Here is a 205,760-nt window from a genome sequence, read left to right on the forward strand (position 1 = left end):
AAGGGATCCCAGCTGCTTGGCTTCCCTACCCTCTAATTCCAGGCTACTGGCCCCGTTATCCCAGCATTGGAGCAGCCAGGTGACAACATGCTCACCTGGATGACAACTGAAATCTTTTTGCATATCTCGCAGCTCACTCAGGGATAGGGATCAGGTGGTTACCGCCTTGTTTATGAGTTCTGCCTCTTCGTCCTCCTCTTCTCATGATGACTCTGCTTCAGAGTAGCCTGCCTCATCCACTTGTTCCCCCTTCCCCTTCTTAGTGGGAGTTTATTCCCTTACTAAACGAGCTGACTTTCATATCCAGTATTTCTTCTTGTGTATAGGGGCGACTGATACTGGCACGGGTTGGTTCTCTGGTTCAGCCGCAGGGCCTGTTGCTGGCATTGGAGTAGCCGCAGTGCCTGTCATTTTGTCATCAGATCCAGAGACCTTCTTTCCCCCTTGAGGGTACTGAATAGTGTTGAACAGGGCTTGGTAGGCATGGGCCAGGCCCCAGCACGTTGCAGTGATTTGTATCTCTCTGGAATTACCAGGGTGACAGCATACTTTTTCCAAATATTTTACTAGTTTTTCAGGATTCTGCATCAACATTATTCTCATCCTAAATCCAAAACACAGTACTATACCAGCTACTAGGAAGAAAATTAACTCTATCCCAGCCAAAACCAGGACAGTGCTATATCCTCAAGAGTAATTTTTCTGTTCAAGTTCTTCTCATGCAAGGCTCTTGAACTTCTCTGCAGCCCAGTTCCACATAGAAACCATCGGTGGGTCAGGAAATTGTTATGCTTTACAAAGGATCGAGAGACAACTAGGGCTGCCTTCTCCCTGTCCTCTTTTGTCTTTCTTTTTCCCCCAATACCTAAATTGAGATTGATCATTTAGCAGAAAAAAATACCACTATGAGCAATGAAGCGTAACTCAATACAATACTGAAAGCTGCTTAGCTGTCGTATCAGACTCAACCGACTCTTAAGCAAAGATTAGCGAGGATAACTTATGTACAAGGTTGTAAATCTGCTTAGCAGTCTGTGACTCTTATGGGCAAATAATGCTTCCTAAACACAGCCTTTGAACATGTCAAGAGTCACCTTTTTGAATGACTGATAAATAGGAGCCAGATGATTTCAGCTGGGAAAGAAAATAATCTTCAGCATACTAAAACATAGGAAGCAGAAAGATAACTCATCTTGTTTGTTAGTTAACTGTGTTACGGTCTATCTTAATATAGATATATGTCGCAAAAGTTTGTTATAACTATGAGTAACACCCCATAAAGTATTTGTTGTTATGAAGCTTCCTTTTTTGCAACAGTGATTGTTTCACCTTTTCCTAAAAAACCCTCACCAAATAATGACATTATACACCCAAATACTCCCTCAGAACATACTTTTTGAAAGTTTTCAGGTTTTTTTTGCTTTCATTACCTTGATATTTTTGTAACTCCTTAGATGAATAAGAAAAATATACAACAAATACATAAAAGCAATCTGTGAAGAAACATGCGAAATGTCCTTTTCCCCCCCTACACCTAAAAGCTCTGGACTTCATGAAGAACTAAGGTTGAATAAAAACCAGCATGTTTTCTTCCATTCAGTTTTTAAAATTTACTTGTTGATCTGAAAAAAAAGCAAACCAAAGGTGTACAAAGGATCCAGCGTATATAGAAATGCTTTAAAAATAAAAACATAGTGTTCTAGAAGACATCCTAATACATCAAATGGGATTTTTTTTCTATGTAATTATTCAGTTAAATTTCTTTATTGTTTTAGTCTACTTTAAATGAAAAAGGCACTTTAATGTTGTAGGAGGGGGGAAACACAAAGCAATTGGTAAAGATAAGACTACGTGGGGGTTTTTTAAATTATTTTTAAATGTCTGATGGTTGTTTTCTCCCATTTTTTCAAATTGTTCCAAGTTCCAGGATGTTTTTTGCTTCGATCAAATCCATTAGGAATTTACTGTGGTCCTGTTCAGGAAATGATGACAGGAAATCCCTGTCATCAGTGAAGCTTGTTTGGGCAGGATTAACAATAGCTTTATGGCATGAAATCTGATAGCAAGCACTCTGGTTTTTTGTTTGGGACTGATGAAGGGCTGGTAGGCCTGTGCAGACCTTGGTCATCCTATCTACCTTTACAAAAACTGACATAGTTTTAGCTTTCTTCCACTCTCTAGAATTTCTCCGGTAGTCTAAGATTAATTGAAAATCAATGTTGGTGGTTCAAAACCTCCTAAGCCAGCTTTTTATACAAAAGTGCTGATACAGCTTCTGTTTAATATGCTTTCAAGCTACTGACAGCAAAGAAAGTATTTATCATAGCTGAGCATGAATTAAAACATCAAAGATGCTAAGTAAACTGCACCTATGTATCACAGCAGGGGTGGGTTGAAGACAACAATGGAGGGATTTCAGGCATCTCCTAAGAATGCCCCTGACATGGCTTCTCTGTAGAGTCATTTCAGGTTCACTTATCAAATGGTAACACAGAGAAGAAAAGCTCAGTCTAAGGAAATACTGTATAGGACAATAAAGAAGGAAATGCTGACCATCAAAATCACGCTTGAAAATCCAAATGGACCAGCACAAAACTAGAATAAATAAATACATTTGGCAGAGAGACATATTTGATGTGGAAGGCTAAACTTCAGAAGAGCTTCTTCTCACCCCCAAAGACAGAACTGATCTATTTATTGAGCATGTTTAGCTTTCCTGCATCTTTATTGGCATTTCTATAATTTCTGTCCAGAAAAGGACCAATGTCATTGCTGAGATTCCTCTTCTGCTTGCCATGCTTAGAAAGTTGTTACTGTCCTTTAGTCTGCATAATATTGATTTTTTCCCTTTCTTCTATAATTTTATACATAATCATCTAATGTATATTAATTGCAATCCATTTCCCTATGTTCCCTGATGTAGATTATTTTTTATAGCTATTTTTACTTCAGTAAGCCAGTGTGACGATTCAGGCAAGTATTCCTTTTTTCCCATTGTTAATGTTTGTTTTTAGTCTCTGGTTAATTGTTCTTAAACAGGTCCCAGCTTTCATCTTTTTCCCAAATAAACTGTTTCTCCCAGCTGAATTTGCTCCTAATTGTTCTCAGGATTGCAAAATGAACACTTTTAAGGCACCAGGTATATTTGTTTTCATGTTACCCTGTTTGTGAATAAGAAACATAATGAGCAAATGCTGTCATTCATAAAGAAGCAACTGCTGATTTTTAGTTCTGTGGTAAATTTTATGTTATCTTTCAAGATTAGGTATAATATAAAATTCCTGCAAGCTAAATGCAATTTTACTGATTTCAAAAAATATCTTTATGTAGAATTTTTTTTTATTATTTATTTATTTATTTATTTATTTCAAGGCAGCAGAAAGCCTCCAGCGTATGCCATTGAAATTAAAGTCCTCCATGGTAATTCAGATTTCTCTCCTACACAGTATAAACAGATGCTTAAGGAATCCCTCGTCAGCATTTTCGTCAGTGTATTTGTGGTCTGGAACAGATATCACCCTGTTTATCTTGCACAGCCTTACTTCCAAAATGACCCAGGCTCTGTATTCCTCCTTCCGTCGCACCAGGACGGGCTGTGGGAAGACTCGGCCGTTTCTGTCCAGCAAACCCTCCTCCATCCCGAGGGCCGCGGCCGCAGCCTGGCTTTGTTGCTCAGTCAGCCCGGGAAAATAAAAGATTTCACTGGATTGTGGTCTGCGTGTAAAACCACGTATTTCAAGAGATGATAGATGTATTTGGTATTTTTCAGTCCAGCCTTCCAGAAAGTGTTAGGCTGATAAAGTGCTGGCCTTTACCAAGGGGAAAAAAGAGATGAGTATAGAGCCTTTCTAAGATGTTACAGAAATACAGGATAATATGGGAAATATGGCTGGGCCCCCTCCCAGCTTCTTGTGCACCTGCAGCCTTCTCAGTCAGTAGAGCATGGGAAACTAAAAAGTCCTTGACTAGTGTAAGCATTACCTAGCAACAACTAAAACATCGGTGCGTTATCAACTTTGTTCTCATCCTAAATCCAAAACACAGCACTGTACCAGCTACTAGAAAAGAAATTAACTCTATCCCTGCCGAAACCAGGACAGATGTCTCCACACATTCCCATGCCAGGGCTGCTCTGCAGGGGCAGGGGAGCCAGGAGGGTGGTGAGGCAGGCAGGGGCAGTGTCCTCCCCGGCAAGGCCGCAGCCCCGCGGGCCTCAGCCAGGGCCAGGACCAGCAAGATACAGAGCCAGGCCCGGCATGGCTGCAGCCTAACGCAGGCAGGGAGCGAGGGAAGGGCCTGAGCACAAACGCAGCTGCTGAGACGTGGGGGAAGAGGGTCCCAGCGAGGCTGCTCATGGCTCCGTCTCAACCCCAGCTGATCTACACCAAGTTCGGTTGGCATTGATCAAGCAGGACTAAAATGACTGCTGATCATTCCCAAAGGGTTATTGCTTCTCATTACATCAATAAAATAAAAGCAAGGCTCCAGGTTACCCAGGCAGTGCTTGCTGATATGAAACGTGGCATCAACTTTTCCTGCCCATGGTGAGTTTAAAAAGACTATAATCTGAACTTACTGTGCTTTTCACTTAGATTTCGCACTAGGCCTAAAGGCAAATTCTGTAAGAATATCTTTTAGTGTCATTTCTAAGGTGGTAAAAGTCCCTCAGTACAGCCCTCCAGATCCCAAAGTAGGGAAAGCTATTAGGTATGTTATTATTTTAAATTTTAATCTGTTCTGATGTTCCTGAAATGCTCTATCTATAATGCCTTTTGTATTAATCATAATAAATATTTTATCCTTTCTGGAGAGGGCATGCTGACGTAATGTCTAAGGGAAAGAGGAAACGTCTCAGCTACTTCATGATACTTGCTAGACTTAAAATGAATATCAGAAAGTTCCAACAGAGATGTTGTGCAGATAATAAAGGCAAAAAAATGGGTAGAGATACAAAATAATAGCCATATGCAGCTATTTGCTTGCTTGCTGTTTTCTAATTTACAAAAAACAGAGCTCACTTGTAGTGCAGCCGTACAAATTCAGTAGGTGCTGCAGTCCCTGTTACAAAAGTAGTGAGGCAGGGGGGAGGAAGAAGCAAGAGCAAAAAAAGCGTGATAAAGGTTTCAAAAGCAGACACTTGTTGACTACTTGTATTTTTTTTTTCTATGCTGCTCTGCAAAGAATGGTCAACTTTAACAGGACTAGGTCAGTAGTTCTATGCCTGTGCCTGGCCTCTGAAAAAAAGGCAAGCACATGTGCTACAGAGGTTGAAGCACTGGCCTGAGGGATGTGAACATCTCCTGTCTCAGCACTGCTCATCTGGTGACGGGTACGAGCTTGGCTGTATGGCTCATTCCTAGTTTACACATGTAACCAAGTGTATTTCAGCAGGCTCTGAAGCGGTGATAGAATGATACGGTTTTGTATCTCAGGTATTTTGTATCTCAGGTTTTGTCAACATGCTTGCATTGCAATGAGGAGAACTGTCTTGGTTAAGACTGTACTATGTTGATGCATCTTTTCAATGGTAGGTGTCCTGTAGGGCGATGCACGACTTTTATCTATTACCCTCCAGAATAACCCAGATCAAGCTTCCCTGCTATAGCACAGATCTGCCAGTGTTCAAAGCTTGCCAAAGACTTTAGTGTAGCCTTCGATACTGACATTTAAGGCTCTTGCATGCATCACCCTTCTGTAAAATTATCGAGTGCTTTCCATTTAGAGCAGTGCCCAGAATACATGCCCTGGCTCCCCTTTCAGCACTGCCTCAAAGCCAGGCAGACTGGGACTGGCACGCACGCCTAAATAATTAATGGCTGTTTATCCAGGTACTAACAATGCTGTGTGGTTTGTTTTTTAATTGCAGCCTGCAAAGAGTATTTCTTGGCTTCCTTCTTGGCTGAGAGTAGAATGTGGTCAGAACAAGACAGCCAGAGAAGTGCATATTTTAGAATGCCAAATAGATTAAAACAAAGCGATGCTATTCCTCCTGACAGCTGAAAGCCACTCCTGTCGACAAACTGTGGGCATGCTTGCTTCTCGTTATTAGCTGTCATTTGAAGGAGAGAATGAACAAGGGAGCTAAACATTTGGGGAGAGATTGCTGAATGCACAATGGACAAACCCTTCCAGAGTTCTGGGGTAGGAGGGTGTGGATTTAATGTGTGATGCTGGTTGTGGGAACGTTTTGTACATCTGGTTCAGTTCATGGGCTGGCTCCATTTGTGGAGGGGAGTCTTGGCTATTATTGTTGGTCCCTCTGTCTTATTTTAGCTTCACATTACTCAATGTCTGATTATGTTGGACAATATTCATGGTCGCTGTTGAGAACACTTTGGACAGCAGTGAAAAAATGCCAAGGATTATGTCCGTGTCATCCTATCACCGCTTAGGAAACCTGTTAGAGTGAGCCAATTGGATGCTTTGCAGAAGAAGGAGTGCCAGCCTAGAATAGATAGATAGATAGATAGATAGATAGATAGATAGATAGATAGATCGATCGATCGATCGATCGATCTGTGTCCCCTCTCTTCTCCCACCCTGACTGTCTATAGAACAAGCAGAGTTTGGGAGTCCTCAAACCCCTTGAGTAATGGCCCCCGAGTCTGAAAAATTAGAAGAGGGGAAAAGAAACCTACTTTGTTGCTATAGTCAGATGGAGGCTACGGTGGTGTCAAATTTTCAGACACCATAATAAATGTAAAGAAGAGAGCTCACACTAGCAGAGTTTGGGTATGATGCCTTGACAAGAACTCCTCTGGCTAGTGGTGGTGGTGGTGGGCTGGGAATTATGCAGGTCCTGTGAACTTTGGCATAATGTGTTAGAGCCGAGAGCATTACTGGGCATGCTGTTCAGCAAGGCAGGATTTCTGTCCATGTTTTCTTTTCAACTTTATCCAGCCTGTTTTACAGCTGCGATAACTTGCAGCACAGCACGGTCCAAAAGCTTGTGTGGCAATATTTATATAGAGGTATAACATCAGTTATTCATGCTTACTATCTGAAATTGTGAGGTGTTGCTGTGAGAAGAATGGGTACTTGAAGTTTGGGTTGTTATGTGAACCAAACAAAACCAGACAGAATATTTGGCACCTAAGGAAGTACTATATTTCATTTCATTGTAATGTTTTCAGTGGATCCAAAATTCTCGATAGGACAAGAGGAAATGGCCTCAAGTTGCGCCAGGGGAGGTTTAGATTGGACGTGAGGAAAAATTTCTTTACTGAAAGAGTGGTTAAACATTGGACCAGGCTGCCCAGGGAAGTGGTGGAGTCCCCATCCCTGGAGGTATTTAAAAGACGTGTAGATGAGGCACTTAGGGACATGGTTTAGTGGACATGGTGGTGTTGTGTCGACAGTTGGACTCAATGATCTTGGAGGTCTTTTCCAACCTTAATGATTCTATGAAAGATACATAATTTGGGTTTTTTTTTCCTTTTCAAAACACAGATTTGATACACAGCCACCACAGAATTTCTAGGCTCAAGGAGAGTTTTAGCAGAGTTCTTTCAGATATAATGAAAGCAAAAGATAATCATACTCATTTTCTAGATTACATAGAATCATAGAATAGTTTGGGTTGGAAGGGATCTTAAGGTCATCTCCTTAAATTTTGCAACAGAACTTTATTCAGGTTGAAGGAGTTCTCTGGAACCAGAAACCACATGAGCAAAACTGCTGCTACAATTTTAAAGAAATATGGCAGTAATTTGCATTGCAATTAATGTGCAATGCAAAACATATGTGGACAGACTCCACATTGAAATAAAAAAATATTATTTGCTCCTTACAAAACAGATCTAGGATTTTAGAGTCACATGAATGCTGGGGAAGAGGGCTTTAAGAATCATAGTGCAAGACATTATTCCAGATGTCCTCTAAGAAACACAGAAAAATTTCTGAAAACAGGTCTGAGGGAAATGCAAAGCTGTCCATGTTCTTCAGCGTACATACCTGGCTTAGGAACGATTGTCTTTTAAATTTAAAGCTCAAATGCAGCAGTCAGACTGCGTATTTGTACAGGAATGGTTCTTCTGGAAAAACTGGAAATACTGGAAAACATAACTTGCTTGTTGCACTGTGTTACTTCCCATGCGACATGGTTTGTGGACATGGTGGTGTTGTGTCGACAGTTGGACTCAATGATCTTGGAGGTCTTTTCCAACCTTAATGATTCTATGATTCTATGATTCTGTAACTATCCCAAATTCATACAGTGTCTTCAATGCTGCATATCATCTTTTTATCTTAGGTTTATCTGGAAGAAGTACCTCCATTAACAAAACCAGAGGTGATTCAGGAATACTGATTATTTCACCGAGGTTAATATTACCTTATAATAAAACCTGTTCTTTATGGATTCACTTACTTAGGGCAATAGTGCTCACATATAGTAGAAGATATTAAAATCTTTACAAATGTTTTTGTAAGTAAAATTACTGTGGCATTTGTGGAATTCCCTTTCTTTAGATTAGGGAATAAAGCTGTTACTTAAATTACCTTCAAAGAAAAACTATAAAGATTTCCGTTCAGGATTTACATTGAAAAAATGAAAACATAAAGTGCCATTTCGGGTGGTGTGACTGTACTTTAATATCTCCCATGCCCAGTGACACGTCACTGCAAAGGCCTGCAAACTGAATGCGGAGGACACATCGCCTTTTCTCCATCTCGTGCCTCTTTGCCCAGCTGAAGAGGTGTGCTGCCCACACGAGGGACAGGTGTGCCATTCACATGTCCAACACTATGTGGGACCAGCGCAAGGTTTCCTGGCCCTGTAGACAGAGCTCAGGGCTCTGTGGTAGCAGGGTGGGCTCCGGATGCGGAGAAGGGGAGAGAGGGGTTTGAGGCACTAAGCGGAGCTCCAGGAGATTCCTTATACTGATGAGAGGTCAGCTCCGGGTTGAGAAAGGGAATGGATGGGGCAAGGTGGGTAAGAGCAGCTGGGGAAAAGGAGCAAGGAGCTTTGCAGCGGCAGTGGGGCTGGGGGATAAGTGCAGGAGGCTGTAGTAGGCTATTAGTGGGTGCTTGAGGTTTTCCCTCTCTTTTCCCCCTAGAAAATCCCTCTCCCTCTGCATCCTCTTCTCTTTGGGATTTCAGTCTCTGAGCTCACATCTCCTGGGACTCGCAGGCCTGTCTTGTCTCCATCCAGCATCTTATTTTCACTCCAGCTCATAAAAGGCATCCCCTCCTCCCCTTTCATCCCCAGTGATGCCTTCTCACCTTCTTGGTCCTCCCGAGGAGGAAGAGGAAAAAAGATTTAGTAAAAGGAAATATAGAGAGACCTCCTAGAGGAGGAGCTGCAGTTGTTGCCAGAATTGGGTGTGAAGGTGGCAGCTACTGAAAGGCAAGGAGATGTCTACCCTTCTCCACCAGCTTTGCAGCGCCAAGGCATAGCGCAAGGCATACTCAGGTTAGAGTAGCCCATCCCTGCCTTTTCAGGCATTGACAATGCTTATCAGACACCAATACAGTAGACGGGCAATCCCTGGGCAATGCCTACCTGCCTGTGTCTGGAGCTTTACCTTCCTGACACTGCCTGGATCTCAGGAATGAGTTTGGTTCACAGTAGACCCATTGACTCGGTTCTGGTTCTTTCAATCTTTTTTCCTGCTAGCCTCATGGAGCTATGAGGAGTTTAAAAAAATGAAAGAAACTTATCTCTGGTACTTAACTCAGTAGCTGAACAAAAGTACGGGAATCGGTGTTGAGTAAAAATGTCTGTTGTGGTAACTATGCTGAGTATAGCTGCTCTTCCATGACAAATCCTTTGAATTATTTCCATGTGGAACAAAGCAGCTCTGACAGCAGCTCTTTTTTAGAGGGAGGCAATTTCCCTCATATATGACTTGTCAGCTGCTAACTGTGGGTGTGTAAATATAGCTGAAGTTTGAAAATAGTGTCGATCTGGCAGAGGTTTGGGCAGTTATTATTTATGGCTAAATGGATGAGATTTACCAAGCTCAGTTTGATGGTAAACATTGCAGGGCAGGTACCTTACCCAACCTTGTGTTTGTGGAGCACCTCGACAGTTTTATATTGATTTCAATAATGCGGTTGTTCTTGAAACAGCTAAGTGGTGAATAAATTATGTAATTTATATAATAACTGTAACAACATTCAGAAGCACCTCACTTTAATTTTACTCCAGTCTCATTTACCCTTTCTCCTCCCTTTGCTTTCATGGCTGTGTCCTCCCTCTTTCATCATTCTTCCATCTCATTCGGGATTTTCCTCCTCCCACTCCATATTTCAGCTGAACTCCTACAGGACATGGGATCCTCCCTCCATACCTCTGTCATGGGTGACCTCATTGGTTTGGAGAGCCTCTGCTCTAATCTCTGCACTTTTAACTCACAAATTTATGTCTTCTTGCTTGTTTTGTCTTACGTCATCCAGTGCCACGGTTCTGGTTTGCGTTCTCTCTCTGGCAAGTAATCTTTCTGCGCGTACTCCCTGCTCTGACTTACCTTGACATGCTCTTGCTATGTCAGCTTGCAATTTCTGCCTACGCAAAGGGCAGGGGTCTGCTACAGGCCACTTCCCAGGTCAGCTTTCCCATAAAGCCAGTCATTTCAAAAAAATTTTAAGTTCATGGAGCCGTAACTAAGAAAGGTCTTAAGAGCTTTTAAAGGGGTAAGGATATGTCTGTCTTTGCAAGCCTACCAAAGATGCAACTACCATAATTACATTTCTCAGCCTTCTGAGATCTTCCTCTTTGACTGGAAGCCCTCTTCCTGAGAAATCATATTCAGATTTTTCTTCCTTACTTTCAAGGTCTTATCTTCCTTTTGATCTGGATGTTTATGAGATCTCATCCACATAATCCAGAAAGAGTGCTAGAGAGCACAATGCACCTTTTCTGTTGTAATTTCCATGTGCCAGAACCCCTATTTCCTAAAATTTAAATAAATCCACTTTTTATCCTTCATTTTATCTAAATGTATCAAAATTACCTACAGAAGAACCCCCTCCTTTTTACAGGAGGCCTTCAAATCCTTTTTACTCCATCACAGTATTGCAGAAGGTACAGCAAACTCAAGGAATTAGTAAATGAAGTGGAGAAATCAGCAGAAGAGAACTTCCTGCTTCAACAGTAGCTTGTTTTACTTGTGTCTAATATGATCTCTAGGACTTGAGAGGATTGCCTTTATTTGTGCTGTATCTTTGCTGCATACAGCAGCAAGCTTATATTGAAACTTCAAGTTAGCAATTTAGCTTGAGTTGTCTGAAAGCTGGAATTTTGTATGTGTTCACATTTCTTGCAGATGTCTGTCACACAGCGAATGTTGCTGGCTGACTGCCCTCAAAACACTAGGAAAAAAAAAGATCCTTGAAAAAGTGAATTACTAATTACTTAGGGCCACTTCATATCTAATAGCTAGTGAGTGCGCTTCTTGCTTCAAGGGAATGGGAACAATGAAACATGGAGTTTGCTTAGTGGTGGAAGGCTCTGCATCGTTTCTGAAGAAATACTTGCAAATTCCCTATTTGGTGGCTGACTTTTTAAAAAGCAGTCAAATCACTATGTGATGATGACAGAAGTGGTCGTGTTATTCTAAGTTTGACCCAAAGCATATATTGTGTTGGACAGAAAATAAGAAATTATTCAGAAAATATGCTCCAATATGCTCTGCTGGGTTTCAGTGTCTCCAGGGAGCTTCATTTTATAACTTTATCAGCTTGCCTTAAAGCCACAGAATATGTGATTCACAATTTCACCATCCTATTAGTTCATGCTTCTGTTGGGAAAGTGAATCAATTTCTGGATCTGATGTGTGTATAAACAACTTCCTTTTCCATATAGTCTCAAAGGAAATCATGAAATGTCCAAAGAATAACGGTACACAGAGGTATGGATGAATTCCAGTGCTGAAAGCTGAAAGTTAAGACACATCTAAGTGTTAGAGAACTTCAATAAGAATTCAATAATCAGTGTTTTGCCAGCAATGTGGCAATGTGCTCTCACACTTGCCAGCTATTTGTACACTGTGTACTTTGGTCGCTGGGTGTAGTAACCAGGAAAGAACAAAAGACTTAGCAAATTAAATCTAAAGATTTCCACTCCTGCTGTAGAACAGATAGGTGTAATGTACCATTTCATTTTAAACCAAATTACTTATCAGGACATTCAGATACTTCTCTCTGAAGCCATCAGTGTATAACCTCTGATATAACAAGAACCAAGATGCTTAAGTTCCAATTATGAATTTTGATGAAAAATCTTTGTAAGAAAACAGAGATACCCAAACTAAACAGCTCTGTGATATAATTAATCTTTCCCTCCTCCTGCCTTCCTTATTGTTCATTCAAGTGCACATGTAAAATAAGGACTTGATCAAAAGTCCTTTGAAATAGATGATGATCTGTTAGCTGGCTTGGCTGGCATTTGGACATCACCTGTATGTTTTGTCTTTATAATAAACACTTTAGAGATTTCTTGAGTGTTGATGGAGCACATGACATACAAGAAGAAACTAATACATCTGAGCCTGTTCAGCCTTAGGAAAAGAATTTTGAGGAAAGATCTAAATGTTATCTTCAGGATCTAAATGTTATCTTCAGCTGTCTAATGGGGATGTAAAGAAGATGAAACCAGATGTTTCTTGGAAGGGGAGAATGGTGGGAGAGGGAACGGACATAAGTTGCAACATGGGAAATCCCAGCTGGATATTAGGGGAAAAAAAATCACAGTAAGGTGGTCGAATGTTGGAGCAGGTTGCACAGAGAGGCTGTGAACTCTCCATTCCTGGAGGTATTTGAACCTGACAGTCTTGAGCAACTAGATCTAAGGTGGCCATGCTTAGAGCAAGGGTTTGCAGGAGATGACTGCCAAAGGTGCCCTCCAGCATGCATTGTTTTGTGGTTCTGTGCTTCTATAAATTCTGTTCTTTTTATGTAGTTTGCTGTTTTCATCTAACTCTTAAATAAAGTTGAAATGTTCTGTGTGTTTTCAGAAACTACTGGGTTTGCTCTCATTTGCTTGCACAAATGAGAAATGGAAAGGTGGTTAAAGAAAGGATTCAGTGAACTGCAAAATCAGGTACTTTTCTCTGGAACCATGCATTTTATACATTTGGTTTATAATACCAGGTAGAAAATATGTTCTGAGAGCTCACAGCTTTCATGAGCTGAGATATCTGTATCCATGAATAATATGTATTTGCGGTGTTTTCTTCTCTTTTTTTTTTTAATGAACAAAGCAAATAAAAGCATTCTATGGTTGTTGGAATATTAAAACATGCCTACATTCACACTGAAAATAAGCTCAAGTCTAATATATGTTATTATTGCCACAGATAGATCTGCTTTTCCATATAAATATAAACATCTCTTCTTGCTTCTTCTATTAATCTATATCTTAGTGGAAATACGTCTTTTGCACAGCATACTTTTGCAATACCTTAGCCACAGAAGATTTTCTTTGGTGATTTATTGAAGTCAGGACTTTTAAAAACTCTTTTGACAAAAGCTGACAGTTAAAACTGATGCCGTTTGAAATATAACAATGTTTTAAACAATTTTCCAGTGAAATACCCTAGATTTGCTTTTGCAAATGAAGAAGTTATACATTTCTATTTGAACTATTTTTTTTAACTTTAAGCTAGAGAATTTACACTTTTTAAACAACGTCAACATGAAATACCTTATGAACTGAAATTCTCTTTGCAGTTCAACAAAATGTTTAGTATTGTCAGTAAATTTGGCCTGATTTAGGCTGGTTAAACAAACTTCGCATGTCAGAATTTCTTACAGCATGGGAGAACGATCTCTTATCCAACACACAATATGTTTTATAGCATATTACAGCAAAGGGGGGAATATGGATATGGAATATATACACGTGGAATAGGAACACTAGGTTTTATATGGATGTTGTGTTTTAACTCCAGCTGGCAGCTAAGCCCCACACTGCCACTCACTCACTGCCCCCCAGTGGGATGGAGGAGAGAATCGGAAGGGTAAAAGTGAGAAAACTCTTGGGTTGAGATAAAGACAGTTCAATAGGGAAAGCAAAAGCCATGAGCGCAAGCAAAGCAAAACAAGGAATTCATTCACTCCTTCCCATCGGCAGGATGGGAAAGCCACCTCCAGGGAAAGCAGGACTCCATCATGCAGAACGGTTACTTGGGAAGACAAACGCCATCATAGAATCATAGAATCATAGAATCATTGAGGTTGGAAAAGACCTCTAAGATCATCGAGTCCAACCATCGACCCAACACCACCATGCCCACTAAACCATGTCCCTAAGTGCCTCATCTACTCGTCTTTTAAATACCTCCAGGGATGGGGACTCAACCACTTCCCTGGGCAGCCTGTTCCAATGTTTAACCCAATGTTCCCCGCTTCCTCCTTCTTCCCCCAGTTTTATGTGCTCAGTATGACATCATATGGTATGGAATATCCCTTTGGTCAGTTGAGGTCAGCTGTCCCCGCTGTGTCCCCTCCCAGTTTCCTGTACACCCCCAGCTTACTCATTGGCGGGGCAGCGTGAGAAACAGAAGAGGCTTTGACACTGTGCAAGCACTGCTCAGCAGTAACTAAAAGTTCTCTGTGTTATTGACACTGTTTTGGTGACAAATCCAAAACATAGCCCCATACTAGCTACTATGAAGAAAATCAACTCTATGCCAGCCAAAACCAGCACAATGGACTTTGATAGATATGGTCTATAGTAAAAGTCTGGAAATAGGACAAACATGTCTGATCAAGGAAAAAAAAAAAAGCTGAAACGTCCTTAATTCTGTAGATTCAACTGAATTGCAATCATGAGAGACACTCCAGTAATACTGCTTTTAGATATAAAACAACCTGGGAAGTGAACAATGGTCAAAAACATTAAACTGCAAAGGAATTTTACATTTTTTCTAAGGCTAGTTGCATCTGAATAAATGTTTGTGTCCTTCTCTGAAAAACAAAGTAGAAACTAGCACAGAACCAGAATAGTTTAACATAAATCTGTACATGGCTATTTCTGCCTACCACATCATCCTGTGATTACTGTTGAAACACCTGTTTTTATAACTAGTAATTTTTTTTCATTTAAGACAAGTCTTGCACAGTTCCGACTTCCTGGGGAGAAGGAAAAAACTGCTGTGAAAACTGATGTTTCTTGCAAGAAACATGTACAGTAAAGGCCAAATGGATTTCATCAGTATTATTTACTTAGCCAGCAAGGGCTGTTTATCAGTACCATATACAGATCATTCTAAGCTTATAAAAGACAATGAAATAATTGTGACCAGATTGGTTAAGTTTCACTCTTACTTTCTTTCTGAACGTTGGCTTTCTTGGCTACTGAATAAAGCTTTTGAGGAATAAAGCTTTGGCTTCACAATACAAAACGTTTTGTATAGTTTAACTGTAAGCAGCCAAGATTGTAATTTTGGAGAGACTGGAACAATTTGTCTTCTTCCATGAAGCCTTTCTGAAGCATTTTCGTGACAAAAATGTTGATGATTTACACAGACAGTTTACTCTTGGACAAGGACTGCTTTAAATCGTATTTCATTTTCAATAGCTTTTCTTCTACCTGCTTGTTGAGCAAAAATAGGCGACATTAATTATTTTGTTTAGAAATGTCTAATATACTAAGTATCTATATGCTTTGATCTGTAAGTAACCATTGCAAAGAATTACAATATTCTCAAGATCTTGGAGGTTATGACAGATGACAATTAGCACTTATTCATCATTAGAACATAAGGGATTTCCAAAAGAAGTGGATTTAGGTCCCCTTTGAAAGGTTTTTCCCCCACATTATTGAATAGCAAACTTCAGAAGAGATGCACTCATAAGCTTTTGCTTACATACAAGCATATACTATGTTTGTTTAAATAATTCTTATACATATGTATGCCTTCCAAAGAGGCTAGGATTATCCAAAAGTCAGCGGGGAGAATCTTTACACGTGAAGGGCAGACACAAAACAATACCTAGAAAAAAACAGGTCTAATTTAACACACAGGACAGAGAACATGGGAGCACCTCAGGCAGCAGTAGAAGTCTTACTGTGTGGCTGGGAAATTACTGCTGCCCGGAGTGTCACGTAAGCAGTGTCAAGTAAGTTCATAATGCAAAGCTAAGCCTTACCGTAATGTATGAAGAGCACTCAAATACCAAATTGAGATAAATGTCTCACTTCTATCCATGGCTTCCTTGTCAGGCTGTCCTCCTTTCCCTTTTCTTTCCACTATTTTACAAGAAACATCTGCTTTCTGGAGGAGGGGGGAAGGTTCAGCTATAGTGAGTGTGGGGTTTTTCCCCTTTTTTCTATTTGCTAACTCTGTGGATCTGCTAATCATCTCTTTATTGTCTGGTCATTGCTTTTCTGTATAGTTAAATTGTTTCCACTGCTTGTTCGCCAGCTGCATTGCAGGATGGCAGTGTGTCCTCAGCACACACCTCTGTAGCACGCTCATGCGTTAGGAATACCCTTCTGAGACTATATGCATATAATATATTTATACGACTTCTGTCACATGCCATGTGATTCCTTCTGGGGTCCAACACCATGGCTTTCAGGAGGAAGACAGCTACTGCTTCTTCATTCTGGGGCCACGGTTTCACTGGGGCGAGTGGCCGCTGGTAGCGGTAGGAGCACTTGGCACACCTTGACTTGTTAAAGATGGATGCTTCAGAATGAGAAATTACGCTGCCAGACAGCAAATTAGTGATTGATGTAAGATGGAGAGTTATAGACTGTAATTGTGCTAGCAAGATATGAGATGATGCTTAAAGTATAATTTTAACAGTATTTAATTAAGTGGAACAGTAGATTAACCACCACTACCCTAACTAAACACATATAGAAGAATTGTGAAATATAAATACTCATTATTGCTAAGTTGCCTCTGCTGTCAGTGACTGACTTGGAGATGGGGTGATTGACTTGGAGCTGATGTAAAATTGCTCGATTTACAAACTGAATTTTAAATCTTTTCCAGTTGTTCTCCTTTAATGCAGGCAGGGGAAGGCGACTCATCTGTTCAGTGCTGCATGGTTCACTGGGTGGGGAGAAGATGACATATTTTATCCGGTCACTGAGATATCACTGTGTCATTTCACTCTGTGTGTAGCAATTAAAGCAAAGTGAATCATTTACTCGACAAATTCAGTCTCTTGTTCTTCCAATGGAAGTATTATCATCTCTAGTTTATTTTTTGTTTGAATTGCCTGATGGAAGATTTCTCTCATCACCTCAGTTGCTGACAAACTGTAATTAGGTATCTTTGTGCACAGTGCTAGCTAAAGAAGGTGCAGGGAGCCAGTTCCTTCACTGGTTTGTTTAATTACCTTTGTGTGCTGGCTCCGAAGGATTTTGGGAACCTAGCCTCCCTTGCTTTGTCAAGCTGTGTAAATCCTGTATCAATTATACCTCCTATTCTGGAAGCAAATCATGGTGTGTACAAGCTTCGAATTTGCTTTGCATGACTATTTGTAGGAAGCAAACGTAAAAGGAGCTTGTGTTCAGCCACAATAAATTCATTGTTAATTTGAAGTGAGTATTTATAACTTTCTTTTTACTATTTGCCTGACACTGCTAGCAATTAATTTGGTATTCAGCTAATTCTGCCCAGCCTATGCCTGGTCAGAATTTTCTGTCCCTGTGTTTCCAATACATTTCCCACACACTGTTTTGTCCTTAATGCCTTTATAGCTTGTTTATTGGAAACAGGTTTTTAATTATTTTTCAACAGTATTGGAGACCTGATTTAATGAGCAATTGTTAGATATACTAGGGAGACACATTCACCTGATTAATGTGATAGTTAACTGAGCAACAAAATTGCCTCATGAAGAAGCAGCTGTACACAGAGTTGAAGCGTTAAGAAAGTTTGAGGGAACGTGAAGAAAATATTTGAAGAAAGGTAATTTAAAATAGGGTACCAAGCAAGCTGAAGGCTAAGTATAAATATATAGTGTTAGCTTGCTGGTTAGTTGGTTTGTTGGTTGGTTAGTTATGTGCATGTTTGCACACACATGCCTGTATTTATTAGGAGACAGTTTATATAGGCTTGACTGAAAGATACTGCATTGGAGTGACGGGATATTCAAGGACTGTAGAAAAAAAAGGAGGAGGATCGGTCCTTCAGGTGTATGTTGGAGATGAAATTGTGCTGCAGCCAGCACTTTAATTGCCTGCAGTGTTGGTGTGCAGCTTCAGTGCTAATATGTGCTTTTGGAAACAGATCCATCCTTTGGGAAATAGGTCTTTTCTCAGGGAGAGGAAGGGAGGAGAAGAATTTTGACACTCTTTAGTTGGCAGAGCTCACACTGGGATATTTCTTGTGTTACTGACTTGCTCCTATCAGCAGCACTTATGTTCTCAGTTTGCAGGCTTGTGGTCGGCTTAAAGGATCAGACCAGCATGATCACCACAGAATTTTAGTACAAGATACTTTCACTCATGCATTTGGATGGCATCTTCCCTCCTCTTTGCAAGCAGTGTTTGCAAAGGGAGATGTCGCAGTGGGGGCCCAGCAGAAACTCACAACTAGATCACTGGGTTTCATTCCTGCAGGGGGTTGTGGCTTCTGCAGAGAGAAGAACCACAAGGAGATTAGTGGAGACATGGTGCACTGAGGCCAAAAAGTGGCACAGCAGCAGACAGAGCTAGAAGAGGAGAGCTGAAGTGTGAATGCTAGAGGAAACACAACTCAGCTGCTTTCTCTCATGTAGTTTCTAACTTGGCTTATATGTTGCGTATCTCCTCACAAGACTGAAAATACAGAATGTTTCAAAGTCATGGCATGGTGTAAACCATCCCACTTGCAAACTTACTGGACCACTTATAGCCCAACACAACCCCTCTGTTTTCAAGTCAGGGCTGGTGGCTTTGTGTTCCTGCTCACTCATACATCAATGAGGGCAGGAGCTTTTCTTTCCAAAAGGAAAGGTGAGCTGACTTTTTGTATGGGATGTTGCATTCTTGTTCACATGCTTTTAACTAGATGAGAGCTGTACAGATTACAGAGAACTCAGCCTGGGAAAACGAGCTGGCTTTCCATGCCATGCAATCACTTTGGGAGCACAGAGCAGGGAGAAGACTGATAAGATACTTTGCCAAGATCAAAACTAAGTGAAACTGGGCTGGACGCATTACTGGGATTTTAAGAGATTTTGAAGAAAATAGAGAAAAATGAGAAGGCAATTAACTTACACCTATTTGGAAGAGGAAGATGCTCTTGTGAGTGACGAGCACCCTGCACCACCTTCACTGGTTCAGCTCGTTTCCGTTGTGACAAGTAACGTGGACAATTCTTTGCAAAGCATTTTTAATTCCTTGCCTGGCTAACATGATGGACATATAAATTACTTTAATTATGCTTTGACTGCTTATTTCAAAGCCAGGAGGGATGCTGTTTTGATGGTTGGGGATTCAGACTAGAATTCAGCAGATCTGGATTAATTTCAAATTCCTGTCATAGCTTTGCTTTAGCAGGTCTTTAGTGGGTAACTTTTTATGTCTGCACCTCATTTTATTGTCTGCAAAAAGGAAATAATGATCCTTATGTTCCACCCATGCTGTCCTGCCTTGCCAATTTAGCCGGTAGGATTTCTGGGGCTATACCTGTTTGTGCCTTGGGTCAGTGGTGCTCCAGCCCTCCTGGGCCATATCAGCCCTCCGTTTCAAAAACTTTTGTCTTGCCTGGCTTGGAGGGAAAGTTCCCAGTGATGTTTGGATTTGGGCTGTACTAGCCTTTTGTTATCCTTCATATAGCACCATCCTTAGACCTATTTTGTAGAGGACTTGGGGTGCTGGAGCCAGCTTGGTGGCTGTGTAGGACAGCTCTGAGCATTGCAGATCGCCTTGTGGAAGCCTAAGACAGGCCCCAGTTCAACAGACCAACTAAGCACATGCTTAATCTCTGCCTATTCAACAAATGCTTTAAACATAAACATGTTCCAAAGTGTTTTGCTATAGATGGGTGAGCTCCAAAATGTGCTGCTGTGCTTTGCTAGATAAGGATCGGTATTTCTCTCTGAAATAACTTGTTACAGGACAGACACATTATCGCTGCCTGCATTTTTAGGTAAGAAACTTGACACTTTGCTATCTGTGTGGCAGGCAAAGTAGACGAAACCAGAAAATATTTTTTTAAATTGCTTCGTGACATGTAAATACAGATTATTTAGTGTGATAATTTGCACATGTATTATAGATTAATGCTATCAAGCTAAACTATGTGATGGCAACCACTGATGCTAATCTTGTGTTCTTTATTCTTCAAAACCAACAAAACTCATCTGCTGAAGGATATACTGAATTGTTGAGTCCAAGAGTTTTTTTATTTTCCTTACATACAATTTAAAAAGCACATCAAGATAAGAGAATTCAAGTGGTATAGGTTATGTGTTCCAATGCAGAGAGTTCTCCTGTTTTTTAAGAAGAGCCTCAAATGGTTTAAGAAATTGCTGATTTAAAAAATAGCAAATAATATATTACACTGTCACCTTTGAAAGCCTTGGGAGTTTAATGTAATTTAACAGCTGGTCATTTATATGTGATTGCAACTTGTCGTAAACCTAATGCTGTACAGCTGATAAACAGCGACAGAAAAAGTGGGCGATCCAAAGTACATGCAGTCAAAGCATCCCAGCCTGCATGTATCAATTCCTGTATAAATCACATATGGAAAACTATCAAGCCTGGACTTCTAAAATGCCTGAGACAGGATAGTGCATGAAGCAAATGCAGCAGCCAAAGTTTGTAAAAGCAACTAATACACATATATTTATACATACATACATATATACATATATGCATACATACATATATGTATTTATACACTGTACGATATGTATTCAGACCTGATACAGAAGTGTGAATAGCAAAAGTACTGTACGCTTGCCTTCTGAAAAACTGCCTGCCTTAACTGTTGAGTCCTCTTCCCTCACCCCTGTCCTCGGACTTACCAGTCACATTTGCAAAGCTGAGCCCTTTGCTAGCATCGTGCTGAAAGGAAAATTTGGCATGATTTCCTTCTGTGTAACTGGGGCCCTTTCCCTAATTTGTTTGACACAGATACAGTCCCCAGCAGTCCCTGAAAGGGATTCAAATCCCTCCCTACCATCTTTATCCCTTGTATTTTTTCCAGGTGAACACTACAACTCTCTCAACAAAGTGGAATTATTTTTTCTTTCCAGGACCCAGGTATGAACGTTTCTGGTAGGAGGCATATAACAGAAACGTGTTTGCCAAATGCTGCTTCTTTTCTTGGGTATGGGAAAGCGTTTTGTTGAAATGGGAAAACCAAATGAATAGAGTCCGCCAGTCCCGCACGCCTCCTGTCTGCGAGCATCCCCACCCTGGGGACGTGGGCTGTGTTACCGACTCAGGGGAATGGGTTTAGAGGAGGCCTTTGTTGAAATATTGGCAGCACATCACTGGACTCGCTGTCATTGCAGATGGAGTGCTTTGCGGAACAGATGGATTCTCAGCTTTCTGAAAGAAAGGGAAGGTACTTGATGTACCACGGTGGGAAAGGAGGGGGTATTCCAGGCATATGGAAAGGCAGGAAAGAAGGCACGTTCTGTGGTTTTTGGTGCACTTGGAGCCTAGCAACCTCTCTCTGCAAACTTGGGAAAGGGTAAGCACGGCGCTCTGTGAGAGGGCGAAGGGGCTGTAACAGACGTGGAGGAAGTAATTTGCACAGAAGAAATAAAAACGAAGGCAGAGTCTAGAAAAGCCTGCTCTCCTGAACGTATAACTAAGTATTACGTGCTAGGGATGGGGAAGTTCTCCTGCCTGGGATCAGAGGTGCACTCTATTAAGGCACAGGACTAGTGCCAGAGCAGCATAACTGGAACAGAAGGCCGGTTAATATTTTAAGGTCTGTTGTGTTGTGAAAGAGACTAGGGATAAATGTTACCTGCCACTGTGAAGCCAGGAATCCCCGTTTTCCAGCTGTGTATGCATTGGTTTCGAACCGTGGTGGCGCAGTTTGTACAATGGCATCGTTCAGATATCATATTGCCTCTTTTCTTGCACTCTTCTTCCTCCCCTCCTTGCCTCCCCATCTTGTTCATACCTCACTTCCATCTTAATTGTTAGGGCAGGATCAGTTCTGTGCAGCACCCAAGAGCCTGCAGTCCTGACTCGAAATGATGTTATCTGATCCAATATTTACTGCTAAAATCTTCATGCAATTGCCAAGTGGAGTGTGACAAGGAAGCAGCATGAACTGAAAGGAGTGATCATATTTTGTGTGTTAATTTTCTACAACTTTTCAGTCGCTTCACACACACACACAGACTTAGCAGAAATATTGCACTTATTTGTGGTACAATTTAGGATATGATGACAATGGATTTTAATCTTTATTTTTACCTCTTAGCTTAATTAGACAATTTCAACACCTCTTGAATGCAGACATTAAAGCTGTTTAGCAATAGTAAGGATGCCAAAGGCCTTGGAAATCCAGATTTTCTGAGAAAAAAAAATGAATCTGATAAAGGGCAAAAAATGTCAAGGTTCTTTCAAAGTGTGATTCGCTGCTGAAAGCAGCCATGCAAAAATATCACTTTCTTAAATAATGGCTCTGGCTTTTGTTCATACTCGGGATTGTGTCTGCAGCAACAGAAATGTCTAAAGTCTTTTTCCTGAAAAATAAAGCGAACTGGATTACATGCACACTTGTGCATCAACTGTGCTCTATTTTGCAGGACCGAATTCTCAGGGAGGCTCTGAGATAAAATAAACAAGGAATCCCATCATTGAATTTTAGTGTGAACATTTTTCAGATTGTTGTGTCTGGATCTCTGCCAAGTTTCAGCCCTATAATAAATTAATTCCAACCCACACAAAAGAGAAGGGGAAAAAAAACCCCAACGACTTCTACAAGACAAAAACACTGGGCAATTTTTATGGGGAAACAAGTGGCCAAGAATAATTTATTGGAAAAATAATTATCTAAAGAGAGAGTGGGCTCTTCTCTCTAATTGGAAACTATAACATTTTCCAGCCTTTCTAAACACAGTATAGGAGGAGCATCAGCATTTTGCTTCACCAACCTGGTTAAATTGAAAATAAAGTTAAGATGTTGCTTTCCTCTTGTTTTATTTCTCCTTACACCCAATACTGCAACTGAGCCCACTTGTCTCTCTCTCTGGCAAAATCTAATCTGGCTGCCACAGGACCTGTGAAAATCATGGAGGTGATGAGCCAGGGTCTGCTTTCTGCATTGTATGTCTGGCTTTATTGAATCTCTAGTCACCCTCAGATAATAAATATTTCATATGTTGGACAGGTGAAAGGTTTCATTCAGCTGCAGATCTGCTTCCAAGGCAACCAATTCCTGTCATTTGAACAGTTTAAACATGTTGAAAACAAAGCTTGCTTTCTGGTTTTCTCCTCTATGATTTTATGTGTAAAGCATTATCTGTCTCCCTCCTGTCCCTCCTACAAGCAGATACAGAAAAGCCAATAGCATTAACGAGTAATTCTAAACAATTTATAACCTAAATGTATTCTCTCTTCCAGTCAAGATGGGATGAAAAATGCCGTTTCATTTTACAAGCATAGAATAAATACCTAGAGATATGAAATTGCCCGAGTTAGCATCTATAAATACTCTGTATGCAAAAAATATATGTAACCACAGTACTACATTATGCTTTACAGTATGTTTCTCCATTACGATAGGCGTTTACTCAATACCATTGTCCAGTAATTCTGCTATAGAGTTGGGGGTTTTTTTGGGCAGGGGGCAGTACCCCAGGTCTTTCTCTGAGAAAAGTTACCGGGAAGATTGTTAGCAAAATGTCTTCAACTGCATCTGATTTCTGCCAGTGTCAGTGCTTGTGACAGATCTTCTGGAAAATGTCTGCTGTATCCTTTACATCTTGCAGCTGAACAAGCTCTTCTGAAGTATAGCTTTCCTCATTCTTCCTCTGCACATTTCTGAGCGTAATGGGCAGCTGCCCTCCCTCCTCCTCTCAAGCCCTCCCCACATCTGGACTTTCTGATTCGTGCTGTGCTCCATGCCCAACTCCAGACCAATGCCTGCATCCACTGCTGATGACTTCAACAAGCGCTTCTCTTTACTACCTGCTACATCAATTGTGATGAAAGGACAAATCTATTGGAGCAGTGGTGAAATTTAGGTAGGCAGACTCCAAGTAAAGGGATTATCTACCATCTCATATCAGGCTCAGAGACATTTTTACTTGCATCTGACCTTCTGCGTGGATGTTCCTTTAATGAAATTATGGCAGAATGGTGGCATTTCTCCAGGAGGCACACAGTGGTTTTAGGAGATAAGATGGAAAATGCATCTTGGGGTGAGATTGACAGGTTTTAGGTATTCTGATGGAGATCTATGCATAGGTGGCTTATTTAATCTCTCTGTCCTCTCTTTCTACTTACTGTACAGGTGCTTTGCAGTGATGCTCTATTTGGGGACTAGGAGGACATTCTAGATCCGTTCAGAAAGACTGACATGACATGCACAACTGCTGTTTTGGGTTTAGGGGGGAGATGGAAAGTGGGTACAGTTTGTGATAGGCGTCTTTATGCCTGGTAGCTCTGCGGCTGATCTCCCTATTAGAAACAATTAAACTATATCTGACCTTGCAGCCCTCTCCCTTCTGTTTCCAGGCGTATAGATTTTAGCCAGCAGGTCTCTGGTTAACCCCTCCTCACTGTTGTTTATTTCCCGTCACTCCGCAGACACACCACTGAGCGTTAAGTATGTGAACTCAAAGACGCTCCCTCTCTCCTGTACAGTCTTCCTTAATAGCAAACAGTCACGAGCCGGGCTTCTCCAGGCAGAATTATTTCTACCTAAGAAATATAGGCTTCAGGAGTATGCCCTTTCTCTCACCCTTTTCAGATTGCATTAAAAGCATCCACTTCAAGAAACTACAACTGTGTTTATTCGAGTGTTGAATTTGGAAGTAGTGCCGGGATCCCTGCCACGGCACGCTTGAACCATGAAACCCAGGTCAGTTCCATTTTTTGGTTTTCATGTACTGGCACAACGCTGCAGCGGTTTGAGCTTCCAGGTCTCTGTGGGAGCAGTACTTCTTTTAACATGCAGAAAACATCATATTTGATTTTATAACCTTACCTCTTTTTTCTTTTTTCATGCTACTAAACCAAAGTGTCAGGGTGGCATGCCAGTAAACACAATGCGTTCAAAAAGGATCATGCTGACAGGCTTGAAAACTAAATGCTCTCTTTTAAACAGGCGGGAACAGCTCAGGTTTTCCTTCCTGCCCACCAGGCTATCCCTGGACCTGAGGGGACAGCTGCGCTTAATCTGCCTTTTGCTCTGTCACTGTGACTGCCGGCTATTGCACTATATAACGCGCTCTCAGGCTATGGGAGGATAACAAGTTTCAATCACTGTTCACTGTAGGTTGACCTTGTCACTCAAAGGCTACTGACTCAGTAGCCCCTTAGTTTTGTCCGTGAATCAACCCCTTCTCTGACTTCCAGCCTTCTATGGTACTAGGGATTTTGTGAGTTTGTCATATTGCTAGAGAGAAAGGTGCTGGGGCAGCTATTGCACTGTCTGCAACTGATGGGTGATGTTACTAGGGTTGCCTGAGGCACTTTCTAAGGAGGCTGTTTTTGTTAATAAGTCTACTCTAGATCTCAGACTCCAAATTTCACTGAAACTGAGTTTGCATTTTTGAAATTTTATGTGCGTAGTCTTTCACTGCAAGGTGGATTTGCATAGGGACAGTCAAAGGTAGCAAGAGTTGGTACCTGCAATGTTTGTTCCCCCCAAATGTATGTTGGATGACTCTATTTGAAGGCACAGGACTGTTTGTCGGCTTATTGGGAAAACATCTGGAGGCAGTAATGCTTTGTGCAAGGACACTTGTTGGTGTTTTACTGTGGTGTAGATCTGGCTTCCCTTTAATTTCTGTCCCCTGACCCACAGTGGTTGTATGCTTTGATGTTGTTAGAGTGCTCTTGGAGTAAGTGTTCCTCTCAGTGAAAGTTATGCTGCTGTCATTTTATGTGTCATACGGTGGGTGAAGAATTATCGGGAATATACCCAAACATGGGCTTTTCATCACCAAGAAACCTGCAGTTAGAGCCATTGTCCCCTTCCATCACCAAATAAGAGTCCGGAGAGCAAATACCGTCTCCAGCCCAAGTCTTCTCCGGCTTTTCTGTGATGTGTTGAGTTACTTTGCTTCTAAGCACATTTCCCTTCTTTTCAACTTTTCTTTCTTTGTGCATTTGTTCCTTGTCTAATTATTTTAGATCGTTTGCCACAGCTGAACAGAATACAGTAAAGGTAACGCTCTGTGAGCTTCCTGCAGCAGGAAAATTTGTATAAAAAGATAAATATCTTTTGTAGGTATTATATTTATCGAAGACAATGGAGAGATAAGTTTTGAATGACTGAAAATTTTGTAACTACACCGTTAATGTTTAATTACTATTGGCAGCCAAGAAGTGCCTTTCTGGATTAACCAGACGCTCTGCTTCGGGGATATACATAGGTGGCAGAAAGTGATAAAGCTGGTGAAACCGCACCTCTGGGAACATGTAATGGGATCTTTCCTGTGATATGCAAATTATGCTGCCAAGTTGCTGTATAAACAATTCATGGGAGAAGTGGTGAGAGGTAGTTAAATAGCTGGATCACATATCAAAGATAAAATCCATCACTAGGAATGGAAAAATGCATGAAAAGAGTGGTTTTGCTTTTAAAAATAAATAAATAATTAAAAAATCTTTGCCCAAAGCATGTAGTTGCACTAAAGAGTAAATAGCAAATGATTTATCACGATTGTTGCAGTTCAGAGTAAATGAGCGTTTAGGAAATCAGTGTGCATAGAGTTTGTGAAAAACAAGACTTCTTCTAGTACAAGTAATCTAGCCAATAATGCTTCCTTTTTTTTTTTTTAACTGAGAAAAAAGATTACGTCACAAATGTTAATTTGGTTACTTTTCAGGCAAAAGACATGCACTGCTTACTTTTCAGTGATAAAACCAATCCTGCCATTTCTATTCTAAGCATGAGCAAAGATCTCAGGCAGCCCAGAAAACACATATCAGGGCCGTATACAGCCATAGATCAATGAGCATGCACAAACCTTATTGACACCAGCAGAAGCTGAGCTCATGGCTTCAGCCTGGGTTTCCACTTTTGGTATTTTATACTGTATGAGGAAAGGATTCCAGCTAATCACACTCCTCCAATAAATCAAAGATTACTTTTTCACAAACGGCATCGAAGCCCTCATTGGCATTGTGTCCAACTGCATTGTTTTTCCACAGAGGTCAATCCCTGTAGCACTTGTTTTCCCTCAGCCCTTTCCTCTATCTGCTGTTCATTTAGGATCTGATGTGGCTCAGCTGAAGCCAACTGAGAAGCCCCTGATTAACTTCAATGGGAGCTGGATCATGCGCTAGAGTCCTAAGGGGCCAGCAGCAGAAAATTTAAGAAGACAGCAGGGAATATTAAAGCACCATGAGGCAAGGGAAATATTTTTGGCCTGTGACTTTCTTTTGTTTTGCTATGTAATAGGAGTGATACTCTAGATAGACTTGCACAGTCATAATAAACAGATCCCGCATTCAACAAATGTATCCGATTCTGTTCTATGTTTAATCACCCACGAAAGCTGTATCAGATGCTCTTCCACCAGGAACAATATCTCCTAATTAACTGTAATTAAGGTATGTTATAACAACAGGATGTGAAACTAGATGGATCTGTCTCTTGACGTTTCAAATTTGGGTATTTTTTTTCTGCCAAGTCTCTTAATATGCTTCAATTAATGATAACAGAGGCCAGGCGATTCTCAGTGATGGATCTGCATACGTGAATCTTAGTGCCACTGAGATGAGATGAAGCATGAATCTTTCCACTGTTAAAGCCCCCTTAGAAACATGCATGGACTCCAATTAAGCTGAATTTACTGGTCCAGATGTTGATTACTAGGAAGCCAAGGGTCAAAGCTTGATTGCCTTATCCTGGAAAGTGCCGGAGATGACATGAAAATCTGGTACCTTGTGTGCAGGTTCTTCACAGGATGTGTCGCCATTTATAGCAGGTATGGCATCTCTTTTCATTCACTGAGAAACCGTACGAAGCTGTTTTATTCATGCACTATTCGAACAAGCAAATTTTTAACTTGAGTGCCCAACGAAGGGATTTGATTATCATCTAGAAAATTATTGCTTCTCCTCTGAGCTGTGGCAGACCCAAAGCGTCACCAACTGATAAGCATTTGGAGAACTAATCAGTAGTAAAGCTTAGGTATAGTCTTTGTATAGATAGCCTAACAATTAAGGCTTTTTAAACTATTCCTGAATGAAAGGGAATTGCCAACTTAAAAGAGAGAATTTCCTAGCTCAGGCATTTCTGGCCACATAATTAAACTGAATATGCTGCTCCCTTGCCCCTAGCCACAGTTGTCCTAAACAAGATTAACAGCAATGAATTTCTACCAAGGCTGAAATCTTGTTTGTATCCTGAAATGTGGACTAACACAACAATGTGCTACAAATCCATCTGGCGACTCCTCCCGAACTTGGTGATGCTTCACTGTGTGCCAGTGATGCACTTTGCAGCATCACCAACCCATGGGACTTGGGGAGGAGTTCACTGTTTCAAAGACGAGCATAGATGAAACTGGGTTTCTGCAGCGTTTAGTATGGTGTATAGATATTTGCCTGAAGTAATCTATTAGATGTCACGAAGCATATGCAATCAGGTCTTGTGTAAAACACTGGGACAAAAGGATGAAAAGCATATCTCCCGTGCTATTCCACTGAGCAGCTCTATTATGATCAGGACTTAAATTAAGTGATCCACTATATCTGTGATTGCACAATATAATCATTTTCCTAGGATTTTTTTTTTTGTGTGTGTGTCATTTATTTTTAGCTACCTCAGTTCCCTGTAACTTCCTAAAGAAAATATTTCATAGATTTATTTGAATTGTGTTCCCAAGCACAATTGTGTTCCCAAGTAAATCAGTTATCTGATTGAGAAATGACATGATTACAAACTTTTAGTTTTCTTTTAAGATACCAATAAAAAATTTTTTTAAAGTCCCATATTTTGTTTGCATCTTATGTGCCCATACTCGCTTGATCACACGCAAGAAATATTTTTGTACACTGTTGCTATGCATGACTAAGAAAGGAGTTGTAGATAGAACAAGATGAGATACAGGCTGTAATTTACACCTGACAGAGTGTGAATTTCAGTGCGAGTCCTTTTAAAGGAAACTTGCTATTTTCTCCACATTCAGATAGACAACGATTCCATAAGAAATTATGATCATTGTCTTTTTTTGTTTGTTCTACTCTGCTTTGGTTTTGATTTTTACTAGGGAAAAAAACATTCCTCAACCTAATGCAATCCAGTGTTATCTGCAGGCCCAGGTCATGGTCTTGTGGTGCTGGACGTACCCCATAAGCAGAGAACAGCCTGACTAAGCAAGATTAATAAAGTGTGGGATAAAGAAAGAAAGTATTATCACACCATTTCATGGGTGGGGGATCAAGGCATAGACTGTTTAAATTGCTTGCCCAAGGTCTATTGCGGAGCTATGTGAGGAACAGGAATCTCCTGGATCCCCATCCAGTTGCTTTTCCATTTCTAGAGAACTAAAGACCCCTTATTTGTTTTGGCTGAACTGCAATTTTGGATAGTTTGGAAGACATTTGGAGATAGAAGGAGTCTATTAGTCTTTCCTACTGTCCTGGTTTCACCTACTGAAAGAAATATTAGCAGGCAATTAAAAGAATAACAAATGGGACCCATTCAAACTGCTCCACTTGCTGTTGCTCTGAGCTTCAGGCAAGAAGGTACGTAGAGGTCATTTAACCTGACCATTTATATATCACAGGCCACTAGTGTCACCCGGGCACTCCTAAATTAAACCATATATTTTAGACAGAAATACACCGGACTCACAAAATGTTTTCTATTCAGACTGTAAATTCAAAGGACAGGGCTTTGTTCTCTACATATATCTGCTTTGCACCTCCAGTAGTATCACTTGGATAAACACGGGCAGTTCATACTCCTGTCGGTTTAATCCCTTGCATCATCACAGTTATTTTGATTAATTTAATACCTTGGAGCTTAAAAGAACAAACAAACCATTAACAACATGAGCAGAGATGGTGCCAAAGAGGCATGGACACTGACCCTGGCATCCCGTTCTCCCTCCCGTGTGCCAGCAGAGCTCTGTGCTGCTGTAGGGAGAGTATGGGGCGGTGGCCATCAAGCTGCATTGGGGGAAGCTGAGGGAAACTGCTGCACCCCAGCACCCTTCACACAGGCTATGTCCTCTGCACATTCAAGGGGTGAAGTCAAGCTTTAGTCCCAGGAAAGCATGGCACAGAAGTTTGCTGGATGACAATATAAACAAACAAATCAAAAGCCATCAGTTACCATATTCATAGCTACAGGCCAAATGCTTTATTCATAACGTTGCAGTGAAAGTATTAATGTTGCATTTGTTTAAAAAGTAACTAGTAGGCTACTTGTGACCCTTATAATACACATGTGAAGCAGTGCTCTGCTGGTTTACACTGGTTACATTCTGCTTTATATTTTCCAGAGGGCCAGTTTGCAAGGATTTTTACTGCAGTAACAACTGCTATTTATGAATATAAGTAACTAATTTACCAAAGTTTTACACAGTGACTTCATGGCTTCCACTTCACAGTTAAAGGTTCAGCAAGTCTTTTGGTCTTGTTGTTGACTTTAGGTTGTTTCTGATTGTATGTTGAAGCCTGGAAATACTGTATTACGGTAAAATAAATACATTATTCTTGTTATTGCCCTTGTTATTAGAAAATATTTATATAGTGCGGTAAATTTACATTGTACTTTACCAACATAGATAAAGGCAAATTCTGTGCCCTGAAGAGCTTATAATTCAAATAAGACAAGACAAACAAACCTACAGCGCTTCGGAAAAGGGTGGGTGAAAGGATTATTAACTACATGACAGGGGTGGAGGGCCTACATGAGGAGAGATGGGGATGCTATCATCATCAGTGTTCCTAATTTTGCATCACAGTAGCATCTTAAAAGTCTCAAAAGGGACAAAAGCCTGGCAGCACGAGGTGCTATGCAGGAGCCTGGCAGGAGGGTGGCCTTGCCCCTGGATCTCAGAGCATCGCTAGCTCACTGACATCCCTGCCCAGGGGGCTCCTGGCTAAAGCCAGCATCAGTTCAATTACAACACAAGGAGCACCAAGTCTCTAGTAGGTTTTAGCCCTGCCTGAGGGAAAATCCACATGATTTCCTGCCCTGAAGAGTTATAATTGAAATTGGAAAAAGCAAACACACATACAGGAAAGCATTTCAGGGGAAGGGGAGTGGAGGTTTGTTGGCTGGGTAAAGGTACGGCAGGACCACCTGGAGGGAAGGAGAGCTTTTAACATTGTTATATTCACCATGATCTACAGCTCAAGCCTCCTCTGCCTGGATCTTCTGACAGCTAGTTACAAGGGAGAAACCTTGAAATATTTTTGTTGCCTGATCATGGCTGATGCACAGTAACTGCTATTCTCCTGATCTGACCTTGTGTTAAATATGGGATTGCTTCTCCCTCAATGGAAGAGAAAGAAGGTGTCCAAGTGTCCTGTGAAGAAGACCACACCCACAGAGTATGTGATATTCCTAAGTTTGCAGCCCTACAGTAACTTGTTAGTGATCCCATACACAACTGTTTAGAAAACAGACAAAATTCCTGGCTCTGCTTAGCAACTTAATTCAACCTCTGCTGAAATCTAATGGGTATGAGGGAGCACAAAGAGCCTGGAAGCTCTGCTCCATCCTGTGGGATATGGGAAATCTTCTTTGTTCCCCTCATTTACGCATAGCAAACAACCTGGGAAAAGGGAAAGGACAGAGGGAAACTCCCTGTAGCTGTCCTCACCTCCTAATCAAAATAAGATGCTGCCCCCAAGCATGGCATGAAGGATGAAGAAAGCCAGTAGCAGCCTGGGCAAGGCTGGTGGGCAGAAATAAGGGACTGTGGTAGCTGAGAGGTGTGTGTGGTCCACGCTGATCTTTAAAATGGGATCCCTTGCAAGGAGCAAGGGAGTTATGTGTCTGGTAAAGAAATGGGGCTGGGGAGATGGGATTCATTTGGAAGTAGGTAGAAAAGGTCCAGGATGAATTCTGCCTCCAGAGAACAGGCAAATGTAGGGCACCACAGCTGTAGGAAATGTGTTTGAGAGGGCAGCTCCCATTGTCAAACACTAATAGTCACATGTTGACATATTCACTCGGGATGGGCAGGAAAAAAAATCAGAAAGCAAACCATCTCTCTCTCTAAATATCCATATCTGTCTATATTTGGGGACATTCTCATGAGTTATTGCAAACTGACTCATGATTTCTGTTCTCCTGAGGTTCGCTGTGCTGCAGTTATCAGGCAGGCAAAGGACAGGAGTGGCACCTGAGTCCCTCGGGACTGAGTGTCTTGTTGGGATTAATACGGCATGCAGGTAGCTGAGCAGTGGTTGGGCTCCCAATTTGCTCAGCCCAGCTCATCTCATCCCATGGGTGTCTGACAAAGCAGATGTCCATATCCAAAATTGCAGTGTAGACTCCTAGCCAGAGAAGTGAGATGTGTTCTTCCAAGGTGTGTTTCATTGCCTAGCAAGGTAGGTGTCTGAAACAGGCCGTTGGAAGCATCTTGTTCTCCCCATTGGCGATGAGGGCAGCAGAAAAGCTCAGGCACAGACGTCTGCGTTAGCTGAAGTTAGGTGAGATGAATCCCTCCCTCCCCTAATAAAACAGCACAGTATAACAGACAATACTGTCTTGGCTGTGAAGAGATATTTGGATAAGGGAATGGCCCGTGGCAGACTAAGGCAAGAAACGTGCCTCCATTGCAAGGAGAAGCATGGAGTCAATGGATAGAAACAAAAAAAAATACAAAGGAAAGCAAGAAAGAGTATCGTGAGGTAAATGGAGAAGAACAGGAGATATACTAAGAGGAATGGAAGGAATACAAGATAAATGACACCAGGGAGCACACTACCAATTCAGAGCTTGTAGCTGGCGAAAAGATCCTGAGTGTGATGTGCTAAGAGAGGATGGTGGCTTTTGGAGTGAGGACAGCTGTAAGTTGATAGAAGAGATACTGAGTTTTTCTCTTAAGCAGAATTTATCACCAGAAACCTTGAATTAAAACAAACAAAACAAGCCTAAACCTCTTTTCCAGACTTTCACTTATCAGCCATCACTGAGAGAATACTTGATGGTCTTGCATAAAATTTTGATCGATATGACTTTGGATAGCTTCAGTACTCCGTGAAAAAGTGTGTTGCAGATCACCCAGGCACTTAACCTGGGTCACCTCTTGTCACAATTTGGTCCAGTGATAAAACTATATTTTAAAAATATGAAAATAGTTTGATTGACAAGGATTCTTTTTTCCATGAATCTCTGCCTGAAAAGACAGGCTGCTTTAACTCCAGGAGTTCAATTATACAGGCTTTGAAGGAGAAGAAAAATGATAATGAATGCATTTTAGAAACTTCTAAAAAGTTACTTAAAATAGATTTTCCATACATAATGTTACCATGTGAAACTCAACTGTCTCCTGGTCTTCTGGGGCTAGAAGAGAGCAGTCTGTGTTCATCTGGAAATTCAGTAACGAGGCTCCCCTGCCCCTGATGGACTGTATGATATCATCCCCGGGGCTCTGCCACAGACAGGGGTTACCCATCAAGCTGTTAATTTTTTCAGGAGGTAGCATGGGAGTGATTTCACTTTAGGTTAGCCAGGAAGCTAAAATGCTCTTTCTGGAAGTGTGTCCCAGCTTGCTTTGGTCTTTTTTTTTTTCTTTTTTTTTCTTTTTCTTCGCCTGTTTTTCTTAAAATAACCCAACCAAACAACCCTTTGTACTGCAGCTGCTTGCAGTAGCTCTAGTAAACACGAGGGAAGGACATTGTACGGTAGAGTGGGAGAAGATATGTGGTAAGTGTGGTGCATTTATATAGGTGTTCCCTCAAGCCCAGATAGATAAGAAATAGCATGTATAGCTCACTTATAATGACTGGTCCAGGTGCTTTATGGCATCAGAGAGGCATTCCAGCACCTCTCATTTCAGTATTCAGCCTTCCAGTGAAGCTGCTGAAGTGTGTTTGCTCAAGACCTGCTTTGGGTGCTTTCTCTGTTGTCTGAAATACAGTGGTGTGGGATGTCATGTTTCTAAAGCGGTCGGTGGCCTTTAGGAGAAAACAGTGTGACACAAGACCTACTATGAAAATACTGCTGTAAGTAATGAAAAGATTTCAGAATCTTCTTTTTTGTTGTTAAATATAAATTATTAAAATGCAGAAATTTAAAGGAAGGATTGGTCTAATTTAGCCAGTAAGCCACTGCCCTCTTAAATGGGAAGCAAGTGATTCACAATTGCAAGCTGTCTTGGCAGAGTGAAAAAGGGAGACGCAATCATCAATTCACAACAGCGTTTTGTGTTCAAGGAATAATCAGACTTGTTTTTATCAAGGCTGTGCTGCATTGCTAGCCTGCAAAGTTGCTTTTTTTTCCCCTTCCAGATGATTTTGGAACTGCAAATGCTTTTTCAATCACTAAGCTGGACTTCTATAATGCTTTGCTTAATGTGCCTCCAGATTCTGTTATTTATAGACTTCAGCATATTCAGACTGCAGCTGCTAAAATACACACAAAAGAAAAAGAACATTTGTAATCTGTTAAGGCTTTGCTCCGAGATGCCAGTGAAGTTCAGGATTTAGCATGAAATATTACCGGGTGACCTTTCAAGGAGCATCGGAAGAGAACACCTGTTTATCTCAAAGACCTTTGTTTTTATTTTTTTTTCACTGTTGAAATCTTCCAGAGTTCTGCTTTCCGAGGGAAATCTGGCCTTTGTGTGTACCATGTGTTATCATCAAGAAGTGCTGGGGCAGAGGATTTAAGTAATGCAGCATCTCAAATGAGCAGTTCTTCCAGAAAATGTGTTTTGTGCAAATTTGCTTTGTTAAATTTAGAGGGAAACTGTAAATATATTGTGATTTTTCTCTAAGTTGTCTTAGTCCTATCAGTATGGCCATGATTTAGTCCTTAACTATTTTTCAGTGAAAATTGGTGGAAAGGATCCTTTGTAACTATGCAAAACCCTACATATTCAGTGTACATAGTGAAAAGTGAAATCTCTTCATGCTGCAGCATGTGTTTTATGAGTTTATAAGATGACAATGTAGTTTTTTGATGGCATAATCTAGAATGAGCAAAGGTGTTATAGTTCATACATAAGACAAAAAATCGGAAGAATTATGTAAGTAAACACATAAGCAGAGCTCCCAATAGGCTCTAAGGGTTGGACCCTGCTTATCTTCGCTGGGTTGTGCCTAATGAAGCTGTTTTCTTAAGGAAAATGCCAGTGCCTGCAGAATCAATCTTTGCTTTCAAAGGCCTCCTGTAAGAGGGAGGCGTGACAGACAAAACCAGGTAAACAGGGTGACTCTCTGGAGACCCTGGAAAGAAACTGGCTTCTCTTCAGTAGAGTCACGGGGGGATGAAGCATACATTAGATGCTTAAGTTAGGGTCCCATCCCAGAAAATAAGACACTTTTTCAAAAATGCTCTGGCACCTCATGTATTTTTTTAATTGAATTAGTAAATGGGTTTTTTTGCAAATTGTTGCAAGAAATATGTGTTTTCTTTCAATTCCTTTTGAATGTCAGAATTTAGGTGAGGCTTTCTAGGTGTTAACATACCACTAACCATGCAAAAATATGAGACAATGCCTCTTCTTGAAACACTGCACATGCAATATTATTAATAAAAGCCATCTTTAGAGTCACACTGGAGATGTTTGGTTGGTTTTTTTTTCATGTGCTCCAGGTAGGATGGCACAAAAGTATCATGTTCATTGTTGCTACTCCCAGCTTTCTTCTTCATCCTAAGACAGTCAGGAAGAAATGGATAGTGACTGACAGCAAATCCTTGTCTATCTTTTCTTTCTTTTTCTTCCTTCTTTACTGGGAGTCCTGTCTGCAGCTGGAGAAACAAAAACACTGGGAAGAACAGTACAAAACACTTGATGTATTTTAGAAGACAGCTGGAGCTAGCCTGGTAAATGACCTGTACTTTGGCAGGTCGGGTGGATTGTGACCAACCTAATGACCACTGTCCTATGAATCACAGTGAACTGTAACAAACGCTTCACACATGCTGTTCTTGTAAGAACTGGGAAACTCGCCTAGATGTAAAAGTTTACAGGATATTACATCGCTTCTGCCCATCTGTGTTGCCTTGAGAACTGGTACCAATAACATTTAATGTCTCTGCGACTTGTAGACCCAGGTTTCAAAAGGTTGATGGCATCAGCCTTTTCCTTGAAGGATTTAGTGGTCACTAAAACTAGACAAAGAGGTGAAATGACTGAAGGTCACCCAGCAGGTCGGTGTCAGAGCTGGGCAGAGAACCTCCTCCTTGCATCCTGGGGCTGACTGCTGACCCAGGCACTCCGCAGAGCCTCGTTATGGTGGTGCATTTAATCAGCTTTGCTCTGTGTCGTTATTCATTGTCTGCGGTGTTATGGATATCTAAAGGGTAGGATTTTAACTTAGCAATCTGCTGTGTTATTGAATTAGTTTTATGTTGTGTTAATTTCTTTGTCTCATGGCATTCATTGCCTGTGATAATTGATGCACAATGTATAACTGACTTCTGTATTCATTTGGGTAACTGCATTTAATTGCCTGGTATAAAATATGTGTACTAAGTACAATCTGCTGTAACTGCTATGAGTGAGGAGTGCTTATTGGTATGGACTTCAGGGTGCTTTATCTTCCTGACAACTGTCTGAGGAAAGTCTAAAAAGCGTAACATGGAATCGCTTTACAAAGTGTTTGGCATTAAAATTTTGTTAACCAGAAGCTCTCAAATAAGGAAGTTTGTATTAACATCCCTGCCCCTCCCAAACCTCAAGGAACAGCAGCACCCATAAGACTTTACATGTTTTCTCCTGTAAATCAGGATTATGGCTTTATTTGCTTCTGAAGTTACTCCCTTGGAGTAAAGCTACTCCCATGCACAAGTGTTTATAAACACAGATTTCTTTTACATATATATTCAGGTCATTAATGCCCAGAGGAGTACTAATGAGTTATAAATCAGGAATGCTTTCTAAAGGTGTAATGTCAGTGAAACAGTGTTGATTAATGTCTGCTAAGGATACACAGGATTCCTGCATAAGCTTACACTTTCTTACCTGTTTAACCAGTATCACAGTGACTCCTTTTATTTTTAAGGAAAAAAGAAACTTTGCTAGTAGATGTATTTCTCATCATACACAGAACTTTGCTTTTTATATGACCTAGTGAGTAGTTTTATTTGTTTCCCTAGCTTGTTTTGTTTCCAGTGTCACGAAGGGTATAATAGTGCAGTGTCTGAGCTATACAAAGAAATGCTGAAATTTGTCCAAAGCTGATTTTACTTTAAGCATTAATAAAACCTTCCCCCATCCGAATTTTCAACAGTTTTTAAACAAAAGCTAATGGTTGAGTCTAAATCAGGTGTGAAATGCCTGTGAGATTATTTTAGCCAATTATGTTGCTCTGTGTTAATGTGACCGGTGAGTTGTCGGTACAAGGGATTTTCACAATTAGCATTTTTCTTTTTAGGAGAGCTAGTTTCAACAGGCTGTGTCCTTCAGGATGTAGCATTAGTTCTGCCTACAGCTTGCTGCAAATTATTCAGTGTACATAGGTGCATTTATGCTTGTTATTCAGCTCTCTTTTGCTGACAAAATAGCCTGCAGCAGTTCTTGGTTAGATAGGACTAGTTCCACTTCAGGCTCCTCACGTGCTCTTTTGTGGTTTTTCCCCTGGTTCAGCCTGCGCTGCATCCACGTCCTGCTGATAATGTTTTATCAGACTTGATGGCCAGAGACAAAGCAAAGCTGCCCAGAGCCAGCGTGGGCTGTGAGAGTATGTTTCGAGCAAAGACTTTCATGGCACACTGGGCAGAGCTGGTGGCATAGTACAACAGGATTTTCACCAATTAACCCACTGATTCTGCTTTATTTCATACTCATGGTGTTATGTTCTTCCTCCTCTGCAAATACTTTAACAAATACTTGCGGCTAATTCATGAAAGTATACCAAAATCTGAAATATGTGGACAACCTGGTAGAAGGCAAACACCAGAAAAGTCACCTATTAATTCCCAGTAGGCTGAGGTGCATTTGTCTAGCCCAGTGTCTGATTCTTTATGGACTGCTTCCCATTTCTGGCAGAGCTGGTACAACTGCAGTGTGGGTTTGGGGGGAAGAGAGTGTAAAGTTCAGCAGCAGACCTCGTTATGTCACCCGGCGCACACTTCACAAGGCAGTAAAACAGGGGAAGAGGGGGTGGCAGAGAGAGTCCGACACCCATTTTCTGCCCCTTATCCCAATAATCCATACCTGTCTGAGATGCCTTTGCCCCAAAACCATGGGGCAGCACCTCCTTCCTCCCCAGTAGTCAGGGTGATGCATTATGGGGACAAGCAACTAGCACACAGCAAGGTATGAAGAGGCATTTCATTGCTGTTGGTTTTCAGATGCGCCTTCCTACATCATGGCAACAAAGCTGCCGGTCACAGGAAGAAGTGGACCACTCTCATCTGGACTATTCCGCATATATTTGTAAATCAGGATTGATTTGGGAATGATTCATAAAGAACGAGGGGGGTTGTACTGTGTGAGAAATAGCTTATTGACAAGGAATAATTCAGCCAGCTCTAACCTTGAAATAGATGTTTGTGGTCAGAAGTTTATAGCCTGAGTGGAAAGAGCTAAATACAAGTTCAAGGAGCTGAACAGGAGACACCCAGTTTTTAAAAACTTTACAGAAATCTCGGGTGGCTTGCCTTATGTTAGTCTCATTCCCTGCAGAGGACTTTTGTTCAATGTTTGTTTGATGTCTATAGATGTTATCTAAAAGCTAATTTTATCATAAAATTATTTTGTTATGTATCATGAGTAGTGGAGATCAAGTAAGAATTGGAATTGCAAATACAAATACTAAGAGTTGATAAATATTGGCTTTTAAATAGACCCACTGTAGATTTGAACAAAATGCTTTTTAACCTAGTTAAAAAGGTTATTTGAAAATTACAACATACTAAAAATGTACAGCATTGTCTGATCTTGACTCTTGTCTTCACTTTTACAGCTATTGATGTGGTCACATTCCTATGAAGTGGTCTGTACAGTGTCAGGGAACTATAGTATGAAACTTTCTGGCTTGAACTTTATGCACATTACATGAAAAAAGTGTGGGAGGTACTAAGCTAAAATATAGTATAATCACTTTAATTGTGTCTTTTCTAAGGATGAATTCTTAGGGTTTGCATGTTGGAAACCTCTTAATTAAGGTCTTTCAAGTACTTTTTTAAAGACAACACAAATACCTTAGGGCTGAACAAGTCACCGAGATGCACCTGCACGGCATTAATGACCTCCCTGAACACCTGTAAGCGCTTGGTCAGTTGTTGGCCGCTAGCACCAAACGCTATAGGTCAGACCCCTTAGGCTACTGGCCAGCCACAAAAATAACGCAGCCCCCCTTGACCCACAGTCACATGTAACTAACGCACAAAGACTAACATGGGCATATATCTGTGATCATCGTCACCCCAGCGTTTCCTCCCTCTGCTGTGAGTGCTGGGAGCTCACAGCCTTTGGTCACACCTCTTACCCGTTCGCTCATTCAGCCTCCTTTCCAACCAGCGATGAGCTGACGTGGTGAGCTTCACAAACAACAGTAACAACAGCAAGAAGTTACCCTTATGTAAAATTCATAGTCTGACAGATACCTGAAGAAAGCAATGTGGTTTAGCTAGAAGCAGATACTCCACCTTTGCTTCGAGCTAACTAACCTTTGTGAGCCAAAGATACGGTGTTAGTTAAGGAGCAGGCATCATCCTCAGCTTTGTTAGGTTTTCTTACTTTTCCATGTCTCTGCAGGCTCCATTCTGTAAGTCATTGTGGAGTATTCTTTTTTCCCTTTTCATCTCAGAACAGGAGACTATTTCCTTGAAACTTGCATCATCAGTTAATTGTTAACAGTTTAAAAAAAAAAATCATACTCATCCCTTAATATGTTCTTTCAGCTGATGCCTTCATGCCGAGGAGGCTGTGTAGCTACTGATAAGACCTAATTTGTGAAGGGCTTTTCAGCGGTCTGACAGGTTCATACGTGGCACTGTTTGCTCAGCAGGCAAGGATGAGCGTTCGCTGAAACACTTCTACAGTGGCCGCTAAATGCGTGCAAAGAGGCTGGGGCTGGTGATCCAGAGGGAGTGGGCAGGAGCTTCGAGTGGATTCCCAAAGCGGTCTGTTGTTTTGCAACTATGTTCTGACTGTGTCACTTGATAGCTGATTTCGTCTTTTCTCTTTCAGAGCCTAATGAGCTGTGTGTGGGCCCTGCGTTCGGTGATATCCCGTCTCAAGATGCTGCTAATACAGTAGTTAATTATTCCTAGCTGAAGAAGTCTAAGAGGAGCAAAAGGAACTGGGGAAAAGCAATGGCTGCCGGTAAATATCTCAGGTCTGCAAAGGTCATAAGAAAATAGCTGGAAAGAGCTGATTTCAGCTGTGACTGGGGAGGGAGGAAGCAAAAATGTGTGAACACACCTTGTGTTTGGGGGTTCAGTATCAGAACGGTACCATCCCTTAGCTATCTGACCCACTCTTCCTTCCCCAACCCAGGAAAATCCATGCCTGGGCTCAGTCTATTTTGACCATATTCATGATAATTCTCTTTTTTTTTTAGAACAAAACTTGGTATTTCCCATAGTGAATCAATTTGGTTTGACCTCTTTTTAGTTAGGGGCTAATGTATTCTTAAATCTTTTACCAAAAAAAGTTGCACCTTATGGAAAACAGGTCTTTCCTTGGGTTGTGTTTGGTTCTCACAGCTTTCTGACAAGTTGCCACAGATTATATATAATTAAATTTTATCAGAGGATTGCAGGGCAATTCATTCAGGTTGGGAGCGGCCTCAGAAGGTCTCCAGTCCAACCTCCTGCTCAAAGCAAGGCCAGCCGTAGGGTCAGACCAGTTGCTCAGGGCTTTATCAACTGACTCTTGAAAGCTGCCAAGGGTGGCGACTGCACAGCCTGTTCCACTGCTTGACTGTCCTCATGGTGAAAAAGTTTTCCATATAACCAGCCTGAATCACTCTTGTTTCATTTTATGTCTGTTGAATGTTTCCAATGTCTTTATGTTTTACTATACAATACCAAGCACTATTGTCAATGGTCTAAAAGGTGAATCATAATTAAGAAACAAAACAAACCCAAAATAAGCAATGATTGTGATATCTCATTTTCACTGAAGATTTTGGTTAAAAATCCTGGCGCGTTGACTATTCTACTTACGGTGTTTCTTTTCTTGCAGCAGCTGATGGTTTGGGAAGTATAGCTATAGATACCACACAACTTAACATGTCAGTCACTGATCCGACGGCTTGGGCTACAGCTATGAATAACCTGGGGATGGTTCCAGTAGGGCTAGCTGGACAACAGCTTGTGACAGGTAAGATTTTTCTGTTTTAAAAAAGAACTCTTGTACTGTCCATGAATTCTTCCAGGTCCTTTTAAAAATATATGGAATGATTTCTGAGGATATTATATTTTTATATTCTGAAAACATCACCTATGATTAATATTGCATACTGTGTATTACTCTCTTCTTGTAGTAGGTATATAATCCATATTGTATTTTAACCTTGTGGAAAAGCCAAAACTCTTTGGGGAAATTAAACAACTAAACCATCAATCCTTATGCTGGGTCAAGAGCAGGAGGCAGGTCACGTAAGAGAAACATTTGTTTCTGTTTCTCTGTTCAAGCAGGATGTCTTGAGGTTTTGCCAAGGAATAAATACCCTGGGCTGAGAACTCTTGACTGGAGAAAGATTTTGAAGTTATGTTAATTAGGCAGAAAATCATGAAGCCCATTCAATTCACATGCTCAGTTGATATTAGTGAAGTGAAGCTTTCCTATCAGGTGTGTGCTTATTTACTTTCTGCCTGACTCCATAAACTGAATTTCAAGAGGTTGTTCTTGTTTGATTTTGTCATTTCACTTCCCAAACATAGTTTGGGAGAGGGTTGCAGGGGATTGCTTATTCTAACAACAATAAAAATAATATTTTGAAACCAGCAATATGTTTCACAGACAAGCCTGGACATATCAGACCTCATTGTCAACAGTAGAGGCCCGATTAGTTAGGATTAATAAAACTTCATCGCTTTTGTGAGGTAGAGAAAAATTATTTTTATATGGGTGCGTGCCCTGTAGACACAAGCCACATGCCAGGCATATGACAGATCCCCTCTGGAAGCTGCATTGCCACTTCAGCTTAAGAAGAGCTGTGTGACATCTGGATCAGAGCAGCATCCTGGCACGTCTGCGCCCGTCCATGTAGACATGGATGCAGTGAGCCAGGTCATGATGTAAATCACTCTGCGTGCCTCACCAGGGATGCGTGATGCTTAATTTTGGCCAAATATGTCCCCTTCTGACACTGGGAACCGAGTGGAGCTGTGCCAGTTCACAGCTGACGGTCTGGCTCTGAATTACCTGTTTTACAGGCGGGTAAACTAAGCTGCAAGAAAGCTGATTTATAATGAATCAGTCTCAAGCAGAGAGTTTAGCTGGTGGAGGCTGTGAACTGATTCTTGGTCTCTGGCTTTAACCCCACGCTCCTGATTAAAAGAAACAAGCAAAGCCATGCGCTCCTCGGGAGCCAGTTCTCTTCAATGTTTTTGTCAATGATCTGGACGCAGGAATTGAGTCCACACTAAGTTTTCTGATGATGCTAGATTAGGAGGAGCCGTTGATTCCCTTGAGGGTAGAGAGGCCTAATATAGCTATCTGGATAGATTAGAGTGCTGGGCAATCACCAACCATATGATGTTTAACCAGGGCAAATGCTGGATTCTGCACCTGGGATGGTGTAATCCTGGATGTACGTGTGGGTTGCGGGACAAGAGGCTGGAGTGCAGCCCTGCAGAAAGGGATCTGGGGTTTTTGGTTGATGGGAAGCTCAATATGAGTCAACAGTGTGCCCTGGCAGCCAAAAGGGGCAACCTGGGGTGCATTAAGCACAGTGTAGCTAACCAGTCAAAAGAAGTGATTGTCCCACTTCACTCAGCATTGGTGCAGCCTCACCTTGAGTGCTGCGTGCGATAAGAAGGATATAAAAATATTAGGGTGTGTCCAAGGGGAGGCAACAAAGATGGTGAAAGGACTAGAGGGCAAGACTTAAGAGGAGCAGCTAAGGACACTAGGTTTGTTCAGCTTGGAGAAGAGGAGGCTGAGGGGAGACCTCATTGCTGTCTACAACTTCCTCATGAAGGTGAGTGGAGAGGGAAGTGCTGATCTGTTCTCTCTGGTGTCTGGTGATACGATGCGAGGGAATGGCTTAAAGCTGCGTCAAGGGATGTTCAGATTGTTTATTAGGAAAAAGTTCTTCACTGTGAGGGTGGCCAAGCACTGGAACAAGCTCCTCAGGGAATTAGTCATGGCCCAAAGCCTGTTGGTGTTCAAGAAGCATTTGGACAACACTCTTTGATACACGGTTTAACTTTTAGGTTATCCTGTGTGGAGTCAGGAGTTGCATTCGATGATCGTCATGGGTCCCTTCCAGCTCAGGACATTTTATGATTCTATGTGCTGGTGGGGAAACAGCTTTTTCCATTTTCTGGTGGGGCATTGCCTGAAGGTGCTGCACTCAACTTGAATGCAATTACTTCCAAACCTGAAAATAGCCACATGTCAAAATCAGCTTCTGCTGCTTTCATTTATAAGCATCTCAGTTGCATATCCCGTGGAGGTTTGCCCACCTTTTTGTCTTCCTCTCTTCCACTGTCTCTCCAGTTTCAGTGTAAGTTGTGTCCTCAGGTGTGCTATGCAATCCCTACATGGCAGCCTCATCTCATGTGCAACGCTTTTCCCCACAAGGGAGGATCTCCAGGACTTTATTTCATTGCCAGCTCCCTACTGTAATTTCCATAACTATGTGTATCACGTATTGTAGGAGTGTTGTACAGGTCAGTTGGTATTTGTTCAGCATTTTCAATATATGAAAGGTGCCATAAGTAATAAATATTAATTACTGAAGTGCTGCCTTATTCTACGGGTGCAGAATAACTTCTTTTCTTTCCTTTTGCTTTCCTTTATTTGAGACTCTCTTATATTTTCAAGGTAAATAGGTGCTTTGACACTTCATTATATTTCCTTATGATTCATAATTTTTTGACACATTTTCTTCATGGCAAATCCATAATGGCAAAATCACAATTTACTGTGAAAATACATATAGACTTATTTGCTATAATATATTTACAGTATCTGCATTCAGTGAGAGTTTGCATCACCATGTTCAACCAAATATCTAACTAGTCCTTAGCCCTTTCTGACTTTTTTCTTTTTTTTTTTGCTGTTAATCCTAGTAACGAACTCATCTTTGTCAGCAGTCACATATTGCTTTTGCTACTGTCATCTGTGACATTTCGGAGATTAAAATGACACACCCATGTCCCAGTGCTAACTTTTTGTCTGTCTCTAAAAATCTATTTTATTCTTTTTTTCCTGCCTTGATGACAGCTAGGAAAGCAGTAAGTAGTTTAGATTAATCTTGGAGAGAGTATAATCTTTCCTGGATATCTTTACATAACCTCCCATAGTCTGAAGCTTGGTGTATGGTACTCATCTATATCCTGACGTATCTCTTAGTTCTCCGATCTTTCAGTTTCCAAAGGACTTATCCATTCACAGACTTTCCTTCCCCAAACTAACCGGTTCCTAATTCCTAAATTGCAGGGCATTTTTGTTCCCGTAGGTATGGAGCCCATATGATCTACTAGGTCTTTTTAAAGGTTTTTGACGGGGTTTTTTTCCCAACTGTTGTTAACTTTGCTGCTGTGTAATATTTACAGTATCTGCATTCAGTGAGAGTTTGCATCACCATGTTCAACCAAATATCTAACTAGTCCTTAGCCCTTTCTGACTTTTTTCTTTTTTTTTTTGCTGTTAATCCTAGTAACGAACTCATCTTTGTCAGCAGTCACATATTGCTTTTGCTACTGTCATCTGTGACATTTCTCGGAGATTAAAATGACACACCCATGTCCCAGTGCTAACTTTTTGTCTGTCTTTAAAAATCTATTTTATTCTTTTTTTCCTGCCTTGATGACAGCTAGGAAAGCAGTAAGTAGTTTAGATTAATCTTGGAGAGAGTATAATCTTTCCCGGATATCTTTACATAACCTCCCATAGTCTGAAGCTTGGTGTATGGTACTCATCTATATCCTGACGTATCTCTTAGTTCTCCGATCTTTCAGTTTCCAAAGGACTTATCCATTCACAGACTTTCCTTCCCCAAACTAACCGGTTCCTAATTCCTAAATTGCAGGGCATTTTTGTTCCCGTAGGTATGGAGCCCATATGATCTACTAGGTCTTTTTAAAGGTTTTTGACGGGGTTTTTTTCCCAACTGTTGTTAACTTTGCTGCTGTGTAACATGCTGGGATGCCTGCCTTCTAACAGAGTTATGCTCCCCACTCTGCAATCTGTGAAGCTCTTGCCTAGCCCAAGAGTTTGTTAAAATGACAACTAAAGCTTCCATAACATCTGGCCGATACTCTTCTCACAGCCTGGGATGCAGGCTGTCTGGTCTTGGTAACTAATCAATTTTAAGCACTGCTAACCTTTTAATACCAGTTTAGATGATATCTGCACTCTATTTAATTCCTTATCTCCCAGTGCTGTAAAATTGGATTTTTGATCTGGGCAAATGTCAGAGCCTTTCATTGGTAAAGATGGATTCTTGTTAATAGTTGTATAATATCTCTTCTGTTTCTACATATATTTTGCTTACATTTACTGTTATTCAGAAAGCTTACCTTTTTCCATAATATTTGGTTACTGCATTACATGTACACTAATATATGCATTTATACATTATATATATATAATTCATACAATAAACTGTAGTTTAATAATGCATTAGTTAAAGTGTTAAAGATTGATGTGCAATAGTTATGGCTGAAAAGCACTTTCATTCTAAACCTCACCTTTCAGCAGGTTATAATTTTTTCCAAAAAATTGCCTTTTGGGCTGAAATTTCTCACGGTTGGTCTCAGCCCAGAGTAAAAAAAATTCTGGAAAGGTGGGAGAAAATCTGCTAAACTGCTTTTAAATTATCCAGGCCTTAAAATTGCTGTTTTCTATGCTTTGAGACTTTGAGAAAAATGGTCAGGTGAGAGGGGAAGGATAGTTTGTACTCCACCTTTTTGAGATCTGAATCCTCTTTGTGCACTCAGCAACTCTGATTGAAGCAAATCTTTCAAGTACACTCAAGACTGCTGTTTTGTTACATTTTAGGACTAGCAGAAAAACTCAGTGACCTCAGGCCAACTGAGAATGTTTTATTTTGATTTTGCATTGGTACTTTTTAAAGGCAATTTTGGCATTGCTGAATTTAGTGTTCTTATGCTGTCATTTGTTTCAGCAAATGGCATCAGGTGACCTGTTTTCTAAAGGAAGACATCCTGCCAGGAAAATTATTTACTTCTCCAGTTCAGTTTAGTTCTCCTTTCACTAATGAACCATTGCCCTGAAAAACATGAAGCAATTTTGAGATGCTTTTCTCCAGAATGACTTAGACGACCTAAACATTTGTTAGTCAAAAATGGTACGTGTCAAAAAGTTCCCTGGTACAAATGAACATTAAGAGTGGTACATAAGTGGTAATTCTTTTAGACTTAGTTAAGCTCATGCCCTGTGCTGCATATTTGTACTCTGACAGAAAAAAAATAACAAACTACAAGGGCAGACATCCAAGATGAAAGTTATAGATCTGCCTAGAAGTCAAGGGTATGCCTGAAAACTGATGCCTTCTACTTATTTACAGGATAATTATTAAGGCACACTTTTCTATGTGAGTCCAGCCAACATGCCTCAGCCTCAAGATACTAAAATTTTCAGTGGCCTCCAGTCTTGTTTTTGCTGTTAGACTTTGACCACTTGTACAAAATCCTAGTCAAATCAGAGACCAGGAAGCTTTGAAGCCTAACATCTTGCTTACCAAAATGTATAGAAAAATCATACACCATTTTTGTGGCCTCAGGCATGTATTTTTTAAACACTGGAAGTTGTGAAATATTAGACAGTTACATCAACCTTTCTGTTTTTCCATTTGTCTTTGCTTTCCCCACACACTTGTCTTTTGACCTGATTTCAGTGGAACATAGGAGCTGTCAGTTCCAATCAGGTCACCTCGCTCAGGATTGTGCTTTTGACAGTGTTGAGTATCAGATACTTCACAGGGAGAGATGTACAAGGCAAATCAGCACTGAAGCGCTTCTCCCTCTGATGAGCCCCGTCCAGCCTGACCTTGAAGGTTTCCAGGGATGGCGCATCCACCACCTCTCTGGGCAACCTGTGCCAGTGTTTCACCACCCTCAGCGTAAAAACATTTCTTTTTATATATAGAACAGGGTTCCCCAAACTAGAGGTTATATTTCCAAATCAAGTCATAACTCAGCAAAACTTCACTTCGGGAAGCAGCACCCGCGACAATAAGTGGTTGCAATCCTGAAACTGCAACCCCAGACTTACTTTTTGATAACAGAAAAATTTGGAAAATTTCAGTCTAGAGACTCCTAAATCCCAAGACACAAGGTTAAATATCCCTCCCGGAATTTTATTAGCTCAAGACCTTCAAGTCTTTGGAGGCATAATATTATCTCTTTCTTCAGAATGAAGATTGTAACTAAAGGCAATCACTATATTCAGATTCCAATTAGTCTCAAGCATTTTTCCATGTGATGGGCATATCAGGGGGAGGACTAGCATGATGGCTTTTCCTTCTCCTACTCACTCCGGTATCTCAAGAGGTCACTGATTCCTATGCAGAGGAGAAGACCTAGGAATTATTTGAGAAATATCAAGGTTGGGCTGAGACTTAAGAATTCCCTCACCAGTCTTCCTTGGCTGTGGAAAAGTCCTTTAAGCTTCAGTGTCTTTCTACCATAAAATAGATGAGGCATGCTTTATGAATTATTGTCGACTGCAGATCATCATATGCTGACTAAATTGTAAACATATCCCTCCTTGTTCTGGTTGTGTACTATTTTTGTAACGTTAATGAAGAAAAATCAAATAAAGTAGGAAATCAAGGTATATTTTATTCTATTCAGCAGTTCCCCAAAGAAAGACTGTACATTAAGCAGTGCTGAAGAGTTTAAGAAGTCAGCTGGCCAGAAGACTCTGCCAACTCTCATGTCTATACTTCTTCTGTGGCCTCTCCGTTACTGGAGGCTTGGAGCTACTGATAGCCACCTGGCAGTGTAATTTCATTTTACCTGTGCTATCCCGTTACCTATTAAAGCTTGCTTTTTCTACACTTCATCGCTTAGCCGCTGAACCAATGTGCCAATGAGCACATAACTCAAATTGTCCAAGACATGTCTAACAAAACACAGCTTCCTTTTCTGTAATTAATACTGAGCTCCTGTTAATTGATTACAGAGTCTATCCACAAAAGTTTTAAAATAAGCCACTTGTACTATGACCTGAAGATAGTAACCTTTTTTTTTTAGGAAAAAATGCTTGAGCATCTATAATATGTGACTGAAGTTTAGCACGCTCCAGATGTAAGCTTTGAAGTGCACAGGCAGCTGGCGAAGGTGCTCCACGCACTCTTGTTCCTCTGCTCCTGTAAGCTGCAGACCACAAGTAGCTGCTGGAAGAGTTCAGCAGCCCGGTGGCACGGTAGTAGTGTGCAGCATGTTTACCCTTGCTCTGAATGCTGCACTGGCTTGACATCTGGCAATAAAAGAAGATATAAGGAGCCTTCATAAAATCTGCAGTTTTCCATAGGTTTTGCAAACCTCTCAAGGCTACAAGGTATCTTTGGAAGGCATCTTTTCAGCTATTATGGCTTCCCAACCTGTTTTATCCATTGTGTTTCATTAACAAGCCAGCCTATGGAGCAAGAGAAATGTAATAAGGCATGCTCTGAAGAAAATCATATAATTTTCCTAATTTTATTGTAATTCCTTCCTACTTTACTTTTATAGTCTTCACTACAGAAACATTGCATTTTAGTCAAGGGGAAAAGATTTACCATTTAAATTATTTGAATAACCAATCAGAATAATTAGAGGTGTGAAACATACTGTAAAGGATTAGAGTCGAGCTTGTACCCAGATAAAACCATGTATTTTTATTATCAAGACACAGGAGAGCAGCAAGAGTGAAAGAGAACAGGTACTGTGGGAATCCCAATATGTAGAGCCACTGGGAACATCTCTAAAGAAGTATTATATATTAGTGTAACAAGTAGGTTTTTTTCATTGACCTGAAAAGCGCCTGCAGAGTTAAGCACGCTTTCTATCATGTGAGTGTTACTCAAGGAGGCTTCACACCAGGGGACATTAAAGTGCTAGGAACAAACACAGTCAGGTTACAACAGAAAAAGGAGAGAGAGATTCGATGGCCAGAGGAAATGTGGCAGAAACTTGAAGTGCCTTTGACACACTATTCAGGGTTAAGTGTACCTCTTAGGTCATTCAAGTGCCTTCTCTATATTAGACCTTAATTGAGGCCAAGGATGAAGATAATGATTAAAATCTGCTTGGCGCTTAAAGATAAATAATGCTTTTTCACATGGTATGAGGGGCTGAATGCCCCAAATAAACAAACCTCAGAGGTGAGCAGGGGCACATAAAGGGAATTACTAAGTGCAAAGCTTGTGCTGTATGTGGGGTGAGGGTTTTTTCTGGAATATGGCATCTCTCTCTCTGTTGTTATACTTTTGTCCAGGCCAGTTAATAGTTTAGGAAAACAGACTGATTACTATTTGGCATAACTACTCTTAACTGTCTCAAAATACTGGAGTAAATTTATGATGCAAGTCATATTGTTTGGATGTTTTGGCCTTTTGGTTTGGATTTTTTTAATTCCTGGCTGTTGGTAATTATACCACCAAAAATCTGTTTGGCATGTTTTTATTTGAAGTTGCAGTAAAGTAGCGTAAGGAAATACTATATTTTTGCAAAAGTTTTCCCCATCTTTTTTCTCACTTTGGAAAGCCTCCATCCCCACTATTTTCCATGTATTTATTTATTTTAGACAAGAAAACCTGTGAGTAATTATGAGCATCCCACTGCATAAAGTAAGCCAAGAGACTATTGGGAACTACTTGCTACTATTTGCTACTGACTGTTCACTTCTGCTGGAGCACAGCTTATTTGCAGCACTTTTCCTTCAAACATCACTCCCCATCCAAGGATCCCACGTTCCTTGGCTGACATGGGGAATCCAGTGTAACCCCTGTGTGATGTACAGTTTGCTCATGGGAAAATTGAGTTATTGTGGAGAGAAATCAACAAGAAAGAGCAAATTGACCATTTTAACTAATTAAAGACAAGGTATGAGTACCAGGTTATGTATTTACGTGGAAAAAAAAAAAGGCTTGCTAATGGCAGACGGTTTGAAGGTGGCCTGCTGAGCACGGTCACGGTGCCTGGGTGGCAAGGTGAAGGCGATGCTACCTGAAGCCCTAAAGCCAAAACTGTTAACAGGCTGTGTGGAGGGTCTACAGGAGATGGGCACAGCAGTCCCAAGAGGAGTGTTAACTCGGTCCATGCAGAGTACTCTCAGGAGAGCGCAGTGATCAGGATGGCACAGATGGCACCGCCTGGGGGAGTCGCCAAGCCAGACTTCCTTGGGAGGGGAAGACTTGAATATGAATGAATCCCCAGGCAGCCACCCCAAATCAAGGGCTATAAAATCTTTTGTTCTTCCCTAGTCAGGCTCTCTGCCTGCATGGGCTAGGTTGATGCTTAGAGCTTGGCCCCTAGAAAGCAAGCAAGAAAAGCTTGCTTTCTACATTTTACCTTGGGATGAAGGGCACAAGCATGTTTTTTCTTCCTTTCTGCCACCTGTCCTTCAAATGCCCTTTGCATATGTGTGTGAGAATTATGTCTCACAAAGTGCATAAAAATGCATATCCACTTCACTGCAGGAGTCTGTCTGTGAAATATCACCAGAGGCGATCAGTGTGGTAAAATGTCTTCTGATGGCCCACATTGAAGAATAAAGTTGGGCTTCAGCAAGCCTAATCCCTGAGCATGTGAGGGAGCTTGTAACATAATACTTTGCTAATGTTGACTTCATCCAGATAAACAGTGGATTTACTGTACCTTCCTATGCTCCGGTGGTGACAAATGATGTGCGTGACATCACCAGCTCTGAGTAATGTCTCTGTAATGGGAAGCAGCTGGTCACTGGAGTAGTTCTGTTAGTGGACGTGGAGGTGAAAGATAATTAAACGTAATACATACAATATGCTCTAATACTCTGCAGCATGTAGTTAGATTGTGTTCTGCCCAAATATTAAAGATATTCTGTTACTATGGCTTCAGAAATTTAATAGGTCTGTTCGTGTAACAAGGACAACTTTATCTGCCTTTCCTGTATGTGCACATTTCTTATTCAGATTTTTTTTTTCTTAAAAAACGGTTCTCTTGACCCTACTTGATTTTCCTTTATAAATAATCTCCTCCTCCCGACCACAATGCCTACATTATTCAGTAATTGTTTGTTATTTGTATTCAGGAAAGGCTTTGAGATAGAGAGCTCCAGTAAGTTAAACACCGTCTGAACACTTAAGAGTCAATCCCGGCCCAAATTGCACATGGTCTGTTTTCTTTCACTTAGATAAACCAGGTAGGTAAGGGACCACCTGGAAACAATGGGATAATACTGATTGGCATGAAAAGCAGCAGTGATTACGGAGCTGCCTGCCTATTATGTAGCTTTTTTATTGGTATCTTGGCACAGCAGTAATATGGTGGTAAGTGAAAAAGCGGTTTAACTCTTTTTATCTGATACTTTGAGTCAGGCAGTGAGAAACAGGCAAACTCTATTGCGCGCATTAGAAACAGGCAGACAGTTCCTGCCTGCTCTTCCTCGTTGACTATGCTGCTGTGATTTTTAGAAAAGGATTGGGAAAAGGGAAGTGAGAGAATAGGAAAGAGCTTTGCTAGCGTTTGCAGGAGACAGCACCATGGGAGAAGGTGCAGATGTGCTTATTGTCATCTTTTTTTTAAAGATCTGGCAGAATGAGCTGTGTTTCAGAAAAGAGATGTCCAGACTGCAGTGGATGGAGAGGACGAGTTATATGCTTCTCCAACTCTTTCTGTTCTCTCTGAGACAATTGCATTTCAAATGGTTCATTTCACTAGAAATCAATGTGCAATATTATAACCATTTGCAATGTTGAAGTTTTACCCTATTTTGAGCTGCATCTGTCAAATCTATTTAACCCTTTTATTGGAAACCTCCTGTTTCAGGACTTGATCTATATTTGCACTTGCATGACTGAGCCCTTTCCAGGAATAATCATTGAAACCTCCTTTTCTGGGCCCTTTTGAAAACAATTTTAGCACTTCAAGCATGCTTTGTAGAAGTATTTTTAAGACATTGCAGAATGTCCTACAACTTCACCTGCTAGAATAGCCAGTACCATAAATAAATTAAATATTCCTTAAAAATAACAATAAACTCACCAAAATCAAGAGGTCAGGAAAGGGAAAAGTGACCAAATTTTATTTTCTTTTAATTCCTTCATATTTAGTGTGTTTATACCCCAACACAATGCTGCTGTCCTTCAATGTAATAAATGTTGCAGCAGCCTTTTTTTCTTTACCGTGTTTTTAATACTTTTGTAATCCCCTAGGGACTTAGAGAAGTGTCATAGGTTGTGAGAGGAGAGAGCTCAGATGCTGCACTTGTATATCAGGGCTGTGTGCAGGCAGCAGGGAATGGGAATTTGCAGCCGAGCAGCTCCGAGAGTAGGTGATTTAATAAATTGCTTATTATAAATATTGCGGGGTCCCTTTATGTTATTAGCCAGAATTCAGTATATGAAAAAATGTCAAGTACAAGTACAAGTTCATTCTTGCTATTCACCAGCCTGTGTAAAGTAAAATATCTCTTCCAGTTCTTCCTACATATGTTGCCTTTTAACTTTGTGTCCTTTTGTTGTGGTCTGTCTAATTACCTCAAGTAGATAATCAAGCTTGATTTTATAATAAACCATAGCTGGTTCAGGCATGTCATGACTGATTTATCGACTCCCAAGACTAAGGACTTTCAGCCTCAAGTCTAAGATCATTTCTGGCTGCAATTCAAGGTGTTAATTCTGAGCTTTAATATCTGAATGTTGTTTGGAACACGTGTTCTACGTTTTCCCTTCAAAAAGAGCAAACAGCCGGCATTTCTTTTGCTGTCCAAGTGGAATTTAAGCTGGAATTAAGAGAAAACAAACCCAAACCATCCAATTCTGCAGAAACAGTCTTGCATGTAATCATCATGACAAAGATTGTCCTCTTGAAGGCAAGAGGGCTATTATATATGAATGGAAGTTACTAGCAGTGGGCCTCAGGAGGAAAATATATCTCCATGAAGGATCCCAGTATATATTTCCCTATAACAAATTGCTTCAGCACCGCCTGATGGGGTGGCATGTGTCTCTACACATGTGCACACCATAGAAATGTAAAGGTGCAGTGCTAAGAAAGTAAAATGATGATAGCTAATGACTCACATTCACCATTTGGCATCCCTTAGGGACCGCCTCTCTTCCAGTGTTTTACCTCAGCAGTTGAGCTCATCGGGGACACAAGAGCTAACCATCCTTCCAACTATTCATCCAGGGATTTGAGGCCCCGAGTTCTCAGTGGAGGGCTTTTTCACCGCAGCTCCTTTAACAGACAGAGATCTCTAGTTTTCCATCAACAATGCATCAGTGTAGATTTGAATGCAATCTCTGTAATGCAACAGATATCTACTAATGGGCATTCAGATCTCTTAGCTACCTCAAGTAGTAAGAGAGGGACTCCATTATTCTAAGGATCGTGTAACAGAAACATTATCACACGTCTGCATATTCTCACCAATGTTACTGTATATTGTAATTCTCCCTTCTTATTGCTAATAGGCATCGGGTTGTGGATCTAGTGATATTTCTCAGTGTTTTCTTGTTAGAATTCAAAGACAGTTTGGGTTTTCACACATTTCCTAGGTTGTTTGTTTTATCCTAGCTCAATTATTTCACATTTTCCAATGCAGAATGGCAACTGGCCTCTGTGGACCACATTGTATGAGAGCCACATCTCACTAGACTTGATTACATGACCTGTTATTTGTTGTGCTTCAAATATTTATTTCATCTGTAGCCTTGAGATACTGTATTTAATGCTTCATCCACATATGTATATAGTAAGCATGAGCTAAAGAAGTCCTCCAGAGGACTTTTTTTATTGCTCACCATGCTTTTATGATCGAAAGATGACAACCTGTCATAGTTTTCTTTTACGGTTGTGTTATAGATTGAAAATATCAGGAAAGTCCATGTTACTTAATGGCTGCATACAAATAGAGTTTACAGGTTTGCAAGTACTGCTCGCTCTGGAAACTCATTTGGGGATTTAAAGGGTAACAAACCTGTTTTCGCTCTGGCATGAGTAAAATCCAGTAGTAAAATGTTGCTGGTCAAATGTTGTGATTGGAGCCTTGATTGTCCCCCCTGGAGTTTCAGAGGTGAACATGAGAGGAGAGAGTGATCCAGGGGTTAGGTGGAGAGAGCCCCTCCATCAATAATACAGACCAGAATAGGACCCTGTTTCCCTCTTCCCTCCCAGTTTTCCCTCTTGTACAAGTCTGCAGAGACAGCAGGAATTAGAGGCTGTAAATTTTTTTTCCTTGTGTTAGTAAAATAAAGAAAAATGAATCTGACCGTAAAAGACCAGGCTTCATCTGTCTTTTAGATTACAAAACCCAGAAAACAAACAAAAAAAGTCATTTTCCATCACATATAATTAACCCCCTCATTTAATGCCCAGGCCCACTCGCAGCCTGTGCTGCCCTGACCTCAGGGACTGTGTGCTGATAACAAATCAAGCTTTGTGAGTGCAAAGGGGAGGAGAAGAGGCAGGGTCACAGTGGGCTCCTCATTTGCTCACAGAGCAAGGAAGCGAGTGCTGCGCATTTCTAGGAGCAGGCTGTACACCTGCGGGCCTTCTGTGTGAGGCAAGATTTGTGGGTAAAAGTAACATTGCTTCTTGGACCAACTTGTGTAGCTGGAAAAATATGCACCAGCCCTCCGATGGTCTGAGGCAGCCAGGGGACTAAAACTTTAATTATAGCAGACAGTAAAAAAGGTGGATTCAAAGGAAGGAGTAGTTTTGCAGCACATTATAATTTTCCTCCCTTTATTAATCTTGTCATCTGCCACAGGCTTACCTACCTATTCCTTTACAGAATAACCACCGTGTCACCACTTCCCTTTTAATATTCCCTTCTCTTTTACAGTGCCAACCAGCTTCTTTTGTCTACCTGACTTAACATATCTAATTAAACACAAAGGATGTGCTCCCTACTTGTATTTAGCTTGGGAGTTCACTGCTTCTATCTCAGACCTGAACATGGGCTTCTCTTTTTTTTCTGACTATACTGGCCCATAAACCTTGTCTTGCTTATGACTTTAGACCGTTACCGCTACAGCAATACTATTACAAATGTGTGACATTATTCTTAAAGTAGCCCTCCAAATCCAGACCCACAGGATAATGGCAGGTTTATGGCTGTAAGGACAAGATCTCTTGTGTAAGAGGGGTAGTCTTCTTCTAAGGGCAAAACAATAATTTGAGCTAGTTTTTATACACAGAAGACTTTTTTATTTCTTTATTCTTGTTCTGTGCCTCTTAGTCATTAATCTCTCCTATGGAAACTTGTCAAATACTTTTGGAAATTGAAACAAATATGCTGCATCCATACTTAGTTTTCTTATCATTTATAACCACAATGACTTTAAAAAAGCTCCAGTTTCTCTTCCTGTGCTCCCTATCTCCTAAATCCCTTTTGCTTCGTTCAAAATGGACTGCCGTTCCATTTCAGTCTGACACATTTTTCATCATGTCCCTTTTGCAACAGATTTCTAGTCAATGGCTTTTGTGAAGTTTTTGTGTGATGAAACTCTTCAATGTTTTAAGCATGTTTGAACATCCCATCCTTGTCAATAGATGTCTTGGCTGTTGCTTGTATGCAGAGCCACTCAAGAATATAACAGCATTTTTTCTAATGTGACTTAACCAAAACAAGACTATTCTTTCTAAGTCTTCTCTGGTTTGCAGTAAGTTTTCCACCAAGGCTGAGTTTGAAATTTAATTCCTTTTTGTTGTTGTTGATTTAATGAGGTACTCCAGTAATTTCCCAGTAGTTTCTTTATAGCAAGGAAGCATGTACAAGTTCTGCCTCCTTGTTACTGGGTGTGCAACAGGAGTGCCAAAGAAAAGAGTGCGACGGCAGTAGGTTTCTGTCATAGCTTCTGGAAAGAGGTAGGAATCTCCTTCAGGAGATGCAGAGATTACTGCAGGTGGGCTGAATCACACTATACAATCTTCCACCTTTTCCACGGGCCATACGAAGAGGTGAAAAGGCTCCTGTCTGAGGTGCCGTGGTTAGATGTTTTGGTGTGGGTGATATGAATCTCTCTGAATCTATAATGAGGTCCCAGATTGGCGTTATCTTCATCTCAGCCGAAACTGAATTTCTGCAATAATGCTGCTGCTTTGTTTCTCAGTGAACAAAGAAATTTCTCACAAAAAACCTCATCATTCCCTGATATTAGATTAGACCCAGGATGAAAGTAGACTTTTGCTTCAGAACTAGAATTGAATTACAGAAAGGGTTCCTGGATTGTGTCATCTCAGAGTTGTCATGTTGTCGCAAAACAGGGGAAGAAGGAGAGAAAAATTTCATTATCCTGGGCTCAGCCTTGCTTTGTAGATTTTAGATGATATCAGCCTTTGAATTAGGAATGTTGCTGTGGCATTTAGGCCCTTGCAAGCTGTTGTGTTCAGGGGAAACTGCAGAAACTGTGCTAAGAAACAGATGGAGGTGGGCAGAGGACGGGTGAGGTTCCTCTCTCCCAGGAGCTCCTGCTGGACCTATGTGATAAAGCTAGAGGGAACAGGTACGGGGGTGTGGGAGAAAGCTGGGCTACCGAATCCAGGCCATGGTGGTTGCTGAGAAGTTGTAAGGGAGGCGCATGAGCTTACTTTGAAGGGTTGTCATGAGAGACAGCCTTGCACTTGCTCGTGCACCTTGTAGGGAAAGCAACTTTCAGGTTCCAAACTGGATATTTTGTGTATTTTGTTAATTAAGAAGTTGCAAATGATTACACATTACACGTTAGCAGTGCTGTAAAATGAATGGTTTGTGTGCATGGATAAGCTGAATGTGACTTTAGATGTACACTCCGATGCCATTTCTCCACTAATTACATTTACAATTTAGAGCTGCCTGTAAGTAGAAGAGCTTACTATGGTGTTATTTACTGACAGAAAAACTTTTCGAATCACCTTCCCAGCCAGATGTTCATAAACAAGGGTTTGACAGGTGGTCCATAAATCAAGTCAAGCATTTCATCATTGTTCTCTTAGGTGGCTCTTGCATTTAAGCCTGTTTAGCTAAACACATACATTTACTTAAGATGAACTGTAAAAATAACATCTGGAGATCTTTTCACTGAAAGAAAATGCCAAAGGGTCTTACACAAGGATCAAGTATATTTTATAAACTGTGGCTGGGTTTTTGGAATTCGAGCTGAATAAATGCGCTCTCAGCTTTTGAGAGGATCAAGGGCCAGTATTATTTAAATGTTCTTTTTACTTACATGACACTCTGCAGGGAGTGTGCTCTCACCAAAGCATTCTTACATTTCTCATTCCATAATGAGTTTCTGATTTCATCCTTGCCACCTGGGACCCTGTCACAGTCCTGCTAGTAGCAGTGGAGTCACACTGGTGGAACTGGATGCAAAGCTCAGTCCAAAATATTTATTTTAGAATATTCTGCTCTGCAGTAGACTGCGTTCAAAGGGGAACGTCAAAGAAGGAGTTGCTGGGTGTTTTACATTTTAATCTTTGATTGTATCAGTCATCTCTCTTTTATCCCTCTTTTTCCTTTTCGAGATATATGAGATTTTCTATCTCTCTATCCTGAAGAGGCTTTTATTTTTCTTCCCCCCCCCCTACTCTTTTTCTCAGAAAATCATGGTAATAAGCTGTGGTTTGCTCACCTTTCGATTCAGTGTTACTATGCATTTTAGCTTTGCCGAGCATCACTTTGGTCGCTGTGCTTTTTCATATTCACTTCACAACATGAAGGAGAATTCTGCTGAAATATAACAAGCCCTAGGGAAAAAGATTCAGACAAGTGCAGCCAGATTTATAAAGTGGCAGATAAAGTGGGAAAGGTTTTGCATTACTTCTGCCACGTTGGGTGTTTTTTTGATGGATGGGCTATATCTCATCTGTGATTCAGAATGACGTCGATTCATGTTTTGAGGGGTACCATGACCATGGCTGTTCATGATATAATCTGGAAATGCTGGAAAAGGTGAGTACAAAAATAATACACATGAATTCCTGGCCTAGGACCATGGTTATTTTGTGATTTAGTTCTCAGGAACACAACCTGCTTCATAATGTGAGACTGGCATTTAATCTGAGAAACCTGACTGTTTTGAGAATTATACAAGGCAGCATGGAGCTGTTTAATGCTTAAGTGACAATAAAACATAAAGATGCTGGCCATAATTCTATCCGAAGTAGTATACTTTCCTGTGAAGCTTGGACGAGTATGTTCTCAATTTAAATATCTGGAACTACACTACGGTGTAAAACATAAATCCTCTCAGTGCTGGAACCCAGAGACCAAAGGAGCCAGTTGGAAACCTCTTCGAACTGCAAATTTATCATTTGAGTTTAAAGTACGTATGCTAGACTTAGAAAGGACCTTCCCTAACCTGGTCCTTCTGTCCCATTTCAGCAGTGCAAAGAAGCTATAAAGCTGCCTAAAATGTGAAAGGCTGAAAATTCACTGGCGTGGCAAAGGTGGTTGAGAGCCGGCATTACGCAGACCAGGGTGGCAGGGCATGTGGCCCATTAGCAGCCTTCGTTAAGTACCACTGCCCCACAAAACTCAAAACTATCCTGAGGCTGCTTCAGCACAAATCAAAGGACAAAGCAGTCACTGGCAGTCCCAGGTGCTAAAAGCCTCTTCTCTAAGCTCCCTTGAATACAGCTGTAGTACAGCTGAGAACATGACCCGCAGAGCTAAACAGTTCAGCTGGTGTGGAAAAAAAAAAAGAAGACTCAAATCTAGTGACTCTAGTGAATTCAACCAGCCCAGCTGCGTGGGCCACGTCCAGATATTATGCCATCTACCCCATGCTAACCGAGCTGATGGCACTGCCAGTCACCTTCCCTTCTCTCCTCTCCTGCCAGCAGCCCCTCAGATGCCTTTTCCTGTGCCCATCACAGAGCAACACGGTGAGCTGAGCTGCTCCTGATGGAGAGGAGGGCAAGGGAGGGTAGGTGATATGGTCAGCTCTGACCTGCTCTCTCTTTGGCTCTGTGGTACCTGCAAGAAGCTGCCATCAGCTGCCTGGTCCTTACTTACTGCTTGAAAAGCTGTTTTCTGCCTCCCTGGTGAAACTGGTGTTGGGTGGTGAGCTAGCAGCTGGTTCAGAGTTGACTAGATACATCCTGGTCATGATGTATCCTACCGCAGATTATAGTCTGAAAAGTTTGTTTCCCTTCAAAGCACCTGCAGAGTGGAGATGTTTCAAATGAAATGGCCGGCGAGCGAAAAAAGCCAAAATTTCAGAACTTTGCAAACCTCTCCTAGGATCGGCATGAAAGATATTTTTCCCCAGAAGCGAGGAGAGAGACAAGAATAGCAAAACTTGGGAAAAATCTGCTTGCTGGCTCTGTTGCGCTCCATGTTCTGTTGCTGGAAAAATTGCAGGCAGAACATATGGGGCAAGACCCAATTAGCTGCTCCAGATCTGACAGGCTTTTAGGAGAATCAAGCTGCTCAGACAATGTTCTGATTTAACCACTCTGATCTCAGCAAGTGTCACCAGGTTAGATTCGTCCTCGCTGGCTAAGCTGGAAACTTCGCAGACTGAAGGCAAAAAGAGCACAGAAGTAGAAGGCAACTTTAGGTTTCAAGTTTTAAAAAGCTGGAACAAATAATTTCAAACGTTGATAATAGCTGAGCTCTTTCTGCTTTAACTCCTTCCTTGGTTGCAGAGCAGAGGTGCAAACATAAACCAGCACATTTGTGGAAGATGTAATCCTTTGTGATTTCAGCTATTAAAGCCAAAAATAGATCTATTTTTCAGAGTATGAGTGAATATAATTTTATTCAAAGGCATAATTTGCCTGAATTTTCAGGTAGAGTTTAAAGAGAATGGCAAATATTACCGCTATAATGCAAAGGCTTTTCACCTCTGAAATATTATATCCTCTCTCCAGAGTCTGGAGGGGCTACAACTGCCGAGACAGAACACCAAATTTTTTAACATGAAATAAAAAAACCCCAAGTACTTTTCTCTGGCTCTGTCTGTGCAGCAGTTGGATTGTTCAGACTAAAATTTTTCAGAGTATTTCAGCCTCAGGCAGATATTCGACGTGTAAAATTTCAGTCCAAACTGTTAATGATTGGCAAAGCTAAAAGCAACTGACAACAGGGTGTTGCAATAGGACGTGTCAGACAATTTTAATAATAGATGACCTTAGCAGCCCTGCCTCCTGTTTTATCATTTTGAACACTTTTGTTGTCTAAGGTCTCTGATGTATTTCTGTGTGTGTTTTTGTCTTTCTTTCTCTTTCTTTCTTTCTTTCTTTCTTTCTTTCTTTCTTTCTTTCTTTCTTTCTTTCTTTCTTTCTTTCTTTCTTTCTTTCTTTCTTTCTTTCTTTCTTTCTTTCTTTCTTTCTTTCTTTCTTTCTTTCTTTCTTTCTTTCTTTCTTTCTTTCTTTCTTTCTTTTTTAATTCTGAGAAGGTCTTCCTTCAGTTAAGTTTTACATAACATGAAGTTCCAGGGGAGTAATTGCTTGTTGCAATTAAGAAGTGTTTCCGCCTACCTGTTCTTCATTTACAACCTCTTTATTTACTTCACTAAATGCTTCCCAGTTTTGTATCATGGAGCAGAGTCTACAGAACCTGTCCACCTACCCCCTCTGTAAAATTCATGAGCTTTGTAATGCTCCTACATAACTGCCTCTTCTCCCCAGTGAGCAATCTGAGGCTTTTTCGGCGGTGGTTCCTATGAGCTACTTTGTAATGGTCCTGATGATACTCGTTATCCTGTTTTTGCTGTGCTTTTATATTGCTTGGGGAGGATGGGGTGACTAATTCAGAACATGGTATGTCAGGTGAGAGTCTGGCTTTTCTGAGAGGTCTGCAGTATTTTTCCCATACTTTTTTCTCTTGTCCCTTATCCAGGCTAACCTTTAATTGGCTTCCCTGGCCCCTTCGATGCAGTGCCACGCTGCTAGACCTTTACTGCATGAGCCATTCTGCCCATCCTCTGCTAAGAGCCTCATTTGGGATTTGTTAGCACTGACATCCTTGTGCCCATCCGCCTTCCTTGTGGTTGGTTCCTCTAAACCGCCTCTTGATACATATGGTTTTTTCCAGGCAATCAACTGCATGTCTTTTGTGGCTTTTGCTATAACATTACTCCCCCTCTTTGCAATACAATTATCAACACGTTACCTCCAACCACACCGCTCATTTCAGATGGAAAGTGCTTGTTTCTTCCTTGGTTTTCCGGTCTCTTTGGCCAGCTTCTGATCTGCATCAATCATGACAAGACTTTGCCTCTCACTTTATGCCTGCACAGTTTCTTTGACAGCCTCTTGAGAAGGACCTTAGCAAAGACTTTTTGCAAGCTTAAATAATTGCACACTATTTATTGAGCATTGTTCAATTATGCTGCATTTATTGTACATTGAATGTCAAATACAGCTACACCTTTTTCCCCAATACATTTGCAAGCTGCAAGTTTTGTACGTTATTTTTATATTGCCCCACTACTAGAGTTTGTAGTTTGACACCTTTTAAAAAAATGCTTAACAAAGCCTGTGAAGGAAGTTTAAGTTGGGGTTTCTTTTTCATATTGGAAAAAGATGTTAAAAATATATTAAGAACAATACTATCATGTATCCTTGAACTGAGAACCAACACTGCCAATTTTCATCCTGGAACATATTTTTATAGTTGATGTACAAAACTCTGCAAAAATGGTTTATTATAAAACTGTTGACAGAACCCTAGCTGTGGAAATGTACATGGTGAGGCAAAAGAAGCATCTTAATGTGGATAACATTTTCTAGCCCATAAATGTTACGAAGTAATGCATTTTCCCTAAAAATGGGATAAAGAATCACTATAATTTGAAACAAAGTCTGTCTGACATCATTTGGTTTTAATTTTAATTTGCAAAAAAATGGATACTTCTTGAAATAATGAATGTCTCTTCTGTTCTTGGTGTTTATAAACCTGCATCTTTCTTGAAAGTATTGTCAGAGAGTCACATGTAGAGTGTTCTGATAATAAATTGTAAATACCAAAAAGGCTAATTTCATTTCTGAATGGTGGGGTAGGTTCTGCGTGTGAGCATGTGTGAAATTGCTATGACTTTAGTTCGCTGCCCTGAAGTATTAGCAGATGAACCTTTGGTGCAGGCTGCCAGAAATTACAGATGAAATTTTCTAGCAGCAAGAATTTTAAGTTACAAGTTTTTCATACAACCACTAATATCATCTAAATTAAAATGTGTTATGCACAAGAGATGCAAAGCCTGGATTCTTCCTTAATCGGGATACAAGTTGAACTAATTTTGTGCACGCAGTGTCTTACTCTGCTTCCTGAAGTATGCTGTTCATTTAAAAAGATTCCTGATTTCTTTTCAGAGAACATCTTTTCCTTGTTAAACTAGATAATGAAATATGACATTGTAAGAATGTCATCAAGATTGCTACTTTCTAAGGAAAAATATAACGCTTTTTTTTTCCCATGCTGAAAGACAGCCAAGAGCAATGCCTGTATTTTAAGCTATTTTGGAGGTACAGAGATGCAAGTGTTCTTGGAGAGATTCCTTCTTCCTCCTGTAAGCATTTCTCATCTTTTTAGTCCCTTTTTTTGGTGAAGAACGTGAAGAGAGGTTTGTGTTTGTTAGGAAATAAAAGTTATGTCATAACAAACTCCTTGACAAGACACAAGAACTTTGTACAAATGTTCTAAGATTTTTTTTTCCAGTTGATTTGGAAGTTTCTTTTTTACCCGTCTTATTTTCACTTCTTTTCTTGAAGACTTCAGGCGATGCTGTGATTGGGCTAGCTAATGGCTGGCCAGAGAGCCCCAGCTGTTTGGTATTTGGCACGGTGTTCTCCACATGCTCAGCGCTGGTTTATTATTAGTTGAAGCATGCATTTCCCCTTGCTGTGAGAGACAGGAGAGATGGAATGAGTCACTGGGGGCCAAAAGCATTAACCCAGTTCAGTGCACTGCCCTGCACATCTCCCAGAGTAACTCAAAAGAACCTCAGGATTATTTAACCCATCCCAGCTGGCTTCCCCTGGGCTATTTGCCAAAATCAAGGATTATTAGTCCTCACCGTTCCATTGATAATGGCTCCCGGTACTGAGGCCCCGGGGAGGGAGGCCTGCAGAGCAGCTGGCTACTCTGGCATCTCTAGCTGCTGATGACCTTCCTTGTACTAGAGATGTGCCCAGATGGTGGATAGAAGGGTTTTCTGCTCTGTGGGAGATACAAAAGGAATGGAGATGAGCTGAAAAAGGTAGTTATAATGTTATAATTATTGTACTTGTGCTGCAAAACTTTATGGTTGTGACCCAGATGTCAAAGGATGCAGAAACGTCTCTCTAAGTCTGCTGAAAGGCTGAAATAACAGCTTTCAGACATATGGACTACCCTTATTTACCTTAGTGTGATGCACACTCTCCTGACGCTCTTTTAATGTCAAGCCTCTTCTAAATGGAATAATTACTGTACTCAAACAGTGTGTTGAAGAAGGGGAATTGTTTTATTATGAAGTTAGGGTTATCCCATTTGGGATTTCTGTACCAGCCATGAAGAGTACTCTAGTTACCACCATTGCCGGCCGTTTGACCATTGAGTCTGGCTGCCTAAAATAGGCACTTCAGAGAGCTGAGAGGGCCCTTGTGCTTATATCGTCAAGATCTAAAAACAATCAGTCAGATTCATAGATGGAAAGGGAAGTTGAAACATTATCCTGAATTGCAGCGAATGCATCAGGAAATTTTCAAACCCTGCAAAATTTGAGAAGGGGAGAGGTGGTCAAAGGAAGCCTTAGCTAATGAAGAGATGTTTCAAAAACTATCATTCTAAATACTTTTAGCTCAAGCATAGTATTACATTCATGAACTTATCAGCTGCAGATCAAGACAATGCTAACATGTGGAAGCTTATAGCTTATATTTATTTAATCTTTTCTATTTATTTGTTTGTGTTTGAGAACACAGGTCAAATCACAGGTGTAACAATGGAAAGGATAAAAAAAAAACCCTCCTGTTTCATAAGGAACATACTCCATTTTTGTCTAGCACACTTTAAAACTCCCGTTTCATAAGCAACATACTCCATTTTTGTCTAGCACACTTTGTTACCCTCCCTTCTGGCAGGTGTCTAGCTAAAAACTGAGGGTGTTGCAGATAGTCCAAAGCTGAGGGTGTTGCGGGTTATTGAAAGCTGGAGAAGAGATGGTTGCCTGAGCACTGTGGCTCAATTCCATTGTCTTTTTGGGCATTCTTCCTCTTTTGAATGTAGAAGGAATCATACTTCGCATGGTACTTTCCATTCTCTTGGTTTATACGACTTTTCATCCCATACTATTCAATGCAAAATGCTTGTTCTTTAAGTCACTCCTTGTGTCAGATTTGACATCCTTTGTCATCTACGTCTATGTGCAAGCTCTCTCATCACCACAGCTCACTCTCTTCCTCCCCACATGCCTACCCAGTCCTCAGGTCATACCTGCCTGAGACCCCTGTGAACTCACAAATCCTTCTGTTTTGGATGGAGATACGTTGCCCATGGCCTGAGTCTGCCATTAGCTAAGATACCTACCTCTGTAAAGCAGCTTAATGGTTTCTTGTGGTCCTGAAGAGCTGTAGTAACTAACACTCTGTATTTGCAGTGAGAGCTAAGCACATAGGAATGTTTTCAGTTTGCTGAGGTGCTAGGTGGCTTTTAAAGCCAAAGTCTAACAAAATAGCTTTATCGTAGTGCATTGGAGTTTAATTAAGACAGCTCTTTTTATAGACACTCAGGAGCATTACTTGCTGCTATCAGCTCTGGCTTCTTTTCAGATCATGTTTTATGTAGCATAGTATTTCTCAAGATAGGATTATTGGTTAATTCTTAACCAATAAACAGTTTATTAATTCAGCAAGTACCACTTATTACTTACTCAACAGTTAGTTAATCAAATTCAAATCCAACAGGTATTCTGACCATGCACAGAGCATTCAGATATTGTCCTACAAGTTACTGCCATAAACTGTATGGAGGTCAAACAGTTCTAGCAGAGGATAATGCAAAATATCAAGATTTCTTACTGCATTCATTTATAAACAGCAAATCTTTATTACATCTGGTATACTTACCCTCTTTCCAGTACTCTGTGGGTTAAAGATACAATGGTTTTAGGAATTTGGACCCTACTATTTAAATGATTTAACATGAAAGAAACTAGGAAAATAGTACCAGGAACAATCATTTAACATTATAGTTCAAGTCTCTCTTATGCCTGCTTGCTCAGACATTTAAAGTAGAAGCGTGCAAGTAGAATAACTTGGTTAAAACTTTGAAATATCATCACTAAAGATTTTCCAGCTGATTTCACAGGACAACTTTCTGTCATCTCCAGTAATGACACCAAGAGAAATACATCCCATGCAGTCAAGCTCATTGATATTTTCATCAAAAAATAAACCTGAAGGAGACACAGAACTTCCTCTGGCTTAGGAAGCCCCTGAGCTGCAGAGTACTGGAGATTGGGAGTTCATTATATGGAGGTTTTGCTTCAGGATTGTCCTGTTCTGGTACTAAAAAAAATTAGGCATTTGCTATTAGAGGCAGGTTTCTGGGCTAGAGGGCTAGAAGGATTCTTCAGTCTGACAGAGCCCAATTTTTCTTGTGTTTCTATGAGAACTTGCCCACGCAGGTGGTATGCCTTTCTGGACTGTACAGCTTCTTTCCAGTTTTGGCAAGGCCGTTGTTACTCCTGTGACCCTGGAAAGGCAAGGAGAGTGTTTGTATGCATTCCACAGATTCAAGGATCCGCACGGTAACTCCAGTTTAATAGCCAAAACTTCTTTCATGATTCATGAGAAAAATGAGTCCCTTTTGTTTTCATTTGGGAAATGTCCAATGGAATGTCTGAATTTCATTTTTTCCCCCCATTTTCTCTGAGGTCACATTAATATCCAGAAGATGGTATTTTACCATCTTTTACACACTGGAGGCTTTTTATGTTTCATCTGTTACAAGGGTTATATTTCAGTATTAGCCTAGCTTGGGAATTGAAATTTTTCCTATTCCTCCAACTTCTTTTCAGTATTCATTTACATCTACTTAGGTGCTTATATCTTCCAATAACCTTTTTTTCTTTTTGTGCCCACACAAGTGCCTCTCAAATTTCTGGAATACAGCACTTTCCTAGATATCGAGCAAAGAAAAATCCATTAACAGTTCCTAGGCCGTATAATCATGTTTTATTTATTTCTTTTCTCATCTTCTAGAGCTTTGAGGTGAAAGGTGATCTCGTTTTCAAGGAACACAGCAAAGTTTTACTTTAGGAAGAGGTTCATTAGGCAAACAGATTGAACCGCTTCCAATGGAGGGAACTTAGAGAGGCTGCTTTGTTTGGCTAAGGCTAGCCTTATGAATAGCCCACCATGATGAGTCCAAAACTGGAGAAATGGAATGAAGAAGTACAAAATTGGAGAGGGTTATCCCAAGCAGTGTTTAGTGAGTGCACAAAGACTTGTAAAAGTCAGGAAATAACAGCTGCGCACATTTTATATTGTATAAGCAATGATTACATTGCATCTTGCATATTGGCCGGTCCCATATTTTTACAAACCAGCTTTGGAACTATTAACTGTGGATCAGGTGGCAGTGTGTAGAATTTGCAGTTTTGTTATTTTCTTCACAATCAACTTGTGACTGACCCCGTACGAGGAAGTGATTTATTGATGAGGAGATGGAAGAAGCCCATTGTTCCTACTGCATGGAGTGTTCTTAAGCAGCGGGGACTTTGGTCAGCACTGTGGACATCGTGAGGTGCTATAAACTCATGAGTCCTTCAAAATCCCGGCACTGGTCAAAACAACCTGTGGATAGAGCATGGACCCATGACACAGAGGTTCCAGGCAATACTGTTGTCTCTTCATCTTTCCCTCTCCTACACCTCCTTTTCTGCATTTCTTTTGATTTTTCTCTTTATCTTTTTCCTTCTTTCCTATTTTTCTGCTTTTTCCCCCTTCAGTTTTCACCTCCACAAGTTTCCGCTGCAATGGCAATGGGGTTTTACACATGGAAGAGCAGCTGATTGTGGATGGAGACTAAGATTAGTCGATTTTTTCTGACTTTAGCTTCTTACACATGCAGCTGTCAGCTGTGAAAAACTGACAAACTGCCATCAGACTCCCTCAACATCAAGTCCTGAGTTTTCCAGCTCATTCTCAGGCTTGCCTGTCAGGAACTTCTTTGCAGAGCTGTTCTAAGGGGAAACAAAATAGATTCACCATGGGCAGGTAGTGTCTGAGACCCCTTGGAGGTCAAATTGTCACTGATGGCTATCCATAAGCAGAAGGAGTAATAGAAATAACTTTACAAGGACACTGTAGATTTCTTTACACAACAGTGTTGAAGTTGCATCTTAGGAGGAACGTGGCATCTATTGTGGTAACGCTTTGTTTTATTATTATTATTATTATTATTATTTGCTATTCTCTCCTATTATTTGCATTACATTAGAAGCTCTAAACAAGATTGGGGTCCTGTTGTGCCAAGCGCTGCCACAGTAAAGGATGAACCAGGAGTGATTCACCCCATGATTTGCTTGTAAAAAGAGAAGGTGGTTTTCTTTAATTTAGTCTTTGTCATGTATATTGCTCTAAATATAGTGTTTGTCATTTGATTTTGTGGGCAGGGATCAAGAGGAGGCCAGATTTGCTTTTAGTGTTTTCAGCTACAGCATAACCAGCTCTGAGGAACAGCATCTAAAGTTTTGGGATTGTCTGCTGTAAACTATTCCTCTGTGCAGACACAGCGCTTTCTTCAAAAAAGCAAAAGTACAATAATACAGCCCTAAAGCTTTGTCAGCGATATGTCTCATAGAAGTAATTTTCAAGTGGCAAGTGTTTTGATGATGTACAAGGGCTTTGTTTACGGAGTGGGTCTGGCAGACACTGTAAAGCTTATATAAATTATTGCTTGGTTGATTATTAATGAGAAACATTCATCTGGATTCCCCCTCAGCCCCTGTTTTTGTCAAAATTCCCTTAGAGGCTTGTTTTTGCTACAATCCAGGCTCTGTTTCACAGAATATAGCTCTTGCTGAATGGTGTTAAGATGGATCCCCTGGCCAACTGAGAAAGCTGGAGGTCAAGGAGGTGATTTCCTGCCCCTCCTTCATTCACTCCTTTCCACTCCGGCAAATATACACATACACGCACGCGCGTGCGCACACACACACATGCATGTTGATGCTGCAGGCCTTACTCCTGTTCCTGCAGGAGTCCTATGCCCGCATGGTCCTTCATCGATTGTGTTCGTGCAGTGCTTATTTAAGGGCATCTGCTCATGCCTTTAGTATTTAGTCCTTCAAAAATTCAGGGCTAGATGAGCACCTACAAAGAGATCTCTGCCCATGCTGTTACCTTCTCAGGATTTTAAAAGGGGCCACAGTCAGAGGTTCCATATCCATATTCCTTTGGAGCAGCTCTACAGAGACAAAGATTGCTCGCCAAACAGATGGCAAAATATAAAAGCAGAAATAAATTTGTAATCTTGTGGATAAGGTGAATAAAGAACAGCTATTCATGATTTCTCAGGATGAAAGAACTAGAAGGCATGCCTGGAACTGCCAAATACCTTGTTTTAGCAAAGCAAAGGAAGCACGTTTCCCCACTCAGTTACTACCCTAATACCAACACACTGTGAAAGCCAGAGGTATAAACAGGTTCCAACGGATTCCAAATATAAATAAATGCACAGCAGGATTTAGTGAAAAGGTATAAATCAAGTCATGTGGAATAGGTGCCTGCCAGAAAGGATTGTTTAGTTGTGATCTCTACCACTGGCAATATGTATACGAGCTAAAAATAGCTTGTTCTTTATCTGCCTACTTCTTATTCTGATTCTCTGGGCATATGCTACTCGCCACAGTCAGATGGTCTTTGCTCTGAGGGAGGATGATAATGGTTATGCTGGTCAAATGGAAGAGCTCTCAGACTCCCCCCCCCCCCTTTGTTTATTGGAATGTGTCTGGAAGTTTACCAGACAATTCAGCATCTATTTTAGAAACAGAGAAGTCTAGAAGTTTAATGATGTCTAAACTGGACAAGGCAATGTACTGGAAGATGCCGGTAGCTGCCACACTGCTGCATTCCAAGGTCTGGCTCTTTGGGGCTGATCGCGGTGCTCCACAACTGGGCTCCTCCAGCTGGATCAACACCAAATTAAATTGGCACATCTTCTTGGGACATCAGTGATCTGATGCCCTACTGCTACTCCCACTTTTGTCTTCTTTTTTTCCAGTGAGGAAGGCTTGTTACATTGAGAAAAGCTCTATAATACTGACCAAATGAGTCACTTCCACCAAAAGCTTCCTGAAGCCCTGAAGATGGTAAGATTTGAATGACCAGGGAAAACAGTGATCCAACCTTGATCTCTGGCTTGCGGCTAAATAGGCTTGCAGCTAAATATTCATTCTTAATTGATGATACAGAAAAAAGGAGACTGACATGAGGATAAAGACACTGGCAGACTCTAGAGTTTTGAGGGAGAATTTTAGATAAAAACACAAGAAGTTTTTAGAATAACAACCTTTTTCTTATTCTAATAAGGTTCTTCCTTCATTTGAGGGAAAAAAAAAAGCTACTCTTTCTTTGCTACTGCCAAGTAATATATACTCCCCTATATATATGTGTGTGTGTGTATATATATAAAAAATAACATACTTGTTTTAAGGAAGGCAGACTTCTTCAGGAAAACTTAAATCTCAGCTTTTAAAAATCAACTGTATGTTCAGTCTCGAAATACTTAGCAATGGTGTTTCTGAAGTACACAATCAAATCTCTAGTCTCCAGAAGTTTTTCTTTTTATTTCCACAGAAACCAAAATTTAACGAGTGTCTTACTACATTTATTACCAGCTGCTGCCTGGACTGTCCTAATCCTTGCAGTACATGTTGGCAGGCAACTCCATTCCTGGAACCAGATCTTTTTTTGTCTTTCAACCCTAGCAAAAAATAGACTGTTTTTCTTAGGTGTAAAATTATCACTCCCAGGCCATGGGGACCCTTTCAATGTCTTTTATTTTGGTTAGCTATTTCACATTCAGATCATTGTTTTCACCACTCACCGTCTCTCTGTGTGTTCGACCAGCACGTCTGAGCACCGTAGCCACCAGCAGGCTGCCTGTTGTCCGTGCTGGAAACCTTCCATGCGTGCGAGTAGGGGCACACAAACAAATGTGTGTTTGCACACATGGGTGTTCTTATGCATCCAACAGAAATACAACTTGGCAGCTGTCATAAAACACCACAGAAACGATTGGCAGTTGCAGGCAAAACAAATGACACATCTAAGGGCTAATACTGAGAATCATATAGGGGATTATACCCTTAAAAAGTAATATTGAGCAGATATATAACTTGTAGTAAGGGCTGGTGGAAATGGGGTGGTAACTTAGTATTGGTGATGGAGTGCAATCCCCAAAAGCACAGTTGGCAGGAGTTATTTGGGCAAAACCAGAAGGTGATTCAGACAGCAACCGTTGCCAAAGAAGGAAAGGAGGATGCTTCTCCAAGATTGTGTAGCTATTTTTATGGATGACAAAGTTGCTCCTGCACTCTCAAAATGCAGACTAATAAAAGCAATTGTTTTACATGATGTACTGTGTTAGAATATAGTTATCCTTAAAGGGATTTTATTGTTCTTCTATTTTCTCCAGACCCAAAGATTTCGTGTGAAACATTTTGTTCTTCCTATATTGTACTTGAAAGAAAAAGGAGCTTTAAAAACTACTCCAAGTGTTCAAGAAGATTTTTCTTCTTGCCTCTCTGACTGCCAATTCCAGATATTTGTTCTTCAGAGGTTTTCATTGTTCTCCACCATGCCAATTTCTTATTAGATGAAACAGGAATTAACTCATTTTGCCAAGTTTAGGCAGAATGTAGATTTGAAAATGTTGATGTTCATTACTTTTAGTTTCTTGTACAAATGTGTGAATATTCAAGCCTTATATATAGTATCCACAGGGGCTCTAACTTGAGCAACATGTTCTTTTCTATTCTTTAAGTTCTTTATCATCTCTGATTACTTTTCATTTTAATGATTTCATTTAGTAATTATTTATTAACACTTTTCAAATGTAAACTTTCTCTCTTCTGCCAAGTTGGTTTTTGTAATTCCAAGAGATCATAAACCCTTACCTAGCTGCATAAATATATGTATAGATCCCTTTAAAAATAATGCTATGATCATTGAAAGCATAAAATATTACTTGTTTGACTCTTCAGATGTGTAGTATGTAAATTTAACGTATTTGTCTGTGTTTAATGTAGCATATTCATGTCTACAATGTCTTAATAATCATGGATCCAAATGGATCTGTTAAAAAAAGTACAGGGGCAGAGTTGATTCCCATTTTTTGTAATCCTGCATAACTCTATCAGTATCTTTGATTCTGAAGACCAACAAACTTACCAGTAAGTTCAACAGGAGTTGTCTCCAGCTCTAACTCTGGTGTCCCGGTCCTGCTCCAAATAGGCATTATGCCAAGGTGTGGAGCAGAATGCAGTGGCGATGCTGATAGATGATTGCCCCCTGTCCCTGGACAAGGGGACAAGAGGACCTGAACAAGACACTTGTTCTTCTCCGAAGTAACAAGTGATAGGACGAGAGGAAATGGCCTCAAGTTGCGGCAGGGGAGGTTTAGATTGGATGTAAGGAAAAATTTCTTTACTGAAAGAGTGGTGAAACATTGGAACAGGCTGCCCAGGGAAGTGGTGGAGTCCCCATCCCTGGAGGTATTTAAAAGACGTGTAGATGAGGTGCTTAGGGACATGGTTTAGTGGGCATGGTGGTGTTGGGTTGACGGTTGGACTCGATGATCTTAGAGGTCTTTTCCAACCTCAATGATTCTATGATTCTATGATTCTAAGAGCTATATATCCAACTTCTATTATCGCACCCCTCAGTAGCATTAATATAGTTAAACTTGGGATTTTTCTGGATCCTATCACAGATGTGGCAAATTTATTGACTTTCCTTTCCAGTGACTTTATCAGTTCCTTTTTCTCTGCACCTCAGAGTCCATACCAGTATTTCCTTTGGACATCCCTTCTGTAGGCTCTCTTCGTGGTTTGTCAGCAATATGCAGGTGGCATGTATCAGCTTCTCCGTAGATGCAAGCACCACCAATCTCTTCGGGGGTCTGAACAGGACCTTCACTGTTCAGAAATCCAGCTGAATTTTCCATCACTGCAATACGTAGTAATAGGTTTTAGTATCCAGAGAATTAGTTTCATTTCCAGGTTGCTCTACAAATGGTACTTGTGCATCCTCTCAGTGCTCATGTGATGTATAAAAGCATTTCATTCTCAATTTAACACATTGGGAAACTGAAGCAACTTATTCAAGAGGACAGAGAAAACAAACCTGGTCCCGGTTAAAAGCTGTCCGTGCCTTCAGTAGTCTTGCCATTGACCTTAGTGGGGTTTCGATTAGTGCCTGCAAGATATGGAATTAGATTTCAAGAATTATTGACTCAGTCCTCTTCAATACACCTCAGCACAGTCACCTTCTGGAGGCATGAAGTCCCAGCACACCTAGAAGGATGTTTTGGGGGTGTTGGCCCCCAGCACTCTGCTTGTGCCGTTGTAGATTGATTCCAGTTGTAAAAGTAACCAATGACAAAGCCATGTACTTACTTAACACAGGCAAAGTTACTTACAAAGTCACATTTTCTTGAACGTGGCAGGAATTAGTGGCAAATAATTTTCTTCCACTTAAATCACAAACCTGCTTTGATTGGCATGCAACCTAAAAGCTCTTCCTCTCAGCTTCCTTTTGAGGCCGTGTTAGCAGTGTTTGTAGACATGAGTTTCCTTGTTGCCATCTCCTTCAGATTTGTTTTTCTCTGTATCTTCACCACTGCCAAAGGAATATTCAGAAAACTGTACCTTATTGAAACCTGCCATCTTTCCTTTGAGTGAGAGCATGTGTCTGTGGTTTAGGCAGAGTTTGCTACTCTTGTAGAGAAACTGAAACATATCTAGTTGTCTTAAAGAGAGAACAGCAATGGTTAAATATAACTCATGGTAGCAGTCACCAGATGACGATGTTTTTCCTTGGCTGTCGCATAGGACCTGAAAGATGCATACAGGACAGGGAGAACTTGGCCTTTGGTCCGTCTTCTTGTATGTTTCCACCTGCTCCATCCTTGACTCAGAATGCTGTGGGTCTACTATGGATATTGGATTTAATATGAAATTTCGTATCTGGCTAGGACTGTAGCTGATCCTACATTTGTCCAGAGGGATGGACAAGATGCCTCCCTCGGCATCTTTCCAGTCCCAGTTTTCCCTGATCCTAGGAGAAGATTGGTATGACACCACGCGTTGAGTGCTATTGTGGTGCTCCGCTTTGCATGCCACGGAGCTCTGTGGGCCACTTTAGCAGCGAGTAGTAATGATGGACTTCCACCCACAGCAGGAGAAGGCTGCACAGGATGGCCTACTGTGACTGTCAGAAGTCTGACTTTTAAAAATGAGATCAAGCAAATTAGCATAGCCTAAGGACTTCTTTGAATTGTATGTTGCCCTTTCACCTCTGACTTTATCTCCCAGCACTCACTAGCCATGAATATTTAATACGGCCACCACTGCATCCCGTGGAATAAATGGCAGCCTCCGAGTTTCAAAGCTTAATCTGAAAAGCAATGCATATACATTGATATTAGAAAAAAGCATCACACCCAGAGAAAATCCTTTTTCATAAGCCCACTTATTAAAAAAAAAGTAATGTAATATCATGCGTTTTCATTAATACTAGTCTTCAATAAGCCTAAAGCAAATCCTTGCTTGCTGTGCGCTTGCTACGCTTGTTATACAGAACTGCCTGAAAGTGATGAAGGCTCACAGTCAGCGCGTGGAGAGCAGGGAGCGTGCAGCCGAGACAGATACAAGCTCTACTGGAGTAGAGGTTCTCAATCCTCAGTTGTCTTTCCTGGAGAAGATGATTATGGGTGTTTCACAGGAATCATAATGCTAATTTTCAGCCCCCACGAAGTGTTTTACACCTGCAAAGTGCTGTAAAAATGTGAGCTAATCCTCACCAGTAAGTGAGTATTATTGTACCTGTTTTGCAGATGCAGAAATTAAGATACAGAAAGGTCAGCAGGCTGACCCAGGGTCACATAGCTTCCCAGCAGCAGGTTTAGGATGAAGAAACAGGCCTCTCTGGTCACATTCCATTGATCATGCTGCCTTGTAGCAAATGTAGCACAAATTTCCTAAATATATATATATAAAAAAAGATCCTAGAGAAGGAGTCGTTTCCCTCTTTGCTTCTTCAAAACAAACAAGCTCCCAAGCTACCAAACCCCGTGTTTACATGTATCATTAAATACTTTCTAGTTGCTAGCCAGAAAACTCAGCAGACAACCTGTAGAACACCAAAGTAACTCTCTTCTTTTAAATAATTGATGATGCCAAATAGCAGCAGTGTTAAGCCAACAAAGACATCGGTCTCTCAAAATATTTTATTCATTATGCCTCAAGAAACCCAAAGCCTTGTTTTTAACGAAAGCAAATTTCAGAAGTTGGCTCTCAGTTCATCTGAAACATCTGCTTATTACAATTCTTGGTGTTACAGCACTGGTGCTCCCCAGTAAATCTTTCAGCTTTAAATAATACGTATGGAAGTCTTGGCAAAGAGATCAGGAAGGAGAAAGAGTAACGTTTGCCAAATATGCATTTTACTTTATGGGTCTGTAGTGGTATATTTTAATAATACATGTTGAAGAGAATCTACTAATCCGATTAAATAACAGGACAAGAAGGAAGTAATTCCAAGGTTCAAAAAGAGCCCATTCTACACAGCTGAAACTTTATATTCCAGGGTAAAATAGTTAGGAGTCTTGGCTAGCTAGACTTCTGTAAAACAGCCAGAAATGGATCTTTCTCTGTAGTGTTCGTAAATCAAGGTCACTTATGTAAGAAGGCTATGTTGTGATAAATCTATCTGACAATTAGATGGAGAGGGCATATCGGTGTTAAATTATATTGTTTGTACACTCTGGTCAGAAGGCAATGTGAACACCACAGTAGCATTATGAAACAGAAAATTGCATTCCAGATAATAACAGATATTCATGGTGCATGGTTTTACATTTTAATGTGCTGTGTTTTACTCAGTCATATTAATGTTTTAAATTATGTAACATACCCTTCTTTATGCACAGTTTATTTTTTTCACTGAAAATGCACTTCCCTCTCCCTCACCCTCTCCCTCTCCCTCTCTCCTCCTTATTGCTCTGCCTTTTCTCTTTTCCCTTCTACTTTTTTTAACAGTGATGCTTGGAAAAAAAAAAGCCTAAAGCAATGCTCTGCCTTTTCCCTTTTCCCTTCTACTTTTTTTAACAGTGATGCTTGGAAAAAAAAAAGCCTAAAGCAAAACTGCCTGTGCAAGAAAATAGTAACAAGTGGTTTCAAGATTTATAAACCAGGATTTTATGTTATATATTTACAGATTCAATCTGTGTACCAGGCTTTGATCCAAGCCTTAGCATGATGACTGGAATCACTCCAATTAACCCAATGATACCAGGCATGGGGTTAGTGCCGCCACCACCACCAACAGATGTGCCTGTAGTCAAAGAAATAATTCACTGCAAAAGCTGCACGCTCTTCCCTCCAAACCCAAGTAAGTGGATCTGATGAAAGAATGTTATTTTCCTAAATATATTGCATGAAAATTTTTTTACGTAATAAAAATTATGGGTTTTAAATAGAGTGTAGGCAAGTATGGTGTTTCCTTCTAAGGTCTACTCTGTGTGTAAAGCATGGTATGGTATCAGAGCATACTTATTCACCTCTGTGAGGTCATGTAAAAAAAACTAATCAGTTTGTACAACAAAGAAAAATAATTACTTAAACAAAGCTAACAGAGCCTGAAGATCTACAATTCTCATAGTAGACATCTGTCTTTCCTTTAGATCAGAATGTCACAAAATATAACAATTATACGGTGCTGATCATCTCCGTGCTCCCCTTCAGGTGCCCACAGTTAGATGGGACCAATCTGGGCTCACGTCCCTGAACACAGCACCTAGCACCCAAACGCTGACTAGGTCTGGTCCCTACCTGGGGGATATAGAGGGAAAGGGGGACTACGGCTCCTCTCTTGCCATTTTTGGGGGGCAGCATGCAGATGAGCTGTTTCTTCTCTTTGAGAGCCGGGACCAGGCTTCCTTCTGCCCCTTTTGGGACTTTGTGCAAATGGAACACTCTTCCCACTGAGCCACCAGCTCAAGCACAAAGCCTGATTTTGTGTATGTTAGCCCCAGGAGTTTAGTTTCAGAGCCATCAGACCAGCGGCTTTCACTATCACTGTGAAGACAAAAGAGAAAATTAAGCAAATAGTCTGGTGCTCTGGATTTGCAGTGTACCCAGATCATGGTTTAATCAAATTGGCTGTGTGTGTGAATATGTATATCTATGTATATTTTAAGGTTGTAACCCCATTTACTGTGTTAAAGGGCCAAAAAACTGTGTCATATGAATCAGATTCCTTCTTAGAGAATTACTTTTAGAGGAATGCTCTAGTAATCTACATATAAACAAGGTGAGGTGTTGTGACAGAGTATATATTTTGTACAGCCTTCAAAAATTTAATAGTTTTCATGATTTAAGTGTGTATATGTTCTATAAATATATACATAAAAATAACATTTCCAGCCACTCCACTTCATGAGCACTTGTAAACAGCGAGGTTATCCTTCCCGTGCTGGCGTCGGCTCCATTATCTGGCAACAAGACAAAACAGATAACCGGTAGAGCATTTTCATCATGCTGTCACTTCGTTGTGTTTTCTGCTTTGTTTTTCTGCTTGCTGTGCTCTTGTACTCTGAGACAGAAATGAAATTATGCTAAGACCAGGGAAAGGCGTCCGTCCTGCCCAAGTGCCCGGGGTGTACGCAGCATGGGCTGGCTTGCAGAGGGCCCACACACTTGACGAGTGTGGCGAGTGATGGGTATGAGCCAGAGACGGTGAAGTTCAGGCTTTGAATGTACTGCACCAGTGCTTGAGATCTGTGCTTGGGGTCAAATCAGTTGCAGAAGCTCCCCTGCTTTGAAACAGAATATTTTCTATTTTTTGTGTGACTGTGCAGGGAAAAGAAAGATCCTTTTAGACCTTACCGTCTGTCCTGGAGAACAACCCTCAGTGGCAGGAACTAATCTCTGAAATGCCACCTGAAACTTGAAAAGGTTTAGATTCAAGTAATCAATTTTGGACAATCTCTGCAATATTCAATTATTTTGCTTCTCCCTCTCTCCTGCCTCCATGCTATGTCAAGTAACTGTTGTTGCCCAGAACTGATTAGGGGAATGAATAGAGCCAATGGATCAAAAGACAAATTTTGTATTCCAATGTGATTTCTGTTTTGACTTAGATCTTCCACCACCTTCAACAAGAGAGAGACCTCCTGGGTGTAAAACAGTGTTTGTTGGAGGATTACCAGAAAACGCAACGGAGGAAATTATTCAGGAAGTCTTTGAGCAGTGCGGAGATATAACGGCAATTCGGAAAAGCAAGAAGAATTTTTGTCACATTCGTTTTGCAGAGGAGTTCATGGTTGATAAAGCCATTTACCTTTCTGGTACTTCACATTCCTAAATGGATTTTCCTTGCTTCTCATTTGTATTTTGTGATGCTAATGTTTGCTTATTTCCTTAGCTTTTATCTCAGCAAGTCTTTCTTGAGCTCAGTGGCTGTAGCTTGGAGTGGTAAGGGGCAATTCTGTATTTCTCTGTGTCTGCCAAGACTTGTGCATGGTTTTGTATGTTGCTTACCCGGGAGCAATTTCCTGCCATCCCACAACAATGCAACAGATCCTGAAATTCACTACAGAACAATCTTATTTTCGATTTACACAGGTTTATATAGTTTTGCTCACAGGTTGTGGAAAGAGGAGGGCACTAGGCCAGGAACAATGCTGTTTTCCAGTGCCAATTTCTCTGATAGGCTGGCAATTTCATTGGCATATTTTTATAGATTTGCAGTGCGGTCTGAATAAAGTCTGCCTTTATGCGTGCATGTATTCAGCTACCGCATGGGTTAGATTCTGAGCCCCATCTGTAGGCTACGTCTGTTGCCTCCCAGGACAATGAGTGCCACAGAAACTCAGGTGTAAAATTTCAGAATCTCTTTTATTTTCCAACAAAAGAACAGACAAAAAAACCTGCTAACTCACAAGGAAAAAAGAAAGAAGAAAAAAGATGAAAAAAAATTCTGCTGTCACATATCAGGCTTCAGTGACTGTCAGTGCCCTCTTAAGGTTACAGGCTCCTTCATATGAGGATTGGTTTCCTAACTGAGCCCTTCTTTACCTTTCTGAGCTGGATCCCATTCCCTGTATGTATTTGTCTTCACGGGCTGGTTCATCTCTCTTTCTGGGTCCTGGGAAGACCCAGAAGTGTTGTTTTGCCCCACAAGTGTAGCGCTTTCACCCTACATGCAAGGTATTCTTAAATAAACAAGGGCCAGGGACTGCTTCTTGGCCAAGACGAGCTGACACCGACTGGCTTACAGCCACCCACCCTGTGTAGGGTGACCTCGAAGGAACCCACTGGGACCATCCAAAATGAAGCGTGGGAGGCAGCTAATGATTAGAGTTACCTTATTAGAGCTCCCACCCTGACCATCTTCTGTTTAGCAGTAAGGACATAACCCCAATGTCCTGTAGTTGTCCATAGGAAGCTCACACAGCTAGAAACAGGTGGTCTCTCAAATCACCACCAACTACATCTTAAAATAAAAGGAAGAAAGAAAACATCTGAACTTTTGAAATATGGGGTCAGGAAAAACCTAGCTACTTTGTTTCACAAAGGTTTTTGTGTCTGGATTTGTGGGGGTCTTTTTCTAGCTTGGCTGATTGCTTTAAATACCTGTTTGAAGAGCTACCGAAAATCATGAGTTTTATGAGGTCTATATAAAGATTTCTTTGAAATATTGCTGTATTTTCAGGTTACTTCCAGATCTTCATTCCACCCTGTTTTTTTCTTCCTTTTTTTTTAATTTTCACTTCATTTCTTCTTCCCTCCTCATGCTCTCTTCCCAGTTTCCACCCTTCCTGTTTAGTTGTTTATTCACTTATTACTTCCATAACGCTGTAGTTCATTGGGACAGATTACAAGCATCACAGTAGTAAGAAGCAGCAGCACATTTCCCAGCTTCCAACTTCTGTCTAGGGGGCCCCATCTCCGCAAATAATGGAGCAGAGGAGGGGCACACCAGATTAAGTAGGAGCTGGTATTACTGCATATGATAAACAAAACAGTGGCAAGAAAGAGAGCAAAGAAAAGCTCAGAAACGTACAGGCTGCCACCCTGGGCCAGAGCCAGTGTCCCTCTAGCTCAGTTTCCTGCTTCTCGGCAGTTGACTGCACCCTTTGCTTCAGTCCAAGTCAAGTTTTATTTTAATTTTATATGCCTTAAATCCCGGAGGACCAGATTTGATGATTAGAGGTAGGAAATTCCCTATGCTGCCATGTGTCCTCGTTCATAACGCACTAGAGTGCGCATTCAGAATAAGGGAAATGAGCAGAGATGGAGGTGGCAGATTCCCTTGCTCATCCTTCCTCATCCTGAATTTTCTGCTAGTTTGTTTCCAAGTTCCTGATCTATCCTTCCGTCTTCCATTTCCTTTCGTCACAGCCGCACTGCTGTCTACGCTTCCTCTTGCTGTCTGCTCTGCAGCCTCCCTCCCCATCTGTCTTTTCCTCCACACCTTTTCTTTCTTCTAAAGTGTTGTACTTAGTGTCTCTAACCAGATCAAGGAAAGAACCAGTGGAGCTGACAGGGAGGAGGGAGAAAAGCAGGGGCACACTGCAGCCAAGTTTCACTTCTTTTTACCACCAGCTCTGAACTCTGCAGGTGAAACAGGGAGCACTGACTGTCCCCCACCACCGCAGAGCACTAGGTGGCACTAGGCAGGGGCATGTTTTATTTGTACTGAAGTATTGGGGTTTTTTAAGCAGTCTTTATTCCATTCTCAAACATAATGTATTCTGAAATGGTGGGGATAAAGCGTATTGTTAAGGCATTTTCTTTCTCCTGTAAGAGACAAAAGAGACGTACAAACAGAATTTGTGGTTAATATAGTATACGTGTTATATTAGGGGAAAGTCATGCCTTTGATATCTGTAATATAATGACAATTTTGTCTACCTAATCAGTTTTATCTGTCTACTCCATCTAATCTCATCAAACTTTGTATTTATCCTGTGCTTATCATCAGAATAGTGCAAGTGATTACAAAATCCATCAAGTAGTTTAATCACTGATTTTTTTCCTTTCTATTCCCAAGTAAATGTGTATGAAAATGAGACTGGGAGATGGGTAGAAGACTGTGATAAAAAAGTTGACTTGAGGAAGGGCGGTTTTCATTTAGGCCTGAAAGTTACATTTTGATCTCCTGAGGAAAAGACTTTCTAAAATTGACATACCAGCCCATGAGAAAGCTCTTTCTCCAAACTGTATGTACTTTACTCTTGTGGCTGACGATTCAGTAACTCCTGCAAATATTGATGGCCCTGAACTTGAAAATATGGGGCAAACAGGTGGCTTGAGACAGACCTGTTTATATCCCAAAAGCCTGTGTATGCATTTTTCCTGTGCTGATATTTTCCCCTGTGGGTTTCCATTTAGTACTGTGTACTGGTTTCATTTTATGTTCTCAATGATCATCATCAACACTCTGATCTAGATCCCCAGTTAGAGAGCAGCTATTGGCCGGTCCCAATATAGCAACACTCAAAGGTAAGTCAAGCCATGGAGTTTTGACTAGACCTATGATATGAAAATACTGTGTTCGGTGCTGATATTTTCCCCTATGGGTTTCCATTTAGTACTGTGTACTGGTTTCATTTTATGTTCTCAATGATCATCATCAACACTCTGATCTAGATCCCCAGTTAGAGAGCAGCTATTGGCCGGTCCCAATATAGCAACACTCAAAGGTAAGTCAAGCCATGGAGTTTTGACTAGACCTATGATATGAAAATACTGTGTTCGATTTTTATTTGGCACCCTCATTAATTTTTCCTGTTGCTGCTCCTTTAAAGTGAGGATCTTGGCAAGTTCCCAAAGTCTTTTCCTCTGCCATTATGTGTGAAACTAAAATTAAAAATGGCAAGCCAGGCACGCAGTTAATGCTAGCTGCAGTGCTGAGCAAAGAGATGGGGAAAAGGGTCTATGAGGGCAATTCATTGCTCATGCATGAAGGGGAGGCAATGGCAGGTGGTTCTCGCAAACATTTAAATACTCTCGAACACCAATAAGGAGACATGGTATTTATTGGAAAAGAGTGAGCCTCCCAGCTGCCCCGCAGCTCAGAGCTGCCATCCCGAATGGGTGCCTGAGGATCCCATATATAAAATAGGACCTGCCAGTTGTGCACCCCTTGCCACATCTTGCTGGCTATCAACCTGTCAAGGAGTCTGTTCTTCACTGGCCAGGCCATTGGTCCTGTAGTGTCCCCAAAGCCTGATTTAGGAGGGTGCAAGAAGCCATGCCAAAGGCATTTTCTTTTTTTGTTAATGGAAAGATGCCAAGCCCTGAGCAACCTGATCTGACTTTGAAGTTGACCCTGCTCTGAGAAGGGGATTGGACTAGATGACGTCCAAGGTCCCTTCCGACCCAGGTTATTCTAAGTTTCTGTGCTGGCGGAAACCACCTGGCTGGCTGGCCACCTTCAGTCTTAAGAGTTAGACAAGCAATGAGATTTTTTCAGTGTGATTCATGGGCAATTTAAAAAATCTGTTAATTTGGGAGCACTTAAACTGGTTACCTAAAGGGAACCATTTGTCCAGTGCTACACAGGGTACTGGGGTTTGGACTGCAATTTACACCGTTCAGTGTATTTTTCCATTATCCCCATTTACTTCAAAAATGAGGGCCACTTTAGTGAAACTCAGCTTTGCCGGTGCACACACAACCTGTAGATGCATAGTTCTTTTCATTAGCTCTTTATTCAGATTAAGTGGGGCTTTGAGGTCCACAGGAGTCTTGCGTCCTGCAGTGCCTTGTTTCTCGGTCTGTCCATGCCCAGTGTGCTCCTGCCGATGGAGGTGAAAGATGGGGGAGAGAAAGAGAGACTGTGTCTTCCTGGAAAGTACAGCCCAGCTGGGAGATCTAATTTTATGTTCACGAGACCTGGCACCTCGGCAGTGTCCTTTCACGTTGCTGATAATGCTGTTTTGGCACAGAGCAATCACTATTTGAGGAATGCAGCTGGCGAGTTGAACTGGGGGGGGGGTTAACATCTGTCATGGTTATCAGGGTGGCTGCACTACTGACCCCTTTTGGCTGGCCCCTTTGTGCCTACACCTCTGTGGATAAAACCACATAATTACCCCCTTGTTAGTTCAGGGCCCAGCTCTGAAAGGTCACCACACTCTTCTATAATGTGTCACTGAATATGGTGTATCTGTAATTCTTCCCTTCAACACCTTGTGGCTAGAGCTACATATGTGACCACAAACAAACAGCCTTCTGGGGAAGAAAGTAGTGTTTACTCCTCTGAGCAAGAGAAAGCAGAGCAAATAAAGGGGGATTTAAAATAACAAACAATCCCCTCATTTGCTTCTCTTGCAATATTCAGTTCTACTTCACCCCAAGCTCGTGAACCTTGGAGACCAGATTTGGTAGGTTCCATGGAAGTTTTTGATGCCTTCTGGCTTTGAAGGACCTCTGAAACACTTAGCTCGAGTTTTTCATCTGGGTTTGGGCTCCTTGCTGGAAAATGAAAGTCGTACCTCTTCCTCACTGACAGGCTACTTAGCTGAACTCGACAGATGTTTGAAAGGAAAACGTCAAATCAAAAGGCACCCAGATTGTTTTTTTTTTTTTTTGAAGGATCACTACATATATGGATATTTAATGTCTTTGAAGCTATTGTCTCATATGTGCTGTGGTACAGACAGTCCCTTGTATTCATACAGCAGGATGTTTTTCCAGCAGTAAACCAAACAGAGTATGCCTAGATACGCATTTTTGCAAAGATGCTCCTAATCTACTACACAAGTCTTAGCTTTGCTGTCCCTGGAGAGAGTTCAAAACTGAGTTTTAACTGTGGTGATGAGGTGCTGAAGCTCTTCAAACCACAGGCAAACCACGAGACTGAAAGGTAGGTTCTCTTGAATTGCTGTTCAAAAGCAGCAAACACCATTTTTCCTGCCATTTTGAATGGGAGCTTCCTGCCCCTGGCGTTATTACTCAGTGGTTGTAGCAGTGTGTATTTCTGAAGAGCCTCCTATATGCCAGCTCAGCACAGAGTTCATCTCCACAGCATCCTGTGATTTGAGAAGTCTCTGCTGGGCTGCTCTGCTTCTAAGGCTACTGCAGCAGGTTGGCATGGAGAAATTAGAGCTGGCCCTGTGCAGACTGATTAATTTTACCTGCATCTGAAGGCTCTGTTTGCAGCTTTCTGCGTAGTGTTTTCTCACACTTTCTCTGAATCAGCATTTTAAAAGTTAAAGAAACTGCACTGCGAGTATCTTTCAGCCTTGGAAATAAAACTTGAAAAAAGGTAGGTGCCCAGCATATGTTCTTCCACAGTATAGTCACGAAAAGCTCCTTTTATAGTTTTGGCATGGTTTGTTTGTCCTCTGACAGCAGTCAAGGGTTTTAGTCCAGAGCAGGGCCCTGTTGTACTGCTGTGTAGCCCCTGGCTTAAAGCCTTTGCAGTCTGCTAGCTTTAGCGTATGATACATTGACCAAATTATGAATATGTAGAACATCGCTAAAGACGAGGCACAACACATTTCATTATTTGTTCTGAAAGGGGTCTTGCAATTGTCTAATGAATCCATCCACACTTTTAAAATTACTGTAAAGAATGCTGAACTCTATTCATTTGTAGGTGGTTTATATTTGCTGCCAGATTATTTCCAATGGGGAATTGGGAAGTAGTGTTTGCAATTGTAAAGGCTCAAAATTTGAGATCTAGCATCAATGCAGGTATGACACTGCCCTCTTTGTGGCCCAGGAATTTGTGTAGCACAATTTTCTCATTCACCTATAGTCATGATTTTTATAAAATTCAGCCTTTCCCCATATTTCCAATTTCTTCGACAGGCTGGAGAAAAGCACTAAACTGCACATGATCTCAACAGGATCAGGGGAAGAAGGACTCTACATTCAAACCAAAACAGATCCTTTTTCAGTAGTTGTTTTTTGTTTAGCTGGCCTTTGCACTTATAAAGGTTGGGAGTATCAGGTACAAAAATGACATATTTTGAGAGACTCCTAAACAGGAATGTAGATTCCGTACCGTTGGGTCGACTTTTTCAGCTCATCTACTGTGTTGATAGGTGATGCAGAAAATTGCGTGGAAAAATGAGTGGATGAATGTTTGTCTTCCTGTGAAAGCACAATGATCGATAGATCATGTGTAGATATGTGGGAATCTGTTAATGTACATTTTTACTTAACTGCACTTGAGGGGAAAAAAAATAAGCAAAGAAGTCCTGCAACAGTTAGTTCTGCTTGTTGGTTTCAGGTTACCGCATGAGATTAGGATCTAGCACAGACAAAAAGGATTCAGGTCGCCTTCATGTTGATTTTGCTCAGGCAAGAGATGACTTTTATGAATGGGAATGCAAACAAAGAATGCTGGCCCGAGAAGAACGCCACAGACGCAAAATGGAAGAAGACAGACTGCGCCCTCCTTCTCCTCCGGCAATAATGCATTATTCTGAACATGAAGCTGCTTTGCTGGCTGAAAAATTGAAAGGTAAGCAGCATTTGATACTTTTCAGTGTATTATTCCTTAAGAGCAGGAGCCATCCAGAAGTCAGAGCAGGGGAGCAGATTTCTCTCCTATGTATTTCATGACTTGCCCTGTTAGCTTCCCCCCATTTCTCTGCCATTTCTATGCCAATGGTAATGGTACTCACCCACCTGCTAGAAATGTGTAACATCTGTCCATCTACCTGTGCTTTAACAGCTAAAACTCAACCTTCAGTGGGTTTTTTTTCAGTTCGGTTGCTGTCATCATCTACCTTGGAAATGCTCTCATAATAAGACAACCTGTTACAAACATCCTTCATATTAAAGGCCTGATTCTTAAAATGTCATTATTCCTTGACTGATATGTTACTACATTACATGCATGCGACTGTCCCAATTCCTAGCATTTAAATTGCCCTCATGAGCTGCATTTTAACATGCCCCTCAGATGCAGTGGTAGAATTTCTCCCTGACACACACCATCCATTCTTTCATTCCTTCTTTAGGGTTAGAATTACTTGTGCAAGATAGCGTATTGTTTTGGTATGCGTTTGCTTGCTTGTTTGTTTTTTTCTAGGTCCACTTACCGAGTTCATATTTTTCAAGGGTGCAGCTTGAGGATTCCTGTCTTTAATAGTTAACATACAAAGTAAGAAGCAAAGAAATAAAATTATTCATGGTAAAGAAATTAAAAAAAAGATCAAGCAAACAACTCTTCATACCCCTTAGAGATGTATTTGTTTTCGTTAAGTGTTTAGCAACTGTGTTTGGCATTCTTTCCCCACGTGGTGGCCGAACACGTTACTTTACTGTGTGCCAGGTCACAAGAAACTGTCATTCTCGCCACTGTTTCAGAATTACCCAGATTAGACCTAGGTTATTCAGCTGTCAACACACTGGTCTCTGTTCTAACTATGAAACATGTTTGGAAGCTGGAGAAGGACAGTGCAAAGTGTTGCATCCTTGGAGCATGGAGCAGAGATGCACCCTACTGTCTCTTTGAGTACTGCGTTGGTCGCTGTTGTCACTGTTACCTCGGCCTGTTATTAGTTTGGCTGACTGATATTCTCACCACATACACTCCTCTATTAAATAATTCATTAAGTAACTGGGAGATTGGTAAAATAACCCAGATGGGTTGATAGACCAGGAGAAAAGGCGGAAAGAGGCCCAAATATAAGAATTTTTAATTCTTACCTATCTTCCAGTCCTGCTCCTCTAGAGGTTACACAATACAATACAGAGTTTTAGATCCATCTGTTCCCAGAATCTGTTTTCAGTTGAATATCTTTTATAGGGAAGTTTTTCTTTATGTAGTAAGTCCTAGAGGTTTCCTGAACTAAGCCAGAAAATGCAAGAAGTCTGGACAATTTCTTCCGTACGGCTCACCATTGCTTGGGGCAATTGAATGTGGGTTTTTGCAAGATGTTTAAGATGTCTATATTTAGAAGGGTTTTTCTTTTCATTCTGGAAAGTTTCCATACTTAATTAAAACTTATTCCAAGTACTTAGATCTTTGGTTCTCCTGAGGGACATTTGACCAGAGCTTGGCATATATGCACAAGTTTAATATAGAAATATTTTGAGCACATGTACATGACTGTTTCTCTGCAAATAAAGGTAAACTTTCAGAAACATATAGAATTGAATATAATAAATTAAGAAACCAAAATGGTAAGTTTATTTTTTATTAGTTAAAAAATAATTAAAATCCAGCGAAAGAACATATTGCAATTTTAAAAACTTCTCTAATTAGTGATTGCCTTGTAGCAAGATTAATGGCACCAGCCCTGGATCTGTATAGATTGTTGGGGATGGAGAATGCAAAGAAGCTCCCTCTCTTCTCATTGGTCATGAGTTGTCTCCTGTACTAGGTAATCTACAAAGCAGAGGGTAGGGTTCAGTCGTTATACTGGTCTGCTTTACCTTTCCTACGGCATCATAGCCAGTATCTATAAGGCAGTGAGGTGGAACATTATGGCCTCCCTTGGGCAACATGGATTCACCACAAGCCCTTTGTGTCATCCTAAAAACAGAAGTAAAGCAACACTAAAAAAAACAGCTTTAACTCTGGCGAAGGGCAGTTCATGTCATCATACATTCACAATTTAAATGTGGACTTCAGTGAAGCTAACAGAAGATATATATACATACACACACACACACACAAAAAAAAAAAACCCACAACTTGGGGTCAAAATCTCAGGTCTCTGGATATCACCAGATTTGCATTGCTGCAAAAGCCTGGACAATTCATCCGAAAGAAAAGAAGGATCAAAATATATCTGCTTTTGGCAGGATTTACCTTGAAAGATTGGGTTTTGAGCAGATGCTTTGCAGTTGTTTTCTTAAGGAAGGTCATGACCTCCCCGTGGTACCCACATCAAAAGTCTCCCGAGCTCTGTTGCCAGCTCATGAGACAGAGCTGCAGGTGCCCAACATGCGGGTTTCAGCTCCTGCAGTGCCTCCAGAACTTCACTGAGCAACACTAGCTGAAAAGCAAGTCAAAATAGCTAAACTTCTGTCATCCCAAGATACTGCTTTGCAAGCACAGATGTAGACAACTTGGTCTGAATCCGAGCAACTTTTGTGGTCAAAATAACCTTGGAAACTCCTGACAGCAAGGAAATCTGACGGTGAGCACAGATGAGCTAGGCTTATCAGCCATTCCCCTGTTGTGGTCTGGATATTTATTGAGTCTATAACAGAGATGGCAATATCTCTTTTCACCTTCTGTAAACTGCAGCATAAGACTTAAAGAAATCTTTTTTTTTTGTGCACCAGACTTGGCTGGAAACTCTCGCCCTGGTATTGTCAGCATATTCCTATTCCTCTCATGTGCTGATGTCACCTGGTACAGCAGCAACTGCCGTAAAGGAGAGTGGGTGAGAGAGTATAGAGGGTCTTTTATGCTGGTTGGAAACAAAAGTTCGTTATAAAATTTCAGCCAGGTAATATTTACTGGTATGGAGCTTCATAGAAAAAAAGAACTGGTTTCTCAAAATGGACTGCCTGGTGACTGGGGCTGGGAATCCCCAGTATGGTATTCCCCGATTCTCACTTATTATGCAGTGCCATTGGGTTAAAAATGTTATTAATCCCAAAAATACCTCCACTGCATAGGAGGCCTTGCATACCTGCAAAAGTATGAGGGGTTATGACTTGTTCTCCATTCCCTGCTCTCTGTGGACTGTCCCAAATCCCTTCGTATCTGTAAAGAACTTGGTTTGAACATTTGATTTATGCAGAAATAAGGAAAACCCATAAAACTATGGACCAGTGCAGTTCTTCACCACTTCCCATTTTAGACTGTGGCAGATAGTGCTATTTAATGGGTTTCTTTTTCTTCTTCTTTTTCTTTTTCTCTTTCTTTTTCTTTTTCTTTTTCTTCCTCTTCTTCTTATTATTTTTCTTCTTATTTTTCTTCTTCTTTTTCTTCTTCTTTTTCTTCTTCTTTTTCTTTCTCTTTTTCTTTCTCTTGCTCTTGCTCTTTCTCTTGCTCTTTCTCTTTTCTCTTTCTCTTGCTCTTTCTCTTGCTCTTTTTTCTTTTTTTTCTCTACTAAGGTCTTCAGGGTCATGCAAATGAAATCCTTCATAACTTTTTCTTTGTTGGCAGTGTGGACGTTCTTCTTTACCTTTCATGTTGTTAGTCAAGAGTGTATTCACTTTTCTTTTGTCTAAGTGTCTGTGACGTTATTCCTCTCCCTGTCCACCTATCATGTTTTGCCACTTTTCACTATGTGGCAGTGACATATTGCCAGTATCTTGGGTGTAGATCTCAGGGATTTGAGCCTGTAGCTCTAAAAATATAGGTCTATGCTACTAGCTCTCGTTGATTAAACATTTTTTGAGCTGGTGTGCATTGATAATTTGCTAGTGATGTTCTTTGGTGGTCACAGCCAGAGCCAAAAGGGGGAGAAGCCAAGGAGATGATAGTTCATAAAAGAAGAGATTTACTGCATTAGAAAGATGACTTGTCACAAAATATTTGATTTAAATTTGTTTCATGCACTCCCATGTCATGTTCGCAAGCCTTCTTCATGACTCCAGGACATAGAAGGCAGAAGAGAACTGAGCCTGGACTATCAGAATGAAATGAGCTCCAGCATTCAAACTAGATGGGTAACATGGGGAAGAACATGAGCTCTGTCTCATACCAGGGCTATGCTGATCAGTTTTAGGTTTGTACCACACATTTTAGGTTTGCAAGCTAGTTGGGAAAATAAAACCGCTACTTAATTTTGCATGACAAGTTATTTTTGTTTGAGGGTTTTTTGACCTTCCAAACCACTAAAGTAGATTTGAAGGGAAAAAGCAAAATAAAAAATAGGCACCATTTGTTTAAAATGGTAAAGTAAAATTTCACTTTTTCAAAAGGTACTCTTCAAATCTACTTTTTGATCCAAATATTCCAAAATTTGTCACGACATTACAAATAGTTTCATCAAACCATTCTCTGATTGCCACGGAATAAGATAACAGCTAAACATAACTCAGGTTAATGAAACTTCTGTCCTCCCTTCTGACATCCTCCTGCCTTAGGTAAAAATCTGTGTTTCCCTGAGGAAGTATCTCAAGAAATTCATAGATGTGAATTCTGGGAAACCAAGGTCTTTTACAATGAAGTGTAAATGTGAACTGCCTCCTTAAAAAGCCTTTGAGAATAGACCCTAAGTTCTTGGTCTGACAAAACCAGCAGAATATTGTGTCTTCTGCTATTACATTATAAAAACGTGATCTTCTTGTCTTCTGGTTCATTGCAGCATTTTGTTTGGTGCGTGTCTTTGAGATTTTAATTCTTCAGTATTAAATCAGATGCGTTATTACTGCACAGTGAGATGTGTCGGTAGATATTTAGGATCAAATTTGCATATCCTGACATCTGTTTTCCTGGGTGCTTTATAAACGGTTGAGTAATGTGGTGCCCCGAACATCACACAAATGGAAGTAGGCTGAACCTTTTATCCTTAAGTGCAACGCTGCTCTGTCAGGTGCATTGGAACAAAACATTTTAATCTGTGTGCTTATGACATTTGTGTTTCAAAGCAGAAATTCGAACTTTATGGTATTCTTAATTCAAGCATATCTGTACCTAATGGTATCATCTTCAGAAATCACTTCTTGCATATAAGCTCCTTTAAAATACTACATCTGTCTTATTTGCTGCAGGAAGTTAAATAGTTCCACCATCTAACAAAGACATCTCTTTATATCTGATTATCTGTTTTTTAAATATTTTGAGCAAAGGAGATATAAATATCTGCAAGTTATATACAATACCCTGGAATTTACCTCCCTTTTAAATACAGTGTTTCTTTATGAGCACAGGAAAGTTATTCATGTGGTTTTCCATTTAAAAAAATATAATTTGAAAAATTGAAAAGCTGCTTCTTTGCCAGGCACGGTATTATCCCCTGAAGAGAGAACAGATTGGAAATTTAAATAAATAGATGGCAGTTACAGTAGAATGAACTAACCAGGGATGCATCTTGTGCAAGATTCAGGTAACATCAAGCCTGACAATCTCAACCCTTGCACATCATTTGAAATATAAACAACATTTAATTGCTTGGGAAATAGGATATTTCACTGAGAAGAAAACCACGCTGCTTTCATTATCACTTTGCACTTGAGAGCCAGACTTGTGGAGCGCCGCAGAAGCAGTGCGGTTATCCAGAGGCAAGTCTCACACAGAAAGGATCGAATTCAGTGCAGGGCTACGTCAGCAGAGGAGGCAAAGCTGAGATCCTCCGAACGAATCCAATGAATGCCAGGTTTAATTGCTGCTGAAAGACTCCAGACCTTTTTTTAGCACTATCTTTTTTTATTAGTAGTATATCAGGACAGAGCCCTACCACAGACATGTTTCGACACTTTAGCGTCAAATCTGTTCACTCACCCTTCCCGTTTTTAGATCATCATTTTCTCCTTCCTTCTTCCATATGCTGCTGACATCTGCTGTGACACAATACATCTGGCTCTGAGAACCTCGCACAGGGGCTGTGAGCAGGCACGGTGCAAGGGCACTTTTGTCTGCTGGCAGAGGAGCGTAAGGTCGGTTCAGCTATCGGCAGCCTGGTAATCCAATTCCCTGGGCACCTTCCTCCGAAAGCCTGCAAGAAATAAATTTGCTGTTAAGTGTATTACTAAAAGTGTCCTCCTTCACCTAATCTGTATTGTATCAATGCGAATTTTAAGGTTTTAATATAAACCCACTTGATTAAATGTACCGCACTGCAAAATGACTCAAGTTAATTACTATGAACTGGGAAATTGCAGCTCGTCGATCTGAAAGTTTGTGGTGTGATTTTGAGAAATAGGGAGGAAACTCAATACCCTCATAATTACTTTCTATTGGAAATAATGGCATCAGCAGGATAAGATAATGGATTTCTGTGTCTCACATGAAACACCCACCTCTGGAAAAATCTTGTGTGATTTAATTTGGAAGAAAGAGTTTGATGATATAGGGGGGAAAGAGTACCTTTTAAGATATCTTTTAGTAAATGTATATGCATATTTTTATCAAATCTAGTTTCAGCTAGTCATTTATTCCGTAAATGGAAAAGTTTCTTGGTTATAGGATACAGTTAAGGCTATTTAAGAAATAGTAAGGTGGATATTAATCATTCTTTAAAATAACCCTTTGGCAGTAAGAATTTGTATTCCCTGATTCTCACTTATTATGCAGTGCCATTGGGTTAAAAATGTTATTAATCCCAAAAGTACCAGACGACTGATGTGTGTGTTGCATGGCACAATTATATAAGATATTTGAGCAGGGGAAAAAAGAAGGCGAGGGTAGTAGCTGAAGGGTTGTGTTTCTAGGTCAGTGGTAGGCACTCTGTGCAAGAGAAGCTCTTAAGCCAAGAGAAAAATAGGTCGTCATTGTGATACCAAAAGTGGCGTGTGCTGGGCAGCAAATTGTTCCTGATGCACAGGGGAGCTGGGCTGAACCTACTGATGAGAGAGGTTAGTAAACCTTTTCCCTGACCTGATTCACCCACAGCAGTCACCCATTGTGGTTTATTACTTTTCATATTGAATTCAGTGTTTGCAGTTTAGAAATCTTAGTTATAGCATAATAAGTTATTAAATCAGAAGTCAGATTAACAGTAACCTTGGCCGTACCACCTCCACCGGCTGCAGTTGTATGGAGTGAAGAAGTTTGCATCCTGAACTGGCCTCTACCACTTTCCTGTAATAGCTGGGCTGGGCCCAGTTTGACAAACTGGAACTGGAGCGTGATCAGACGAGCAGCTCCAGGCAGACCCCAGGGCAGTGTAACTGGGAGCAAAGGGGCAGTGCTGAGCAGGTGAGGGTGAGGCAGGGCACACATCATCATCCTATGGCACAGCTACCGCTGACAGGGACAGGCTGTCAATCAGAGGCAAATAGATGGGATATATCCCACGACTCTTGTCCCCTCTCTGTATGCCCTGCAGCGCAGTCATTCTCAGTGCTCACAAGAATACCTTCAAGGGGTGTTTGTTAACTGGATTTCTACTGGTCAGGGCAGAGCTTAGCATAAGGGCAGTCCTGTCCCTTCCCATGTTCCAGAAGGGCCAGAGAAAAATAAGATCATTAATGCAACCCAAAACATACGCAGCCAGCACAGACGCTTTCTAGGTGTAGTCATTAGGATAAATAGCAACAAGCTCTGTCTTTCCAGCGTCTCCTTACAAGCCTAGGAGATTGCATCAGGGGAGCAAGATTAGGGACAAGAGATAGCATGTGCTGACAGCACCATGGCCTATAGGACAACACAAAAGGATTGCTGTGATTTAGACAGGCTCCAAGTGTTGTGTGAATTATCTCAGATACTTTTCAAACATTTGAGAATGCCCAGGGTTGGAAAGATACCAACAAGGCTAAAAGCAACTGTAGCCCAGTGTTTGATCTTGTCCTAGCTAGAAGTCCAGCAAACAACGTCACTCTCGAAATACAGAAATATAAAGTTAGCTATATTTGAAATATGCCTATAAATGTAAAAATGATAGTAATAAGAGTGTTTGAATGCCTGCCTTCAGAGTGATGGATTAGTCTTATCTCCTTTCTAATGTCTAAGGCCTTAGAAACTGTCACCAAAGTTGTGAAAGCACTTTATGGAGGTGCTTAATATTGAGACATAAATAGTCACAACATTTCAGATTACTCTGAGCTGAATTCTGCCCTGTGTTACACCAGGGAAACTCCATAAACTGAGAGCAAAACCTCTGTTTCCAACACTTTTTCCCAGTATACCATTTTGTAGCGGTTCTTGTCATTGATTTTTCTATTAAGTAGTTTATGCCAGTTGAGATTGCTTAGAGGTGGTCAAATTACAAGCAGAAAAATGTAAAACATTTGTCAACAATTATTCCTTTTTTTCATAGAAATATCCCTGTTGACAATTTCCCAGACAGCTCTAGGGATGCATTTTCTTTTCTTTATATTTCATTTCCTCTAAGTTGTGAGCTAGGATTTAAGTGCCAAATATCTTCAGTTGATACAAGAGGAGTTTGAAATATCCTATCTCTAGAGGCCTGTGATCGAGTCTGGCAGCACCTGGAACTCTCTATCGACAGACACCCAGCAAGCCATCCTCAGGAGATGGGTAATATCAAAGCGACATAGCGTGCATCTCAGCTTCCAGTGTAACTGAAAACCCAACATAGGTACACAAACGCTGCGTAGGTGTTCTGTAACTGGTGCACTTGTGTAACGATTGGGAATACTCTGACCAAATGTAGACGTCTGTTGCAGAGATGTCTATACCTGAGGAGGTCATCCCAGGCTCCCAGAAGCAGGCACTTCTGGGGCACAGTTCACCTCACCCTCAAATAGACAGCTAAAACAGGACTGACAAAGCCTGTCCGACAAGTGTCCATCTCTTTCCATTGACTGTACCAGGACCCTGGGGTTACTAAATCAGATGTTGACATAAAAGAGATGAATCCTACCTAATTTGCTTAAAACATGCTGTAACTTGAAGGAGAAAAAAGCTTTAAATGTGAAAAATAATTTGCCATGTGCTCATTTTAAAAGCACGATTACATACAGGAGCATGTCTTATATAAAGGAATTTATTTTAAGAGTATGTTTTTAAACAGTGTATATTTATGTGCATCCTACCGCAAGGGAATAATTTTGAACAGAATTAGGAGGTTTGTTTTATTTTTTTAATGAATGGCTGCAATCATAAGGCAGTTCATGCTCTGCTTAAATTAGATTCCATTGCTGCATTTCTTCTACTATTTTTCTACTAAATAAAAAATAAATTAACAATCCAGGATAAAAATCTGATTTTCTAAGTGAACCTCTGATTGCTCAGAGTCACTGCATTCTGGATAAAGAAAATTAATTCACAGTGAGTTACCTTATGCCAGTCATTGAGTAGTCAGCTCAAGAATAGAAAAGTTAGAAATGAAGGTGAAATAAGGAAATTTTAAAACTGTAGAGAAAAGATGTTATTTACTAATGTGCTCCTGTTGTGCATATATTACCCTCTAGCATTTTTTAATGTATCTTCTAATTATGTAATCAATGAAGATGCTGATGTTTACCAATGGAAGGATTTTTTCCTGCTAGTTCGGAGCCATGAATTAACTATAACAGGCCCACAGACCTCTGCAGCTCCCGGCAGTACAGTGTGTTGAAAACAGCTTTTCAGCCTGTCCTTTTAAATGGGTTGAATCTGTGTGGCAGAAGGATGGCATGTTTATGAACATCCCTCACAGACACCAACTGTGCCTGATCAAAACAAAACAAAAGGAGGGGTGTTTTCATTTCATATAGACTCTATAGCAAAACAGCATAGGTCTGTGTACTGGGGAGACAGTAAAGCAAGAAAAAGGGAGAATGGTTCTCTGCAACTGATTTTCCTCATGCATTTCCATGGAACATTTTTGCTCAGTTCTGCACGCTGTTTCGTCACCGGTCACAGTGTACCTCTTCAGAGGTCCTTCTGTGTATCATTTCTCCCGACTTTGCTGTTCATGTCTTGACCTAGACTGAATGGGATCATTTACCCTAAATGGTACTTCAGTGTTGGGTGATAAATTATGTGTGATGATATAGATAATGATGTCTACAAGGAAAAAAGAGGAACATTCAGCTGTAGTTACTCTCTACTCAGAATCAGCCGCATCTTTCGTGTTAACAGGCTAGTGCCATCCGCAGGGTGACCTGACTGTACAGACTGTTGGAAATTGCATGCTAACATTGCCAGAAGCCATTACAGGTTATTCTTATTGACTACTGTAATTATAACAAACATTATGTTCCAGGGATGAGTTCTTGGCTGTATTGGATCTGTGACATCCAGCTCCCATGTATTTCGCAGGCTGAAGATTTTACCCAAGCATGGAAAGCCTTATCCTGGTGTTTTCTTGCAATGAAGAGGCTTTGCCTGAGCCTTCTTTACATTTGGCTTTTCTGAGGCCCATATTCAGCCAACCTCACTCATCAGAGCCACTTAATACATACCTGCCGCGTATGTATCCAGCAAAGCTAGGATGTAGAGTCTAATCCAAGGGGACAGTATGGAAAGAAAATATGCCTGACTGACTCTTCCTCCCCAGAGACAATTACTTAATGAATGATGATGATGAATCACATGTTAATGTAAAGTTACAACAGATACGTCATCATACCAAGGGAGGGTGTTATGATGCTCTTATTTTGCAAATTTTTGCGGGGATCTTGGGTGAACATGCCTATCCAGCTGCGGAGCGCAAATCCTATTGCTGTAGCTGACAGCTAAAGATCAGGCAACGTAAAATCTAGTCTTCACAGGCTGTGGGCACAGAGCATGTCATTTGTCCTCTCTGTACTTTAGGCTCCTCGCCTTTTAGGGAAGTGATTACTGATTCAGAATAAAAGCCCAAATCATCACTTAAGTATTAGTATGTCATTATTCTTTGCACATGGAAAGCAGAGTCTTATAAACTATGCCCCACATTTCTGTATCCTGTAACACAGTTGGTTAGGTTTAATATTTTCCAATTTTCATTTTAAGTGTCTTTTGGTTATAACTATACTACTTCTCCCCTCCATAACTGTATACCTTCTCCTATAGAAAGGTTTACCTACCATCTAAAATATATATAAAGAAATCTAACCATCAAGGACTAGATGAGATGTTTAAAATGATTTGTTGGGAAATGGAAGTTTTATAGAATAAAATCCTGGGGAAAAAATGAGATCAAATTGCACAAAAACGGTTCCACAGGAAGACACTCTGTTGTAATAACATTTTCTTGCAGTTCAGCATAAATGGGACTTAAAAAGAAATGTGTCCTCTTAATCGTGATGAAGCCAGAAGTGTAATGGATGCTGTACTAAGAGTCTTCTGAGGAAGCTGAGAGCACTGTCAGAGGAAAGAAGATTACTTGGGGAAGGAGTGCACAAAATCTAGCCACCAGTTTTGGCAATCTTTCTGCAGAGAAATATAACTTTAGTTACCTGAATGGTAAACATAAAGCTGTAATCCAGGTGTTTGCCTGGATTCATCTGGACTCCTTTAAAAAAAATATGTAAAACAAAACACAGGCAAATGCAAAATACAAAACAAATACAGACACATCATCTGTTCAGAGCAGTTCCTTGTAATTAATCAGTGCTTTGAGGAGGAATTGTTCAGCCTCGTCATTGTTCATTAATTAAGAATGTGATGTTAGTGAAATCTGTTGACAAAAGCCCAAGACTGAGCTTTCAGCCGAGCAGATTAACGTGGGCACATTTCATTTCCTCAGTGGGTCCAGTAACACAGAGGTCTCCTCACTCCCACTGTAAGGTCATTCCATATCACTGAACGGCTTAAGGGAGACGTCGTGAAAGGAAGGAGTCAGGCCACAGGGAAGGAGGGGTTGCTTTTTGTTGTGAGAAAGCTATTAAAATAAACGGAAGACAAGTCTTGAAGGAAGATTTATGTAGCTTCACGTGGCAGTATTGGCTTCCTACATCTGATAGAACAAAGGACCCAAAAGTTGCCCAAAATGATATACTGCAAGCAGGATTTATGATGATTTTAATGTGACACGGAGCAGAAAATGTGTTCTTGGCAGGATATTTATGCCTGCAATTTAAAACCTGTGCTTTGATTGTTCTAGATGATAGCAAGTTTTCAGAGGCCATCACGGTGCTGCTTACCTGGATTGAGCGAGGCGAGGTGAATCGTCGCTCTGCAAACCAGTTTTATTCGATGGTGCAGTCGGCCAACAGCCATGTCCGCCGGCTCATGAATGAAAAGGCAGCTCATGAGCAAGAAATGGAGCAAGCCAAGGAGAGTTTCAAAAATGCCTTAACAGGGATCCTCACTCAATGTAAGTAACTCCTTTTTGTCCAGTGTTGTTGTAGTGATGGTGGTGGTGGTGGTAGTGGTTTTTTTATCATTTTGTTTGTTTGGGGGTAAGTAGTTGCAATGCAGTCATATTCTACTTCATATCCTATTCCATACTCTATGGCAATTTGGAGGAACAAGGACCATTCCTAAGAGCTTATTTCTCAAGGTGAGCAAAGTTTCAGTAGTTTTTTTATTAATAGACGAAGACATGCTCTATGCATAATGTCTACTGTTGCGTAGACATAACGCTTCAGGAACGGACCAGACAGAAGCCTCCCTGCTCTGAGCAAAGATCATACTTTTGTGGAGAGAAGTGATATGTAGCCTGTGTGTTGCAGCTAGTTAACTAGGCCAATTACAAAATAGAGGACAATTAGGTTATATTTTTAGCCTGCGTTTAGGTAAAAGGAAGTAGGATTCAGCAACTTTTAGGGATATATTCACAGCATACAGGCCACCCCCACAGTAGAATAATATGCTGTACTGCTGCTGGCATCAGGACTGCTTGGCTGATACAATGCCAGTATTAATTTGGCAGATAAACTGCCTTAAATATTTAGTGCTGGCAGCTATTTTCTTAGTACAGAAATATAATCAATGAAGTTAACTTAATGAGGTTCCCTCATAAAACAATAATCGGGATACTTGCCTGGAAGTGTTCTATGAAGGGAAGGGAGGAGAAGAGAGCAGAGGAGAAGAGAAGAGAAGAGAAGAGAAGAGAAGAGAAGAGAAGAGAAGAGAAGAAGAGAAGAGAAGAGAAGAGAAGAGAAGAGAAGAGAAGAGAAGAGAAGAGAAGAGAAGAGAATGAGAAGAAAGGAGAAAGGAGAAAAAAGAAGATGAGAAGAAAGGAGAAAGAAAACTAATTTCATTGTTGCTGTTTTTTAACATGTCTACTCATGGCTGCTCAAGCAAGAGGCTTTATGATACTCAGAAGGGTGGAGCCTGAAGCCAGCTCTCATATGCAAGTTAAAAACAAAAACCAAGACAATTTACCAGATGGAGGACAATGAAGTTGTTACATTGTAATTTCTGAATCACACCCCTAATATTTACATAAAAAAATAAGCCCTAAAGGCTTTTCTGCGATATTTTTCTGGTCCCTCAGTGGTCATCCTTCAGAAATTAGGGCTGAAGGCAGAAACTTGGAAGGACTTGCCTGGGTTAGGAGAGCAGCCCCTGGAAGCTTCCTGTGTATGTGATGGAGAGATCAGCACCTCAGAAGACCAATTCACCCCAGGGCATATGTCCTTCTAATTTAAGAGCTTAGATGCTTGAACTTAGGAATAAAGATTCTGGGCCAAAGACATTTGATTTCTGAAGATGTATGTTCAGTGAGTAAATTTTAAAGACCAGCTAATTCCCTTGGTAATTTGCTAGGCAATGTCATCTGCCACCTCAGCAACTAAAAGACAGTGTGAGGAGCAGAGATGCAGGCACCATGCATGGCCGTGCTGTTCAATTCACACCAGGGCCTCTGTAGGATTGTGTGCAACAGCCAGCCCTAGCATTCGGAAATGCCTTCTTCAGCTGCATTTAAAAAAATCCCCCATTGTCAGCAGGCTGAACTTTACTTAAATCAGTCTAAATTAGCCCGTTTGTCACCAACTGTTGTAGAACATCTGTCACTTGGAAATAGAGATCCCTGTAGTTTCAGGTGGAAACTTGCAGTTTTGGCTATCTGGTTTGTTCCTGTAATGTGCTGAATGCTGAACTTACAAAAGCAGAAATAGGTCTGGCTTCAAAACAGGAGTTTCAGAGTGCCACAGTCACAGCAACGCCTGGAAGAAGAGAGTTTCTGACAGGTCTGGCATAGGAGGACGAGGACAAGGTCAGCAAAAAAACCAGGCTCAGGGAAAGGTGTTACACTCTGTGGATTTTATAAGAACAAATTTTATGAGCTTTCCAGATGCTCCACATTCGTTATTTTATAAACATCATAAACATTGGCCATTATTAGCATTAATGTGTCTTACTAAATTTCTCTGCAAACTTGCTAGAAACAGATGGATGATGTTTTTGCTTTACACATGTATATGCCTGATTGCTAAACATGGAGACTGTGAAATGAGCTTCCCTTTTTCAAGAATTTTCCTGTATTTGAGTTGATCTGAGGAATGTTTTTCATGCGTCCTTTTCCATTGTTTTCCCACAGCCCTATTTAGTCGGTTACAATATGTCACTTGCTTTATGAAGAAGAATTTGAAATTACTAGATGTCCAAGACAGGTGCGTGTGGTCTATTAAATTCTGCAGAGTACCAAAAAACCACTTCTGCTGTTCCGCAGTAAGGATCCAAAAGTCTAGTGTAATGCTGCAGCTGTGTGGCCATTTGACATAATTATTACAGTATTTTTAAAATACCATGTGGCGTTCCTCTGTCATGAACTAGGTCAGATGTCCAACTCCAAGCTGACCATTCTGGGCTTTCTTTGCAGTCAGCAGAGAAAAATAAGCATCTCCAGGGGATGAGTCATCAGACTGACCTCATGGTGCTCTTCCAGTGAGATGAATCATCCCTTGGAGATGCCATTTTTTCTCTGCTGCCCATGCAGGATTCACAGTGGGTCTAGCTCAGAACCAGATGTTCAACTTTTACATGCCTTGTGCAGAGCAGATTGATCCCATTTACTGTGTGTAGTCTTCATACAGAAGGACGTAGCATAAGGGAAGAACTTGGATTTAGCTAAAAATGCCAGCATTGTAGCAGTGAATATTATGGGGAGTGAAGAAGAAATACGTTAAGAAAATGGGCTTCAAGTGCATTCCCCTGGAACACACACACTGTCTATGTGAGTCTCAGTATAAAATGCTTTGTTATTAATGAGGATTAGTGTGGCCAGAACATTTCAGCTTATGGCCCAACGACTAAAGAAGTACAGGTATTGAAATCCCTGCTACAAATTTCTGCCTGGAGGTATTTAGAAGATTACCAGGTGGATTACCCCTAAAAATTTGGGTCAAGTGTTCAGCATATGAATTAATTACCTGACCAAGGTACTTGTGCCAGGATAATCAGTGAAATAAAGTGTATTACTGCTGTCACACCACCAATTTACAGCCCCTGATTTAAGTTCTACAGGGAGTCTTAGCCTTGTTATGGTGCTTCTTCAGTTATTTAAGGGATAAAGAAAAAAAAATGTCCAATTCCTTCTTTTTTATTAAATTACTTAGTTTTTCTAGATTTTAATCTGTGCTTAAAGTATGGATTGTTTTCCAGGAATTTGGATAGTTCTGTCTTTGCAGTTTGTTTTCTAAATTCTTCCACTTTGCTTCCACAGCACAGTTATGTGTGACACTGCTCCCTGACTTTCCATGCATCTCCGTTTCGTTTCCTCCCAAACCACCTTTTCAGCCTAAGGCTTATAGATGTTGATCTTCATGTGTAAGAAAAATGGAAGCCCTAGAGACATCCGCGTTGGGCTGTTTTTTAGGCTACACCAAAGCTGCAATTCTCTTCTCTGACTTTCTCCTCCATGCACTGTAAACATCATCTACCTCTTATTGAGGTTTCAGACTATTTAGTGCACTGTCCCTTGACAACATTTTCAAAAGTACCTATAGATGAGTGAAGATTCAAAATCCCATATTCAAAAATTAATTTGATATCTCAAGAGTCAGACACACAAGGGGGTGGAACTGTCCCAGTACGCAGGTAGATAGATACACAGTGTAATTAACAGAAGTGCCCCACAGATGAGTACTGAGCAGCTAATGACACTCACTTATGTGTGGTCATTTTTGTCAGTTTTACTAATGGATGAATATTCAAGGGACTTAGGCACCAGACCCCAGCAGGGTCTATGAATCAGTCTCTCGCGTGCCTGTGGGGGAACAGTGGGAGGGTGGTTTTTATCATGAAGCCCCCTGGCCAGGTTACTTGCTGGTCACGTGGTAGCCTTCACTTTCGCTCTCTCCTTGGCCTTCAGGGAATTTCAGTGCCTAGTGGTCAAGACAATCTTTTGGAAAGATATGTTTAAATACCCTGAATGCCAGTGAAAGAACTGAACCTAAGCCTCCCTCCTTCCAAGAGTGAGGCTGGTGCTCTGAAAGGCAATATTGACCTTCCTTAGGGTGTTTGACAGATGGCTTTTAGGCACCTGATCCAGAATGATGCCAGCTGGAGGGAGGTGTCTCCCTGCCTCCTGTAACATGGCACTGAACAGAGAGAACAGCTACATACATCTATGGCACGTTCCCACCCAGGGGATGCGTATTCATAGTCCATCAGCTAGTTAAGGCTGTGGCCTTATATGCATTCCCAAGTGTGAAGCCCTTCCCCTGTACTTTGTAGGATGCCTGAGCTTTAACCCATCACAGCTGATTGCAGATAATCACCAGGGTCTTAGAACTTGTGTAAAAGGCCTGAGTGTCAAAATGTGAGTCTGAAGGTGTGGATAGACACATGGTTCATCCTACAGAGCAAGCTGGAGTATAAATCTGCAGAGTCATTTATTCCAGTGTAAGTAATCACAGGTGTGTCCTTACCTCCTGGTGGACGTGAGGTTCCTGGAAAGGGAAGGCAGTTCCCAGTGACCCTGAGATCCCTTTGTGCATTAGCTGCCATCAGGGAGCAGAGATGTGCTGCGGGTTCTCACCCTACTTTGGCAAGCAGTAATTATCTCATTGACTCTCAGTAAGCAGCTTTTGAAAACAGAACGTAGACCCCTTAAATCACTTAGACATGCTTAAAGGTTGCCATCCTGAATTTCATTCACAACGGCTAAGTGACAACCCTACTGTTGGCATTAGGCAAGCCAGTGGCAATCCAGCGTGGCAAACCCCAGCACTCAGCATTCAAGGCCAGTATACACCAGTAGGCGATCCTGATATTTCCAGGGGACCTTGTGGACAAGCTACATACTGACACCTTTTTTTTTCCATTTCAGCTACTAAATATCATGCCATCATTATAAGCAGTAAAAGCAAAACTGTGACAAAGTTTAACGCAATTTATAAGTGACAGGATGCAATCTTCAGTAGTACTGCTGGAGTATTTGTAAATTGTAAAATAGGTTTTTCCACTAACTAAAAAGAAAATATTGGGATCTTTTTCCTGGTAGAGTTCTAATTGTGGTCAGGGACCAAAACCTGGTAGTTTTTGGCCACTTATGAAGTCATAAAATACAAGGATTCATATCTGTGGACAAAAGTGTCATTATTAATTCTTTCAAAGAAGGAAAGAGACAGCATCTGAGTCAGTCCCTACTTTGTCTGGACAATAAGCTGACTTCTGAGAGGGTCAGAAAAAGCACTGCAGTTTTCATTATGTTACTGGTGCACCTTTGCCACAAAAGCCATGGTGGTGGCAGAGGAAAAGCCATCTGTATGTGAGTGATATCCCAGCTTTGCAAGGAGCTGTGATCAGAGCGATACACTGTGGTGCTCTGAATCTAACAGCTCCCGTGTAGGCGCACTACAGCACTATGCTGATATGGGTGAGCAGGGAAGCAGGGAGGCATCCGGAGCAACTGGAATATTAGGCACCATTTAAAGCAAGTACACAGCATCATCAGCCAGAATTTTATGACAACTCTACCTGCCATTGCCTGCTTTGATTTTTTGAAAATGATCTCAAGATCTGAACTGCATAGTCCAGTTCCAGTCATCATGTAGATATTCTTCCCATCTTGCTATCGAGGGAGACTAATTTTCACTCCACAGCTCAATATACAGGGTGCCTGCCACTTCCTTCTGCTGCCAGTAAGCTTGTTTGCTTCCCTATGCTCTTGCATTGCATGTAAAGGTGTACATGGAAGCAAAACCAGAGAGATACTCATCTCTCATCTTTCAAGAAGTCCTGAAACCAAAGAAACCTGGAATTATGAGATTATGCAGTTCACCTGCTTAGCTTGTTGCTAAGCATCCTTAGCCCTTTTATTTGTGACACAGGATATGAGGTTAGATACACCTCTGAGCTGATTCAGGATGGTGTTCATTAAGAAGAATCAAAGGTTTGGGGAGAAGACTCTGTGTCGTGGCCCCCTCCTTGGGAAGGTCAGGATTGTCACCTTGAGTTTTCTCTCCTTCCTACTGAAGGACTTTAGTGGTGTGTAAGAGTACTCTGACTTTTTTTCAAATAGCTGGTAGGTGTCTGATGTAAATGTTAAAAATCCTTTTTGAGCTTTCTTCAAAAAAGGATTGGGATGAGTTTTGTTTTTCTCATTACAGGTTCGCTTCAAAAGTCGCTCTCTTACTTTAGAAAAGGTAGAATTTACGTTGATATGATGGTGATTACTAAAATCACCATCTTATCTGATTTGCTTTAAATTCCGTACTGCAGTCCTTTTTCCCAGTAATCCTTCCACTTTTTAGTATATTCTCTTAGTACTAAAAATGAAACCAGTTTCATTACAGGTATTGAAAGCATGCTGGTTAAAATTCTCGTAGCAGTCAGACTTTTTATATACAGTCATGCTTTCCGAGTATTCTTTCAATTGCTCTGCATTAATAACAACTTTTAAAAGGATTTTCCTGCTCTTTAATTGTCCAGTCTTACAGTCTGTCTTTCATTTGCCAGTGACTAATTCAAAAATATGAGCTTACTTTATGTGCAATTTTTAGGTCATCATTAAGCTCTTTGTGAAAGAGATTGAGTCATATAATGTGTTTTTACAGTGCAGCCCAGATCTCAGTTGGTGTCATATAATGCCACTATAATACAAATAAAAACATTAATCATTCATGTCATTAGTTGCCACTATTGCTTTCTACCTTGATGTATTTCTAAAAAAAAATTAAATACAAAATAACCTCCACAATCCATCAAGTCCCTTTTGATCAGCTCATTTAGTTGGTGTGCTCTTTGCTTGCTTCTGTACTGATAATTTGTCCAGTAAAGCTCAGCTGGGTATCTGTATTCTTTTTTACTTGTCGTCCCATTTTCCATCTCATATACACATGTTCTCAAAAGCATTTCTATCCAGGATGCTGCGGCAGTGGCAGAGAATAGAGATGAAATACTCCATTTCTATTTTACCTTGCATTCTTATAATTCCTCCCCACTTTCTGGCAGTATAACCCTTTGTGGTTGCAGCCTGTAGTGTTTCAGATAGCTTATTCCTTTGTGTTTCACTTTCTTTGAATTTCTTTGTTCCTTCCATTGTCTGTAGCCTTCACTCCACCTAAACTCAATAGGAATCTTGGTATCAATTTAAGCGTGGCCAGAATTTCAACAGAAGCTCTTCTCCTGTTATTTTTAAGACTTTTTTTTTTAACGTAGGCCATTAAATATGCATGGTGTTTTATAGCAAAATAAAAGCACTGCCTCTCAAGAGATTTCAGCCTAAGGCCCCATTTTGACAACTCATGCCACTTGTCTGGATCCTGCAGGATCTCCTAGATGATGAAGCAAGGTTCAGTGCAAAGAATCATGTGCTTGGATCACATGGAAATCTGTGCTTGGTTTTGAGCTGCCTTGCTGAGTAGGGATGGAGGTAAGGGCCTAATGCTTCACAGAACTGAACTGTCAATGTTGTATGGAAATGAACAATAAGGGATGAGAGTAAGGCATTGGAGCAAGGAAGTAAAGATGGAGGTTTCACCCAAAAGGTTTTCTGAGTTGGCTGTGCACACACATCATGTGGCTTGCACATCTAAAACTGTTCAGGCTGCTTGTAAGTGAATGAATAAACCTTGTGAATATGAATATGAATAACCCTGTGCAACTATGACTGGTTGAAATACTTACTCCCTTCAGTAGGCACTAGTCTTACTTCATGTCAAATCACTGGATTTGTCCCAAATGGTGTAATTTGTGATGATGACAGAGATGTTAAAGGGGCAGGAAAAGAGTTTTGGAAAGGGATAGACTATGTGGGAGGGAAAGATGGGAACAGAAAACACAGAATTAAGATGAGACTGCAGGCAGTAAACAAAGAGAGAAGGGGACAAGTCATGGCAGGCAGGGGAACATAAGGTATGGCAACAAAGGGAGAAGTAAATGTTCCCATATAAGATGCGTGAGACCATTTTTTTGTTTGATTGCCAGAAGAGGCTGTGGCTGTTGAAGCCATCGTCTATTCTTTTTTTTCAGCAAAAGAAACCATATTATGCCCGAAACAAATATAGCCCTCTTGATCTCCTAGGAACATCCTAATCTGCAAGATCCCTGGACAATTATTACTTAGAAAGAGTCCCTTCACTTAACGGGACCTGAACCAGAGTTCAGTCACATTTATGATGTTCCTTCATCTCATTGTTCCCTTGGGGTTCTGCTTTTGGACAGGCTTACAAAAATAGCTGTTCCTACTTTTGCTATTTTTAAATCTGAGAACTGAAAAAAAGGTCTGCTTAACCATAAATAACAATGAGAAGAGCTAATTAAATGCAGTGCGTTGGGGATGGCTAATAATCTTGTCAAGCTGATGAAGAAAATAACATTCACTTAATCTTTCTTTGAGTTAGTGGGGTGGGGAGGTTGCGTGGGGGTTTTTTTAGGTTTGTTTCTGGATGTCAACACAAGGTCTGTGAAGTCTGTTCTGTAATATAAGATGGTGGCATTAAAAGAGCAGGTAGTGTATATTTGTACCTGCCCTACTGTGTTGTGCTGGCCTGATGTCAGGTTCTTGTTTGTTGAGAAATGACATGGAGGTGAAGTGGTCTTGTTGAGTCCAAGTGATTTATCACATGGCACGGCGCCAGCACTCTCTGTTACACCAAGCTGTCAGTTTCTTTGTTGTAAATTAGACCACGTTTCACAACCTAAAAGATTTTCAAAGCTTATTTTGTAGACAGATTTTCTAGCAATACCTTGCAGGGAAAACTGAGGTCTCTTTAATCAAAGTGTATTTTTTTTATTTCAAAGTTTAACAAGGACTGTTCTTCCATTTCTAGAACTATCAATTGTTGATATACATACCTCAGACAAGTTACTGTGCAGGTTTCAGTATAAATTCTGAAAATGGGACGTTTTCAGTATCCCCATAATGCTCCTTCTTTCACTCTTCCGCTCTGGGTGTCTCTGCTGAAAGAAGAAGAAAGGAAAACAACAGCTGCTGACACTGAGGTTCGATGTTTTTACAAGACCTGGGATTATAATTTGTGCTGTGATATAAGTATTTTTTATTTTGTCCTTCATCTATGTGGAAGAATCTCCTTATTGTATTAAGAAGAAATATTTCTTCCTGCGTCACTCAGGTTTACGTAGACCACTGACATTCACTCGGCCTCTTAATAACCCACACAAACACATTTGACCAGGACCAGTCTGAGTCAGATGGAAGAGGAAGGGGAATCAGCCATCAGCCCAGACAAACCTCCTCTTGGTCTCAAACACTGTAGGCCCAATCAAAGGGAAATGTAGAAATAACATAGTGTCATTTAGAGAGAGGACACTTCGACTTGTTTCTCATTCTTTCTAGTATTTAGGTATGTGAGACAGGGTAGTCAGGAGAGGAAAACATCCTTCTTCCTCTGGTAAGCCTTGTAATGGCTCTCTGCAACACCATGACCCCTGCATCAGGACGAGAGCAGAAAAGGCGAGGCTGCTCGTAAAAGGTGACCCCACTGATTCTGTCTATAGGACTAAATTAAGCTGAGCTGAGGCAGGCTTGTCCATACTGTTCAACCATAAGAAAGTTGTTGCTCTGGGCCAGATAGCGTTTTCTCACACAATGTGGGCACAGTTTAGGGTTTGGTGCAGGCCAAGCAGTTTCTCCAAAAGCATCTTTTTGGATGGAGAGAGAAGGGTTGCTGCTGTAGAGACACTCAGCATGTTGTGCCAGCTGGTTTCGGGGAACAAGAATGGTCCCTGGCTGGTTTTGATCGCCAGTACAGATGTAGCTGTTGGCAGCAGGGCAAGCTGAGGAATGGCAACCTTGCAAGCTGTCTTCCCACACAGCAAAACGATTTGGGAGGTAAATCACTGGAGGCACCGTTCTCTTGGTCTGTCCAAAAAGGTGGAATTTGGGGATATAATAGAGAAGTCCTGTGGTTTTCTCCTTTATCATAACATGTCTTAACACTATGTCTTAAGGAACCTACAGTCACCCAGACAGCAAACAGACCAAAAAGTATTCTCCTCTGATGGAGTTGCAGCCACGATTCACCTTCTTTTTGATACCCATGGATTTTTTCTGGGTTTTTTTTGTTTGTTTTGATTTAAAAAAAAAACCAAAACCAAAAAACCCAACCAAACACAAAACCCCCACAAAAACGAATACCAAAACAAAACAAGGATGCCATTTATTTGTGGCAGATGAGTTATTTTGCATTGCTGTCTCACCTTCTTCCCATGGATTTTTTCTGGGTTTTTTTTGTTTGTTTTGATTTTTGATTAAAAACCCAAAACCAAAAACCCCAACCAAACAAAAAACCCCCACAAAAACGAATACCAAAACAAAACAAGGATGCCATTTATTTGTGGCAGATGAGTTATTTTGCATTGCTGTCAAAATCTATGTCTTCATTATACAAATCTATAATGGCATTTGCTTACATATCCAGCTGATGACCAGAGGTATGCTTTACTTTAGGACCCATCCCTTGCATTATCTGCAGTCTTCTCCAGGGTAACCCCCACAAAAACGAATACCAAAACAAAACAAGGATGCCATTTATTTGTGGCAGATGAGTTATTTTGCATTGCTGTCAAAATCTATGTCTTCATTATACAAATCTATAATGGCATTTGCTTACATATCCAGCTGATGACCAGAGGTATGCTTTACTTTAGGACCCATCCCTTGCATTATCTGCAGTCTTCTCCAGGGTGATGTTTCCAAATTTTATGTTTTCCTCCTCTGCCAGTCAATGGCAATCGCATCTGTTTCTCCCTCTGTGGCATGTGAATTGGGTAACAGGGAGGGGCTGCAGGTTTTCAGATGTAAATGTGTGAAAGACAAATTCTTTTCTGAAAGTAAATAGTATCGTAACCAAAAGATTGAGAGTTTTGCCCAGATTAATTAAAAGAATGTTTCTTTCATTACTCTGCAATCTGTCTACCGTTTCTCTTATTGATGTCACGTCAGTCGCCTACGTGCAATTTTAGCCTTGGACTTAATGCTAAGATCTGTTCAGTACGGCACCAAATGCCTTTCAGGACTGTTGCCAGAAAAAGTCTCTTTCCTATCCAAAACTGACCTGGAGAGTCTAATTCATTCACTTACAGCATCTAGCCTTGACTACTGTAATTCCTTGGTTTGCTGGGCTTGGAGCCAAATCGATTGGCAGACTCCAGCTTACTCAGAATTCAGCAACAAGGCTTCTGACCCAAACCACGCCAACTCTGTATCCTCCCTGTGCTGCGAATCTATATTTGAAAGGCATGTTATATGTTTACTGTAACAGTTTCCTTTACACTGTAATTTTAGGGGTGGAATTTTTCTTTTACCCTGCATGTCAACTGTCGCACTCTTACAGAATTTTTCTGAGCTAAATTGCCATATATTCCACTCTTGCACTTACAGTAATTTAGTGCAAAGCCCTTTTCATCCTGTATCCCTAAATGGTGGAATTTAGAGTGAAATTCTACATGTAATCTGATTATCTGCTAGTGAAGACTTTTGTTTTTATTTTAATATATTGTGTTTCAGTTTCTACTTTGTTTGTTTTTTATCGTAAGGTGTTATAAAATATTTGGTTGCTGATGTTCTTTATTATTGCATACAAAAAATTAAAAATGATCATGTATGCACGGCAGCTGATAATGTAATAAGCAAAGGAAAAATTGACTACTTCTTGTCTCCTGAACCCAAGGAGAAATTTCAGCCTTTACTCAGTCATGTATTTAAAATAGCCTGCTTGATAAATGTAATGGAGGGTAAAAGTGTTCTCTCTACCTCTTAAGCTATAGATGAGACTATACCTTGGTTCTTGTTTATTTCTGTTCTTCTCTCTTAGTATCATTTTCAAATATCCTGTGTCAAATATTCTCTTGCCCTGCAGATAATTCTAGTTTTCCCTTTAATCCAATCTTGTATGCAACTTCTGCAGGCATTGTTTAAGTGATTTTTGTTGTTGTTGTTGTTGTTCCTAGTTTTTCTTATTGTTTTTACATTTATACTTGATAACAATACCCTATCCTGGTAGCATGTTTTATGACAACAGAAACTGAGGTTCAAACTTTCATTTAATATGCTTACTATGAGCTGGCACCTCTAATAAAGTGTATTGTAGTTACACTGCATCTGTTAAACATTGACACTTGCATATCACTCTTGGCTTAGTTGTTTGGGTCTTTTTAGTTATTTATAACTCAGCAGAAAAACAATTAGATAATAATCCTTTGTCTGAAACGTACCATATAAATTACCAGTCACAGAATAAGTTGTTAGGAAAGATGCAATTATTTACATCCTGTAAGTTATATTGATAGGAAAAACATTGACATGGTACAGACCCTTCCAGAGCAATGTGGTTTTTTTAAACCCTAATTTAGTAAGGAAACAGCTTTGCCTATAGTCAATGAAAATTTGATATAGCATAGAACTTACCAACAGATGTTTGACAATGAATATTTCATGTTACTTAATAATTCTACTTACCAGTCAGAGTTGACGGTACAGTGCATCCTAGAGTTCGATGTGCCTTAGAGAGATAGGTATGATCTGTCATTTCATTTTGGAAATTTCTTTCTGGAGGTCAGGAAGTAGTCTGAAAACCATGGTCAGCAGTGAGACTGGGAACAAGTTTCACTCATATTCTGCAGATATCAGCCCAAAATCTGGGGCCTCTCTTTGGCCAAATCTTACCCAGACATGGAGGAAAATGTTTATATCAGCTGATATAAAGGCTGATATAAACTCTCCTGGCTTCCCCTTAGGGATGAATCTACCTATTATGGACTGTGTGCTGCTGGATCACTCACCCATACAAATTTGATCCTGATCAGGGGTGGGTGTGTTATGTCGTGTCTTCCAATTACCCACAGCACAGGAGTTATGCCAGCTTTAGGCTTCCAGGGGGTCTGTGGGAGAACAAATTAATCTTGATGCAACCTGAATTAACCTATGAACAAATGTGAACTGGCAGAACGGGTTCATATTGTATTGCCATCTCATAACGCGTGAATGCAGGATTTTCATGCACTACAAAGAGATGTGAAGCCACTTTCCTGTACTGTCGAACCATGGCCTTGGCTGCTCTTTAGCTCTAATGTAATGCTTGGAGACCTTTTCGGTTGGGTGTTACCTGTGGGTGTTTGTAACACTTCATAGCCTAGATTGCTGCGTGTATCGAAATTGCTGTACGTACATTGACACTTTCTTTGAATACAGAGTAGTGGGATGTTGGTCTTTGATATGTACTAATTTAATATTCTCCTCTACATTTCCCTTTTTTATTATCCCTAGCTGCCTATTGCATAAAGTTTCTTTAAATGCCTTGATTTTTAACATCTAGTACTCAGAGTATCCTACCTCCTTTAGTTTTTTTAATTCCTGACAGTTAGGTAAGTGAAGGAGATCCTTTTTCTGCTCACTTTGTCTACTGCAGTTATGCAAGAAAAACTCTTTGACATCTTCCTAGCTTGTGTTTCCATTGAGGAGAGTTTCCAGAATGACCAGATAATGACTCGCTAAATCTTAGCACCTGTTCACAGAATGGAAATTAAACACTTTAAAGTTCAAATGTTTTTCAAAATTCAGATGATCTTATTAATACCTATTAGTGGAAAATGGCAAACCAGCTCTTCCTCATATCTTTGTGAATCTTTTCTACTTGAATTTCCACTTGCAAACTAAAAGAAGATTGTTAATTAAGCAAGATTTTCTAAGCACCTGGGTCATCAACACAATGATAGTAATTAAATTCTAGCCTCAATTTCTATACACATAATAGAGTGCTTTAGCATTTTCATTCTTTTCAAATTAATTGAATAAATATACACAACATAACTTCCTTGATACATCCACCCTTCACTCCAAGCAAGTTCTAATAGGCTGAAATTATCACATCTGTTATTAAAACTTGAGTGGATCACAAATGGATCGGATCATCCCAGTAGTTTTGAGGCACCTTCTTTAGTATAAGCTACATATAAGTATTAATTTTAAAATACTACATTTATTTTCTATGGCTTTAGAAGTTAATTAACCAGCCCTGATGACTGCAAATAAAAACTTCCATATGTGATTCAAAACGTTGTAATCTTTCTGAATCTGAAAGCAGCCTGCAACAGTGGTAAAAAAAGAGAACAAAAGAAATGTGCTCCTATTCAAGCAAGCGGGGTTAACTTTCCAGTCTAGAGGTGAAAGATACATAACTGACTTACTAGGTGAACTCACCATTTTAGGAAAGATAGGTTGCTATGTATAATAAGATCCCCCACATCTGTGACTTTAGTGGAGAAGGAGAGCAACCGTTGATCAACTTGATGAGAGACCAGATCAGAGGGCATTACAGCGCTCCTGCCACCATTTCTCAGTGAAAGAGGTGGAGGGAGGTACTCCAAGCTGCAGCTTTACAAAACAGTGACATCATTTCAGCCCAGGAATCTAAAGAGATAAATAGCCAAGAACCTTGTCAAAGAGTTGAAGCATTTTTTAGTTTGAGTTCACAGGTCATCACAGCTGCTCACTCAGGAGCACAGCCCGGGTCGTCTGTAGATAATCTGGATTTCTTGGTGGTCTTGCAGTTAACTGTGCTGGGATTAAAGCAACTTACATCTTGGTCAAATCATTTCTAGGCAGGTCACTGTTGTGGAAGGACGATGTGGCTTGTAACTGATGTGAAGAGAAAGAAAAGAGTGTTGGGAGAAAGGCTTCTGATTTAGGATGAACAAGTAGCTAAAAACTTAAGGTTCTTAATTGTCCTAGATAATTGACCTAAACATTGACGTCTGGCTTCAGAACAAATTCATTAGAGTTGAATGAGGGAAACCCATTTCACATCTCTTCTTCATCTTATATGCACAAAAATGCAACTGTTCATGTACATAAACCTACATAGGCCATGGACACAGGACAGAATGATCTACCACAGGTGAGCCCATTTATATTAAATAGAAGAGAAGCAGCAGCTGCAGGTACAGAATGCAGCATTTATGTATGGTTTAGCCCTTCCCATCTGCTGACAAATTCCCACTAGCAGATAGTCACCTTTCAAAGCAGAGCCCACCTGTCTTTCATGCTTTCATTTGTAAATGAATGCTTGCTCCTCTGTATGCAGCTGCCACAGGGGAACGTGTGTCAGGTTTATGCCTCGAGTGTCATTTCTGTAGGCGCACACCTATAGCCACACACGCAAAGGCACGTGCCTGTGCAGAGAGTTGTAGCAGACGTCACGGGGAAGCAGCTGCATGCGTGGTTTTTGGTACATAGTTATAAGTTGTGTAGACTAAAGTTATGGAGACAGACTTGAAGGGAGACATCTCCAACATTGATAAAATGTAAGTACAAAAGACACATCATTGGATGGATATTGATGATGTTGTTTCAGTAATGACATCATCCATAGACTCCTAGTGTCTTTGCTTTGCTTCTCTATAGTGATCACAACATAAATTGCTTGTCTTGTTTGACTTCCTTGTTCACCAAAGTTGAGCAGATTGTCGCCGTTTTCAACGCTTCTACCAGACAAAAAGCTTGGGACCATTTCTCGAAAGCCCAGCGAAAGAACATAGACATTTGGCGAAAGCATTCTGAGGTTGGTGATTTTATTATTACTTTCTATCCATCATCTCACAGCTGGATTGACACAGAACGAGTGTGGTTGTAGCTGGCCATAGTGTATTCAGCAATATTTACGGCTACCGTTTTAGCTGTTAATCAACCGGCCATTATACAGTCTCGTCTACAGTATGAATTGCTCCCATTGCTCTCATTATGATAATAGTCATTAAATAACACTAAGACAGAGACCGATGTGTTTTTATTTTTCATGCAAAATTTGGGAAATCATTGGAGGATTATGTTTACTTACCTAAAATAATGAACTGAAGTAGTGAAATCAGGAACGATATTTTCAACTAAGAATAGAATTAAGAATTATTTCTGAAAAATACTTTTTAGGAGTCATCGTGATCTGTTTTTAAAAGAAGTATTCTGTAGCACAGATTTTTTTTTCTCGTTGTGCCATCATATGGTCATTATGAGATTACTTTGCCTGAGAATAAAATAGAGAATTTCTTTCCTAAGTAATGACTTAAGCATATTAAGTCCAGAATTATGACATACTCCTTCCCACTTGTTTTATGTTTATCTTTAAAAAAGTAGATTCATCACTTGTATTGATTCTAAGTATTATGCTTGCAAAGAAACCAGTATAAATGTAACCATACTACCACACAGAGTTAGCAATGTGGGACCATGCAGGTGTGACTGTCATAAGCATGAACAGGGGAAATGGGATTCTAACTCCCCTTGCTGCGAGTGGCAGCAAAGGAAGTGCTAGACCTCATCCTGTGTTTTGGTCATCCAGCTTTCGTTTTTAATTCAGTATATACGCTATGAGCCTGTATTTTAAAAAGTAAGTACCGCTGTCTTTGTTTTCTTTCTTTCTTCTTCCCTTTTTTTTTTTTTAATATGAGCAACTTACATACACTTGGTTTACCTTCATGTAGTACAGTATGTTGATTGTTACTATCACAGTCCTCTAAATGATTTTTCTCTGTCTCAGAATAAAAACTTTAAAAGGTAAGGTGCACTTATTTAATTATTTTGTAGTACACTTGTAAAATAAGTGTTGTACACTTAGTTTGAGAAACACTAAAGTGCTGTGATATAAATCATTTGGATAACATTTTAAGTGCCCATTAACTAATGCTAAATTACAGTTGAATACCAATGGCACTAAATGTAACATCCACATGAATACCAAATGAATTCTTTATTATCAGTGCTATTATGGTGAATACCAAATGACTTCACAATAATGGGACACTTAAAATAAAATGTTAGCATAAATTATTGGTACAAACTGTATGTTGCATTTTGTTCACAAATATTTCATATAAGTAGTGGATAAAGCCTTTGTTCAATTGAAAGTTGGGAAGTTGGGGGATTGATATTTGTCTTTGTTTTAGAGAAGTATGAAAATATGATTTGCTAGTAGATTATTTTAATTATATTAAGACCATCCCTTCTTAAACTAACTCTGTAAAGGGGTGTGGTGTGTGACTCATTTTCTGGCTTCTAAATCTTTAGTGAACTGAAATGTGTAAGAGTTGGACTTTCCAGAAATGTTAATTCACTACTCATTTTTTCAAATATTATTGCCTTTTGTTTTTCTAAGAGGACAACAAAAAAACAATTCAAAAACATGTGAAGGCTCTCGCTAAACCAATGTATTTTAGAAATGCCTGGTTTTCAGATGTGAAATACAATGGAAATGTACCAAATAGCATCTTTCATTTAAATCACATTTTCTAACCATGACATTATCTTCTAATTTGTTTAATTACCTGATCACCTTCCCTTTTTTTCTGAATTTAGGAAAGCTTTGCTAGAAACCCAAACCCAAAGCAAACACTCATACACATAGGCATTCTCCGTGGAAGATTATTGGCTTTGCTGATAATGTAGACATTGATACATCAAGGACATTTATCCCCTAAAGAGGGAGTAAATGTAAGCGGATGTCTGCTCATGTACGCAGCATACTTCCCCAGGAAAAGGTGCAGGTGGTCTTTTCCAATAAGGAATTAAGAAATGGCTTGCTAATTTCTTCCAGAGGTGCCTCTGATTGCATGAGACACTGGTTGACAATTTACCTTTTTAATAACTTTTTAAAATTTGAATTTATTTTCATGTAAAACGCCCACTAATTAGCCTCCTTGCCTTTGCTGGGATTAATGGACACATATACATTTATCAGAATATTTGAGATCTGCCGATGAACCAAGGGTACAGCTCAAGGGAAACGCCTTCCCTTTTTTCACGCAGTCCCTCTCTGACAGCTTATTGTTAATTGCACGGAGCAGTGGTCGGAGTCCTCAATGCCGTCTCCTCCTTCCACGCGACTCTTCCTTGTTTCAAAGGTTTCAAACCACCTCTTTGGGAATTAAGCTCTTTGTCGGCAGAAAAATTAGCTGTCTGCAGACTGAAAAGGCCTACACTAATCACGGTGCAGCATCCCCGTGTTACACCTGACAGGATTATTAGGACAAAATAGAGTCCTCTCAATTTTCTCAGCGCTGCCATTAAAAAGCCAGCCGCTACACCCGCGCCAGCTTTTCTACCCAGAACAAAGACCGTCTAGACTCCCACAAAGCCCGCGTGCCTGCTGATCATTTACCTAGTGACATGTGCACGGGCTCCCTGCCTGCCTGCCTGCCCTTGCGGCGGTCGCCCAGAAACCGGGTTGTCCGTGCTGGCACTCGTTTTGGATCAAGATGCAGAGATTTTCAGGACAACATTTTTGGGCTGGGTCTTTTAAATCCAAGGCAATCTGGGCGTAAGGACAGAGGGTGAGATTCCTTTGCCCAGCATTAGGCACCTACAATATTGAGCGCTCCATCTGCGCTGGCTGCTCTGGGTCCCTTTACCATCAGCAGAGAGAACTAGGCACTTTTAGGGTGTAGTTAATATGACTTTGATGGAGACACCTACACTTGGCTGAATGAGTCCTACCCCAAGTGGCAGAGAGAAGCAAGAATTATCTATACCTTAAGCAGGCTGACAATCTCTTTATCAGTCTGCTTTATACACAATTTTAAGCATTATCCCTGCTGTTAAAGCATTTTGCTATGTTTAGTAGAACTAAAGATCACTCGATGTGGAGACTCACTTTCTCTCTTGTTTTCCCTGAGTGTTACCTTTGATAAACTCCGTTCTTTCACAGGAAGAATTCCCTGTGCTACTGTTGTTATAAATATTCATATACAAATAAGTATGATTACAATGAAAAATGATGCATAATTAAAATCAGAGCAGTATTAAAAACACATACTAAATAATACATAATGACATGATGGAAGTTAATACTGACAAAAGGTCATTTTGGGTTTTAGGAGCTCCGAAATGCTCACAGTGAACAGCTCATGGGAATCCGCCGGGAAGAGGAGATGGAAATGTCTGATGATGACAGTGGTGACAATCCCAGTAAAAAGCTGAGAGTAGATGATTCAGGTAAAGCCAAATCCCTCTATAATGTCAAGTATATACAACTGTTTTTTTTTAAAAGCAAACAAAAACTTACATATGAGAAGTGACTTATTAATAGCTGTTTGTATAAGACAGTATCTTATTTTAAACCCTCATAAGTTATTTGAATGATGCAAGCTGTCTCTAGGAGGTGTCTGTCACCTGCTATGACCTATAATGATGAAAATTCTCTCAGTTCCGCCCTTGGCTGGAAGCATTATGTTTCTTTAGCATGCGCTCTGCAGTCTTGCATAACAGTCTTTCATTCCATGGTTGTAACAATGTCTTATTATGAGACCAGTTGAAGTTACATTTTGGTCAGTATTCTCTAAGTCTTACCTTTCTTTTCAACAAATACGTAGTAATATATAAGCTCTCTAACAAACACGGTATACCATTTTAACTGTGTGTTTTGTGGAATTAACTTTTAAGAGTACATATTTCACAATATGGTACTGCATACTGCATTAATTTGACTCTCGTTAGATGGCTATCATGAAAGAAAGAACAAGGGTGCTTGTAATATGTGGAAAGAAAAGCAACTTTTTCGGCCTTCTACAAATACTCTGCTATCCAAGGGTGGACACTCCAAGAGGTGGCTCAGAAGCTGCCTGAATTACTGACTGCTAGTATGATCTGGATGGACCCTTTGCTTGATTTCTTGACATTGGCTAATAAAGTTGTGAGTAAAGGGTTTGCCTGTCTGGACACTCATCTTCAGAAAGAAAATTTACAGAGGCTGAGGCCAAAGCATGACTGGGAACTACCAGCCAGCAGTGACCTTTAAGGAAGGGAAAGAAGGTGGGAGTAAAATGGAAAGAAACTGAGAGTCTCAAGACGAGGATAATTTTAATCCAGGCCTTTGCATAGAGGCACCATATTAAGAAAGGAAAGAATTTCTTCCATTCAATGGTTTCAAGTCCTTGTATGCCTGCACAGAAGAGTGAATTCAAGCTTACGTAGACAGGAGCTCTTTGGCTTCTCCTGTGACAAGATGCTGTGTGAGGTTGAATGACTCCAGAAGTAAAGACCAAAGGAAGGAGTGTCATTCTAGCAAAGAAATTTTTACTACAGCATCTCTCTTGAGGGGAGATTTAATGTTTTTCCTGGAAGAAAAATGAAACAGTAAAACCTCTAAAGGGCAGCTTTAATTTTTGCTTGGCTAATTGTGTGGGTTTGAATTTTCTGGACATCATTAGCAAGTGTTTGGAGCTGAGACAGTGGGTCTCTGCAGACAAAGCACTGCTAGCAATCAGAGATTTTTATGAATGTCTAATCATTTTACCTTGACTCTGTCCACTCTTACGAAGTTATTAGAATTAACAACAGGAAGGTAGAGCCAGAAAAACCCACAGCCTGCACTCCAGAAGAGGAGTAATAATGTTTTGAATTGTCATACTTATCAGTTCAGCTAGGTTTAACATAAGCATGCTCAGGGCAGAGCTATGCTGGTCGTTCTTTTTGTAACATCACAAATAGGAAAGCGTCTTTGCTTTTCTTCCATGAAAAGGGACATTTTTATCAAATATTTCGATATCTGAGATTTCTACAGCATTCCATCCCAAACAACTTCAGTTTATTTGTATTGTTATAATGTGGGGACTTGAGTCCCCTCAGTGATAACAGTAGCAAATCCAGTAAGTACTGTGTTGCATACTAAATCAAAATTTAGTGATATGAATCCACTTGAGTACTTGTCCATCATTGTCCATTATACCATTCATCATCATCTTGATCTTAGTGGAGTTGATCCAGCCTGCTGCATACGTAGAGTCATCCAGTTCTAAAATTAATTTTATAGCTTTCTTCTTCCAACATTACACTCTCAACTAAAGCAAGTGGATTTGATTCTTCTGTCATTGACAATAGAGGGAACTTGGAGTTATGTCAAAAAAGTTATTGGGTATAAAACATTGGTAAATGAAAAGAAAGTGAGAGAAGGACTTTTTTTTTCATTTTTATGTACAGAGAAGTGATTCTTCCTTCTTTTAGCATTTTTTTAAAATTGCTATTTGTGTTAGCTGCCTTCTGTTTTTCTTTTTTTCTTTCTTTTTGAGTATGTCATGCCAGAACCACCTCTTTATCTCACTGGAGTAGCTATTTGTATTCACAGTAACCTCTGTTCTACAAAGAATGTTTCTTAAAGAATCTTTTATCACGAAAAAACAATTCTGCACAGTAAGAAAACATTAGCACTTTCTTTATTTTTAACCCTTTTTCTTAAAATGTTTGTCTGAATGTTTAACCATGGGAAGGGCAAGGCTTGAATAACACAAAGAAGATATTGTGCCTCTTCAATTCAAGGACAGCATGCACACATAAAGGCTTAAAAGTCTAAATCCTGAAGTGGCTGAAGCAACGAGGTGTGATGAATTGGTTTGGATAGTTCCAGAGTTCTGGACTGCCTGTCCTGCCATCCCAACAATTTTCATGAGAAATTATTTTTCAGCCTGCCCTACTCGACAGTGGGAACAACACTCCTGGGAAGTTGCCATCCCCAAAGCTACAAATTACAAGCTTTAAGCCCAACCTTAATGATTCTATGATTCTACAAGAAGTGACAGAGATTTCTCCAGGTTCCAACACCTGTGTCAGGTCTTTTTTCACTAGTTCACCTAGTTAAATCACCCCTAGTACAAGAAGGCTCAATTAATTCAACAATTTAGAATGGGTCCTAAGATCTCATTCTACCTTGGTAAAGTGTAGTTTCAGCAGTCTCCCAATGTAATTTCTTCTGTTAACTCAAGCCTTTTTCGTTCAGAAATAACTCCACTTCTGAGAGCATCTAGATAGTATGGTGCTAAGTGTGTCACATTTCCTCACAGCTAGACTGGTTAGAACAAACAGTCTCCTGTAGGATATCTGAAGAGAAACCTATTCATCACCCTGAAAAAAAGAGCGTAGATTCCAGCCCCAACATTTGAAAACACAGTGTAACACATTTAAGCCCTGAGGCTGTGCAAAAGGACTTCAGTGCCTGAATGCTCATCCAGGCTTGCTGGACTTCAGGTTTCAGAGGAACGTTACATTTTGCTGAGGCCCTTGTACACAATAAGTTCTGGGGATTTGGGATAGATGATGAAAAAGCTGTTAGTAAGAATGGTTTGCATATTTTCTTCAAGTTGTGCAAGATACTAAGTCATGCAAGAGATCAAGTCGTGGTGCGTGTTAGAAATCCTCTAATAGCTGTTTGTTTCGGAAGATTTGGGCTTGCTACTTGCGACAATGCAGAACAGTTCCAGGGGGACTTGTTGCAAAGTGCTTTACTCTGTTCCAGATTCAAATCCTCTTCTTTCATCTGCCAATTGCTATTCTAGTTTATGAACCTGATTTACTGATATCAGTGACTCAGTGGCAGAGCTGGAATGAGAATGGGGACTGTCAGTCTACTGGACCTGTCTTCCACCGTCTTGTCCATGTTGCGGGTCTGGGGCACTGCCTCCTGCACAAAGACCTGCTCCTCCAGGTGTTTTACAGGTCATTCTCCCCAGGCTTAGTTAGTACCCTACTCTGTCGTGTGCAAGCTGATTCTTCAAGGAAAAGGAAGGCATTGCTACCTGCTTGTTCTTTTAGACAGCATCTCAAACTGCTGCAAGGACCCCCTGAAGATCCCCCCAGGGAAACCAATAAGTTGGCTGAACTAGCATGCGTGCCTAGTTTATAGGAAATCCTCCTGGTTTCACAGACTAAAGGTCATTTGCATTACGGGGAAAGCTGGCAAAAGTCTGGCCTGCAACTGAGTGAATCTCAGCCGTGGGATCAGCTATTCCTTTAGAATGATGTTTTTTTCCCAAAATTCAGCCTTTAAACAGTGATTTTTCTGCAATGTGGATTTTGGAGTTTGAAAGGGACAAGAGGATTGCTGAAGTAAAGCTGGGAGATTGCTAAGAAAAAAATAATAATGATGATTGGCAACTCTGTTAATACATTTGAAAGTCAAGGTGCAGCTACTGAAGCATTAGCTCAGGGGAAAAAAAAGATTCAGCGCCAGAGTCTAGAGGATATATGGAAATCTTCAGAATGATCAGGATTTATGGATGCTTCGTCTCCCACCTGCTGGCACTGGGAGTAAGGATCCACATGTAAAAGCCTCCAAAGTAATTTTAAGAATTAGTGAAGTGAAGCTGCGTGTTATAGAAAAGAGCTGAAGTTTGGTTTATGCCTAGAAGGCACCTGTAATTTTACTTTAAGGGGAGGTGGGTTAATCTCTTCCTTTTGCAGTTCTCGGTGACGTGCCATTAATTCTAACAACTCCAACTTCAGTGAGAGACTGCGGCTGGCACCACGGAAAAGAAAGAAATGCACAGTGCTTGCAGAGGGACGCGGGAATTAAGGCTTTTGACCGGGATCCCAGAGCTCTGGGCCAAATCCCAGCTCTGCTACATACCCCCTGCCTGGACTAATCAAGGAATTGGTGTTATCTCAGTTTCCTACTATCAGATGGAGGCAACGATGCTTCCTTTCATTCACCCACTGCCTGTCCTGTCCACGTGGATGATAAATGCCTCGGTATAGGGCTCTCTCCGGCTGAACGGACTTGCCATAGCCCACTCATTGGCCCCTGGAGCATTTCACCGCCATTGTATTACCTGTGATGAAGTAACTTAATAACATCTCGGGGACTGCATGCAAATAATAAATTGCAAGTTATGTAGCGGAAGCCCAGTTTGAACACATAAGTTTGGTGCTGCCTTCCAAGCCAGAACAGTTTAGGCCCCTATGGCAGGATTTTCAAACATACCTAAAGTAGGTACCAAACTTAAACATTACAACTCCTTCTGCCTTGAACAGTAGCCTGGATCTTTAAGTGCTCTCCTGAGCTGATCTGTCCTATTTGCAGCATCAGCTAAGTCAGCTGCCACAGGAGGCAGGCTGAATAGCGGGCAGTCCCTCCCACAGAAGCGTGTAAGTCCGTGTGAAAGTCAGTATTTGAAAACCGCACCCCTGTGCACACAGCATAAAACAGGCTTTGTGATATTGTTAGTAAATCTGTCTTGAAAGTTGCAAGCCTGGCAAGCCTTCAAGGAAAGCCTGAAGCAACACCAAAGTGATCTGCGTGATGCTTATTCCTCTTTTCTCTGCAAGTCAATCCTCTTTTTGCGTTCTCTAAGGCTTGTGTGAATGCAAAGATGCACACGTGGAATGGAAACTGTGTTTTATAGCTGGATTAAACTGGTAGGAAAGCTTTATATAGCTTGCTACAACTTTGAATAGAAATTGCTGAACCCCAGCTGTGTGGAGCTGAGCTTTGCTCTTCCTTTTCTTCTGACTGGCCAAGTGTCAGAGGAGATCTCATGTCAGATCTTCCTCTTCCTTCTGATCCCAGGGATCAGATATTTCTCCCTTCCTTTCTTGTAAGTCTAGTCTTTTGTTTTTATGGGGGATTAAGTTTTAAACAAAAGTCTGACTTACTTTTCTGTCATTACCTCTCCATCCCATAGCTTTTCAGCATCAGATTTTGTGAAAGTGATGCTGATATTTAACAAGCCCATAATTTCCCCTTTTTCCTTTTAAACACTTGTTGATGAAGATAATGTAAAATAACAAACTGTATTTATTTAGAAATTAATGTGCTAGCATTGCTTTTTTCCTCAAATAAATTAATATCATTTCAAAGCCATCAGCAGCTGGTGTCATAATCAGCCCTGCAGTAATAAACATATAAAGGCATATGAAGAGGAAAATAAACCCTGTTAACAGAAGCTAGTAACCAGGTTTTATAAGCAATCTCGAAGAAAACGTATTTAAAATCTGAAGCTCTGAATTGTTGCTGTACTGACACGGTCCCCTCTCTGGCCAGAGAAGACAGCTGAACAACCCTTTTGAGCTCTCCAAGTGGAGTAACTTGAATGGAAATGCTCTGGACAGAGCAGACAATCAGCTTTGTTCCCAGGGACCATCAGGGATGATCACTAGAAAGCAGCACAAGATGATTACTCCCTCTACGCCAGGAAAAGTCTGCTCTAGTGTCTTTCACAGCATGCCAGTTCAGAGCTGTTATCATCAGGCAGACTCCAATTTTGTGCCTTAAAATGCATTCCACTTTTCCCACAGCTTTTACAAAAATAGGCTGAAATTCAGGAAGCATATAGGCGGGGGCCTAATTTTATGCCACTGGTTTTAAGTCCATTTGGCTCTAATAATGCTTCTTGTGCAGCTGAATTTAGCAGAAATGCCTTGATGAATCAGGGCTGAAGGTACTTGCCAAGGCTGTCTTCCCTGGGGAATAAAGACAACCTTGTCCTGTCCCAGGTACTGGGCCAGTTCTTCTGGATCATGCACAACACATTGGCTTTGGGATGAAGGCCTGTGCTGGTCCTGTGGACACAGCAGTGAAGGGGTTAACCTAACTTTCAATTTTTAGAGGAAACAGACACTTCAAAGGCATTTTCCTAATATGGGTTTTAGGAGGCTGTCCCATTTACTACAAAACAAGTCTGTTGCGCTTTGATGCTTTTCAACTGCCAGAAATACTATTATCTAGATTACATTTTATCATGTTTTCTGGGTATTTCATACTGATAAGGTTTTATGCAGGATCATTACATATGAGAATAGATTTAATCCTGTTTTTAGTAAGCTTTAAGGACACTGAGGGATTATTTATGTAATAAGATGCAAAGTTGCTATGGAAAATGCTATAGCAACCTAACATCTTCACAAAACCAAGCAGCCACTTGTGACAGCAATCTAAATTTACATTTATTTTAGTGTCATTTTATTGACATTCTTAGTATCTCATTTTGACAGCATGTTAAAATATGTTTTGCGTTCATGCTAGAACAAAATTAACAGCATGTTGTTGGAATGAAGATGATGCTTATAATTTTTGGAGATAATTTTAGCACGTTTCATTTTGTGTAAATAGCATTAAAATAGTAGTGAAAAGAAGTTTGTGTGCATCCCCGCTATTTGTAGTAGAGCAAACAATGCACATTGAAAGTAATGTTTTATAAGTCAGTGAAAGCTAAACTGTTTTTATTTGCTTTATATCTGAATGAAAATATTTTTAAGAAAGAAATAATTCTGTTATTAGAATTTATTTCAAATCTTATATCATTTATTATAACTTTCCCAGTTCAGGATACAGGCTATAATTTTTCATTAGGTTTCATAAAGCAGGGCATCATTTCTGAATATGTAGACTTGCAGATTGATAGGGAATTCCCCTGTTTAAATGGGACTTTTCTAAAATGTAGGATAACAGTACACATTGCCCCTTAGGAGGTTAAATAAAAAGGGAAAGAAAAAACAAACACAAAGCAACAAAACAGTCTGAACTGTGCTCATTGCAGTTAATAATGAAACTCGTGTTGACTTCAATGGGAGCAGAAGCAAGCTCTATATATTGATTTTCTCCATCCCCCTCCATTAAGAATCCTGAAGTGCAGCTGTAACATTGTTGAAGTGGGATGTTGGCAGCAAAATCAATAAAAGGCAATATTAGAACATATGCTGTTTTCAGCTTCCTCACAATCTGATATAGCTGGTATTAGCATTCTTCTCCAAATTACACTTCATGCTTTCTATAAAGTGACCTTCCTTATAGTGCCCTCTCCAATATAAAGCTTTTGAGCTCTTACTCTCATATTTAGCCTTCAAGAGAATGAGCCTTATTTATAACAGTGAAGACAGTTGATTCTGAACAGAGCATAAAGAACAGATACCTTCAAAAGTGGCTTCAGCCTAAACCCTATTTCTGACCTCCAATGAAAGTTCATTTCTATTATTGTTTAAACTAAGCTCTTGGTTTTAGGTTTTCTTAATTATGCTGCCCTTCATGCCCTGTTGCTTTTAGAAACCCTTTTCACCCCAGCACGTTAGAGAACCTTGCAGATAGTGCTAGAGGTGGAGAATTAGGTACCTTCTTATCCACCATTAAATCCAAGAAACATCAGCCATTGCTAAAGTGTCAGAGGAGATAATGATCAGAAAGCAGAGTCTTTTCCAATGTCAGTGTAAGCTTCTAAATTCATAATTGCAGGTTTGGGGAGCATCCTTACGTCATGAGACATGCAAGGCTGGCTGAAGTTTCCAAAACATTAAAAGCTTCCTTTTCAAAGCATGCAGCTTCTCATTCCTTGTGTGTCTGGCAATCTGTGATGTGGTTGCATGCCAGGAGTTAAAAACACACCCAGCAGAGCTGATGCTTGAAGCTGGATGGCCACAGAAACTCCCAAAACTACTACTAGTTAGTGATGCTGGTTTACTTTGGTGGATGAATCTTAGATTCAGAGGAGTTTCATGATGTCCTGCTCTTTGGTTTTGGCTTAAAGACCTCGTCAAGAAAATAAGCTTCTTACTAATGACACATATCCATAGTATAGCATTTTTCTGACCAATATATTGAAGGATTTAGTTCATAAAGTTGAAAGCCAAGTGGATTCAAAGCTGCTTGGAGGCGAGTGATCTTCTTTTAAGTCTTATTTGGTTTTAGATTAATGGTAGAGAGAAGAGAAAACAAAGAACAGTCCTCTAGGATGTGAAATGACAGACTGAAGAACTAGATACCGTACCAAAACGATACCATTTTATTCCACTTCTCCACTAATACCAGCATGTGACTCCTTGAACACCAGCATACAGAACTCTAAAGGAGGAAAATTTGTTTCTTCTGTGTTAAAAGAAAGGTGGTTTGTTTTGTTGCCTTTTTTTTTTAATTAGGAGTTCTAATTGCCTTTTTTTTTGTGTGCCTTTCAATGGGCAAAATAGTTTGCAACCTTTTTGTTTATTTATTCAGCCCTCCCCATATTTGATGCATAGCAAGTTTCATCAGGTGCAAGAACTGTGCCAAGCATGTCTTTACAGCACTTGTATCCAGTGATTGCTGAGCTGCTTCTACAATTGCCAAGTGCCCCCCTCACATGTCAACCAGGGATCTCTCTGAAGAGATTTGGGTGGTTGCTAGTCCACAACACCAGTTTCTTCGTTGCTTCTTTGTCATGTGTCAGATATAGACTGTCTTCCCTCTTAAATTTTTCTGAGCTCTGAAGACAAGTGAGCACTTTTAACAGTCGAGGAAGAACATGATAAAAAGCAATAGCTCTCCCCATGTTGTTCTATTATCAGATAGTCATCTGTCTCATCAAGTTTTGTTGATAGGTTTTGAGATGCCTGCGCTGTTAGACCTTGATCCCACAAGCTACTGCCTGCTGCTTGGAGTGTTTGCACTCACCTTCTGCTCAACACCCACAGATACAAAGTCCTAAGCAGTAGCTTACCCAGAAAGTCTGGTACAAAGAGTATTTCACAGTTATCTCTTCAAAGTTACACACTTTTTGCAAATTTCAATAAATTGTTTCTGAAAGGACTGGAAGTACCACTAAGCTCTGTAGAACCCTGTCATATGCAAGTTTGCAACACATTTTATTTTTCACTAGCTGAGAAAATACCGACTAAACATGTTAAATTGTGGAGAAGCACAGTGGCATCTATTTGCAGATACTGAACAAGCTGAAGGCAGGATGGAGGGGAGAAAAGGAGGTTTTGGCTTGCAGATACAGCTCTTCTGGACACCCTTCCATTCACATAAGGGATAAATGGCTCAAGAAATGCTGTCTCTGAATGTTAGAGTCAGGAAATCACAAGCTTCATGTGATCATTTGCTTATGCCTTCTAAAGGGGTAAAAACATATTCCCATATTTAAGATCCATTTTTATCTAAGGCCAAAGTAACTGAGCAAGTATTTCAGTATTATGCACAATTTTAGAAGAAAAACTAGCTCAGCCTTCCAATGCAGTACAAGGTCAGAGAGATAACTGGATAAATGCTCTCCTGCAATTTAAGGTGCAATAGAATTTTGTACAAAGGTGGTTTATCCTCACATTTATAGAAAGCACTTTACGTTTACGAACAAAATTTGCCTATTATGTATCAGAACAATTCAAAACACAACAGTCACTTAAAACACTCGGATCAGCCCTTTCTTTCCTAATGAATGTGACAAATTGAGGAATTCACATGCACACTGTCAAGTTTGTTTCCAAGTAACAATGACAGTTTCTTCATATTTATAAGCCCTACAGATTATTTTTTTCAAGTTGTCACAGTGGTGCTGGGCCTGAGTGCAATTCCTAGTTCGAATGCCAACAGCAGCAATGCAGCCATGCATGTTATAAATGCTGGTGTTTCTTGTTTAAGTCTGAATAAAAATACAACAATTAGTTTGACTCCTAAGACGTAACCATCAGTAACCCACCTATACAGAGGTTTACCTATATACAATAATGTTTGAATATCCTAAGTAATTTATGTATCACATGTACACACATACATACAATCCATTTATGCAATACACATAAGATTAACACAGTATATACGAGACACTGAGCATTCATCAGCATCTCTTGTGCTATGCACAGTTCAAATGTCTGTACCCTCAGTTGCAAAGCACCATTAATACAAGCAGCGTTTTCCATTACTGGTGTGGGAGAGGGTCGTCAATGCCACTTGGCATCTCCCCAGTAACCAACGCTTTTCTTACTTGAGTGAACATACTCCTTCCCCCCCGAGACTAAAATCTCCTCTGTTCGTTTTTAGTGTTACAGGAATACAGTCATTTTTTTAATATCATTGATTAGGGGAAAAAGTCACTTCTTTGCTGGCATCTTTAAAGCACAGTCTCTGTAAAAGTGTTGTAACAGTTCTATTTCTCAATTAGGAAAAAAAGCAGAACTTCTAAAAGAGATTCGGTACTTGATTAATTATATTTAACTGAGGTAGCAGTTATTGGTAAACATAAAGTATCTGAAAAATTCACTTCATCACAAACCAAATACTCTAATAAGCAGTGAAATGGAGTGATTTTTACTGAATTTTGAAAATATCTGAGAACTGCTACTATTTTTGATCAAAGTTATACCCCTACATTTTCTTATGATGGCTTGCTTCCTATGTCGCTAGCTCAAGAGGAGAACCAAGCAAGAAAGGCAACGCAACAACCAACCCAACTAACAGTCCACCTATCACAGTTGTCTGTGCAGAGCCAATTCTTCCCTCTCCTGTCTCCCCTTATGCATATGCCAAGTCCGTCGGGCTTGGTACATATCATGGGTGGCGGTAGAAGAAATGCAACCCAAAAAGGAGAGGAAAAAAGGGCCCTTTGCTTTAAAGAGGTGACCTGGAGAAAATGGTCTCAACGGGGCAGATTAACTAGCAACTGTCAAAATATCATTTACGAGCTATGTAGATTCCTGTTCTCCAAAGAGATGCTGTCAAGTAAAATAGACCTAAAATGTGACAGGCTTTGATATTATTGTAACAAAGTGGTCTCTTCCAAATTCTAAATATGCATTTCAGTAATGTGATGTGACATCTTTGTAGGAAAAGTCCAAAACACTTAATGCTGTGATTTACCTGGGACAAAACTGGGTAAGAGGGGACTGGAGAATGTACGGCAAAATAAGTATGAGTGAGGGAAGAGAGAAACATCTGGCAATGTCAGGCAAGTGGAATTACAAATGAACAAAGAGATGGACTCGTGTTTGGAGCTGAAGAGAACCAGTACAGAGGTAAAAGAAAGGAAAGTATGAAAAGAGGGGTAGAAAGATTGGCTTAAAGTGGGAGATTAGCCTTCTGTCTTTTGAGCCCTTTAGAGAAAGTTGGTTCACTGTTCAAGTGGATTTTCTGCAGCCATGAGGTCTAGATAAATGATCCCAAACTGAGCTCCTGAGCCAATGATCACTTGTAAGACTGTAGTAAGTAATCTGCATCTTATTCCTAGGACTGGCTAAAACAGTGAGATTAAATTGCCTTGTTAGTGTTTTTAATTAAAAGTCAAAGTTTGTGAGAGCATGCTGAAATACAGAGAGCTGGTACTGATCCACAGTCTAGAAAGTTTGGAAGCCACTAGTGCAGAAACTTAAAGCAGAGGTTTTCAGTTAATGATCTCTCTAGGGCTTTAAATAAAATGTCAGATATCGTGAGACTCATCATAACACCACAGGAGTTGGCAGCACTGCTCTCCGGGGCGTTCTTAGTCCACTGCAGAGCCAGCATTTGCATGCTACTTTTTGTGACCAGGCCCAGCTGGACTGTAATCTGCCCTCTCTTTCCCTATACCTTCTTTGCTATTTGCAAAGAGATATGCTTCATTACACAAGAAATAATAAGCCTTCATAAATTAGTGGTGAGCCACATGTGTAGTAAACCTAGGAAAGAACAGTGCTATTGCTGAAGTCTGCTAAGCAGGAAGAAGTTTTGTAAACTGAGAAAATCTCTCTTCAGAGAAATGCTTTGGTTTCTGAAATGTTACATCTGTCTGTACTGGATGGGATGGATAAAATTGCAGTTAAATGATGGTGCAACTTTTCTTTTTTCTTTCTTTGGCAGCATCCTTCCATTTACTAATTGTTCGCCAGCAAGTTTTATGTGAATAGGAAGCCTGAAAATAATCCTCATGAGTATTTAATTTGAACATCTGGTATCATCATGAACGTAACTGGTATAATGAGCTTCTCTGCATTGACCATAGGCTGCATGGTGAGGAAAGGACTTTGAAGCAACTGTACCTGAATAAATCAGGTTTTGTAAAAGAGTAAATCTCCCTCCCAGTGTGCAGGCCCTAACTTCCACTAACATTAATGACAATAACCCCTCCTCATATAGGATAATTAGTGCCCTTAGAGTTTAAATTTGCAGGTACTGAGACATTCAAATGAAGTGTGTCTAACATGAAAAAAAAAATGTGGAAATTGCTTCACTGTTTGGTTACATTATGTCTTGAAGGGGGAAAGAAAAAACTGTGGCTAGGTTAGCTTGTAATTGCCCCAAATTATTTATTTTTATACCATTCTAATTCTGTTTTCAGAGTTTATTCAGGCTAGTTACCTAGCTTGTTTCAGGATTTTTTTTTTAAAAAGCCAAATGAGTCTATTTTTGTGGAAACATGGGAGAACAATGGAAAAGGCATTTATTAAAGAATGCAGTATAGGAATAATGTTGCTTTTATCTGCTAATATCAGATGTATTTCTATGCACGTCATTGACATCCAAGCACTATTTATGCTGGTGATCAGGTATTTAGTAACTGTCCATAAAGAAAAGAAAGTGTCCTCTAGGAACTCAAGGCAATGGACCAAAACCACTTTAGATATCAGAGGACTCAGGAGCCTGACATTGTTGTAAAGTGGGCTGAGAAGATGCCTTAAAGCGATCAAGGTGTAGCTTAGTCTTACTCTTCCAGAAAGCTTCTTGGAGATACCATCAAAGCGTTGCTTTCCCAAATGCCTTTGAACTGTGCACAGAGCATGTGTAACTAAAACTTGTTCTCAGAGCTCAGTTTCTATGGTAGGGTTTACCAAAGTCAGGTGTGAGACAAGTGGATCTATACCTGGGCAGTTATAGATAATAATGGCCTCAACTCATTCTGCCAGGAGCTGACAACTACTGGAGAATACAGAGAGAGGGTCAGCTTTGACAGTTCACGGTGGAGACATAGGTTAACACTTCTCTAGTTGCTCAGTGTGTGTCCCCACTTCAGATGCCATCCAGCTTTCTGTCTGCAACGAGGGCCGTGCCTTCCTTCCCACCACCTCGCAAACGCGACCTTCCCACCCACCTCAAGACGTGGGTCACTCACTGTCATCACCTCACACACCCCCTGCCACTGAGTGACCACGATGGGATCCTCAGACTGTAGCACAAAGTTTAATTTCCTGTGGGCTGAAGCACTAAGTAGAGCCTTATAGGGTAAAAATGAATGAGGCTCCAGTGGTCCCATCTAGTCTATGAAACTGAAAGTTTTTTCCTTCAAGGCAGCCCCAGTCTCAGCTTCGCCCTTTCCTGACACATGTCAGCATGCACACACCAGTGTATCCTCTTACAATTTTGCATTCAACGTGAAACTGGGCCCATTACTCACTTTTGAACTCTTCCTCCTTATAACCAGTAACTGTTAAAAATGCCGCCGCGTTTCCTGTGCCACCACCAGCAGTCCTGCCACACTTCCTCTTCTCTTCCTTCACATGTTGAACTCAGGTCCAAAATCTTCTTTTGTTCCACCTAGCTCTTCCTGGAACCTGACCTCTGCCTTTATTCTGTCAAAATTCATACCCAAACCTTGTGACCTCATGTTTGAATTCCAGGAGTTCCTTTTCTTTGGTCCTCACTTGAACCCTTTCTCAAGATAACACACAACATATCTCCTAAGACCATCCACACTATACTTCTGCTAAGACCATCTTCCTTACAAATGACAAAGGCCATTGTTGTATAACTTAGCCTGTCTTCTACAGCATCAAGACATAGCTCATGCCCTTCCAGATCCTCCAGAAACATTTTTACTTGCTGATTTTCCCTTGGTTGTACTGCTTCACAGTTCACCTATTTGAAAAACAAGCAAGCTAGCTAGAGGCGAAGGATAACTTCTATTGTTTGTATTTATAGTTGTGAACTTTGTGTCCTTATTTCTCTCCTCTCACATTTGTTCAGTCCCTCTAGCTGAAAACTCTTTGAAGAAGTAGCTGTCTTGCAAGATGGCTTTTCTTGACATTGTAAAATGCTCTGCAATAGGAGTGATGCAAAAAATTACCATAATAACAGCCATCATTTTGACAGTTTTTGATGCTTTTCTTGTTGCTGTTATCAAAAGGAGCATTATATCATTTAAAACCTTATTTTCAAATCAGGAAATTAGGATAATGGCATTAGTAGAACTCGGATGACAGGAAGGTTTGGGAATATGCTCTTCATCTGTTTTCATCCACATCACTGTATCGATATATTGGATGAAGTTCCAAACCCCTGAGAAATTCTGCTGAAGAGGTTAGACCAGAAGTCTGAAGACAGACAAATGTCGTGGTTTAACCCAGCAGGCAGCTAAGCACCACACAGCCACTCGCTCAGCCCTTCCTGGTGGAATGGGGGAGAGAATCAGAAGAATAAAAGTGAGAAAACTCGTGGGTTGAGATAAAGACAGGTTAATAGGTAAAGCAAAAGCTGCACACGCAAGCAAAGCAAAACAAGGAATTCATTCCCTCCTTCCCATCGGCAGGCAGGTGTTCAGCCATCTCCAGGAAAGCAGGGCTCCATCACGCATAACGGTTACTTGGGAAGACAAACGCCATCACTCCGAACATCCCCCCCTTTCCTTCTTCTTCCCCCAGCTTTATATGCTGAGCATGATGTCATATGGTGTGGAATATCCCTTTGGTCAGTTGGGGTCAGCTGTCCCAGCCGTGATCCCTCCCAATTTCTTGTGCACCCCCAGCCTACTCGCTGGTGGGGTGGTGTGAGAAGCAGAAAAGGCCTTGACTCTGTGTAAGCACTGCTCAGCAGGAACGAAAACATCCCTGTGTTATCAACACTGTTTCCAGCACAAATCCAAACCATAGCCCCATACTAGCTACTATGAAGAAAATCAACTCTACCCCAGCCAAAACCAGCACAACAAATAAGCACAGAAGTTTTCAGTTTTATGATCTATTTCTATACAAGTATAGAAGAATCTAGAAAAAAAATCTATATAAAAAGTTCTGCTAGGAGGACCTAAGAGAAGTCTATGTTCTTGAATTTACAAGAGGGTTTTCTGTTGTTGTTGTTAGTGTTTTCTCATTTGTTTTTCAGATACTACTTCCAGATTGCCTCAGACTCTTGAGATAAGCTACTGCCTTTGCATTTCCACTCAGAGTGTCCCCAGTATGCGAATCAGTAGTCTGCCATTAATGTTAACTGTGATGTTATTAGGGCATCATCTAATGAGAAATGCACAGCCCAGTTGTGCATTAATAGCACTGGTAGAAAATTCGGAATTCTCCCAAATTTCCTCAATAAATAGATACATTCAGAGATGGGGGGCATTCACTTTATTTCCTGGCCACTGTGACATGATGTGAGTCATAAAATACTACAATTACCCTGTATCACCTGTGAACACTTACTCTGTGTTGGCTCCAGTGGGCATTATTATGCATTACGTTAAATGTAATCACAGAGTATCAAGCTAAAAGTAAAAAGTACAGATCAGTACTACTCGTAAAGAAAGCACGCTTCTAACTATCCGAGATAGAGGCCCTAGAAAAAGAAATTGTTTATTTCTTCTGAGACATCGGTCAATGAGTATAGCCTTAGATTTCAGTGGATTTCTGATCAGCCAGTCACTTCTTGTTCTAAAAAGAGTGTCTTTTTGCTTTGGGTCTAGCCTGGGTCCACTACATGGAGTCTATCTTGCCACTGGGGCTGTTGCCGAATTGTATATAGCACTTCTGCCTCAGCACAAGGAACTCACACTAACCTCTGAGATGTCCTCAAAATATCGATGGGAAGGTTTCCCCCACTTACATATGTCTAACCTTCCTCCAGCCGTTTCTCTGAGACTGGCAGGTAATCATTTTGCATCCCTCAGTGAAAATGCTGTAAAGCGTATATTGAGCTGGTTTCCAGCTGTGTTTGTTTAGGTAGGAATATTTTCTTCCGCTTGCAGCACAGGCAACTATTTGAGATTCTTGCTGGAGTTTTCTTTTGTTCTACCTTCTGTGTATATAGTTCTTCTGTAAATGCTCCCAGAATTCATTGTCTTTTTATCCTAAGATGTTTTTTAGCATGTCTCACCGAGGGATTCTGTAGATAAGTATCTGAACTACCCAACTTAAAATGGCATGAGAAGTTGCATTGAGATGAGCAAACTTTTTTTTTCAACAAAAAAAATATTCATTAGCTTTGTCAATTAGGTCACAGCAAAAATTTCTGTGAAAATTTGAAAAATATTTGTTTTAAAATGCAGATTTGCTTTCCCCAAAAATTCTCCTCTGATTTTAATTTAGTATTCATTGAAGTGCCTTTTAAATATAATATATAATTATATATAATTATTATAAATGAAATATAATTAAAAATTAAATTATAATTCATTGTATATATAATAGATATTTTGTTTGGAATCAAAAGAGACATTGGTCTGAATCCAGAATCCAGTTCACTAAAATATAAATATCTTAAAATTATAGTATGTTAGGTCAACATAAGGATGTTTCTGATTTTGTTTAAAACAGTTACCCAGTGCTGAATGAGCTGGAGCCCCTGGGGTCCACCAGATGTCTGACGTTCTCCTTTTCTGCTAACCACTCTGTCCACACGTTAGGAACCGACTATTTGTAGCTTTAAATTAAATAGCAAAAGAACTACGTGTATTTAATGCCATATCGTTTGTGGACTCTTATCTATAATTAATTCATTTAAAAGCTTGTGACAATTTAGTATTCTGTTGCACTGCTTCTGTATGTGTTGCATCCTCCTTATTTAAGGACATATTTCTACCTTGGACTCCGTCTTTAATTGCTTACTATGAATGGCTGGGAAGATCACCAGAGCGCATGATAATGTTGATAAGAAATTGTACACCTCTGGGAATCCTGCCTAATATCACAAACTTATCTCTGCTGTATTCTTATTCTCTCACTTTAGGTTGTTTGGGATATTTCCATTTTGTCTTAGAATAGATTGTAACCTCTTCCAAATACAGCCTTCGTCTTCCAGTGTCTGCAATCTAGAATAATGGGGCACCCATCCTTGGATGGGACTTCTTGATAGTACTGTAATGTAATTTTTGTCATATACGTTTTAATACAGTATACTAAAAATAATTTTAAAATAATAAAATAAAATAATAAAATAATTCAGAGGTGCAACTCTGAATTTTTTAGCAGTGAAAAAGCTGTATTGTATTTCTAAAGGGAAAATGGGTGGTTACCTTCACTGCTCATATAGAATGTGACTTGCTTCATTTGGATGAGTTATTTTTCAACTAAATTGAAATTTAGTTCCATTCCCCCTAATTTGCTGCCCCTGTAGCAGACTTCTCGTGCTGTCCCTAGGCCCACGCAATAGCCTGAACTCACCCAGGAGGACAAAAGGAGAAGGAGATCTCCAACTGGGCTGTAGTGTGACCCAGAAAAATACACGACAGCAGCTTTTCCAGGCAGGGCAGCCTGAACCTCGGCTGAATTTGGGTCCTAACCCACATTTCAGTGGGGACGGTGATTAACAAGTACGTAGGCCTTACGCCCTCCACTTATACAGCAGCTCTCAGAAGTTTTTTAAGAGCTGGATTAGGTGATGGACAGCAGATGAATTACTGCTCCCAAGCCACCATAAAAACTTGAGTATGCCCATGATGGTCTCTTTTCGTGCTCTCAGAGAGCTGAAGAATAGGCAGTTTCTGTCTGGAATTGAGTATTGTTTTGTTTTTTTTTTTTAATTTAGGGAGAGTTTAATTGGTATGAGTAAGAGAATACAAATGACAGAGACTTTACCAAGGCCTCCAGTGACAGGACAAGGGGCAATGACTTTAAACTGAAAGAGGGTAGGTTTAGATTGGACATAAGGAAGAAATTTTTTACCATGAGGGTGGTGAGACACTGGCACAGGTTGCCCACAGAAGTTGTGGATGCCCCATCATTGGAAGTGTTCAAGGCCACGTTGGGTGGAACTTTGAGCACCCTGATCTAGTGAAAGATGTCCCTGCCCATGACAGGGAGGGTTGGACTAGATGATCTCTAAAGGCTCTTTCTAACCAAAACCATTTAATTTTGACTTGAGTTTTTCTTAGACTGAGGTTTTTATTTGCTTGGCCTTTTTTTTTTTTTCTTTTAGCATAGCTTGTTGGCTCTTACAAAAAAAAAAGGATTTCATCCTCTTGTTTGCCCATTGGACTCATCATTGCAATTTCTTGAGGGTAAATTTTGTCATGGAAGGATGATTACATGCTTTTCAGAACAATTTAATTTGATGTAACAATACTGTAACTGTTGCTAAATCTTCCAGGGAGATTCTGTAGAATATCCAAATTAAGCACAATAACTAATCCGTGTCTGTATTTGAATTGTAGCTAACTGTACTTTATTTTGGATAATGCATTTGTACTATTTTAAAATTAGTAACAATTATCTGCGAAAAAGGTAGATTTGTCCTACCAAAGATAAAACATTTTTATTGGTAATGAAATACTGTGACATTCTATCTAAGTGCTGATATAATTTCACAAGCATGTTGAATCATGTTATCATGGGGAACAGGGGACTTTTTATCTGCGGAAGGTCTAGTCAAGAGAGGCTTAACATTAAACGGAGTTAATATACAATTTCCTATAATTTGGAGTTTAACCATATTGGTATTATAGGTGGGCAAGAAAGAATTCTGTGATACCAAGCCTGAAATCATTCAATCAGGAATGTAAATCAGTTATGTGCTTCAGTTACCAAATGTTGATAGAATTGGCTATGGTAGATTGTTGTTTTTTAATTACAGCTGCTCTGTAATGTTGTTATGTTACTAGGTTCCAAGAAGGAAAATAGTATAGTATGGTAGTTTGCTATGCCAAATGACCACAGCTACTGCCAAGTATAAATACTACCAGGGGCGGGTTCTTCTATAGGATGATAACCACATCCCTAAAGTAATGAATGCCATGCTTCCCTATATGTATTTATGTTCAGATAATTTATTTAAATAATGCTCCTAGTACATCCTTATAGCCTTCTGCCTTTTGCTACACAAATTTTAGCTTATATTGCAGACTGTGCAAGTCATTTGGCAAATGTAATTTCCATCCCTGCATACTAATCGATTTCTTCACAAACACCTGCTATCAGTTATGATAATAAAAATGCCATTCTAAATTGAAAAGGGGCCAAATGGAGCTTCCTAAGGAAATGACTTAAGTGTCTTTCAATGCCTTTAATGCAGTAATATTCTTGTAGTGCCAACACTTTTTTTGAGCATTTGCATTTTATATAATTTTACTCTATTACATCATTTTTCTGTCTAAATGGTTCCTCATAACCGTTGCTACGAAGTAGCTCATAGCGAGATTGGAGAGGAATTTCTGTGTTTCCTCTCTCAAGGGATAAAATCCAGCAACTTTACGTAATCAAAATTCCTTAGCACAGATCTGATTGGAACATCTGGCTGCTACACTAGTATAATTATTAAGCGGTTCTATCATTTCCTATAACATCACTGGGAAAATGTTGTAAAGTTGGTGGGTGCTTTACCCTTGGACCGCATGCCAGTTTCTTCCTAAAATATAAGCCTAAATTTAGCAGCCAGATTGCAAGTAGCATTTGAAATATCCAGGGTCGCTTTATGGCTCCTTCCGTCCCAGGAAATAACTTCCCAGCAACAGTCTTTGCCAGAACCTAATCATTTTCAGCTCTGCTGGGTCTTGTCTCAGCTCCGAAACGTCTCACTGGCTTTTAGTTGTATTGTCATCTCCCCTGACAATGTCCTCTGCATTATTTGTAAGGAAACAATCCATTTTACTGATTTCTTCACATTTTCATTTTCTCTTAGCTCTAGCTGCCCAAGCGTATGCGCTAAAGGAAGAGAACGATAGTCTTCGATGGCAGCTGGATGCTTATAGGAATGAAGTGGAGCTCCTGAAACAGGAGAAAGGCCAGCTCTTTCGAACAGAAGAAAGCCTTACGAAGGACCAGCAGCTGCAGTTCCTGCAGCAGACGATGCAAGGCATGCAGCAGGTATTGCTATGGAAGAAAAGCACGGGTCGTCTTTTTTAGGAAAGTGGTACCATGGGGCTGTGCTGAACTCAAGACTCTTAGCCATGAAGGCCCTGATTTCTTTTCAGAGTCAAAATCTTACGGATTTTAGAGGGGGGAAAGGGGAGGAGGAATTGGGGACATATTTAGGAATTCATAAACTGTAAACCCATCGATCACTCAAGGAAACTCCTTATGCATGTGCTATTTAGGAGTAAATTACTTCAGTACATCCCCTACTGCTCTCCTCACTTAATCCAATTGGCCTTAATTCTGCACAAAAGTTCAAGAAAGTTTGTCCAGTGTAGCGTAGTCAGTGCTCTGTGGTGCCTTCGTTTGCATTCATCTGCACCTTTAGATGCATCTCCACTTCTCAGCTCTGTCTTTTTTCTGCTGACTCTTGTTTGAGGATGACTGAGACATCTCCAGCTTGTCCAGACTACCCTTCTGCTAACTTGCAAGTCAATAGCAATGCCAATGCTATCTCCTGAGCTTTATCATTTATGCTGACCCATGGATGTAACCTTTTCATTCAGGCAATTTTTTAAGTGGTTCAGTGCAGCAACAAAGCTTTTTCTCTGACAACAGTCAGACAGAAACTGCAATGTGTCCCTGCGGGGGCCATTCGGTTTATCTTATCCATTCTGCCTTATTTGTCAGCGTGCTCCTGACGTTATGCAGGGCAAGTCTTGGCAAGCACATCCAGACTGCTCCCACTGCTTCGTCTGACACGTCCATAACACATATGTGTCAATGGAACACAAAAGCAGCTCTCATTCAACATGCATGTGTATAACCCCTTTCCTGCCCAGGCACTTGTATTCAGCTGCTACGTGACAGAGCACAAGGGTGAGAGTGGCTCACCATGACACTGGATTGGGCTCCCATCTAGAATGGAGTTTCTTAAGATGTCACTGCAGAGGTTAATTTTTGCCTCCTTCATCTGTGCCCTGAAGCAATGCGTGCGGTCCTCTATCAGTTATAGATCAGTTATTAGATTCCAGAAGGGGACAAGCTGTACCCACTTCCAGATTGTACTAAGCTGTTTTTTAATGACAAAAACCAGGAGACATTCCTGAAGCAACGCGTGCGGTCCTCTATCAATCCTGGTTATTAGATTCCAGAAGGGGACAAGCTGTACCCACTTCCAGATTGTACTAAGCTGTTTTTTAATGACAAAAACCAGGAGACATTCATTTACATAGGAGCTGCCTGCTTGGATTAGGAATTGCATGGATATCACGGTACCCGTCGAACCCAACAAGTCTGCAAATCCTGCCTAACACCAAATAACAGAGCACAAGACAAGCCTACGCGTGTGTTTATATGAACATAAACCCCTTTAAGCCTCAGAGTTTTACAAAATCAGGGTGATGTATAGTGGAATAATTCTGAACAAAATATTTGAAAAATAGAAAATGTCATTGATAATTCAGGAATAAAATCTTTCCCGAACTTAGGAATGAAGTCATTAATCAGAAATACTTGAGGTTTCAGGATACTTTAGATATGCTTGAGGTCTATTCACGGTCTTATCCTTATATGAATGGATACTTAAATATCACTGGCTTCATTAAATTTAACTGCATATATAAATATTGTGCTAAATTTCAGCCTGGTGCTAATTCTCCATTAAAATTAGTGAAAAGTGGGCACAAAATACTACTAAATCAAAATGCTAGAGCCCTAACGCTCATTTTGCATTATTATAATTTCCTACCTGGGGACTGGAAGAAGGATAATCAAGTCTGTACACTATAAATAGATTTCTATTGTAAATTCAAGCAAATGTTGATAATGCAAGTCAATAATAGAGAGCAACTTACTTATCTCTCTGTTCAGCTAGCAATGGACACTGTAGTCCCTATTCCTCTGAGAGTTTCTATGTTCGTGACAATTTTGCTGTGAGGTTCTGCATTTTTCTAGTTTGCCATCTCGGGGTCAGACCTACTAACTCCCAATGGGATATAATTAGAGATGGCCCAAGGAGCTGGAGAAGACAGTGCAGATAATCCAGTCTGACAATATGCTGAGGAGGGCAGCAACACAGAAGCACGTGAGGTGGAGTCCAGAATATTTGGTGGGAAATTATCAGTCAATTAAGCAGCTGGATGATGGCTTTGGATTTCAATGATTAGCCATAGTCATGACATCCCATAACCTTTGTGCTTTTCATGCAGTTCATGCATGAATATTTAGAAATAAACCTTTGATTTAGGTAGACTGTTTTATCTCAGCTTGGTTTTGTAAATGTTGAGAGATGACAACCTTAGCTGAAATCTGTCAGTATAGCAGGTGCTCAGCATCTATGGAAATCGGTCTCTCTATGAAATATTAAACATATAACCAGGACTTGAGCAGTAATAATTTAACAAGAAGACCTGTATTCCCTCTTATCCTTTTGTATATATTAAAATTAATTTCAGACAAGGTAAACTGAATGCCATGGAATTCCTGAACCCTGCATATATGTCAGCATTAAAAAAATGTATTCCTCCTCCTTCTTTCCTCTTCATTCTCCCCCGCTTTTTCATACACCTCTTCTTCTTCTAACTTTGAAAATGAGAGAACAAGTGATGTGAGCTGCAGCCTCAAAAGCAGATTTATCTGAGAAAAAGTGGATGCATTTTCAGAATCAAGAAATTTTTTTGTAAACAATGTTCTGGCATTTTTTGTTCCAAACAATAGCAAATAACACAACATCAATGTATTTTTCATGTACTTCTACCATCTGGATGTTTTTCAGGATTCCTTCCCACATTTGCAGGAGTGATGAAATGAGTGTTTATTTTGTCTTCCATCACTCCTACTAAGCCAAAGTAGCATCAGCAAAATCACACAGATATTCGCTTATGAAGTATACCGTATGGGCAGTAGTAGCAACCTGCTTATTTATTGTGTCTAAAAAAGAAAATCCTTTGGACTAATGACATTGAACTTATGGGGGTTTTAGTCAACTTCCTCCATAAAACTGTGTCACAGTTTAATTTCATACCCACTGTGAGATCTCAAACAAATGGAAATAATGTCTTGTATCCATGGTAACAAATGAGATGCACTTTACCTGATTTTGAGATGGAAATTGAATTAACTTGTCACTGCTGCATAGGTGGTATTGCCTTCAATTTATTTCTATATGAGAACACACATACTAAGCAGATCCCTTTTCTAATGGCTCTGTTTTTCCAACAGTGTTTGGTATTCTCTGAGAAAGTCTGTGATCATAAGGAAGGGGATGTTTTAGTTGTAACTATTTTTACAATACTTCACAGCACAGCTGTAAGAATTTTTTAAACCTTGTCTCTTTGTCTGAAATGTTTTACCAGATACATGACTATAGGTAATGCAGAAAATATCACCTGGTGGTGTTGCTTAATGCTTGCCATTATAAGGCTCAGTTTTCAGTGGGTATATAATTCCTCCAATTTTTATCCATTTGGGTTAGCATATTCCATGTGGAGTGGCAAGCAGAATTCTTTTGAAAAAATTCTCATCAAAATGTTTCAGCTATTCCAAGAACAACGCGTGAAATCTATGCTTTTCTTGTTTTTTGTCCACCAAAGAAAATTCTTGAGGAAATGCACTTGCCATCTTCATGCTTTGAAAGAAGGACTCAGAATTTGACAGTGAGTCTCTATTGAATTAATGATGTGGTTTCCATATCCTTTATAAAATCTGCCTGAAAGTGATAACGTTACAAGCCCTTGAAAAATGTCAGTTTGCCACATAGAAGATGTCACTCTTTAACACATATCCAAGTAAATTTTAGTTTTTTACTGGTCATCCGGGCACTGCACCTCCATAGCACAGCCATCGGTGCAATGTTTTACTCCTCAAGTTAGTCCTAAGTCTACAGAGCACACCTCCTTTAGCACGGCTCTCTGACTGAACAAGTTAGTTCCACCTTTTCATCAGGCTTAATTGGCCAAGGTATGGGGCCATGCTTGCATAGCCGTACCGATTCCTGAACTGGTTCATTTGCCAATAGACTGGTAATTCTGCACGGTGCTTCATTGCATCATGTAAATGTATGATAATGTTCTTTCCTCTCACAACTCCCTGAGCATGATAGGCTGAATTTAAGCTCCTGCAGGCAAGGGTGTCATCCAGAAATCCTCATTTAAACCATGCTTCCACCTATGTTTTCTCCAGGAAATGTACACAAGTGCCTACAGTTCTGCTATTGCAAATGCCGGGGTGTATTTGGGACATTCAAGAGGCACCTCATTGCCCCAGACCCCTAAAGAGACCGATTAATTAGCTGAGCTCGGGTTCATACTCCTAACACCCAGCGACAGCACAAGCTCCCCTTCGTTGGCTGTGATGCATTAAAGCCTAGCCGTGGGGTTATTGCATGAGCAGGGGATGCATGGGGGTGCCTCTTGTAAAATTCGTGCCTCTTGTAAATTTCCATCTCAAGATGGAAAGCAAGAACAATAGGAACAGCCGTGGGTGGTAGGCGTAGGACTGACATAAAGGCTGATACACTGCTGCAGGTGCCACCGATGCTGTTAGCTCAGGATGTCTCAGCAGGAGGCTGAACTTATTCTGGCCCTGTTGACGACCCACGTGGGTGTCACCGATGCACCGTGATGAAAGTCCTCTTTTGTCTTGTCTTCTTTTCTTCCCCAAACAGTATCAATTTCATTCAAATAGCAATGCAGATTGTGAACCTGAGCACTCAGAAGCCAGGAATTGCCAGAACTACCGCCTGTGTATTTTGTTTCGTATACCTCAGAGACCCTTCCCTGTTCAGTGCCGCAGACAGAGAGTGCACAGTTAATCATCGCCTATTCAATACCTTCCTGTCCTTGCTGTTCTATATGCAACACGAGGTCTTACTGCAAAGGCCACACTGCTCCTGACATTTCCTACCTACTGAGGACTAGCTTTTGCAGTTTACTAACCATTTAGCATGTAAAATAAATAGCACGTGCATCTGAGACTTACACACCTTATTTCAAAGGGCTCTGATAAATGCCAGATGACTAGCAGTCATTTCAGGCTTTCAGTGTTCATCCAGGGAAGGACAGTTTGGTCTGTGATATGCCTCACCTTGTGATTGGGAGGGTGAGAAGAGCCACTGGAGTGCATCGCAGCTCCCTCCTTACACCCACTGCTCCCTCAGAGGAGGATGGCCAGGGTACATATTTGGTAATGAGGACTGTGGGGTGCACACAGCTTCCACAGTATGGATGGTCACTAGGAGCCAGATTAGGACCCTTTTGTCTAAGTGAGATGACACAGGAGTCATCTCTCAGCTTTTTAAGCAAGATCATACCTCTAATGTATAGTAACCATTCTGAGTAGAAAAAACAGAGGTAGCTAGCGTTGGCCTCACTGTCCTGCCTTTGAAATAAATTGGATTTCTACCATTCCCTGCCACTGGAGCAGAGCTAGTCCATTTTCAGATGTCCTCACTGAGCTAGCAGAATTTTTTTTCTGCAAGCAAAGATGGCATTGCTCAGGTTTTTCCTCTCCTATCCTATATGAAAAGTAGTTTTTTCTCGTACAAGTAATGGAAGAACTGACTATTCCCATGGTCCGCTCTCTTTCAGTGGGAGCAGGGAGGAAAAGCACGTTTCAGTCTAGCTAGTAGGACAGGGCATCATGAGACATTTTTTCCACATCACTCTTCTAACCAATCTGCCACCTATTAAAATCCAATAAGCCTCAGCTGGCATTTAGGTCTGCAGCTCTCAGATCCTTCACAGATGTTGCTAACTGTCACAGCCATTCCTTTCTCTCACATACAAGCTTTCTGAAATGTCAGAAGTCACAGACACATATGCTGTTGGCTGAAAATTGCTGGATCTGGTGCCACGTGAGTGCCATGAGCATTATAACAAACATTTACCTTTAAATATACAGGTTCTAGTAGCAGTTTAGCACTGAAATTAACAGCATTGTTGAATAGATGGAGCATGTTATGGCTATATTTATTAATCTAGCCTAAATGCAGAGGAGATTTGTAGTCTTTTTTTATCCACCTACCTTTTGCTCACCAAACATCTATTCAGCCTATAACCCACCCAATGTACTTACGCACAACTTTAAACTGATTCTTCTCCAAATACGGTATTAAAAAGAAGAGTAAATAAACGAGATAAAAAACATTACCCCTTGTATTTGCATTTTACCTGCTGAATAAACAGACCAGAATAATTTAGTTGGAAATGTTTTTTTTATTACTACTCCTGCAGTATGAATTCCAGTTAAATCTTTCTGTTTTCCTATAAAAGTGGCACTGGAGTAGTAATGGCAATATTGATCAATACTGATAATTTTATAGGGAATGGATACAAAATAAGTTCGAGGGACTGGACCCAATGTCCAGGTGTTCACTTCCAGGCCTGTCTCTTCTTTTCTCACCCTATGGTTGATATTTGGAAACTGGTTAAGAAATATGCCTGCTCCCAGGACAGAGAGAAATGTTCCCATAAGTGTTATCTTTTTTCCCTTGTGCTTTTCAGGGCTCTGTACAATACTGTCCGTGTACAAACTTCCAGAAAATACTTACTTTTTCCGATTATATTTAAAAAAAGAGCAACTGGCAATTAAGTGCTAATTATTTACCAGATCTCAGACAAGCCAAATGGGTTCTCCTCTGTGTTTAACAACCTTTCCCTATTAAACTATTGAAAGCAGTGTTTAATTTCCCACTTCTGCCACCACCACTTCAACAATATTAGGGGAAGTGTAAATAAGGGCCCACTGATGCTTTAAGCACCGTATTCTCGATAGCTGTTCTAGTGGTAAGATGGTGGAGGGTAGCATCTTTATGCCTGCTACCACTGGTAAAGCTAAACTGAGGTTGGCAGCAAGAATAAACAGTTCGGAGAGAAATAATCGGGTGCACACATTTTATTTAAAATATGAAAGAAATAAACTAATATCTTCATTAACATGCTTGTGTAGTCTAGTGGTGGTGAAGGACAGATCTCATAAGTTTTACAGTCCAGTGATCTTACATGAATTCTTTAAAAGATCCTAAATACTAGCGTTGGCTTGCTGATTACATAGCTTCCAAATGCATTTGATGCTATCATTACTAGGAACTCTGCTTCCAATACTAGGAATTGTGCTTCAATGGGAATTACACTGGGTAAATTGATTCTCTTCCCTAATGTCATTCTTCTAATTAAAATGTGTCAGGTCTTTTTATTCTCCTTCAAAATAAATAAAATATTTCTTCTTGAGTAGGAAATCAAAATTTAAAAGATCTAATTTGGTTTGTTGAGAAAGAGCATGCTGTATCATGCTCATTTGCAGTCCCATGAAAGAAGAGATGGGATCATACAGTTCAAGTGCCATTGCCTGGTGAGGAGGTATCCACAATGGACAGGTAGAGGTGAAAGGTTGGAGAAGATGAGGTTGCGATAAATGGATGATCATGACTTCTTCTGACTGTGCATCATACCAGGTGCCGACTGGTAGGACAGATATGAGGGCAGAGGGAACATGGTGCTCATCTGGGATCAGCCCTCTTCCTTTGATCAGCATCAGAGCAAACTGTAAGCCCACCTGTCCACTCACCTATTGCCAGTAAAGTCAAGGGCTATGTAATATGCCAATCACCTCATTTAGTAAAGGTAGGAGGGAGCTTTACTGATGAGGTGCAATGGGCTTTGGTCAGACTTCTCGCCTCCACAGGCCACCATCAAAATCAAAGACCTTGTGTAATCTGCTGTGAAAGTCAGATCCCAGAGAGGGATCCCTGATGCTAGCACTAAGTATCTGTTAGTAAATTGAGAGAATTCTGCTTCTGAGGGGAGGCACTGATTCTGTAAGGTTACTAAGGACTTAGGTCTTTTCCTCATTTGCTGCAAAAGTCCATAGCTGACCGAAGAGAACTTGCCTGTCTTGAGGAGTAAGAGATATACTTAAAAATTACTTGGCAAAGGAAAGCTGTAGACTGGCTCTTAAGCCATTCATTGCACCATCCATGTTCTCCTTTCATCTCCTGTCCAACCCCTAACACTGCCTCTTGTATTTGGTGTGGCTGAATTACTATGCCTCATAGAAACAAAATAAATTGAGCGCTAATTATCTGATATCTATTAAGTATTCTTTAGAATCATAGAAGAACTTAGGTCAGAAGGTACGTCTGGAGGTCATGTACACCATCCCTCTGCTCAAAGCAGGGGCAGCTCTGGAGTTGTCTCAGTTTTGCTCAGGACCTTGTCCAGCTATGTTCTCAGTACCTCCAAGGATGGAGAGTCCACAGCTTCCCTGAGCCCTTGTTCAAGTGGTGTGGAATATTTTCCTTACATGTAATAGAAATGTTCCTTGTTGAATATGTGTCTATTCACCCTCAGCCCTTATCCAAGAAAAGCCTGACTCCACCTTCTCTGTAACCTCCCTTTAGGTAGTTTCAGTGTGTCTGTGTCCATCTGTCTGTTTTCTCATTTAGCATATTTCTCGGGTTCAGTCCTGCCTGCTCCTACTCTGTGTGCTGTAAAGCTGTAGGACCTCTGCAGTCGATGTAATAGCAGGGGGAGGGGAGCATGGCAAACATCTCCCTAAGGAAGCAGCTGGACAGAGTTGTTCAGTAGTGCCACCATACGCATTCACCCATCAGGTGTGTGTCCAGCTCCCTGGCCCCCTCTGATGTGGTTAACCTGTGGAGCTAACATGTTCAGCATGGTCTTTGCCTCTGGCTAGAGAGCCAGGAAAACTCACTTTGCAGGTGGATGCCCAACAAGCAGGAGCTGGGCTGTTGATCCACGTGCAGCTCTTCACCAGCCCAGCGCAGGGAGGTCAGGGCTTGGAGTCTCTCATCATTGCAAACCCCATGATCCATCCAAATAACGCCATCCACGTAGTTCCTATGACACAGGCGGTCCCTGAGAGGTGGGAAGGATGAAAAACATTTCACTGTTACAATGTGTTTCTTTTTATTTCCTTAAAAAAATCCACAGTCATACTCTTTATTTTAATAATGCCTTGTCATACACTAGGACGGCATGTATGTTGCCCTTACTGCTGCAACATGGCTAACTTCCTTGAGGGCTCATTTCTAAAGCTTCTTTGACTTGTCTTTCACATTCTCCTGTTTCCTTGGTGATTTGTCTGGCCTCATCAGCATCTTGTTACTAATTTGCTCAGCTGGGAAGTCACTTTCTCATTATTCAAGCCTGCCATGTGCTGGCCATTTGTGATATGAAATCTTGTCTGTCTTACAAAAAGAGAAAAACACTCTTCCAGACAGTCCGTGGAAGTACAGGGAGAGGGATTTGTATTTTTATTTTGCAATTGGTTGTGTACCTGAGATTCATTTTGATTCCTTATTTCTTTTCCTTCTACCTAAGGAGGATTCTGAAAAGAAATATTTACCATTCTTCCCCTCTGTATTTGTGAACAGCTGCTTCTAAGAATTTTGAAACACTTATTTTCCTTGCCAATTTTTGTCCTTTCCCATTTGGCAAACTCTAACTTCTTTTTCTTTCTATAAAATAAAGTTAGAAAAGACACAGCAAGGTTTTACTTGGGGAAAAAAAAAGAGAAAAAAAACTCAGAAATTGCTAGCATAAGTGAGCATTTTAATTTTTAGGTGAACCCTGCAGTCCTTTCAATGTCTGTAATTCCATACCTTTTAGATCTCTGATTCTAGTGTAGTTTAGGGGAAAGGGCTGCACTTTTGCACAAGTGAGAACTGCTTCATGGGGTTACTGTTTAGTGTGCAAGCCTTAGTTTCATTGGGACTGAAATAGGTAGCCTTGGTTGGGATACAGCCTTCCTATTTGAGGCACATAAGTTTTGCCTTCGTTTTAGGTGCCTAGTGAATCAGATCTCCCCATTTTAGGTAGTAAGGGGAGAGTAATATGCTGCCCCCAAACATTATGTGGATAGGAGAATTCAGTTTGCCTGAGTTCACTAGGTGTCTAAGATGTCCATTCAACTGAGTTGGCTCAGTTAGGCTGTGTAAGACCATCCTTCTTCGACTGATATACCCATTTCAGAAGAGTTTGCCACAGATCTTTTCTGGACACTCTGCAGCTACTCCAGAAATGGGAGAGAGAGTCTGTGCCTCCTCCCCATGGCTGAACAGGCTGGGTTTGCTGAAACTACCTGCACAACCTGTGATCAAAGTCAGCGCTCCCACCTCAGAGCTATTCTTTTGTCTGCTCTTCTTTACTTACCTTTCTTTAAGGTCTTTATAACCTTTTCATACTTCGTTTCAAGCAGCTGTAGAGAAAACCATAACCGAAATAGCAGGGGCAGGACCATTCAGCAGTATAACTGCTAAACTTGTGGCAAATGCTGGTTTTCCTTTTTCATTATTCTGTCAGCCTTACAGTATCTTAAGTACAGCCTCAGGCCCAGTGGTCTCTTCTGATCTGCCTCTCTTTTCTTAGCATGCTAAGTTGATGGTTTCATGCTGGAAACCGTGCTTTCTTCTGAGACCCTTCTCCATCCCGCTAGGCTCGGTGTGTGACCGCACTTCTAGATATGTCCATAATTTATATTTAATTGTACACATGTAACACTGCCTTTTGGGGAGCAATGAAGAACTGTGGGCGGGGAGGAGGAGAGGAAAGAGGAGGAGTATTTCATGACTGCACAGTGGTACACAACAGCAAGCTACTACTTTCCCTTTAGGGCTTCTCGTACATTTCGAGGCACTGTGTGCTGTTCCGTTGTTAGCATTCTTGGCCACGCTGGCACCGCATTGTACACAGTCTGAGTAATTCAGCTGGCTTCAATAATGCCGTCTATATTTAATGTTTCAGAAGCTGCGAAGACTGGTTTAAGATGGTAATTTTCTGTCTGCACTTTTGAGATCTACGCAATATGGGCGGTACTGAACTGTCTCTGACAGATTCAGTGCTGGGAAAGGGAATGCGTGAAAAAAGCAAAATAAAACACACATACCCTTCCCCCCCATATAAAGAAATTAGCTACCCGCTTATGTACAGGGAGGATTTGGTCCTCATGAATGAAGGAAGCTTAACGCTGGAGAGTGATATTTACCATTTCTATACAGAGCAGCTCCAGAGCTGCCACTGGAAACAAGCAATCTGTCTTGCACTTTTTTGTCTAAAACACATTGATTGATCTCTGGAGAGACAACCTGCAGGTTAATTCTTTCTCTTTTCCTGTCTCCTCTCTGGAAATGCCAGTAAGAGGATATCAGTGACATCTATCAGTCTTATCTGGACCTACTACACAGCTTAGGGTCAACCTGGCAGCCATGGTGACAAACGGTTTTGGTTGCACATAGACCAGCTGAGCTTCCAGACTGGTGCTGGTGGAGCTCTGGGCTGTACAGGTGTCTCTCTCCAGGATCCTCAGAGCTGCGATAAGCACCGTGAGATGCTTTTCTGCTTCCTGACACTGGGATTTTGGCTCAGGGAAAAGACCCTTGCATAACTTGCAGGGGACCCTCAGAGACCCAAAGAATTGCACACTGAGGACCATTGGAAGACAACAGAAGGATGAGCCAGGTATTTCTTGGCTGTGTAAGCAAGAAGTCACTCCTTTGCGTGAGGGAACTGGGGAACTGCTGTCTGAATGCCATGGCTGTGCCACAAAGTTGGGGACATCAGGGCTTAAAGAAAATGGCCAGAGAGGTGAGACAAGATTGAAGGAAGAGACACTTTGATAGCTGTGCTGGCAGTAGCTGTGAGACAAGCCACCAGGATATAACAGGTGGGAAGCGGGGTAGCAAATGCTGTGTGTGTGGGTGGGCACGGGGGGAAGCTCTGGCAGAAATGCTGGATGAGGTGGCAAAGTAGGAGGAACAGTATCAGACAGCACAAACATTAAAACCAAGAACGATTTTTTACTTTAATTGATTGTGGTGTATACTTGCAAGCAATCTGAAGGGAAGAAGAAATATCTATAGGATCAATTTTTAATAAGCACATTTATGTGAAAAACAAAATAATTTTGAATAATTAAATACCATCATCTTGGTGTCATTCATTACAATCTTTATGGAGAGGCTGTCTGTTAATAAGCAGGCATGACAGCAGTCCCTGTTATGAAACTTGGCTCATTCCTGCCAGTATAAGATCCTCTTCCCATTTGCTTCTAATTTTGCCAAAGATCACGTGTTTGTGCTGAAATTTTTCAGGGTGTCCGTCTGTCTTAGGCTGATTTTTTTTTCAGTCAAAGCTATTTCTTCGTTTTCTAAAATGAGACTAGAAGGGAAAAATATGCTGTTTGGCAGGTTTAACTGCCTTGTAACAACTTCCTGGTGGTGGCATCAAGCACTCAGGAAAAAGAAACCTCAGAACCTGACCCATGCAAAATGAGCAGGTTCTGCAGCTTTTAGAGATAAATATGAGGGAGAAAAAGAGAAAGAAGGTTAAACCCCCAGGGGATGGCTACAAGGTTTAAACAACTCTGACGTCTTTGGGGGTCGAATGGGAAGGTCCCAGTTCTGTGAAGGAAAAACCTTACGTGTGACTGGGAATATGGTACCTTAGTTATAGACACTCCATTTTCCACCCCCCTGAAAATAAGACCCATTTGCTGTCTTTGAAAATATGACCCTATGCACACACAGTAAGCACGCAGTAGTTGACAGTTTAACCGTTAAGACTGCTGGAAGGTTTTATCTCATATCAAGTTCTTTGCAGCTCATTCTGCAACCAGAATGCACACTCTCTTACCCCAGGGAAACTGAGCATGTTGGATGTTTTCCTGGGATTCCTGTTCCTGGCTGGTCCAGAGCCAAGTACAAAGATGCGAGCAGGGAGCGTCTCTCTCTCTCGTGCTCTCAGGAGTGTCTTCCACACCACTTCCTCCCATGCTCGGACAGCTTTGGATAAATTGCCTTAAACACAAAACAGAAAAAGTCAGGATCAAAGGAAAAGGGATATAATTAGACTAAATCACAGTGGGAGATCACAGTGGGAGATGTGAAAATAAAACAGCAGAAGTTTGTGAGCTGATCTGCGGTATGTAAAACTTGGTCATGGAGGAGCCATGGGGAGGGGGTGGGTAGGATGGGGAAGGAGATTTCGGTTTGGTGGAAGTGTAACAAGTTCAACCCATAAGTGAAACTTGGTTTCCCATTTGTAACAGTCATTCAGTAGTGAAAAGGCTTTTTAGGGGCAGAGATGGACTGAAAACTCACTTGGAGTCTTCCAGATGGGAGTTTATATTGTTCAGAAGCATGGGCTCTAGGGTTTCTCCCAGAAGCTGAAGTAAAATCTCTGAACCAGGATGAAGGTGCAGTCTGGATGGTGGTGATGTTCTCCTTGGATATGCATGGCTATTCACTTTCTTCAGAGGCTGTGGAGCAAACAAGATCTCTTGTGAGGTCCTCCTCAGACTCCCTAGTACTTGTAGCACCGCACTGAGACAATGACGATAATCAAATCCCATGCTTCAAGGTTTCAGCTGATTGCCTGGAGAGGAAAAGAAGGGCTTCCCTCCCCCAGTACATACTTGGCTAGATGCATTCATGGCTTTGTGTGGGGATCATTTCGTTCATTTTGGCTCCTCTCTTTGAATCATCAGCGGCTGTCCACACTGGTGAGACATAACTGCTCAGAGAAGACTCTGAGATGGGGGGCAAAGAATCCTTTATCTTAACAACCCTTTCCATGTTCAGGTGTGTAAGGTCCAACAGGTTGCAGCCGGGAAGGAAAGGACATTTCACCAGCCCCTATTAGATGACACATCTGCTTACCAAACCTCAGGTGTCTCAGCTAGTGACCCTTGAAAAGGCTTATGCTATCTTTCTGGTGTCTTGTATGCTCTGCTTCTCTTCCAAGGATTAGAGTCCCTTCTTTCTAAATTGCAGACATCAGCTAGAGCTATCCTGGGTGAAGCTTAATGGTCTGTAATAACAGGAGGTTACATGAGGTGACAAATGGTCCTTTCTGGGCTAAAAAGTTATGAAATGTCTGGAAAGCTATAGCTGTGCTAAGGACCTGCATGGGTATCAGTGTGTGACATATGACAGTATACACAAATTCAGTGTATCTTCTGAAAGTGTAGGGAGTAGTACCCGACAGGCAAGATGAACACAGGCCTGAGGTGGCAATCCATCCCTGGTCAGGAAATGCCAAAGTAGAGCTTCCCACACAAAAGTTGGTTGGGCAAGAGCCTCAGTGGAACAGACTTTGTTATTTCATGTAAAATCTTGAGACTTGAAATGCTCTTGTGCTGTGGTAGAGTGAATACACATACCTGAATGTCTCTTGAAGGCTCCCAGGGAGCAGTGCAGGCTGCAAGATCCATCAAAAAGCTAACCCAGCTGGACTGCAGAGTGTGTGAGATACAAACAGACATATACCCACATGTATTTTTACTTCAGTGGCTGAATTAATCCATCATACTAGTGTTCACTTACAACAGAAATACACTACTAATAACTCCATCAGTCCCTGGAATGTCGTCTGTTTCCAAGCAGCTCTGAAAACAACACTGGCACCAAGTCCTTTGATGCCTGCAACTTCCAGTGCAGTGGAACAAGGCCAGGGGCTATTTCTAGGTTTGCTATCTGTAACTTACCAAGATGCTGAACACCTGCAACATCGGTTTGAGTCAGAGTTACCAGTCCTAAGCACAAGCATAAACTAAGCTTTAGATGCTTAGATACATGGTTAGATCAGTAACGCAAGTTAGTAAAGCAATTCCTTGTTCAAGTAGTCCCTAAAAAGGAGTGTGCTTACAAGCAATATGTTGCCCCAGCAAATCATAGTTTCCTTTCTTGATCACTAAGGGAAAGCACCATAAACTTTTTAATCCCATGTTTGTCTCCTCTTGCTCTTCATCAGTGTCTAACATTCATCATATCAATAAAAAATTATATAATCATTTCAGAATCAACTAAATCTACTGACCTGCTCTTGACAGTCACAATAAATCTATGCAGAACCTAAAGCTAGCCAAGACCAGGGGACGTGGGCTTTTAAAGATGTCCCTACATCCCAGAATTCTCTTCATAAAAATAGGTTTTGGTCATACCTTTTTGTTTTGACAGTTCAGATCAGCAGTCTTCCTGGCTGATATATTGATTGTAGGGTGTCAGTCTTCCTCATCTAATAAAATATCACAGCACAAGGGAAAAAAAGGAAAGCTTTTGTCTTCTTGGCAACTCAGTGTGAAAGCTTTCCAGAATATTGCTTTGCATAGAATTAAAATGGCTGTGGGCCAACGACTAATTATATTAAAGGGCTGTGCTTTTAAATTATTTATGTACCATAGTGTTTACCCTAGTATTATTAAAAACACCGCATATACTTCTACAAATAAGATTTTGGTTCAGATGAATGTGACAGTCACTCTGAGGGTGATATACTGTACCAGGAGTTTCTACTTTAATGTAACAAATGGCTTAACACACATTAACAGATGCATTACTCGTGGAGCACTGCTGCAGAAGGAGATGCAGATGAAAATAATTTACCTCTGGTCCAGTTACACACATCAGATTATGCAACAATAATAAATGTCGGACCAGACCGCAAAGCGTTGTTTCAAATGAGGATTTATCAAACTGAGGATTTAAAACCGCTTTGGATCCAGATGATGGTAACCAGAAACTTCTTTTCTTTGTGCAGCAATTGCTGAGCATACAGGAAGAATTAAATAACAAAAAATCCGAACTGGAGCAAGCCAAGGAAGAGCAAACACATACACAAGCGATGCTTAAAGTCCTGCAGGAACAGGTGAGTGTTTCTGGTGGGAGAAAAATGCTGGCTTAGGCATGCAAAGGGGACGGAGGACTCATGGCTTCACCTCCAAAATCCATAGGAGTCTGACCACAGAATATGCTGTGAGCAAGACATAACCTTTTGTGGCCTGTGTGTCTGCTCTGATTAGCATTTGTGAACACAGCTGAGGCTAACACAGTTTGAGAAAACAGAGTGAAAAGGGACCCTTATTTTTATACTATCCAATATTGAATTTCATGTCGAGTAACATTTCCTCTTATGTTATTCTATATAGATATCAGTGATGTGTGTTTTCGCTCTGAATTAAAAAAAATGTTGAGAGAGTTAAATATACCTGAAACAAAACAGCTCTTTCTTTTAAGACTAGTATTAAAAAAAAGGAGCTTGGCATCTCCTGTGTTATTCATGCAGATATGAGTATACGAAGAACTTTATTATAATGGCATTAAAAAAGTAGTTATCAATGCACTTATTTAAGCAGTGAGAAGCAAACCTCTGTAAATCCGATTATCACACCTTCTTTGATATTAAGGTGTTCTATGACACTGAGAAGTATATTTGATAGTATTGTTTTATAAGCATGGTAAGATGGATAGTTACACAGCAAAAAGAAAATCTGGTGCTAAATCTGTAAATCTGGAGATGAAACAGTGCATTGTGTACAAGCACAGCGTGCACAAATACATGTTGTCTGTATAGACCACGTGGCTTGGACACACTGAAATTCCAAATCCCCACCTGTGCTGCACAGGCACAGTCTCTGCTTTGAGACCTTATTTTAATCCTTTCTATATAAACTTTGAGCTAAAATATTTAGTGACTTGGTTAAGTAAGTGCAGTTTAAAGACTGTGGGATCTGAATTGCTTAGATGGCAGAGATTCAAAATGGTGATGATTCTTATGTTCAAGATTTTTCAGCATGTATGTCTGAATATGTCTGCAGACAGATTTATACATTTAATGTACATATTGGGAAAAGTAAATTAGGCTTATTTCAGATTTTTTAAATGTCATTATGAAAGCTGTGACATTGTTCCACATCTAGCATTTGCCTTTGAACATATCTAGTGACAAATGTATTCTAGGAACTAATAATTTAGACTCTGGAAAAAAATAAAGCTTTTATGTTCAGATACATGTTCTTAGCACTTACAGTTACAAAGATAACCTTCTAAATGAGAGCTGATGCAAGACTGTGTTACACAAAACATCATGAGGAAGAATGGATTTGGTAATGACAAATCTTTATAAACACAGAATCCACCAGATCTCTTGAGTTAATTGCATCTCATTTACATTTTTACATGGCATTCAAGGTATAACGTTATAAAATACTCAAAAAAAAGAAAGAATGAAATTTCATTAAGTTATTTTATATCTTGGTAGCAATTAAATGCTGCAAAAACATATAGGAAGATCTTACAATACTGGGCCCCAGTAGGGACCACCAGGGCAAGACTTTTGAATCTCTGCAGACTCCTACTAATTGCGAATCAAATGTGCGCTCATGCTAGGCAGACAGACGAAACAGTAGCTGGAAGAAAAGCAGGATGGATCTGCATTTCTCTTGAGAATTAGCTCTGAAACACGCCTAAGGCCAAGACTGTAAGTAGCCAGAATTCCTAAGGAGTGCTACGCAGCCAGTGTGCTTCTCCAACAACCCTGAACCAGTTCCAAAACTTTCCAGAAGAGCAGAAGCCCTAGCAGTAATGACCCCCACTTGCCAAGGCTCACAGCTTTCCTTTACCAGCACCACAGCTCATCTGTGTGTTTTATCCACAATGGGTATTGAAAATCATCCGGCGGAGTCAAGTAAATATGAACATTTCTTTCAAAAATAAATAGCACCGGGCTCCCGCCTTGATTATATGACTCGTTTTTGTGATACGTTTGCTAAAATCTGCCTTTTCATCTCAAGCTGGCAGAGGGATCCCACCCTGCTTCACCACAGGCATGCTTGCACGGAGAGGTGCATCTGTGTCTGAGCACGTCTGCTGGCTCAGCAGCGTCTCACATTGATCCAGTTGCACTAACGCAGCCGTGTCCAGGCTGGGACATCCTGCTGGGAGAGGTCCCGTTTGCTCATGCACCATCTTGCATTACTGTAACCAAAAGGCTTCTGGATCAGATCTGGCCCGTGGCCGCCAGCTCTTGTCAGAGGGATTCACACCCGCTGGTTTGTGTCAGACCTACCCCACTGCACCATTAGGTGCATCAGAGACTTCTAACTCCTCAAGCCTTCTCCTTTCCTTTCAGGTAGGCTCTTGGTTGTTACTGGCCCTAGTTCAGTGTGTTGCCTCAGCATGCTCTCTGCTGGTAACATCACGTTCACCACCGACCTGCAATGGAGCCTGCCTAGGGGGTAAGGCAAGTCCTGTTTTTCCAATATTGTATGTTTTTCTGATGTTCCTATTCCAACATTTCACTATTTAGGATGTGAGAGAAGAATATAATTTAAATTTTCATTTAGAAAAAACAATATTGGAAAAAAAGGGACTTCATTTAGCCCATGGGAATGCAGCTGCACATTCTCTACCCACAAGTTTTCCACCATTATCTGCAATGGTTCACCTCCACCTCCTACTGCAGTGGTCCTGTTGTAGATGTGGATGCTAGCACCTTCTTTCCTGAGCTCTGGCATCCTTTTCTGAGCATGGCAGGCAATAAAAGAGATGGAAAGTCTCAAGCGTCCTGTCTGCGTTAGAGTTAGATTAACCGGTGGAGCAGTGCCAGGGCGGTGATGGTGAGAAACCACGGTGAGGTGAAAGCCTGCCAGACCAACGTAGGCTGGAGGCTGAGCCCACTCTCCTGTCAAATACCTGTGTGGCTGATGGGGGAGTGGTGTGTCACCAGCAGAACGCATGCGGAGCATTGCCCAGGAAGCCGGCAGTCACCAAGGGGTGACGGCACTTTATCAGCCTGGAAAAGGAAGGGCGAACGGTAAGTAATGAACAGCAATCCCTGAGCACTCAGGACATGGCATTAGCGTGCGGAGCAGTTTTACGTACCCGAGCATGCTCTCCTGACCTCATATTCAGATGAGTAGTTCAGCTGAACTCAACAGGACTGCTCACGTGAGGTGAATTTCTGTAATGAAGAATTGGCAGAATCAGGAAATGTCTCTTTTGGTCGCACCGCGATGCAGAAATACCTAACTTTGGTGCTTGGCTGGAAGTAGCCCTCTCGGCTCATTCCTACCAGCCATTCTCACAGTGAGGTGGTTTCACAGGATGGTTATTTTTTCATTGCAGGGAAAACATGTAGCATTGATTGGAAATGCATCACCCTGCTGTCAGTATAAATTGCAAACTTTTCGAGGGTATTGAAAGATGAGTATCAGTGAATTGAACCAGGACACCTGATGAGTTTGCAGTCCCCAGCTATCCTTTGTACTGCTTTATCAGGGATTGCCGCCCCCTTCCCTCTCCATCAGGACCGGTTTAGTGGCTTGAGCAGCAGTTCCTGAACTGGTGCAGTTTACAGCCCTGCATAATAAGGTATACAGAGACCTTACCTTAATTGTCAGATTGGAAACTGTGAGAAGCCGGGAACTGAATCACACGCAGTTTAGCTGTTGCTGCCACACACAAAAAGATGATGGAGGTAACCTAGCTGCCCTAGGGTGGTAGTCTGCCAACGCTTCTGAGTCAGACACCTAATCGAAACATAATAGTGTTCCTTTCACCTGGATTTTGGGACTGTTGTCATTCAGGATCACAGCTGTATCATCAACAGTTACATCAACCCCAGCTTCTTTGGCAAAAAACAAGGAATGCAGAGGAAAGTTCTGTTTATTGTTCCCCATCTCCCCTCACCCCAGATATCTACTCTGAATTGTTAGAATAAAAACATCACTCTTCGGAGATTTACCTAAAGAGTAAATGGTTCTGAGCGCTTCATTTAAGCGTACAAACCTCCACGGCTTATAGGCTCAGGAGAACTGCAGTGTCTCCTCCTTTCTGTGTTTGCTCAATCACAGGATGAACAACTGCATATTTCACTGTGGCTCAAGACATGAGCTAGGACATTCCTTAAATCTCTTGGGAATGATTTTTACAATCCTCAATGTAATCCTGGATTTTCCCCAAAAAGCTAATTCAGAAGGAAAAAAAAACATTTTGGGTCAGATCATATATTTGGAATTGGCAGTGTCTCCTCAGTTCTTCCTGCCACCGGTTAAATAAAAGAGCTGTTCTTCTCTTCAACTCCTTTTCTGTCATACCCAGGAGCCATGTCAGTTATTTAGATGCTTCCTCAGGAAGGAAACGTACAGTAGCACTTTGGCATCTTAAACAGCTCAAAATATATCATTCAAAAGTAATCATTAGCAAAACACTATTTAGCTAGTGGCAACTTGCAAATATTGTAAAGTTTAAATTAATAGCAACAAGAATGGGAAATTAAATAATTTATTATTCTTGAGAGCCAATTCTGTACACTTCTTATGCCTTCAAACTACATTCTAATCTTATTATTTAAAAAATAATGACCCAGTCTTATTATTTTCCTTTTTTTTTTTGCCAACCTATCAAGCCTTAAGTATGTTGGTTTCAAAATGGTTTGAGCAAAAACTCATTAGAATTATATGCTTCATCTGTTTTTCTCATTGGAAGCTTTATAAAATGCTCCTACAACTAAATCAAAGATAACTGTGTGAAATACTCGAGTAATGTTCTTGTTTTGTTCTGTTTTGTTTTTTGTTTACTCTTTGCAGTTAAAAAGCGCCAAGGAACTAGCAGAAATCAACGGGCACGATGAATCTCAGGCAAATGTAGGTACAGCTATCTATGTATAGATTTAGATATATATATATATATGCATGCATACGGTCTCAAATTTACTATGTCTTAAAGCTGATAGAACGGCTGAATGATTTGCACATCAGGTTTGAAGTGCCTGTTTTTTTTCCTGAAGCCACAGGTTCAAAGCCCAGCAAACTTCATTTCGAGGTAGATAAATTGAGTTCCATGCAATTTACTTTGTAGGATTTATTTGGGTGAGACTTTAACAACCAATGTCCTACTTGCTGTATGTAATTTACTATGTCTTAAAGCTGATAGAACGGCTGAATGATTTGCACATCAGGTTTGAAGTGCCTGTTTTTTTTCCTGAAGCCACAGGTTCAAAGCCCAGCAAACTTCATTTCGAGGTAGATAAATTGAGTTCCATGCAATTTACTTTGTAGGATTTATTTGGGTGAGACTTTAACAACCAATGTCCTACTTGCTGTATGTGGGTGTTAAAGATACCATGGAAACGACTTCAAGAGAAATGCTTTGCCTTAGTGTCCTGTCCAGGATTACTCAAGCTATAAAGTTATACCTTTTGTCTCTGTGGCTGCCACCTTGCAGCTGAGCAAGTCTGGCCATATTTCAGTTCTGAGTCAAGTGATTCATATACACGTGTATAATTTGAAAACAGTTAATTTGCACAAGAGGACTAAATTAATTCATTGAGTCATTATTTTGTCCAAAATTGTTAAAGGACTTGTTAAGGTCATGGTTTTTAAAACCTGCTACCAAAAAAATGCTTCTGTTATTCTGTTAATGATTGCAGTCAAAACAGCAATTTGGATAAGGGGAGAGAGAAAAAAGGAACTTTCCTGCTATGTTTGTCATCCAAACCGTGCAGCTTTGTCATAAACATATAAAAATTAAAACTGATTATATAAGATATCTTCCTCCTAGCCAAGAGAACTAGCAATAGTCTGAACACTAATATACTTTAACATCTATTTTAGTCAATGTGTTGTCTAATGGCACAGCCAGGAAAGCAGTTTTATTTTAAACCTGAATGGAAGGCTCAAATTTTGTGAACTGCTTTGTGATAAGGAAATGTTGTCCTCTCCTTTTTAATCCTTTCCTGAATCTCATTCACTGTGGTCTGTTCCTGCAGTGAAGTCGATAGAGCCTCATAGCTCTCAGCATTTGGACAGGAGACATTCAATATTGTCTGATAGCTCCAACAAATCTGCAATTGCAGTCTGTCTGCACAGCGTCTCATTGCCCTTTGAAAGATCCTGTTTGCAAACCGAAATAAAGACATTAATCCACTCATGATCTGGAAATGCTCACATTTGCTACCTAAAACTTGTCTTTGTACAACAGCTGGTTGCAAGTTTCCTAAAGGAATTCAGAAATGTGAGACTTAGAAACTTTCTAAAGGAACTTGCTTCCTCTCCAAAAATGTGGATGAAACAATGTTTTGCAAGATTGAAATGTTTCAAAGGAAAATTACCTAAATGATTCAACTTTTATCATTCTGGCTCATATGTAACTGGATAAAACTGAAGAGCCTGAAAGTTTTATTTTTATATAATATGAAGGTTGAAATAGCATTAAAATGAAACATTTCAATTGTGTAAAGAGAGTGTTTCAGTACATCATTCCCAGATGTCTAAAACAAAATATTTCAGAATCTTTGGTTCATGGTAAATTTTTCACAATGTAATGTTTTGTTTCAGTTCGTAATTGCAGGAATTGTTTAAATGCCTGCATTTTCCATAGGATAGAAACTCTATTTTCTGCCCCTCTCTGCCATGAGCTCTTCCAACGATGATCTCATAGTGATATTAGACTCCTAAGAAAAGAAGTCAATACCGAAATTAGTGGTGAAGAGGGAAACCAGACAGCTACAATTATTGAGTCACAGTTGAAGCCATGTGTTCAACAATTATGCCACCATGAAATCAGAGAAGGCATAGCAGCACAAATGGAAATAGAGAAATAGAGGGAAAGAATGGATGTTAAAGCATTTGCTACAGTAATGAACTTTGTAAAATGGAAGTTGAGGTACTTTTTAAACAATTGTCATTTATGTCAAATATGTAGTGCTCAGGTGTTGTGCCTTGCAGGTTGTCTCTCCACATCTATTCTCAGCAGACTTCATGGTTCTTGCCCTTGGCCAGTGTGCAAATCTGGGATGATCAAAGAGAAAAAGGCTTGGTGGCTCCTACGTGGTTGTTAGTGAACTGTGATGCATATAATGGGATTAGGACATATTTGTTACAGTTGACAGGTTGAATTCAGCAAATGAAATACCTTTACATGCAGAGCAATAGTGGGAGGTGTTGGTAAGGAAAAATGGCAACGTATGTCTATACACTGAACACACAATCTAATCTTCACACTATGGCATATTTAGATTACTTTGCAGAAAATCAGGCTCGTAGAAAGGACAGTAGAAACTTCAGGCACAGTGCATACGCATCAAGAAAGCCCATACTGTAATCTTAAAAAGATTATTTTCTGCAGTCCTCAGGCTTTCTGCTGATGGCACTGGTCTGCATCATATTTTACATTAGAAAATATTGTTTCTTAAAATAAAACCTGGAAATATTTTTCTTAGCAAAAGCAGATATAGATGAAAATATATACTCAGACCTATCCTGGTGTGTCATCTACATTTCCATTATGTGAGACCATCCTGAACAGGAAACAAGGATCTGGACACCTTTGGAAAAAGAAAAACATCCCTCCTGAAATGTGCCCAACCTATAAATGGACGAATCTTCATCTTTTTTCTCTTGTTTTTGCAGGAGAATTGAGCACAGTTAACTAAGAGGCTGGAGCAATTCAAATGTTACCCTCCCTGCCATGGCAGTTCACACACAAATCCGGGGGGAAAAAAACAGAAATTTTAGTGTATTGCCAGTACATCTGTTATTTCCAGAAAGCAAAACCATCTTACAAGGCTCTGTAAACAGTCATAAGGGTGTTTCATGAGTGACTTGCCAGGTACATGCAATAATATTTGTTATGGCTGTTGACATCTATACTCTGTGGCAGGAAAGGCCAAATGTCAGGCTCAAGCGGTACATAATACATAAGATCCTGGCCTGGTGTTAACAGAGACTTCAACACCCAGGACTGCCAGAGGTGCTGTCATTGAGCATTCATTTCCTTCAGCCCTGCAGTTAGGAAAAGATTGCTTCTTGCTTCTAATCTGCCCCCCTTGACATTTCCCAGCTATACTCTGTGGCAGGAAAGGCCAAATGTCAGGCTCAAGCGGTACATAAAGCCCGGGATCCTGGCCTGGTGTTAACAGAGACTTCAACACCCAGGACTGCCAGAGGTGCTGTCATTGAGCATTCATTTCCTTCAGCCCTGCAGTTAGGAAAAGATTGCTTCTTGCTTCTAATCTGCCCCCCTTTTAATTTCCTTTTCATTGCTGCATATAATGATATTTAATTCACATCTCTGTCTTAACTGAAGAGAAAATGATGGCCAATAATTTCAGATATAATCCTCTTCCAGGATGTTCCCAGACTCTTGGGACCTGATTAGTCCCAATGTGACAAAAAATCTTGCTTGGGAGGTGTGCTGGAGTAGAGAACATTTTGCAAACTGAAAATGCTAATCACATGTTTTGTGGCTAAGTCTATAAAGGCAATTTATTATTCCACTGTTTCTGTAAGTTCAGTGCCTTTCTGTGGAGCCTCTTGTGTATGGGTTAATTCTGTGTTTTGATCAAAGATCTTTTCCTCACTGCTGAGTTCGGTATACATAGGGCACTGCATGCAAATGCAGTTACATAGCCTTGATGAATATATCCCTGTTTTGGGGGTGGGAAGGTTATCACCCATGGTATCCCTCTGTTGTTAATGGAGAAAGGGAGATTTTTTACACAAGCCTCACTTTAGAAGTACTCAGTGATCTTCTTCCAGTTTGGCGCTCTCCCTTGACAGATATCTGCCTTCCTTAGATGGAGGATAGCTCCTGTGAATAACTTCTGCCCTTTGTAAAAGTGCCATAAAATGGTAGTCAAGAGTATCAGTCCTCCAAGTTCAGACCAAAGCAAGAGATGAGTCACAGTCACAGAAGGATTTTGAATGCCCAGATTGGAATTGCATGGTGAAGTCCTGACTCTGTTGAAGTCAATAATTAAATTCCCATCAGGTTAAAAAGCCAGGATTTCACCAAAAGACTTTTAGGGTTACTTCATTATCACGAAGGCATAATAAAATGAGTATGTTTCAGAGAGTGAAACTGATTTCACCACAGGGTTTTTTCACCAGCTTTTTGCTCTGTTTGAGTTTCATTGTTTGAACAAAGTAATGACTTTGACCTCATTCGACTGTCTGCCTCCAGTTAGCATCTCCAGCAGCTTGGACACAATATTCTGTGGGTTTTTCTCCAGACATGAAATCAATAATATTAAGTAGGGAAGCATTTTTCCATTTGAATGCTTGAAGCTGTTATCAGTGCATTTCTCAAGTTCAACCAAGCATCTTACATTTGATGTTGATTCTGCCTTTCATTTTCCCCCTCTGTATCTGCTTTTCAAGCCATTACCAGATGATCCCTGACTCTGAGGAGGAGTATAGCCAGGGTGAAATATTTCAACCATTTTACTAAATTGCTCACTTTATGCTACCCATTTGAATGCTTGAAGCTGTTATCAGTGCATTTCTCAAGTTCAACCAAGCATCTTACATTTGATGTTGATTCTGCCTTTCATTTTTCCCCTCTGTATCTGCTTTTCAAGCCGTTACCAGATGATCCCTGACTCTGAGGAGGAGTATAGCCAGGGTGAAATATTTCAACCATTTTACTAAATTGCTCACTTTATGCTACACTGAAAGTGATGCTATTCCTAACTACACCCTAGTCTTCTCTTTTCACATAGTATTAATCACTGATGATCTTTACCAAAGACAAGTAAAGACAGCTTTTAAATGAGGCTCATTTTTGCAACAAGCCGAGCAAAGTTTTAAAAAGCTAATTCCCTTTAATTTTTTGAGAAGTCTGTAATTCCATCAAAGTCATCAGAGTTCAGTTCTTATAGTTCACTATGCAAACCTTTAATAGAAGCACCCAAGGGTACCTGCTGTGGACATCCCATGTCAGTGTACGTGTTAGTACGCACCTGCCATAGGATGGGGCACCTCCATGCTGTGTGACTGCCTCACATCAAGCCAGGTGATGGGCCCTTGAACACAGGGAGAGGAGAGGGAGCTAGAAGAGTGCAAGGCCTGCTCAAATCGTCCCAGCGGTTCGGGACTACGGGACAAAAGTTGGTCACCTTTATTGATGAAGATCCCAAGTGATTGCTGATGCTTTTGCTTCACTTCCTTGTGAGTGCAACAGCCGTTTCTTGGCTAGCCTACTCTTCAAAAGGCTTGCTCTTTGCAGAACAACACAGGCTTGTGATAAAAAATGTGTCCTACATGGCTAATATAAAACCAATTTGGGCCTAAAGTTATAGGCCAGAAAACCCCAGTGCAGGGCTTGCATACGTCAGGAAACGTGTGTTTCTTTTCTGTCTGAGCTTCCTGGGTTCCTGGGGTTCATAAGCTGTGAACCTCAGCCTCAGCAAGCTGACATGAGTCAGGGAGCAGCTGCCTTGGCTTGGCTGGGGTCCTCTGGCCTTGCAGCAGGCATTTCTGGAGCACATGGGAGCAGGTGGGTGCTGCAAAAAGTGAGGTGATGACAGCTGGCTGCATTTGAGGGTAGGGAGAGGGTGCTGGCAGCCTTTCCACATCCGTGAGCTCAAGGGTTACATCCCTCGCAGGGAATGCCAGAAGTTGGGGTTTGCTTCTCTCCTCCACCTGAGAAGGTTCAAAGCTGCATTTCCTGAGAAGAACATGAGCTACGTGCACTCTCCAGCCCCTCTGTCGTAACTGTTCCCCTTTGCAAGATTGTATTCGGTCGACTAATTCATTTAACAAATGCAGTTAATTGTCTAAAGAGAACAAGCAAGAGTAATGGTGCAGTGCAAGGATGAGGATAGCCCCTTGAGGAGAGAGTGGTGTGGGGTTTGGTTTCTCATCATGGGCGTGTTATGTTGTTAGAAGAAGGTGCAAGAACCCTGCATCCTGACTGGAGCGAGGCGTAAAGCCCCCAGGGATTACAGAGACCCATTTACTGTTTGTATTCAGGTTCTTCTGTCCCGGTGGGGCCAGGACCCGGGGTTGAGGAGTGGCCGTGCCTCTTTCTACTCCCTGCCTTTTCCATTCCAGGCATTTATTTGTAGCCCTTCCATCACTCATTTCTTCTCATTTCCTTCAATTTAAGGCATGTGGAGTATGATAAATTCAAGCAGCTATGACCATTCGCAGATCAGCAGCTTTCCTACTTACCACGGCAGGCATGAGGAATGACCACCTCATGAATTCAATGCCATGAGGCCTGAAAAATAACAGGAGTTTAACTGGCTGTTTAGGACCATGTTATCAAAAAGCCTGCTCAGCCTTCAGAAGTTCTTACACACTGATAGATCAAGTTCCCCTGAGTTCCCCCCCTTTGCCGCCCCAGCCCTCGTTTGGCACATTAGAGGACAGCAATAGAGTTTCATTAGCACAGTGAAGATCTCTCTGCTGGCTGAATCACCGTCTCTGTGGTTTCAGCCACAATCTAACCCTACAGGGAGCAAATGGCTACAGCAGACCGAGGTATATTCTGACACGGACTGTGCTACCCAAAGCAGATCTGGGCTGTAGCAATAACCCCTTTGTTAATGTGCAGCAAGAAATCACACCACTTCCCTTGTCCCTAATTAAAAGTGTCAGAGTGGCATTGTAACTTGGCTTTTGATTGGAGCGAATTCCCATCATCTGAAGGAGGAGAAGAGAGAACTCTGAGACACAATGATAAAACCCATTCAGCCACCCACTCAGCAAATCACAAAAGTTTTTTGACTTTAAATTTCATATGAGCTCCACAGGGAGACATTTCTTCAATGCCCAGAGCTACCTGACATTTTAATAATATCTGATCATTATGTGCAGCCTTTCATCCCAAAGCATTTTCCCGGAGTATTTATACTGCACACATATACAGGAATCATCCCGTCATTTCTAGTGAGGAATAACATTCAGCCTTATACATATGCAGCTGTGTGCTTAACCCACACAGTGTACAAGGCAGATTGGCTTGTTGGAGCACTCAGGCTCCCCCGCAACCCCCCGAAGGATGATGGGCCACCTCTGCTTCAGCCACAAGCCTGCTACTGCAGTCCTGGGGATTGTACACCACATTCACACTCTCTCCAACCTGCTAAAGTCCTCCAAGGAATAGAGAGCAAACAGTGACAGAAGCGAGAAAGGAACTTCAATATCCCCAGGAGACACTCTTCTTGGAAGAAGAGTTCATCATCCTAATCAAGATCCAATCCAAAGGAATGAGAGCTCCAAAATGTTTGTTTCAAGTACTTTTCATATATTCAGATGTGGAGATTCCTGTGAATATGGGGGTTGCCCTGGGTTTTCAGATACCTAAAATTAATATCTTTCAAATACAAATCCTTGCTGAAAACCATTCACTCTCATAAAACATTTAAGGTTGTTGCCCCCCACCCCCCAATTACTTCCTTTTATTTCAACAAAGACATTTTCAAAACAATTCTACACATCCCAGAAGGGAAACGAAATGCCTTTTTTTTCTCTCTTTAACCTTTTTTCAGAAGTGCATCATTCTCAAGGAGATTGCTAGAGCAATATTTGTGTTAAAGAGCATTTGAAAGGGCTTTCACAAGTTCTCAGTCTCAAGTAAAAGTATCCCCTCCTACAACGACTTCAGCAGAGCTCGTGGGCAGGCGATCCTTTTGTTCAGGCAACCATTGGTTTGCTGCAATTCCCTAACACAAAGTGTGCAAAATGACAATTACCTTTTCCCTTGCAAAACAACCATCTTCACATCACATAAAACATCTGTGTTAAGTCATCAGGAACCTACACATAAATCCAGCTTTAGAAAATGAAGCAACCTGATCATACTTTTAAAAATAAGCATGAAGTAACTTTCATATTAGTCATCCACATTTTGCATACATACATTCCCATAAAATAGATGTGCTCAAATACAATGAGAACAATATAAAGAGATAGTTTCAATGAGAAAAGCATTTTCAGATTATTGCTAGTTGCCTAAACTCAGCAGGTGAAAGTTATAATAGTAAAAGCTTTGTAATGAAAAAGTTAAAAGCATCTCTCTGGCAAATGGATCAGAAAAATAGGATGTCAAGAGCACCATAATACAATTAATCTTCACTCCTGAAAACACTTCTATCACGTAGGATAAATCAGACAAACTAATCTTAGATGCATAGAGGTGCGTTTGAAGTGCTTCGTTTGCAAGGTCTTATATTTGCTGTTCTAATTTTTCTTCATTGTTGTTCCTATAATTTTGATGCCAGATAATTTTTCAACCCAGTTGTCAACTGTTTATTTGTTAATAACATTGCACTCTTAAATTTACAGTTCTGGTAAATTCTATATTAGTGTACTTTAAAAGTAAATTTCTATATTAGTGCACTTTAAAAGTAATTACAATGTGCTGTGGCTGACAAAACCAACACTGGTTTCTTGCATAGCACAAAACAAAGTTATCAAGTTTAGACTTGATCTGAATGAAAAGGTGACACCTGGTCTGTATCATTTCTAATGATAGACCAGTCACAAGCAAAAACTGTTACAACATTCACCAGCAGTGTAGCATATGGCAAATACGTACTTCTGCATCACTAGGTAGGCAGTAGTAGGAGAAGGATCCTCTGAGACCCTGGGAAAAAAACACCAAAAACCAAGGGTTTTTTTACTGTATTGGTGACCTGGTGCTAACTCTAAAAGTAGCACAGGCTGCTTGTGAGAGCTCTGGTTTTGGGCAGATGGTTGGATGCCTCATTCCTTGCCTTATTCTTTTTATACGTGATGCAACACTGTAATTTGTTACCGTGAACTGAGTTATCCCAGTGCACATAGAAAAGGCCAAGAAACCTCTCTACATATAGACAGTGTGTCAGCAAAACCACCTAACAATGTCAGCCACTTTACTGAAATCAATTCTTAGGCTGTGAGGAACCAGGACCATGTAAAATATAATATTTGTAGGAAGTAGTTAATTTGCTAGCACAAGATAAATTCATTTGCGGCAACAAAAGAATTATATTAATCATAGATTATGAGCAATTTTCTAGCCATTAAAGTATTTTTAGAGGAGCAGTCAGCAGAGAGTCAGAAGCAGTCACTGTAAGAGGACATGCTGAAAGAAGAGCTGTGTAACACACACGATGTTCCTGGAGAATTTTGAGTTACTTTCAGAGTTCAGACACTCAACCAAATTTCCACACATCACAGCGCAGCACAGTGCCGTAGCAGCCCATGAAGGGGAACAAGCTCCATTAAAGGAAGAATTAGAGCCATTTGGCCCAAACCAAGCAGTGCTGCTGTCAGGAGTTGCTGAATCCTGCAGCCAGACAGGGGCGAGGTGGTCGTAGCTCCACGTGACCAACCTGCAGCGAGGCTGAGCACATAGTCCACACAGGCACGTGCACGAACACGCATATACAACACATGCATCACATGCACACATATACACATGGCCAGCCACACAGATCAAGACAGACTCAGCATTCATAAACACAAATAGCACTGATGGCCTCATTTTGCTCCCCTTTCTGGCTGATCAGGATAAAGGCCCATTAGTGGGAAATATATATGCAGACTTACACATATATACAATATGGATGTCTCCAGTAACTGACCTTTGACTCTTAGCCTATCCCGTAGCTGGCCTCTGCCTCATGCATACACACACACAAAAACAGGTCTTTTAGTCATTCCCCAGACCCCACAATGTCCCCAGTTGCTGGCTTGGACCCCCTGGTCCCTTCAGTAGGTTACGCGCAGTGCCTCTGGTCTCTCCTGGATCCATCCCAGACCTATGGCCACTTCAATGCACGGCTTCCAAGCTTATTATCATACTCAGTGGCTAGTCTGGCTTGATGCTCGCCAGTGATCACAGAGCAGCATATGCACACACTGTGGTCTCTCTAACTGCGGCACCCCAGACACACGGCTGTCTGACCCCTGGTCCCACTCTAGCTGCTGTGCTCAGACCCCCTTACACACCCCCGTGCACACAGAATAGATCGTTCCTCACCCAGGAAAAGAGTTAGAAATTGAGTTTAATGAGTGTAATGCACTGATCAGGGCATGGCATGGCCAGACAAGTGTATTGACCAGCAACCTGTTTACATGTGACCAGTCCTTTTTATCCCCTTCCCAAACCGCTATGATCCCTCCCTTTTCCTGCCTTTTGTTTCCCCGCTAAGGACCCTCAACTAAGTCTTGTACAATCCCAAGATGCTCTTCCCCTACATCGCTTAACAAGTCCCATACCCCTGTAGGCAGTGCCCCCCTCCGTCTGTAAGATGATCCATAGAGCATTTCCATTGACTGGTCTTGATAGTTGTCACGCTCGACCCCTGGGGCTGGTGCTCTCCTGTGACAGCCCTGGGAGGCACTAGGTCAGGGGACTCTCTTTTCTCTGATTAGGTTATCGGGCTTTCCCCATCTGTGATGGTACCTCTGTCCTTCTTTGTGCTTGTGGAGATAAGACTTTAATCACAAGTATCAGGAGGAAGCAGCAAGTGATGGTGGTTGGAAAATCCCTTCTGCAGGTGATGGAGGCACCTGTCTGTTGATGACACATTCCACATATTTGATGAGGGCACGGAACTGGGATGTTGCAGAGAAACTACTGAGGCTTGTCCAGCCATTGGACTATTACCCCTTTTTGCGCATCCATGAGCTCTGACCCTGCAGCTGATCCTGCATTGAGCAGGAGGTTGGACTAGAGACCTCCCGAGGTCATCTGAGTGATTTTGTGATTCTGTGATCATCTGAATCACAATCACTGTCTGTGAGTGTACTCATACATTGCCACATTTGCAAGGAAATTTGATTTAAGTTAAATTTAAATATGCTCTTTCATTTTAGTTTAGCTCAACTTGGATTGAATAATTTTGTATTCACCATGGATAAGAACATAGGCGAGAACAGTAGCCCATTCTCAACTGACAACCATGTTAAGCTGTCAGAAGTTGTCCCGTACCTCAACCTTGCATGTCCCCATAAATTTAAGATGCCTGACTTGATGTGCATTGAAACTATTGCAAGGCTTCCATTCATTTGATTGGAAATTGAATTAGGCTCCATTCAGTTTAAAACAGCAAGATTAAATTTTCAGATGTGGGTCTGAAGTACATTTAAAGAAAGACCAGCAGACCAAACACATCTATACCAGACTTTAAGAGATCCCCAGGTAAATGAAAATAAATGAAAAACATGCAGTCGTCATGTCGCAGGCCAGTTTCTACCCATGTTTGCAGTAGAATCGTCAAACCTGCCTGGCCATCAATAAGCAGTTTGGGCAAGCACATCGGAAGCCTAAGCCCAGTTCTGTGGACTCAGAGCAGGTACATGTTTGCCTTTCTAGAGCTTAAGGACTGCAGATTTGGTATCACATGTGTATGTTCTTTCTGATATCAAAATCACAAAATTACCTTTTCTTTTCAAGCTTACAGCATGTCTCTGGCCTGCTGTTAATAGGCTGCAAGATTTTTGCTTGTGTTTCAGATGCATAGTTTTTCCTCCTCCAACTCGTTTTCCCTCATAAATCCCCTGGCTGATGAGAAAGTGTGGTGTATCCCTTACATCTAACTACATTCAGCAGTTGCTCTGTCATGTGCCTGCTGTGTCCAACATCTAGTCTTTCCTTCTTCTGCTACTGTTTTAATGCCTCAGACAATTGGCTTTGTACATATAGTACAAACGCCAACATATCCTGCAAACTCTTCCAGACTCTGGTAGGATTTTTTTTTTTTACTGGGTCTTTCAGAAGGCATAATATTATTTTTACCCCCTCACCACACAATTCTGCAGAATCCCATATACTACAACAAAGGGAATGAGTTCTTTAAAGACAATATGCAAGCAGTCATCATTCTCCCTAGATTTAAACGTATTTTTAAAATATTTGGATTACCCAGATAGCAGAGGGAGTATTTCAGCTCTTTGGATATTTGTCATTTGCATCCTGATCATATGCCAGGTGTCTTCAATTCATTAAATTCCATGTTCTGCCTTTCAAGCAGAGTCCTGAACAAGGGGTGATGGGGAACTGCACTTTGGTAGGAGTAGTTTCCAGGTAGGGCAGCTACTGTTCAAGCCCTGCTCAGCTCTTGGTCAGCATTTACGGGGAATGGCAAGTCCTCACTCCCTCCATTTTTAGGGAAACTGGCTAGCATATGTTTTCAGGATCACAGAACTTTTCAGGCTCAAGAGAACCATTTTTGCTAAAGAGAGAAGCCCCAGGCAAGAGCAGACATTTTATATTCTGTCTGCTTTTTTGCACTGGTGCAAGACTGGCCTGTAGAGGATGAGTGATGTCTGGATTGAGAACTTTTTATTTAATATCATACTTTCCCATGGGAGGAGGGGAATCAACGAAGGACTGAAATACCCAAGTCATCCAGCCTAAATATCTAGGGCTTTCCGATCTGCTAGTCCCCTGGAGTGCAGAGCTAGCCTTTTGTTCTTACAGTACCTGCGACTATCCTCTGTAGAAAGTCACCACATCTCTTCTACTCTTCAGGACTTCTGTGTCTCTCTCTGGCAAATGCAGCTCTCTCAGGAGTCATGCTCTTATTTGCTGTGTCTACAGTGTGGGACCCAGCTGCTTTGTGGTGGGCCATGGTGGACAGTGAGACGAGGCACCTTTTGGAGCAATCCACTTGCCCATGCCTCTGCATTTGCTTCCAAAAGAAGCCAGGGTACCTGAGAGAATGATACAAACCCAACTTCTGTCCCACCTTACGGCCAGGACATGGCTGAGTTATATACATCCATGTGCAAAAACTGCCATGTACGACTCTCCACAGCTATCAGCTCTGTGTCAGTGGTGGTGTCAGAAGTCTGCCTGTGGAAATGAATAGTCCGTGTGAGAAAATTGTTATTTGCCATCCTCTGTTTTAACCAGCAAGTTCTCCTGAAAGTTTTCCAGAAAGACTCTCTCTCTGTCTTTCCCTCCCTCGTTCAAAAGTAGGGAGCCCCGAATCAAAATGCTGGTCCCAAGGGGTATCTGCAGAATCATAGGGTTTGTCAAGCCCACAAGGGAAATTCATGTCTTTTCATCATCTGCTGATGGATGAAAGTGTCATTTGCAGGGAAAAGCTCCAAGCTGGCGATGGTGAGAGCATCACACAGAATGGTTGCATTCATGCTGAGCAGCTCTAGAGCTGTCATCATCAAATTGGGCCTCCGTGTTCTCCGATACCTGACATAATTTGTGAATAATGAATAGGGCCAGGTCCCTAATGATCTCCAGGTGTGATTTAACCTGGATTAAGCCTTCCACATACTGTATTTAGTTCTTGCAAGGTCATTTCACTTCTAATAAGTATTGGTTTGCACATGCTCAGCTGTGTTCTTGTCCTTTAATGCAGTAACTGACAGATGGTAGCAAAATATCCTTTTATAATGAAACCTGCTGAAGGAGACTGCTTAGGCCCTCAGAAAATACAATTTGCCAAATAAAAGATGGTCTCCAGGAAAGAAAGGAAATACTGTAATGTAGTATATATTAAGTAAATTTCCTCAGGCATCTGGTGATCAGTAGCTTTTTCTCATGTCAGAGAGGTGACCTAACTCTTTGTTTCCAATTAGTTATTGCCTCATTCACCTTTGTACTCTTAAAAGTCTTGTTTCTGTGGGTTGGCATAAGTAGTGCCTCTAAAAATGTGCAAATTAACTGCATGAGGATTTGTTGTAGAGGCTTCGTAGGTACAGATTTGTATCTGCAGTGTGTAGTCAGATACTTAAGGTTTTCACTTGCGCTATAATTAGCCTGGCTTCTGGGTGAATTTCACACTCATTTTTTAGACACAATTATGCCCATTTCTCTTAAATCACTATTAATTCCTAGCAGCATTGCTACTGAATCCTTTATGTGAGCATGCACACACCCTGGATTTTCTCATGGCCTGTGCAAGCTTATTTTGGCAGCTGAATACATCAGAGTTGTCTAACGTATCATCTTCTGTGAGGCAGGTGGTTTTGGATGGCAGAAACCTCTCCTTTTCAAACCTCCAATAACCTGCAACCTTCTTCTAAAGCCTGTCATTTGCTGAGTAGCTATCTTTGCCACTCCTAGTTTCCTCAGGCTGCCTCATAACCATTTTTTTACTCTTTTATCCCCTGTACCAACACACAGTTAAGGAAGACTTGATGTGACTTCCTTTAGCATCCATTTACACTGTCCTATAAATCATACAACATGTTCTGCACAGGCTCAAATCTAGGCATTAGATGAGAATCCATCTGTTCGTTGCTCCCAATGGGAATATAGTTTCTTTCTCTGCATCACTGCTTGACAAAACTTCTAATCCCATCTGAAACTGTTAGTGTGTTGTGTTTGGGGCCTGTTATATCAAATATACATCTCTCTGCTCTCTCCTTCCCCTCTCAGGAATTGTTATTTTTAAACTGCTTTTCTATCTCTGATGGAGTCAAAAGTTACATCTTAACCTATACAAGCTCTGGTGGCATATGCTGCTCGGCTATTCTGCTGCAGTATCATGAAATCTGTCATCCAGCTCTGTTCTTCTGATCTGTAACCCCCTTGTCATTACTACACTTATGGAGAAATTCATGCGAACACTTCTCTCATTTCTGTTTCTTGCCTGGGTTTTCTTTCACTGTTCTTGGATGTCATGGCCAGCAGTAGGTGAGTATTTGCATTAGCCTTTGGCTCTATCAGGAGGGCAATCAACAGTACTGGACAACTTAGAGCATAGTCCTGCTGCTATAATGTGCCCTGTGCATTACAACACTACAAGAGTGTTAGGGTCAAGGTGATGTAGCTGCCAGAGCGCTCAGGCACACCATTATTTGAAGAGGGGATCACTGCAACTCTTGAACTGCAGACTCCTTCCTACCTGTAGGTGTCTAAATCTGTGATATAAGTTCCCCTTTGCAGCCAATGAGGAATATAAAACAGGCACCTCTAAGGTCCAATTTATTTCAACCTAAAGTAAATAACTAAAATACATGACTAAAAAGTTATTTCATTTCTACTGACTAAAAAGGCAGCAAAGTCTGACTAGCTTACATGTACACAACTACACATAGATCTCTGACCAGGAGACATGCCTCAGTAGGCCACTACAACTGCAGCAAACCACAGGTGACTCAATGCATCTCACTCCTCCTTCACTGTGGGCTAAGGTCTGTCAGAGCCCCTTGTTGCTGGGGGCTAAGGATCTACATATGCGTGTATGTCACTCAAACGCACATACAGTTTCTTAGCTGACACACAGCAATTTGTTCCTCTTCACAACGCGAGGGAACATTTGAACCCATGATGCATCTGAGCCACCAGGCACTGCGTATCAGGGAGCTGCTTCTTGGAGCCAGCCTATAAAGAGCACAAAGTACATCACTGGGTTTTTTTGTGTTGTGTTGGTTTTTGGGGTTTTTTTTATTGAGAATGAGGAAGTGCCTGACTCTTTTTACCGATCTCACAGATTGTGAAGCCTTTAGTCATCTATAAAGAGGCACATTCGACATAGTTTGGAGGTTTTGCCTTTTTTTAGCATGGACTATTCACACCTTCAGAAATGCCCTAGAGTGACCCAAGCCTAGTGTCTCTCTTTTATTGCCAAAAATGCTTGCCAAGAATTTTGGAGCAAGGCACCACCCCGAGTGCATGTTCTAGATAGACCACATCATTACACCGAATAGTGCAAATTTGCTGGCATTTAAGGCTGCCCAGTCCCATGTAACCTCCAGCTGCTTACCGTGACTCCCCCAACCAGAACAAGAGCACCATTCCTGCACAGTCCCACCTCACACCACCGTACCTCCAGCCCCATGCTCTCTGCCTCCAAGGTTTTGCATGGAACTACTGAGCATTTCACAGAGCAGATGCAGCAGCGTGAGTCACTGTCTCAGCAAGGAATGAGTTACTGCTATATTGCTCCATGGAAACAACCCATGTATACGCTTGAATATTGTGCAATGCACTTTGAGGCCACTTACATGCCTCTGAAATAGAGATAATTTGTTTACTTCACATATACCCAGGAGAAGAGTAATCTGTGTCACACAACTGCCTGGGTACTTCTGATGGAGCATCTAACATGTGATAGCTTGGCTGAGATTTGGATGGTTCAGGCCACCTGCTTGCAGAAAAAGGAGCTCAAAGCAGGAGCCTTGCCTTGTTTGCCCTTAAGGCTGGCTCTCTTTCAGTCCTCAAAAGAAGGTAGCTTTATGCAAAACACCTGTTAGAAATGGTCCCTGAAATGTGCTGACCCCCAAAACATGCCTGGAAATTGTCTGGGACAGGGGCCAACACCATGCCAGACACTGGTCGAGGAGTATAACAGGGTAAATGATTGTGCTCCAGTAGCTAGAAACACTGCTAGTGATTGTTGAATTTACTCTTATAGCTGTAGCTGAATGTTTCCATCCATGTTCCCTAGAGGTGGTCTTTGTTTACAGATTTAATAGCTAGAAAATGTGATTTTTCTGACCATCCCCACACTTTATGGCACATCTTTCAAGCTGCTGTAATGAAGAAGCACTAGCAACAAAGCTATTACTCCACAAGCAAAATTTCTCTTCTTGGCAGCTCTTGGCATAAAGTTACTTCAAAAAGTGTCTTAATATTCTACAAACAAATCAATTATTTATAATTGTCTTGTCTTTAGATGTGAATTAAAGTAATGGTCTTTTTTATAGAGTTGAAAGGAAGCAGACAGGTTTAATTGAAGTAAATGAAATCTACATGACCACCTTTTTTTTTAAAACTTTTTAGGAAATCAATGTATTGACGGTAGCATTGGTCAACCAAGACAGAGAAAAAAATTCAGAGAAACGAAGCCCGGGTCTAAAATCAGAGAAAGAGGCACTATTAATAGGTAAGATAACCCCAAAGAATATTTTTGAGAACAAAATGCTTTTTAAGAAGTTTTTGGTTTGCATATGTGTTTACATGCATCTCTGTGCTAATAAAAGTAAAAAAAAAAGATTTTTTTTTTTATTTTTCATCTATATTTTTAATGGCTTTTAGTAAGAGAAATCCTGAAATACAAGTGAACTTCTCCTTTTTAAAAAAATCTGCAGAGTTTAATGAAAGGATTTCAGGTATGAAGAAAATTGCAGGATCTGCATTTAGACTTGCAGCATGAATGTGTGAAGACTTTATTTACATCAAGATTTAGCAGGCTCGAATTGTATAACTTGTTATCTGATTATAAGACAAAATGGTGAAGGAGAAGGGGATGGAAATAATATTAGCAAACTACCAAACAAAAAATATGTATGCTGGATGTATTAAGCAAGCCAGATTTATGCTTTTGACATTAGGTGGGGGAATTAGCAATATGAATATTTATAAAGAATACCACAAGGACTGTCATATCCTTTACCTAGAATAAAATCTTTAAAATAAACTCTTAAAAAGTGCCTAAAAACTAAAGCTTATAGGCAGTGGGCTAGCTAACTGGTACCTAGCACTTAGCCACACAGGAATGCTGGCTGTACCCATGCTACCTTTGGAGGGAACATGCCCCATTCATATCCGCGCATGTTTTGCATTTGGCTTCAGTGGGGCAGGTTTCCATGGAGCCTAAAGGCCCACGGTCCAAAGTGCTCCCTATGGCATGGTTGCTATTCACAGGAATGCTGACCTGAAAGACCAGGTTTCATTTCTTCGGTTTGGTCTTTTCACAAAATCAGCGGTGTTCCGGCAGGTGATAGTTCCAAAACTACCTTAATTTGTTTAAATGCAACTCATTTGCATCTGCTAAGCACCAGGAAAGTTGCTGGTTTATTGCTGGGGCACGGATTCAGACAGTTCAGCCCAAAAAGGTCATTTAAAAGTGAAGAATGTATTTAAATGTTTAAAGGGCTTAGTACACAAACTTTCTGTGACTGGTGAGATGTGGAACAGTGGGATGTACAGAAATGTATGAATTGATTTAATTTTGCTTGTTATAATAAAATTCGGAACTTTTAATTGTAATGGACAGTATTTGATGTGTTCAAAGATAACTTCTGTGAGAAGGGTAGCAAGGATGGGATTTTAAGAACAGAATAACAAACTTTTTTTTCTAGGTCACTCATTATTTGACTGTGACAAGTGGTGGCAGTGTCCCAAAGTGGACACCAGCTGTGCAGTGGCGCACTCAGATAAACAGTGTAATCTCAGTCCAGATATTACTGGTCATAATACCCCCACAACTGGCTCATTGTTACAGTTCAAAGGCAAAAAATTGCTCAAGGTGGATTTCATGTTATCTCTTCCTCTGAGGCATGTTTAGGTGCGGCAAGGGAAAAACGGGCCTTGCCTCCATCTATTCACTAAGTTTGTCTATATTTTACAAAATTCAATATTGTCTTAGAGGAAAAGAACATATAAGAAAAAAAAACACTAAAAAACTATCATGGAACTCCAGTCAATAACTGCAAAATATTTTCAAATGACTTTTTATTTACATTATATGAAAGAGCTAGCTTTGAACATCCTGAATTGAAAAGCCTTGGGAACACACATAACAAACGCGATGCCACTGGTAAAATGGGATTTGAATACAAATTGGATTTCCAGTCAACCCATCCAAGTGTGATGGTCTTGGCTTTTGCTTCAAGAGCTCTTGTGTGTGTTCTTATGGTCACGCACAGCACAAAGAACGTAACTGCTGCTAGGACTCGCCATAGTATAACATTAAATACACGCCCCTCCCTTTGCAGGATCAGAAGTTTGTAAATGCTATTGGAAAAATGAGGGAGGAAAAATGGTGTTCTTTGCAAAGCCAGTCTAAAATGAGTTAAATTTTACTTATCATTTTCAACCGTGGCCAGTATTTGGGGAAAAATGAAATCCAAGATTATCCTAATTCATTGAGCATCAAGAAAGCAGTATGGCCTGCAGTACACAAGATACAGTGACCCATTTTTGTCATTTCTAAGCATTTTTAATCCTGGTGTTTATGCTTTAAATATAAGGAACTTCCCCTAGGGTCGTTCAGCTAAGAAACCCATCCAAACAGAGTTGAAAATATTTGCTCTGATTCTTACAGTCCAACTCTCCCCAAACAGTGAGTAACACACATGCCATTTTGTATTTTCACTGTTCCTTTAGAAGAGGAGAAATTGGATACTGCTTTTAATAGCAATTCTGATGCCCCAAATCTTGTTTTCTCTGGTCATCATTATTATTTTGTCACTTGATTTTCACTGCAGAAAAAATCTCTAGACTTAGATCCTGATTCCTCCTAAGCCACTTTTATTCCCATACCTTTTAAAACGATCCTGTAAATAACAATGACAATAGACAGAACTGACTCTCTTTTAAGAAAAAGTAAATAAGTAAATATGTCATAAAGGATTTGTGTTTTCTTCAGCAGCAGTTAGGGATAATATGGATTAAACACTTTTCATAACCAGCATCAGCATAATTACTAGAAAAAATTGAGGGAGTGAGGTTTCTGACACAATTATATGAAATATTTTCACAACAGAGCATCCAGTGAAGGGGAAAAAAGCAATAATTTTACCATTGCAATATCCACAATTTTATATTGGTAAATCAAGCATAAAATTGGTAGTTGAAATGCTTCCAGCAAGTCTTTGTTTAGAAATTCCTTTATTCATCAGTATATTATCTTGGTCACTTACTTGCTAACTGCTGTCATTCCTGAAGATGAGCTATTGTGTTTACCATATTATTATGACTGTATTAAAAATGTGCCATTTTGTTATGTTTATTGGGTTGTGTAAGAAAAATAAGAATCATAATTCATACTGAAAAACCTGCAAGAACAGGCTATTCAGAATTATTTTGCTTATTTTAATGATACATTGTCTAAGGTAATTTCAATACTTTGTGTGCATTTGTTTTTAATACAGGTATCATATCCACATTTCTTCACGTCCACCCTTTTGGAGCCAATATAGAATATCTTTGGTCTTATATGCAGCAGTTGGACTCTAGGGTAAAAAAATTTAATCAAAATCTGTTTTCTCTATAGAAATATTGTATTATTCTTTACTGCAGGTTAAACTCTTCGTGCGTTTCCATTAGAAAGATAATGGGATATGGGGCTTGGGGGTTTGCAGTCTTTATTCATTCGCAAATTACAGTGCACGTGCTTGTGTTGACGTCTTTGCCTCGTGCTGCTTAGCTATTCTTTGTGGCAAAGAAGAGCAGAAATTTAAATGGCAAAGACTAGCAGCTGATTTTATGATACATGATCCTGAAATACAGCTGAGGAGAAAGAAAGCAGAACAAGAGGCAGGTGTAGCCATGGCCATCAAACTGTGCAGAGTTTTAGGAGATGATTCCTTATTCTTCTAGAAGTTGTTAGTCATGGGTCACACTGAACATGAACTTTCATGAACACGTGAATGGACCATGAAGCATACCCTTTGTCTCCACATGGAAGCAGAGAGCGCCTCATAAAGGAATTGGCTGACCCTATTGCTAAATTCAGAGAAGGTGTGGTCAACACAAAAGCGAGGCCAACACACTACAGTGTGCAAAGTGTTTTTTAATGCATCAGTTCGTACAGTCCATAGTCAATACACACCGTAGGATAAGATTCTTTGACTTACTTTTAAATATCTACTCTAGGATGAGATGAAATCAAGGCCCAAAAGGGCCTCTTCCTCTCCGCTGAATATTAAGCAAGTCAAGGGTGAGAAGCTCAGCTGTGAAATAGCTGCCTTTGATCAGGTGAATGCTACTCTAAGTGCTAAACAACGGCCCTGCAGGATGCTAGACTGCATGAGATACGTAGCAGATGCAGGGGTCACCCTGCGGTTAGCCACAGCTCTGATCCACATCTGCCAATACTTCCTTTGGACATGGCGATGATAGTGCTTGCCCAGATCTTCTTGCAACATGGAGTCAGGATGTAGCTATGGTGTGCACCTGGACTCAGAATGTGAGTGGCACTCCTTGTGTGGTGGTCATTAGACACAACTCCTTTGATCCTGGTAATATTTTGTTCCTGAACACTCCCTCCAGCCATGCCACCCATAGCCAAGATCACCTTCCAGCTGCTTTGATGGGCTGGTTTGATGGGCTGCTTCATGCCTCTGAAGGATCCTTCCTCTGTTTCTATGAAAAAGTGTATAGCTAAAAGCAGAGGAGATCCTGAGCTAGAAGCCCACTGGAAATAAGACAGGTTGCATGGATGAGTGAGGAAGGATGATGAAGTTCTTATGCACTAGCTTCAGGCCATGGCAGCTCAGATTTGCTAGTGCTTTACAGTCCACTGCTACCCACGGTGAAAAGGGAGTAAGGGATGAGGATGGTAGAAAGAGGTGAGAAACTGGTGAATTGCAATTTTTTTTTTTTTAAATTGATTTTATCAAGACCTGATACATCCAGAGCTTCACACCTGCAACCATTCCTCTTCTTCTTCTCTATTCCCTGCCTCTGCCACATGTACACATTTCTTCATCTTGACCCCAGTTCCTGCAGCACCCAGTCTGCCCAATCTCCTCAGTCATCTTTCAAGTCCTTCCTTAACACACAGCGTTTGGCTAAGTTTCAACTGCTTTTTCCCCTGGCTGACCCCTCCAGCTCTGTATCTCTTGAGCGACAACAGCAATCATTTAAAATACCGGCCCCTTGGGCTCCAGCCCTGCTGCTCATTCCTTCTGCCCACTGAGCTCTTCAACTTTCTCCCCCTTCACTGCTGCGGTCCCTTCTTGTGCATTGTCTGTGGGCTCTGTCCTTGAATTTCTACTCACATGAGTAATGTGTTGGCTTCTGTGAGGCTGCCGAGATCGAACACTTAATTTGCAAACACAGCTTTCATGGAAGGAGCATTGTCTCCATCTCTCCGAGGTGGAGCCCCTGCAGCTACCACTGGACCTACCTGCTGCATAATAAACATGAGCCACAAAATTTGACCTCGCTGGTTTATTTTGGAAGTAACTGCTTGTAGCAACAAATTACTTTTTAATAGAGCAATCCAGAGATGCAATCTCAGAGATTAATTTCAATTATTTCCATGGTTAGCCTGTCATTCCTCACCTGAACAGGAATGATAAGGTCAGCACACCTGTGCAGGCCGCGGGCTCAGCATATTGCTCAGATGCATTACCCAAAGGTAACCAGCTATCCGTTACTGCCATAAGAGTACATAAAAGATGGACCTGATTACTCTGGGGCTTCAGACTGCTTCCAACACTGATTTTTGGTGCCACCTTTAACAAATCATTTAATCTTTCTGCTGCACTAGCCTCTTCATGAAAGTAAGAGGTGATAGATATTTTCTTGCCTCCCTTAGGTGGAATGAGGTATAATTAGCATATTTATGTTTATATACTGTTTTAAAAAGAAAACTTTTCACCATGGAAGGTTCCAACTAACATGAATAAGCAGAAATACCATCATTGCCAGAGAAGCCTATCAAACCATGAAGATACCCGTGGATAACAGGCAGCACCCATAGATTTCTTTACTGCTCCTTTCATGACCATCACTTTAGAAGAAGTAGCAGTAGGATGAAATGGTTCATTTTCCATGACTGTTCATTTCTTGACTTTCCTACTGATTGTACCAGAAAGGTTGCCTTTGTGAAAGTGTTTTCTGTGATGAGAGCATCTTTCCCATTAGGAAGGTGACCAGTCATTAAGGTTGAGCAATGCCGAGTCAGGAACTTTACTGCTTAGTTATCTGGAGCTGCTGAACTGGGCCAAACTGGGAGAAGATGGCTCCATGGATAGTCAGCCCTAAGTAACAAAAGTGAGCTGATTAAAAATAAAGTCCCTGTGTTAGTTTTTTTTGCAAGAGAAAAACTGATGGAGCTGGGAGGAGGATTCAAGAGCTCATGGGATGGGAAGGAAGAATAAGGTCCCATTTGCTTCCTCCTCCTCACAAGTATACCCGCAACTGTAGTTCTTAGATGGACTTTGTACCACACTGTGTGGCAGCAGCCCTGACATAACAGTTGTAGTTCTTTTACGGTGGGATGCCACTTACAAAAGCAGAATCATTCCTGCAAGGAATCTGCACTTGCTTTGGAGTCTGGAAATTCATGTCCGGCTAAGGTTAAAAAAAATAATAATGGTTAGTTGTTTTCATCTGGCCTGGATTTCCCACCCCCTCACCCCGTCCCTTATTTCTGTTCTCCGTATTTCCTCTTTCCAATCTACAGGGCAGCTTTCTCACTTTAATTTTACCTTTATTTCTTTCTCAGATCTCTGCAAATGAGATAGAAATGCTTTTGATGAGACTGCCACGCATGTTTAAACAAGAATTCACTGGTGTAGGAGCAACACTGGAAAAGAGGTGGAAGTTTTGTGCCTTTGAAGGAATTAAAACTATCTGACTGTGACTAGTAATGAAGCTATGCAGAAGAAGAATTCCTAGAGCATGGCAGGGTTATAAAATATTAAAGTAAGAAATTTGGGTTTGGGCACATAGTAGTATGTTTTCAAAGTTATCCAAGCCTAATTTTAGTTACATTTGTGACGTTCTCTTGTGAGTGGAAATGTAGTTGTGCACCAGTTCCTAAAATAAAATAAAATTTTTTTAAAAAAGTTTCAAAATGTGACAGATCTGTTTCCTATGAAAACTGAAGAAAGATGCCACAGTCATAATGATTTCAAAATACTACATGTCCTACTTCTAAGAAAAGCTCATTGAGCAAACAGTTAAGGAGAAAGATTGCCCGGTTATGGTCGCTAAGCTACAGCGATGTATATGTAATATGTAGTAGAACGCATTAAGTTTCGTTATTGAAAGTTCTTTCTGTTCAGTGAGAAAATTGAGTAATTTTACAGTGAGGAAAAGCATACCAAAAGAAAACTTGAAGATGTGTCTGAAGTTATTGTATTTTGTAAATTAAGTTATATGCTGTACCAGGGATTTTTGCCTTATTGAAAGAGGCCTGAAAATGTGATTGGAGTCCTCAAGAATGCTTTATCAAGAATATTATTTTTCTAATGTAACTATTCTCCATTATAGGTTCTTTTAACATGGATTGCATATCAATTTTCATAAACATGTAAATAAGGAGGAAACCAGTGTTACTGTATTGTATTTGGTATGTAACATTCAGGTTTATGCATCAAAATAAATATTCAGTTGCATTACTGTTACAAATTTTATAGCAGATATATTAATTTTTATCAATAAATATGACTTCTACCATATTGTTCGTACAAGTTTTTCTTCTATGTTTTTGTATTTTTATCAATCCAGCAGGAGTCTCCTGGCACTTATCTTTCTCCTACCTGAACTGCAGATAACTTGGTTAAATCAATTAGGAATCAAAAAAGAGCTTGCAATATTAGCTAAGATTAAAATAATAAAAAATATTGGTGGAGGAAGTACCAGCATGGACCTTTGTTTAGCTGAACAGATTTCATTTGTTTTTTCAGACAAGCAGCCAGGTTTAAAATGAACACCTTCAAATTTCTCATATTCAGTGTTGTGTTGGGTAGTTGCGATGCATCCAATTAGTTACTCCTTCTAACTCCCAGCTAATGCTTCTGGCCTCTGGCCAGCCAAGGAAAAGAATAACTCACTTTTGGTGGTGTCCCTTAAGTAGGGATATCTATGTACATTATCATTTAGGATTTACTGTCAAACACACAGCACTCCAGCACTCCTGTAAGAGCCAACGAAAGCTGAAGAAGTGGGTGTATCAACCAAGCCAGGAGGGTATGGAAGGAATTGCTCCTCCCAGAGCCCTACTTTAAAGAACTGCATCAGTACAGCATTTAGCGTGGTGCTGGATAAGAAACAGCAGCCCCCTCCAGGTCACACCTCTGTGTAGGCAGAGGAGCCAGCCACAAGAGACTGGCCCTATAAAGTGGGGCACCAACAGCAGGAAAGATGGCAAATTGCAACAGATGCAGGGAGTATCCAGATACATGTCAGAGTGATGTTTCACTCAGGTTCTTCAATAAACAGCAATTAGTGTCAAATGCAATTAGTCATGAAGGAACTCTCCTACCTGGCTGTTAGTGATTACTGCTTTAGGACCTGTTTCTCTTCTGGCATCTACCTGGACTATAGAAATATTAAATGAAATGTTAATTGTGTACAAAAGGGAAAAAAGAAAGAGGCTTAGCAGGTCTATTATGGGAGAAAATTATGCTTTCAGCCAGTACACACAAAAATTTTTTTAAAGAACATACATCTCTATTACGGTTGCTACAGAACCTGTGTTAAGGTAAGTTACTCAGGTGAAACTAGTAATTATATGCCAGTTATGTTAATGAAAATTAACTAGTTTAATCCAAATAACAACTCTTTCTTCTCTTGTGATCATACAGATTTATGAATAATTCAGGCAAAAATGTGTTAGGTCTGACAGCTCTTATTTAAGTACTGTAACATACATGTGTATGGATGGCACTTAGGCTGGGGAAAAGAGATGTGAGAAAACTTTCACCTCAGCTTTCTTCATGCCATACTTATTCATTATATTCTGTCCTCCCTTTTCTCGTGTCCTCCTTTTTTCCCTTTAGCTCATCTCCTCTCCCACAAAACAACTCCAATCCCAGATAGCCACAAAACATCTTAAAACTGACAGGACCTTGTAACCTAATCACCATATTTGCTCTGTGTGTGTTTTCTCTTCCTTTTTTTCTTCCTGGGTTTTTCATGTCTGTCTAGACCATAAGTGCTTTACGAGAGAGTGACTTTTTAGTCCTTGTGTAGTACCAGCTAAAAGGGAACCTCCTTCACTGGCCTTTAGATACCACCATAGAAGATCTAAACTTTAAGTATAAATAGCATGTAGGCGTCCTTCAATATTGTAACGTATCAGCTGAGACCGTGAAACTCGAGGGGATCCTCATGAGGATCAGGTTGGGCCCCAGAACTGGCTCTGTGTGCTCAGTGACTGTGGGGGAAACTCTATTAAAATGCTCAGCTCCATCACTTAGCTGCTGAAATGTCCTTATGATGACCCTTGGGGATCCAGCTGGGGGTCCTGAAATGATACAATGGGATGAATATCAAGGAAGCCACCTTTGAAAGACATCTAGACTGGACATTAGGAAGCATTTCTTTACTGAGAGGGTGGTCAAACACTGGAACAGGCTTCCTAGAGAGGTTGTCAATGTCCCAAGCCTGTCAGTGTTTAAAAGGCACTTAGACAATGCCCTTAATAGCATGCTTTAACTTGGTCAGCCCTGAATTGGTCAGGCAGTTGGACTAGATGATCACTGTAGGTCCCTTCCATCTGAAATAGTCTATAATCTATAGTTTATTCTCTCTCTTGCAGATATGTTACTGATATATGGAGAAGACAGTGATGTTCTGCAAGCCAACGTTAAATTCTGGCGAGGCACCCTTTAGCCAGCTTGTCTGAGCAGTAGTGTCCGTCAATCTGATGCCATCATAGCCCAGAAAGATGTACTCCATATGAAGTGTATCACTGGAGGATGGCTGTAAACCCCTGGAGCCATGGCTGTGGGTGACGGTGCTCTTCTTAGCACTGTTGGGCATTGCAGCAAAGCAACTTGTGAAAATGGCATGAGGGGATGCCTCTTAACTATGACAAAAGAAGAAGTCAGTATGGTAGAAAAGGAGACTAGCCTTTCTCTATGTCACTTTATCCTGATGACTGGAACAGAGGCTTGGTCAGCTGCAGCAGAAGTCAGCATGCTCTCCCCCAGAAAAAGGAGGATGTTGAGGTGGCCAAGCGGTACTTAGTGAAATGAGGCAGTGCAAGACCTAAAGCAAGTTTCTCCAGCTGAGTCAGGTTGAAGGAGGATGTACATTTGGCAAAGACTCAAAGCCGTTTACAGTTAGCAGGATCCTCACAACGGTAGTGGGAAAGAAAACAAGGGAAGGAAAGGCCAAAGAGACACCACATCATCAGGCTAACCACGAGCTCAAGAGGTGAGACACTGCAATAGCCTGGCATGCAACTGCAAGTTACAGCAAAAAGTTACAGCAGTGTCCCCTCTTCTTAAATATGGACTAGTGGAGCAGGAGAAGATTTGGTTTCTAACTGCCCAAAACATGCTAAGGGTATTTTGCAGGGAGTTGTAAGCTCAATTGCCTGAACTCCTGTTCTCCCAGGAGAGCTTTTTAGCTCATCCTTGGCTTTGAATTGTCTTGGAGTGGTGGCAGGGTTGACTTTCATCAGTTTAGAGGGCCAGCCTCTTACTGCACTGTATTTGATTCCCACTTGAAGGCTTAAAAGATGTGCAAAACCTCTTGGGCAAATGTGCATTTCACCCTGCACATTCAAGGGAGATGAGTGTAACCTCTCTGTTAAACTGCATTTTATGCCCACAAGAGATAGCAATGTTTGATGAAGACTGCATTATCCCCATTACTAAAAAGGAAATTTCTAATATCTCCTCGTGCTATTGCACATAGTGGAGCCTAATTGCTTATTGAAGTGTGCATGTTTTGGGCAAAATTTGCATGTTCACAACTGCCAGAGCATCACATTCACTTAAGGAACAGCTACACTGAGATTTAGAGAAAATCCTATATCAAGCTATGCTACATTTAGCTACACATCATGTACAGGAAATGCTGTGGAATCTAAAGCTAGAAAATTTTTCATAACAGCATTCTGGGTGGTCTGTTTAAGTCAAAATTCTGGTCTTGCAAGCATTGTTTTATTTAAAATCAGAATGGCTTTGACAGTCAGTGCGACAAAAATGTTCTGCTGATGTGAGTTGATTTGGGGAACAAGGTTTGGGGAGAGGAAGAGGGAAAGGAATTGGTTGGTTTGGGAGATATATTCTTTTTGTGCCTCCGGTACCAGTAGTAGCCAGGTTTGATACAGGACTCATGTCCGCTTTGTCCACTTAACAAATGCATCTCAGAGTTCAGCATTTGAAGTGTAAGGCTTTTATCATCTTTTTCCTGTGAAAGGGTACAAGTTGTCCCTTGACTTGTCACTCTGGTTACCCTGATAAGATCTGCAGCACTTTTACCCTAACTTTGCCCTCAAAAAGGAAGTAGGAAGAGCAGCAAATTCCTTCTGGTTCTCTTCTGTAGTCAATCTCCTCTGGAAGCAACTGCTGAGATGCTCAGGAAAAAAGAAATCTTCCTACATTTATTGGCATTGAGTGCCTATAAAGCAGGACACGATCTGGAGGAAGCCATTCCTTCTTCCAGACTCTCTGAGAGCACAGTCAGTGTGACTGCTTGGACTGCAAAGGGTGACTATTTACTTACTGAGTTAAAACTGAATATTTCAAAAAAAAAGTAAGCTGACTGAAAAAGACTGAAAAAGCAGCCAAATCAGGAAATTATGCTTACAAGGTGCAGATCCTCTAACTACATAAACCCATTACATTGAATACGTGGAAATCCTAATTTGTAAACAAAATCAAATGGATACGCTCAGGAGTACCTTTGATTAAGTGTTTTGCCGCACACTGGGTAATAAACATTGTGCCTGTTCAGACTTAATGGGCTGACTCCAATGTCATACTCCCTCTCAATAGGGATATTTGGGGGGCAGCAAGAAGAAAAATATATGTATTCCTTTAAACTTAGCAGAGAACACTCCTGTAATCCTACCACAGCCATATTATAACCAGTTGCTCAGACTTCTGGCTGGTAAGTACTTCTTGCCAATTTATGTACTTTTATATACATAACATTGAAGCCTAAAAAAAAATCATCCACTTGGACTGCTCATATCTTAGCCATGTCACAGCTAATTCTGTAGTGATCCCAATAGCATATGGTGGATTAAAATACATCTCCCATAAAAGCATCCAGCCGTAATCAAAGTTATCAAGTGGTGGAAAAGATATTTTTTTGCTTGATAGTTTGTTAGAAGAGATTAGCATTATCAAAATTGTGTCCTTACTTCCTAACTTGATTTTTTCTGGTTTCTTCTAGCCAGTTTTGCTTTTCTCTACAAGATTAAATAATCCTTTAGTACTGCATATTTTCTCCCCATGAAGATATTTATATATTGTAGTCTATTTACTTCTCAGTATTCTTTCTCATAAACTAAACAGATTGAGCTTTTAAGTGGTTTGCTATAAAGCATTTCTCTTCTCTTCCTCAAATCATTGCATCCTTTTTTTAATATCCTTTCCAATTTTTCAACACCTGGTTTAAAATGGGCGGAGAAAAGCTGTTACGTGAATTAGTCTGATCGACGCTGTATACAGACATGAAGTCACATCTCTGCTCCCATTCAGCTCTTTGCCTCCTATTCCTATCAGACTATTAGCTAATCACAAATGCCAAAGCAGTAGTTCAAGTAAGTTGCTGTTAGGTCATTTCCTTCATCCTTCTGGTGTAACAGATTCCTCTGCATAGATGTGTCTCTGTATGCTAAAGCCTGGCTTTTCCATCCCCACTGATAGGTTTGTTTGTGCAAGGGCAAAGGTCTCACCCCGTGAGGGTATTTTGGGGCTTAGATCCCATGCAAGGCCTTCGGGGTTTGTTCTTTGCTACGGTGAAAGTCTGGTTAATTCTATGATGTTTATAGCCTTGCGTGATTAAAATGATCTGCTGTCAGGATGTTAGCTGATCGCATCAAGCATTCAGAGGGCAATCGCACAGGCTTTGTCTAGACTAGGGTTTAAATGCATGTCATTAGCATATATTAGCTGATACATTTTAAAAGTCTGATGCAGACAAGGCATAATGCCTTTAATGTGAAAAGCTGGCTGAGTTAGGCCCTTGGGCATTGGCGTTGACACTGGTTTGTCTATTTCAGAGTTTTAGAATAAGTTAGCCAAGGGCTTGTCTGCAAAGACCAGTTAATATGGAAGAAGATAGGCTATGAATTTAAAGGGCTACTCCAGGACTCTAAGACCAGAAAGAGATTCATTCTCAAGTAGTTGCTCTGAAATAGCTCTACATAATAGTATTATACACTTAACTAGGTAAGTTTGCTCTTTTTTTTTTTTAACCTTCCCCAAAAAGCAGTTCCCGTATGAGAGGTGTTATATTTAAAAATTAACCCTCCAGTGCATTTCTGTGTTCATCACTGCTCCTTACTGAATACAGCTGATTACCTTGTTCGTGTCTGGGGAGGAGGTTGGAAAACTTGTACACTCTGCAGATCTGGTTGCTGACGTTAAAAGCTGACTTGCATTTCACAGGGGGGGAGGCATGGTACGCTTGTGAGAGGAATGGGAGTGGAGCAACAGAAGACCATAAAATGGGATTAAATATGGAGACTGGAGGGATTTTGTTAGAACCTGGCATTCCATCAAAAAACCACACAAATCCCAGGACATCCCAGAAGCCTGTTATAAACTAAGAGGGGGAACAGGGAAGAAAAAGAGATAAGATTTCACAGCAAAAATCACTGTAAAGTATGGTGGTATTGAATGCATGAGAGTCTGTGAGTGTCCTTAGCTGGTTCTGTCCATGGAGTCAGCTCGGGTGGGTGTTGTGTCTGAGACTCTCTAAAGAGGAACCTTCCAAAATCACTCTGCAGTTGGCTCTATCCCAGAAATAAGCTACTCAAACAACGCTAACTTCCAACGGTGGAGGAGCCCCCCTGCAAGAAAAATCTGCATCCCTAGCTCTACAGTTCACTGGTTGATAAAGAATGGTGATGTTAGCAAGAAAAATTTTCTTGTCCTTGAAGGCTAGCGAGGACATATATTACTCATGGAAAGCAAATATTTGCCAGGCAGTCAAAACTCATTTCAGGACATCATTTCGACCCCTCCACTCTGACTGGCTGTCACCTTGGTGGAACTTGTCACTTGGTTAGATGGAGACAAAAAAGCTAAAGCCTCATCAGGGCGGAATCTACACTTTAGTCTTCAGAAGATGAACAGCCATGGATAAACAACATGCCACCAGTCCAAGGCTGATTTTTCTAATAAAGAACTGCAAGGCAGGAACTGCTTTGCAGGATGATACTGGAAGCCCGTTGTGGACAATAAAACATATCAACAGAGAAGGAAGCCAGATGGTGGCTCAACAGCAGAAGGTTTCTGAAACGCATTTCCTACTCTGAGAGGTTCTTGATTGACAGCTCTGGAAACCGATGTTTTATCTGTCCACAGGGCAGGACAGGGAAGGTATCTAATATTGTCCCAGCAGAGGTGTACAGAAATCACCTGCCATTTCATTTCCATTCCTATGAAGGCCTTGCCTCATCTGTGCAAACTGCAGAGGAAAGAGACAGCTGCAGAATGCACATTTGACCCTGATTTGAGGCCACAGAACTTCTGCTAGTTAAAAGTTTAGTTTCAGGGCTGGATTTGAATCTCTGATCTATAAAATGGATATCCTACTCTCCTAGTAGGAAGTTATCCAATGACTGAGGAGGGGAAGGCAGCCTTTCTTGAAGTACAAATGAAGAAGCATGCCCTGATGACCTCATTCTTCCTCCTCAACCTTCACAATGAGCAAGATTTGGAAGTATGTAGCTGGCAAAGAGGTTCGTCCTATTAGAAAGACAGCAAAAGAGCTCATGTTATGTTCACACAGAATGTTTTGAGGTGATTTTTAAGTCTAAAGAAAACCCTCTGTAGTTTATAGCCATGAGATGCTCTTAAAACAAAGGTTAGTACAGGGAAATGGAGCAGCAATGAAAAAAAGTATTATCTTTTATGAGCACTTCACTGCTCTTCGTCTTCGAAGAGATTTCAGTGTGGAGGCTGAAATCCCTATTGTTTCAAAGGTTTATGGTCAAGAGCAGGAATAACATGGGATTTACAGCCTTTCTTTGATTTTTGTGGTCCATGCAGTTCAAACGTCTGAAGAAAAACATGGAGGTGCATGCCCAGGTGAAATGGAACTGGGCGGTCGTTTATGCAACACAGAACTCTTGCTTTTCTGCAGTGCAGATCTTTTTGTTTACAGCAATAAAACACGGGCAGATGGTCAGAAGTTCAATGATGTATATTGGTCATGCAACCAGCAAGAAATCTGTACATGTTCGGGATTCAGACTTCAAAGTTTTGTTTGTCTTTCAAGAATGATGAGATTTCTGTCATACGCAGCCTTGAGAGAGACAATGGAGGGTAAACTGGATGGATCTGGGCAAAGAGCCCTAATCAAAGGCTAACTAGTGATGTGACTGTCACACAGTACTGTGCAGAGATATCCACGCTAGAAGTAAGCAGGCTAGTTTCGCCACAGGAGACATCATAGCTGTGTTTGTACAGCCTCTGTCCAGCCCAATACACTCTACTTACTGCTCCCAGGTTAAGTGATGTGGTACTGTCTGGGCTGTCTTCTTCTGGACTTCTTCTTTCTACAGGGTTTCTTCTTCTGAAAAGTTTATTTTTAAGTAGTTGAAGCCTTGTTTCAGGCAGTTAACAAGCTGTATTGTCAACAGAAAACTATGAATTATCTGCAGCAAGAGTGGGTGGATCTTAATTGAAAAAAGAACCTGGACACCTTCTTCCTAAATTTGCTAAAAGCCTTGAAATGACCTTATTTGCCAATTTCAAAAGGAGATGGAGCAGCAAAAAGGTTTCCAGAAATAACCAGAATAAGGTTTGAGCTCCCAGACCCATTTGGCTCATACCTGTCCCAAGTTCCCCAATCCAGGCATGCAACAACGTTCAGAGGAAAGCAAAAAAAAAGCTGTTCCAGAGTTTAAGTCATGTGAGTAATTCAAAGCGTTGGGAAGGCTACAAAAGGTCCCTTGCGGGCAATCCCAAGATCAATGCTACTGTTCTTTTGTGTAACTAATCTAAAGTAAGGTTTTCATTAACTCTCTTTATTTGATGCATTGTGAAACAATCCAAATGAGAATGTTTAGGCTGGCAAAAAAAGCAACACAAAATCCCACAAGAGCCCAGCTAAACAGTACACATCAAGAGCTGAGTAACAAAGAAAATAGCTCTTGATACACAAAGTCTGTTTTGCAGCTAAGCTGGAGATGGACAAGTTTAAAGCTATACATGAGTACCAAGGCTCTTCTCCCAACAGAGATGTTGGGAAATTACTACTTTGTGCCATGTCATAGAAGCATAACTCACTACTAAAAAGTTCTTGTTAATCACAGGTGTATTACATGACAATACACGGACTTGGGCTAAGCCACAGCCCCTTTGCTTTCTGAACTACTGAGTGTCTGAGAGCTGTCACCAAACAAATACATAAGCAAGGGAATCTGTGACCGAAACCAATATTAAAACTATTCAGCAACACTCCAAAACCCAGCCAGACAGTGCATGTTCCTTACCAAGCATTTGCTTTTAAAAGCCATCAATACCAGGATTTTCACTGGAATGTGGGCATAGAGCTAAAGATGAGAGAGATTTTAGCCACTCAACTAACTTCACAGAATATCCTGTGACTGGAGGCACTCACCACTTCATGCTATAGTCCAGAGAGCAGACCCTAATTTTTCCTTGTCCGGGTGAGCACTTTATCTGCTGAACTGTTGGAGAAGCAAGATGTCACACTGCCCCAGTTTCCATCACTTTGTGCAAGGTTTTATCCATCCAGCATGTTCTGAGGATACCTGCCAGACTGATCCCCTAGCTGCAGCTGTAGGTACACACCTCACTGCTCAGCACTGCCAAGGCCACTGCTGGGTTTTCAGATAGTCCTCAGATGTCTTTGCGGCATACCTTCATGTAGCCGTGATGGTTGATAACCATGGTCGTCTGAATTCTAAGTCTGAGAGTCACTCGCATTCTGCATAACATACGGAAACACAAGAAATCTGGGCCTTGAAGTATAGCACATGGATGGGCAGGACATTCTTCCTGGGCTTCTAAGGAGGCCTCTCTTCAGATCTTCTTAATCCAGCCTTTATCCCCTCTCATCTTGTCTACAGATTGCTGTGGGTTTGTGTATGTGTCTGTGTGAGGTCTCAAGACCATCAAGTGGACTATAGCTTTTTATCTCCTCAGCACATCACACCTTTTAATTTGTTTGTTATATAATTTCTGTTTATTTTATTGGAAGTCATATGGGTAGAGGGGAATTGCAAAGGATGAGACCTGTGTGAGGTCTCAAGACCATCAAGTGGACTATAGCTTTTTATCTCCTCAGCACATCACACCTTTTAATTTGTTTGTTATATAATTTCTGTTTATTTTATTGGAAGTCATATGGGTAGAGGGGAATTGCAAAGGAAAAATGTCTACCAAGCTACATAATAAAATACATATGACAATCTCATACATAGGGCAAACCTACATGTAAATGGCAACCCGTCCAATTTACAAAGAAGTAAGGAACCAGCAATCGCAACTGAGAACCTATAAAGATTTATATGAATGCATAATATGAATTAATCTTGAAAGATGAAAGGCTACCTACTCAGAGTCATTTTGTCCTGATGGACCAAAAGCTACCAGTTACTTAAACTTTAGTTCAAATATGAGAAACAAGAAACCCAAACTGTAGTGCCTGACTGAGGCCATGGATTACCAGTACCTAGTTTCAGGCACTGACACCACTACAGCACCTAAATTCAAGAGAGCAAGTGTGACTCAAGGCTCTTGCCATATGACTGGGGAAGTAGCTACAAAACTTCAGTCTGGGATTTGGCAGGTAGGGGCAGAATCCAGCCTTGGCTGAACAGGTCCCATGCAAACAGGGCTGGACCGTGCCTTCACAGTCCAGCCGTGCTGGAAAAGGAGAAATAGCTCCCACCTTTCACTCAGGACACTCTGCTTTACAGGCATCATGACAAGGTGCGTGATACTGCAGTTAATTGAAGGGGAACAAGCATGGGGAAACTGCACTTTGTCTTCACCACAGGCAGCTTCTAGAAAATCAAGGGTTACAATATCCAGCCAATGGTTACTTTATCCAAAACACAGAGGGCTGGAGCTTGTCTGTGGCAGTGACTTTATCTCATCCCAGTTTAGGCTCTCAAGCAGACAGATCCAGTGTTCAGTCCAGCCCAGGATCTTGCATTGCCACCTTGTTAAGGGGGTGCTGAATTCAGGGACCCATCTTCAGCTGTGGCTCACTGGAAATGCTAGACCACAGCTTGTCAACCTTCCTAGAGCCTTCCAATTTTAGTGAAACAAGGGAACAGCTCGTAAATGTTGCCACTTGAAGCAGGGTTTTCAGTGATGAGGACCACGACTGCTGTTGCCCAGGGTGCTCCTAAATCTGCAAAGCACCACCTTGCTGCTACCTCCCCGTGAAAGCAATGTGACTCCCGGAAGGTATCCATCGGCAGAGAACGCTGCCACTGCCAACACACACAGACAGTGATTTATTCACAGCACTTCCAAAAGAGGCAAGTCACACAAAGGTCATGGTGCTGCAGACAAAGCAAATAGCTTGCTATAATGTATGTAGTGAATAATAATGCCAGACATTATAGAATAGAGGAGAGGAGAGGAAAACATGTATTTCCCCTTGCTTAAAACTTATTGAATGATCAGAATCAGGGGGAAATGTAGATTAGAGGATGTGAGTAGGAGAGGAGTTCCCTGATTAAACTTTTTTTCTCCTTCCCTGTCCCAGCTTTAAATACAAAATGTAACATGTAATAGATGTATAAATGAGCAAAACCGGTAGTGCATACCAAATCTGCAATCCAGTAATTAGTATTTGAATGTTTTAGCAAAAACTGACTGTGACTACAAACACTTCACAGACTAATTTTCAGACTCATGAGTTTTTACTTGGTTTGCCTGTATGTTCTCTGAGTTCTGTGCCAAAAAAATATTTCCTTTCTTGCACTGAAACGTAACGCTGACATGTGTCAAACTACTTCTTTTGTATGGGCTTAAGCATACTTCCTCTTTCTGCTTTTTGTAGATTCATACATATTAGACACACATCTTTGGGTTTTAATTATAAAATTAATGTAGACAGCAACCAGAAATAAAGCTGACAAATCTAATTTCCCAAGTAACTCAATATCATCTCAGAATCTCTGAGGAGGAAAAGAAAAAATTATGTCCAAGGGGTTACAAGAATGTTTCTAAAGGGAAAAATTAAAAAACAAACAAACAAAAAAGCTGATCAGATTAATAGAGGAGCATTTACCTAGTGGTATATTCCGTATTTATCACCAGCCAGGAGAATGTGATGATATTTTAAACATGAAATGACTTTTCATACTGCTTCCAATCCCAGACACTTAGGGGAAAAAGCTGTATAGATACATATCGTAAATGAATCTTAAAACAAAATAGTTTCTAAAAATACTTGTTTAATGACCCTATACAGTGCTGTGCTAGCTCAAATCATGTAAACTCCCTCCCCATTCCTTAGATTTAATCTAAAACTTTTTTCCAAAGTGATTGACCTGTCCCAAGTATTGACAGAAAAAGAGGATTACTGTAAGGTAAGCCGAGAAAGTTGTCAAGTGACCGGTCATGGCCACACTGAGAGCTGCACTGATGTGGAAGGGGCATAGGTAGCTTTCATGTCCCATGACAAAATGTCACAGACACACAAAGATGATCCTGGGCATACAAAAAAATAAACAAACTTACACATGAAAATACAATGCCAGCCAGCAGTTGGTTGTTCTGCCAGGAGGAGGTTAGGAAATACAAAGAAACCCTGAGAGAACAATGCAGTTTGCTAAACAGGAATTTGAACCCAGACTTAGACCTGGTGACACTTTTTTAAAATCCAGTTATTGCAGTTTTCCACTCCTGTGTCGTCCCAGAAAAGAGTGTACGACTAGGATCCACACACACATCCACACCTCTAATTCTCAGGCTGCGATGGTGATACATCAGGCACAGCAATAATTCTGAGTCTGGCGTCTGTTTTGCCCGTGCCCTGCAGTGATGGGTTTGTGGTGCTGGTGCCAGGCAAACACTGTTCCTCTTCAGTGTCCCCTTGTTTTCATTTTCTCTACATTGGAAACTGGAAAAACTGTATCTTGTAAAATCTTGCAAGGCCAAAACGTAGCTTTGTTTATGGACAATATTGTTCTTGAAGTGGGGAAGAGGGTGAATTGTAAAAGCAGACATAATGGGTTAGACCAAGTCTTAACCATTCCAGGACCCATACCAAGTAGTGGCTTCCAGAGCTGACGTCCATATGTTTATTATCCCTTAATGAATTTTTCTTCCATTAATTTATTCCATTTCTTTTGGGAACTAATGCAAATTTTTGGCATCTGCTGTGCCATACAGCAAGGAGTTACATGGCTGGACTGCTGACTGTGAAGAAGTATTTCCTTTGGTTTTGAACCAGGCAGTTTAATTTCATGTTTCCTACTTGTATTGAAAGAGGAAAAGACTTCAAAACTGGTTGATCTACCCAAATCTGCCATAATGACTGGTCATTGAACTGCTGTCAAATTTCATGCTCCAAGTCAGCCTTACAGCTTGGTAGAGTGCAGTTCTCCTTGGCAAAAGCAGAGGTCCCAAGCACAAGCCTTCTTTCCCTCAGTAAGGTGAGGATCTCTTACAGTGGCAATATTGTTGCATGCATTGAAGAGAGACTTGCTGATGATATGCTGCTGGAAGGAGTGGGTAGTGATCACACCTTCATTAGGCAGTCAGAGCATTAATAGATTAATAGACATGGTCTATTCATGGAGGTGAATCTTACCACTTATGTATCAGCTGCAGAGAGGCTTCAGTCACTGTCAGCAGCTTCTGTTCCACTCAGTTATCACGGCCAAAGGTTGTTATGCTTTTTCCATCAGCACACGTGCACCAGCAATGACTCATCTCTCTGAGGATAAGGAGGTCTTCCAACCAACATCAGCAGTGTCATCCCAGGTAACGATAGTCTGATCAATGAATGTAATTTTAATGACAAGTCTGGATGTAACTAGACATGGAGATTAATGTAAAAAATTGTTACAGAGCTGGTTGCACTAACTCCAGTGTCAAGTTACTGCCTCCTGAGTAGGCTGATCACAACCTAACCATTATCAATACACTTGTTTGAACTAGTCCCCACGTACAAGACAGACTGAATGTTTCCTTTCTCAAAATACCAATATACAATCAATTGTAAAACAAACAGCTCTGTAAGGATCCAATATATCTACATATGAGAGTCAGACCTTGTCACGAAGGGGTGATTTCGATCGCTTAAAGAACCACTGTCAAAGGTATTAGCAAAAATGGTTATAATATGATGCTGTAAAAGTGCAACTTATCAAAGTTTGATGGCAAGGTTCATTCTATTACTGTATGGCACAATCATTTGAACAATGAGTCAAAACTACCAAGACACAAATCAAAGTTACCAAGTCACAAATCAAAGTTACCAAGGTACATATTAAAGTTAACAAGACAAAATCAAAGTTACCAAGTCACAAATCAAAGTTACAATACTACAAGGTTATGCACGATATCGGTTGCTTACCAAAGATCTGTCGTTGGTAAAAGGTCTCTCTGCCTCGAGGAGCAACCTCAAGAGGCATCCCAGCGCAAGGGGAGATCACCACCATGCAGCCACACTGCCTAGCAGGGAGAGCTCAAAGAAGGCTCACTTAGGCTGTCATATTTATGGAATAAAGTGGATGGCTTGTAGTCAAATTACATGCGATGGGAAAGGTATACATATATGTGGGTTTCACCCAAAACTTTCTTTGTTCTTTGATAAATGAGTCTTGGAAAAGCCACCCGCTCTTCATGTGTTAATCACATGATCGGTGTTCCAAGTTCATATGCATCCATGATCACTGTGTCACTCTGCTCCTTTGTGGGTTTTCAGAGAACAGATCGAAACCAGAGGAGTTCTTGGCCCGTTAGTGGCTCAGGCCTTTACCTCCTTTGGAGCCTGTACCAAACTACCGCTAGTTTGGTTAAGGGGTCGAGTGCATCCGTCACAGACCTTAGTCTCCAGAGAAGTTGGTATCCTTCTCGACTGCCCTCAATAGAGAATCCAACATCTCAGTTCAGCAAGGAAAATCAAGAGAGTGGGCTGAGAGAACTGTGAAAGAAACTCATGAAGCTCTTCCAGGGCCACAGAGCAACTCAGAAATATCTTCATGGCACAATGTTCTCTGAAGTCCTCAGCTCTCTTCTGAAGGACTGAGCTGGAGCTAGTCTATGGACTGCCCAGCAGCCCAGCTCAGCAACGTGCACTGAGCCACTTGTCCTGCTTAAAATAAACACAGAGTGGCTCAGCAGCCTTGAGACAAAGACTAGAGGCTTGCAGGTCTGTGTCTTCCCTCCTCCACATCAAGCAGAGGCTAGTATATAAAGAGTCTCTGCTTGGAAAGGGATCTCAGGACCTGAAACTTAATGCCCAGTGCTCCCTTCCACAGGAGCAGTCAGGCCACGGGAACAGCACGGCACAGCGTCCAGCTTCTCTCGCACTGCAATGTCTTTCAGGTGATCTCCAAACCCATCTATGTCTACAAGGAGCCAGTCACAGAGATACAACAGAAGCCTTTGCTTACCTAGCTCAGAGAGATGTAGGTTCTGCAAAGGATGAGGCCCTAGTTTACACTCCCAAAGGTACAGGTTAGTGTGTGAGCAGAGTGCCTGTGTTCCCATTACAGGGAGTGGAAAAGCAAGTCACTAACCTAGGCTGAGAGAGTCTATAGGCTGTTCAGCTACCCAGATGTAGATGCCTACTTTAGGGAGAGGTACACACTCCTGTATCCAGTCAGCTTAGTAGCTCCCCAGACTCCACTCACCAGGAGTATGATAGCAGCTTAGTCATTCTCATTGCAGACACCTACAAGTTCATTTGTGTGGGATTTAGCTTAGGCTAACGTGGACCATATCTGCCTTCCAGAGCCAAGGTGGAAATTTGAGACCCAGGATTCCCACTTAATTCTCTAGTCTATAAAAATACTAATTTCATCCATAGCCAAGAAGTGCTTTGAGGTTCTTGTAGCTTTTGGCCTATGAGCCTTGATGACTTTTCAATCACTTCTTTATCTTATACAGTATCAGCCTGAGTTGTGCATGAATGTACTTGGGCTCTAACATGCAAAAGTTTTCAGAATCTTGTAAAAGCTTTCATTTGGAAGTGGAATTTATGCAAGTGTGTGTTAATGATTTGGCATCTTCAAGGGGTTATTTTGAGTGCTATGTTTAACTTCATTACCATTAAATTATTCCAAAGAGATGCTGGCAGCTTGTGGTCTAATGCTTTGAACCAATTTAAAAATTCATATGTAGAGTTTGTGATAGTCCACAGTCAAGAGGACATTTCAACAATGGGAACCAATTAAGCAGCTTTTGGGAGATCAAGAGGTGTTTGCCTCCGTTACACAATGTTGATCCTTTCCTATATTTTTTCTGCATAGAGTGAATTGGCAATCAGAACTTGAACAGGTGGAAATCCATCACAAATACCTAAATCATTTGGTAAAACACAATCCACACAGTCTTTATTTTGCAAGTAATTATTGCCACATGCATGTAGTAAAGCTGTAAAGCTTCTAGAAATCGAGTTCCATTTGAACAGTCAATCCCAGATGGTTTCCACTCCTAAAGAAGACCATAATAGAAAACAGAATCTTGAGAGAAACATCCATCTCCAATAATTTGGCTGTGCCCTGTACGGTCAGCATGCAGCTAGCCCAAATCTCAGGATTGTATTCTTTTTCCCTTATAGAAGTAATGCAAAAGGACAAAATTAGGGAATGATGGGCTTTCTTAATCCTTTACATTATCCTAACACTGGCTGTAGGGACTACTGGTGCTAGGAGTTTCTAACTGAGGAAAATTTGGGGAATACAGCTATTCCACACAAACTGCCCCACTAAATGTTGTTCATCCTTAGCCAATGCTGCACTCAATCACTGCAAGGGAAAAGGAAATACAAACAACTTAATGTAGTTAGATTCACCCATAGGTTAATGCGGTCAGAGTAAAGTCTTTTAGCTACTGACCAAGAGATCAATGACTCATTACAATCAATGACCACTGAGAATATATTTGCTTCACGCTATGATGCTTTAAAAAATGGGGGTAAAGGAAACATCTTTGAAGGCGAAATCCTTGCCTTGTGAGGTGTTTTCTTAATCAGAAGAAACCTTGGTTTTGTAAACATGATTTTTGGGGGTTAAGGGAAATGTAAAGGCCAATTCTGATACTTACATGAGCATTTATTTTCCTGTCATACATTCCCACACCTCCCGAGGTCGTGCTAAGCACTTTAAAGTTACTGTGGGATAGGGGACAATTGGTATTACCACCATAAAAGCTTCCCCTCAGTCCTTCCCAGCATGAATCAGAAGTATAAATTGCTGTGCCTAAGTGGGAGAAGTAAGAAATAGACTGTTCCCACTGGAAAGATAAGTGGCTGGAAATGAGCCCAAAAATTTGTGTTCAGGAGTCTCAAAGCTGGAATACTGCTAGAGTAGATTACCAGGGAAACCAGCAATGTGTAGGAACCAGAGCCTAAACATCTGACTCTGTTTGCCTGGCATATATTTTGGAAATGCAGTGTGCATAAAGAGCTTGGATTTACTTCACTGCACATCTCAATAAAGAGATATTTTCTATTAAATTTCTGTAGAACATAATTTCTCACTGGTTCAGTCTTTGATTTCTTAGAAGTAGTGTGCTCCTGTGTACATCCAATGACCCTGAGCTATAACAAACAGCATCTTCTTTTTGCCTACCTGAATGCACTGGTATGGTGAAAGAGGGAGGAAGAAGGAATCTGTGCTAATTTAACTCCTTATTCTCAGTGACACAGCACCCTCCTCATGTCTTCCTCTGCCCAGTGCTGGAGGTGGAACACCCACCCACTCTATATTTCCTCTTTTGAAAAATATTGCTTATGCGCCAGCCTTTTTCCAACAGGCAATTATAGCAACAGTCCCCCCTTGCCATCTCCCCCTCTCCATCCTTCCACTCTCTGAAAAAAGAAAGAATCTTGCTACTTATATATGTATTTTCTAAATCGCTGCTACATCTTCTGGGTTTTGAGTCTTCAGCTGGCCCTGAACTCCACCTTCAAAGGTTTTTTTCCCCTACACTTACAAGAACTGGAAATATATTTCAGAGAATTGTCTTAAAAAACACCAAGGACCCTCAAGATGACCAAGCCCAAACACATGCACACATGCATACATATGCACGCATACAGCTTCTCTGCAAGGTCTACTACGAATGCAGAATTTGCCCTAATTCTGAGAAACTCACTTCTAATCCTCCTCCACACTCACACATACTCTAATGCACTCCCTCTTGTACAAATTCACCCTCTCCCACGCTGACATATATATATTCTCTCTCTCCTTCACCACTCTCTTTGTCTCTGAGCTAAATTACTCTACTGTGGAAATTGCCATCAGCAATTTTCATCCTTTGCTGCTCTTTCAAGGAGTTTATGCAGTGGTGCAGTCATGATGTTCAATTATATCCTTGATATCTTTTGAGATATTTTCCAACTATTTTCACCCATGTGTTACAGGACAGCAATGTTTCTCAAGACACTTCCATGGACTTAGGGCACAGACTGGACTGGATGAGGTTGAACTTTCATGTTGACTACTTACTCAGGCTCAAACGGATGTTTTGGGGATGACATAGTTCCCATTATAAGGTCTCTGCCCAGCTACCAAGCACCCGCATGTTAACTCATATGTGGTGCATGCTTGCATTTTGTGGGAAGAAGGTTAGTTCAGAGGCTGAAGCAGTGTCCTAGGAATTGGAGGCAGTCTCAGATCCTGGTGTTATCACTAAGGGAATAGATGTCCTTCTGGGGTTTTTGCTGAAGTGTGCAGCACCACCCAGCTGCTTGTTCCCATCCTCACAGCTCGTGGTGAATGGTGTGATGAATGGGGTGAACGCTCTGAGGCTGTTTCAGTGTACAGTCAGCCAGGTTGTCTTAGGTCCAGACATACCCCATGAGGACACTGCATTATTCCCAGGTCAGAGATGTGAGATGCTGTGACCCATTTTCCTTAAAAGCAAGCTTGAAAGGAAGTGAGAAGGTCCCAGCTAAATTCATGGCTTGAGCTCTTGACCCCTTATGAATTTCCCAGGTGGCCATGAGAAAAGTCTTCTAACTTTCCTGCACTTCAGTTTCTCAGTTATAACAAAACAGCACTTTCTACCACACTTAGTAGAAATTTTGAGGATAAACACATTAAAGACTCTGGGCACTATCACGCTAGAGTAACGAAAGACACAAGTGCCCAAGAAATTTTTTGCTTTCCATATGTGAGAATAAAAAAGCAACTAAAACAGGTTAAGATGCTTACATTTGGGATGGATGGGGGAGTGTTATAAGGCTTGCTTATTACTTGTCTGCAGAGCTCTGAGATGCTGTAGAACCAGTTGGTGTTAAAATTACACTGTGATCTACACAGTTTGATGAGCTGAACCAGCCCTGGCAGATTAATTTTTTTTTTTTTTCATGTTAAAGCCAGTCCTTCAGATTTATTCTTCGTGAATCACAAAATATAAACAAGTGCATGTATATAACCAGGCTTCAGGAAGAAAAAGTGCTGTGGTTTGACAAAGTAGATGAATCTTTATTTCGCATTAAAATGGTGGGTCCTTCATATTGATTGTTCCCAGGCAATACCTTTGGCGGTTATGTCTAAGAAGCTGGGCCTAAGCACTCATTTGCTGAAGGAAGAAAAGTAGGGATAACTCATTTCTCACCTAAGGGCGTGTCAAAGAAGTGGGAATTTAGGAAAACTATAGCTTCTTGAAAAATCTAGATTAATAACTAGTGATCTCCTTGAAAAAAGTTTTTGCTGACAATATCTGTCCCTCCCCGCCCCCCATGAAAACTTGTGCTGCCAAGAACAGCTTTCTGTTCATGAGAAATGCTGATTTTGTGGGAAGTGAAGGGAACCTTTACTCAGCTGTTCTGATCTTTTAAGTAAATATTTATTTATTTTCTGTATGAAGTTATAAAGTTTCTTGGGAATACAGATAATGTAGCAGGAGGAAAAGTAATTACTGTAATTTTGCCTGTGCTTCTGGAAAATAATCCGTCTGATAAGCACCCCATTTACATTTTGTGAATTGCACAGCTCAGCATATGAGCATCTTAAGTAGATGCATGCAGTCCCTATTTTTCGACTACTATCATTCTTATGCTAACAGCAGTACTTGTCCTGGCCTTTTCGCTTTTCAAAGACCATGTGATTGAGATGTCATTGACATTAAGCGTGCCTTGCATCCATTTCTTGAGGAACAGCATGGTCGTCGCCCAGAGGCGCTCCCTGAAGGTTAGAAATGCTTTGGAACAGGAAAGAAGAACCACAGCCCACAAGGGCAGTCAGACACCGAGCAGTTGCCCCTTCTTTTCAGCATAGCTTGCAAAGACCCAAAGTAGGTCCAAACCCCTCCCCACTCTGGGAAAGGGATGGTACAAGCATCCAACCAGCTCTCTTCCTTCGTCTTCCTAGAGGTTTATTTTCTAGCAGAGGAAAATATCTGTCCCTCTGATTTTCTGGGGATAAATGGCAAGAATCTGAAAGAAAACCTCATTAATTCCCTGTGCTAGAGATGACATCAAATAAGACATTCTTTAGGAAGTGAAGTGACAGACTGCGGGGGAGAAGGGAATGAGAACTGACCTAGCAACCATGCCTGCCAGGTAGCCTGAGGACAGTCAGTTCCTATCAACATGAAGGAGGACTGAAGGCACTCAGCACCTTGCACGATTAAGCCCAAAATGAAAGCAGCTTTTCTCATCAAAATTGCACTGCCTTCCTACTTCCCAAAAAGCACGTTAATTTGTAAGAATTTGCTATCCTTGGCAGTTGTTTCCAGCTGAGCTCTTTTGACCTCCCTTCCCATCATTTGATGGCAGAGCGATACATGCATGCACACCAGCTAAGAGCTTCAGGACTCTTCAAAGGCAGCCCACGGCTGCTTCCATTGCCCACACCACCTTTTTTTCCTGAGGAAAGTGCTATTTGGGCCAGTATGATGCAGAGAAAGGTGGGTACCTTGTCACAGCAAGAGGGGAGGCAGGAGGCAGGCCTCCTTCCCCACCTCAGGGTGGCCACGGTGGCACCCTGATCAGGGAGGCCATGCAGTGGGTGGAGGGAACGGAGGAACAGTATTATCCCACCTTGGCTCAGCATCAGCTATTCTGTGGGAGAGCATTTCCAAGCAAAGGGAAAGGGCCAAGCAGGAGCATCTCCATCACAGCTCGCTGCTTCACTTAAGTGTGGGTTCAGGGTTTGCAGGGATATCTGTGTCACACACTGTCCAAGCATGTGAATGACAAAGGCAGGATGCCATCTGCTTGGAAGGGTCTGAGGGCTCCTCTCTTCCTCCCTCTCTCCTCCCTGTCCCTTTCCTACCAAGCCTCAACCCTCATGGCTGCTGAGCTGTGGCTTCTCATGTAGGTAGCTAGCAGGACAGTTGTTTATTACGTTTTTCATTTTTGTGCAGGAATCTGTAACTCTCAAACAGTGTTCATGTGACATAGAGCAATACATTTTTTCCACTGAATACTTTCTGCCTAAAAACACTTTCTATCCTCTGCAGAGGAACACACAAAATATTTCTAAGCCATCAGGCTTGTTACACAGATTTTTCCTCACTGCCTATATGCCAAAGCATTTCACAGTGGTAAAAATTATGAGGCTGCGTACAGTGAAATGTAAGGAAAGCTGTTGCAGAATGACACCGCACAGCATGAGTGGGAGAGGGAAGGAGGAGTCAGTCATGAGACCAACAACTGAAGGAGAAATACATTAAGAGTCATAAAACAAACTGCCATTCAAAACTCCCTTTCCACAGCAAGGCCATTACCACCGTTTCTGACAGCTTCACAAAATGAGGATAATTTGGGAATGGTCCTGAGGATACATTTCTGCTCCTGTCCTGTATGCCACAGGACATGTCAGACCTCTTCCATAGCCACACTCTGAAATCCAGCAAAGCACTGGAATGGGGCATTCATAAAGATAATGAGAACAGCTGTAGACAGAGCAAATGGATGAAAAAAGAACAGGGATATAAAGTTTGACTTCCAAAGCAAAGCCCTTTTCTTACTGGGACCCCACTGGAAGCCCACGGCCTGGTGCCTCCTTGCCTGTAGCTGTGGGATACACATGTACCATTATCAGAGACTGGGTAGGCAGGACCACTGGCTCAGTTTGGTGGGACACCTGCCCTATGAGCTCTCTGTGTTTATGAATTCAGGAGCCCCTAAGTGGATGTGCAAGTTTCCAAGGGTTCTCGCCTACCTTGGATGGGGTGTAAAAAGATGAAGTTACAACTGGATGAGCTGCGTGGCATGGCACTGAGACAGCATGGAGCATCCTTGCATATATAGAGGGTGGTGAGCCCTAAAGGAAGAATGCAAACTGGCCAGTAAAAACGCTAACATGTGGTGGGAAGCACACATACCCCAGCCTATGCTTTTTATTGTCTACTTGCAGATACAGAGGAAAATGTAGTTGGCTCAGGGACCCCACCTTTTAACAACATCTAGCTGCTTCAAAGTATATGAAGAAAATAGTGGTCAGAAAATGGTATTGTGTTAACACGTATCTGGTGCTTTCCTCCCAAAGAGCTCCCACTTGCTACTGCCAGTGTTGCAGCACAATATGACTCTGTAAAAACACTTTTTGTGGTTTTGGATTTTTGTCTTCATTGTACTTGCATGTAAAGAAACACATACCCAAAGTACTGATTGCTTAGTATGAAGAAACTGTCAGTGCAAAATATAAAATATATGTGCCATTAAGTGTTTTCAAAACAAAAGGAGCCTGCATTTGTATAATGACCTCTAACCTTAGTTTTAAAACAGCTCTTGAGACACTGAGCAAACAAAATATTATATTTATCTGTCATCAAAGCTCACTTCTTTTTCTAAATTTCACAATGAAGCTCTACTCTGCTGTGCTCAGCAAAAAGAAAAACACCAAAAGGAAAACTCTTTGTAATAAAGGTTAGATAATCTTCTTTCTTCTTTAGAAAATGTGTCTTCAGAAAAAGATTTTTTTCTTTCTTGCTTCACACTGCTTACTTTTTACATCCCCTCCTCTGCTTCCCACACACCCTCCCTACTTGTTGCTGGTTTTGTGGACTAGCCACCTTACTTGGCTTATAAACAATTACATGCTCTTGCACAAAAGTGCTGTGGATGCCAGCAGTGCTATGAAAATAATACTTTGTTTAATGCCTCATCAGTAGCTATGCCAGATACAACTAGAATTCAAAAATTGAATGGATACTGGAGGTGAATATACAAACTACAGTAGCACCTAGGAAAAAATGATGACTTTTACAGAGCTCCACTTCGGATCAGTGGATGCAATGGGTGTGCTTCCCCATGTACACAATTAACACATCCCTCCACGGATGTGATGTGTTTGAACAGACACTTACACAGCTCTTGTACCTTACACCAGGTCTGATGCTTGCTTGTGCAATCACTGCCTCTGACTGTGCACAGTGTAAAGATGAGGAAGGGAGAAACTAGATCACTGAATCCAGTGGTACTTTTGAATACTTTCTTACCCTCTCTCTGTGCCATATACCAGAAATGTTTTAGGAATGTCTTTCCCTCCCCATATATAACTGTAAGGTATTCCTGAGCAATCAAGATCCTTACACATCTGCTGGCTCAGTATCCAGACTCATCCATTTCTCTGACACATTAAAATATAAAATCACTTGGATCTTGAAGCAGATAACACACAAATTCAGATGCTGTATCCAATCAGCTTTGATGCCGCTGCTGAAGCTGTCAGCAAGATGGTAATTTACTTGATTTTAAGTGTGCAAAATGTTAGAAGCTGTTTGTGCTTGCATTGGTATCAAAGCAGATGGGGCCTCTTGCTTCCTATGAACAGTATTTAGCCCGCCTCATCACATGCACACCAACCACTCCAGTGCATATTGCTAGGGCTTGCTATTGCTGGTTAACCAAAGCTAATTTCACAAACTTCTTTGTGCATCACCACAATCAAGCACTTCACAGATGCACACTATGTGTAACAGAACTGCAGCCTACACGGAGAATCCCCATCACACATGATGGGTCAAACAGGACTTCCCAGTAGGCCCATGCAAAGCAGAGAGATGCCAATGTGTTGTGCAGATAACAAATGCAAACAAGAGAGGCAGGTCTTTCCTCAAGTGGTGGAAGCTGTTTCCTGTTCTTGTTTCAAGGGTCATTGCTGTGTTTTAAGCAAAGAGTCTTTGGAGCAGAGAACAAAATCCAAGGCTTCCCATCTCTTTCCTTGACAGGGACATATTCTGTGGCACATTTCAAAGACATGCAAAAGCTGGGCTTGAGTCCCCTTGAGCTAAACACAAAAAACATTGCCACCAAGGATGGGGAAACGGCTGAGGTACTTAATGCCTTCTTTGCCTCAGTCTTTAATAGTCAGACCAGTTATCCTCAGGGTATTCATCCCCCTGAGCTGGAAGACAGGGACAGCGAGCAGGATAAACCCCCCATAATCCAAGAGGAAGCAGTTAATGACCTGCTACGCCACCTGGACGCTCACAAGTCTATGGGGCTGGATGGGATCCACCCGAGAGTGCTGAGGGAGCTGGCAGAGGAG

General features: G+C 40.9%; 1 protein-coding gene across 1 annotated transcript; it reads left to right on the forward strand.

The window, feature by feature from the left end:
- The first annotated feature begins 41,408 nt into the window (after positions 1-41,408).
- Positions 41,409-180,803, forward strand: ENOX1 (ecto-NOX disulfide-thiol exchanger 1). The gene is made up of 13 exons (XM_019471100.1): positions 41,409-41,514; positions 75,942-76,115; positions 77,866-78,072; positions 84,975-85,208; positions 97,297-97,509; positions 113,004-113,110; positions 116,415-116,532; positions 136,835-137,019; positions 152,562-152,669; positions 157,390-157,446; positions 174,272-174,374; positions 177,367-177,452; positions 180,672-180,803. Exons 1-13 carry the CDS (start codon positions 41,424-41,426, stop codon positions 180,801-180,803), a joined length of 1,815 nt encoding a protein of 604 aa, XP_019326645.1. The 5' UTR covers positions 41,409-41,423.
- The last annotated feature ends 24,957 nt before the right edge of the window (positions 180,804-205,760 follow it).

Source organism: Aptenodytes forsteri, unplaced genomic scaffold (assembly GCF_000699145.1).
Source record: "Aptenodytes forsteri isolate BGI_AS27 unplaced genomic scaffold, ASM69914v1 Scaffold172, whole genome shotgun sequence".
Lineage (NCBI taxonomy): Eukaryota > Metazoa > Chordata > Aves > Sphenisciformes > Spheniscidae > Aptenodytes > Aptenodytes forsteri.

What these genes read in the sequence shown, in the direction of transcription:
- ENOX1 (XM_019471100.1), top strand. Translation starts at nt 41,424, where the DNA reads ATGTCAGTCACTGATCCGACGGCTTGGGCTACAGCTATGAATAACCTG. An exon ending in GAAAGAGGCACTATTAATAG is followed by an intron (nt 174,375 to 177,366) that starts GTAAGATAACCC and finishes TTTTTAATACAG; the next exon opens with GTATCATATCCACATTTCTT. An exon ending in TGCAGCAGTTGGACTCTAGG is followed by an intron (nt 177,453 to 180,671) that starts GTAAAAAAATTT and finishes TTTCTTTCTCAG; the next exon opens with ATCTCTGCAAATGAGATAGA.